This window comes from Chiloscyllium plagiosum, unplaced genomic scaffold (genome assembly GCF_037043375.1).
Source record: "Chiloscyllium plagiosum isolate Xiang-an unplaced genomic scaffold, Cpla_swu_hap1 HiC_scaffold_13, whole genome shotgun sequence".
Classification (NCBI taxonomy): Eukaryota; Metazoa; Chordata; class Chondrichthyes; order Orectolobiformes; family Hemiscylliidae; genus Chiloscyllium; species Chiloscyllium plagiosum.
In genome coordinates, this window is record NW_028270151.1 from 112414170 (window position 1) to 112676742 (window position 262573).

A 262573-nucleotide genomic window follows, 5' to 3' on the forward strand; every position below is an offset into this window, starting at 1 on the left:
GGGGGGGGGAATTGTGCAGGAAACACTGAAAGCTAGCAGATTCTGGGTCAGTCACAAAATCAAGGGTTCTGTTTCAGATTCATCAAGTTTAAGGCATCACCGACACGGGTATGGGGTTTCAGTAGCAATGGAGCTGGGGTGAGGTGGAGACAAGCAACATTTTAGAGATTGGTATTCCTGGTGTTTGTGATTGCGTAGATGTCTGATCAGAAGGTCACCTTGGGGTTACAGATATGACAGCAATATTGTGAAGAGTCTAGTTCTACCTCAGACTGCACCCAGTGAGAGGGAGGGGCGCAGCAGTAAGGGAAAGGAATTTGTAATAGCAACTGACGGCAATGGGCTTTCCCATTACAATGTTTCATTGGAGGAAATTGCAGCTAATCGAGTAATGGGAGTGTGATAAGCAGTTTGATAACAGAGTAACAGTGGAGCAATGGAGAGGGATGATGGGGAGGGAGAGCTGGGCATTGTCAGTGTACATGTGAAACCTAACACAGTGCTTTTGGACGATGTCACCTCCTGGCAGTGCGTAGGTGAGAAACAGGAAGGACCAAGCATAGATCCTTGAGGGACACCAAATACAAGGAATTCAGAAAGGGAAGGGAGAGTGGAGATGGAGCAGGATTTACAAATGATGGTGAAGTCAAATGTTAGTTTTTTTTTGCAGAATGGATGAGAAGGACATAACCAGTAAAGACAGACAGACAGAACAAGGAACAATACCTGTGAATTGGCGAGGGGGAGTGATGAGGAGGAAACAGAGTTGGAATGTCTGTAGTTTAGCGAGACTTGTAAAAGATCAAGGTGAGCTCTGATAAGGCTTGACAAGAGACTGGAGAAAGATGGAAGTTTGGGACAAAAACCAGGAACACCATGTGAGGCAGTTTGTCTCGGTGGGCTAGTGGGAGGGAGGGAAGCAGCAGAGGCAGCTGATCGGATTGTCTCAGTCTTAGTGACAGAGAAACTCCATGTGCTCCTTGCTCTTGTTGTTGGAGGGCAGGATGAAGGAGACAGGATGATGGACAGTGTTTACAAAGAAACAAAACCAGGGTTAGTGATATTTAAAATGAGTGAACAAACCTAATATATTTAACTTTTATCCAGAATATTAAACTGTACAACTGAAATCCTTGTCCGAATCCCAGCTCGGCAGATGGTAGAATCTGAATTCAAGAAAAAATGACTGGAATTAGGAATCTCCTGATCTCCATGGAACCATTGTCAATGGCGAAAAAATCCTGCCAACCTGACAGTCACCCAACAAGCTACTCACTGTATTAATCACTGCAAAGTCTCAACAAAGGAATGAAACTGGATGGACCACTTGGCATCTAACAAGGCATTAGAAAATACAACCACAGAATCAGCCCTCTCGACTCTGCAACATCCTGCTCACTAACATCTGTTTTTTTTTTGGGCCAAAACGTGGCGAGCTGTCTCACAGATTAGTCAAGGAACAGCCTGACATAGTCATACTCACAGACTAATCCCTTGAAGATAATGGCCAGACACCACCATCACCATCCCTCGATAGAGAGTGTGATGATGGAAAAGCACAACAGGTCAGGCAACATCCGAGGAGCAGGAGAATCGATGCTTCGAGCTTAAGCCCTTCATCAGCCTGACCTGCTGTTTTTTTCCAGCACCACACTCTCGACTCTGATCTCCAGTATCTGCAGTCTTCACTTTCTCCTGAAATCTCTGGATATGTCCTGTCACCCCAGCAGGACAGACCAGGCAGAGGTGATGGCACAGTAGTGTACAGACATGGAGGATTTGCCCTGGGAGTACTCAGCATTTACTTTGGGCACCAGAAAGTCTCATGGCTCCTGCTGATTACCACGTACCATTCTCCCATAGCTGATGAATCAGTGCTCCTCCATGTTGAATAACACTTGGAGGAAGCACTGAGGCAATAAAATGGTGACAAGCCTACTCTGGGTACAGAATTTCAATGTCCTCTACCAAGAGGAGCTCAGTAGCAGGATTACTGACTGAGCTGGTCGGGTCCTCAAGGACATAGCTGCTCAACTGGGTTTGCAGCAGGCGGTAACGGAACCAGCAAGAGGGAAAAACATACCAGATCTTATCAGTATAAATCTGCCAGCTGCAAATGCATTTGTCCATGACAGTATCGGTAAGAGCGACCATCCCACAGTCTTTTTGGAGACAAAGCCTCACCTTAAAGTTGAGAAAAACCTCCATTGTGCTGAGTGGTACTATCACCGTGCTAAATGGGACAGATGTAGGAACTCAAACTGGATCTCTCGGAGGGACTGTGGGATAACAGCAGCAGCAGAACTGTACTCCAGCACAATCTGTAATCTCATGGGTTTGTACATCCCGCACACACCCATCACAATGGACAGGAAAGGACAGCATGCTATGAGCAGCACTAGGCAGACCTAAAAATGAAGTGCCAACCTGGTGAAGCTACCAAGCAGGACTATCTGCATAATCAAACAGCATCAGCAGCAAGCAACAGAGCTAGGTGATCCCACAACCAATGGATCAGATCAGAGCTCTGCCACACCCAGTTGTGAATGGTAATGGACAATTAAACAACTCATTGCAGGAAGCACCACAGATATCCCCTCCTTTACAGATGGAGGGGTTTCACACATCCATGCAAAAGATAAGATGACAGCATTTGCAGTAATTTTCAGCCAGATGCAAAGTGAGATGATCCATCTCAGCCTTCTCCAGTGGTTCCTATCGTCACAGATGTGAGTTTTAAGCCAGTTCAATTTAGTTCGAATAATATCGAGAAATGGTTAAGTAGTGTAAAGGCTATGGGTCCTGCTAACATTCTGGAAATAATACTGATAGCTTGTGCTCCAGAACTTGCCACCCACCAAGCCATGTACCGCTCCAGCACTGGTATCGACTGGCAATGTGGAACATTGCCCAGGCATGTTCAACACAAAAACACAGGGCAATCCAACCCAGGCAATTTCCCTCTGTCAGTCCACACTCGATCAGCAGTAAAGTAATGGAAGATGTCATCAACAGGGCTATCAAGCAGCAGCTGCTCAGCAACAGCCAGCTGAGTGACACTCATTTTAGGCTCCACCAGGGCCACTCAGCTCCCGATTGTGTTACCGCCCTGATTCACAACCTGACAACCAGCTGAATCCAGAGGTGAGGTGAGAGTGACAGCCCAGCCCCACTACAACACCATTACTTCTAGCTGATTCCACCCTCATCTCAGTTCATATACTGAAACTCTCATCCATCGTGTGTTATCTCCAGACTTAATTATCCAAAAACACTCCTGGCCAGCCTCCCAAATTCAAACTCCCTGTAGTCTCAAGAAAAAATGAAAGCTCTATCACCCACATGCTCACTTCTCCCCAAACATGTTCATCAGTCAAAAGGCTCCTATTCATAAGCAACAACAATTTAGAATTCTCATTCTTGATTTGATTCCTGGCTGTTATCATCCCTAGCTCCCTGCACCACACATTCTTTGTCGAGGTCTCAACCCATTTTCTTTGAGACTCCCAACGATTTGTTAATTCATTACTTCAACTTTGTGGCTGATTCTACAGTTACTAAAGCAGCATGGTCTGGAATTTGCAGACAAAACCTCACAGGTCTGCTTTCCACCTTTAAGACATCCCTCAAAACCTGCTTTTTGGCAATGCTTTTGGTCACCTGACCTAATATCACCTGACTTAAAACGTCCATCTCTGGCCTTATATCTAAAGTACTCAATAGTATTTTTATGAAATAAGCATGATAATAAAACTACAAACTGTTCTTGATTTGGACATTATCTTCAGATCTTTACTGTTGCTGTAATGAATAATCTGTAATGTCTCTTACCCAACCACACTGTGAGAGCACCTTCACCACACAAACTGCAGCTGTACAAGAAAGTCAAACATCACCCTCTCCACAAACAACAGGGCTTTGGCATTAATCACTGGTATCTGTGGAAGGAGAAACACAGTTGATGTTTCATGGAGTGCAAAATGGATTACAGGGAATGAAAAAGAAAAAAAGTAATCTGATAATAGAGCAGTACATGGTCAGGGGCTGGGCCGCAGTGAAAAACTCATTTTCGTAATAATACAGGTCTAAACAGGCCAAAATACACCCATGGTTCGAGACTGAGGAAGCTAAATATTGACAAAGTGGTGATGAGGGAGCCCAGAGGTCAATCAGAGCTGAATTGGCTGCTATGATCCGAATGACTCCATATAGAGAAAGGCTGCACATGCGCCTGGCTGCACCTTGCCCCCTACAAATATGGCGGTTCCGCACGTGTCCAGTGAATCTTTGTCCCGAATAAAGATGGCGGCGCTCACTCAGGCCTGCAGCTCTGCTGAGGCCATTCCTCATTTACTGCAAACACGGGACTGGGACGTTCAAATTTGTGTTTTCCGATGTGCACAATTTGTTTGTAAAACCTCTCCGCTTGTAGCAACACAGTTTTTCTCCGGTTTCCCAGTTTATTTCTTTCCTTACCGTATCCTTTCTCTCCAGAACTTCCCGAACATTCATTTCAGCGACTCTGCGCCGCGCGCGAGGGTGATCACATGGTTTAGTTTAGCTCCGCCCTTCATTCACTTTGATTGGTTGGAGGACCAACCTCCTGCTAGGTCCTCCAACACCGCCCACCGTCCTTTCATTGGTCCGTTGCTGACATCAATCACCCGAAGGTCGCCTTGTTGACTAGAGCATGCGCAGTGTGTCCTGCTTTAGCTGATATGTTGGGTAATGTGATGGGAGAGTTCACTGAGGGCAAGAATTCCCTTTGTGTGAGCTCTACAGTGGATTTCCTTTATTCATGGAGGGAATTGCCTTCCTACTCATGACTGAATAGCTGTGATTGATGAATCAATGCCATCTGAATCAGTACATAAACACCACTTTTTCACAACATCTGAGATCTTGAGCACATTGTATCACGCTCTTCTTTGGAAACAAAAAAAAAATGAAAAGGAACCTCAAGGAATCGGAGCAGGAGTAGGGCATTCATTCCCTTCAGCTTGTTCCCCCATTCTATCAGATCATGTCTGGGCCAACCCAGACCTCAACACCTCTTTTATGCTTGATCCGCATAGCCTTCAACTGCTCAATATTTCAAAAATCTATCTGCCCTCTTTTAAAATAATTTGAGATAGAATAGCAGATTCCCTACTATGTGGAAACAGGCCCTTCAGCCCAACAAGCCAGAACAACCCTCTGAAGAGTAACCCAACCATTCCCCTCCCACATTTAACTTTCACAATTGTTTAGGTGAGAAAATTCTAGCCATTCACTGAGTAAACAATTCTTCACGTTTTTTAAAATGAATGTTCCCTTAGTAATGTCCCCTGGTTTAAGACTTCACTGGTGCTAGAAGATCTAGTCAACATCTACTCTGTCAAGCTCATCAGAATCTTGTTTCCATAAGATCACCCCTGCTTATCTATTCTTGATAGGTCAACTCTTTCATCCTTGAAGCACCTAAGTGAATCTGTTTTGAATGGTCTCCGATGTTGGTTTATCCTTCATTAAATATGGGAGCTAACATTGTATACAGCACTCCAAGTGAGGACTCAGCAACAGTCAGTGTGGTTAACCAATCCTCAGTCCATGCTAATACATTACCCCAATACCATGAGCTCCTAAATTGTGCAATTTACTTTGATGTAGCACCTTATCATTTACATTTTTAAAAACCAAATACAGAACATCATTGGATTGCCCTTTATCAGCACTGCTGGTTATCTCCTCAATGAACTGTCATAAATTTGTCAAATATAGTTTCTCTTTCACAAAACCCCGTCTACAATGTTTAATGATAAGCTTTTCTCAATGTCCTGCAATTTCTTTCTTTAATATTCGACTCTGTAGGTTCTTTCAGTAGATTTGCTAAGTATGATTCCCCTCTCTGAAATCCATGCAGACTTTGTCCAATCCTGTCACTGTTCAGTAAGAAACTTGACTGTACTCCAATATAGTTAGTAAATGTATCTATTTATTTTTAAAAAATGATTACTTATAAATGCTGGACCCATGCAATAGCAATGAATTAGTGACTCTGAATTTGGGTTATAATGTTTTTTTTTGTTAATTCCTTTGTGTACTGTGTTAGGTAGACAGCACCAAGTGATCACTCTTAATTGTGAGTAACATTGAAAATAATATATTTTAAAAATGACATCCCAAAATGCTGCCTCATTATTATGCAAGGAGGATTTTGCATTCAATAGTTTGCAGATAAAATTGAACAGATTTTTGCTGCAATTTGTCCAGACTGCAGGTTACACCAAAGTGATAACTCTGTTGTCAAATTCTTACTTGACACTGCCCAAGGCGATACTGATGGGACTTCACTTTGCCATTCTTGTTCACTAGCTTTATTTCCAGATTTAATCGTATAATCATTCTGGAGCTTATAATTTTAGACAACTTCTCTTTTAGGTACATATGTAAATATCATACTGCAATGTTGCATGAATGGTACCAAATCTGAAATTAGTCTCTAATCTGATAGTAACATGCTCCGACCCTTCTACATATGTATTGGTATAAGTCTATGTCAGTTATTTTTCTGAAGCCTGTGATTCCTGATGAAGGGCTTATGCCCGAAACATCAACTCTCCTGCTTCTCGGATGCTGCCTGACTTGCTGTGCTTTTCCAGCATGGCACTTTTCGAGTCTGATGTCCAGCTTCTTTGGTCATCACTTTTTCCTTTGATCAACAAAAATTATTCTTGGTTTAATCGTCACGAAGTGCAACACAAACCAATTCATGAAATTCAGATATCTCACATTTACCTTAACTATGTGAAGGCTAAGACATGACTAAATTATTGTCAGTAAATTATTGAAACCGTACTGACAAACTTGTGCAGTATCAGTGCCTCACCTTTAGAGTGTTCCCAGATATCACGCAGCTGCAGTATTTTGTTTTGCACTCAGCTATATGTTGTTCTCACTTGTTTCTTAGTGGAAGATTACAAAATTAACTTGGATGAATGAACTTATAATTTCTTTAACCAATGTTGGGAGAAAAAAAAGTCAGTATTTCAAGTGCTGATAAAGTAAAATAAACTGATAATCAGTAGAAAGGGTTTAAGATGGATATGGAACTAATGCTGACAAATGGGATAATTTTGGATATCTGGTCAGCATGAGCAAGTTGGACTGAAGGGTCTGATTTTGTGTTGTACAACTGTGACTTCATTCTCTTAATTATTCAAGAAGTTGAATACTTCGAGGAGGAAAAGGAGAATTTATGCAGAGAATGCACTTGAAATGATGATTGAGGTGTATCAAACTCACATTGTTTCATGACCTTTTCCTCTGGGTTCTTCAATGAACAAACTTGTTTTATCATCTGAATAACTATGTATCATGTGATTTGTTTCATACAAAATATTTCCTTAGTATCTAGTCAACTATTAAGAAGTGTTCATGTTTAAAATTTAGGCAGCTTGATTATTAAGCAAGAAAAGGTTGCTTTATAAAAGATAACAAGATTTTTATCTGTTCTGGGCACTGAAAATATGGAAGTCAATTCTGAAGGAAAACATCTTCGTCAGTAATGTTCCCACATATGTGGAGTAATTGCTTCTGGCCACTCTTCAGGTTATAGAGGCTCGGAAAGAAATAAGTTGGCCAAAGTTAGCAACATCATTTGGATGGACTATGCTCATTCGGGAAATTTGCAGGATCTGTAGAAGAAACATGTGTTTCAGAGTGTATGCAATAAACCTGAACATTGCTATATTTTTCACAGAGCTTGGGACCCGACTGGAGTAGCAATGAAGCTCGTATTGTTTTTTTAAATTTCTGAGCTTGCCAAATTATTTTGGTAAATGCGGTGACTTTATCAAAGCACATTTCACACTCCCCAGCCAGGAATTTGATCCCAATTCTGTCAGTCCCTCTATTCCTATGGATAAGAGGTATTTTAAATATGAGCACTCCATTTAACTATTTGAATTGAATACTTCAGTGGTTACGTCCTCTTGGATTCTTAATTTCAAATTACTCAATGTGATTTTTTGTCCCCCCTGAATTTGCCAAGCACTGGTCAGTTCTGGAATATTCCAAATATTTACAATAGATGCATTTGCACGATTGAAGGCAACCTGGTAGATTTGAATACCGTGCAGGTAGTCAACAACAATATATAAGTAACTTTATGAATTGCTTACTGTACACCAACAACGCAAGCCAAGTATTATTTAAACCACAGATTGTCTCCCAATGATTCCCAAATCTAAAACGTGCATTCCAGATATGCTCACTATCACCATCTGGGAGCAATCTCCCAAAGTGCTCCCAGAATTTAGAAAGTGCATACACTGCCCTCCAAAGCTCAATCTGCTGTCACAGGCTTCACTCTTATTGTATACAATGACATTTATTGTCCAGTTCTTTAATGTGACAAATGATTTTACAAACAATTTATAAAATACTATAAATCCTGAAGAAATGTGATGTCAGCCCTTTGTAGAAATGAATGGAAAGTGTGATGTTTGCTTGACTTTGGCTCTATGTAACAGGCCGCACTGAATCTTTACCAAGATGTGGGATGTTTCCCACACACTTTGTTTAAAAAAGCAAAGATTATGCTCTGAGGTTTAAATGTTCAATCAGGTTTGACTTCAGCTCCTTTAAAGAGACATGCTCTTGGCCTTCAATTTTGTGACATGTGATCATTCTTTGGTAAAGGTGGCTGTGTGCAACACTGCAGCATGTTGTGCTGAAGTGCCTCATTGGGTGGATGAGCTTTATTATTGGTGTAACTTGGCTAATTTTGAGATGAAATGTTATTTTGAGTTAAATCTTGTTTTTAAACTGAGACGTGCTTGTGTAACTCAAGTGTGGAAACTATGCTCAAGTTTGCAATGAACCTTTCACTTTTGGAGATTATACTCAAGTTCAATATAGAAAGCACAGTGCTGGAGAACCGCAGGTCCAGCAGCATCTCTGAGGGGAATTAAACATTGTAAGCTCCAAGTCCAGTGACCTTTGTCCGTTCAGACGAAGAGTCAGTGAACTTGAAATGTAACATTTTTTTCTCTTCACCGATGCCCTCAGAACTGCTGAGTTTCTCCAGCACTTTGTTTCTGGGGTTCAGATCTCCAGCACCTGCAGTTTATTGTTTTGTTATCGATCCTATGGTTTGACGTGGGGAGCGAGAGGCAGCAACTATGATCAACGAGGATAAAACTCCCCAACCACGGAAAACAAACCGGTTCTTTATACTTTGCAAAACACGACTGTAAATAAGAAATGCAATTAAGATAAGTGCAAGGCGGCATACCACCTGCCTTGTCTCAAACCTGCTACTCATCTTTGAGGACTAATCTGTCAGAATTGTGTTTGCTCCCTTCCTTTAAGATCACAGTCCACAAATGTCCCAGTTCCAATTCCTGGGCCGGTCCCAGTTACCACATTGCAGTGGGGTGGGGAGCTTTGTGTCAGCCTGAAGTTTTTGTTAATAACAACATTGCAGGTGGAAGTTAAATGCTTCATCAAACTTGGAGAAAATCCTTCCGAATGTATTGATTAACTGGACTGAGCCTGTTTACATGCAGCCCTGTTAGTAGTGCTGTAATATTCTCAGTTAATAATCACACAACACCAGGTTGTAGTCCAACAGGTTTAATTGGAAGCACACTAGCTTTCGGAGCACTGCTCCTTCATCAGGTGATTGTGGAGGGCACAATTCTAAGGCACAGAATTTATAGCAAAAATTTAGTGTGATGTAACTGAAATTATCCATTGAAAAATACCTTGATTGTCTGTTGAGTCTTTCATCTGTTCGAATACCATGATAGGTTCACTTCTTTCATGCGTAAATCACAAAACCTTTTTTTTAAAAAGTTGCATTCCTGACAGTGGCCCATCAAATCACTCATTGTATTAATCACTGCACAGTCTCAACAAAGGAATGAAACTGGATGGACCAGATTACATCTACCAATGCACTGAAAAATACAACAACTCAATCAGCCCTCTTGACCCTGCAACTTCTGTCTCACTGTGGGCCCAAACAGCAGCAGAACTGTACTCCAGCACAATCTGAAATCTCATCACCTGGTATATTCCCCACTCAACCATTAACATCAGGCCAGGGGATCAACTGTAGTTCAATGGAGAGTTCCGCAGAGCATGCCAGGAGCAATACCAGGCATACCTAAAAATATGGTGCCAACCTGGTGAAGCTACCCAACCTGCACGCTAAACAGCGCAAGCAACACCAAATAGAACTACGTGATCCAACAACCAATGGATCAGATCTGAGCTCTGCAGTTCTGCCACACCTAGTCAGGAATGGTGATGGGCAATTAAACAACTCACTGCATCACAGATATCCCCACTATTACTGATGGAGGGGCCTCACACATCCATGCAACAGACAAGACAACAGCATTTGCAGCAATCTTCAGCCAGCAGTGCCAAGTGGATGAGCCTTCTACATTGGTCCCTGACATCACAGATGTGAATCAAATTAGTTCAAAACGTATTTCAAATCAGATCAAGAAACGGAGAAGGAGTGTAAAGGCTGTCAGCCATACTAACATTGTGGCAATAATACTGATGGCTGTGCTCCAGAAATTGCTGCCAACCAAGACAAGTCCAGCACTGGCACCTACTGACATTGTGGAACATTTCCCAGGTTTCTTCAACACAAAAATGCAGGACAGAGCCAACTCAGCCAATTTCCCTCCATCAGTCGACACTCGCTCAGCAGTCATCAATAGTGTTGTCACGCAGCTGCTCAGCAATAACCTTCTGTGACACCAAGTTTGGGTTCTGCCAGGGCCACTCAGTTCCTGATCTTGTTCCAGACTTGATACACAAACTGACAAACAGCTGAATTCCAGAGGTGAGGGGAGGGTGATAGCCCAGTCCCACTCCAAGACCACTATTTCGACTTCAGTGATATCATCTGACCTCACCACCGTCTCAGCTCATTTGCTGAAACTCTCATTCATTCATTTTGTTAACTCTAGATTTCATTATCTAAAACCACTCCTGGCCAGCATCCCACAATCACCCTCCCTCTAATCTCCAGAATATTGAAAACTCTACCGCCCAAGTTCTCACTTGTACCAGAACTTGCTGATCCATCAAAAGGCTCCCATTTATAAGCAACAATAATTTACTTTCACACCCTTGACTTAATTCCGGGCTGTAATCATTCCTATCTTCCTGCACCACACACCCTTTCATATCTCAATAACTCATTTTAGTTTAGACTCCCAATGATGTGTTTATTTTTGAGTTCAGCTGTGTGACTGTGTCTATAGATTCCAAGGCAACAAGGTCTGGAATTCCCACCCTCTAAGATCTGTTTTCTTCCTTTAAGGCATTCCTGAAAAATTGCTTATTTGGCAATGGTTTTGGTCACTGGACATAATATTCTCCAGCTGTGGCCTTATGTCAAAAGTTCTCAATATTTTTGTGAAATTAAAAACATGTTGATTTGTACAGATATCTTCTACATTTCACTATCGCTGAGTGAATAATCTGTAATGTCTCTTACCCAAGCACGTTGTGGGAGCACCTTCACCATTCAAACTGCAGCTGAAAAAGGAAGTCAAACATCACCCTCTCCACAGGCAACAGGGCTTTGGCAATGATCACTGGTGTCTGTGGAAGGAGAAATACACATGATGTTTCAGGTAGTGAATTATAGGGAATGAAAATGGTGCAGAATTTGACTGTCAGAAATGGAAGAAAATCGACTCACTATTGGAAAAAAGAATTCTTGACTGTCAAAGATATTGTGGAAAAAATAACCTGATAATGGAGCAGCATACGGTCAGGAGTCGGGCAGCAGTGGACAATCCATTTACGAAAGAGTCTGTGAACGTAGTAGTAAAATACTAAACGTGGCAAACATACACTCATGTGAGACTGAGGAAGCTAGATAATGAACAAGTGGACATCAAGGAGCCCAGAGGTGAATCAGAGCAGTGTTCACTTTTATGATCCCACGGCCAGAGATGTCTAGCACAAAAACAGACTCTTCAGTCCAACCCATCTATGCAAACCAGATAGTCTAACCTAAACTATTCCAATTTGCCAGCAACTGACCGACATCCCTCTGAACCCTTCCTAATCAAATGCCTTTTAAATGTTACAATTTTGGTTGCCGTTTAGGCTCCTTTTGAATTTTCTCCTCTCACCCTAAACCTATATTCTCTAGTTCTGGGCTCCACAACCCCAGGGTAAACACCTTGTCTATATATGCTATCCATGGCCCTCACGATTTTATAAACCTCTTCAACATCACACATCAGCCTATGACACTCCAGGGAAAATGGCCCCAGCCTATTATGCCTCTCCCTGCAACATAAATCCTGCAACCCTGGCAACATCCTTAAACAATCAATTCTCAAACCTTCCATGTTTCAGTGCCTCTTTCTGATAAGAGGGAGACCAGAATTCCACACAATATTCCAAAAGTGGCCTAACCAATGTCCTGTACAGCTCCTTTACTCAATGCTCTGACCAACGAAGGGAAGAATCCCAAACAATGTCTTCACTATCCTATCTACCTGTGACTCTACTTTCAAGGAACCATGAACATGCACTCCAAGGTCTATTTGTTCAGCAAGACTCTCCAAGACCTTACAATTTAGTGTGAGTCCTGCTCTGATTTGCTTTTCTAAAATGCAGCACCTCACATTTATCTAAATTAAACCCTATCTGCCACTCCGCAGCCCATTGGCCCATCTGATCAATATCCCATTGTATTCTGAGACAACCTTTATCACTGTCCACAATACCTCCAATTTTGGTGTCATCTGCAAACTTACGAACTGTACCGGCTCTATTCACTTCTAAATCATTTAAATGGATGAAGAAACAAATCCAGAAAAAACAATCCATTTCTCTGGGTTTGAATGTGCTCTGGGTAAATCCTGCCCGAGAACTCTCTACCAGGGAGGGCTGCACGTACACACCTCTGAACTTTGCCCCCGACAAAGCTGGCGGCCGCGCACGTGTCCAGTGAATCTCTGACCCGAATAAAGATGGCGGCGCTCACATGATGAGGTTATTTTCCAGTTTACTGCAAAAACGGGACTGTAAGTTTCAAATTTGTATTTTCCGATGTTAACCAAATATTTGTAAAATCTCTCAGCCCATACCAACACCATTTCCTTGCTGTTTATTTCTTTCCTTACCAACAGCTCTCCATCCACCCGTCCCGCACATCCGCGCCCACCGTGAGGATGATCACGCGGTATAATCTAGTCCCGTCCCTCATTTACTCTGATTGGTCGGAGGACCAAATGCCCCGCCAGGTCCTCCAGCCCTGCCCCTGCCTTTCCATTGGTCTTCTGCTGACATCAACCATCAGGGGCCCATTGTTACCTGGAGCATGCGCACTGTTTCATGGCTTTTATTGCTGTTTATCAGTTACAAGAGTGAGGCTGCCTGCCCCTCTTCCGCGGTTATGTTAGAGCCCGGGTGTCCTTGGAGAAGGAGCACGCGGTGTCGACCAACACCCTGGAGTTGTTCAGGGAGAGGTGGGCGCCGCAGGGAGTGGAGTGCATCATTTCTCCCTCCAACTCTATTTTGATTTAGTCCCTACCCTCCCCTTCACTGTTTTGATCACACAGCACTGTCCCTTGCTGTGAAGGGCAGTGTTTGTCACTGGCCACCCGGGTGTTTTCCTATCTTCCTGGTGGTGGAAATTAAATAAAGATTCGTGCACTTTGTGTCTTCCACTGTGTCTCACACCTGCACACACACACCATGGGTGCTGGGGATAAAAAAGTACTAAAAAAAAGAAAAAAAAATGAAAAGACTGTCTACCGCACTTAGGTGGTATGTGGGGGTTAAAAAAAAAGAGAAAGAAAAAAAAAGACAAGAGTGAGGCACAAAGTTAAAAATCACACAACCACCTGATGAAGAAGCTGCAAAGCGAGTGCTTCCAAATAAACCTGTTGAGCTTGCTCTGCCATTCATTAAAATCATGGCTGATCATTTTTTGGACGCAGAACCATTTACCAACGTTCTCACCATATCCCTTAATTAATTAGTTATTCCTTTTAAAAAAGTTACCTTAGCTTTTAAAACATTTACTGAAGTTCCATCAACTACTTCCCTGGGCAATGAATTCCATCGAGGTCAAGAAGTTCCTTCTCAATTCAGTCCTAAATTTGCTGCCTCTCATCTTCAGGTGATGCCCTCTGGTCCTGGCTTCACCTGCCAGTGGAAACATTCTCTCCACTTCTATTTTATCCATTCCATTCATTATTTTATATATTTCCCATTCTTCTGATTTCCAATAAATATTTCCCATTCTCTGTTAAGCCAACCCCTTCAACTCCAGAATCAACCTAGTTAACCTCCTCTGCACCCCCTCTAGTGCCGGTGCATCCTTGAGCAAGTAAGGAGACAGCCCTCCAATCCCTCTGCTCCAATCCTAACCTCACCATTTCACCAGCAGATAAAGGGGGCGCAGTGGTATTCTGGCGCACTGACCTCAACACCACTGAAGCCCAACGCCAACTCGAGGACACCTCTTCCTACTGTCCCCTCGACCATGACCACACCCCCCATCCCCAAACCATAATCTCTCACACCATGCAGAACCTCATCACCTCAGGATATCTCCCACTCACAGCTTGTAACCTCACAGTCCGGGAACCCCACACTGCCCGGTTCTACCTCCTTCACAAGATCCACAAGCCTGACCACCCTGGCCGACCCATTGTCTCAGCATGCTGCTGCCCCACTGAACTCATCTCTACCTACCATGACACTGTCCTATCCCGCCAGTCCAGGAACTCCCCACATACGTTCGAGACACCACCCACACCCTCCACCTCCTCCAAGACTTCTATTTCCCCGGCCCCCAACGCCTCATCTTCACCATGGATATCCAATCCCTCTACACCTCCATCCACCATGACCAGGGCTTCCAAGACCTCCATTCTTTCCTCTCTCGACGTCCCCAACAGTACCTTTCCACCGACACTCTCATTCGTTTGGCCGAACTGGTCCTCAACCTTAACAATTTCTCCTTCGAATCTTCCCACTTCCTCCAGACCAAAGGAGTAGCCATGGGAACACGTATGGGCCCCAGCTATACCTGTCTCTTTGTTGGCTACGTAGAACAGTTGATCTTCCGTAATTACACCGGCACCACTCCCCACCTCTTCCTCCGCTACATTGGTGACTGCATTGGCGCCATCTCGTGCTCCCGCGAGTATATTGAGCAATTCATCAACTCACCAACACATTCCACCCTGACCTTAAATTTACCTGGACCATCTCTGACACCACCCTCCCCTTCCTGGACACTGACATTTTTACAAACCCACCGACTCCCACAGCTACCTGGATTACACCTCTACCGACCCTACTTCTTGCAAAAATGCCATCCCGTATTCCAATTCCTCCGCCTCCGCCGTATCTGCTCCCAAGAGGATCAGTTCCACCACAGAACACACCAGGTGGCTTCCTTCTTTAGAGACCGCAATTTCCCTTCCCACGTGGTTAAAGATGCCCTCCTCCAACGCATCTCGTCCACATCCCGCACCTCCGCACTCAAACCCCACTCCTCCCACCGTAACAAGGACAGAACGCCCCTGGTGCTCACCTTCCACCCCACTAATCTTTGCATAAACCAAATCATCCGCCGACATTTCTGCCACCTCCAAACAGACCCCACCACCAGGGATATATTTCCCTCCCCACCCCTTTCTGCCTTCCGCAAAGACCGTTCCTTCCGTGACTACCTGGTCAGGTCCACGCCCACCACAACCCACCCTCCCAACCTGGCACCTTCCCCTGCCACCGCAGGTATTGCAAAACCTGCACCCACACCTCCTCTCTCACCTCTATCCAAGGCCCTAAAGTAGCCTTCCACATCCAAAGTTTTACCTGCACATCCATTAATATCATTTATTGTATCAGTTGCTCCCGATGGGGTCTCCTCTACATTGGGGAGACTGGACACCTCCTAGCAGAGCGCTTTAGGGAACATCTCCGGGACACCCAGACCAATCAACCCCACCGCCCTGTGGCCCAACATTTCAACTCTCCCTCCCACTCTGCCGAGGACATGGAGTCCTGGACCTCCTTCACCGCCGCTCCCTCACCACCAGACTCCTGGAGGAAGAACGCCTCATCTTCTGCCTCGCAACACTTCAACCCCAGGGCATCATTGGGGACTTCAACAGTTCCCTCATCTCGCCTTCCCCCGCCTCATCCCAGTTCCAAACTTCGAGCTCAACATTGTCCCTGTGACTTGTCCTGTCTGCCTATTTTCTTTTCCAACTGTCCACTCCACCCTCCGACCGCCCCCGACCGATCACCTTCAATCCCTCCCCCACTCACCTATTGTACTCTATGCTACTTTCTCCCCACCCCCACCCTCCTCTAGCTTATCTCTCCACGCTTCAGGCTCTCTGCCTTTATTCCGGATGAAGGGTTTTTGCCCGAAACGTCGATTTTACTGCTCCTCGGATGCTGCCTGAACTACTGTGCTCTTCCAGCATCACTAATCCAGAATCTGTACCCCACCACATCACTTTGCCCCACAATCGTGGTATCTGGCTGTGCACAAGGAGGAGTGGCACAGTCTTTAATGGGATGCCCTGGGGCCCTGAAACACATGGTAAAGACTAAAATCACCAGAGCACTGAGAGCCCCACCACATTGTTTGCATGTTCTATTGTTTTTACTCTGTTCCTGCCTTCCCTTGTTTTTTCTTAATAAAGTTGTTATTACACACACCTGAACAAGATGTGAAATAAACTCAGGCATCTCGATCCAAGATTCGGGATACTTTCACCACATGACAAGGCATCGACTCTAACTTCCCTTGTCCCTTAGCCTGCTGAGTCGCGTCTGAATCAACTCCGCAATTGAGTGGAAGGGGCGGAACAGGAGGATCGAGCAGCGGCCGGTCGTCTAACCAGAGTGAGTGAGGAGCGGGGCCAAAGCATTCTCAGGGAGTGAATGCTTCAGGATTGGTCAGAAAGCAAACTATTTTGCAGGATTGATAATTTTCACTACATAGTGGAGCATTAAACCTCTCCCATGAATCAATGTGAGATATTTAAGAAATAGTTGAGATGTAAATCTGATAACGTACATTAGGGAGATTTAAACAATCCTTAGATAAACACATGGGTGATTTTGCAATAGTGTAGGGGACGAGCTGAGAATAATTCACAGATCGGCGTGAATAATTCACAGGTCGGTTTACACAACTCGAGTAAGAAATTTATTTTCAAACTCCCAGAACGATTGGTAATTTACATACCTGGCTAATATGGTTAAATTGGACCGAATAATCTATTTGCATAGTAATCAGCTCAATGACTGTAAATTGACAGAGTAATTGTTAATGACTAATATTTCACCCATGATCCTGTGCAGATATGAATATTCTCTATAAACTCACCGGTAATCTGAGACGCACGCGCAGTTTGGTTTCTATGTAGAGCATGCGCAGTGTCGCATTGATCATGTGTGTGAGAGAGAGAGAGAACGACATGGAGCTGCTTTCTCCGGCAGCGGCTGCGATCGGCTTCAGAGAGCGGCGCTCAGAGCCGGTGTGTGGGAGCCTCGCTGGGAGAAAGGAGCGGAGAGGTTTCACAAGTCCTGGATACAGGTTAAAAATAACTCGATAAACACCCTCCAGGCCCGGGTAAGGAGGCGGCGGTGTCTGATCAGGGAAGCGGCCCAGGGACACGGCCGCCATTTGTTTGAGGGAAGAGGGAGCGCGGGCCTCAGGGCCGCCATCTTGAGAAGGGCAAGGTGCAGGAGGGCGGGGCTCTCGGGGTCTGTAGAACAATCAGAGGAAAGGGAAGACCCATTGTTACTGATTAATCCCACGAGCACAGCGTCACTGGGCGGTCCCACAGGAATATCCTCTCTCAGTCCTGCTGGGATGGTTCACCCAATCAGAACCAGCAGCTCTCCTCCTCTCTCAGCTCCCCTTCTGTCCTTCCTGCAGCATCTGTCCCCTGGGACATTGAGCTGCCTGTCCTGTCCCTCCATCAGCTGTTGTTTCTGTAATACCTGTGATATCCCAGTCCCATCTTAGATTACCTCACTAAAGACAGGAATGCACCCGATGGGTTTTTCTTAACATCAGCAATTGTTTAATACTCATTTACAGGTTTTTAATTACATCGTTTTTGAAGCATTTACTTCACATTCCATCATTTGCAATGGTGGGATTTGAACCTGTGTCCAGAGAGCACTTGCTGAATTTCTGGATACATTGTCACACAATAATGCCACTAGGCCATCACTTCGTCTGCTTAAAGTTTGTGTATCCCAGTGCAACATGAATCAAAACCCTTTCTTCCTGCACAATTGTTTGACCCGGCACTCTGGTGATGTGACTCAGTGCCTCTCTATGTGGTATCCCTGACTGTGTGGGTCTAATTGCTGCCTCTGTCAGCGTCTCTCACTCTTGAAGCTACTCCAGATCATGAGCCAACAGAATTCTCCACTCCAGAAAGATGAGGCAGCACAGGTCAGGAATGTAGACTGGGATTTTTCAGATCTCTGGGGGCTCAGTGCCATTCTATATGTGTAACCCTCAAAGCATTAGTCTAATTTCCCATTCTGCCTATTTCTGTGTCTTCTACAGGTACTCATGGAGTTCCTGACTCAATAGACTTGCCAACTGCTGGCTGGGACGATGGTTGGTCAGCCAGAAAGACAAAGTCAGGGAGGTCGGGAGTCTTCAATAAATCCTGCTGCCAGGTAAGATCATTCCAGTGCACAGAGCAGAAAGTAATAAGGGGGATCCAAACATCAGCTAACAACACATGACATAGAGAAAGTGCTGGAGGGGGAGCACAGTACAGACACACCCCAGGCTCAATCACCACGCCTGCTGCAAGTTTTGTTGTAATGAGACAGCGTCGGGAGTTGTCAGTTATCAGTCTATGCCTGTGCTTTCTTAGGGAGCATCAGAACAACTGAGGGGAAAGCAGGCCTCCCACGAGAGGGTGGTAATGCTGCCTGGGATCTTTCTGTTCCCTATTCCCTCTCCAACACTGTATCTATGGCTTGTATTGAGGACCAGTGTCTTCAATCATTCTAATTTCTATAACAGTTCCTATCTCTGTCATCTCCGCTCTCACCAATTATTTCACGTATTTGAAACCTCCAGTCCAGATGACCATCCGTATCGCTGTAACTTGCTTCAGTCTCTACAACATGCCTTGTCTCGATAGTCTCCTCCTCCAATAACTGGAGACATCGGGTCTGTTTCTGTGCGGCATGACTCTTCGGCCGAGGTTTCCTAAATGGAATGAGTCGAGTTTGCCTGTGTTTGGCTCATATCCCTTCAAACCTTCTCCTCTCCATGTACCTGCCCAAGTGTCTTTTCCATGTTGTAATTGTACTTGTTTTTCCATTTCCTCTGGCAGTCCATTCCCTCTATGCACCATCCTCTGTGGATAATGTTGCCCCTTAGCTCCCTCTTTAAATCCTTGCTCTCTCACCTCACGTTTATGCCTCTAGCTTTGGACTCACCTACCCTTGGCAATTCACCTTACTTGGACACTACATAGTTGCATAAACTTTTATCAGGTCACCCCGTGGCCTCCTCTGCCCAGGATAAATATTAACGACAGTGTTACCAATATCTCCAACTCATGTACTCAATGCTCTGACCAATGAAGACAAGTGTGCCAATTGCCGCTTTCAACCCCCTGTCGCCCTGTGATGCCAGTCCAAGGAACAATGTAATTGCACCCCTTGGTCTCTCTCTTTTCTACAACACTGTCCAGGGCCCAACCATTACCCGTGTTAGTCCTCCCTGGTTTGTCTGAACTAAATCCAACACCTAAATTAAACTCCATCTTTCATTCCTTGGCCCACTGGCCCAGTTGATTAACATGTTCTTCAATAACTATATTCCCTGCCCACTCTTCCACTAATCTTGGTATCGATAAACATACTAACAGGGACTCCTATATTTTCACTCAAATTGTTAATGTAAATGGTGCAAAACAGTGGTCCCAGCACCAATCCTTACAGCACACTGCTGGTCAGAGGCCCCAGTCTGAACAACAACCCTCTCCCACCACCCTCTGTCTCCCACTGTCATCCCATTTTGTATCTAGTTGGCTAGCTCTCCCTGATCCCTTGTGATCTACCTTTACGATCTACCCTTACTAACCAATGTCTCATGCTACACCCTGAACAAGGGTTTGCTGAAGCCAGAAACAACATCTGTTGCTCTGCCTTCGTCTATCTTTTTGGTCACCTCTTGAACAAACTCCAGTCAAGTTTGTGAGACATGTTTTCCCATGCACAAAGCCATGCTGGCTGTCCGTAATCAGGCCTTATCTTTCCAAATGCATGTAAGGCCTACCTCTCAGAATGCCCTCCAACAACTGACCCACCCTGATGTCTTGCTCATCAGTCTGTAGTTCCCTGGCTTTCTCATGCAGCCTTTGTTAATTGATGACACAACATTATAATCATAGTCAGAAAGTCATACCGCACTGTTCGGTTAACGCTAACCGCACTCTAAAACGGATCTCATCCAACCTGCCTGTTCCTGGATCATATCCCTTCAAACCTTTCCTATTCCTGTACTAATCTAAATGTCTTTTAAACATTGTAATTGTCCCCACATTCACCCCTTCCTTGGGGAAGTTCATTTCACACACAACCCACCCTCTGTGTAACAATGTGCCTCTCATGTCTTTTTTTTTTAAGTCGCTCCTCTAAACTTAAAAATGTAGTGCCTTGTCATGAAACTCCCCTGTCCATGGGAAAAGACAACTCCCATTAACTCTATCTATCCCCCTCATGATTTTATAAACTTCTATGAGGTCATCTGTCAACATTCAGGTTTCAGTGAAAAATACCAACCTATTCAGCCTTTCTTTATACTGAAGCCTTTCGTACCCAGCCACATCCCAGTAAATCTCCTCCCAACCCTTTCGAGGTCAATAATATTCTTCCTATAACTGGTCGACCAGAACTTGACACAGTATTCCAGAAGAGGACTCACCAATGGCCTGTACAATCTCAATATGACTTCCCAACTCCTATATCCAAAGGACTGAGCAATGAAAGCAAGTGAGGCAAGCCCCCTTTTTTTTAAACTATCCTGTCTCTCCATGTTGCAAACATCAAAGAACTATGTAGCTGAACCCTGAGTTCCCTCTGTTCTACAATACTACTGAAGGTCTTGCCATTAATTGTATAAGCCCTGCCCGTGTTTGTTGTTTCAAATGCATTACCTCGCATTTATTCAGATTGAACTCCATCTACAGTTTTTCAGCCATTCACACATTTCATCAGGATCCCTTTGTAATCTCAGAAAACCTTCTTCACTGTCCACAATGCCACCCTCCAGTCTAACAGCCTATCACACATCGCTCTCTATGGTACAAATATCTCTGCTGGGGGCCCTACAATTTCTTCACCAGCTTCCCACAATGTCCTGAGGTACATTTGATCAGGTCCTGGGGATTTATCTACCTTTGTGTTTTAAAACCTCCAGCACCTCCTTTTCTATAATGTGGACCTATTTCAAGACATTGAGTCAAAGAGATGTACAGCACAGAAACAGGCCCTTCAGACCAACTCCTGCATGATGTTTCTCATCACATTTGCCACAATTTTACCAATATCCCTCTGAACCTTTGCTATTCATACACCCATCCACATGCCTTTTAAATGTATTTCTATCAGCCTCCACTATTTGCTCTGGCAGCTTATTCCATCCACTCTGCGGGAGCCAGTTGTCCTTTAGACCCCTTTGAAAAGTTTCCCTCGCCTGGGGAAATGACCTTGTCTATTGACCCTGTCGATGACCATCATGATTGTAAACACCTTTTATCGGTTTACTCCTCAGCTTCTCATGTTCAAGTGAAAACAGCCCCAGCCTATTGAGGCTTTTCCCTGAAGCGGAAACCCTCCAACCCTGGCAACATCTTTGGTCATTTCCTCTGAACCCTTTCATGTTCCGCACATCCTTCTGATGGCATTGAGACCAGAATTGCACACAGTATTCCAATAGCAGTCAGGCCAAACACTGTTTAGTTCCCTGAGCGCCCCAGTCTTTATCCACAGTAAGTTCCAAAGTGAAATATTTGTTTTGGATCTTGTAGTTTCAGACATCGTTGGCTTCATTGATCATTAAGGATTGTCTGGGGAGGCTATTTGCAGATAAAGGGAAGTCTGGCAAGTAGGAATATTGTAAAACCGAGATAAAAGGAGCGTTCAGCGCCAACATGTTCCTGTTAGTGTGACAACTGGCTCCCGCAGAGTGGATGGAATAAGCTGCCAGAGCAAATAGTGGAGGCTGATAGAAATACATTTAAGGTTTTGTCCCGTGCTCTTCTTTTGCTCTTCATACACTTGTAGAGTCTCTTTGGATTCTCCTTAACTCTCTCTGCCAAAGCTATCTCGTGTCCCCTTTTTACATTCCTGATTTCCATCCTAAGTGTATTTCTACAGCCCTGATGCTCCTGAAGGGATTCCCTTGAGTCAGCCAGTGATATCTGACATGTGACCCCTTTTTTTCTTGACCACAGCCTCGAAACTCAGCCAGTGTTTCCTAATTCAGTCAGCATTGAGCTGCACACTAACAGGAACACGCTGGCGCTGAACGCTCCTTTTATCTCGGTTTTACAGTATTCCTACTTGCCAGACTTCCCTTTATCTGCAAATAGCCTCCCCAGATCTACTTTAAAAATTCATGTCTGATACTATCTTGCCCCATTGAATAACTTTAACTTGTGGACCAGGCCTGTCCATTTCCATCGCTATTTTCAAACTAATACAATTGTGGTAACTTTCCAAAGTGTTCCCCCACTAACACCTTAGTCCCGTTCCCTACCTTGTTTCCCACGGGGAGGTCAGGTTTAGCCCCATTCTCCAGTTGGGCCACTTACATAATGACTGGGAGTTTTCAGAACACACTTAACAAATTCCTTCCATCCAAATGCTTAACTTAGTAGCAATCCCAGTCCAGGTTTGGAACAGTTAAGATCCCCTATCAATACAACCCTATTATTCTAAGAGACATCTGAAATCTCCTGACATATTTGCTCCTTCATCTCCCATTGCCTATCACTGTAGTACGACCATAGAAAACTAATGACCAATTTTTATTTCTCAGTTCCACTAATATTGCTTAACTGGGCGATCCTACATGAATACTCCCTCTAGGTACTGCTGGGATGTTTCTTCCAATCAAAAGCACCAGCTCTCCTCCTGTTTTGCCTCCTGTTCTATCCTTCATGTAGCATCTGTCTCCGGAACATTGAGCTGCTGGTCCTGTTGCTCCCTCAGCTGTGTTTCTGTAATATCTATGGTATCCCAATCCCATGTTCCCATCCATGCTCTGGGTTCATCTGCCTTATCTGTCTGGCACTTTGCATTGAAATAACTGCAGTTTAATCCACCAGTTTTCCCTAATTGTCTGCTATGTTCTTGCCTGCCTTGCCTACTTATATTGTTCTCTTGAACATTTGTACCAGCCACAACTTTCTTTCTGGCCTTACGACACTTTGGGGTCACACAGCCCTGCCAGACGAGTTTAAATCCTCTCAAGCAGCTCTAGCAACATTCCCCACCAGGATGTGGGTCCCCCTCCTGCTCCCAGTTCAGGTGTATTCCCCACCCTGTCTACCTGTGCTGACACCTTCAGACATCCAGGGACTTGCCCACCAAGGTCCCTGTGTTCCTCAGTACTCCAGGAGGACCTACCATTCATGATGTATATCATTCGCTGATTAGACTTCCCACAGTGCATTACCTCACAGTGATCAGAAGTAAACTCTGTCTGCCATTACTCTGCTCAGTTTATCATCTGATCGATATCAGACTGCAGCCTGAGTCCATCCCCCTCACTGTGGACAACACCCTCACCTTTCATGTTAGCCGCAAACCTACTAATGATACCTTCTGCTTTCACATCCGAGTGATTAATGTCCATAATAAACAGCAATGGTTCCTGCACAGGTCCCTGTGGTACACCCGCTGGACGATGGCTTTCAATCACAAAACCAACCCTCCACCAATTGTGGAGCCAATTTGCCAATGTACCTTGGATCCCATGGGATCTTCCCTTTTGGACCAGCCTTCCGCGTGGGACCTTGTCAAAGACCTTAATGAAGTCCATATAAACTACATCATCTGCACGGCCCTCATCAATATCAGATGACAGTCGTCTCGCAAATCCATACAGACAATCCCGAATGAAATTGCGCGGGTATCCGTTTTTGGCGAATACATTGTAAATGTGTTCTTCTTCCTATTTTTGCAGTTCTGGTGTACTGCTGTGTGTTGTGGCCCTTTTGAACAGTGTCTTGATGCAACTTCTTTTGTGTGTGTTGGGTGGTTGCTTTTGTAGTTCAGGACTTGGTCTGTGTGTGTGGCTTTCCTGTATACCTTTGTGGTGAATTCTCCGATCGGTGTTCTCTGTACCATCACGTCTAGGAATGGGAGTTGGTTGTCCTTTTCTTCTTCTCTCGTGAATCGGATTCCTGTGAGTGTGGTGTTGATGATCCGGTGTGTGTTCTCTATTTCTGTGTTTTTAATGATTACAAAGGTGTCATCCACATTACTGACCCAGAGTTTGAGTTGAATTTGCGGTAAGACTGTTTGTTCTCACCTTTGCATTACCGCTTCTGCTATGAGTCCAGAAATAGGTGAGCCCATGGGTGTGCCGTTGATTTGTTCATATATTTGGTTGTTGAATGTGAAGTGTGTTGTGAGGTACAGGTCCAGTAGTTTGAGTATGCTGTCTTTGTTGATAGGTTCCCCGTCTTGTTCTCTGTTCTGTATGTCCAGCAGGTTGGCTATTGTTTCTCTGGCTAGGGTTTTGTTGATCGAGGTGAACAGTGCCGTTACATCGAATGAGACCATAGTTTATTCCTTGTCGATGTGTGTTATTTCTGATGATGTCCAAGAATTCCTGTGTTGACTGTATAGAGTGTCTGGATCCGCTGATCAGGTGTTTCAGTTTCTGCTGTAGTTCTTTAGCCAGTTTGTGTGATGGTGTCCCTGGTAGTGATACTATGGGTCTGAGTGGGATGTGTGGTTTGTGCACTTTAGGTAGTCCATAGAATCTGGCGGTGTTGTTGCTTTCAGTTTTCATTCTCTGTAGGTCAAACCTGATTATCTGTCCGTTTTTTTTTTTGCAGGTTTCTCAGTGTGTTGTTTATCCTATTAGTGAGCTGCGGGGTGGGGTCAAACTCCACGCAATTTCATCAACAAATGCCTCAGGGAAAGACAACGGAATGAAGACATGCCACAACCCAAAGGACTAGCCACGTTGCCATACATCAAAAACATTTCTGAACTGACAGCCAGACTACTGCGACCACTAGGACTCATAACAGCACACAAACCAACAGCCACTCTCACACAACAACTCATCAGGACGAAGGACTGATACCCAGCATGAGCAAAACCAATGTAGTGTACAAAATCCCATGCAAGGACTGCACAAAACACTACATAGGACAAACAGGAAGACAGCTAACGATCCGCATCCATGAACACCAACTAGCCATGAAATGACACGACCAGCTATCCTTAGTAGGCGCACACGCAGATGACAAGCAACATGAGTTCAACTGGGACAACACTACTATTATAGGACAAGCCAAACAGAGAACAGCCAGGGAATTCCTGGAGGCATGGCACTCATCCACAGGTTCAATCAATAAACACATCGACCTGGACCCAATATACCAGCCACTGCAGCTGACAGCTGGAACTGACAACCGGAAGCGGCAGATGCAAATCACGATAGTTGCCAGAGGAAACATCACAGAAGCGCTTCACAGGAGACTCCCACGCACTGAGGATGTCACCTGGACAGGGGACGAAATGTCTGCAACACAAATTCCCAACTCGGCGAACAGAACCACAACAACGAGCACCCGAGCTACAAATCTTCTCACAAACTTTGAAACCTTTCGACTCTACAAAGCTCCGTCATGAACAAGCCACCATCTCTCTATTTCCTTTGCCTTCTTCAGTGTCTGCATCTCTTGCTGTATCTTCCAGTAACGTTCTTTAGTTACTGCAGGTCTGCCTAGCTCCCCAGATAACCTGTTCCATGCCCTACAGCTTGCTCAATCACTGTAACAGCCTCTGCTATGTCTAATCCTCCTCTTTCCCACTGTCCTCAGGCACAGCGGCGATCCTGTAAGAGAGCAGTGCGGAATAGGATGTTATAAATCTTAGCTGAGGCTTGATGCCCACCATTATCTGGGAGTTACAAGGGGAGAGAACCTGGGCGAGTGCAGCACAGAGCGGGAGAATATACATCAGCAGCGAGGGTCAAGGCTGACTGGGACTTGGATTTGGATAAAAAGCAGAGCAGGAGGCTCGAAATCAGCACCGAGTCACAGAGGGAGTAACCGTGTGAGGGAGCAACTTGGAGCAGGAGCTTGAGGTTGACTCACACCTGGGAGAATATAAATCAGCACTGAGGATCGAGGCCTAGTTGTACCTGGGAGACACAGAGAAGGTGACCCTGTGAGGGAGCAGACTGGAGTGAGAGCTGGACGATTACACGTCCGAGGAGACACATCACTGTGTGTGCACATGTCCCTCCCTTGTTCTGTGTTTGTGTGTGTGTATGCGTGTATGTCCCCTTCCCTCGCTGTGTGTGTGTCCCCTTCCCTCACTGTGTGTGTCTGAGCACATGTCCCACCCTCGCTGTGTCTGCGTGTCTCAACCTCGCTGTGTGTGTGTGTGCCCCTCTTGCACTGTGTGAGGGTATCCTCCCCTCGCTCTGTCCCTCCGTCGCTGTGTGTGTGTGTGTCCCTCCCTCGCTGTGTGTGTCCCTCCCTCGCTGTGAGTGTGTACCTCCCTCGCTGTTTTTGTGTGTCCCTCCCTCGCTGTGTGTGTGTCCCTCCCTCGCTGTGTGTGTGTCCCTCCCTCGCTGTGTGTGTGTCCCTCCCTCGCTGTGTGTGTGTGTCCCTCCCTCGCTGTGTGTGTGTGTCCCTCCCTCGCTGTGTGTGTGTGTCCGTCCCTCGCTGTGTGTGTGTGTCCGTCCCTCGCTGTGTGTGTGTGTCCGTCCCTCGCTGTGTGTGTGTGTCCCTCCCTCGCTGTGTGTGTGTGTCCCTCCCTCGCTGTGTGTGTGTGTCCCTCCCTCGCTGTGTGTGTGTGTCCCTCCCTCGCTGTGTGTGTGTGTCCGTCCCTCGCTGTGTGTGTGTGTCCCTCCCTCGCTGTGTGTGTGTGTCCCTCCCTCGCTGTGTGTGTGTCCCTCCCTCGCTGTGTGTGTCTCTCCCTCGCTGTGTGTGTGTCCCTCCCTCGCTGTGTGTGTGTCCCCCCCTCGCTGTGTGTGTGTCCCCCCCTCGCTGTGTGTGTGTCCGCCCCTCGCTGTGTGTGTGTCCCCCCCTCGCTGTGTGTGTGTCCCCCCCTCGCTGTGTGTGTGTCCCTCCCTCGCTGTGTGTGTGTCCATCGCTCGCTGGTGTGTGTGTCCATCGCTCGCTGGTGTGTGTGTCCCTCGCTCGCTGGTGTGTGTGTCCCTCGCTCGCTGGTGTGTGTGTCCCTCGCTCGCTGGTGTGTGTGTCCCTCGCTCGCTGGTGTGTGTGTCCCTCCCTCGCTGTGTGTGTGCGTGTCCCTCCCTCGCTGTGTGTGTGTGTGTCCCTCCCTCGCTGATGTGTGTGTCCCTCCCTCGCTGATGTGTGTGTGTGTCCCTCCCTCGCTGTGTGTGTGTGTGTCCCTCCCTCGCTGTGTGTGTGTGTGTCCCTCCCTCGCTGTGTGTGTGTGTGTCCCTCCCTCGCTGTGTGTGTGTGTGTCCCTCCCTCGCTGTGTGTGTGTCCCTCCCTCGCTGTGTGTGTGCGTGTCCCTCCCTCGCTGTGTGTGTGCGTGTCCCTCCCTCGCTGATGTGTGTGTCCCTCCCTCGCTGATGTGTGTGTGTCCCTCCCTCGCTGTGTGTGTGTGTGTCCCTCCCTCGCTGTGTGTGTGTGTGTCCCTCCCTCGCTGTGTGTGTGTGTCCCTCGCTCACTGTGTGTGTGTGTGTGTCCCTCCCTCGCTGTGTGTGTGTCCCTCCCTCGCTGTGTGTGTGTCCCTCCCTCGCTGTGTGTGTGTCCCTCCCTCGCTGTGTGTGTGCGTCCCTCCCTCGCTGTGTGTGCGTGTCCCTCCCTCGCTGTGTGTGCGTGTCCCTCCCTCGCTGGTGTGTGTGTCCCTCCCTCGCTGGTGTGTGTGTCCCTTCCTCGCTGTGTGTGTGTGTGTCCCTCCCTCGCTGTGTGTGTGTGTGTCCCTCCCTCGCTGTGTGTGTGTGTGTCCCTCCCTCGCTGTGTGTGTGTGTGTCCCTCCCTCGCTGTGTGTGTGTGTCCCTCGCTCACTGTGTGTGTGTGTGTGTCCCTCCCTCGCTGTGTGTGTGTCCCTCCCTCGCTGTGTGTGTGTCCCTCCCTCGCTGTGTGTGTGTCCCTCCCTCGCTGTGTGTGTGTGTGTCCCTCCCTCGCTGTGTGTGCGTGTCCCTCCCTCGCTGTGTGTGCGTGTCCCTCCCTCGCTGTGTGTGCGTGTCCCTCCCTCGCTGGTGTGCGTGTCCCTCCCTCGCTGGTGTGCGTGTCCCTCCCTCGCTGGTGTGTGTGTCCCTCCCTCGCTGGTGTGTGTGTCCCTCCCTCGCTGGTGTGTGTGTCCCTCCCTCGCTGTGTGTGTGTGTGTCCCTCCCTCGCTGTGTGTGTGCGTGTCCCTCCCTCGCTGTGTGTGTGCGTGTCCCTCCCTCGCTGTGTGTGTGCGTGTCCCTCCCTCGCTGTGTGTGTGCGTGTCCCTCCCTCGCTGTGTGTGTGCGTGTCCCTCCCTCGCTGTGTGTGTGCGTGTCTCTCCCTCGCTGTGTGTGTGCGTGTCTCTCCCTCGCTGTGTGTGTGCGTGTCCCTCCCTCGCTGTGTGTGTGCGTGTCCCTCCCTCACTGTGTGTGTGTGCGTGTCCCTCCCTCACTGTGTGTGTGCGTGTCCCTCCCTCACTGTGTGTGTGTGCGTGTCCCTACCTCGCTGATGTGCGTGTCCCTCCCTCACTGTGTGTGTGTGTGTCCCTCCCTCACTGTGTGTGTGTGTGTCCCTCCCTCACTGTGTGTGTGCGTGTCCCTCCCTCACTGTGTGTGTGCGTGTCCCTCCCTCACTGTGTGTGTGCGTGTCCCTCCCTCACTGTGTGTGTGTGCGTGTCCCTCCCTCACTGTGTGTGTGCGTGTCCCTCCCTCACTGTGTGTGTGCGTGTCCCTCCCTCACTGTGTGTGAGCGTGTCCCTCCCTCGCTGATGTGTGTGTCCCTCCCTCGCTGATGTGTGTGTCCCTCCCTCGCTGTGTGTGTGCGTGTCCCTCCCTCGCTGTGTGTGTGCGTGTCCCTCCCTCGCTGATGTGTGTGTGTCCCTCCCTCGCTGTGTGTGTGTGTGTCCCTCACTCGCTGTGTGTGTGTGTGTCCCTCCCTCGCTGTGTGTGTGTGTGTCCCTCCCTCGCTGTGTGTGTGTGTGTCCCTCCCTCGCTGTGTGTGTGTGTGTCCCTCCCTCGCTGTGTGTGTGTGTGTCCCTCCCTCGCTGTGTGTGTGTGTCCCTCCCTCGCTGTGTGTGTGTCCCTCCCTCGCTGTGTGTGTGTCCCTCCCTCGCTGTGTGTGTGTCCCTCCCTCGCTGTGTGTGTGTGTCCCTCCCTCGCTGTGTGTGCGTGTCCCTCCCTCGCTGTGTGTGTGCGTGTCTCTCCCTCGCTGTGTGTGTGTGTGTCCCTCCCTCGCTGTGTGTGTGTGTGTCCCTCCCTCGCTGTGTGTGTGTGTCCCTCCCTCGCTGTGTGTGTGTCCCTCCCTCGCTGTGTGTGTGCGTGTCCCTCCCTCGCTGTGTGTGCGTGTCCCTCCCTCGCTGTGTGTGCGTGTCCCTCCCTCGCTGTGTGTGCGTGTCCCTCCCTCGCTGTGTGTGTGCGTGTCTCTCCCTCGCTGTGTGTGTGCGTGTCTCTCCCTCGCTGTGTGTGTGCGTGTCCCTCCCTCGCTGTGTGTGTGCGTGTCCCTCCCTCACTGTGTGTGTGTGCGTGTCCCTCCCTCACTGTGTGTGTGCGTGTCCCTCCCTCACTGTGTGTGTGTGCGTGTCCCTACCTCGCTGATGTGCGTGTCCCTCCCTCACTGTGTGTTTGCGCGTCCCTCCCTCACTGTGTGTGTGCGTGTCCCTCCCTCACTGTGTGTGTGCGTGTCCCTCCCTCACTGTGTGTGTGCGTGTCCCTCCCTCACTGTGTGTGTGCGTGTCCCTCCCTCACTGTGTGTGTGTGCGTGTCCCTCCCTCACTGTGTGTGTGCGTGTCCCTCCCTCACTGTGTGTGTGCGTGTCCCTACCTCGCTGATGTGTGTGTCCCTCCCTCGCTGATGTGTGTGTCCCTCCCTCGCTGATGTGTGTGTCCCTCCCTCGCTGATGTGTTTGTGTGTCCCTCCCTCGCTGTGTGTGAGTCTTTCCCTCGCTGTGTGTGTGTCCCTCCCTCGCTGTGTGTGTGTCCCTCCCTCGCTGTGTGTGTGTCCCTCCCTCGCTGTGTGTGTGTCCCTCCCTCGCTGTGTGTGTGTTCCTCCCTCGCTGTGTGTGTGCGTGTCCCTCCCTCGCTGTGTGTGCGTGTCCCTCCCTCGCTGTGTGTGCGTGTCCCTCCCTCGCTGTGTGTGCGTGTCCCTCCCTCGCTGTGTGTGCGTGTCCCTCCCTCGCTGTGTGTGCGTGTCCCTCCCTCGCTGTGTGTGTGCGTGTCCCTCCCTCGCTGTGTGTGCGTGTCCCTCCCTCGCTGTGTGTGCGTGTCCCTCCCTCGCTGTGTGTGCGTGTCCCTCCCTCGCTGTGTGTGCGTGTCCCTCCCTCGCTGTGTGTGCGTGTCCCTCCCTCGCTGTGTGTGTGTGTGTCCCTCCCTCGCTGTGTGTGTGTGTCCCTCCCTCGCTGTGTGTGTGTGTCCCTCGCTCACTGTGTGTGTGTGTGTGTGTCCCTCCCTCGCTGTGTGTGTGTCCCTCCCTCGCTGTGTGTGTGCGTGTCCCTCGCTCACTGTGTGTGTGTGCGTGTCCCTCCCTCACTGTGTGTGTGCGTGTCCCTCCCTCACTGTGTGTGTGCGTGTCCCTCCCTCACTGTGTGTGCGTGTCCCTCCCTCACTGTGTGTGTGCGTGTCCCTCCCTCACTGTGTGTGTGTGCGTGTCCCTCCCTCACTGTGTGTGTGCGTGTCCCTACCTCGATGATGTGTGTGTCCCTCCCTCGCTGATGTGTGTGTCCCTCCCTCGCTGATGTGTGTGTGTGTCCCTCCCTCGCTGTGTGTGAGTCCCTCCCTCGCTGTGTGTGTGTCCCTCCCTCGCTGTGTGTGTGCGTGTCCCTCCCTCGCTGTGTGTGTGTGTGTGTGTCCCTCCCTCGCTGTGTGTGTGTGTGTGTCTCTCCCTCGCTGTGTGTGTGTGTCCCTCGCTCACTGTGTGTGTGTGTGTCCCTCACTCGCTGTGTGTGTGTGTGTCCCTCACTCGCTGTGTGTGTGTGTGTGTGTCCCTCCCTCGCTGTGTGTGTGTGTGTGTCCCTCCCTCGCTGTGTGTGTGTGTCCCTCGCTGACTGTGTGTGTGTGTCCCTCCCTCGCTGTGTGTGTGTGTCCCTCCCTCGCTGTGTGTGTGTCCCTCCCTCGCTGTGTGTGTGTCCCTCCCTCGCTGTGTGTGTGCCCCTCCCTCGCTGTGTGTGTGTCCCTCCCTCGCTGTGTGTGTGTTCCTCCCTCGCTGTGTGTGTGCGTGTCCCTCCCTCGCTGTGTGTGTGCGTGTCCCTCCCTCGCTGTGTGTGTGTGTCCCTCCCTCGCTGTGTGTGCGTGTCCCTCCCTCGCTGTGTGTGCGTGTCCCTCCCTCGCTGTGTGTGTGCGTGTCCCTCCCTCGCTGTGTGTGTGCGTGTCCCTCGCTCGCTGTGTGTGTGCGTGTCCCTCCCTCGCTGTGTGTGCGTGTCCCTCCCTCGCTGTGTGTGCGTGTCCCTCCCTCGCTGTGTGTGCGTGTCCCTCCCTCGCTGTGTGTGCGTGTCCCTCCCTCGCTGTGTGTGCGTGTCCCTCCCTCGCTGTGTGTGTGTCCCTCCCTCGCTGTGTGTGTGTGTGTCCCTCCCTCGCGGTGTGTGTGTGTGTCCCTCCCTCGCTGTGTGTGTGTGTCCCTCGCTCACTGTGTGTGTGTGTGTGTGTCCCTCCCTCGCTGTGTGTGTGTCCCTCCCTCGCTGTGTGTGTGCGTGTCCCTCGCTCACTGTGTGTGTGTGCGTGTCCCTCCCTCACTGTGTGTGTGCGTGTCCCTCCCTCACTGTGTGTGTGCGTGTCCCTCCCTCACTGTGTGTGTGCGTGTCCCTCCCTCACTGTGTGTGCGTGTCCCTCCCTCACTGTGTGTGTGCGTGTCCCTCCCTCACTGTGTGTGTGCGTGTCCCTCCCTCACTGTGTGTGTGCATGTCCCTCCCTCACTGTGTGTGTGCGTGTCCCTCCCTCACTGTGTGAGTGTGTGTCCCTCCCTCGCTGATGTGTGTGTCCCTCCCTCGCTGATTTGTGTGTCCCTCCCTCGCTGATGTGTGTGTCCCTCCCTCGCTGATGTGTGTGCGTGTCCCTCCCTCGCTGATGTGTGTGCGTGTCCCTCCCTCGCTGATGTGTGTGCGTGTCCCTCCCTCGCTGTGTGTGTGCGCGTGTCCCTCCCTCGCTATGTGTGTGCGTGTCTCTCCCTCGCTGTGTGTGTGCGTGTCTCTCCCTCGCTGTGTGTGTGCGTGTCTCTCCCTCGCTGTGTGTGTGCGTGTCCCACCCTCGCTGTGTGTGCGTGTCCCTCACTCGCTGTGTGTGCCTGTCCCTCCCTCGCTGTGTGTGCGTGTCCCTCCCTCGCTGAAGTGTGTGTCCCTCCCTCGCTGATGTGTGTGTCCCTCCCTCGCTGATGTGTGTGTCCCTCCCTCGCTGTGTGTGTGTCCCTCCCTCGCTGTGTGTGTGTGTGTCCCTCCCTCGCTGTGTGTGTGTGTCCCTCGCTCACTGTGTGTGTGTGTGTGTGTCCCTCCCTCGCTGTGTGTGTGTCCCTCCCTCGCTGTGTGTGTGCGTGTCCCTCGCTCACTGTGTGTGTGTGTGCGTGTCCCTCCCTCACTGTGTGTGTGCGTGTCCCTCCCTCACTGTGTGTGTGCGTGTCCCTCCCTCACTGTGTGTGCGTGTCCCTCCCTCACTGTGTGTGTGCGTGTCCCTCCCTCACTGTGTGTGTGCGTGTCCCTCCCTCACTGTGAGTGTGTGCGTGTCCCTCCCTCACTGTGTGTGTGCGTGTCCCTCCCTCACTGTGTGTGTGCGTGTCCCTCCCTCACTGTGTGAGTGTGTGTCCCTCCCTCGCTGATGTGTGTGTCCCTTCCTCGCTGATGTGTGTGTCCCTCCCTCGCTGATGTGTGTGTCCCTCCCTCACTGTGTGTGTGTGTCCCTCCCTCGCTGATGTGTGTGCGTGTCCCTCCCTCGCTGATGTGTGTGCGTGTCCCTCCCTCGCTGTGTGTGTGCGCGTGTTCCTCCCTCGCTATGTGTGTGCGTGTCTCTCCCTCGCTGTGTGTGTGCGTGTCTCTCCCTCGCTGTGTGTATGCGTGTCTCTCCCTCGCTGTGTGTGTGCGTGTCCCACCCTCGCTGTGTGTGCGTGTCCCTCACTCGCTGTGTGTGCGTGTCCCTCCCTCGCTGTGTGTGCGTGTCCCTCCCTCGCTGAAGTGTGTGTCCCTCCCTCGCTGATGTGTGTGTCCCTCCCTCGCTGATGTATGTGTCCCACCCTCGCTGATGTGTGTCCCTCCCTCGCTGATGTGTGTGTGTGTCCCTCCCTCGCTGTGTGTGTGTTCCTCCCTCGCTGATGTGTGTGTCCCTCCCTCGCTGATGTGTGTGTGTGTCCCTCCCTCGCTGTGTATGTGTGTGTGTCCCTCCCTCGCTGTGTGTGTGTGTGTCCCTCCCTCGCTGTGTGTGTGTGTCCCTCGCTCACTGTGTGTGTGTGTGTGTGTCCCTCCCTCGCTGTGTGTGTGTCCCTCCCTCGCTGTGTGTGTGTCCCTCCCTCGCTGTGTGTGTGCGTGTCCCTCCCACGCTGTGTGTGTGCGTGTCCCTCCCTCGCTGTGTGTGCGTGTCCCTCCCTCGCTGTGTGTGTGTGTCCCTCCCTCGCTGTGTGTGTGCGTGTCCCTCCCTCGCTGTGTGTGTGTGTCCCTCCCTCGCTGTGTGTGTGTCCCTCCCTCACTGTGTGTGTGCGTGTCCCTCGCTCACTGTGTGTGTGTGTGCGTGTCCCTCCCTCACTGTGTGTGTGCGTGTCCCTCCCTCACTGTGTGTGTGCGTGTCCCTCCCTCACTGTGTGTGCGTGTCCCTCCCTCACTGTGTGTGTGCGTGTCCCTCCCTCACTGTGTGTGTGCGTGTCCCTCCCTCACTGTGAGTGTGTGCGTGTCCCTCCCTCACTGTGTGTGTGCGTGTCCCTCCCTCACTGTGTGTGTGCGTGTCCCTCCCTCACTGTGTGAGTGTGTGTCCCTCCCTCGCTGATGTGTGTGTCCCTTCCTCGCTGATGTGTGTGTCCCTCCCTCGCTGATGTGTGTGTCCCTCCCTCACTGTGTGTGTGTGTCCCTCCCTCGCTGATGTGTGTGCGTGTCCCTCCCTCGCTGATGTGTGTGCGTGTCCCTCCCTCGCTGTGTGTGTGCGCGTGTTCCTCCCTCGCTATGTGTGTGCGTGTCTCTCCCTCGCTGTGTGTGTGCGTGTCTCTCCCTCGCTGTGTGTATGCGTGTCTCTCCCTCGCTGTGTGTGTGCGTGTCCCACCCTCGCTGTGTGTGCGTGTCCCTCACTCGCTGTGTGTGCGTGTCCCTCCCTCGCTGTGTGTGCGTGTCCCTCCCTCGCTGAAGTGTGTGTCCCTCCCTCGCTGATGTGTGTGTCCCTCCCTCGCTGATGTATGTGTCCCACCCTCGCTGATGTGTGTCCCTCCCTCGCTGATGTGTGTGTGTGTCCCTCCCTCGCTGTGTGTGTGTTCCTCCCTCGCTGATGTGTGTGTCCCTCCCTCGCTGATGTGTGTGTGTGTCCCTCCCTCGCTGTGTATGTGTGTGTGTCCCTCCCTCGCTGTGTGTGTGTGTGTCCCTCCCTCGCTGTGTGTGTGTGTCCCTCGCTCACTGTGTGTGTGTGTGTGTGTCCCTCCCTCGCTGTGTGTGTGTCCCTCCCTCGCTGTGTGTGTGTCCCTCCCTCGCTGTGTGTGTGCGTGTCCCTCCCACGCTGTGTGTGTGCGTGTCCCTCCCTCGCTGTGTGTGCGTGTCCCTCCCTCGCTGTGTGTGTGTGTCCCTCCCTCGCTGTGTGTGTGCGTGTCCCTCCCTCGCTGTGTGTGTGTGTCCCTCCCTCGCTGTGTGTGTGTCCCTCCCTCACTGTGTGTGTGCGTGTCCCTCGCTCACTGTGTGTGTGTGTGCGTGTCCCTCCCTCACTGTGTGTGTGCGTGTCCCTCCCTCACTGTGTGTGTGCGTGTCCCTCCCTCACTGTGTGTGCGTGTCCCTCCCTCACTGTGTGTGTGCGTGTCCCTCCCTCACTGTGTGTGTGCGTGTCCCTCCCTCACTGTGAGTGTGTGCGTGTCCCTCCCTCACTGTGTGTGTGCGTGTCCCTCCCTCACTGTGTGTGTGCGTGTCCCTCCCTCACTGTGTGAGTGTGTGTCCCTCCCTCGCTGATGTGTGTGTCCCTTCCTCGCTGATGTGTGTGTCCCTCCCTCGCTGATGTGTGTGTCCCTCCCTCACTGTGTGTGTGTGTCCCTCCCTCGCTGATGTGTGTGCGTGTCCCTCCCTCGCTGATGTGTGTGCGTGTCCCTCCCTCGCTGTGTGTGTGCGCGTGTTCCTCCCTCGCTATGTGTGTGCGTGTCTCTCCCTCGCTGTGTGTGTGCGTGTCTCTCCCTCGCTGTGTGTATGCGTGTCTCTCCCTCGCTGTGTGTGTGCGTGTCCCACCCTCGCTGTGTGTGCGTGTCCCTCACTCGCTGTGTGTGCGTGTCCCTCCCTCGCTGTGTGTGCGTGTCCCTCCCTCGCTGAAGTGTGTGTCCCTCCCTCGCTGATGTGTGTGTCCCTCCCTCGCTGTGTGTGTGTCCCTCCCTCGCTGTGTGTGTGCGTGTCCCTCCCACGCTGTGTGTGTGCGTGTCCCTCCCTCGCTGTGTGTGCGTGTCCCTCCCTCGCTGTGTGTGTGTGTCCCTCCCTCGCTGTGTGTGTGCGTGTCCCTCCCTCGCTGTGTGTGTGTGTCCCTCCCTCGCTGTGTGTGTGTCCCTCCCTCGCTGTGTGTGTGTGTCCCTCCCTCGCTGTGTGTGTGTGTGTCCCTCCCTCGCTGTGTGTGTGTGTGTCCCTCCCTCGCTGTGTGTGTGTGTGTCCCTCCCTCGCTGTGTGTGTGTGTGTCCCTCCCTCGCTGTGTGTGTGTGTCCCTCCCTCGCTGTGTGTGTGTGTGTCCCTCCATCGCTGTGTGTGTGTGTGTCCCTCCCTCGCTGTGTGTGTGTGTGTGTGTGTCCCTCCCTCGCTGTGTGTGTGTGTGTGTGTCCCTCCCTCGCTGTGTGTGTCCCTCCCTCGCTGTGTGTGTGTGTGCGTGTCCCTCCCTCACTGTGTGTGTGCGTGTCCCTCCCTCACTGTGTGTGTGCGTGTCCCTCCCTCACTGTGTGTGTGCGTGTCCCTCCCTCACTGTGTGTGTGCATGTCCCTCCCTCACTGTGTGTGTGTGCGTGTCCCTCCCTCACTGTGTGTGTGCGTGTCCCTCCCTCACTGTGTGTGTGCGTGTCCCTCCCTCACTGTGTGAGTGTGAGTCCCTCCCTCGCTGATGTGTGTGTCCCTCCCTCGCTGATGTGTGTGTCCCTCCCACGCTGATGTGTGTGTCCCTCCCTCGCTGATGTGTGTGCGTGTCCCTCCCTCGCTGATGTGTGTGCGTGTCCCTCCCTCGCTGATGTGTGTGCGTGTCCCTCCCTCGCTGATGTGTGTGCGTGTCCCTCCCTCGCTGATATGTGCGCGTGTCCCTCCCTCGCTGTGTGTGTGTGCGTGTCCCTCCCTCGCTGTGTGTGTGCGCGTGTCCCTCCCTCGCTGTGTGTGTGCGTGTCTCTCCCTCGCTGTGTGTGTGCGTGTCTCTCCCTCGCTGTGTGTGTGCGTGTCTCTCCCTCGCTCTGTGTGTGCATGTCCCACCCTCGCTGTGTGTGCGTGTCCCACCCTCGCTGTGTGTGCGTGTCCCTCCCTCGCTGTGTGTGCGTGTCCCTCCCTCGCTGTGTGTGTGCGTGTCCCTCCCTCGCTGTGTGTGTGCGTGTCCCTCCCTCGCTGTGTGTGTGCGTGGCCCTCCCTCACTGTGTGTGTGAGTCCCTTCTTCGCTGTGTGTGTGTGTGTGTCCCTCCCTCGCTGTGTGTGTGTGCGTGTCCCTCCCTCGCTGATGTGTGTGCGTGTCCCTCCCTCGCTGATATGTGCGCGTGTCCCTCCCTCGCTGTGTGTGTGCGCGTGTCCCTCCCTCGCTGTGTGTGTGCGTGTCTCTCCCTCGCTGTGTGTGTGCGTGTCCCTCCCTCGCTGTGTGTGTGTGTGTCCCTCCCTCGCTGTGTGTGTGTGTGTGTCCCTCCCTCGCTGTGTGTGTGTGTCCCTCCCTCGCTGTGTGTGTCCCTCCCTCGCTGTGTGTGTGCGTGTCCCTCCCTCGCTGTGTGTGTGCGTGTCCCTCCCTCACTGTGTGTGTGCGTGTCCCTCCCTCACTGTGTGTGTGCGTGTCCCTCCCTCACTGTGTGTGTGTGCGTGTCCCTCCCTCACTGTGTGTGTGCGTGTCCCTCCCTCACTGTGTGTGTGAGTCCCTTCTTCGCTGTGTGTGTGTGTCCCTCCCTCGCTGTGTGTGTGTGCGTGTCCCTCCCTCGCTGATGTGTGTGGGTGTCCCTCCCTCGCTGATATGTGCGCGTGTCCCTCCCTCGCTGTGTGTGTGTGCGTGTCCCTCCCTCGCTGTGTGTGTGTGCGTGTCCCTCCCTCGCTGTGTGTGTGCGTGTCCCTCCCTCGCTGTGTGTGTGCGTGTCCCTCCCTCGCTGTGTGTGTGTGTGTCCCTCCCTCTGTGTGTGTGCGTGTCCCTCCCTCGCTGTGTGTGCGCGTGTCCCCCCTTCTGGGTGTGCGTGGTTGTCCCTCCTGCGCTGAGTGTATGTGTGTCCCTTCCTCCCGCGCTGTGTGTGCGCGTGTCCCTCCCTCGCTGTGTGTGTGCGTGTGTGTGTGTGTGTGTGTGTGTCCCTCCCTCGCTGTGTGTGCGCGTGTCCCTCCCTCGCTGTGTGTGTGCGTGTCCCTCCCTCGCGGTGTGTGTGTGTGTCCCTCCCTCACTGTGTGTGTGTGTGTGTGTGTGTGTCCCTCCCTCACTGTGTGTGTGTCCCTCCCTCACTGTGTGTGTGTGTGTGTGTGTGTGTCCCTCCCTCACTGTGTGTGTGTGTCTCTCCCTCACTGTGTGTGTGTGTGTGTCTCTCCCTCACTGTGTGTGTGTCCCTCCCTCGCTGTGTGTGTGCGTGTCTCTCCCTCCCTCGCTGTGTGTGTGTGTGTCTCTCCCTCGCTCTGTGTGTGCGTGTCTCTCCCTCGCTGTGTGTGCGTGTGTCCCTCCCTCGCTGTGTGTGTGTTTGTCCCTCCCTCGCTGTGTGTGTGTGTGTCCCTCCCTCGCTGTGTGTGCGCGTGTCCCCCCTTCTGGGTGTGCGTGGGTGTCCCTCCTGCGCTGAGTGTATGTGTGTCCCTTCCTCCCGCGCTGTGTGTGCGCGTGTCCCTCCCTCGCTGTGTGTGTGCGTGTGTGTGTGTGTGTGTGTGTGTGTGTCCCTCCCTCGCTGTGTGTGCGCGTGTCCCTCCCTCGCTGTGTGTGTGCGTGTCCCTCCCTCGCGGTGTGTGTGTGTGTCCCTCCCTCACTGTGTGTGTGTGTGTGTGTGTGTGTCCCTCCCTCACTGTGTGTGTGTCCCTCCCTCACTGTGTGTGTGTGTGTGTGTGTGTGTGTCCCTCCCTCACTGTGTGTGTGTGTCTCTCCCTCACTGTGTGTGTGTGTGTGTCTCTCCCTCACTGTGTGTGTGTCCCTCCCTCGCTGTGTGTGTGCGTGTCTCTCCCTCCCTCGCTGTGTGTGTGTGTGTCTCTCCCTCGCTCTGTGTGTGCGTGTCTCTCCCTCGCTGTGTGTGCGTGTGTCCCTCCCTCGCTGTGTGTGTGTTTGTCCCTCCCTCGCTGTGTGTGTGTGTGTCCCTCCCTCGCTGTGTGTGTGCGTGTCCCTCCCTCCCTCGCTGTGTGTGTGCGTGTCCCTCCCTCGCTGTGTGTGTGCGTGTCCCTCCCTCGCTGTGTGTGTGCGTGTCCCTCCCTCGCTGTGTGTGTGCGTGTCCCTCCCCCGCTGTGTGTGTGCGTGTCTCTGCCTCGCTGTGTGTGCGCGTGTCCCTCCCTTGCTGTGTGTGTGTGTGTGTGTGTGTGTGTCTCTCCCTCGCTGTGTGTGTGCGTGTCTCTCCCTCACTGTGTGTGTGCGTGTCTCTCCCTCGCTGTTTGTGTGCGTGTCTCTCCCTCGCTGTGTGTGTGTGTGTCCCTCCCTCGCTGTGTGTGTGTGTGTGTGTGTGTGTGTGTCCCTCCCTCGCTGTGTGTGTGCGTGTCTCTCCCTCGCTGTGTGTGTGCGTGTCTCTCCCTCGCTGTGTGTGTGCGTGTCTCTCCCTCGCTGTGTGTGTGCGTGTCTCTCCCTCGCTGTGTGTGTGCGTGTCTCTCCCTCGCTGTGTGTGTGCGTGTCTCTCCCTCGCTGTGTGTGTGCGTGGCCCTCCTTCGCTGTGTGTGTGCGTGGCCCTCCCTCGCTGTGTGTGTGCGTGGCCCTCCCTCGCTGTGTGTGTGCGTGTCCCTCCCTCGCTGTGTGTGTGCGTGTTCCCTCCCTCGCTGTGTGTGTGCGTGTCCCTCCCTCGCTGTGTGTGTGCGTGTCCCTCCCTCGCTGTGTGTGTGCGTGTCCCTCCCTCGCTGTGTGTGTGCGTGTCCCTCCCTCGCTGTGTGTGTGCGTGTCCCTCCCTCGCTGTGTGTGTGTGTGTCCCTCCCTGTGTGTGTGTCCCTCCCTCGCTGTGTGTGCGTGTCCCTCCCTCGCTGTGTGTGCGCGTGTCCCCCCTTCTGGGTGTGCGTGGGTGTCCCTCATGCGCTGAGTGTATGTGTGTCACTCCCTCCCTCGCTGTGTGTGTGCGTGTCCCTCCCTCGCTGTGTGTGTGTGTGTCCCTCCCTGTGTGTGTGTCCCTCCCTCGCTGTGTGTGCGTGTCCCTCCCTCGCTGTGTGTGCGCGTGTCCCTCCCTCGCTGTGTGTGTGTGTGTGTCCCTCCCTGTGTGTGTGTCCCTCCCTCGCTGTGTGTGCGTGTCCCTCCCTCGCTGTGTGTGCGCGTGTCCCCCCTTCTGGGTGTGCGTGGGTGTCCCTCCTGCGCTGAGTGTATGTGTGTCCCTCCCTCCCTCGCTGTGTGTGTGCGTATCCCTCCCTTGCTGTGTGTGTGTGTGTCCCTCCCTGTGTGTGTGTCCCTCCCTCGCTGTGTGTGCGTGTCCCTCCCTCGCTGTGTGTGCGCGTGTCCCCCCTTCTGGGTGTGCGTGGGTGTCCCTCCTGCGCTGAGTGTATGTGTGTCCCTCCCTCCCTCGCTGTGTGTGTGCGTGTCTCTCCCTCGCTGTGTGTGTGCGTGTCCCTCCCTCGCTGTGTGGGCGCGTGTCCCTCCCTCGCTGTGTGTGCGCGTGTCCCTCCCTCGCGGTGTGTGTGTGTGTGTCCCTCCATCACTGTGTGTGTGTGTGTGTGTGTCCCTCCCTCACTGTGTGTGTGTGTCCCTCCCTCACTGTGTGTGTGTGTCCGTGTGTGTGTCTCTCCCTCACTGTGTGTGTGTGTGTGTCTCTCCCTCACTGTGTGTGTGTGTGTGTGTCTCTCCCTCACTGTGTGTGTGTGTGTGTGTGTGTGTGTGTCCCTCCCTCACTGTGTGTGTGCGTGTCTCTCCCTCCCTCACTGTGTGTGTGCGTGTCTCTCCCTCGCTGTGTGTGTGTGTGTCTCTCCCTCACTGTGTGTGTGCGTGTCTCTCCCTCGCTGTGTGTGTGCGTGTCTCTCCCTCGCTGTGTGTGCGTGTGTCCCTCCCTCGCTGTGTGTGTGCTTGTCCCTCCCTCGCTGTGTGTGTGCGTGTCCCACCCTCGCTGTGTGTGTGCGTGTCCCACTCTCGCTGTATGTGTGCGTGTCCCTCCCTCGCTGTGTGTGTGCGTGTCCCTCCCTCGCTGTGTGTGTGTGTCCCTCCCTCGCTGTGTGTGTGCGTGTCCCTCCCTCGCTGTGTGTGTGTGTCCCTCCCTCGCTGTGTGTGTGTGTCCCTCCCTCGCTGTGTGTGTGTGTCCCTCCCTCACTGTGTGTGTGTGTGTCCCTCCCTCGCTGTGTGTGTGTGTGTCCCTCCCTCGCTGATGTGTGTGTCCCTCCCTCGCTGATGTGTGTGTGTGTCCCTCCCTCGCTGTGTGTGTGTGTGTCCCTCCCTCGCTGTGTGTGTGTGTCCCTCGCTCACTGTGTGTGTGTGTCCCTCGCTCACTGTGTGTGTGTGTCCCTCCCTCGCTGTGTGTGTGTCCCTCCCTCGCTGTGTGTGTGTCCCTCCCTCGCTGTGTGTGTGCGTGTCCCTCCCTCGCTGTGTGTGTGCGTGTCCCTCCCTCGCTGTGTGTGCGTGTCCCTCCCCCGCTGTGTGTGTGCGTGTCCCTCCCTCGCTGTGTGTGTGCGTGTCCCTCCCTCGCTGTGTGTGTGTGTCACTCCCTCGCTGTGTGTGTGTGTCCCTCCCTCGCTGTGTGTGTGTGTGTCCCTCCCTCGCTGTGTGTGTGTGTGTCCCTCCCTCGCTGTGTGTGTGTGTGTGTGTCCCTCCCTCGCTGTGTGTGTGTGTGTGTGTCCCTCCCTCGCTGTGTGTGTGTGTCACTCCCTCCCTGTGTGTGTGTCCCTCCCTCGCTGTGTGTGTGCGTGTCCCTCCCTCACTGTGTGTGTGTGTGTGCGTGTCCCTCCCTCACTGTGTGTGTGCGTGTCCCTCCCTCACTGTGTGTGTGCGTGTCCCTCCCTCACTGTGTGTGTGCATGTCACTCCCTCACTGTGTGTGTGTGCGTGTCCCTCCCTCACTGTGTGTGTGCGTGTCCCTCCCTCACTGTGTGTGTGCGTGTCCCTCCCTCACTGTGTGAGTGTGTGTCCCTCCCTCGCTGATGTGTGTGTCCCTCCCTCGCTGATGTGTGTGTCCCTCCCTCGCTGATGTGTGTGTCCCTCCCTCGCTGATGTGTGTGCGTGTCCCTCCCTCGCTGATGTGTGTGCGTGTCCCTCCCTCGCTAATGTGTGTGCGTGTCCCTCCCTCGCTGATGTGTGTGCGTGTCCCTCCCTCGCTGATGTGTGTGCGTGTCCCTCCCTCGCTGTGTGTGTGCGCGTGTCCCTCCCTCGCTGTGTGTGTGCGCGTGTCCCTCCCTCGCTGTGTGTGTGCGTGTCTCTCCCTCGCTGTGTGTGTGCGTGTCTCTCCCTCGCTGTGTGTGTGCGTGTCTCTCCCTCGCTGTGTGTGTGCGTGTCTCTCCCTCGCTGTGTGTGTGCGTGTCTCTCCCTCGCTGTGTGTGCGTGTGTCCCTCCCTCGCTGTGTGTGTGTTTGTCCCTCCCTCGCTGTGTGTGTGTGTGTCCCTCCCTCGCTGTGTTTGTGTGTGTCCCTCCCTCCCTCGCTGTGTGTGTGTGTGTCCCTCCCTCCCTCGCTGTGTGTGTGCGTGTCCCTCCCTCCCTCGCTGTGTGTGTGCGTCTCCCTCCCTCCCTCGCTGTGTGTGTGCGTGTCCCTCCCTCGCTGTGTGTGTGCGTGTCCCTCCCTCGCTGTGTGTGTGCGTGTCCCTCCCTCGCTGTGTGTGCGCGTGTCCCTCCCTCGCTGTGTGTATGTGTGTGTGTGTGTGTCTGTCCTTCCCTCGCTGTGTGTGTGCGTGTCTCTCCCTCGCTGTGTGTGTGTCTGTCCTTCCCTCGCTGTGTGTGTGCGTGTCTCTCCCTCGCTGTGTGTGTGCGTGTCTCTCCCTCGCTGTGTGTGTGCGTGTCTCTCCCTCGCTGTGTGTGTGCGTGTCTCTCCCTCGCTGTGTGTGTGCGTGTCCCTCCCTCGCTGTGTGTGTGTGTGTGTGTGTGTGTCCCTCCCTCGCTGTATGTGTGCGTGTCTCTCCCTCGCTGTGTGTGTGCGTGTCTCTCCCTCGCTGTGTGTGTGCGTGTCTCTCCCTCGCTGTGTGTGTGCGTGTCTCTCCCTCGCTTTGTGTGTGCGTGTCTCTCCCTCGCTGTGTGTGTGCGTGTCTCTCCCTCGCTGTGTGTGTGCGTGGCCCTCCCTCGCTGTGTGCGTGCGTGGCCCTCCCTCGCTGTGTGTGTGCATGTCCCTCCCTCGCTGTGTGTGTGCGTGTTCCCTCCCTCGCTGTGTGTGTGCGTGTTCCCTCCCTCGCTGTGTGTGTGCGTGTCCCTCCCTCGCTGTGTGTGTGCGTGTCCCTCCCTCGCTGTGTGTGTGCGTGTCCCTCCCTCGCTGTGTGTGTGCGTGTCCCTCCCTCGCTGTGTGTGTGCGTGTCCCTCCCTCGCTGTGTGTGTGCGTGTCCCTCCCTCGCTGTGTGTGTGCGTGTCCCTCACTCGCTGTGTGTGTGCGTGTCCCTCGCTGTGTGTGTGTGTGTCCCTCCCTGTGTGTGTGTCCCTCCCTCGCTGTGTGGGTGTGGGTGTCCCTCCCTCCCTGTGTGTGTGCGTGTCCTTCGCTGTGTGTGTGTGTGTCCCTCCCTGTGTGTGTGTCCCTCCCTCGCTGTGTGTGTGTGCGTGTCCCTCCCTCGCTGTGTGTGTGCGTGTCCCTCCCTCGCTGTGTGTGTGTGCGTGTCCCTCCCTCGCTGTGTGTGTGCGTGTCCCTCCCTCGCTGTGTGTGTGCGTGTCCCTCGCTGTGTGTGTGTGTGTCCCTCCCTGTGTGTGTGTCCCTCCCTCGCTGTGTGTGTGTGCGTGTCCCTCCCTCGCTGTGTGTGTGTGCGTGTCCCTCCCTCGCTGTGTGTGTGTGCGTGTCCCTCCCTCGCTGTGTGTGTGCGTGTCCCTCCCTCGCTGTGTGTGTGCGTGTCCCTCGCTGTGTGTGTGTGTGTCCCTCCCTGTGTGTGTGTCCCTCCCTCGCTGTGTGTGTGTGCGTGTCCCTCCCTCGCTGTGTGTGTGCGTGTCCCTCCCTCGCTGTGTGTGTGCGTGTCCCTCCCTCGCTGTGTGTGCGTGTCCCTCCCTCGCTGTGTGTGTGCGTGTCCCTCCCTCGCTGTGTGTGTGCGTGTCCCTCACTGTATGTGTGTGTCCCTCCCTGTGTGTGTGTCCCTCCCTCGCTGTGTGTGTGTGTGTGTCCCTCCCTCGCTGTGTGTACGTGTGTCCCTCCCTCACTGTGTGTGTGGGTGTCCCTCCCTCACTGTGTGTGTGCGTGTCTCTCCCTCGCTGTGTGTGTGTGTCCCTCCCTCGCTGTGTGTGTGCGTGTCCCTCCATCGCTGTGTGTGTGCGTGTCCCTCCCTCGCTGTGTGTGCGTGTCCCTCCCTCGCTGTGTGTGTGTGTGTCCCTCCCTCGCTGTGTGTGTGCGTGTCCCTCCCTCCCTCGCTGTGTGTGTGAGTGTCTCTCCCTCGCTGTGTGTGTGCGTGTCCCTCCCTCGCTGTGTGGGCGCGTGTCCCTCCCTCGCTGTGTGGGCGCGTGTCCCTCCCTCGCGGTGTGTGTGTGTGTGTCCCTCCCTCACTGTGTGTGTGTGTGTGTGTCCCTCCCTCACTGTGTGTGAGTGTCCGTCCCTCACTGTGTGTGTGTGTGTGTGTCTCTCCCTCACTGTGTGTGTGTGTGTGTCTCTCCCTCACTGTGTGTGTGTGTGTGTGTGTGTGTCCCTCCCTCACTGTGTGTGTGCGTGTCTCTCCCTCCCTCACTGTGTGTGTGCGTGTCTCTCCCTCGCTGTGTGTGTGTGTGTCTCTCCCTCACTGTGTGTGTGCGTGTCTCTCCCTCGCTGTGTGTGTGCGTGTCTCTCCCTCGCTGTGTGTGCGTGTGTCCCTCCCTCGCTGTGTGTGTGCTTGTCCCTCCCTCGCTGTGTGTGTGCGTGTCTCTCCCTCGCTGTGTGTGTGCGTGGCCCTCCCTCGCTGTGTGTGTGCGTGTCCCTCCCTCGCTGTGTGTGTGCGTGTCCCACCCTCGCTGTGTGTGTGCGTGTCCCACTCTCGCTGTGTGTGTGCGTGTCCCTCCCACGCTGTGTGTGTGCGTGTCCCTCCCACGCTGTGTGTGTGCGTGTCCCTCCCTCGCTGTGTGTGTGCGTGTCCCTCCCTCGCTGTGTGTGTGCGTGTCCCTCCCTCGCTGTGTGTGTGTGTCCCTCCCTCACTGTGTGTGTGTGTGTCCCTCCCTCGCTGTGTGTGTGTGTCCCTCCCTACCTCGCTGTGTGTGTGCGTGTCTCTCCCTCGCCGTGTGTGCGCGTGTCCCTACCTCGCTGTGTGTGTGCGTGTCTCTCCCTCGCCGTGTGTGCGCGTGTCCCTCCCTCGCTGTGTGTGTGCGTGTCCCTCCCTCGCTGTGTGTGTGCGTGTCCCTCCCTCGCTGTGTGAGTGTGTGTCCCTCCCTCGCTGATGTGTGTGTCCCTCCCTCGCTGATGTGTGTGCGTGTCCCTCCCTCGCTGATGTGTGTGCGTGTCCCTCCCTCGCTGATGTGTGTGCGTGTCCCTCCCTCGCTGATGTGTGTGCGTGTCCCTCCCTCGCTGATGTGTGTGCGTGTCCCTCCCTCGCTGTGTGAGTGTGCGTCCCTCCCTCGCTGATGTGTGTGTCCCTCCCTCGCTGATGTGTGTGCGTGTCCCTCCCTCGCTGTGTGAGTGTGCGTCCCTCCCTCGCTGATGTGTGTGTCCCTCCCTCGCTGTGTGTGTGCGTGTCTCTCCCTCGCTGTGTGTGTGCGTGTCTCTCCCTCGCTTTGTGTGTGCGTGTCTCTCCCTCGCTGTGTGTGTGCGTGTCTCTCCCTCGCTGTGTGTGTGCGTGGCCCTCCCTCGCTGTGTGCGTGCGTGGCCCTCCCTCGCTGTGTGTGTGCATGTCCCTCCCTCGCTGTGTGTGTGCGTGTTCCCTCCCTCGCTGTGTGTGTGCGTGTTCCCTCCCTCGCTGTGTGTGTGCGTGTCCCTCCCTCGCTGTGTGTGTGCGTGTCCCTCCCTCGCTGTGTGTGTGCGTGTCCCTCCCTCGCTGTGTGTGTGCGTGTCCCTCCCTCGCTGTGTGTGTGCGTGTCCCTCCCTCGCTGTGTGTGTGCGTGTCCCTCCCTCGCTGTGTGTGTGCGTGTCCCTCCCTCGCTGTGTGTGTGCGTGTCCCTCACTCGCTGTGTGTGTGCGTGTCCCTCGCTGTGTGTGTGTGTGTCCCTCCCTGTGTGTGTGTCCCTCCCTCGCTGTGTGGGTGTGGGTGTCCCTCCCTCCCTGTGTGTGTGCGTGTCCTTCGCTGTGTGTGTGTGTGTCCCTCCCTGTGTGTGTGTCCCTCCCTCGCTGTGTGTGTGTGCGTGTCCCTCCCTCGCTGTGTGTGTGCGTGTCCCTCCCTCGCTGTGTGTGTGTGCGTGTCCCTCCCTCGCTGTGTGTGTGCGTGTCCCTCCCTCGCTGTGTGTGTGCGTGTCCCTCGCTGTGTGTGTGTGTGTCCCTCCCTGTGTGTGTGTCCCTCCCTCGCTGTGTGTGTGTGCGTGTCCCTCCCTCGCTGTGTGTGTGTGCGTGTCCCTCCCTCGCTGTGTGTGTGTGCGTGTCCCTCCCTCGCTGTGTGTGTGCGTGTCCCTCCCTCGCTGTGTGTGTGCGTGTCCCTCGCTGTGTGTGTGTGTGTCCCTCCCTGTGTGTGTGTCCCTCCCTCGCTGTGTGTGTGTGCGTGTCCCTCCCTCGCTGTGTGTGTGCGTGTCCCTCCCTCGCTGTGTGTGTGCGTGTCCCTCCCTCGCTGTGTGTGCGTGTCCCTCCCTCGCTGTGTGTGTGCGTGTCCCTCCCTCGCTGTGTGTGTGCGTGTCCCTCACTGTATGTGTGTGTCCCTCCCTGTGTGTGTGTCCCTCCCTCGCTGTGTGTGTGTGTGTGTCCCTCCCTCGCTGTGTGTACGTGTGTCCCTCCCTCACTGTGTGTGTGGGTGTCCCTCCCTCACTGTGTGTGTGCGTGTCTCTCCCTCGCTGTGTGTGTGTGTCCCTCCCTCGCTGTGTGTGTGCGTGTCCCTCCATCGCTGTGTGTGTGCGTGTCCCTCCCTCGCTGTGTGTGCGTGTCCCTCCCTCGCTGTGTGTGTGTGTGTCCCTCCCTCGCTGTGTGTGTGCGTGTCCCTCCCTCCCTCGCTGTGTGTGTGAGTGTCTCTCCCTCGCTGTGTGTGTGCGTGTCCCTCCCTCGCTGTGTGGGCGCGTGTCCCTCCCTCGCTGTGTGGGCGCGTGTCCCTCCCTCGCGGTGTGTGTGTGTGTGTCCCTCCCTCACTGTGTGTGTGTGTGTGTGTCCCTCCCTCACTGTGTGTGAGTGTCCGTCCCTCACTGTGTGTGTGTGTGTGTGTCTCTCCCTCACTGTGTGTGTGTGTGTGTCTCTCCCTCACTGTGTGTGTGTGTGTGTGTGTGTGTCCCTCCCTCACTGTGTGTGTGCGTGTCTCTCCCTCCCTCACTGTGTGTGTGCGTGTCTCTCCCTCGCTGTGTGTGTGTGTGTCTCTCCCTCACTGTGTGTGTGCGTGTCTCTCCCTCGCTGTGTGTGTGCGTGTCTCTCCCTCGCTGTGTGTGCGTGTGTCCCTCCCTCGCTGTGTGTGTGCTTGTCCCTCCCTCGCTGTGTGTGTGCGTGTCTCTCCCTCGCTGTGTGTGTGCGTGGCCCTCCCTCGCTGTGTGTGTGCGTGTCCCTCCCTCGCTGTGTGTGTGCGTGTCCCACCCTCGCTGTGTGTGTGCGTGTCCCACTCTCGCTGTGTGTGTGCGTGTCCCTCCCACGCTGTGTGTGTGCGTGTCCCTCCCACGCTGTGTGTGTGCGTGTCCCTCCCTCGCTGTGTGTGTGCGTGTCCCTCCCTCGCTGTGTGTGTGCGTGTCCCTCCCTCGCTGTGTGTGTGTGTCCCTCCCTCACTGTGTGTGTGTGTGTCCCTCCCTCGCTGTGTGTGTGTGTCCCTCCCTACCTCGCTGTGTGTGTGCGTGTCTCTCCCTCGCCGTGTGTGCGCGTGTCCCTACCTCGCTGTGTGTGTGCGTGTCTCTCCCTCGCCGTGTGTGCGCGTGTCCCTCCCTCGCTGTGTGTGTGCGTGTCCCTCCCTCGCTGTGTGTGTGCGTGTCCCTCCCTCGCTGTGTGAGTGTGTGTCCCTCCCTCGCTGATGTGTGTGTCCCTCCCTCGCTGATGTGTGTGCGTGTCCCTCCCTCGCTGATGTGTGTGCGTGTCCCTCCCTCGCTGATGTGTGTGCGTGTCCCTCCCTCGCTGATGTGTGTGCGTGTCCCTCCCTCGCTGTGTGAGTGTGCGTCCCTCCCTCGCTGATGTGTGTGTCCCTCCCTCGCTGATGTGTGTGCGTGTCCCTCCCTCGCTGATGTGTGTGTGTGTCCCTCCCTCGCTATGTGTGTGCGTGTCCCTCCCTCGCTGTGTGAGTGTGTGTCCCTCCCTCGCTGATGTGTGTGTCCCTCCCTCGCTGATGTGTGTGTCCCTCCCTCGCTGATGTGTGTGCGTGTCCCTCCCTCGCTGATGTGTGTGCGTGTCCCTCCCTCGCTGATGTGTGTGCGTGTCCCTCCCTCACTGATGTGTGTGCGTGTCCCTCCCTCGCTGTGTGTGTGCGCGTGTCCCTCCCTCGCTGTGTGTGTGCATGTCTCTCCCTCGCTGTGTGTGTGCGCGTCTCTCCCTCGCTGTGTGTGTGCGTGTCTCTCCCTCGCTGTGTGTGTGCGTGTCCCACCCTCGCTGTGTGTGCGTGTCCCTCCCTCGCTGTGTGTGCGTGTCACTCCCTCGCTGATGTGTGTGTCCCTCCCTCGCTGATGTGTGTGTCCCTCCCTCGCTGATGTGTGTGTCCCACCCTCGCTGATGTGTGTGTCCCTCCCTCGCTGATGTGTGTGTGTGTCCCTCCCTCGCTGTGTGTGTGTCCCTCCCTCGCTGCGTGCGTGTCCCTCCCTCGCTGTGTGTGTGTGTGTCCCTCCCTCGCTGATGTGTGTGTCCCTCCCTCGCTGATGTGTGTGTGTGTCCCTCCCTCGAAGTGTGTGTGTGTGTCCCTCCCTCGCTGTGTGTGTGTGTGTCCCTCCCTCGCTGTGTGTGTGTGTCCCTCGCTCACTGTGTGTGTGTGTCCCTCGCTCACTGTGTGTGTGTGTCCCTCCCTCGCTGTGTGTGTGTCCCTCCCTCGCTGTGTGTGTGTCCCTCCCTCGCTGTGTGTGTGCGTGTCCCTCCCTCGCTGTGTGTGTGCGTGTCCCTCCATCGCTGTGTGTGCGTGTCCCTCCCCCGCTGTGTGTGTGCGTGTCCCTCCCTCGCTGTGTGTGTGCGTGTCCCTCCCTCGCTGTGTGTGTGTGTCCCTCCCTCGCTGTGTGTGTGTGTGTCCCTCCCTCGCTGTGTGTGTGTGTGTCCCTCCCTCGCTGTGTGTGTGTGTGTCCCTCCCTCGCTGTGTGTGTGTGTGTGTGTCCCTCCCTCGCTGTGTGTGTGTGTGTGTGTGTCCCTCCCTCGCTGTGTGTGTGTGTGTCACTCCCTCCCTGTGTGTGTGTCCCTCCCTCGCTGTGTGTGTGCGTGTCCCTCCCTCACTGTGTGTGTGTGTGTGTGTGCGTGTCCCTCCCTCACTGTGTGTGTGCGTGTCCCTCCCTCACTGTGTGTGTGCGTGTCCCTCCCTCACTGTGTGTGTGCATGTCCCTCCCTCACTGTGTGTGTGTGCGTGTCCCTCCCTCACTGTGTGTGTGCGTGTCCCTCCCTCACTGTGTGTGTGCATGTCCCTCCCTCACTGTGTGAGTGTGTGTCCCTCCCTCGCTGATGTGTGTGTCCCTCCCTCGCTGATGTGTGTGTCCCTCCCTCGCTGATGTGTGTGCGTGTCCCTCCCTCGCTGATGTGTGTGCGTGTCCCTCCCTCGCTGATGTGTGTGCGTGTCCCTCCCTCGCTGTGTGTGTGCGAGTGTCCCTCCCTCGCTGTGTGTGTGCGTGTCTCTCCCTCGCTGTGTGTGTGCGTGTCTCTCCCTCGCTGTGTGTGTGCGTGTCTCTCCCTCGCTGTGTGTGTGCGTGTCTCTCCCTCGCTGTGTGTGTGCGTGTCTCTCCCTCGCTGTGTGTGTGCGTGTCTCTCCCTCGCTGTGTGTGTGCGTGTCTCTCCCTCGCTGTGTGTGCGTGTGTCCCTCCCTCGCTGTTTGTGTGTTTGTCCCTCCCTCGCTGTGTGTGTGTGTGTCCCTCCCTCGCTGTGTGTGTGTGTCCCTCCCTCCCTCGCTGTGTGTGTGTGTGTCCCTCCCTCCCTCGCTGTGTGTGTGCGTGTCCCTCCCTCCCTCGCTGTGTGTGTGCGTGTCCCTCCCTCCCTCGCTGTGTGTGTGCGTGTCCCTCCCTCGCCGTGTGTGTGCGTGTCCCTCCCTCGCTGTGTGTGTGCGTGTCCCTCCCCCGCTGTGTGTGTGCGTGTCTCCCCCTCGCTGTGTGTGCGCGTGTCGCTCCCTCGCTGTGTGTGTGTGAGTGTGTGTGTCTGTCTGTCCTTCCCTCGCTGTGTGTGTGCGTGTCTCTCCCTCGCTGTGTGTGTGCGTGTCTCTCCCTCGCTGTGTGTGTGCGTGTCTCTCCCTCGCTGTGTGTGTGCGTGTCTCTCCCTCGCTGTGTGTGTGCGTGTCTCTCCCTCGCTGTGTGTGTGCGTGTCTCTCCCTCGCTTTGTGTGTGCGTGTCCCTCCCTCGCTGTGTGTGTGCGTGTCCCTCCCTCGCTGTGTGTGTGCGTGTCCCTCCCTCGCTGTGTGTGTGCGTGTCCCTCCCTCGCTGTGTGTGTGCGTGTCCCTCCTTCGCTGTGTGTGTGCGTGTCCCTCCCTCGCTGTGTGTGTGCGTGTCCCTCCCTCGCTGTGTGTGTGCGTGTCCCTCCCTCGCTGTGTGTGTGTGTGTCCCTCCCTGTGTGTGTGTCCCTCCCTCGCTGTGTGTGCGTGTCCCTCCCTCGCTGTGTGTGCGCGTGTCCCCCCTTCTGGGTGTGCGTGGGTGTCCCTCCTGCGCTGAGTGTATGTGTGTCCCTCCCTCCCTCGCTGTGTGTGTGCGTGTCCCTCCCTCGCTGTGTGTGTGTGTGTCCCTCCCTGTGTGTGTGTCCCTCCCTCGCTGTGTGTGTGCGTGTCCCTCCCTCGCTGTGTGTGTGTGTGTGTCCATCCCTGTGTGTGTGTCCCTCCCTCGCTGTGTGTGCGTGTCCCTCCCTCGCTGTGTGTGCGCGTGTCCCCCCTTCTGGGTGTGCGTGGGTGTCCCTCCTGCGCTGAGTGTATGTGTGTCCCTCCCTCCCTCGCTGTGTGTGTGCGTGTCCCTCCCTCGCTGTGTGTGTGTGTGTCCCTCCCTGTGTGTGTGTCCCTCCCTCGCTGTGTGTGCGTGTCGCTCCCTCGCTGTGTGTGCGCGTGTCCCCCCTTCTGGGTGAGCGTGGGTGTCCCTCCTGCGCTGAGTGTATGTGTGTCCCTCCCTCCCTCGCTGTGTTTGTGCGTGTCTCTCCCTCGCTGTGTGTGTGCGTGTCCCTCCCTCGCTGTGTGGGCGCGTGTCCCTCCCTCGCTGTGTGTGCGCGTGTCCCTCCCTCGCGGTGTGTGTGTGTGTGTCCCTCCCTCACTGTGTGTGTGTGTGTGTGTGTGTGTCCCTCCCTCAACCGTGTGTGTGTGTCCGTCCCTCACTGTGTGTGTGTGTGTGTGTGTGTCTCTCCCTCACTGTGTGTGTGTGTGTGTCTCTCCCTCACTGTGTGTGTGTGTCCCTCCCTCACTGTGTGTGTGCGTGTCTCTCCCTCCCTCACTGTGTGTGTGCGTGTCTCTCCCTCGCTGTGTGTGTGTGTGTCTCTCCCTCACTGTGTGTGTGCGTGTCTCTCCCTCGCTGTGTGTGAGCGTGTCTCTCCCTCGCTGTGTGTGCGTGTGTCCCTCCCTCGCTGTGTGTGTGCTTGTCCCTCCCTCGCTGTGTGTGTGCGTGTCTCTCCCTCGCTGTGTGTGTGCGTGGCCCTCCCTCGCTATTTGTGTGCGTGTCCCTCCCTCGCTGTGTGTGTGCGTGTCCCACCCTCGCTGTGTGCGTGCGTGTCCCACTCTCGCTGTGTGTGTGCGTGTCCCTCCCTCGCTGTGTGTGTGCGTGTCCCTCCCTCGCTGTGTGTGTGCAGGTCCCTCCCTCGCTGTGTGTGTGCGTGTCCCTCCCTCGCTGTGTGTGTGTGTCCCTCCCTCACTGTGTGTGTGTGTGTCCCTCCCTCGCTGTGTGTGTGTGTGTCCCTCCCTACCTCGCTGTGTGTGTGCGTGTCTCTCCCTCGCCGTGTGTGCGCATGTCCCTCCCTCGCTGTGTGTGTGCGTGTCCCTCCCTCGCTGTGTGTGTGCGTGTCCCTCCCTCGCTGTCTGTGTGTGTGTGTGTATGTGTGTGTGTCCCTCCCTCGCTGTGTGTGTGCGTGTCCCTCCCTCGCTGTGTGTGTGCGTGTCCCTCCCTCGCTGTGTGTGTGCGTGTCCCTCCCTCGCTGTGTGAGTGTGTGTCCCTCCCTCGCTGATGTGTGTGTCCCTCCCTTCTGATGTGTGTGCGTGTCCCTCCCTCGCTGATGTGTGTGCGTGTCCCTCCCTCGCTGATGTGTGTGCGTGTCCCTCCCTCGCTGATGTGTGTGCGTGTCTCTCCCTCGCTGTGTGTGTGCGTGTCTCTCCCTCGCTGTGTGTGTGCGTGTCTCTCCCTCGCTGTGTGTGTGCGTGTCCCACCCTCGCTGTGTGTGCGTGTCCCTCCCTCGCTGTGTGTGCGTGTCCCTCCCTCGCTGTGTGTGCGTGTCCCTCCCTCGCTGATGTGTGTGTCCCTCCCTCGCTGATGTGTGTGTCCCACCCTCGCTGATGTGTGTGTCCCTCCCTCGCTGATGTGTGTGTGTGTCCCTCCCTCGCTGTGTGTGTGTCCCTCCCTCGCTGTGTGCGTGTCCCTCCCTCGCTGTGTGTGTGTGTGTCCCTCCCTCGCTGATGTGTGTGTCCCTCCCTCGCTGATGTGTGTGTGTGTCCCTCCCTCGCTGTGTGTGTGTGTCCCTCCCTCGCTGTGTGTGTGTGTGTCCCTCCCTCGCTGTGTGTGTGTGTCCCTCGCTCACTGTGTGTGTGTGTGTGTGTCCCTCCCTCGCTGTGTGTGTGTCCCTCCCTCGCTGATGTGTGTGCGTGTCCCTCCCTCGCTGTGTGTGTGCGCCTGTCCCTCCCTCGCTGTGTGTGTGCGTGTCTCTCCCTCGCTGTGTGTGTGCGTGTCTCTCCCTCGCTGTGTGTGTGCGTGTCTCTCCCTCGCTGTGTGTGTGCGTGTCCCACCCTCGCTGTGTGTGCGTGTCCCTCCCTCGCTGTGTGTGCGTGTCCCTCCCTCGCTGATGTGTGTGTCCCTCCCTCGCTGATGTGTGTGTCCCTCCCTCGCTGATGTGTGTGTCCCACCCTCGCTGATGTGTGTGTCCCTCTCTCGCTGATGTGTGTGTGTGTCCCTCCCTCGCTGTGTGTGTGTCCCTCCCTCGCTGTGTGCGTGTCCCTCCCTCGCTGTGTGCGTGTGTGTCCCTCCCTCGCTGTGTGTGTGTCCCTCCCTCGCTGTGTGTGTGTCCCTCCCTCGCTGTGTGTGTGCGTGTCCCTCCCTCGCTGTGTGTGTGCGTGTCCCTCCCTCGCTGTGTGTGCGTGTCCCTCCCCCGCTGTGCGTGTGCGTGTCCCTCCCTCGCTGTGTGTGTGCGTCTCCCTCCCTCGCTGTGTGTGTGTGTCCCTCCCTCGCTGTGTGTGTGTGTCCCTCCCTCGCTGTGTGTGTGTGTGTCCCTCCCTCGCTGTGTGTGTGTGTGTCCCTCCCTCGCTGTGTGTGTGTGTGTCCCTCCCTCGCTGTGTGTGTGTCCCTCCCTCGCTGTGTGTGTGTGTGTCCCTCCCTCGCTGTGTGTGTGTGTGTCCCTCCCTCGCTGTGTGTGTGTGTGTGTGTCCCTCCCTCGCTGTGTGTGTGTGTCCCTCCCTCGCTGTGTGTGTGTGTGTGTGTCCCTCCCTCGCTGTGTGTGTGTGTGTGTGTGTCCCTCCCTCCCTGTGTGTGTGTCCCTCCCTCGCTGTGTGTGTGCGTGTCCCTCCCTCACTGTGTGTGTGTGTGTGTGCGCGTCCCTCCCTCACTGTGTGTGTGCGTGTCCCTCCCTCACTGTGTGTGTGCGTGTCCCTCCATCACTGTGTGTGTGTGCATGTCCCTCCCTCACTGTGTGTGTGTGCGCGTGTCCCTCCCTCACTGTGTGTGTGCGTGTCCCTCCCTCACTGTGTGTGTGCGTGTCCCTCCCTCACTGTGTGAGTGTGTGTCCCTCCCTCGCTGATGTGTGTGTCCCTCCCTCGCTGATGTGTGTGTCCCTCCCTCGCTGATGTGTGTGTCCCTCCCTCGCTGATGTGTGTGTCCGTGTCCCTCCCTCGCTGATGTGTGTGCGTGTCCCTCCCTCGCTGATGTGTGTGCGTGTCCCTCCCTCGCTGATGTGTGTGCGTGTCCCTCCCTCGCTGATGTGTGTGCGTGTCCCTCCCTCGCTGTGTGTGTGCGCGTGTCCCTCCCTCGCTGTGTGTGTGCGTGTCTCTCCCTCGCTGTGTGTGTGCGTGTCTCTCCCTCGCTGTGTGTGTGCGTGTCTCTCCCTCGCTGTGTGTGTGCGTGTCTCTCCCTCGCTGTGTGTGTGCGTGTCCCTCCCTCGCTGTGTGTGTGCGTGTCCCACCCTCGCTGTGTGTGCGTGTCCCTCCCTCGCTGTGTGTGCGTGTCCCTCCCTCGCTGTGTGTGTGCGTGTCACTCCCTCGCTGTGTGTGTGTGTGTGTCCCTCCCTCGCTGTGTGTGTGTGTGTGTCCCTCCCTCGCTGTGTGTGTGTGTGTCCCTCCCTCGCTGTGTGTGTGTGTCCCTCCCTCGCTGTGTGTGTGTGTCCCTCCCTCGCTGTGTGTGTGTGTCCCTCCCTCGCTGTGTGTGTCCCTCCCTCGCTGTGTGTGTGCGTGTCCCTCCCTCACTGTGTGTGTGCGTGTCCCTCCCTCACTGTGTGTGTGCGTGTCCCTCCCTCACTGTGTGTGTGTGCGTGTCCCTCCCTCACTGTGTGTGTGCGTGTCCCTCCCTCACTGTGTGTGTGAGTCCCTTCCTCGCTGTGTGTGTGTGTGTGTCCCTCCCTCGCTGTGTGTGTGTGTGTGTCCCTCCCTCGCTGTGTGTGTGTGTCTCTCCCTCGCTGTGTGTGTGTATGTCCCTCCCTCGCTGTGTGTGTGCGTGTCCCTCCCTCGCTGTGTGTGTGCGTGTCCCTCCCTCGCTGTGTGTGTGCGTGTCCCTCCCTCGCTGTGTGTGTGTGCGCGTGTCCCCCCTTCTGGGTTTGCGTGGGTGTCCCTCCTGCGCTGTGTGTATGTGTGTCCCTCCCTCCCTCGCTGTGTGTGTGCGTGTCTCTCCCTCGCTGTGTGTGCGCGTGTCCCTCCCTCGCTGTGTGTGTTTGTGTCCCTCCCTCACTGTGTGTGTGTGTGTGTGCGTGTCCCTCCCTCACTGTGTGTGTGCGTGTCCCTCCCTCACTGTGTGTGTGCGTGTCCCTCCCTCACTGTGTGTGTGCGTGTCCCTCCCTCACTGTGTGTGTGCATGTTCCTCCCTCACTGTGTGTGTGTGCGTGTCCCTCCCTCACTGTGTGTGTGCGTGTCCCTCCCTCACTGTGTGTGCGCGTGTCCCTCCCTCACTGTGTGAGTGTGTGTCCCTCCCTCGCTGATGTGTGTGTCCCTCCCTCGCTGATGTGTGTGTCCCTCCCTCGCTGATGTGTGTGCGTGTCCCTCCCTCGCTGATGTGTGTGCGTGTCCCTCCCTCGCTGATGTGTGTGCGTGTCCCTCCCTCGCTGTGTGTGTGCGCGTGTCCCTCCCTCGCTGTGTGTGTGCGTGTCTCTCCCTCGCTGTGTGTGTGCGCGTGTCCCTCCCTCGCTGTGTGTGTGCGTGTCTCTCCCTCGCTGTGTGTGTGCGTGTCTCTCCCTCGCTGTGTGTGTGCGTGTCCCACCCTCGCTGTGTGTGCGTGTCCCTCCCTCGCTGTGTGTGCGTGTCCCTCCCTCGCTGTGTGTGTGTGTGTCCCTCCCTCGCTGTGTTTGTGTGTGTCCCTCCCTCGCTGTGTGTGTGTGTGTGTCCCTCCCTCGCTGTGTGTGTGTGTGTCCCTCCCTCGCTGTGTGTGTGTGTCCCTCCCTCGCTGTGTGTGTGTTTCCCTCCCTCGCTGTGTGTGTCCCTCCCTCGCTGTGTGTGTCCCTCCCTCGCTGTGTGTGTGCGTGTCCCTCCCTCACTGTGTGTGTGCGTGTCCCTCCCTCACTGTGTGTGTGCGTGTCCCTCCCTCACTGTGTGTGTGTGCGTGTCCCTCCCTCACTGTGTGTGTGCGTGTCCCTCCCTCACTGTGTGTGTGAGTCCCTCCCTCGCTGTGTGTGTGTGTGTCCCTCACTCGCTGTGTGTGTGTGCGTGTCCCTCCCTCGCTGTGTGTGTGCGTGTCCCTCCCTCGTTGTGTGTGTGCGTGTCCCTCCCTCGCTGTGTGTTTGTGCGCGTGTCCCCCCTTCTGGGTTTGCGTGGGTGTCCCTCCTGCGCTGTGTGTATGTGTGTCCCTCCCTCCCTCGCTGTGTGTGTGCGTGTCTCTCCCTCGCTGTGTGTGCGCCTGTCCCTCCCTCGCTGTGTGTGTGTGTGTGTGTGTCCCTCCCTCGCTGTGTGTGTGCGTGTCTCTCCCTCGCTGTGTGTGTGCGTGTCTCTCCCTCGCTGTGTGTGTGCGTGTCTCTCCCTCGCTGTGTGTGTGCGTGTCTCTCCCTCCCTGTGTGTGTGCGTGTCTCTCCCTCGCTGTGTGTGTGCGTGTCCCTCCCTCGCTGTGTGTGTGCGTGGCCCTCCCTCGCTGTGTGTGTGCGTGGCCCTCCCTCGCTGTGTGTGTGCGTGGCCCTCCCTCGCTGTGTGTGTGCGTGTCCCTCCCTCGCTGTGTGTGTGCGTGTTCCCTCCCTCGCTGTGTGTGTGCGTGTCCCTCCCTCGCTGTGTGTGTGCGTGTCCCTCCCTCGCTGATGTGTGTGCGTGTCCCTCCCTCGCTGATGTGTGTGCATGTCCCTCCCTCGCTGTGTGTGTGCGCGTGTCCCTCCCTCGCTGTGTGTGTGCGTGTCTCTCCCTCGCTGTGTGTGTGCGTGTCTCTCCCTCGCTGTGTGTGTGCGTGTCTCTCCCTCGCTGTGTGTGTGCGTGTCTCTCCCTCGCTGTGTGTGTGCGTGTCTCTCCCTCGCTGTGTGTGTGCGTGTCCCACCCTCGCTGTGTGTGCGTGTCCCTCCCTCGCTGTGTGTGCGTGTCCCTCCCTCGCTGTGTGTGTGTGTCCCTCCCTCGCTGTGTGTGTGTGTGTCCCTCCCTCGCTGTGTGTGTGTGTCCCTCCCTCGCTGTGTGTGTGTGTCCCTCCCTCGCTGTGTGTGTGTGTCCCTCCCTCGCTGTGTGTGTGTGTGTCCCTCCCTCGCTGTGTGTGTGTGTCCCTCCCTCGCTGTGTGTGCGTGTCCCTCCCTCGCTGTGTGTGCGTGTCCCTCCCTCGCTGTGTGTGTGCGTGTCACTCCCTCGCTGTGTGTGTGTGTGTGTCCCTCCCTCGCTGTGTGTGTGTGTGTGTCCCTCCCTCGCTGTGTGTGTGTGTGTCCCTCCCTCGCTGTGTGTGTGTGTCCCTCCCTCGCTGTGTGTGTGTGTCCCTCCCTCGCTGTGTGTGTGTGTCCCTCCCTCGCTGTGTGTGTCCCTCCCTCGCTGTGTGTGTGCGTGTCCCTCCCTCACTGTGTGTGTGCGTGTCCCTCCCTCACTGTGTGTGTGCGTGTCCCTCCCTCACTGTGTGTGTGCGTGTCCCTCCCTCACTGTGTGTGTGAGTCCCTTCCTCGCTGTGTGTGTGTGTGTGTCCCTCCCTCGCTGTGTGTGTGTGTGTCCCTCCCTCGCTGTGTGTGTGTGTGTCTCTCCCTCGCTGTGTGTGTGTATGTCCCTCCCTCGCTGTGTGTGTGCGTGTCCCTCCCTCGCTGTGTGTGTGCGTGTCCCTCCCTCGCTGTGTGTGTGCGTGTCCCTCCCTCGCTGTGTGTGTGCGTGTCCCTCCCTCGCTGTGTGTGTGTGCGCGTGTCCCCCCTTCTGGGTTTGCGTGGGTGTCCCTCCTGCGCTGTGTGTATGTGTGTCCCTCCCTCCCTCGCTGTGTGTGTGCGTGTCTCTCCCTCGCTGTGTGTGCGCGTGTCCCTCCCTCGCTGTGTGTGTTTGTGTCCCTCCCTCACTGTGTGTGTGTGTGTGTGCGTGTCCCTCCCTCACTGTGTGTGTGCGTGTCCCTCCCTCACTGTGTGTGTGCGTGTCCCTCCCTCACTGTGTGTGTGCGTGTCCCTCCCTCACTGTGTGTGTGCATGTCCCTCCCTCACTGTGTGTGTGTGCGTGTCCCTCCCTCACTGTGTGTGTGCGTGTCCCTCCCTCACTGTGTGTGCGCGTGTCCCTCCCTCACTGTGTGAGTGTGTGTCCCTCCCTCGCTGATGTGTGTGTCCCTCCCTCGCTGATGTGTGTGTCCCTCCCTCGCTGATGTGTGTGCGTGTCCCTCCCTCGCTGATGTGTGTGCGTGTCCCTCCCTCGCTGATGTGTGTGCGTGTCCCTCCCTCGCTATGTGTGTGCGCGTGTCCCTCCCTCGCTGTGTGTGTGCGTGTCTCTCCCTCGCTGTGTGTGTGCGTGTCTCTCCCTCGCTGTGTGTGTGCGTGTCTCTCCCTCGCTGTGTGTGTGCGTGTCTCTCCCTCGCTGTGTGTGTGCGTGTCTCTCCCTCGCTGTGTGTGTGCGTGTCTCTCCCTCGCTGTGTGTGTGCGTGTCCCACCCTCGCTGTGTGTGCGTGTCCCTCCCTCGCTGTGTGTGCGTGTCCCTCCCTCGCTGTGTGTGTGCGTGTCCCTCCCTCGCTGTGTGTGTGTGTGTCCCTCCCTCGCTGTGTGTGTGTGTGTGCCTCCCTCGCTGTGTGTGTGTGTGTGTCCCTCCCTCGCTGTGTGTGTGTGTGTCCCTCCCTCGCTGTGTGTGTGTGTCCCTCCCTCGCTGTGTGTGTGTTTCCCTCCCTCGCTGTGTGTGTCCCTCCCTCGCTGTGTGTGTCCCTCCCTCGCTGTGTGTGTGCGTGTCCCTCCCTCACTGTGTGTGTGCGTGTCCCTCCCTCACTGTGTGTGTGCGTGTCCCTCCCTCACTGTGTGTGTGTGCGTGTCCCTTCCTCACTGTGTGTGTGCGTGTCCCTCCCTCACTGTGTGTGTGAGTCCCTCCCTCGCTGTGTGTGTGTGTGTCCCTCCCTCGCTGTGTGTGTGTGCGTGTCCCTCCCTCGCTGTGTGTGTGCGTGTCCCTCCCTCGTTGTGTGTGTGCGTGTCCCTCCCTCGCTGTGTGTTTGTGCGCGTGTCCCCCCTTCTGGGTTTGCGTGGGTGTCCCTCCTGCGCTGTGTGTATGTGTGTCCCTCCCTCCCTCGCTGTGTGTGTGCGTGTCTCTCCCTCGCTGTGTGTGCGCCTGTCCCTCCCTCGCTGTGTGTGTGTGTGTGTGTGTGTGTGTCCCTCCCTCGCTGTGTGTGTGCGTGTCTCTCCCTCGCTGTGTGTGTGCGTGTCTCTCCCTCGCTGTGTGTGTGCGTGTCTCTCCCTCGCTGTGTGTGTGCGTGTCACTCCCTCACTGTGTGTGTGCGTGTCTCTCCCTCGCTGTGTGTGTGCGTGTCCCTCCCTCGCTGTGTGTGTGCGTGGCCCTCCCTCGCTGTGTATGTGCGTGGCCCTCCCTCGCTGTGTGTGTGCGTGGCCCTCCCTCGCTGTGTGTGTGCGTGTCCCTCCCTCGCTGTGTGTGTGCGTGTTCCCTCCCTCGCTGTGTGTGTGCGTGTCCCTCCCTCGCTGTGTGTGTGCGTGTCCCTCCCTCGCTGATGTGTGTGCGTGTCCCTCCCTCGCTGATGTGTGTGCATGTCCCTCCCTCGCTGTGTGTGTGCGCGTGTCCCTCCCTCGCTGTGTGTGTGCGTGTCTCTCCCTCGCTGTGTGTGTGCGTGTCTCTCCCTCGCTGTGTGTGTGCGTGTCTCTCCCTCGCTGTGTGTGTGCGTGTCTCTCCCTCGCTGTGTGTGTGCGTGTCCCACCCTCGCTGTGTGTGCGTGTCCCTCCCTCGCTGTGTGTGCGTGTCCCTCCCTCGCTGTGTGTGCGTGTCCCTCCCTCGCTGTGTGTGTGTGTGTCCCTCCCTCGCTGTGTGTGTGTGTCCCTCCCTCGCTGTGTGTGTGTGTCCCTCCCTCGCTGTGTGTGTGTGTCCCTCCCTCGCTGTGTGTGTGTGTGTCCCTCCCTCGCTGTGTGTGTGTGTCCCTCCCTCGCTGTGTGTGTGTGTCCCTCCCTCGCTGTGTGTGTGTGTGTCCCTCCCTCGCTGTGTGTGTGTGTCCCTCCCTCGCTGTGTGTGTGTGTCCCTCCCTCGCTGTGTGTGTCCCTCCCTCGCTGTGTGTGTGCGTGTCCCTCCCTCACTGTGTGTGTGCGTGTCCCTCCCTCACTGTGTGTGTGCGTGTCCCTCCCTCACTGTGTGTGTGTGCGTGTCCCTCCCTCACTGTGTGTGTGCGTGTCCCTCCCTCACTGTGTGTGTGAGTCCCTTCCTCGCTGTGTGTGTGTGTGTGTCCCTCCCTCGCTGTGTGTGTGTGTGTGTCCCTCCCTCGCTGTGTGTGTGTGTGTCTCTCCCACGCTGTGTGTGTGTGTATGTCCCTCCCTCGCTGTGTGTGTCCCTCCCTCCCTCGCTGTGTGTGTGCGTGTCCCTCCCTCGCTGTGTGTGTGCGTGTCCCTCCCTCGTTGTGTGTGTGCGTGTCCCTCCCTCGCTGTGTGTGTGTGCGCGTGTCCCCCCTTCTGGGTTTGCGTGGGTGTCCCTCCTGCGCTGTGTGTATGTGTGTCCCTCCCTCCCTCGCTGTGTGTGTGCGTGTCTCTCCCTCGCTGTGTGTGCGCCTGTCCCTCCCTCGCTGTGTGTGTGTGTGTGTCCCTCCCTCGCTGTGTGTGTGCGTGTCTCTCCCTCGCTGTGTGTGTGCGTGTCTCTCCCTCGCTGTGTGTGTGCGTGTCTCTCCCTCACTGTGTGTGTGCGTGTCTCTCCCTCGCTGTGTGTGTGCGTGTCTCTCCCTCGCTGTGTGTGTGCGTGGCCCTCCCTCGCTGTGTGTGTGCGTGGCGCTCCCTCGCTGTGTGTATGCGTGGCCCTCCCTCGCTGTGTGTGTGCGTGTCCCTCCCTCGCTGTGTGTGTGCGTGTTCGCTCCCTCGCTGTGTGTGTGCGTGTCCCTCCCTCGCTGTGTGTGTGCGTGTCCCTCCCTCGCTGTGTGTGTGCGTGTCCCTCCCTCGCTGTGTGTGTGCGTGTCCCTCCCTCGCTGTGTGTGTGCGTGTCCCTCCCTCGCTGTGTGTGTGCGTGTCCCTCCCTCGCTGTGTGTGTGCGTGTCCCTCCCTCGCTGTGTGTGCGTGTCCCTCCCTCGCTGTGTGTGTGCGTGTCCCTCCCTCGCTGTGTGTGTGCGTGTCCCTCCCTCGCTGTGTGTGTGCGTGACTCTCCCTCGCTGTGTGTGCGCCTGTCCCTCCCTCGCTGTGTGTGTGTGTGTGTCCCTCCCTCGCTGTGTGTGTGCGTGTCCCTCCCTCGCTGTGTGTGTGCGTGTCCCTCCCTCGCTGTGTGTGTGCGTGTCCCTCCCTCGCTGTGTGTGTGCGTGTCTCTCCCTCGCTGTGTGTGCGCCTGTCCCTCCCTCGCTGTGTGTGTGTGTGTGTCCCTCCCTCGCTGTGTGTGTGCGTGTCTCCCCCTCGCTGTGTGTGTGCGTGTCTCTCCCTCGCTGTGTGTGTGCGTGTCTCTCCCTCGCTGTGTGTGTGCGTGTCTCTCACTCACTGTGTGTGTGCGTGTCTCTCCCTCGCTGTGTGTGTGCGTGTCTCTCCCTCGCTGTGTGTGTGCGTGGCCCTCCCTCGCTGTGTGTGTGCGTGGCGCTCCCTCGCTGTGTGTGTGCGTGGCCCTCCCTCGCTGTGTGTGTGCGTGTCCCTCCCTCGCTGTGTGTGTGCGTGTTCCCTCCCTCGCTGTGTGTGTGCGTGTCCCTCCCTCGCTGTGTGTGTGCGTGTCCCTCCCTCGCTGTGTGTGTGCGTGTCCCTCCCTCGCTGTGTGTGTGCGTGTCCCTCCCTCGCTGTGTGTGTGCGTGTCCCTCCCTCGCTGTGTGTGTGCGTGTCCCTCCCTCGCTGTGTGTGTGCGTGTCCCTCCCTCGCTGTGTGTGCGTGTCCCTCCCTCGCTGTGTGTGTGCGTGTCCCTCCCTCGCTGTGTGTGTGCGTGTCCCTCCCTCGCTGTGTGTGTGTGTGTCCCTCCCTGTGTGTGTGTCCCTCCCTCGCTGTGTGTGCGTGTCCCTCCCTCGCTGTGTGTGCGCGTGTCCCCCCTTCTGGGTGTGCGTGGGTGTCCCTCCTGCGCTTAGTGTATGTGTGTCCCTCCCTCCTCGCTGTGTGTGTGCGTGTCTCTCCCTCGCTGTGTGTGTGCGTGTCCCTCCCTCGCTGTGTGGGCGCGTGTCTCCCTCGCTGTGTGTGCGCGTGTCCCTCCCTCGCGGTGTGTGTGTGTGTGTGTGTGTGTCCCTCCCTCACTGTGTGTGTGTGTGCCCGTCCCTCACTGTGTGTGTGTGTGTGTGTGTGTGTGTGTCCCTCCCTCACTGTGTGTGTGTGTGTCCCTCCCTCACTGTGTGTGTGTGTGTCTCTCCCTCACTGTGTGTGTGTGTGTGTCTCTCCCTCACTGTGTGTGTGTGTGTGTGTGTGTGTCCCTCCCTCACTGTGTGTGTGCGTGTCTCTCCCTCCCTCACTGTGTGTGTGCGTGTCTCTCCCTCGCTGTGTGTGTGTGTCTCTCCCTCACTGTGTGTGTGCGTGTCTCTCCCTCGCTGTGTGTGTGCGTGTCTCTCCCTCGCTGTGTGTGCGTGTGTCCCTCCCTCGCTGTGTGTGTGCTTGTCCCTCCCTCGCTGTGTGTGTGCGTGTCTCTCCCTCGCTGTGTGTGTGCGTGACCCTACCTCGCTGTTTGTGTGCGTGGCCCTCCCTCGCTGTTTGTGTGCGTGTCCCTCCCTCGCTGTGTGTGTGCGTGTCCCACCCTCGCTGTGTGTGTGCGTGTCCCACCCTCGCTGTGTGTGTGCGTGTCCCACTCTCGCTGTGTGTGTGCGTGTCCCTCCCTCGCTGTGTGTGTGCGTGTCCCTCCCTCGCTGTGTGTGTGCGTGTCCCTCCCTCGCTGTGTGTGTGCGTGTCCCTCCCTCGCTGTGTGTGTGTGTCCCTCCCTCACTGTGTGTGTGTGTGTCCCTCCCTCGCTGTGTGTGTGTGTGTCCCTCTCTCGCTGTGTGTGTGTGTGTCCCTCCCTCCCTTGCTGTGTGTGTGCGTGTCTCTCCCTCGCTGTGTGTGCGCGTGTCCCTCCCTCGCTGTGTGTGTGCGTGTCCCTCCCTCGCTGTGTGTGTGCGTGTCCCTCCCTCGCTGTCTGTGTGTGTGTGTGTGTGTGTGTGTGTGTGTGTCCCTCCCTCGCTGTGTGTGTGCGTGTCACTCCCTCGCTGTGTGTGTGCGTGTCTCTCCCTCACTGTGTGTGTGCGTGTCTCTCCCTCGCTGTGTGTGTGCGTGTCTCTCCCTCGCTGTGTGTGTGCGTGTCCCTCCCTCGCTGTGTGTGTGTGTCCCTCCCTCACTGTGTGTGTGTGTGTCCCTCCCTCGCTGTGTGTGTGTGTGTCCCTCTCTCGCTGTGTGTGTGTGTGCGTGTCTCTCCCTCGCTGTGTGTGCGCGTGTCCCTCCCTTGCTGTGTGTGTGCGTGTCTCTCCCTCGCTGTGTGTGCGCGTGTCCCTCCCTCGCTGTGTGTGTGCGTGTCCCTCCCTCGCTGTGTGTGTGCGTGTCCCTCCCTCGCTGTCTGTGTGTGTGTGTGTGTGTGTGTGTGTGTGTCCCTCCCTCGCTGTGTGTGTGCGTGTCACTCCCTCGCTGTGTGTGTGCGTGTCTCTCCCTCACTGTGTGTGTGCGTGTCTCTCCCTCGCTGTGTGTGCGCGTGTCCCTCCCTCGCTGTGTGTGTGCGTGTCCCTCCCTCGCTGTGTGTGTGCGTGTCCCTCCCTCGCTGTGTGTGTGCGTGTCCCTCCCTCGCTGTGTGTGTGCGTGTCCCTCCCTCGCTGAGTGTGTGCGTGTCCCTCCCTCGCTGTGTGTGTGCGTGTCACTCCCTCGCTGTGTGTGTGCGTGTCCCTCCCTCGCTGTGTGTGCGTGTCCCTCCCTCGCTGTGTGTGTGCGTGTCCCTCCCTCGCTGTGTGTGTGCGTGTCCCTCCCTCGCTGTGTGTGTGCGTGTCCCTCCCTCGCTGTGTGTGTGTGTGTCCCTCCCTGTGTGTGTGTCCCTCCCTCGCTGTGTGTGCGTGACCCTCCCTCGCTGTGTGTGCGCGTCTCCCCCCTTCTGGGTGTGCGTGGGTGTCCCTCCTGCGCTGAGTGTATGTGTGTCCCTCCCTCCCTCGCTGTGTGTGTGCGTGTCTCTCCCTCGCTGTGTGTGTGCGTGTCCCTCCCTCGCTGTGTGGGCGCGTGTCCCTCCCTCGCTGTGTGTGCGCGTGTCCCTCCCTCGCGGTGTGTGTGTGTGTCCCTCCCTCACTGTGTGTGTGTGTGTGTGTGTGTGTCCCTCCCTCACTGTGTGTGTGTGTAACCGTCCCTCACTGTGTGTGTGTGTGTGTGTGTGTGTGTCCCTCCCTCACTGTGTGTGTGTGTGTCCCTCCCTCACTGTGTGTGTGTGTGTCTCTCACTCACTGTGTGTGTGGGTGTGTCTCTCCCTCACTGTGTGTGTGTGTGTGTGTGTCGCTCCCTCACTGTGTGTGTGCGTGTCTCTCCCTCCCTCACTGTGTGTGTGCGTGTCTCTCCCTCGCTGTGTGTGTGTGTGTCTCTCCCTCACTGTGTGTGTGCGTGTCTCTCCCTCGCTGTGTGTGTGCGTGTCTCTCCCTCGCTGTGTGTGCGTGTGTCCCTCCCTCGCTGTGTGTGTGCTTGTCCCTCCCTCGCTGTGTGTGTGCGTGTCTCTCCCTCGCTGTGTGTGTGCGTGACCCTCCCTCGCTGTTTGTGTGCGTGGCCCTCCCTCGCTGTTTGTGTGCGTGTCCCTCCCTCGCTGTGTGTGTGCGTGTCCCACCCTCGCTGTGTGTGTGCGTGTCCCACCCTCGCTGTGTGTGTGCGTGTCCCACTCCCGCTGTGTGTGTGCGTGTCTCTCCCTCGCTGTGTGTGTGCGTGACCCTACCTCGCTGTTTGTGTGCGTGGCCCTCCCTCGCTGTTTGTGTGCGTGTCCCTCCCTCGCTGTGTGTGTGCGTGACCCACCCTCGCTGTGTGTGTGCGTGTCCCACCCTCGCTGTGTGTGTGCTTGTCCCACTCTCGCTGTGTGTGTGCGTGTCCCTCCCTCGCTGTGTGTGTGCGTGTCCCTCCCTCGCTGTGTGTGTGCGTGTCCCTCCCTCGCTGTGTGTGTGCGTGTCCCTCCCTCGCTGTGTGTGTGCGTGTCCCTCCCTCGCTGTGTGTGTGTGTGTCCCTCTCTCCCTGTGTGTGTGTGTGTGCGTGTCTCTCCCTCGCTGTGTGTGCGCGTGTCCCTCCCTCGCTGTGTGTGTGCGTGTCCCTCCCTCGCTGTGTGTGTGCGTGTCCCTCCCTCGCTGTGTGTGTGTGTGTGTGTGTCCCTCCCTCGCTGTGTGTGTGCGTGTCACTCCCTCGCTGTGTGTGTGCGTGTCTCTCCCTCACTGTGTGTGTGTGTGTGTCTCTCCCTCACTGTGTGTGTGTGTGTGTGTGTCCCTCCCTCACTGTGTGTGTGCGTGTCTCTCCCTCCCTCACTGTGTGTGTGCGTGTCTCTCCCTCGCTGTGTGTGTGTGTCTCTCCCTCGCTGTGTGTGTGCGTGTCTCTCCCTCGCTGTGTGTGCGTGTGTCCCTCCCTCGCTGTGTGTGTGCTTGTCCCTCCCTCGCTGTGTGTGTGCGTGTCTCTCCCTCGCTGTGTGTGTGCGTGACCCTCCCTCGCTGTTTGTGTGCGTGGCCCTCCCTCGCTGTTTGTTTGCGTGTCCCTCCCTCGCTGTGTGTGTGCGTGTCCCACCCTCGCTGTGTGTGTGCGTGTCCCACCCTCGCTGTGTGTGTGCGTGTCCCACTCTCGCTGTGTGTGTGCGTGTCCCTCCCTCGCTGTGTGTGTGCGTGTCCCTCCCTCGCTGTGTGTGTGCGTGTCCCTCCCACGCTGTGTGTGTGCGTGTCCCTCCCTCGCTGTGTGTGTGTGTCCCTCCCTCACTGTGTGTGTGTGTGTCCCTCCCTCGCTGTGTGTGTGTGTGTCCCTCCCTCGCTGTGTGTGTGTGTGTCCCTCCCTCCCTCGCTGTGTGTGTGCGTGTCTCTCCCTCGCTGTGTGTGCGCGTGTCCCTCCCTCGCTGTGTGTGCGCGTGTCCCTCCCTCGCTGTGTGTGTGCGTGTCCCTCCCTCGCTGTCTGTGTGTGTGTGTGTGTGTGTGTGTGTGTCCCTCCCTCGCTGTGTGTGTGCGTGTCACTCCCTCGCTGTGTGTGCGTGTCACTCCCTCGCTGTGTGTGCGTGTCACTCCCTCGCTGTGTGTGTGCGTGTCCCTCCCTCGCTGTGTGTGTGCGTGTCCCTCCCTCGCTGTGTGTGTGCGTGTCCCTCCCTCACTGTGTGTGTGCGTGTCCCTCCCTCGCTGTGTGTGCGCGTGTCCCTCCCTCGCTGTGTGTGTGTGTGTGTGTGTGTGTGTGTGTCCCTCCCTCGCTGTGTGTGTGCGTGTCTCTCCCTCGCTGTGTGTGTGTGTCTCTCCCTCGCTGTGTGTGTGTGTGTGTGTGTGTGTGTGTGTGTGTGTCCCTCCCTCGCTGTGTGTGTGCGTGTCCCTCCCTCGCTGTGTGTGTGCGTGTCCCTCCCTCGCTGTGTGTGTGCGTGTCCCTCCCTCGCTGTGTGTGTGCGTGTCCCTCCCTCGCTGTGTGTGTGCGTGTCCCTCCCTCGCTGTGTGTGTGCGTGTCCCTCCCTCGCTGTGTGTGTGCGTGTCCCTCCCTGTGTGTGTGTCCCTCCCTCGCTGTGTGTGCGTGTCCCTCCCTCGCTGTGTGTGCGGGTGTACCCCCTTCTGGGTGTGCGTGGGTGTCCCTCCTGCGCTGTGTGTATGTGTGTCCCTCCCTCCCTCGCTGTGTGTGCGCGTGTCCCTCCCTCGCTGTGTGTGCGCGTGTCCCTCCCTCGCTGTGTGTGTGTGTGTCCCTCCCTCACTGTGTGTGTGTGTGTGTGTCCCTCCCTCACTGTGTGTGTGTGTGTCCCTCCCTCACTGTGTGTGTGTGTGTGTGTCCCTCCCTCGCTGTGTGTGTGTGTCCCTCCCTCACTGTGTGTGTGTCCCTCCCTCACTGTGTGTGTATGTCCCTCCATCGCTGTGTGTGTGTCCCTCGCTGTGTGTCCCTCCCTCACTGTGCGTGTCTCTCCCTCACTGTGTGTGTGCGTGTCTCTCCCTCACTGTGCGTGTCTCTCCCTCACTGTGTGTGTGCGTGTCTCTCCCTCACTGTGTGTGTGCGTGTCTCTCCCTCACTGTGTGTGTGCGTGTCCCTCCCTCACTGTCTGTGTGCGTGTCCGTCCCTCACTGTGTGTGTGTGTGTCCCTCCCTCGCTGTGTGTGTCCCTCCCTCACTGTGTGTGTGTGTCCCTCCCTCACTGTGTGTGTGTCCCTCCCTCACTGTGTGTGTGCGTGTCCCTCCCTCACTGTCTGTGTGTGTGTCCCTCCCTCACTGTCTGTGTGCGTGTCTCTCCCTCACTGTCTGTGTGCGTGTCCCTCCCTCACTGTGTTTGTGTGTCCCTCCCTCGCTGTGTGTGTGTCCCTCGCTGTGTGTGTCCCTCCCTCACTGTGTGTGTGTGTCCCTCCCTCACTGTGTGTGTGCGTGTCTCTCCCTCACTGTCTGTGTGCATGTCTCTCCCTCACTGTGTGTGTGTGTGTCCCTCCCTCACTGTCTGTGTGCGTGTCCGTCCCTCACTGTCTGTGTGCGTGTCCCTCCCTCACTGTGTGTGTGCGTCCCTCCCTCGCTGTGTGTGCGTGTGTGTGTGTCCCTCCCTCGCTGTGTGTGTGTGTGTCCCTCCCTCGCTGTATGTGTGTGTCCCTCACTGTGTGTGTGTGTGTCCCTCACTGTGTGTGTGTGTGTCCCTCCCTCACTGTGTGTGTGTCCCTCCCTCACTGTGTGTGTGCGTGTCCCTCCCTCGCTGTGTGTGTGTGTCCCTCCCTCACTGTGTGTGTGTGTCCCTCCATCGCTGTGTGTGTGTGTCCCTCGCTGTGTGTGTCCCTCCTTCACTGTGTGTGTGTGACCCTCCCTCACTGTGTGTGTGCGTGTCTCTCCCTCACTGTGTGTGTGCGTGTCTCCCCCTCACTGTGTGTGTGTGTCCCTCCCTCACTGTGTGTGTGTGTCCCTCCCTCACTGTGTGTGTCCCTCCCTCACTGTCTGTGTGCGTGTCCGTCCCTCACTGTCTGTGTGCGTGTCCCTCCCTCACTGTGTGTGTGTGTCCCTCCCTCGCTGTGTGTGCGTGTGTCCCTCCCTCACTGTGTGTGTGTGTGTCCCTCCCTCACTGTGTGTGTGTGTCTCCCTCCCTCACTGTGTGTATGCGTGTCTCTCCCTCGCTGTGTGTGTCTCTCCCTCGCTGTGTGTGTGCGTGTGTGTGTCCCTCCCTCGCTGTGTGTGTGCGTGTGTGTGTCCGTCCCTCGCTGTGTGTGTGTGTGTGAGTGTGTCCCTCCCTCGCTGTGTGTGCGTGTCCCTCCCTCGCTGTGTGTGTGCGTGTCCCACCCTCGCTGTGTGTGTGCGTGTCCCTCGCTCGCTGTGTGTGTGTGTGTGTGTGTGCGTGTGTGTGTGTCCCTCCCTCGCTGTGTGTGTGCGTGTCCCTCCCTCGCTGTGTGTGTGTGTGTGTGTGTGTGTCCCTCCCTCGCTGTGTGTGTGCGTGTCTCTCCCTCGCTGTGTGTGTGTGTCTCTCCCTCGCTGTGTGTGTGTGTGTGTGTGTGTGTGTGTGTGTGTGTCCCTCCCTCGCTGTGTGTGTGCGTGTCCCTCCCTCGCTGTGTGTGTGCGTGTCCCTCCCTCGCTGTGTGTGTGCGTGTCCCTCCCTCGCTGTGTGTGTGCGTGTCCCTCCCTCGCTGTGTGTGTGCGTGTCCCTCCCTCGCTGTGTGTGTGCGTGTCCCTCCCTCGCTGTGTGTGTGCGTGTCCCTCCCTGTGTGTGTGTCCCTCCCTCGCTGTGTGTGCGTGTCCCTCCCTCGCTGTGTGTGCGGGTGTACCCCCTTCTGGGTGTGCGTGGGTGTCCCTCCTGCGCTGTGTGTATGTGTGTCCCTCCCTCCCTCGCTGTGTGTGCGCGTGTCCCTCCCTCGCTGTGTGTGCGCGTGTCCCTCCCTCGCTGTGTGTGTGTGTGTCCCTCCCTCACTGTGTGTGTGTGTGTGTGTCCCTCCCTCACTGTGTGTGTGTGTGTCCCTCCCTCACTGTGTGTGTGTGTGTGTGTCCCTCCCTCGCTGTGTGTGTGTGTCCCTCCCTCACTGTGTGTGTGTCCCTCCCTCACTGTGTGTGTATGTCCCTCCATCGCTGTGTGTGTGTCCCTCGCTGTGTGTCCCTCCCTCACTGTGCGTGTCTCTCCCTCACTGTGTGTGTGCGTGTCTCTCCCTCACTGTGCGTGTCTCTCCCTCACTGTGTGTGTGCGTGTCTCTCCCTCACTGTGTGTGTGCGTGTCTCTCCCTCACTGTGTGTGTGCGTGTCCCTCCCTCACTGTCTGTGTGCGTGTCCGTCCCTCACTGTGTGTGTGTGTGTCCCTCCCTCGCTGTGTGTGTCCCTCCCTCACTGTGTGTGTGTGTCCCTCCCTCACTGTGTGTGTGTCCCTCCCTCACTGTGTGTGTGCGTGTCCCTCCCTCACTGTCTGTGTGTGTGTCCCTCCCTCACTGTCTGTGTGCGTGTCTCTCCCTCACTGTCTGTGTGCGTGTCCCTCCCTCACTGTGTTTGTGTGTCCCTCCCTCGCTGTGTGTGTGTCCCTCGCTGTGTGTGTCCCTCCCTCACTGTGTGTGTGTGTCCCTCCCTCACTGTGTGTGTGCGTGTCTCTCCCTCACTGTCTGTGTGCATGTCTCTCCCTCACTGTGTGTGTGTGTGTCCCTCCCTCACTGTCTGTGTGCGTGTCCGTCCCTCACTGTCTGTGTGCGTGTCCCTCCCTCACTGTGTGTGTGCGTCCCTCCCTCGCTGTGTGTGCGTGTGTGTGTGTCCCTCCCTCGCTGTGTGTGTGTGTGTCCCTCCCTCGCTGTATGTGTGTGTCCCTCACTGTGTGTGTGTGTGTCCCTCACTGTGTGTGTGTGTGTCCCTCCCTCACTGTGTGTGTGTCCCTCCCTCACTGTGTGTGTGCGTGTCCCTCCCTCGCTGTGTGTGTGTGTCCCTCCCTCACTGTGTGTGTGTGTCCCTCCATCGCTGTGTGTGTGTGTCCCTCGCTGTGTGTGTCCCTCCTTCACTGTGTGTGTGTGACCCTCCCTCACTGTGTGTGTGCGTGTCTCTCCCTCACTGTGTGTGTGCGTGTCTCCCCCTCACTGTGTGTGTGTGTCCCTCCCTCACTGTGTGTGTGTGTCCCTCCCTCACTGTGTGTGTCCCTCCCTCACTGTCTGTGTGCGTGTCCGTCCCTCACTGTCTGTGTGCGTGTCCCTCCCTCACTGTGTGTGTGTGTCCCTCCCTCGCTGTGTGTGCGTGTGTCCCTCCCTCACTGTGTGTGTGTGTGTCCCTCCCTCACTGTGTGTGTGTGTCTCCCTCCCTCACTGTGTGTATGCGTGTCTCTCCCTCGCTGTGTGTGTCTCTCCCTCGCTGTGTGTGTGCGTGTGTGTGTCCCTCCCTCGCTGTGTGTGTGCGTGTGTGTGTCCGTCCCTCGCTGTGTGTGTGTGTGTGAGTGTGTCCCTCCCTCGCTGTGTGTGCGTGTCCCTCCCTCGCTGTGTGTGTGCGTGTCCCACCCTCGCTGTGTGTGTGCGTGTCCCTCGCTCGCTGTGTGTGTGTGTGTGTGTGTGCGTGTGTGTGTGTCCCTCCCTCGCTGTGTGTGTGCGTGTCCCTCCCTCGCTGTGTGTGTGTGTGTGTGTGTGTGTCCCTCCCTCGCTGTGTGTGTGTGTCCCTCCCTCGCTGTGTGTGAGTGACCCTCGCTGTGTGTGTGTGCGTGTCCCTCCCTCACTGTGTGTGCGTGTGTCCCTCCCTCACTGTGTGTGTGTGTGTCCCTCCCTCACTGTGTGTGTGTGTGTGTGTGTCCCTCCCTCACTGTGTGTATGCGTGTCTCTCCCTCGCTGTGTGTGTCTCTCCCTCGCTGTGTGTGTGCGTGTGTGTGTCCCTCCCTCGCTGTGTGTGCGTGTGTGTGTCCCTCCCTCGCTGTGTGTGTGCGTGTGTGTGTCCCTCCCTCGCTGTGTGTGTGTGTGTGTGTGTCCCTCCCTCGCTGTGTGTGTGTGCGTGTCCCTCCCTCGCTGTGTGTGTGCGTGTCCCACCCTCGCTGGGTGTGTGCGTGTCCCACCCTCGCTGGGTGTGTGCGTGTCCCTCGCTCGCTGTGTGTGTGCGTGTCCCTCCTTCGCTGTGTGTGTGTGTGTCCCTCCCTCACTGTGTGTGTGTGTGTGTGTGTGTGTGTGTGTCCCTCCCTCGCTGTGTGTGCGTGTCCCTCCCTCGTTGTGTGTGTGTGTGTCCCTCCCTCACTGTGTGTGTGTGCGTGTCCCTCCCTCGCTGTGTGTGCGTGTCCCTCCCTCGCTGTGTGTGTGTGTCCCTCCCTCGCTGTGTGTGAGTGTCCCTCGCTGTGTGTGTGTGCGTGTCCCTCCCTCGCTGTGTGTGTGTGCGTGTCCCTCCCTCGCTGTGTGTGTGCGTGTCCCTCCCTCGCTGTGTGTGTGTGTGTCCCTCCCTCCCTCGCTGTGTGTGTGCGTGTCTCTCCCTCGCTGTGTGTGCGCGTGTCCCTCCCTCGCTGTGTGTGCGCGTGTCCCTCCCTCGCTGTGTGTGTGCGTGTGTGTCCCTCCCTCGCTGTGTGTGTGTGTCCCTCCCTCACTGTGTGTGTGTCCCTCCCTCACTGTGTGTGTATGTCCCTCCATCGCTGTGTGTGTGTCCCTCGCTGTGTGTCCCTCCCTCACTGTGCGTGTCTCTCCCTCACTGTGTGTGTGCGTGTCTCTCCCTCACTGTGCGTGTCTCTCCCTCACTGTGTGTGTGCGTGTCTCTCCCTCACTGTATGTGTGTGTGTCCCTCCCTCACTGTGTGTGTGTGTGTGTCCCTCCCTCACTGTGTGTGTGTGTGTCCCTCCCTCACTGTGTGTGTGTGTGTGTGTCCCTCCCTCGCTGTGTGTGTGTGTCCCTCCCTCACTGTGTGTGTGTCCCTCCCTCACTGTGTGTGTATGTCCCTCCATCGCTGTGTGTGTGTCCCTCGCTGTGTGTCCCTCCCTCACTGTGCGTGTCTCTCCCTCACTGTGTGTGTGCGTGTCTCTCCCTCACTGTGCGTGTCTCTCCCTCACTGTGTGTGTGCGTGTCTCTCCCTCACCGTGTGTGTGCGTGTCTCTCCCTCACTGTGTGTGTGCGTGTCCCTCCCTCACTGTCTGTGTGCGTGTCCGTCCCTCACTGTGTGTGTGTGTCCCTCCCTCGCTGTGTGTGTCCCTCCCTCACTGTGTGTGTGTGTCCCTCCCTCACTGTGTGTGTGTCCCTCCCTCACTGTGTGTGTGCGTGTCCCTCCCTCACTGTCTGTGTGTGTGTCCCTCCCGCACTGTCTGTGTGCGTGTCCCTCCCTCACTGTCTGTGTGCGTGTCCCTCCCTCACTGTGTTTGTGTGTCCCTCCCTCGCTGTGTGTGTGTCCCTCGCTGTGTGTGTCCCTCCCTCACTGTGTGTGTGTGTCCCTCCCTCACTGTGTGTGTGCGTGTCTCTCCCTCACTGTCTGTGTGCATGTCTCTCCCTCACTGTGTGTGTGTGTGTCCCTCCCTCACTGTCTGTGTGCGTGTCCGTCCCTCACTGTCTGTGTGCGTGTCCCTCCCTCACTGTGTGTGTGCGTCCCTCCCTCGCTGTGTGTGCGTGTGTGTGTGTCCCTCCCTCGCTGTGTGTGTGTGTGTCCCTCCCTCGCTGTGTGTGTGTGTCCCTCACTGTGTGTGTGTGTGTCCCTCACTGTGTGTGTGTGTGTCCCTCCCTCACTGTGTGTGTGTCCCTCCCTCACTGTGTGTGTGCGTGTCCCTCCCTCGCTGTGTGTGTGTGTCCCTCCCTCACTGTGTGTGTGTGTCCCTCCATCGCTGTGTGTGTGTGTCCCTCGCTGTGTGTGTCCCTCCTTCACTGTGTGTGTGTGACCCTCCCTCACTGTGTGTGTGCGTGTCTCTCCCTCACTGTGTGTGTGCGTGTCTCTCCCTCACTGTGTGTGTGTGTCCCTCCCTCACTGTGTGTGTGTGTCCCTCCCTCACTGTGTGTGTCCCTCCCTCACTGTCTGTGTGCGTGTCCGTCCCTCACTGTCTGTGTGCGTGTCCCTTTCTCACTGTGTGTGTGTGTCCCTCCCTCGCTGTGTGTGCGTGTGTCCCTCCCTCACTGTGTGTGTGTGTGTCCCTCCCTCACTGTGTGTGTGTGTCTCCCTCCCTCACTGTGTGTATGCGTGTCTCTCCCTCGCTGTGTGTGTCTCTCCCTCGCTGTGTGTGTGCGTGTGTGTGTCCCTCCCTCGCTGTGTGTGTGCGTGTGTGTGTCCGTCCCTCGCTGTGTGTGTGTGTGTGTGTGTGTGTGAGTGTGTCCCTCCCTCGCTGTGTGTGCGTGTCCCTCCCTCGCTGTGTGTGTGCGTGTCCCACCCTCGCTGTGTGTGTGCGTGTACCTCGCTCGCTGTGTGTGTGTGTGTGTGTGTGCGCGTGTGTGTGTGTCCCTCCCTCGCTGTGTGTGTGCGTGTCCCTCCCTCGCTGTGCGTGTGTGTGTGTGTGTGTGTCCCTCCCTCGCTGTGTGTGTGTGTCCCTCCCTCGCTGTGTGTGAGTGACCCTCGCTGTGTGTGTGTGCGTGTCCCTCCCTCACTGTGTGTGCGTGTGTCCCTCCCTCACTGTGTGTGTGTGTGTCCCTCCCTCACTGTGTGTGTGTGTGTGTGTCCCTCCCTCACTGTGTGTATGCGTGTCTCTCCCTCGCTGTGTGTGTCTCTCCCTCGCTGTGTGTGTGCGTGTGTGTGTCCCTCCCTCGCTGTGTGTGTGCGTGTGTGTGTCCCTCCCTCGCTGTGTGTGTGCGTGTGTGTGTCCCTCCCTCGCTGTGTGTGTGTGTGTGTGTGTCCCTCCCTCGCTGTGTGTGTGTGCGTGTCCCTCCCTCGCTGCGTGTGTGCGTGTCCCACCCTCGCTGGGTGTGTGCGTGTCCCACCCTCGCTGGGTGTGTGCGTGTCCCTCGCTCGCTGTGTGTGTGCGTGTCCCTCCTTCGCTGTGTGTGTGTGTGTCCCTCCCTCACTGTGTGTGTGTGTGTGTGTGTGTGTGTGTGTCCCTCCCTCGCTGTGTGTGCGTGTCCCTCCCTCGTTGTGTGTGTGTGTGTCCCTCCCTCACTGTGTGTGTGTGCGTGTCCCTCCCTCGCTGTGTGTGCGTGTCCCTCCCTCGCTGTGTGTGTGTGTCCCTCCCTCGCTGTGTGTGAGTGTCCCTCGCTGTGTGTGTGTGCGTGTCCCTCCCTCGCTGTGTGTGTGTGCGTGTCCCTCCCTCGCTGTGTGTGTGCGTGTCCCTCCCTCACTGTGTGTGTGTGTGTGTCCCTCCCTCGCTGTGTGTGCGTGTCCCTCCCTCGTTGTGTGTGTGTGTGTCCCTCCCTCGCTGTGTGTGTGCGTATCCCACCCACGCTGGGTGTGTGCGTGTCCCTCGCTCGCTGTGTGTGTGCGTGTCCCTCCCTCGCTGTGTGTGTGTGTGTCCCTCCCTCACTGTGTGTGTGTGTGTGTGTGTGTGTGTGTCCCTCCCTCGCTGTGTGTGCGTGTCCCTCCCTCGTTGTGTGTGTGTGTGTCCCTCCCTCACTGTGTGTGTGTGCGTGTCCCTCCCTCGCTGTGTGTGCGTGTCCCTCCCTCGCTGTGTGTGTGTGTCCCTCCCTCACTGTGTGTGTGTCCCTCCCTCACTGTGTGTGTGCGTGTCCCTCCCTCGCTGTGTGTGTGTGTCCCTCCCTCACTGTGTGTGTGTGTCCCTCCATCGCTGTGTGTGTGTGTCCCTCGCTGTGTGTGTCCCTCCTTCACTGTGTGTGTGTGACCCTCCCTCACTGTGTGTGCGCGTGTCTCTCCCTCACTGTGTGTGTGCGTGTCTCTCCCTCACTGTGTGTGTGTGTCCCTCCCTCACTGTGTCTGTGTGTCCCTCCCTCACTGTGTGTGTCCCTCCCTCACTGTCTGTGTGCGTGTCCATCCCTCACTGTCTGTGTGCGTGTCCCTCCCTCACTGTGTGTGTGTGTCCCTCCCTCGCTGTGTGTGCGTGTGTCCCTCCCTCACTGTGTGTGTGTGTGTGTCCCTCCCTCACTGTGTGTGTGTGTCTCCCTCCCTCACTGTGTGTATGCGTGTCTCTCCGTCGCTGTGTGTGTCTCTCCCTCGCTGTGTGTGTGCGTGTGTGTGTCCCTCCCTCGCTGTGTGTGTGCGTGTGTGTGTCCGTCCCTCGCTGTGTGTGTGCGTGTGTGTGTCCCTCCCTCGCTGTGTGTGTGTGTGTGTGTGAGTGTGTCCCTCCCTCGCTGTGTGTGCGTGTCCCTCCCTCGCTGTGTGTGTGCGTGTCCCACCCTCGCTGTGTGTGTGCGTGTCCCTCGCTCGCTGTGTGTGTGTGTGTGTGTGTGTGCGTGTGTGTGTGTCCCTCCCTCGCTGTGTGTGTGTGTGTGTGTCCCTCCCTCGCTGTGTGTGTGTGTCCCTCCCTCGCTGTGTGTGAGTGACCCTCGCTGTGTGTGTGTGCGTGTCCCTCCCTCACTGTGTGTGCGTGTGTCCCTCCCTCACTGTGTGTGTGTGTGTCCCTCCCTCACTGTGTGTGTGTGTGTGTGTGTCCCTCCCTCACTGTGTGTATGCGTGTCTCTCCCTCGCTGTGTGTGTCTCTCCCTCGCTGTGTGTGTGCGTGTGTGTGTCCCTCCCTCGCTGTGTGTGTGCGTGTGTGTGTCCCTCCCTCGCTCTGTGTGTGTGTGTATGTGTCCCTCCCTCGCTGTGTGTGTGTGCGTGTCCCTCCCTCGCTGTGTGTGTGCGTGTCCCACCCTCGCTGTGTGTGTGCGTGTCCCTCGCTCGCTGTCTGTGTGCGTGTCCCTCCCTCGCTGTGTGTGTGTGTGTCCCTCCCTCACTGTGTGTGTGTGTGTGTGTGTGTGTGTGTGTGTGTCCCTCCCTCGCTGTGTGTGCGTGTCCCTCCCTCGTTGTGTGTGTGTGTCCCTCCCTCACTGTGTGTGTGTGCGTGTCCCTCCCTCGCTGTGTGTGCGTGTCCCTCCCTCGCTGTGTGTGTGTGTCCCTCCCTCGCTGTGTGTGAGTGTCCCTCGCTGTGTGTGTGTGCGTGTCCCTCCCTCGCTGCGTGTGTGTGCGTGTCCCTCCCTCGCTGTGTGTGTGCGTGTCCCTCCCTCGCTGTGTGTGTGTCCCTCCCTCACTGTGTGTGTGTGTCCCTCCCTTGCTGTGTGTGGGCGTGTCCCTCCCTCGCTGTGTGTGTGTGTCCCTCCCTCGCTGTGTGTGTGTGTGTCCCTCCCTCACTGTTTGTGCGTGTCCCTCCCTCGCTGTGTGTGTGTGTCCCTCCCTCGCTGTGTGTGTGCGTGTCCCTCCCTCGCTGTGTGTGTGCGTGTCCCTCCCTCGCTGTGTGTGTGCGTGTCCCTCCCTTGCTGTGTGTGTGCGTGTCCCTCCCTCGCTGTGTGTGTGTGTGTCCCCCCTCGCAGTGTGTGTGTGTGTCCCTCCCTCACTGTGTGTGTGTGTGTGTGTGTGTGTCCCTCCCTCGCTGTATGTGTGCGTGTCCCTCCCTCACTGTGTGTGTGCCCCTCCCTCGCTGTGTGTGTGCGTGTGTGTGTCCCTCCCTCGCTGTGTGTGTGTGTGTGTGTCTCTCCCTCGCTGTGTGTGTGCGTGTCCCACCCTCGCTGTGTGTGTGCGTGTCCCTCGCTCGCTGTGTGTGTGTGTGTGTGTGTGTGTCTCCCTCGCTGTGTGTGTGCGTGTCCCTCCCTCGCTGTGTGTGTGTGTGTGTGTCCCTCCCTCGCAGTGTGTGTGTGCGTCCCTCCCTCACTGTGTGTGTGTGTGTGTGTGTGTGTCCCTCCCTCACTGTGTGTGTGTGTGTCTCTCCCTCACTGTTTGCGTGTCCCTCCCTCGCTGTGTGTGTGCGTGTCTCTCCCTCGCTGTGTTCGTGTGTGTCTCTCCCTCGCTGTGTGTGTGTGGCCCTCCCTCGCTGTGTCTGTGCGTGGCCCTCCCTCGCTGTGTGTGTGCGTGGCCCTCCCTCGCTGTGTGTGTGCGTGTCTCTCCCTCACTGTGTGTGTGCGTGTCCCTCCCTCACTGTGTGTCTGCGTGTCTCTCCCTCGCTGTGTGTGTGCGTGTCCCTCCCTCGCTGTGTGTGTGCGTGGCCCTCCCTCGCTGTGTGTGTGCGTGGCCCTCCCTCGCTGTGTGTGTGTGTGTCTCTCCCTCACTGTGTGTGTGCGTGTCCCTCCCTCACTGTGTGTGTCTGTGTGTGTCCCTCCCTCTCTGTGTGTGTGCGTGTCCCTCCCTCGCTGTGTGTGTGTGTGTCCCTCCCTCACTGTGTGTGTGTGCGTGTCCCTCCCTCGCTGTGTGTGTGTGTCCCTCCCTCGCTGTGTGTGAGTGTCCCTCGCTGTGTGTGTGTGCGTGTCCCTCCCTCACTGTGTGTGCGTGTGTCCCTCCCTCACTGTGTGTGTGTGTCCCTCCCTCACTGTGTGTGTGTGTGTGTGTCCCTCCCTCACTGTGTGTATGCGTGTCTCTCCCTCGCTGTGTGTGTCTCTCCCTCGCTGTGTGTGTGCGTGTGTGTGTCCCTCCCTCGCTGTGTGTGTGCGTGTGTGTGTCCCTCCCTCGCTGTGTGTGTGCGTGTGTGTGTCCCTCCCTCGCTGTGTGTGTGTGTGTGTGTCCCTCCCTCGCTGTGTGTGTGTGCGTGTCCCTCCCTCGCTGTGTGTGTGCGTGTCCCACCCTCGCTGGGTGTGTGCGTGTCCCTCGCTCGCTGTGTGTGTCGCTCCCTCGCTGTGTGTGTGCGTGTCCCTCCCTCGCTGTGTGTGTGTGTGTGTGTGTCCCTCCCTCGCTGTGTGTGCGTGTCCCTCCCTCGTTGTGTGTGTGTGTGTCCCTCCCTCGCTGTGTGTGTGTGTCCCTCCCTCGCTGTGTGTGAGTGTCCCTCGCTGTGTGTGTGTGCGTGTCCCTCCCTCGCTGTGTGTGTGTGCGTGTCCCTCCCTCGCTGTGTGTGTGCGTGTCCCTTCCTCGCTGTGTGTGTGTCCCTCCCTCACTGTGTGTGTGTGTCCCTCCCTCGCTGTGTGTGTGCGTGTCCCTCCCTCGCTGTGTGTGTGTGTCCCTCCCTCGCTGTGTGTGTGTGTCCCTCCCTCACTGTGTGTGCGTGTCCCACCCTCGCTGTTTGTGTGTGTCCCTCCCGTGCTGTGTGTGTGCGTGTCCCTCCCTCGCTGTGTGTGTGCGTGTCCCTCCCTCGCTGTGTTTGTGCGTGTCCCTCCCTTGCTGTGTGTGTGCGTGTCCCTCCCTCGCTGTGTGTGTGTGTGTCCCTCCCTCGCTGTGTGTGTGTGTGTCCCTCCCTCACTGTGTGTGTGTGTGTGTGTGTGTGTCCCTCCCTCGCTGTGTGTGTGCGTGTCCCTCCCTCACTGTGTGTGTGCCCCTCCCTCGCTGTGTGTGTGCGTGTGTGTGTCCCTCCCTCGCTGTGTGTGTGTGTGTGTGTGTCTATCCCTCGCTGTGTGTGTGTGTGTGTGCGTGTCCCTCCCTCGCTGTGTGTGTGCGTGTACCACCCTCGCTGTGTGTGTGCATGTCCCTCGCTCGCTGTGTGTGTGTGTGCGTCTCCCTCGCTGTGTGTGTGCGTGTCCCTCCCTCGCTGTGTGTGTGTGTGTGTGTGTGTCCCTCCCTCGCTGTGTGTGTGTGCGTGTCCCTCCCTCGCAGTGTGTGTGTGTGTCCCTCCCTCACTGTGTGTGTGTGTGTGTCCCTCCCTCACTGTGTGTGTGTGTGTCTCTCCCTCACTGTTTGCGTGTCCCTCCCTCGCTGTGTGTGTGCGTGTCTCTCCCTCGCTGTGTGCGTGCGTGTCTCTCCCTCGCTGTGTGTGTGTGGCCCTCCCTCGCTGTGTCTGTGCGTGGCCCTCCCTCGCTGTGTGTGTGCGTGGCCCTCCCTCGCTGTGTGTGTGCGTGTCCCTCCCTCACTGTGTGTGTGCGTGTCCCTCACTCACTGTGTGTGTGCGTGTCTCTCCCTCGCTGTGTGTGTGCGTGTCCCTCCCTCGCTGTGTGTGTGCGTGGCCCTCCCTCGCTGTGTGTGTGCGTGGCCCTCCCTCGCTGTGTGTGTGCGTGTCCCTCCCTCACTGTGTGTGTGTGTGTGTGTCCCTCCCTCACTGTGTGTGTGTGTCCCTCCCTCGCTGTGTGTGTGCGTGTCCCTCCCTCGCTGTGTGTGTGCGTGTCCCTCCCTCGCTGTGTGTGTGCGTGTCCCTCCCTCGCTGTGTGTGTGCGTGTCCCTCCCTCGCTGTGTGTGCGTGTCCCTCCCTCGTTGTGTGTGTGTGTGTCCCTCCCTCACTGTGTGTGTGTGTGTCCCTCCCTCACTGTGTGTGTGTGCGTGTCTCTCCCTCGCTGTGTGTGTGTGCGTGTCCCTCCCTCGCTGTGTGTGTGTGCGTGTCCCTCCCTCGCTGTGTGTGTGCGTGTCCCTCCCTCGCTGTGTGTGTGTGTCCCTCCCTCACTGTGTGTGTGTGTGTGTCCCTCCCTCGCTGTGTGTGTGTGCGTGTCCCTCCCTCGCTGTGTGTGTGCGTGTCCCTCCCTCGCTGTGTGTGTGTGTGTCCCTCCCTCGCTGTGTGTGTGTGTGTCCCTCCCTCGCTGTGTGTGTGTGTCCCTCCCTCGCTGTGTGTGTGCGTGTCCCTCCCGCGCTGTGTGTGTTCGGGTCCCTCCCTCGCTGTGTGTGTGCGTGTCCCTCCCTCGCTGTGTGTGTGCGTGTCCCTCCCTCGCTGTGTGTGTGCGTGTCCCTCCCTCGCTGTGTGTGTGCGTGTCCCTCCCTCGCTGTGTGTGTGCGTGTCCCTCCCTCGCTGTGTGTGTGTGTGTCCCTCCCTCGCTGTGTGTGTGTGTGTCCCTCCCTCACTGTGTGTGTGTGTGTGTGTGTGTGTCCCTCCCTCGCTGTGTGTGTGCGTGTCCCTCCCTCACTGTGTGTGTGCCCCTCCCTCGCTGTGTGTGTGCGTGTGTGTGTCCCTCCCTCGCTGTGTGTGTGTGTGTGTGTGTCTATCCCTCGCTGTGTGTGTGTGTGTGTGCGTGTCCCTCCCTCGCTGTGTGTGTGCGTGTACCACCCTCGCTGTGTGTGTGCATGTCCCTCGCTCGCTGTGTGTGTGTGTGTGTCTCCCTCGCTGTGTGTGTGCGTGTCCCTCCCTCGCTGTGTGTGTGTGTGTGTGTGTCCCTCCCTCGCTGTGTGTGTGTGTGTGCGTGTCCCTCCCTCGCAGTGTGTGTGTGTGTCCCTCCCTCACTGTGTGTGTGTGTGTGTGTCCCTCCCTCACTGTGTGTGTGTGTGTCTCTCCCTCACTGTTTGCGTGTCCCTCCCTCGCTGTGTGTGTGCGTGTCTCTCCCTCGCTGTGTGTGTGTGGCCCTCCCTCGCTGTGTCTGTGCGTGGCCCTCCCTCGCTGTGTGTGTGCGTGGCCCTCCCTCGCTGTGTGTGTGCGTGTCCCTCCCTCACTGTGTGTGTGCGTGTCCCTCACTCACTGTGTGTGTGCGTGTCTCTCCCTCGCTGTGTGTGTGCGTGTCCCTCCCTCGCTGTGTGTGTGCGTGGCCCTCCCTCGCTGTGTGTGTGCGTGGCCCTCCCTCGCTGTGTGTGTGTGTGTCTCTCCCTCACTGTGTGTGTGCGTGTCCCTCCCTCACTGTGTGTGTGTGTGTGTGTCCCTCCCTCACTGTGTGTGTGTGTGTGTGTCCCTCCCTCGCTGTGTGTGTGCGTGTCCCTCCCTCGCTGTGTGTGTGCGTGTCCCTCCCTCGCTGTGTGTGTGCGTGTCCCTCCCTCGCTGTGTGTGCGTGTCCCTCCCTCGTTGTGTGTGTGTGTCCCTCCCTCACTGTGTGTGTGTGTGTCCCTCCCTCACTGTGTGTGTGTGCGTGTCTCTCCCTCGCTGTGTGTGTGTGCGTGTCCCTCCCTCGCTGTGTGTGTGTGCGTGTCCCTCCCTCGCTGTGTGTGTGCGTGTCCCTCCCTCGCTGTGTGTGTGTGTCCCTCCCTCACTGTGTGTGTGTGTGTGTCCCTCCCTCGCTGTGTGTGTGTGCGTGTCCCTCCCTCGCTGTGTGTGTGCGTGTCCCTCCCTCGCTGTGTGTGTGTGTGTCCCTCCCTCGCTGTGTGTGTGTGTGTCCCTCCCTCGCTGTGTGTGTGTGTCCCTCCCTCGCTGTGTGTGTGCGTGTCCCTCCCGCGCTGTGTGTGTGCGGGTCCCTCCCTCGCTGTGTGTGTGCGTGTCCCTCCCTCGCTGTGTGTGTGCGTGTCCCTCCCTCGCTGTGTGTGTGCGTGTCCCTCCCTCGCTGTGTGTGTGCGTGTCCCTCCCTCGCTGTGTGTGTGCGTGTCCCTCCCTCGCTGTGTGTGTGCGTGTCGCTCCCTCGCTGTGTGTGTGCGTGTCGCTCCCTCGCTGTGTATGCGCGTGTCCCTCCCTCGCTGTGTGTGTGCGTGTCCCTCCCTCGCTGTGTGTGTGCGTGTCCCTCCCTCGCTGTGTGTGTGCGTGTCCCTCCCTCGCTGTGTGTGTCGCTCCCTCGCTGTGTGTGCGTGTCGCTCCCTCGCTGTGCGTGTCGCTCCCTCGCTGTGTGTGTGCGTGTCTCTCCCTCGCTGTGTGTGTGTGTCCCTCCCTCGCTGTGTATGTGTGTGTCCCTCCCTCGTTGTGTGTGTGCGTGTCTCTCCCTCGCTGTGCGTGTCGCTCCCTCGCTGTGTGTGTGTGTGTCCCTCCCTCACTGTGTCTGTGTGTCCCTCCCTCGCTGTGTGTGTGTGTGTCGCACCCTCGCTGTGTGTGTGTGTGTCCCTCCCTCGCTGTATGTGTGTGTGTCCCTCCCTCGCTGTGTGAGTGTGTCCCTCACTGTGTGTGTGTGTGTGTGTCCCTCACTGTGTGTGTGTGTGTCCCTCCCTCACTGTGTGTGTGTCCCTCCCTCACTGTGTGTGTGCGTATCCCTCCCTCGCTGTGTGTGCGTGTCCCTCCCTCGCTGTGTGTGTGTGTCCCTCCCTCGCTGTGTGTGAGTGTCCCTCGCTGTGTGTGTGTGCGTGTCCCTCCATCGCTGCGTGTGTGTGCGTGTCCCTCCCTCGCTGTGTGTGTGCGTGTCCCTCCCTCGCTGTGTGTGTGTCCCTCCCTCACTGTGTGTGTGTGTCCCTCCCTCGCTGTGTGTGTGCGTGTACCTCCCTCGCTGTGTGTGTGTGTCCCTCCCTCGCTGTGTGTGTGTGTGTCCCTCCCTCACTGTGTGTGCGTGTCCCTCCCTCGCTGTGTGCGTGTGTCCCTCCCTCGCTGTGTGTGTGCGTGTCCCTCCCTCGCTGTGTGTGTGCGTGTCCCTCCCTTGCTGTGTGTGTGCGTGTCCCTCCCTCGCTGTGTGTGTGTGTCCCTCCCTCGCAGTGTGTGTGTGTGTCCCTCCCTCACTGTGTGTGTGTGTGTGTGTGCGTGTCCCTCCCTCGCTGTGTGTGTGCGTGTCCCACCCTCGCTGGGTGTGTGCGTGTCCCTCGCTCGCTGTGTGTGTCGCTCCCTCGCTGTGTGTGTGCGTGTCCCTCCCTCGCTGTGTGTGTGTGTGTGTGTGTCCCTCCCTCGCTGTGTGTGCGTGTCCCTCCCTCGTTGTGTGTGTGTGTGTCCCTCCCTCGCTGTGTGTGTGTGTCCCTCCCTCGCTGTGTGTGAGTGTCCCTCGCTGTGTGTGTGTGCGTGTCCCTCCCTCGCTGTGTGTGTGTGCGTGTCCCTCCCTCGCTGTGTGTGTGCGTGTCCCTTCCTCGCTGTGTGTGTGTCCCTCCCTCACTGTGTGTGTGTGTCCCTCCCTCGCTGTGTGTGTGCGTGTCCCTCCCTCGCTGTGTGTGTGTGTCCCTCCCTCGCTGTGTGTGTGTGTCCCTCCCTCACTGTGTGTGCGTGTCCCTCCCTCGCTGTTTGTGTGTGTCCCTCCCGTGCTGTGTGTGTGCGTGTCCCTCCCTCGCTGTGTGTGTGCGTGTCCCTCCCTCGCTGTGTTTGTGCGTGTCCCTCCCTTGCTGTGTGTGTGCGTGTCCCTCCCTCGCTGTGTGTGTGTGTGTCCCTCCCTCGCTGTGTGTGTGTGTGTCCCTCCCTCACTGTGTGTGTGTGTGTGTGTGTGTGTCCCTCCCTCGCTGTGTGTGTGCGTGTCCCTCCCTCACTGTGTGTGTGCCCCTCCCTCGCTGTGTGTGTGCGTGTGTGTGTCCCTCCCTCGCTGTGTGTGTTTGTGTGTGTCTATCCCTCGCTGTGTGTGTGTGTGTGTGCGTGTCCCTCCCTCGCTGTGTGTGTGCGTGTACCACCCTCGCTGTGTGTGTGCATGTCCCTCGCTCGCTGTGTGTGTGTGTGCGTCTCCCTCGCTGTGTGTGTGCGTGTCCCTCCCTCGCTGTGTGTGTGTGTGTGTGTCCCTCCCTCGCTGTGTGTGTGTGCGTGTCCCTCCCTCGCAGTGTGTGTGTGTGTCCCTCCCTCACTGTGTGTGTGTGTGTGTCCCTCCCTCACTGTGTGTGTGTGTGTCTCTCCCTCACTGTTTGCGTGTCCCTCCCTCGCTGTGTGTGTGCGTGTCTCTCCCTCGCTGTGTGCGTGCGTGTCTCTCCCTCGCTGTGTGTGTGTGGCCCTCCCTCGCTGTGTCTGTGCGTGGCCCTCCCTCGCTGTGTGTGTGCGTGGCCCTCCCTCGCTGTGTGTGTGCGTGTCCCTCCCTCACTGTGTGTGTGCGTGTCCCTCACTCACTGTGTGTGTGCGTGTCTCTCCCTCGCTGTGTGTGTGCGTGTCCCTCCCTCGCTGTGTGTGTGCGTGGCCCTCCCTCGCTGTGTGTGTGCGTGGCCCTCCCTCGCTGTGTGTGTGCGTGTCCCTCCCTCACTGTGTGTGTGTGTGTGTGTCCCTCCCTCACTGTGTGTGTGTGTCCCTCCCTCGCTGTGTGTGTGCGTGTCCCTCCCTCGCTGTGTGTGTGCGTGTCCCTCCCTCGCTGTGTGTGTGCGTGTCCCTCCCTCGCTGTGTGTGTGCGTGTCCCTCCCTCGCTGTGTGTGCGTGTCCCTCCCTCGTTGTGTGTGTGTGTCCCTCCCTCACTGTGTGTGTGTGTGTCCCTCCCTCACTGTGTGTGTGTGCGTGTCTCTCCCTCGCTGTGTGTGTGTGCGTGTCCCTCCCTCGCTGTGTGTGTGTGCGTGTCCCTCCCTCGCTGTGTGTGTGCGTGTCCCTCCCTCGCTGTGTGTGTGTGTCCCTCCCTCACTGTGTGTGTGTGTGTGTCCCTCCCTCGCTGTGTGTGTGTGCGTGTCCCTCCCTCGCTGTGTGTGTGCGTGTCCCTCCCTCGCTGTGTGTGTGTGTGTCCCTCCCTCGCTGTGTGTGTGTGTGTCCCTCCCTCGCTGTGTGTGTGTGTCCCTCCCTCGCTGTGTGTGTGCGTGTCCCTCCCGCGCTGTGTGTGTTCGGGTCCCTCCCTCGCTGTGTGTGTGCGTGTCCCTCCCTCGCTGTGTGTGTGCGTGTCCCTCCCTCGCTGTGTGTGTGCGTGTCCCTCCCTCGCTGTGTGTGTGCGTGTCCCTCCCTCGCTGTGTGTGTGCGTGTCCCTCCCTCGCTGTGTGTGTGTGTGTCCCTCCCTCGCTGTGTGTGTGTGTGTCCCTCCCTCACTGTGTGTGTGTGTGTGTGTGTGTGTCCCTCCCTCGCTGTGTGTGTGCGTGTCCCTCCCTCACTGTGTGTGTGCCCCTCCCTCGCTGTGTGTGTGCGTGTGTGTGTCCCTCCCTCGCTGTGTGTGTGTGTGTGTGTGTCTATCCCTCGCTGTGTGTGTGTGTGTGTGCGTGTCCCTCCCTCGCTGTGTGTGTGCGTGTACCACCCTCGCTGTGTGTGTGCATGTCCCTCGCTCGCTGTGTGTGTGTGTGTGTCTCTCTCGCTGTGTGTGTGCGTGTCCCTCCCTCGCTGTGTGTGTGTGTGTGTGTGTCCCTCCCTCGCTGTGTGTGTGTGTGTGCGTGTCCCTCCCTCGCAGTGTGTGTGTGTGTCCCTCCCTCACTGTGTGTGTGTGTGTGTGTCCCTCCCTCACTGTGTGTGTGTGTGTCTCTCCCTCACTGTTTGCGTGTCCCTCCCTCGCTGTGTGTGTGCGTGTCTCTCCCTCGCTGTGTGTGTGTGGCCCTCCCTCGCTGTGTCTGTGCGTGGCCCTCCCTCGCTGTGTGTGTGCGTGGCCCTCCCTCGCTGTGTGTGTGCGTGTCTCTCCCTCGCTGTGTGTGTGCGTGTCCCTCCCTCGCTGTGTGTGTGCGTGGCCCTCCCTCGCTGTGTGTGTGCGTGGCCCTCCCTCGCTGTGTGTGTGTGTGTCTCTCCCTCACTGTGTGTGTGCGTGTCCCTCCCTCACTGTGTGTGTGTGTGTGTGTCCCTCCCTCACTGTGTGTGTGTGTGTGTGTCCCTCCCTCGCTGTGTGTGTGCGTGTCCCTCCCTCGCTGTGTGTGTGCGTGTCCCTCCCTCGCTGTGTGTGTGCGTGTCCCTCCCTCGCTGTGTGTGTGCGTGTCCCTCCCTCGCTGTGTGTGCGTGTCCCTCCCTCGTTGTGTGTGTGTGTCCCTCCCTCACTGTGTGTGTGTGTGTCCCTCCCTCACTGTGTGTGTGTGCGTGTCTCTCCCTCGCTGTGTGTGTGTGCGTGTCCCTCCCTCGCTGTGTGTGTGTGCGTGTCCCTCCCTCGCTGTGTGTGTGCGTGTCCCTCCCTCGCTGTGTGTGTGTGTCCCTCCCTCACTGTGTGTGTGTGTGTGTCCCTCCCTCGCTGTGTGTGTGTGCGTGTCCCTCCCTCGCTGTGTGTGTGCGTGTCCCTCCCTCGCTGTGTGTGTGTGTGTCCCTCCCTCGCTGTGTGTGTGTGTGTCCCTCCCTCGCTGTGTGTGTGTGTCCCTCCCTCGCTGTGTGTGTGCGTGTCCCTCCCGCGCTGTGTGTGTGCGGGTCCCTCCCTCGCTGTGTGTGTGCGTGTCCCTCCCTCGCTGTGTGTGTGCGTGTCCCTCCCTCGCTGTGTGTGTGCGTGTCCCTCCCTCGCTGTGTGTGTGCGTGTCCCTCCCTCGCTGTGTGTGTGCGTGTCCCTCCCTCGCTGTGTGTGTGCGTGTCGCTCCCTCGCTGTGTGTGTGCGTGTCGCTCCCTCGCTGTGTATGCGCGTGTCCCTCCCTCGCTGTGTGTGTGCGTGTCCCTCCCTCGCTGTGTGTGTGCGTGTCCCTCCCTCGCTGTGTGTGTGCGTGTCCCTCCCTCGCTGTGTGTGTCGCTCCCTCGCTGTGTGTGCGTGTCGCTCCCTCGCTGTGCGTGTCGCTCCCTCGCTGTGTGTGTGCGTGTCTCTCCCTCGCTGTGTGTGTGTGTCCCTCCCTCGCTGTGTATGTGTATGTCCCTCCCTCGCTGTGTGTGTGCGTGTCTCTCCCTCGCTGTGCGTGTCGCTCCCTCGCTGTGTGTGTGTGTGTCCCTCCCTCACTGTGTCTGTGTGTCCCTCCCTCGCTGTGTGTGTGTGTGTCCCACCCTCGCTGTGTGTGTGTGTGTCCCTCCCTCGCTGTATGTGTGTGTGTCCCTCCCTCGCTGTGTGAGTGTGTCCCTCACTGTGTGTGTGTGTGTGTGTCCCTCACTGTGTGTGTGTGTGTCCCTCCCTCACTGTGTGTGTGTCCCTCCCTCACTGTGTGTGTGCGTATCCCTCCCTCGCTGTGTGTGCGTGTCCCTCCCTCGCTGTGTGTGTGTGTCCCTCCCTCGCTGTGTGTGAGTGTCCCTCGCTGTGTGTGTGTGCGTGTCCCTCCATCGCTGCGTGTGTGTGCGTGTCCCTCCCTCGCTGTGTGTGTGCGTGTCCCTCCCTCGCTGTGTGTGTGTCCCTCCCTCACTGTGTGTGTGTGTCCCTCCCTCGCTGTGTGTGTGCGTGTACCTCCCTCGCTGTGTGTGTGTGTCCCTCCCTCGCTGTGTGTGTGTGTGTCCCTCCCTCACTGTGTGTGCGTGTCCCTCCCTCGCTGTGTGCGTGTGTCCCTCCCTCGCTGTGTGTGTGCGTGTCCCTCCCTCGCTGTGTGTGTGCGTGTCCCTCCCTCGCTGTGTGTGTGCGTGTCCCTCCCTTGCTGTGTGTGTGCGTGTCCCTCCCTCGCTGTGTGTGTGTGTGTCCCTCCCTCGCAGTGTGTGTGTGTGTCCCTCCCTCACTGTGTGTGTGTGTGTGTGTGTGTGTCCCTCCCTCGCTGTGTGTGTGCGTGTCCCTCCCTCACTGTGTGTGTGCCCCTCCCTCGCTGTGTGTGTGCGTGTGTGTGTCCCTCCCTCGCTGTGTGTGTGTGTGTGTGTGTGTCTCCCTCGCTGTGTGTGTGTGTGTGTGTGCGTGTCCCTCCCTCGCTGTGTGTGTGCGTGTCCCACCCTCGCTTTTTTGTGTGCGTGTCCCTCGCTCGCTGTGTGTGTGTGTGTGTGTGTGTCTCCCTCGCTGTGTGTGTGCGTGTCCCTCCCTCGCTGTGTGTGTGTGTGTGTGTCCCTCCCTCGCTGTGTGTGTGTGTGTGTGCGTGTCCCTCCCTCGCAGTGTGTGTGTGTGTCCCTCCCTCACTGTGTGTGTGTGTGTGTGTCCCTCCCTCACTGTGTGTGTGTGTGTCTCTCCCTCACTGTTTGCGTGTCCCTCCCTCGCTGTGTGTGAGCGTGTCTCTCCCTCGCTGTGTTCGTGCGTGTCTCTCCCTCGCTGTGTGTGTGTGGCCCTCCCTCGCTGTGTCTGTGCGTGGCCCTCCCTCGCTGTGTGTGTGCGTGGCCCTCCCTCGCTGTGTGTGTGCGTGTCTCTCCCTCACTGTGTGTGTGCGTGTCCCTCCCTCACTGTGTGTGTGCGTGTCTCTCCCTCGCTGTGTGTGTGCGTGTCCCTCCCTCGCTGTGTGTGTGCGTGGCCCTCCCTCGCTGTGTGTGTGCGTGGCCCAACCTCGCTGTGCGTGTGTGTGTCTCTCCCTCACTGTGTGTGTGCGTGTCCCTCCCTCACTGTGTGTGTCTGTGTGTGTCCCTCCCTCTCTGTGTGTGTGCGTGTCCCTCCCTCGCTGTGTGTGTGTGTGTCCCTCCCTCACAGTGTGTGTGTGCGTGTCCCTCCCTCGCTGTGTGTGTGTGTCCCTCCCTCGCTGTGTGTGAGTGTCCCTCGCTGTGTGTGTGTGCGTGTCCCTCCCTCACTGTGTGTGCGTGTGTCCCTCCCTCACTGTGTGTGTGTGTCCCTCCCTCACTGTGTGTGTGTGTGTGTGTCCCTCCCTCACTGTGTGTATGCGTGTCTCTCCCTCGCTGTGTGTGTCTCTCCCTCGCTGTGTGTGTGCGTGTGTGTGTCCCTCCCTCGCTGTGTGTGTGCGTGTGTGTGTCCCTCCCTCGCTGTGTGTGTGCGTGTGTGTGTCCCTCCCTCGCTGTGTGTGTGTGTGTGTGTCACTCCCTCGCTGTGTGTGTGTGCGTGTCCCTCCCTCGCTGTGTGTGTGCGTGTCCCACCCTCGCTGGGTGTGTGCGTGTCCCTCGCTCGCTGTGTGTGTCGCTCCCTCGCTGTGTGTGTGCGTGTCCCTCCCTCGCTGTGTGTGTGTGTGTGTGTGTGTGTCCCTCCCTCGCTGTGTGTGCGTGTCCCTCCCTCGTTGTGTGTGTGTGTGTCCCTCCCTCACTGTGTGTGTGTGCGTGTCCCTCCCTCGCTGTGTGTGCGTGTCCCTCCCTCGCTGTGTGTGTGTGTCCCTCCCTCGCTGTGTGTGAGTGTCCCTCGCTGTGTGTGTGTGCGTGTCCCTCCCTCGCTGTGTGTGTGTGCGTGTCCCTCCCTCGCTGTGTGTGTGTCCCTCCCTCACTGTGTGTGTGTGTCCCTCCCTCGCTGTGTGTGTGCGTGTCCCTCCCTCGCTGTGTGTGTGTGTCCCTCCCTCGCTGTGTGTGTGTGTCCCTCGCTCACTGTGTGTGCGTGTCCCTCCCTCGCTGTGTGTGTGTGTCCCTCCCTTGCTGTGTGTGTGCGTGTCCCTCCCTCGCTGTGTGTGTGCGTGTCCCTCCCTCGCTGTGTGTGTGCGTGTCCCTCCCTTGCTGTGTGTGTGCGTGTCCCTCCCTCGCTGTGTGTGTGTGTGTCCCTCCCTCGCTGTGTGTGTGTGTGTCCCTCCCTCACTGTGTGTGTGTGTGTGTGTGTGTGTGTCCCTCCCTCGCTGTGTGTGTGCGTGTCCCTCCCTCACTGTGTGTATGCCCCTCCCTCGCTGTGTGTGTGCGTGTGTGTGTCCCTCCCTCGCTGTGTGTGTGTGTGTGTGTGTCTATCCCTCGCTGTGTGTGTGTGTGTGTGTGCGTGTCCCTCCCTCGCTGTGTGTGTGCGTGTACCACCCTCGCTGTGTGTGTGCATGTCCCTCGCTCGCTGTGTGTGTGTGTGTCTCCCTCGCTGTGTGTGTGCGTGTCCCTCCCTCGCTGTGTGTGTGTGTGTGTGTGTCCCTCCCTCGCTGTGTGTGTGTGTGTGCGTGTCCCTCCCTCGCAGTGTGTGTGTGTGTCCCTCCCTCACTGTGTGTGTGTGTGTGTGTGTGTCCCTCCCTCACTGTGTGTGTGTGTGTCTCTCCCTCACTGTTTGCGTGTCCCTCCCTCGCTGTGTGTGTGCGTGTCTCTCCCTCGCTGTGTGCGTGCGTGTCTCTCCCTCGCTGTGTGTGTGTGGCCCTCCCTCGCTGTGTCTGTGCGTGGCCCTCCCTCGTTGTGTGTGTGCGTGGCCCTCCCTCGCTGTGTGTGTGCGTGTCCCTCCCTCACTGTGTGTGTGCGTGTCTCTCCCTCGCTGTGTGTGTGCGTGTCTCTCCCTCGCTGTGTGTGTGCGTGTCCCTCCCTCGCTGTGTGTGTGCGTGGCCCTCCCTCGCTGTGTGTGTGCGTGGCCCTCCCTCGCTGTGTGTGTGTGTGTCTCTCCGTCACTGTGTGTGTGCGTGTCCCTCCCTCACTGTGTGTGTGTGTGTGTGTCCCTCCCTCACTGTGTGTGTGTGTGTGTGTGTCCCTCCCTCGCTGTGTGTGTCCGTGTCCCTCCCTCGCTGTGTGTGTGCGTGTCCCTCCCTCGCTGTGTGTGTGCGTGTCCCTCCCTCGCTGTGTGTGTGCGTGTCCCTCCCTCGCTGTGTGTGTGCGTGTCCCTCCCTTGCTGTGTGTGTGCGTGTCCCTCCCTCGCTGTGTGTGTGTGAGTCCCTCCCTCGCTGTGTGTGTGTGTGTCCCTCCCTCACTGTGTGTGTGTGTGTGTGTGTGTGTCCCTCCCTCGCTGTGTGTGTGCGTGTCCCTCCCTCGCTGTGTGTGTGCGTGGCCCTCCCTCGCTGTGTGTGTGTGTGTCTCTCCCTCACTGTGTGTGTGCGTGTCCCTCCCTCACTGTGTGTGTGTGTGTGTGTCCCTCCCTCACTGTGTGTGTGTGTGTGTCCCTCCCTCGCTGTGTGTGTGCGTGTCCCTCCCTCGCTGTGTGTGTGCGTGTCCCTCCCTCGCTGTGTGTGTGTGTGTGTGTCCCTCCCTCACTGTGTGTGTGTGTGTGTGTCCCTCCCACGCTGTGTGTGTGCGTGTCCCTCCCTCGCTGTGTGTGTGCGTGTCCCTCCCTCGCTGTGTGTGTGCGTGTCCCTCCCTCGCTGTGTGTGTGCGTGTCCATCCCTCGCTGTGTGTGCGTGTCCCTCCCTCGTTGTGTGTGTGTGTCCCTCCCTCACTGTGTGTGTGTGTGTCCCTCCCTCACTGTGTGTGTGTGCGTGTCCCTCCCTCGCTGTGTGTGTGTGCGTGTCCCTCCCTCGCTGTGTGTGTGTGCGTGTCCCTCCCTCGCTGTGTGTGTGCGTGTCCCTCCCTCGCTGTGTGTGTGTGTCCCTCCCTCACTGTGTGTGTGTGTGTGTCCCTCCCTCGCTGTGTGTGTGTGCGTGTCCCTCCCTCGCTGTGTGTGTGCGTGTCCCTCCCTCGCTGTGTGTGTGTGTGTCCCTCCCTCGCTGTGTGTGTGTGTCCCTCCCTCGCTGTGTGTGTGTGTCCCTCCCTCGCTGTGTGTGTGCGTGTCCCTCCCTCGCTGTGTGTGTGCGGGTCCCTCCCTCGCTGTGTGTGTGCGTGTCCCTCCCTCGCTGTGTGTGTGCGTGTCCCTCCCTCGCTGTGTGTGTGCGTGTCCCTCCCTCGCTGTGTGTGTGCGTGTCCCTCCCTCGCTGTGTGTGTGCGTGTCGCTCCCTCGCTGTGTGTGTGCGTGTCGCTCCCTCGTTGTGTATGCGCGTGTCCCTCCCTCGCTGTGTGTGTGCGTGTCCCTCCCTCGCTGTGTGTGTGCGTGTCCCTCCCTCGCTGTGTGTGTGCGTGTCCCTCCCTCGCTGTGTGTGTCGCTCCCTCGCTGTGTGTGTGCGTGTCGCTCCCTCGCTGTGCGTGTCGCTCCCTCGCTGTGTGTGTGCGTGTCTCTCCCTCGCTGTGTGTGTGTGTCCCTCACTCGCTGTGTATGTGTGTGTCCCTCCCTCGCTGTGTGTGTGCGTGTCTCTCCCTCGCTGTGCGTGTCGCTCCCTCGCTGTGTGTGTGTGTGTCCCTCCCTCACTGTGTCTGTGTGTCCCTCCCTCGCTGTGTGTGGGTGTGTGTCCCACCCTCGCTGTGTGTGTGTGTGTCCCTCCCTCGCTGTATGTGTGTGTGTCCCTCCCTCGCTGTGTGTGTGTGTCCCTCACTGTGTGTGTGTGTGTGTCCCTCACTGTGTGTGTGTGTGTCCCTCCCTCACTGTGTGAGTGTCCCTCCCTCACTGTGTGTGTGCGTATCCCTCCCTCGCTGTGTGTGTGTGTCCCTCCCTCACTGTGTGTGTGTGTCCCTCCATCGCTGTGTGTGTGTGTCCCTCGCTGTGTGTGTCCCTCCTTTACTGTGTGTGTGTGACCCTCCCTCACTGTGTGTGTGCGTGTCTCTCCCTCACTGTGTGTGTGCGTGTCTCTCCCTCACTGTGTGTGTGTCCCTCCCTCACTGTGTGTGTGTGTCCCTCCCTCACTGTGTGTGTCCCTCCCTCACTGTCTGTGTGCGTGTCCGTCCCTCACTGTCTGTGTGCGTGTCCCTCCCTCACTGTGTGTGTGTGTCCCTCCCTCGCTGTGTGTGCGTGTGTCCCTCCCTCACTGTGTGTGTCCCTCCCTCACTGTGTGTGTGTGTGTGTCTCCCTCCCTCACTGTGTGTATGCGTGTCTCTCCCTCGCTGTGTGTGTCTCTCCCTCGCTGTGTGTGTGCGTGTGTGTGTCCCTCCCTCGCTGTGTGTGTGCGTGTGTGTGTCCCTCCCTCGCTGTGTGTGTGCGTGTGTGTGTCCCTCCCTCGCTGTGTGTGTGTGTGTGTGTGTGTGTGTCCCTCCCTCGCTGTGTGTGCTTGTCCCTCCCTCGCTGTGTGTGTGCGTGTCCCACCCTCGCTGTGTGTGTGCGTGTCCCTCGCTCGCTGTGTGTGTGTGTGTGTGTGCGTGTGTGTGTGTCCCTCCCTCGCTGTGTGTGTGCGTGTCCCTCCCTCGCTGTGTGTGTGTGTGTGTGTGTGTCCCTCCCTCGCTGTGTGTGCGTGTCCCTCCCTCGCTGTGTGTGTGCGTGTCCCACCCTCGCTGTGTGTGTGCGTGTCCCTCGCTCGCTGTGTGTGTGTGTGTGTGCGCGTGTGTGTGTGTCCCTCCCTCGCTGTGTGTGTGCGTGTCCCTCGCTCGCTGTGTGTGTGTGTGTGTGCGTGTGTGTGTGTCCCTCCCTCGCTGTGTGTGTGCGTGTCCCTCCCTCGCTGTGTGTGCGTGTCCCTCCCTCGTTGTGTGTGTGTGTCCCTCCCTCACTGTGTGTGCGTATCCCTCCCTCGTTGTGTGTGTGTGTCCCTCCCTCACTGTGTGTGTGTCCCTCCCTCACTGTGTGTGTGTGCCTGTCCCTCCCTCGCTGTGTGTGTGTGACCCTCGCTGTGTGTGTGTGCGTGTCCCTCCCTCACTGTGTGTGCGTGTGTCCCTCCCTCACTGTGTGTGTGTGTGTCCCTCCCTCACTGTGTGTGTGTGTGTGTGTCCCTCCCTCACTGTGTGTATGCGTGTCTCTCCCTCGCTGTGTGTGTCTCTCCCTCGCTGTGTGTGTGCGTGTGTGTGTCCCTCCCTCGCTGTGTGTGTGCGTGTGTGTGTCCCTCCCTCACTGTGTGTGTGCGTGTGTGTGTCCCTCCCTCGCTGTGTGTGTGCGCGTGTCCCTCCCTCGCTGTGTGTGTGCGTGTCCCTCCCTCGCTGTGTGTGTGTCCCTCCCTCACTGTGGGTGTGTGTCCCTCCCTCGCTGTGTGTGTGCGTGTCCCTCCCTCGCTGTGTGTGTGTGTCCCTCCCTCGCTGTGTGTGTGTGTGTCCCTCCCTCACTGTGTGTGCGTGTCCCTCCCTCGCTGTGTGTGTGTGTCCCTCCCTCGCTGTGTGTGTGCGTGTCCCTCCCTCGCTGTGTGTGTGCGTGTCCCTCCCTCGCTGTGTGTGTGCGTGTCCCTCCCTTGCTGTGTGTGTGCGTGTCCCTCCCTCGCTGTGTGTGTGCGTGTCCCTCCCTCGCTGTGTGTGTGTGTCCCTCCCTCACTGTGTGTGTGTGTGTGTGTGTGTGTGTCCCTCCCTCGCTGTGTGTGTGCGTGTCCCTCCCTCACTGTATGAGTGCCCCTCCCTCGCTGTGTGTGTGCGTGTGTGTGTCCCTCCCTCGCTGTGTGTGTGTGTGTGTGTGTGTGTCTCCCCCTCGCTGTGTGTGTGTGTGTGTGTGTGCGTGTCCCTCCCTCGCTGTGTGTGTGCGTGTCCCTCCCTCGCTGTGTGTGTGCGTGTCCCACCCTCGCTGTGTGTGTGCGTGTCCCTCGCTCGCTGTGTGTGTGTGTGTGTGTCTCCCTCGCTGTGTATGTGCGTGTCCCTCCCTCGCTGTGTGTGTGTGTGTGTCCCTCCCTCGCTGTGTGTGTGTGTGTGTGTGCGTGTCCCTACCTCGCAGTGTGTGTGTGTGTCCCTCCCTCACTGTGTGTGTGTGTGTGTGTGTCCGTCCCTCACTGTGTGTGTGTGTGTCTCTCCCTCACTGTTTGCGTGTCCCTCCCTCGCTGTGTGTGTGCGTGTCTCTCCCTCGCTGTGTGCGTGCGTGTCTCTCCCTCGCTGTGTGTGTGTGTGGCCCTCCCTCGCTGTGTCTGTGCGTGGCCCTCCCTCGCTGTGTGTGTGCGTGTCCCTCCCTCGCTGTGTGTGTGCGTGTCTCTCCCTCACTGTGTGTGTGCGTGTCCCTCCCTCACTGTGTGTGTGCGTGTCTCTCCCTCGCTGTGTGTGTGCGTGTCCCTCCCTCGCTGTGTGTGTGCGTGGCCCTCCCTCGCTGTGTGTGTGCGTGGCCCTCCCTCGCTGTGTGTGTGTGTGTCTCTCCCTCACTGTGTGTGTGCGTGTCCCTCCCTCGCTGTGTGTGTGCGTGTCCCTCCCTCGCTGTGTGTGTGCGTGTCGCTCCCTCGCTGTGTGTGTGCGTGTCGCTCCCTCGTTGTGTATGCGCGTGTCCCTCCCTCGCTGTGTGTGTGCGTGTCCCTCCCTCGCTGTGTGTGTGCGTGTCCCTCCCTCGCTGTGTGTGTGCGTGTCCCTCCCTCGCTGTGTGTGTCGCTCCCTCGCTGTGTGTGTGCGTGTCGCTCCCTCGCTGTGCGTGTCGCTCCCTCGCTGTGTGTGTGCGTGTCTCTCCCTCGCTGTGTGTGTGTGTCCCTCCCTCGCTGTGTATGTGTGTGTCCCTCCCTCGCTGTGTGTGTGCGTGTCTCTCCCTCGCTGTGCGTGTCGCTCCCTCGCTGTGTGTGTGTGTGTCCCTCCCTCACTGTGTCTGTGTGTCCCTCCCTCGCTGTGTGTGGGTGTGTGTCCCACCCTCGCTGTGTGTGTGTGTGTCCCTCCCTCGCTGTATGTGTGTGTGTCCCTCCCTCGCTGTGTGTGTGTGTCCCTCACTGTGTATGTGTGTGTGTGTCCCTCACTGTGTGTGTGTGTGTCCCTCCCTCACTGTGTGTGTGTCCCTCCCTCACTGTGTGTGTGCGTATCCCTCCCTCGCTGTGTGTGTGTGTCCCTCCCTCACTGTGTGTGTGTGTCCCTCCATCGCTGTGTGTGTGTGTCCCTCGCTGTGTGTGTCCCTCCTTCACTGTGTGTGTGTGACCCTCCCTCACTGTGTGTGTGCGTGTCTCTCCCTCACTGTGTGTGTGCGTGTCTCTCCCTCACTGTGTGTGTGTCCCTCCCTCACTGTGTGTGTGTGTCCCTCCCTCACTGTGTGTGTCCCTCCCTCACTGTCTGTGTGCGTGTCCGTCCCTCACTGTCTGTGTGCGTGTCCCTCCCTCACTGTGTGTGTGTGTCCCTCCCTCGCTGTGTGTGCGTGTGTCCCTCCCTCACTGTGTGTGTCCCTCCCTCACTGTGTGTGTGTGTGTGTCTCCCTCCCTCACTGTGTGTATGCGTGTCTCTCCCTCGCTGTGTGTGTCTCTCCCTCGCTGTGTGTGTGCGTGTGTGTGTCCCTCCCTCGCTGTGTGTGTGCGTGTGTGTGTCCCTCCCTCGCTGTGTGTGTGCGTGTGTGTGTCCCTCCCTCGCTGTGTGTGTGTGTGTGTGTGTGTGTGTGTCCCTCCCTCGCTGTGTGTGCTTGTCCCTCCCTCGCTGTGTGTGTGCGTGTCCCACCCTCGCTGTGTGTGTGCGTGTCCCTCGCTCGCTGTGTGTGTGTGTGTGTGTGCGTGTGTGTGTGTCCCTCCCTCGCTGTGTGTGTGCGTGTCCCTCCCTCGCTGTGTGTGTGTGTGTGTGTCCCTCCCTCGCTGTGTGTGCGTGTCCCTCCCTCGCTGTGTGTGTGCGTGTCCCACCCTCGCTGTGTGTGTGCGTGTCCCTCGCTCGCTGTGTGTGTGTGTGTGTGCGCGTGTGTGTGTGTCCCTCCCTCGCTGTGTGTGTGCGTGTCCCTCGCTCGCTGTGTGTGTGTGTGTGTGCGTGTGTGTGTGTCCCTCCCTCGCTGTGTGTGTGCGTGTCCCTCCCTCGCTGTGTGTGCGTGTCCCTCCCTCGTTGTGTGTGTGTGTCCCTCCCTCACTGTGTGTGCGTGTCCCTCCCTCGTTGTGTGTGTGTGTCCCTCCCTCACTGTGTGTGTGTCCCTCCCTCACTGTGTGTGTGTGCCTGTCCCTCCCTCGCTGTGTGTGTGTGACCCTCGCTGTGTGTGTGTGCGTGTCCCTCCCTCACTGTGTGTGCGTGTGTCCCTCCCTCACTGTGTGTGTGTGTGTCCCTCCCTCACTGTGTGTGTGTGTGTGTGTCCCTCCCTCACTGTGTGTATGCGTGTCTCTCCCTCGCTGTGTGTGTCTCTCCCTCGCTGTGTGTGTGCGTGTGTGTGTCCCTCCCTCGCTGTGTGTGTGCGTGTGTGTGTCCCTCCCTCACTGTGTGTGTGCGTGTGTGTGTCCCTCCCTCGCTGTGTGTGTGTGCGTGTCCCTCCCTCGCTGTGTGTGTGCGTGTCCCTCCCTCGCTGTGTGTGTGTCCCTCCCTCACTGTGGGTGTGTGTCCCTCCCTCGCTGTGTGTGTGCGTGTCCCTCCCTCGCTGTGTGTGTGTCCCTCCCTCGCTGTGTGTGTGTGTGTCCCTCCCTCACTGTGTGTGCGTGTCCCTCCCTCGCTGTGTGTGTGTGTCCCTCCCTCGCTGTGTGTGTGCGTGTCCCTCCCTCGCTGTGTGTGTGCGTGTCCCTCCCTCGCTGTGTGTGTGCGTGTCCCTCCCTTGCTGTGGGTGTGCGTGTCCCTCCCTCGCTGTGTGTGTGCGTGTCCCTCCCTCGCTGTGTGTGTGTGTGTCCCTCCCTCACTGTGTGTGTGTGTGTGTGTGTGTCCCTCCCTCGCTGTGTGTGTGCGTGTCCCTCCCTCACTGTGTGAGTGCCCCTCCCTCGCTGTGTGTGTGCGTGTGTGTGTCCCTCCCTCGCTGTGTGTGTGTGTGTGTGTGTGTGTCTCCCCCTCGCTGTGTGTGTGTGTGTGTGCGTGTCCCTCCCTCGCTGTGTGTGTGCGTGTCCCTCCCTCGCTGTGTGTGTGCGTGTCCCACCCTCGCTGTGTGTGTGCGTGTCCCTCGCTCGCTCTGTGTGTGTGTGTGTGTGTCTCCCTCGCTGTGTGTGTTCGTGTCCCTCCCTCGCTGTGTGTGTGTGTGTGTGTGTCCCTCCCTCGCTGTGTGTGTGTGTGTGTGTGCGTGTCCCTACCTCGCAGTGTGTGTGTGTGTCCCTCCCTGACTGTGTGTGTGTGTGTGTGTGTCCGTCCCTCACTGTGTGTGTGTGTGTCTCTCCCTCACTGTTTGCGTGTCCCTCCCTCGCTGTGTGTGTGCGTGTCTCTCCCTCGCTGTGTGCGTGCGTGTCTCTCCCTCGCTGTGTGTGTGTGTGGCCCTCCCTCGCTGTGTCTGTGCGTGGCCCTCCCTCGCTGTGTGTGTGCGTGTCCCTCCCTCGCTGTGTGTGTGCGTGTCTCTCCCTCACTGTGTGTGTGCGTGTCCCTCCCTCACTGTGTGTGTGCGTGTCTCTCCCTCGCTGTGTGTGTGCGTGTCCCTCCCTCGCTGTGTGTGTGCGTGGCCCTCCCTCGCTGTGTGTGTGCGTGGCCCTCCCTCGCTGTGTGTGTGTGTGTCTCTCCCTCACTGTGTGTGTGCGTGTCCCTCCCTCACTGTGTGTGTGTGTGTGTGTCCCTCCCTCGCTGTGTGTGTGCGTGTCACTCCCTCGCTGTGTGTGTGTGTGTCCCTCCCTCACTGAGTGTGTGTGCGTGTCCCTCCCTCGCTGTGTGTGTGTGTCCCTCCCTCGCTGTGTGTGAGTGTCCCTCGCTGTGTGTGTGTGCGTGTCCCTCCCTCACTGTGTGTGCGTGTGTCCCTCCCTCACTGTGTGTGTGTGTGTCCCTCCCTCACTGTGTGTGTGTGTGTGTGTCCCTCCCTCGCTGTGTGTGTGCGTGTGTGTGTCCCTCCCTCGCTGTGTGTGTGCGTGTGTGTGTCCCTCCATCGCTGTGTGTGTGCGTGTGTGTGTCCCTCCCACGCTGTGTGTGTGTGTGTGTGTCCCTCCCTCGCTGTGTGTGTGTGCGTGTCCCTCCCTCGCTGTGTGTGTGCGTGTCCCACCCTCGCTGGGTGTGTGCGTGTCCCTCGCTCGCTGTGTGTGTCGCTCCCTCGCTGTGTGTGTGCGTGTCCCTCCCTCGCTGTGTGTGTGTGTGTGTGTGTGTGTGTGTCCCTCCCTCGCTGTGTGTGCGTGTCCCTCCCTCGCTGTGTGTGCGTGTCCCTCCCTAGCTGTGTGTGTGTGCGTGTCCCTCCCTCGCTGTGTGTGTGTGCGTGTCCCTCCCTCGCTGTGTGTGCGTGTCCCTCCCTCGCTGTGTGTGTCCCTCGCTCACTGTGTGTGTGTGTACCTCCCTCGCTGTGTGTGTGCGTGTCCCTCCCTCGCTGTGTGTGTGTGTCCCTCCCTCGCTGTGTGTGTGTGTGTCCCTCCCTCACTGTGTGTGCGTGTCCCTCCCTCGCTGTGTGTGTGTGTCCCTCCCTTGCTGTGTGTGTGCGTGTCCCTCCCTCGCTGTGTGTGTGCGTGTCCCTCCCTCGCTGTGTGTGTGCGTGTCCCTCCCTCGCTGTGTGTGTGCGTGTCCCTCCCTCGCTGTGTGTGTGTGTGTCCCTCCCTCACTGTGTGTGTGTGTGTGTGCGTGTCCCTCCCTCACTGTGTGTGTGCCCCTCCCTCGCTGTGTGTGTGCGTGTGTGTGTCCCTCCCTCGCTGTGTGTGTGTGTGTGTGTGTCTCTCCCTCGCTGTGTGTGTGTGTGTGTGCGTGTCCCTCCCTCACTGTGTGTGTGCGTGTCCCACCCTCGCTGTGGGTGTGCGTGTCCCTCGCTCGCTGTGTGTGTGTGTGTGTGTGTGTGTGTGTCTCCCTCGCTGTGTGTGTGCGTGTCCCTCCCTCGCTGTGTGTGTGTGTGTGTGTCCCTCCCTCGCTGTGTGTGTGTGTGTGTGCGTGTCCCTCCCTCGCAGTGTGTGTGTGTGTGTGTCTCCCCCTCGCTGTGTGTGTGTGTGTGTGCGTGTCCCTCCCTCGCTGTGTGTGTGCGTGTCCCTCCCTCGCTGTGTGTGTGCGTGTCCCACCCTCGCTGTGTGTGTGCGTGTCCCTCGCTCGCTGTGTGTGTGTGTGTGTGTGTGTCTCCCTCGCTGTGTGTGTGCGTGTCCCTCCCTCGCTGTGTGTGTGTGTGTGTGTGTCCCTCCCTCGCTGTGTGTGTGTGTGTGTGTGCGTGTCCCTACCTCGCAGTGTGTGTGTGTGTCCCTCCCTCACTGTGTGTGTGTGTGTGTGTGTCCCTCCCTCACTGTGTGTGTGTGTGTCTCTCCCTCACTGTTTGCGTGTCCCTCCCTCGCTGTGTGTGTGCGTGTCTCTCCCTCGCTGTGTGCGTGCGTGTCTCTCCCTCGCTGTGTGTGTGTGTGGCCCTCCCTCGCTGTGTCTGTGCGTGGCCCTCCCTCGCTGTGTGTGTGCGTGTCCCTCCCTCGCTGTGTGTTTGCGTGTCTCTCCCTCACTGTGTGTGTGCGTGTCCCTCTCTCACTGTGTGTGTGCGTGTCTCTCCCTCGCTGTGTGTGTGCGTGTCCCTCCCTCGCTGTGTGTGTGCGTGGCCCTCCCTCGCTGTGTGTGTGCGTGGCCCTCCCTCGCTGTGTGTGTGTGTGTCTCTCCCTCACTGTGTGTGTGCGTGTCCCTCCCTCACTGTGTGTGTGTGTGTGTGTCCCTCCCTCGCTGTGTGTGTGCGTGTCACTCCCTCGCTGTGTGTGTGTGTGTCCCTCCCTCACTGAGTGTGTGTGCGTGTCCCTCCCTCGCTGTGTGTGTGTGTCCCTCCCTCGCTGTGTGTGAGTGTCCCTCGCTGTGTGTGTGTGCGTGTCCCTCCCTCACTGTGTGTGCGTGTGTCCCTCCCTCACTGTGTGTGTGTGTGTCCCTCCCTCACTGTGTGTGTGTGTGTGTGTCCCTCCCTCGCTGTGTGTGTGCGTGTGTGTGTCCCTCCCTCGCTGTGTGTGTGCGTGTGTGTGTCCCTCCATCGCTGTGTGTGTGCGTGTGTGTGTCCCTCCCTCGCTGTGTGTGTGTGTGTGTGTCCCTCCCTCGCTGTGTATGTGTGCGTGTCCCTCCCTCGCTGTGTGTGTGCGTGTCCCACCCTCGCTGGGTGTGTGCGTGTCCCTCGCTCGCTGTGTGTGTCGCTCCCTCGCTGTGTGTGTGCGTGTCCCTCCCTCGCTGTGTGTATGTGTGTGTGTGTGTGTGTCCCTCCCTCGCTGTGTGTGCGTGTCCCTCCCTCGCTGTGTGTGCGTGTCCCTCCCTCGCTGTGTGTGTGTGCGTGTCCCTCCCTCGCTGTGTGTGTGTGCGTGTCCCTCCCTCGCTGTGTGTGTGCGTGTCCCTCCCTCGCTGTGTGTGTGTCCCTCGCTCACTGTGTGTGTGTGTCCCTCCCTCGCTGTGTGTGTGCGTGTCCCTCCCTCGCTGTGTGTGTGTGTCCCTCCCTCGCTGTGTGTGTGTGTGTCCCTCCCTCACTGTGTGTGCGTGTCCCTCCCTCGCTGTGTGTGTGTGTCCCTCCCTTGCTGTGTGTGTGCGTGTCCCTCCCTCGCTGTGTGTGTGCTTGTCCCTCCCTCGCTGTGTGTGTGCGTGTCCCTCCCTCGCTGTGTGTGTGCGTGTCCCTCCCTCGCTGTGTGTGTGCGTGTCCCTCCCTCGCTGTGTGTGTGTGTGTCCCTCCCTCACTGTGTGTGTGTGTGTGTGCGTGTCCCTCCCTCACTGTGTGTGTGCCCCTCCCTCGCTGTGTGTGTGCGTGTGTGTGTCCCTCCCTCGCTGTGTGTGTGTGTGTGTGTGTCTCTCCCTCGCTGTGTGTGTGTGTGTGTGCGTGTCCCTCCCTCACTGTGTGTGTGCGTGTCCCACCCTCGCTGTGTGTGTGCGTGTCCCTCGCTCGCTGTGTGTGTGTGTGTGTGTGTGTCTCCCTCGCTGTGTGTGTGCGTGTCCCTCCCTCGCTGTGTGTGTGTGTGTGTGTGTGTCCCTCCCTCGCTGTGTGTGTGTGTGTGTGCGTGTCCCTCCCTCGCAGTGTGTGTGTGTGTCCCTCCCTCACTGTGTGTGTGTGTGTGTGTCCCTCCCTCACTGTGTGTGTGTGTGTCTCTCCCTCACTGTTTGCGTGTCCCTCCCTCGCTGTGTGTGTGCTTGTCTCTCCCTCGCTGTGTGCGTGCGTGTCTCTCCCTCGCTGTGTGTGTGTGTGGCCCTCCCTCGCTGTGTCTGTGCGTGGCCCTCCCTCGCTGTGTGTGTGCGTGGCCATCCCTCGCTGTGTGTGTGCGTGTCTCTCCCTCACTGTGTGTGTGCGTGTCCCTCCCTCACTGTGTGTGTGCGTGTCCCTCCCTCGCTGTGTGTGTGCGTGTCCCTCCCTCGCTGTGTGTGTGCGTGGCCCTCCCTCGCTGTGTGTGTGCGTGGCCCTCCCTCGCTGTGTGTGTGTGTGTGTCTCTCCCTCACTGTGTTTGTGCGTGTCCCTCCCTCACTGTGTGTGTGTGTGTGTGTCCCTCCCTCGCTGTGTGTGTGCGTGTCCCTCCCTCGCTGTGTGTGTGCGTGTCCCTCCCTCGCTGTGTGTGTGCGTGTCCCTCCCTCGCTGTGTGTGTGCGTGTCCCTCCCTCGCTGTGTGTGTGCGTGTCCCTCCCTCGCTGTGTGTGCGTGTCCCTCCCTCGTTGTGTGTGTGTGTCCCTCCCTCACTGTGTGTGTGTGTGTGTCCCTCCCTCGCTGTGTGTGTGCGTGTCCCTCCCTCGCTGTGTGTGTGCGTGTTCCTCCCTCGCTGTGTGTGTGTGCGTGTCCCTCCCTCGCTGTGTGTGTGCGTGTCCCTCCCTCGCTGTTTGTGTGTCCCTCCCTCACTGTGTGTGTGTGTGTGTCCCTCCCTCGCTGTGTGTGTGCGTGTCCCTCCCTCGCTGTGTGTGTGTGTGTCCCTCCCTCGCTGTGTGTGTGTGTGTCCCTCCCTCGCTGTGTGTGTGTGTGTGTGTGTGTGTGTGTGTCCCTCCCTCGCTGTGTGTGTGTGTGTCCCTCCCTCACTGTGTGTGTGTGCGTGTCCCTCCCTCGCTGTGTGTGCGTGTCCCTCCCTCGCTGTGTGTGTGTCCCTTCCTCGCTGTGTGTGAGTGTCCCTCGCTGTGTGTGTGTGCGTGTCCCTCCCTCGCTGTGTGTGTGCGTGTCTCTCCCTCGCTGTGTGTGTGCGTGTCCCTCCCTCGCTGTGTGTGTGCGTGGCCCTCCCTCGCTGTGTGTGTGCGTGGCCCTCCCTCGCTGTGTGTGTGTGTGTCTCTCCCTCACTGTGTGTGTGCGTGTCCCTCCATCACTGTGTGTGTGTGTGTGTGTCCCTCCCTCGCTGTGTGTGTGCGTGTCACTCCCTCGCTGTGTGTGTGTGTGTCCCTCCCTCACTGAGTGTGTGTGCGTGTCCCTCCCTCGCTGTGTGTGTGTGTCCCTCCCTCGCTGTGTGTGAGTGTCCCTCGCTGTGTGTGTGTGCGTGTCCCTCCCTCACTGTGTGTGCGTGTGTCCCTCCCTCACTGTGTGTGTGTGTGTCCCTCCCTCACTGTGTGTGTGTGTGTGTGTCCCTCCCTCGCTGTGTGTGTGCGTGTGTGTGTCCCTCCCTCGCTGTGTGTGTGCGTGTGTGTGTCCCTCCATCGCTGTGTGTGTGCGTGTGTGTGTCCCTCCCTCGCTGTGTGTGTGTGTGTGTGTCCCTCCCTCGCTGTGTATGTGTGCGTGTCCCTCCCTCGCTGTGTGTGTGCGTGTCCCACCCTCGCTGGGTGTGTGCGTGTCCCTCGCTCGCTGTGTGTGTCGCTCCCTCGCTGTGTGTGTGCGTGTCCCTCCCTCGCTGTGTGTGTGTGTGTGTGTGTGTGTCCCTCCCTCGCTGTGTGTGCGTGTCCCTCCCTCGCTGTGTGTGCGTGTCCCTCCCTCGCTGTGTGTGTGTGCGTGTCCCTCCCTCGCTGTGTGTGTGCGTGTCCCTCCCTCGCTGTGTGTGTGTCCCTCGCTCACTGTGTGTGTGTGTCCCTCCCTCGCTGTGTGTGTGCGTGTCCCTCCCTCGCTGTGTGTGTGTGTCCCTCCCTCGCTGTGTGTGTGTGTGTCCCTCCCTCACTGTGTGTGCGTGTCCCTCCCTCGCTGTGTGTGTGTGTCCCTCCCTTGCTGTGTGTGTGCGTGTCCCTCCCTCGCTGTGTGTGTGCGTGTCCCTCCCTCGCTGTGTGTGTGCGTGTCCCTCCCTCGCTGTGTGTGTGCGTGTCCCTCCCTCGCTGTGTGTGTGTGTGTCCCTCCCTCACTGTGTGTGTGTGTGTGTGCGTGTCCCTCCCTCACTGTGTGTGTGCCCCTCCCTCGCTGTGTGTGTGCGTGTGTGTGTCCCTCCCTCGCTGTGTGTGTGTGTGTGTGTGTCTCTCCCTCGCTGTGTGTGTGTGTGTGTGCGTGTCCCTCCCTCACTGTGTGTGTGCGTGTCCCACCCTCGCTGTGTGTGTGCGTGTCCCTCGCTCGCTGTGTGTGTGTGTGTGTGTGTGTGTGTGTCTCCCTCGCTGTGTGTGTGCGTGTCCCTCCCTCGCTGTGTGTGTGTGTGTGTGTGTCCCTCCCTCGCTGTGTGTGTGTGTGTGTGCGTGTCCCTCCCTCGCAGTGTGTGTGTGTGTCCCTCCCTCACTGTGTGTGTGTGTGTGTGTCCCTCCCTCACTGTGTGTGTGTGTGTCTCTCCCTCACTGTTTGCGTGTCCCTCCCTCGCTGTGTGTGTGCTTGTCTCTCCCTCGCTGTGTGCGTGCGTGTCTCTCCCTCGCTGTGTGTGTGTGTGGCCCTCCCTCGCTGTGTCTGTGCGGGGCCCTCCCTCGCTGTGTGTGTGCGTGGCCATCCCTCGCTGTGTGTGTGCGTGTCTCTCCCTCACTGTGTGTGTGCGTGTCCCTCCCTCACTGTGTGTGTGCGTGTCCCTCCCTCGCTGTGTGTGTGCGTGTCCCTCCCTCGCTGTGTGTGTGCGTGGCCCTCCCTCGCTGTGTGTGTGCGTGGCCCTCCCTCGCTGTGTGTGTGTGTGTGTGTCTCTCCCTCACTGTGTGTGTGCGTGTCCCTCCCTCACTGTGTGTGTGTGTGTGTCCCTCCCTCGCTGTGTGTGTGCGTGTCCCTCCCTCGCTGTGTGTGTGCGTGTCCCTCCCTCGCTGTGTGTGTGCGTGTCCCTCCCTCGCTGTGTGTGTGCGTGTCCCTCCCTCGCTGTGTGTGTGCGTGTCCCTCCCTCGCTGTGTGTGCGTGTCCCTCCCTCGTTGTGTGTGTGTGTCCCTCCCTCACTGTGTGTGTGTGTGTGTCCCTCCCTCACTGTGTGTGTGCGTGTCTCTCCCTCGCTGTGTGTGTGTGCGTGTCCCTCCCTCGCTGTGTGTGTGTGCGTGTCCCTCCCTCGCTGTGTGTGTGCGTGTCCCTCCCTCGCTGTTTGTGTGTCCCTCCCTCACTGTGTGTGTGTGTGTGTCCCTCCCTCGCTGTGTGTGTGCGTGTCCCTCCCTCGCTGTGTGTGTGTGTGTCCCTCCCTCGCTGTGTGTGTGTGTGTGTCCCTCCCTCGCTGTGTGTGTGTGTGTGTGTGTGTGTGTGTGTCCCTCCCTCGCTGTGTGTGTGTATGTCCCTCCCTCACTGTGTATGTGTGCGTGTCCCTCCCTCGCTGTGTGTGCGTGTCCCTCCCTCGCTGTGTGTGTGTGTCCCTTCCTCGCTGTGTGTGAGTGTCCCTCGCTGTGTGTGTGTGCGTGTCCCTCCCTCGCTGTGTGTGTGTGCGTGTCCCTCCCTCGCTGTGTGTGTGCGTGTCCCTCCCTCGCTGTGTGTGTGTCCCTCCCTCACTGTGTGTGTGTGTCCCTCCCTCGCTGTGTGTGTGCGTGTCCCTCCCTCGCTGTGTGTGTGTGTCCCTCCCTCGCTGTGTGTGTGTGTGTCCCTCCCTCACTGTGTGTGTGTGTCCCTCCCTCGCTGTGTGTGTGTGTCCCTCCCTTGCTGTGTGTGTGCGTGTCCCTCCCTCGCTGTGTGTGTGCGTGTCCCTCCCTCGCTGTGTGTGTGCGTGTCCCTCCCTTGCTGTGTGTGTGCGTGTCCCTGCCTCACTGTGTGTGTGTGTGTGTCCCACCCTCGCTGTGTGTGTGTGTGTCCCTCCCTCACTGTGTGTGTGTGTGTGTGTGTGTCCCTCCCTCGCTGTGTGTGTGCGTGTCCCTCCCTCACTGTGTGTGTGCCCCTCCCTCGCTGTGTGTGTGCGTGTGTGTGTCCCTCCCTCGCTGTGTGTGTGTGTGTGTGTGTCTCTCCCTCGCTGTGTGTGTGTGTGTTTCCGTGTCCCTCCCTCGCTGTGTGTGTGCGTGTCCCACCCTCGCTGTGTGTGTGCGTGTCCCTCGCTCGCTGTGTGTGTGTGTGTGTGTGTCTCCCTCGCTGTGTGTGTGCGTGGCCCTCCCTCGCTGTGTGTGTGCGTGTCTCTCCCTCACTGTGTGTGTGCGTGTCCCTCCCTCACTGTGTGTGTGCGTGTCTCTCCCTCGCTGTGTGTGTGCGTGTCCCTCCCTCGCTGTGTGTGTGCGTGGCCCTCCCTCGCTGTGTGTGTGCGTGGCCCTCCCTCGCTGTGTGAGTGTGTGTCTCTACCTCGCTGTTTATGTGCGTGTCCCTCCCTCACTGTGTGTGTGTGTGTGTGTCCCTCCCTCGCTGTGTGTGTGCGTGTCCCTCCCTCGCTGTGTGTGTGTGTCCCCCTCCCTCGCTGTGTGTGTGTGTGTCCCTCCCTCGCTGTGTGTGTGTGTGTCCCTCCCTCGCTGTGTGTGTGTGTGTGTGTGTGTCCCTCCGTCGCTGTGTGTGCTTGTCCCTCCCTCGTTGTGTGTGTGTGTGTGTCCCTCCCTCACTGTGTGTGTGTGCGTGTCCCTCCCTCGCTGTGTGTGCGTGTCCCTCCCTCGCTGTGTGTGTGTGTCCCTTCCTCGCTGTGTGTGAGTGTCCCTCGCTCTGTGTGTGTGCGTGTCCCTCCCTCGCTGTGTGTGTGTGCGTGTCCCTCCCTCGCTGTGTGTGTGCGTGTCCCTCCCTCGCTGTGTGTGTGTCCCTCGCTGTGTGTGTGTGTGTGTCCCTCCCTCGCTGTGTGTGTGCGTGTCCCTCCCTCGCTGTGTGTGTGTGTCCCTCCCTCGCTGTGTGTGTGTGTGTCCCTCCCTCACTGTGTGTGTGTGACCCTCCCTCGCTGTGTGTGTGTGTCCCTCCCTTGCTGTGTGTGTGCGTGTCCCTCCCTCGCTGTGTGTGTGCGTGTCCCTCCCTCGCTGTGTGTGTGCGTGTCCCTCCCTTGCTGTGTGTGTGCGTGTCCCTGCCTCGCTGTGTGTGTGTGTGTGTCCCACCCTCGCTGTGTGTGTGTGTGTCCCTCCCTCACTGTGTGTGTGTGTGTGTGTGTGTGTCCCTCCCTCGCTGTGTGTGTGCGTGTCCCTCCCTCACTGTGTGTGTGCCCCTCCCTCGCTGTGTGTGTGCGTGTGTGTGTCCCTCCCTCGCTGTGTGTGTGTGTGTGTGTGTGTCTCTCCCTCGCTGTGTGTGTGTGTGTGTCCGTGTCCCTCCCTCGCTGTGTGTGTGCGTGTCTCTCCCTCACTGTGTGTGTGCGTGTCCCTCCCTCACTGTGTGTGTGCGTGTCCCTCCCTCGCTGTGTGTGTGCGTGTCCCTCCCTCGCTGTGTGTGTGCGTGGCCCTCCCTCGCTGTGTGTGTGCGTGGCCCTCCCTCGCTGTGTGTGTATGTGTCTCTCCCTCACTGTGTGTGTGTGTGTCCCTCCCTCACTGTGTGTGTGTGTGTGTGTGTCCCTCCCTCGCTGTGTGTGTGCGTGTCCCTCCCTCGCTGTGTGTGTGCGTGTCCCTCCCTCGCTGTGTGTGTGCGTGTCCCTCCCTCGCTGTGTGTGTGCGTGTCCCTCCCTCGCTGTGTGTGCGTGTCCCTCCCTCGTTGTGTGTGTGTGTCCCTCCCTCACTGTGTGTGTGTGTGTCCCTCCCTCACTGTGTGTGTGCGTGTCTCTCCCTCGCTGTGTGTGTGTGCGTGTCCCTCCCTCGCTGTGTGTGTGTGCGTGTCCCTCCCTCGCTGTGTGTGTGCGTGTCCCTCCCTCGCTGTGTGTGTGTCCCTCCCTCACTGTGTGTGTGTGTGTGTCCCTCCCTCGCTGTGTGTGTGCGTGTCCCTCCCTCGCTGTGTGTGTGTGTGTCCCTCCCTCGCTGTGTGTGTGTGTGTCCCTCCCTCGCTGTGTGTGTGTGTGTCCCTCCCTCGCTGTGTGTGTGTGTGTGTGTGTGTGTGTGTGTCCCTCCCTCGCTGTGTGTGTGTGTGTCCCTCCCTCACTGTGTGTGTGTGCGTGTCCCTCCCTCGCTGTGTGTGCGTGTCCCTCCCTCGCTGTGTGTGTGTGTCCCTTCCTCGCTGTGTGTGAGTGTCCCTCGCTGTGTGTGTGTGCGTGTCCCTCCCTCGCTGTGTGTGTGTGCGTGTCCCTCCCTCGCTGTGTGTGTGCGTGTCCCTCCCTCACTGTGTGTGTGTGCGTGTCCCTCCCTCGCTGTGTGTGCGTGTCCCTCCCTCGCTGTGTGTGTGTGTCCCTTCCTCGCTGTGTGTGAGTGTCCCTCGCTGTGTGTGTGTGCGTGTCCCTCCCTCGCTGTGTGTGTGTGCGTGTCCCTCCCTCGCTGTGTGTGTGTGTCCCTCCCTCACTGTGTGTGTGTGTCCCTCCCTCGCTGTGTGTGTGCGTGTCCCTCCCTCGCTGTGTGTGTGTGTCCCTCCCTCGCTGTGTGTGTGTGTGTCCCTCCCTCACTGTGTGTGTGTGTCCCTCCCTCGCTGTGTGTGTGTGTCCCTCCCTTGCTGTGTGTGTGCGTGTCCCTCCCTCGCTGTGTGTGTGCGTGTCCCTCCCTCGCTGTGTGTCTGCGTGTCCCTCCCTTGCTGTGTGTGTGCGTGTCCCTGCCTCGCTGTGTGTGTGTGTGTGTCCCACCCTCGCTGTTTGTGTGTGTGTCCCTCCCTCACTGTGTGTGTGTGTGTGTGTGTGTCCCTCCCTCGCTGTGTGTGTGCGTGTCCCTCCCTCACTGTGTGTGTGCCCCTCCCTCGCTGTGTGTGTGCGTGTGTGTGTCCCTCCCTCGCTGTGTGTGTGTGTGTGTGTGTCTCTCCCTCGCTGTGTGTGTGTGTGTGTCCGTGTCCCTCCCTCGCTGTGTGTGTGCGTGTCCCACCCTCGCTGTGTGTGTGCGTGTCCCTCGCTCGCTGTGTGTGTGTGTGTGTGTGTCTCCCTCGCTGTGTGTGTGTGTGTCCCTCCCTCGCTGTGTGTGTGTGTGTGTGCGTGTCCCTCCCTCGCAGTGTGTGTGTGTGTCCCTCCCTCACTGTGTGTGTGTGTGTGTGTCCCTCCCTCACTGTGTGTGTGTGTGTCTCTCCCTCACTGTTTGCGTGTCCCTCCCTCGCTGTGTGTGTGTGCGTGTCTCTCCCTCGCTGTGTGCGTGCGTGTCTCTCCCTCGCTGTGTGTGTGTGTGGCTCTCCCTCGCTGTGTCTGTGCGTGGCCCTCCCTCGCTGTGTGTGTGCGTGGCCCTCCCTCGCTGTGTGTGTGCGTGTCTCTCCCTCACTGTGTGTGTGCGTGTCCCTCCCTCACTGTGTGTGTGCGTGTCTCTCCCTCGCTGTGTGTGTGCGTGTCCCTCCCTCGCTGTGTGTGTGCGTGGCCCTCCCTCGCTGTGTGTGTGCGTGGCCCTCCCTCGCTGTGTGAGTGTGTGTCTCTCCCTCGCTGTTTATGTGCGTGTCCCTCCCTCACTGTGTGTGTGTGTGTGTGTGTCCCTCCCTCGCTGTGTGTGTGCGTGTCCCTCCCTCGCTGTGTGTGTGTGTGTCCCTCCCTCGCTGTGTGTGTGTGTGTCCCTCCCTCGCTGTGTGTGTGTGTGTCCCTCCCTCGCTGTGTGTGTGTGTGTGTGTGTGTGTCCCTCCCTCGCTGTGTGTGCTTGTCCCTCCCTCGTTGTGTGTGTGTGTGTCCCTCCCTCACTGTGTGTGTGTGCGTGTCCCTCCCTCGCTGTGTGTGCGTGTCCCTCCCTCGCTGTGTGTGTGTGTCCCTTCCTCGCTGTGTGTGAGTGTCCCTCGCTGTGTGTGTGTGCGTGTCCCTCCCTCGCTGTGTGTGTCTGCGTGTCCCTCCCTCGCTGTGTGTGTGCGTGTCCCTCCCTCGCTGTGTGTGTGTCCCTCCCTCACTGTGTGTGTGTGTCCCTCCCTCGCTGTGTGTGTGCGTGTCCCTCCCTCGCTGTGTGTGTGTGTCCCTCCCTCGCTGTGTGTGTGTGTGTCCCTCCCTCACTGTGTGTGTGTGTCCCTCCCTCGCTGTGTGTGTGTGTCCCTCCCTTGCTGTGTGTGTGCGTGTCCCTCCCTCGCTGTGTGTGTGCGTGTCCCTCCCTCGCTGTGTGTGTGCGTGTCCCTCCCTTGCTGTGTGTGTGCGTGTCCCTGCCTCGCTGTGTGTGTGTGTGTGTCCCACCCTCGCTGTGTGTGTGTGTCCCTCCCTCACTGTGTGTGTGTGTGTGTGTGTCCCTCCCTCGCTGTGTGTGTGCGTGTCCCTCCCTCACTGTGTGTGTGCCCCTCCCTCGCTGTGTGTGTGCGTGTGTGTGTCCCTCCCTCGCTGTGTGTGTGTGTGTGTGTGTGTCTCTCACTCGCTGTGTGTGTGTGTGTGTCCGTGTCCCTCCCTCGCTGTGTGTGTGCGTGTCCCACCCTCGCTGTGTGTGTGCGTGTCCCTCGCTCGCTGTGTGTGTGTGTGTGTGTGTGTCTCCCTCGCTGTGTGTGTGTGTGTCCCTCCCTCGCTGTGTGTGTGTGTGTGTGCGTGTCCCTCCCTCGCAGTGTGTGTGTGTGTCCCTCCCTCACTGTGTGTGTGTGTGTGTGTCCCTCCCTCACTGTGTGTGTGTGTGTCTCTCCCTCACTGTTGGCGTGTCCCTCCCTCGCTGTGTGTGTGCGTGTCTCTCCCTCGCTGTGTGTGTGTGTGTCTCTCCCTCACTGTTTGCGTGTCCCTCCCTCGCTGTGTGTGTGCGTGTCCCTCCCTCACTGTGTGTGTGTGTGTCTCTCCCTCACTGTTTGCGTGTCCCTCCCTCGCTGTGTGCGTGCGTGTCTCTCCCTCGCTGTGTGTGTGTGTGGCTCTCCCTCGCTGTGTCTGTGCGTGGCCCTCCCTCGCTGTGTGTGTGCGTGGCCCTCCCTCGCTGTGTGTGTGCGTGTCTCTCCCTCACTGTGTGTGTGCGTGTCCCTCCCTCACTGTGTGTGTGCGTGTCTCTCCCTCGCTGTGTGTGTGCGTGTCCCTCCCTCGCTGTGTGTGTGCGTGGCCCTCCCTCGCTGTGTGAGTGCGTGGCCCTCCCTCGCTGTGTGTGTGTGTGTCTCTCCCTCGCTGTGTGTGTGCGTGTCCCTCCCTCACTGTGTGTGTGTGTGTGTGTCCCTCCCTCGCTGTGTGTGTGCGTGTCCCTCCCTCGCTGTGTGTGTGCGTGGCCCTCCCTCGCTGTGTGTGTGCGTGTCTCTCCCTCACTGTGTGTGTGCGTGTCCCTCCCTCACTGTGTGTGTGCGTGTCTCTCCCTCGCTGTGTGTGTGTGTGTCCCTCCCTCACTGTGTGTGTGTGCGTGTCCCTCCCTCGCTGTGTGTGCGTGTCCCTCCCTCGCTGTGTGTGTGTGTCCCTTCCTCGCTGTGTGTGAGTGTCCCTCGCTGTGTGTGTGTGCGTGTCCCTCCCTCGCTGTGTGTGTGTGCGTGTCCCTCCCTCGCTGTGTGTGTGCGTGTCCCTCCCTCACTGTGTGTGTGTGCGTGTCCCTCCCTCGCTGTGTGTGCGTGTCCCTCCCTCGCTGTGTGTGTGTGTCCCTTCCTCGCTGTGTGTGAGTGTCCCTCGCTGTGTGTGTGTGCGTGTCCCTCCCTCGCTGTGTGTGTGTGCGTGTCCCTCCCTCGCTGTGTGTGTGTGTCCCTCCCTCACTGTGTGTGTGTGTCCCTCCCTCGCTGTGTGTGTGCGTGTCCCTCCCTCGCTGTGTGTGTGTGTCCCTCCCTCGCTGTGTGTGTGTGTGTCCCTCCCTCACTGTGTGTGTGTGTCCCTCCCTCGCTGTGTGTGTGTGTCCCTCCCTTGCTGTGTGTGTGCGTGTCCCTCCCTCGCTGTGTGTGTGCGTGTCCCTCCCTCGCTGTGTGTCTGCGTGTCCCTCCCTTGCTGTGTGTGTGCGTGTCCCTGCCTCGCTGTGTGTGTGTGTGTGTCCCACCCTCGCTGTTTGTGTGTGTGTCCCTCCCTCACTGTGTGTGTGTGTGTGTGTGTGTCCCTCCCTCGCTGTGTGTGTGCGTGTCCCTCCCTCACTGTGTGTGTGCCCCTCCCTCGCTGTGTGTGTGCGTGTGTGTGTCCCTCCCTCGCTGTGTGTGTGTGTGTGTGTGTCTCTCCCTCGCTGTGTGTGTGTGTGTGTCCGTGTCCCTCCCTCGCTGTGTGTGTGCGTGTCCCACCCTCGCTGTGTGTGTGCGTGTCCCTCGCTCGCTGTGTGTGTGTGTGTGTGTGTCTCCCTCGCTGTGTGTGTGTGTGTCCCTCCCTCGCTGTGTGTGTGTGTGTGTGCGTGTCCCTCCCTCGCAGTGTGTGTGTGTGTCCCTCCCTCACTGTGTGTGTGTGTGTGTGTCCCTCCCTCACTGTGTGTGTGTGTGTCTCTCCCTCACTGTTTGCGTGTCCCTCCCTCGCTGTGTGTGTGTGCGTGTCTCTCCCTCGCTGTGTGCGTGCGTGTCTCTCCCTCGCTGTGTGTGTGTGTGGCTCTCCCTCGCTGTGTCTGTGCGTGGCCCTCCCTCGCTGTGTGTGTGCGTGGCCCTCCCTCGCTGTGTGTGTGCGTGTCTCTCCCTCACTGTGTGTGTGCGTGTCCCTCCCTCACTGTGTGTGTGCGTGTCTCTCCCTCGCTGTGTGTGTGCGTGTCCCTCCCTCGCTGTGTGTGTGCGTGGCCCTCCCTCGCTGTGTGTGTGCGTGGCCCTCCCTCGCTGTGTGAGTGTGTGTCTCTCCCTCGCTGTTTATGTGCGTGTCCCTCCCTCACTGTGTGTGTGTGTGTGTGTGTCCCTCCCTCGCTGTGTGTGTGCGTGTCCCTCCCTCGCTGTGTGTGTGTGTGTCCCTCCCTCGCTGTGTGTGTGTGTGTCCCTCCCTCGCTGTGTGTGTGTGTGTCCCTCCCTCGCTGTGTGTGTGTGTGTGTGTGTGTGTCCCTCCCTCGCTGTGTGTGCTTGTCCCTCCCTCGTTGTGTGTGTGTGTGTCCCTCCCTCACTGTGTGTGTGTGCGTGTCCCTCCCTCGCTGTGTGTGCGTGTCCCTCCCTCGCTGTGTGTGTGTGTCCCTTCCTCGCTGTGTGTGAGTGTCCCTCGCTGTGTGTGTGTGCGTGTCCCTCCCTCGCTGTGTGTGTCTGCGTGTCCCTCCCTCGCTGTGTGTGTGCGTGTCCCTCCCTCGCTGTGTGTGTGTCCCTCCCTCACTGTGTGTGTGTGTCCCTCCCTCGCTGTGTGTGTGCGTGTCCCTCCCTCGCTGTGTGTGTGTGTCCCTCCCTCGCTGTGTGTGTGTGTGTCCCTCCCTCACTGTGTGTGTGTGTCCCTCCCTCGCTGTGTGTGTGTGTCCCTCCCTTGCTGTGTGTGTGCGTGTCCCTCCCTCGCTGTGTGTGTGCGTGTCCCTCCCTCGCTGTGTGTGTGCGTGTCCCTCCCTTGCTGTGTGTGTGCGTGTCCCTGCCTCGCTGTGTGTGTGTGTGTGTCCCACCCTCGCTGTGTGTGTGTGTCCCTCCCTCACTGTGTGTGTGTGTGTGTGTGTCCCTCCCTCGCTGTGTGTGTGCGTGTCCCTCCCTCACTGTGTGTGTGCCCCTCCCTCGCTGTGTGTGTGCGTGTGTGTGTCCCTCCCTCGCTGTGTGTGTGTGTGTGTGTGTGTCTCTCACTCGCTGTGTGTGTGTGTGTGTCCGTGTCCCTCCCTCGCTGTGTGTGTGCGTGTCCCACCCTCGCTGTGTGTGTGCGTGTCCCTCGCTCGCTGTGTGTGTGTGTGTGTGTGTGTCTCCCTCGCTGTGTGTGTGTGTGTCCCTCCCTCGCTGTGTGTGTGTGTGTGTGCGTGTCCCTCCCTCGCAGTGTGTGTGTGTGTCCCTCCCTCACTGTGTGTGTGTGTGTGTGTCCCTCCCTCACTGTGTGTGTGTGTGTCTCTCCCTCACTGTTGGCGTGTCCCTCCCTCGCTGTGTGTGTGCGTGTCTCTCCCTCGCTGTGTGTGTGTGTGTCTCTCCCTCACTGTTTGCGTGTCCCTCCCTCGCTGTGTGTGTGCGTGTCCCTCCCTCACTGTGTGTGTGTGTGTCTCTCCCTCACTGTTTGCGTGTCCCTCCCTCGCTGTGTGCGTGCGTGTCTCTCCCTCGCTGTGTGTGTGTGTGGCTCTCCCTCGCTGTGTCTGTGCGTGGCCCTCCCTCGCTGTGTGTGTGCGTGGCCCTCCCTCGCTGTGTGTGTGCGTGTCTCTCCCTCACTGTGTGTGTGCGTGTCCCTCCCTCACTGTGTGTGTGCGTGTCTCTCCCTCGCTGTGTGTGTGCGTGTCCCTCCCTCGCTGTGTGTGTGCGTGGCCCTCCCTCGCTGTGTGAGTGCGTGGCCCTCCCTCGCTGTGTGTGTGTGTGTCTCTCCCTCGCTGTGTGTGTGCGTGTCCCTCCCTCACTGTGTGTGTGTGTGTGTGTCCCTCCCTCGCTGTGTGTGTGCGTGTCCCTCCCTCGCTGTGTGTGTGCGTGTCCCTCCCTCGCTGTGTGTGTGCGTGTCCCTCCCTCGCTGTGTGTGTGCGTGTCCCTCCCTCGCTGTGTGTGCGTGTCCCTCCCTCGTTGTGTGTGTGTGTCCCTCCCTCACTGTGTGTGTGTGTGTCCCTCCCTCACTGTGTGTGTGTGCGTGTCCCTCCCTCGCTGTGTGTGTGCGTGTCCCTCCCTCGCTGTGTGTGTGTGTCCCTCCCTCACTGTGTGTGTGTGTGTGTCCCTCCCTCGCTGTGTGTGTGCGTGTCCCTCCCTCGCTGTGTGTGTGCGTGTCCCGCCCTCGCTGTTTGTGTGTGTGTCCCTCCCTCGCTGTGTGTGTGTGTGTCCCTCCCTCGCTGTGTGTGTGTGTCCCTCCCTCGCTGTGTGTGTGTGTCTCTCCCTCGCTGTGTGTGTGCGTGTCCCTCCCTCGCTGTGTGTGTGCGTGTCCCTCCCTCGCTGTGTGTGTGCGTGTCCCTCCCTCGCTGTGTGTGTGCGTGTCGCTCCCTCGCTGTGTGTGTGCGTGTCGCTCCCTCGCTGTGTGTGTGCGTGTCGCTCCCTCAGCGTGTGTGTGCGTGTCCCTCCCTCGCTGTGTGTGTGCGTGTCGCTCCCTCGCTGTGTGTGTGCGTGTCGCTCCCTCGCTGTGTATGTGCGTGTCCCTCCCTCGCTGTGTGTGTGCGTGTCACTCCCTCGCTGTGTGTGTGCGTGTCCCTCCCTCGCTGTGTGTGTCGCTCCCTCGCTGTGTGTGTGCGTGTCGCTCCCTCGCTGTGCGTGTCGCTCCCTCGCTGTGTGTGTGCGTGTCTCTCCCTCGCTGTGCGTGTCGCTCCCTCGCTGTGTGTGTGTGTGTGTCCCTCCCTCACTGTGTGTGTGTGTCCCTCCCTCACTGTGTGTGCGTGTCCCTCCCTCGCTGTGTGTGTGTCCCTCCCTCGCTGTGTGTGTGCGTGTCCCTCCCTCGCTGTGTGTGTGCGTGTCCCTCCCTCGCTGTGTGTGTGCGTGTCCCACCCTCGCTGTGTGTGTGCGTGTCCCTCGCTCGCTGTGTGTGTGTGTGTGTGTGTCTCCCTCGCTGTGTGTGTGTGTGTCCCTCCCTCGCTGTGTGTGTGTGTGTGTGCGTGTCCCTCCCTCGCAGTGTGTGTGTGTGTCCCTCCCTCACTGTGTGTGTGTGTGTGTGTGTCCCTCCCTCACTGTGTGTGTGTGTGTCTCTCCCTCACTGTTTGCGTGTCCCTCCCTCGCTGTGTGTGTGCGTGTCTCTCCCTCGCTGTGTGCGTGCGTGTCTCTCCCTCGCTGTGTGTGTGTGTGGCTCTCCCTCGCTGTGTCTGTGCGTGGCCCTCCCTCGCTGTGTGTGTGCGTGGCCCTCCCTCGCTGTGTGTGTGCGTGTCTCTCCCTCACTGTGTGTGTGCGTGTCCCTCCCTCACTGTGTGTGTGCGTGTCTCTCCCTCGCTGTGTGTGTGCGTGTCCCTCCCTCGCTGTGTGTGTGCGTGGCCCTCGCTGGCTGTGTGTGTGCGTGGCCCTCCCTCGCTGTGTGAGTGAAGGTCTCTCCCTCGCTGTTTATGTGCGTGTCCCTCCCTCACTGTGTGTGTGTGTTTGTGTCCCTCCCTCGCTGTGTGTGTGCGTGTCCCTCCCTCGCTGTGTGTGTGTGTGTCCCTCCCTCGCTGTGTGTGTGTGTGTCCCTCCCTCGCTGTGTGTGTGTGTGTCCCTCCCTCGCTGTGTGTGTGTGTGTGTGTCCCTCCCTCGCTGTGTGTGCTTGTCCCTCCCTCGTTGTGTGTGTGTGTGTCCCTCCCTCACTGTGTGTGTGTGCGTGTCCCTCCCTCGCTGTGTGTGCGTGTCCCTCCCTCGCTGTGTGTGTGTGTCCCTTCCTCGCTGTGTGTGAGTGTCCCTCGCTGTGTGTGTGTGCGTGTCCCTCCCTCGCTGTGTGTGTGTGCGTGTCCCTCCCTCGCTGTGTGTGTGCGTGTCCCTCCCTCGCTGTGTGTGTGTCCCTCCCTCACTGTGTGTGTGTGTCCCTCCCTCGCTGTGTGTGTGCGTGTCCCTCCCTCGCTGTGTGTGTGTGTCCCTCCCTCGCTGTGTGTGTGTGTGTCCCTCCCTCACTGTGTGTGTGTGTCCCTCCCTCGCTGTGTGTGTGTGTCCCTCCCTTGCTGTGTGTGTGCGTGTCCCTCCCTCGCTGTGTGTGTGCGTGTCCCTCCCTCGCTGTGTGTGTGCGTGTCCCTCCCTTGCTGTGTGTGTGCGTGTCCCTGCCTCGCTGTGTGTGTGTGTGTGTGTCCCACCCTCGCTGTGTCTGTGTGTGTCCCTCCCTCACTGTGTGTGTGTGTGTGTGTCCCTCCCTCGCTGTGTGTGTGCGTGTCCCTCCCTCACTGTGTGTGTGCCCCTCCCTCGCTGTGTGTGTGCGTGTGTGTGTCCCTCCCTCGCTGTGTGTGTGTGTGTGTGTGTGTCTCTCCCTCGCTGTGTGTGTGTGTGTGTCCGTGTCCCTCCCTCGCTGTGTGTGTGCGTGTCCCACCCTCGCTGTGTGTGTGCGTGTCCCTCGCTCGCTGTGTATGTGTGTGTGTGTGTCTCCCTCGCTGTGTGTGTGTGTCCCTCCCTCGCTGTGTGTGTGTGTGTGTGCGTGTCCCTCCCTCGCAGTGTGTGTGTGTGTCCCTCCCTCACTGTGTGTGTGTGTGTGTGTCCCTCCCTCACTGTGTGTGTGTGTCTCTCCCTCACTGTTTGCGTGTCCCTCCCTCGCTGTGTGTGTCCGTGTCTCTCCCTCGCTGTGTGTGTGTGTGTCTCTCCCTCACTGTTTGCGTGTCCCTCCCTCGCTGTGTGTGTGCGTGTCCCTCCCTCACTGTGTGTGTGTGTGTCTCTCCCTCACTGTTTGCGTGTCCCTCCCTCGCTGTGTGCGTGCGTGTCTCTCCCTCGCTGTGTGTGTGTGTGGCTCTCCCTCGCTGTGTCTGTGCGTGGCCCTCCCTCGCTGTGTGTGTGCGTGGCCCTCCCTCGCTGTGTGTGTGCGTGTCTCTCCCTCACTGTGTGTGTGCGTGTGCCTCCCTCACTGTGTGTGTGCGTGTCTCTCCCTCGCTGTGTGTGTGCGTGTCCCTCCCTCGCTGTGTGTGTGCGTGGCCCTCCCTCGCTGTGTGTGCGTGTCCCTCCCTCGTTGTGTGTGTGTGTCCCTCCCTCACTGTGTGTGTGTGTGTCCCTCCCTCACTGTGTGTGTGTGCGTGTCCCTCCCTCGCTCTGTGTGTGCGTGTCCCTCCCTCGCTGTGTGTGTGTGTCCCTCCCTCACTGTGTGTGTGTGTGTGTCCCTCCCTCGCTGTGTGTGTGCGTGTCCCTCCCTCGCTGTGTGTGTGCGTGTCCCGCCCTCGCTGTTTGTGTGTGTGTCCCTCCCTCGCTGTGTGTGTGTGTGTCCCTCCCTCGCTGTGTGTGTGTGTCCCTCCCTCGCTGTGTGTGTGTGTCTCTCCCTCGCTGTGTGTGTGCGTGTCCCTCCCTCGCTGTGTGTGTGCGTGTCCCTCCCTCGCTGTGTGTGTGCGTGTCCCTCCCTCGCTGTGTGTGTGCGTGTCGCTCCCTCGCTGTGTGTGTGCGTGTCGCTCCCTCAGCGTGTGTGTGCGTGTCCCTCCCTCGCTGTGTGTGTGCGTGTCGCTCCCTCGCTGTGTGTGTGCGTGTCGCTCCCTCGCTGTGTATGTGCGTGTCCCTCCCTCGCTGTGTGTGTGCGTGTCACTCCCTCGCTGAGTGTGTGCGTGTCCCTCCCTCGCTGTGTGTGTCGCTCCCTCGCTGTGTGTGTGCGTGTCGCTCCCTCGCTGTGCGTGTCGCTCCCTCGCTGTGTGTGTGCGTGTCTCTCCCTCGCTGTGTGTGTGTGTGTGTCCCTCCCTCGCTGTGTATGTGTGTGTCCCTCCCTCGCTGTGTGTGTGCGTGTCTCTCCCTCGCTGTGCGTGTCGCTCCCTCGCTGTGTGTGTGTGTGTGTCCCTCCCTCACTGTGTGTGTGTGTCCGTCCCTCACTGTGTGTGCGTGTCCCTCCCTCGCTGTGTGTGTGTCCCTCCCTCGCTGTGTGTGTGCGTGTCCCTCCCTCGCTGTGTGTGTGCGTGTCCCTCCCTCGCTGTGTGTGTGCGTGTCCCACCCTCGCTGTGTGTGTGCGTGTCCCTCGCTCGCTGTGTGTGTGTGTGTGTGTGTCTCCCTCGCTGTGTGTGTGTGTGTCCCTCCCTCGCTGTGTGTGTGTGTGTGTGCGTGTCCCTCCCTCGCAGTGTGTGTGTGTGTCCCTCCCTCACTGTGTGTGTGTGTGTGTGTGTCCCTCCCTCACTGTGTGTGTGTGTGTCTCTCCCTCACTGTTTGCGTGTCCCTCCCTCGCTGTGTGTGTGCGTGTCTCTCCCTCGCTGTGTGCGTGCGTGTCTCTCCCTCGCTGTGTGTGTGTGTGGCTCTCCCTCGCTGTGTCTGTGCGTGGCCCTCCCTCGCTGTGTGTGTGCGTGGCCCTCCCTCGCTGTGTGTGTGCGTGTCTCTCCCTCACTGTGTGTGTGCGTGTCCCTCCCTCACTGTGTGTGTGCGTGTCTCTCCCTCGCTGTGTGTGTGCGTGTCCCTCCCTCGCTGTGTGTGTGCGTGGCCCTCGCTCGCTGTGTGTGTGCGTGGCCCTCCCTCGCTGTGTGAGTGTGTGTCTCTCCCTCGCTGTTTATGTGCGTGTCCCTCCCTCACTGTGTGTGTGTGTTTGTGTCCCTCCCTCGCTGTGTGTGTGCGTGTCCCTCCCTCGCTGTGTGTGTGTGTGTCCCTCCCTCGCTGTGTGTGTGTGTGTCCCTCCCTCGCTGTGTGTGTGTGTGTCCCTCCCTCGCTGTGTGTGTGTGTGTGTGTGTGTCCCTCCCTCGCTGTGTGTGCTTGTCCCTCCCTCGTTGTGTGTGTGTGTGTCCCTCCCTCACTGTGTGTGTGTGCGTGTCCCTCCCTCGCTGTGTGTGCGTGTCCCTCCCTCGCTGTGTGTGTGTGTCCCTTCCTCGCTGTGTGTGAGTGTCCCTCGCTGTGTGTGTGTGCGTGTCCCTCCCTCGCTGTGTGTGTGTGCGTGTCCCTCCCTCGCTGTGTGTGTGCGTGTCCCTCCCTCGCTGTGTGTGTGTCCCTCCCTCACTGTGTGTGTGTCCCTCCCTCGCTGTGTGTGTGCGTGTCCCTCCCTCGCTGTGTGTGTGTGTCCCTCCCTCGCTGTGTGTGTGTGTGTCCCTCCCTCACTGTGTGTGTGTGTCCCTCCCTCGCTGTGTGTGTGTGTCCCTCCCTTGCTGTGTGTGTGCGTGTCCCTCCCTCGCTGTGTGTGTGCGTGTCCCTCCCTCGCTGTGTGTGTGCGTGTCCCTCCCTTGCTGTGTGTGTGCGTGTCCCTGCCTCGCTGTGTGTGTGTGTGTGTCCCACCCTCGCTGTGTCTGTGTGTGTCCCTCCCTCACTGTGTGTGTGTGTGTGTGTGTCCCTCCCTCGCTGTGTGTGTGCGTGTCCCTCCCTCACTGTGTGTGTGCCCCTCCCTCGCTGTGTGTGTGCGTGTGTGTGTCCCTCCCTCGCTGTGTGTGTGTGTGTGTGTGTGTCTCTCCCTCGCTGTGTGTGTGTGTGTGTCCGTGTCCCTCCCTCGCTGTGTGTGTGCGTGTCCCACCCTCGCTGTGTGTGTGCGTGTCCCTCGCTCGCTGTGTATGTGTGTGTGTGTGTCTCCCTCGCTGTGTGTGTGTGTCCCTCCCTCGCTGTGTGTGTGTGTGTGTGCGTGTCCCTCCCTCGCAGTGTGTGTGTGTGTCCCTCCCTCACTGTGTGTGTGTGTGTGTGTCCCTCCCTCACTGTGTGTGTGTGTGTCTCTCCCTCACTGTTTGCGTGTCCCTCCCTCGCTGTGTGTGTCCGTGTCTCTCCCTCGCTGTGTGTGTGTGTGTCTCTCCCTCACTGTTTGCGTGTCCCTCCCTCGCTGTGTGTGTGCGTGTCCCTCCCTCACTGTGTGTGTGTGTGTCTCTCCCTCACTGTTTGCGTGTCCCTCCCTCGCTGTGTGCGTGCGTGTCTCTCCCTCGCTGTGTGTGTGTGTGGCTGTCCCTCGCTGTGTCTGTGCGTGGCCCTCCCTCGCTGTGTGTGTGCGTGGCCCTCCCTCGCTGTGTGTGTGCGTGTCTCTCCCTCACTGTGTGTGTGCGTGTGCCTCCCTCACTGTGTGTGTGCGTGTCTCTCCCTCGCTGTGTGTGTGCGTGTCCCTCCCTCGCTGTGTGTGTGCGTGGCCCTCCCTCGCTGTGTGAGTGCGTGGCCCTCCCTCGCTGTGTGTGTGTGTGTCTCTCCCTCGCTGTGTGTGTGCGTGTCCCTCCCTCACTGTGTGTGTGTGTGTGTGTCCCTCCCTCGCTGTGTGTGTGCGTGTCCCTCCCTCGCTGTGTGTGTGCGTGTCCCTCCCTCGCTGTGTGTGTGCGTGTCCCTCCCTCGCTGTGTGTGTGCGTGTCCCTCCCTCGCTGTGTGTGCGTGTCCCTCCCTCGTTGTGTGTGTGTGTCCCTCCCTCACTGTGTGTGTGTGTGTCCCTCCCTCACTGTGTGTGTGTGCGTGTCCCTCCCTCGCTGTGTGTGTGCGTGTCCCTCCCTCGCTGTGTGTGTGTGTCCCTCCCTCACTGTGTGTGTGTGTGTGTCCCTCCCTCGCTGTGTGTGTGTGCGTGTCCCTCCCTCGCTGTGTGTGTGCGTGTCCCGCCCTCGCTGTTTGTGTGTGTGTCCCTCCCTCGCTGTGTGTGTGTGTGTGTCCCTCCCTCGCTGTGTGTGTGTGTGTCCCTCCCTCGCTGTGTGTGTGTGTCCCTCCCTCGCTGTGTGTGTGTGTGTCTCCCTCGCTGTGTGTGTGCGTGTCCCTCCCTCGCTGTGTGTGTGCGTGTCCCTCCCTCGCTGTGTGTGTGCGTGTCCCTCCCTCGCTGTGTGTGTGCGTGTCGCTCCCTCGCTGTGTGTGTGCGTGTCGCTCCCTCGCTGTGTGTGTGCGTGTCGCTCCCTCGGCGTGTGTGTGCGTGTCCCTCCCTCGCTGTGTGTGTGCGTGTCGCTCCCTCGCTGTGTGTGTGCGTGTCGCTCCCTCGCTGTGTATGTGCGTGTCCCTCCCTCGCTGTGTGTGTGCGTGTCACTCCCTCGCTGTGTGTGTGCGTGTCCCTCCCTCGCTGTGTGTGTCGCTCCCTCGCTGTGTGTGTGCGTGTCGCTCCCTCGCTGTGCGTGTCGCTCCCTCGCTGTGTGTGTGCGTGTCTCTCCCTCGCTGTGTGTGTGTGTGTCCCTCCCTCGCTGTGTATGTGTGTGTCCCTCCCTCGCTGTGTGTGTGCGTGTCTCTCCCTCGCTGTGCGTGTCGCTCCCTCGCTGTGTGTGTGTGTGTGTCCCTCCCTCACTGTGTGTGTGTGTCCCTCCCTTACTGTGTGTGCTTGTCCCTCCCTCGCTGTGTGTGTGTCCCTCCCTCGCTGTGTGTGTGCGTGTCCCTCCCTCGCTGTGTGTGTGCGTGTCCCTCCCTCGCTGTGTGTGTGCGTGTCCCTCCCTCGCTGTGTGTGTGCGTGTCGCTCCCTCGCTGTGTGTGTGCGTGTCGCACCCTCGCTGTGTGTGTGCGTGTCGCTCCCTCGCTGTGTGTGTGCGTGTCCCTCCCTCGCTGTGTGTGTGCGTGTCCCTCCCTCGCTGTGTGTGTGCGTGTCGCTCCCTCGCTGTGTGTGTGCGTGTCGCTCCCTCGCTGTGTGTGTGCGTGTCGCTCCCTCGCTGTGTGTGTGCGTGTCCCTCCCTCGCTGTGTGTGTGCGTGTCCCTCCCTCTCTGTGTGTGTGCGTGTCCCTCCCTCGCTGTGTGTGTCGCTCCCTCGCTGTGTGTGTGCGTGTCGCTCCCTCGCTGTGCGTGTCGCTCCCTCGCTGTGTGTGTGCGTGTCTCTCCCTCGCTGTGAGTGTGTGTGTCCCTCCCTCGCTGTGTGTGTGTGTGTCCCTCCCTCGCTGTGTGTGTGCATGTCTCTCCCTCGCTGTGCGTGTCGCTCCCTCGCTGTGTGTGTGTGTGTCCCTCCCTCGCTGTGTGTGTGTGTCCCTCCCTCGCTGAGTGTGTGTGTGTGTCCCACCCTCGCTGTGTGTGTGCGTGTCCCTCCCTCGCTGTCTGTGTCGCTCCCTCGCTGTGTGTGTGCGTGTCGCTCCCTCGCTGTGCGTGTCGCTCCCTCGCTGTGTGTGTGCGTGTCCCTCCCTCGCTGTGTGTGTGCGTGTCCCTCCCTCGCTGTGTGTGTCCCTCCCTCGCTGTGTGTGTCCCTCCCTCGCTGTGTGTGTCCCTCGCTCGCTGTGTGTGTCGCTCCCTCGCTGTGTGTGTGCGTGTCCCTCCCTCGCTGTGTGTGTGTGCGTGTCCCTCCCTCGCTGTGTGTGTGCGTGTCCCGCCCTCGCTGTTTGTGTGTGTGTCCCTCCCTCGCTGTGTGTGTGTGTGTCCCTCCCTCGCTGTGTGTGTGTGTGTCCCTCCCTCGCTGTGTGTGTGTGTCCCTCCCTCGCTGTGTGTGTGTGTCTCTCCCTCGCTGTGTGTGTGCGTGTCCCTCCCTCGCTGTGTGTGTGCGTGTCCCTCCCTCGCTGTGTGTGTGCGTGTCCCTCCCTCGCTGTGTGTGTGCGTGTCGCTCCCTCGCTGTGTGTGTGCGTGTCGCTCCCTCGCTGTGTGTGTGCGTGTCGCTCCCTCGGCGTGTGTGTGCGTGTCCCTCCCTCGCTGTGTGTGTGCGTGTCGCTCCCTCGCTGTGTGTGTGTGTGTCGCTCCCTCGCTGTGTATGTGCGTGTCCCTCCCTCGCTGTGTGTGCGCGTGTCACTCCCTCGCTGTGTGTGTGCGTGTCCCTCCCTCGCTGTGTGTGTCGCTCCCTCGCTGTGTGTGTGCGTGTCGCTCCCTCGCTGTGCGTGTCGCTCCCTCGCTGTGTGTGTGCGTGTCTCTCCCTCGCTGTGTGTGTGTGTGTCCCTCCCTCGCTGTGTATGTGTGTGTCCCTCCCTCGCTGTGTGTGTGCGTGTCTCTCCCTCGCTGTGCGTGTCGCTCCCTCGCTGTGTGTGTGTGTGTGTCCCTCCCTCACTGTGTGTGTGTGTCCCTCCCTTACTGTGTGTGCGTGTCCCTCCCTCGCTGTGTGTGTGTCCCTCCCTCGCTGTGTGTGTGCGTGTCCCTCCCTCGCTGTGTGTGTGCGTGTCCCTCCCTCGCTGTGTGTGTGCGTGTCCCTCCCTCGCTGTGTGTGTGCGTGTCGCTCCCTCGCTGTGTGTGTGCGTGTCGCACCCTCGCTGTGTGTGTGCGTGTCGCTCCCTCGCTGTGTGTGTGCGTGTCCCTCCCTCGCTGTGTGTGTGCGTGTCCCTCCCTCGCTGTGTGTGTGCGTGTCGCTCCCTCGCTGTGTGTGTGCGTGTCGCTCCCTCGCTGTGTGTGTGCGTGTCCCTCCCTCGCTGTGTGTGTGCGTGTCCCTCCCTCTCTGTGTGTGTGCGTGTCCCTACCTCGCTGTGTGTGTCGCTCCCTCGCTGTGTGTGTGCGTGTCGCTCCCTCGCTGTGCGTGTCGCTCCGTCGCTGTGTGTGTGCGTGTCTCTCCCTCGCTGTGAGTGTGTGTGTCCCTCCCTCGCTGTGTGTGTGTGTGTCCCTCCCTCGCTGTGTGTGTGCATGTCTCTCCCTCGCTGTGCGTGTCGCTCCCTCGCTGTGTGTGTGTGTGTCCCTACCTCGCTATGTGTGTGCATGTCGCTCCCTCGCTGTGTGTGTGCGTGTGCCTCCCTCGCTGTGTGTGTGCGTGTCCCTCCCTCGCTGTCTGTGTCGCTCCCTCGCTGTGTGTGTGCGTGTCGCTTCCTCGCTGTGCGTGTCGCTCCCTCGCTGTGTGTGTGCGTGTCCCTCCCTCGCTGTGTGTGTGCGTGTACCTCCCTCGCTGTGTGTGTCCCTCCCTCGCTGTGTGTGTCCCTCCCTCGCTGTGTGTGTCCCTCGCTCGCTGTGTGTGTCGCTCCCTCGCTGTGTGTGTGCGTGTCGCTCCCTCGCTGTGCGTGTCGCTCCCTCGCTGTGCGTGTCGCTCCCTCGCTGTGCGTGCCGCTCCCTCGCTGTGCGTGTGCGTGTCCCTCCCTCGCTGTGTGTGTGTGTGTCCCTCCCTCGCTGTGTGTGTGTGTGTCCCTCCCTCGCTGTGTGTGTGCGTGTCTCTCCCTCGCTGTGTGTGTGCGTGTCTCTCCCTCGCTGTGTGTGTGCGTGTCTCTCCCTCGCTGTGTGTGTGTGTGTGTGTCCCTCCCTCCCTGTGTGTGTGTGTGTCCCTCCCTCGCTGTGTGTGTGCGTGTCGCTCCCTCGCTGTGTGTGTGTGTGTCTCTCCCTCGCTGTGTGTGTGCGTGTCTCTCCCTCGCTGTGCGTGTGCATGTCACTCCCTCGCTGCGTGTGTGCGTGGCCCTCCCTCGCTGTGTGTGTGCGTGTCCCTCCCTCGCTGTGTGTGTGCGTGTCACTCCCTCGCTGTGTGTGTGTGTGTCCCTCCCTCGCTGTGTGTGTGCGTGTCTCTTCCTCGCTGTGTGTGTGCGTGTCTCTTCCTCGCTGTGTGTGTGCATGTCCCTCCCTCGCTGTGTGTGTGCGTGGCCCTCCCTCGCTGTGTGTGTGTGCGTGTCCCTCCCTCGCTGTGTGTGCGTGTCCCTCCCTTGCTGTGTGTGCGTGTCCCTCCCTCACAGTGTGTGTGTGTGTCCCTCCCTCGCTTTGTGTGTGTGTCCCTCGCTGTGTGTGTCCCTCCCTCACTGTGTGTGTGTGTCCGTCCCTCGCTGTGTGTGTGTGTGTATGTTCCTCCCTCACTGTGTGTGTCCCTCCCTCACTGTGTGTCCCTCCCTCACTGTGTGTGTGTGTGTCCCTCCATCGCTGTGTGTCTGTGTCCCTCGCTGTGTGTGTGTGTCCCTCGCTGTGTGTGTGTGTCCCTCACTGTGTGTGTGTGCGTGTCCCTCCATCGCTGTGTGTATGTCCCTCGCTGTGTGTGTGTCCCTCGCTGTGTGTGTGTGTCCCTCCCTCACTGTGTGTGTGTGTGTGTGTGTGTGTCCCTCGCTGTGTGTGTGTGTCCCTCCCTCACTGTGTGTGTGTGTGTGTGTCCCTCGCTGTGTGTGTGTGTCCCTCCCTCACTGTGTGAGTGTGTCCCTCCCTCGCTGTGTGTGTCCCTCGCTGTGTGTGTGTCCCTCCCTCACTGTGTGTGTGTGTGTGTGTGCGTGTCCCTCCCTCACTGTGTGTGTGCGTGACCCTCCCTCGCTGTGTGTGTGTGTGTCCCTCCCTCACTGTGTGTGTGTCCCTCCCTCACTGTGTATGTGTGTGTGTGTTCCTCCCTCACTGTGTGTGTGTGTCCCTCCCTCACTGTGTGTGTGTGTGTGTGTCTCTCCCTCGCTGTGTGTGTGTCCCTCACTGTGTGTGTGTGTCCCTCCCTCACTGTGTGTGTGTGTGTCCCTCCCTCACTGTGTGTGTGTGTGTGTCCCTCCCTCACTGTGTGTGTGCGTGTCCCTCCCTCACTGTGTGTGTGCGTGTCCCTCCCTCACTGTGTGTGTGCGTGTCCCTCCCTCACTGTGTGTGTGCGTGTCCCTCCCTCACTGTGTGTGTGCGTGTCCCTCCCTCGCTGTGTGTGTGTGTGTCCCTCCCTCGCTGTGTGTGTGTGTGTCCCTCACTCACTGTGTGTGTGTGTCCCTCCCTCACTGTGTGTGTGTGTCCCTCCATCGCTGTGTGTGTGTCCCTCGCTGTGTGTGTCCCTCCCACACTGTGTGTGTCTCTCCCTCACTGTGTGTGTCTCTCCCTCACTGTGTGTGTGCGTGTCTCTCCCTCACTGTGTGTGTGTGTCCCTCCATCGCTGTGTGTGTGTCCCTCGCTGTGTGTGTCCCTCCCACACTGTGTGTGTCTCTCCCTCACTGTGTGTCTCTCCCTCACTGTGTGTGTGTGTGTGTCCCTCCCTCACTGTGCGTGTCTCTCCCTCACTGTGTGTGTGCGTGTCTCTCCCTCACTGTGCGTGTCTCTCCCTCACTGTGTGTGTGCGTGTCTCTCCCTCACTGTGTGTGTGCGTGTCCCTCCCTCACTGTCTGAGTGCGTGTCCGTCCCTCACTGTGTGTGTGTATCCCTCCCTCGCTGTGTGTGTCCCTCCCTCACTGTGTGTGTGTGTCCCTCCCTCACTGTGTGTGTGCGTGTCTCTCCCTCACTGTGTGCGTGTCTCTCCCTCACTGTGTGTGTGTGTGTCCCTCCCTCACTGTCTGTGTGCGTGTCCCTCCCTCACTGTCTGTGTGCGTGTCCCTCCCTCACTGTGTTTGTGTGTCCCTCCCTCGCTGTGTGTGTGTGTCCCTCGCTGTGTGTGTCCCTCCCTCACTGTGTGTGTGTGTCCCTCCCTCACTGTGTGTGTGCGTGTCTCTCCGTCACTGTCTGTGTGCAAGTCTCTCCCTCACTGTGTGTGTGTGTCCCTCCCTCACTGTCTGTGTGCGTGTCCGTCCCTCACTGTCTGTGTGCGTGTCCCTCCCTCACTGTGTGTGTGTGTTCCTCCCTCGCTGTGTGTGCGTGTGTGTGTGTGTGTCCCTCCCTCGCTGTGTGTGTGTGTGTCCCTCCCTCACTGTGTGTGTGTCCCTCCCTCACTGTGTGTGTGCGTGTCCCTCCCTCGCTGTGTGTGTGTGTGTCCCTCCCTCACTGTGTGTGTGTGTCCCTCCATCGCTGTGTGTGTGTGTCCCTCGCTGTGTGTGTCCCTCCCTCACTGTGTGTGTGTGTCCCTCCCTCACTGTGTGTGTGCGTGTCTCTCCCTCACTGTGTGTGTGCGTGTCTCTCCCTCACTGTGTGTGTGCGTGTCTCTCCCTCACTGTGTGTGTGTCCCTCCCTCACTGTGTGTGTGTGTCCCTCCCTCACTGTGTGTGTGTGTGTCCCTCCCTCACTGTCTGTGTGCGTGTCCCTCCCTCGCTGTGTGTGTGCGTGTCCCTCCCTCACTGTGTGTGTGTGTGTCCCTCCCTCGCTGTGTGTCCGTGTGTCCCTCCCTCACTGTGTGTGTGTGTGTCCCTCCCTCACTGTGTGTATGCGTGTCTCTCCCTCGGTGTGTGTGTCTCTCCCTCGCTGTGTGTGTGCGTGTGTGTGTCCCTCCCTCGCTGTGTGTGTGCGTGTGTGTGTCCCTCCCTCGCTGTGTGTGCGTGTGTGTGTCCCTCCCTCGCTGTGTGTGTGTGTGTGTCCCTCCCTCGCTGTGTGTGTGTGTGCGTGTCCCTCCCTCGCTGTGTGTGTGTGTGCGTGTCCCACCCTCGCTGTGTGTGTGCGTGTCCCTCGCTCGCTGTGTGTGTGTGTGTGTGCGTGTGTGTGTGTCCCTCCCTCGCTGTGTGTGTGCGTGTCCCTCCCTCGCTGTGTGTGTGTGTGTGTGTGTGTGTGTGTCCGTCCCTGGCTGTGTGTGTGTGAGTCCCTCCCTCGCTGTGTGTGTGTGTGTCCCTCCCTCGCTGTGTGTGTGTGTGTGTCCCTCCCTCGCTGTGTGTGTGTGTCCCTCCCTCGCTGTGTGTGTATGTGTCCCTCCCTCACTCTGTGTGTGTGTGTGTGTGTCCCTCCCTCGCTGTGTGTGTGTGTGTCCCTCCCTCGCTGTGTGTGTGTGTGTGTGTGTGTCCCTCCCTCACTGTGTGTGTGTGTGTCCCTCCCTCGCTGTGTGTGTCCCTCGCTGTGTGTGTGTGTCTCCCTCCCTCACTGTGCGTGTGTGTGTGTGTGCGTGTCCCTCCCTCACTGTGTGTGTGCGTGACCCTCCCTCGCTGTGTGTGTGTGTGTCCCTCCCTCTGTGTGTGTGTCCCTCCCTCACTGTGTATGTGTGTGTGTGTTCCTCCCTCACTGTGTGTGTGTGTGTGTCCCTCCCTCACTGTGTGTGTGTGTGTGTGTGTCTCTCCCTCGCTGTGTGTGTGTCCCTCACTGTGTGTGTGTGTCCCTCCCTCACTGTGTGTGTGTGTGTCCCTCCCTCACTGTGTGTGTGTGTGTGTGTCCCTCCCTCACTGTGTGTGTGCGTGTCCCTCCCTCACTGTGTGTGTGCGTGTCCCTCCCTCACTGTGTGTGTGCGTGTCACTCCCTCGCTGTGTGTGTGTGTGTCCCTCCCTCGCTGTGTGTGTGTGTGTCCCTCCCTCACTGTGTGTGTGTGTCCCTCCCTCACTGTGTGTGTGTGTCCCTCCATCGCTGTGTGTGTGTCCCTCGCTGTGTGTGTCCCTCCCACACTGTGTGTGTCTCTCCCGAACTGTGTGTGTCTCTCCCTCACTGTGTGTGTGCGTGTCTCTCCCTCACTGTGTGTGTGTGTCCCTCCATCGCTGTGTGTGTGTTCCTCGCTGTGTGTGTCCATCCCACACTGTGTGTGTCTCTCCCTCACTGTGTGTGTCTCTCCCTCACTGTGTGTGTCCCTCCCTCACTGTGCGTGTCTCTCCCTCACTGTGTGTGCGTGTCTCTCCCTCACTGTGTGTGTGCGTGTCTCTCCCTCACTGTGTGTGTGCGTGTCTCTCCCTCACTGTGTGTGTGCGTGTCCCTCCCTCACTGTCTGTTTGCGTGTCCGTCCCTCACTGTGTGTGTGTGTCCCTCCCTCGCTGTGTGTGTCCCTCCCTCACTGTGTGTGTGTGTCCCTCCCTCACTGTGTGTGTGCGTGTCTCTCCCTCACTGTGTGCGTGTCTCTCCCTCACTGTGTGTGTGTGTGTCCCTCCCTCACTGTCTGTGTGCGTGTCCCTCCCTCACTGTCTGTGTGCGTGTCCCTCCCTCACTGTCTGTGTGCGTGTCCCTCGCTGTGTGTGTCCCTCCCTCACTGTGTTTGTGTGTCCCTCCCTCGCTGTGTGTGTGTGTCCCTCGCTGTGTGTGTCCCTCCCTCACTGTGTGTGTGTGTCCCTCCCTCACTGTGTGTGTACGTGTCTCTCCCTCACTGTCTGTGTGCATGTCTCTCCCTCACTGTGTGTGTGTGTCCCTCCCTCACTGTCTGTGTGCGTGTCCGTCCCTCACTGTCTGTGTGCGTGTCCCTCCCTCACTGTGTGTGTGTGTCCCTCCCTCGCTCTGTGTGCGTGTGTGTGTGTGTGTCCCTCCCTCGCTGTGTGTCTGTGTGTCCCTCCCTCGCTGTGTGTGTGTGTCCCTCACTGTGTGTGTGTCCCTCACTGTGTGTGTGTGTCCCTCACTGTGTGTGTGTGTCCCTCCCTCACTGTGTGTGTGTCCCTCCCTCACTGTGTGTGTGCGTGTCCCTCCCTCGCTGTGTGTGTGTGTGTCCCTCCCTCACTGTGTGTGTGTGTCCCTCCATCGCTGTGTGTGTGTGTCCCTCGCTGTGTGTGTCCCTCCCTCACTGTGTGTGTGTGTCCCTCCCTCACTGTGTGTGTGCGTGTCTCTCCCTAACTGTGTGTGTGCGTGTCTCTCCCTCACTGTGTGTGTGTGTCCCTCCCTCACTGTGTGTGTGTGTGTCCCTCCCTCACTGTCTGTGTGCGTGTCGCTCCCTCGCTGTGTGTGTGCGTGTCCCTCCCTCACTGTGTGTGTGTGTGTCCCTCCCTCGCTGTGTGTCCGTGTGTCCCTCCCTCACTGTGTGTGTGTGTGTCCCTCCCTCACTGTGTGTATGCGTGTCTCTCCCTCGCTGTGTGTGTCTCTCCCTCGCTGTGTGTGTGCGTGTCCCTCCCTCGCTGTGTGTGTGTGTGTGTGTGTCCCTCCCTCGCTGTGTGTGTGTGTGCGTGTCCCACCCTCGCTGTGTGTGTGCGTGTCCCTCGCTCGCTGTGTGTGTGCGTGTCCCTCCCTCGCTGTGTGTGTGTGTGCGTGTCCCACCCTCGCTGTGTGTGTGCGTGTCCCTCGCTCGCTGTGTGTGTGTGTGTGTGCGTGTGTGTGTGTCCCTCCCTCGCTGTGTGTGTGCGTGTCCCTCCCTCGCTGTGTGTGTGTGTGTGTGTGAGTCCCTCCCTCGCTGTGTGTGTGTGTGTCCCTCCCTCGCTGTGTGTGTGTGTGTCCCTCCCTCGCTGTGTGTGTGTGTCCCTCCCTCGCTGTGTGTGTGTGTGTCCCTCCCTCACTGTGTGTGTGTGTGTGTGTGTCCCTCCCTCGCTGTGTGTGTGCGTGTCCCTCCCTCACTGTGTGTGTGCCCCTCCCTCGCTGTGTGTGTGCGTGTGTGTGTCCCTCCCTCGCTGTGTGTGTGTGTGTGTGTGTCTCCCTCGGTGTGTGTGTGTGCGTGTCCCTCCCTCGCAGTGTGTGTGCGTGTCCCTCCCTCACTGTGTGTGTGTGTGTGTGTGTGTGTCCCTCCCTCACTGTGTGTGTGTGTGTCTCTCCCTCACTGTGTGCGTGTCCCTCCCTCGCTGTGTGTGTGCGTGTCTCTCCCTCGCTGTGTGTGTGCGTGTCTCTCCCTCGCTGTGTGTGTGCGTGTCTCTCCCTCGCTGTGTGTGTGCGTGTCTCTCCCTCGCTGTGTGTGTGCGTGGCCCTCCCTCGCTGTGTCTTTGCGTGTCCTTCCCTCGCTGTGTGTGTGCGTGTCCCTCCCTCGCTGTGTGTGTGCGTGTCCCTCCCTTGCTGTGTGTGTGCGTGTCCCTCCCTCCCTGTGTGTGTGTGTCCCTCCCTCGCTGTGTGTGTGTGCGTGTCCCTCCCTCGCTGTGCCTGTGTGTCCCTCCCTCGCTGTGTGTGAGTGTCCCTCGCTGTGTGTGTGTGCGTGTCCCTCCCTCGCTGTGTGTGTGCGTGTCCCTCCCTCGCTGTGTGTGTGTGTCGCTCCCTCACTGTGTGTGTGTGTGTCCCTCCCTCGCTGTGTGTGTGTGCGTGTCCCTCCCTCGCTGTGTGTGTGTGTGTCCCTCCCTCGCTGTGTGTGTGTGTGTCCCTCCCTCACTGTGTGTGTGTCCCTCCCTCGCTGTGTGTGTGCGTGTCCCTCCCTCGCTGTGTGTGTGCGTGTCCCTCCCTCGCTGTCTGTGTGCGTGTCGCTCCCTCGCTGTGTGTGTGCGTGTCGCTCCCTCGCTGTGTGTGTGCGTGTCCCTCCCTCACTGTGTGTGTGCGTGTCCCTCCCTCGCTGTGTGTGTGCGTGTCCCTCCCTCGCTGTGTGTGTGCGTGTCCCTCCCGCGCTGTGTGTGTGCGTGTCCCTCCCTCGCTGTGTGTGTGCGTGTCGCTCCCTCGCTGTGCGTGTGTTTCCCTCCCTCGCTGTGTGTGTGTGTGTGTGTCCCTCCCTCCCTGTGTGTGTGTGTGTCCCTCCCTCGCTGTTTGTGTGCGTGTCGCTCCCTCGCTGTGTGTGTGCGTGTCGCTCCCTCGCTGTGTGTGTGTGTGTCCCTCCCTCGCTGTGTGTGTGTGTGTGTGTCCCTCCCTCCCTGTGTGCGTGTGTGTCCCTCCCTCGCTGTGTGTGTGTGTGTGTCCCTCCCTCCCTGTGTGTGTGTGTGTCCCTTCCTCGCTGTGTGTGTGCGTGTCGCTCCCTCGCTGTGTGTGTGCGTGTCGCTCCTTCGCTGTGTGTGTGTGTGTCCCTCCCTCGCTGTGTGTGTGTGTGTGTGTCCCTCCCTCCCTGTGTGTGTGTGTGTCCCTCCCTCGCTTTGTGTGTGTGTGTGTGTCCCTCCCTCTTTGTGTGTGTGTGTGTGTCCCTCCCTCCCTGTGTGTGTGCGTGTCCCTTCCTCGCTGTGTGTGTGCGTGTCGCTCCCTCGCTGTGTGTGTGCGTGTCGCTCCTTCGCTGTGTGTGTGTGTGTCCCTCCCTCGCTGTGTGTGTGTGTGTGTGTCCCTCCCTCCCTGTGTGTGTGTGTGTCCCTCCCTCGCTTTGTGTGTGTGTGTGTGTCCCTCCCTCGCTGTGTGTGTGCGTGTCGCTCCCTCGCTGTGTGTGTGTCCCTCCCTCGCTGTGTGTGTGTGTGTGTGTGTCCCTCCCTCCCTGTGTGCGTGTGTGTCCCTCCCTCGCTGTGTGTGTGTGTGTGTCCCTCCCTCGCTGTGTGTGTGTGTGTGTGTCCCTTCCTCGCTGTGTGTGTGCGTGTCGCTCCCTCGCTGTGTGTGTGTCCCTCCCTCGCTGTTTGTGTGTGTGTCCCTCCCTCGCTGTGTGTGTGCGTGTCGCTCCCTCGCTGTGTGTGTGTGCGTGTCCCTCCCTCCCTGTGTGTGTGTGTGTCCCTCCCTCGCTGTGTGTGTGCGTGTCGCTCCCTCGCTGTGTGTGTGTGTGTGTCCCTCCCTCCCTGTGTGTGTGTGTCCCTCCCTCGCTGTGTGTGTGTGTGTCCCTCCCTCGCTGTGTGTGTGTGTGTCCCTCCCTCGCTGTGTGTGCGTGTCGCTCCCTCGCTGTGTGTGTGCGTGTCGCTCGCTCGCTGTGTGTGTGCGTGTCCCTCCCTCGCTGTGTGAGTGCGTGTCCCTCCCTCGCTGTGTGTGTGTGTGTGTCCCTCCCTCGCTGTGTGTGTGCGTGTGGCTCCCTCGCTGTGTGCGTGCGTGTCCCTCCCTCGCTGTGTGCGTGCGTGTCGCTCCCTCGCTGTGTGTGTGCGTGTCGCTCCCTCGCTGTGTGCGTGTCGCTCCCTCGCTGTGTGTGTGCGCGTCGCTCCCTCGCTGTGTGTGTGCGTGTCCCTCCCTCGCTGTGTGTGTGCGTGTCCCTCCCTCGCTGTGTGTGTGCGTGTCGCTCCCTCGCTGTGTGTGTGCGTGTCGCTCCCTCGCTGTGTGTGCGCGTGTCCCTCCCTCGCTGTGTGTGTGCGTGTCTCTCCCTCTCTGTGCGTGTCGCTCCCTCGCTGTGTGTGTGTGTGTCCCTCCCTCGCTGTGTGTGTGTGTCCCTCCCTCGCTGTGTGTGTGTGTGTGTCCCACCCTCGCTGTGTGTGTGTGTGTGTCCCACCCTCGCTGTGTGTGTGCGTGTCGCTCCCTCGCTGTGTGTGTGCGTGTCGCTCCCTCGCTGTGTGTGTGCGTGTCTCTCCCTCGCTGTGCGTGTCGCTCCCTCGCTGTGTGTGTGTGTGTCCCTCCCTCGCTGTGTGTGTGTGTCCCTCCCTCGCTGTGTGTGTGTGTCCCTCCCTCGCTGTGTGTGTGTGTGTCCCACCCTCGCTGTGTGTGTTGTGTCCCTCCCTCGCTGTGTGTGTGCGTGTCCCTCCCTCGCTGTGTGTGTGCGTGTCCCTCCCTCGCTGTGTGTGTCCCTCCCTCGCTGTGTGTGTCGCTCCCTCACTGTGTGTGTGCGTGTCGCTCCCTCGCTGTGTGTGTGCGTGTCCCTCCCTCGCTGTGTGTGTCCGTCCCTGGCTGTGTGTGTGTGAGTCCCTCCCTCGCTGTGTGTGTGTGTGTCCCTCCCTCGCTGTGTGTGTGTGTGTCCCTCCCTCGCTGTGTGTGTGTGTCCCTCCCTCACTGTGTGTGTGTGTGTGTGTGTCCCTCCCTCACTGTGTGTGTGCGTGTCCCTCCCTCACTGTGTGTGTGCCCCTCCCTCGCTGTGTGTGTGCGTGTGTGTGTCCCTCCCTCGCTGTGTTTGTGTGTGTGTCTCCCTCGGTGTGTGTGTGTGCGTGTCCCTCCCTCGCTGTGTGTGTGCGTGTCCCTCCCTCACTGTGTGTGTGTGTGTGTGTGTGTGTCCCTCCCTCACTGTGTGTGTGTGTGTCTCTACCTCACTGTGTGCGTGTCCCTCCCTCGCTGTGTGTGTGCGTGTCTCTCCCTCGCTGTGTGTGTGCGTGTCTCTCCCTCGCTGTGTGTGTGCGTGTCTCTCCCTCGCTGTGTGTGTGCGTGTCGCTCCCTCGCTGTGTGTGTGCGTGTCTCTCCCTCGCTGTGTGTGTGCGTGTCTCTCCCTCGCTGTGTGTCTGCGTGTCTCTCCCTCGCTGTGTGTGTGCGTGGCCCTCCCTCGCTGTGTCTTTGCGTGTCCCTCCCTCGCTGTGTGTGTGCGTGTCCCTCCCTCGCTGTGTGTGTGCGTGTCCCTCCCTCGCTGTGTGTGTGCGTGTCCCTCCCTCGCTGTGTGTGTGCGTGTCCCTCCCTCCCTGTGTGTGTGTGTCCCTCCCTCGCTGTGTGTGTGTGCGTGTCCCTCCCTCGCTGTGTGTGTGCGTGTCCCTCCCTCGCTGTGTGTGTGCGTGTCCCTCCCTCGCTGTGTGTGTGAGTGTCCCTCCCTCCCTGTGTGTGTGTGTGTCCCTCCCTCGCTGTGTGTGAGTGTCCCTCGCTGTGTGTGTGTGCGTGTCCCTCCCTCGCTGTGTGTGTGCGTGTCCCTCCCTCGCTGTGTGTGTGTGTGTCCCTCCCTCGCTGTGTTTGTGTGTGTCCCTACCTCACTGTGTGTGCGTGTACCTCCCTCGCTGTGTGTGTGTCCCTCCCTCGCTGTGTGTGTGCGTGTCCCTCCCTCGCTGTGCGTGCGTGTCCCTCCCTCGCTGTCTGTGTGCGTGTCCCTCCCTCGCTGTGTGTGTGCGTGTCGCTCCCTCGCTGTGTGTGTGCGTGACGCTCCCTCGCTGTGTGTGTGCGTGTCGCTCCCTCGCTGTGTGTGTGCGTGCCCCTCCCTCGCTGTGTGTGTGCGTGTCGCTCCCACGCTGTGTGTGTGTGTGTCCCTCCCTCGCTGTGTGTGTGTGTGTGTCCCTCCCTCCCTGTGTGTGTGTGTGTCCCTCCCTCGCTGTGTGTGCGTGGCCCTCCCTCGCTGTGTCTTTGCGTGTCCCTCCCTCGCTGTGTGTGTGCGTGTCCCTCCCTCGCTGTGTGTGTGCGTGTCCCTCCCTCGCTGTGTGTGCGTGTCCCTCCCTCGCTGTGTGTGTGCGTGTCCCTCCCTCCCTGTGTGTGTGTGTCCCTCCCTCGCTGAGTGTGTGTGCGTGTCCCTCCCTCGCTGTGTGTGTGTGTCCCTCCCTCGCTGTGTGTGAGTGTCCCTCGCTGTGTGTGTGTGCGTGTCACTCCCTCGCTGTGTGTGTGCGTGTCCCTCCCTCGCTGTGTGTGTGTGTGTCGCTCCCTCACTGTGTGTGTGTGTGTCCCTCCCTCACTGTGTGTGCGTGTCCCTCCCTCACTGTGTGTGTCCCTCCCTCGCTGTGTGTGTGCGTGTCCCTCCCTCGCTGTGTGTGTGCGTGTCCGTCCCTCGCTGTCTGTGTGCGTGTCCCTCCCTCGCTGTGTGTGTGCATGTCGCTCCCTCGCTGTGTGTGTGCGTGTCGCTCCCTCGCTGTGTGTGTGCGTGTCCCTCCCTCGCTGTCTGTGTGCGTGTCCCTCCCTCGCTGTGTTTGTGCGTGTCGCTCCCTCGCTGTGTGTGTGCGTGCCCCTCCCTCGCTGTGTGTGTGCGTGTCGCTCCCTCGCTGTGTGTGTGCGTGTCGCTCCCTCGCTGTGTGTGTGCGTGTCCCTCCCTCACTGTGTGTGTGCGTGTCCCTCCCTCGCTGTGTGTGTGCGTGTCCCTCCCTCGCTGTGTGTGTGCGTGTCCCTCCCGCGCTGTGTGTGTGCGTGTCCCTCCCTCGCTGTGTGTGTGCGTGTCGCTCCCTCGCTGTGCGTGTGTGTGTCCCTCCCTCGCTGTGTGTGTGTGTGTGTCCCTCCCTCCCTGTGTGTGTGTGTGTCCCTCCCTCGCTGTGTGTGTGCGTGTCGCTCCCTCGCTGTGTGTGTGCGTGTCGCTCCCTCGCTGTGTGTGTGTGTGTCCCTCCCTCGCTGTGTGTGTGTGTGTGTCCCTCCCTCCCTGTGTGCGTGTGTGTCCCTCCCTCGCTGTGTGTGTGTGTGTGTCCCTCCCTCCCTGTGTGTGTGTGTGTCCCTCCCTCGCTGTGTGTGTGCGTGTCGCTCCCTCGCTGTGTGTGTGCGTGTCGCTCCTTCGCTGTGTGTGTGTGTGTCCCTCCCTCGCTGTGTGTGTGTGTGTGTGTCCCTCCCTCCCTGTGTGTGTGTGTGTCCCTCCCTCGCTGTGTGTGTGTGTGTGTGTGTCCCTCCCTCGCTGTGTGTGTGCGTGTAGCTCCCTCGCTGTGTGTGTGTCCCTCCCTCGCTGTGTGTGTGTGTGTCCCTCCCTCCCTGTGTGCGTGTGTGTCCCTCCCTCGCTGTGTGTGTGTGTGTGTCCCTCCCTCGCTGTGTGTGTGTGTGTGTGTCCCTCCCTCGCTGTGTGTGTGCGTGTCGCTCCCTCGCTGTGTGTGTGTCCCTCCCTCGCTGTTTGTGTGCGTGTCCCTCCCTCGCTGTTTGTGTGCGTGTCCCTCCCTCGCTGTGTGTGTGCGTGTCGCTCCCTCGCTGTGTGTGTGTGCGTGTCCCTCCCTCCCTGTGTGTGTGTGTCCCTCCCTCGCTGTGTGTGTGCGTGTCGCTCCCTCGCTGTGTGTGTGTGTGTGTCCCTCCCTCCCTGTGTGTGTGTGTCCCTCCCTCGCTGTGTGTGTGTGTCCCTCCCTCGCTGTGTGTGTGTGTGTCCCTCCCTCGCTGTGTGTGCGTGTCCCTCCCTCGCTGTGTGTGCGTGTCGCTCCCTCGCTGTGTGTGTGCGTGTCGCTCGGTCGCTGTGTGTGTGCGTGTCCCTCCCTCGCTGTGTGAGTGCGTGTCCCTCCCTCGCTGTGTGTGTGTGTGTTTCCCTCCCTCGCTGTGTGTGTGCGTGTGGCTCCCTCGCTGTGTGCGTGCGTGTCCCTCCCTCGCTGTGTGCGTGCGTGTCGCTCCCTCGCTGTGTGTGTGCGTGTCGCTCCCTCGCTGTGTGCGTGCGTGTCGCTCCCTCGCTGTGTGTGTGCGTGTCGCTCCCTCGCTGTGTGTGTGCGTGTCCCTCCCTCGCTGTGTGTGTGCGTGTCCCTCCCTCGCTGTGTGTGTGCGTGTCGCTCCCTCGCTGTGTGTGTGCGTGTCGCTCCCTCGCTGTTTGTGTGTGTCCCTCCCTCGCTGTGTGTGTGCGTGTCGCTCCCTCGCTGTGTGTGTGCGTGTCGCTCCCTCGCTGTGTGTGTGCGTGTCTCTCCCTCGCTGTGCGTGTCGCTCTCTCGCTGTGTGTGTGTGTGTGTCCCTCCCTCGCTGTGTGTGTGTGTCCCTCCCTCGCTGTGTGTGTGTGTGTCCCTCCCTCGCTGTGTGTGTGCGTGTCCCTCCCTCGCTGTGTGTGTCCCTCCCTCGCTGTGTGTGTCGCTCCCTCACTGTGTGTGTGCGTGTCGCTCCCTCGCTGTGTGTGTGCGTGTCCCTCCCTCGCTGTGTGTGTGTGTGTGTGTGTCCGTCCCTGGCTGTGTGTGTGTGAGTCCCTCCCTCGCTGTGTGTGTGTGTGTCCCTCCCTCGCTGTGTGTGTGTGTCCCTCCCTCGCTGTGTGTGTGTGTCCCTCCCTCGCTGTGTGTGTGTGTGTCCCTCCCTCACTGTGTGTGTGTGTGTGTGTGTCCCTCCCTCGCTGAGTGTGTGCGTGTCCCTCCCTCACTGTGTGCGTGTGTGTGTGTGTCCCTCCCTCACTGTGTGTGTGTGTATCTCTCCCTCACTGTGTGCGTGTCCCTCCCTCGCTGTGTGTGTGCGTGTCTCTCCCTCGCTGTGTGTGTGTGTGTCTCTCCCTCGCTGTGTGTGCGTGTCTCTCCCTCGCTGTGTGTGTGCGTGTCTCTCCCTCGCTGTGTGTGTGCGTTTCTCTCCCTCGCTGTGTGTGTGCGTGTCTCTCCCTCGCTGTGTGTCTGCGTGTCTCTCCCTCGCTGTGTGTGTGCGTGGCCCTCCCTCGCTGTGTCTTTGCGTGTCTCTCCCTCGCTGTGTGTGTGCGTGTCCCTCCCTCGCTGTGTGTGTGCGTGTCCCTCCCTCGCTGTGTGTGTGCGTGTCCCTCCCTCGCTGTGTGTGTGCGTGTCCCTCCCTCGCTGTGTGTGTGCGTGTCCCTCCCTCCCTGTGTGTGTGTGTCCCGCCCTCGCTGTGTGTGTGTGCGTGTCCCTCCCTCGCTGTGTGTGTGTGTCCTTCCCTCGCTGTGTGTGAGTGTCCCTCGCTGTGTGTGTGTGCGTGTCCTTCCCTCGCTGTGTGTGTGCGTGTCCCTCCCTCGCTGTGTGTGTGTGTCGCTCCCTCACTGTGTGTGTGTGTGTGTCCCTCCCTCGCTGTGTGTGTGTGCGTGTCCCTCCCTCGCTGTGTGTGTGTGTGTCCCTCCCTCGCTGTGTGTGTGTGTGTCCCTCCCTCACTGTGTGTGCGTGTCCCTCCCTCGCTGTGTGTATGTCCCTCCCTCGCTGTGTGTGTGCGTGTCCCTCCCTCGCTGTCTGTGTGCGTGTCCCTCCCTCGCTGTGTGTGAGTGTCCCTCGCTGTGTGTGTGTGCGTGTCCCTCCCTCGCTGTGTGTGTGCGTGTCCCTCCCTCGCTGTGTGTGTGTGTCGCTCCCTCACTGTGTGTGTGTGTGTGTGTCCCTCCCTCGCTGTGTGTGTGTGCGTGTCCCTCCCTCGCTGTGTGTGTGTGTGTCCCTCCCTCGCTGTGTGTGTGTGTGTCCCTCCCTCACTGTGTGTGCGTGTCCCTCCCTCGCTGTGTGTGTGTGTGTGTCCCTCCCTCGCTGTGTGTGTGTGTGTGTGTCCCTCCCTCGCTGTGTGTGTGCGTGTCGCTCCCTCGCCGTGTGTGTGTCCCTCCCTCGCTGTTTGTGTGCGTGTCCCTCCCTCGCTGTGTGTGTGCATGTCGCTCCCTCGCTGTGTGTGTGTGCGTGTCCCTCCCTCCCTGTGTGTGTGTGTGTCCCTCCCTCGCTGTGTGTGTGCGTGTCGCTCCCTCGCTGTGTGTGTGTGTGTGTCCCTCCCTCCCTGTGTGAGTGTGTCCCTCCCTCGCTGTGTGTGTGTGTCCCTCCCTCGCTGTGTGTGTGTGTGTCCCTCCCTCGCTGTGTGTGCGTGTCCCTCCCTCGCTGTGTGTGCGTGTCGCTCCCTCGCTGTGTGTGTGCGTGTCGCTCGGTCGCTGTGTGTGTGCGTGTCCCTCCCTCGCTGTGTGAGTGCGTGTCCCTCCCTCGCTGTGTGTGTGTGTGTTTCCCTCCCTCGCTGTGTGTGTGCGTGTGGCTCCCTCGCTGTGTGCGTGCGTGTCCCTCCCTCGCTGTGTGCGTGCGTGTCGCTCCCTCGCTGTGTGTGTGCGTGTCGCTCCCTCGCTGTGTGCGTGCGTGTCGCTCCCTCGCTGTGTGTGTGCGTGTCGCTCCCTCGCTGTGTGTGTGCGTGTCCCTCCCTCGCTGTGTGTGTGCGTGTCCCTCCCTCGCTGTGTGTGTGCGTGTCGCTCCCTCGCTGTGTGTGTGCGTGTCGCTCCCTCGCTGTGTGTGCGCGTGTCCCTCCCTCGCTGTGTGTGTGCGTGTCTCTCCCTCTCTGTGCGTGTCGCTCCCACGCTGTGTGTGTGTGTGTCCCTCCCTCGCTGTTTGTGTGTGTCCCTCCCTCGCTGTGTGTGTGTGTGTGTCCCACCCTCGCTGTGTGTGTGTGTGTCCCTCCCTCGCTGTGTGTGTGCGTGTCGCTCCCTCGCTGTGTGTGTGCGTGTCGCTCCCTCGCTGTGTGTGTGCGTGTCTCTCCCTCGCTGTGTGTGTGCGTGTCGCTCCCTCGCTGTGTGTGTGCGTGTCGCTCCCTCGCTGTGTGTGTGTGTGTCCCTCCCTCGCTGTGTGTGTGTGTGTGTCCCTCCCTCCCTGTGTGCGTGTGTGTCCCTCCCTCGCTGTGTGTGTGTGTGTGTCCCTCCCTCCCTGTGTGTGTGTGTGTCCCTCCCTCGCTGTGTGTGTGCGTGTCGCTCCCTCGCTGTGTGTGTGCGTGTCGCTCCTTCGCTGTGTGTGTGTGTGTCCCTCCCTCGCTGTGTGTGTGTGTGTGTGTCCCTCCCTCCCTGTGTGTGTGTGTGTCCCTCCCTCGCTGTGTGTGTGTGTGTGTGTGTCCCTCCCTCGCTGTGTGTGTGCGTGTAGCTCCCTCGCTGTGTGTGTGTCCCTCCCTCGCTGTGTGTGTGTGTGTCCCTCCCTCCCTGTGTGCGTGTGTGTCCCTCCCTCGCTGTGTGTGTGTGTGTGTCCCTCCCTCGCTGTGTGTGTGTGTGTGTGTCCCTCCCTCGCTGTGTGTGTGCGTGTCGCTCCCTCGCTGTGTGTGTGTCCCTCCCTCGCTGTTTGTGTGCGTGTCCCTCCCTCGCTGTTTGTGTGCGTGTCCCTCCCTCGCTGTGTGTGTGCGTGTCGCTCCCTCGCTGTGTGTGTGTGCGTGTCCCTCCCTCCCTGTGTGTGTGTGTCCCTCCCTCGCTGTGTGTGTGCGTGTCGCTCCCTCGCTGTGTGTGTGTGTGTGTCCCTCCCTCCCTGTGTGTGTGTGTCCCTCCCTCGCTGTGTGTGTGTGTCCCTCCCTCGCTGTGTGTGTGTGTGTCCCTCCCTCGCTGTGTGTGCGTGTCCCTCCCTCGCTGTGTGTGCGTGTCGCTCCCTCGCTGTGTGTGTGCGTGTCGCTCGGTCGCTGTGTGTGTGCGTGTCCCTCCCTCGCTGTGTGAGTGCGTGTCCCTCCCTCGCTGTGTGTGTGTGTGTTTCCCTCCCTCGCTGTGTGTGTGCGTGTGGCTCCCTCGCTGTGTGCGTGCGTGTCCCTCCCTCGCTGTGTGCGTGCGTGTCGCTCCCTCGCTGTGTGTGTGCGTGTCGCTCCCTCGCTGTGTGCGTGCGTGTCGCTCCCTCGCTGTGTGTGTGCGTGTCGCTCCCTCGCTGTGTGTGTGCGTGTCCCTCCCTCGCTGTGTGTGTGCGTGTCCCTCCCTCGCTGTGTGTGTGCGTGTCGCTCCCTCGCTGTGTGTGTGCGTGTCGCTCCCTCGCTGTGTGTGCGCGTGTCCCTCCCTCGCTGTGTGTGTGCGTGTCTCTCCCTCTCTGTGCGTGTCGCTCCCACGCTGTGTGTGTGTGTGTCCCTCCCTCGCTGTTTGTGTGTGTCCCTCCCTCGCTGTGTGTGTGTGTGTGTCCCACCCTCGCTGTGTGTGTGTGTGTCCCTCCCTCGCTGTGTGTGTGCGTGTCGCTCCCTCGCTGTGTGTGTGCGTGTCGCTCCCTCGCTGTGTGTGTGCGTGTCTCTCCCTCGCTGTGCGTGTCGCTCTCTCGCTGTGTGTGTGTGTGTGTCCCTCCCTCGCTGTGTGTGTGTGTCCCTCCCTCGCTGTGTGTGTGTGTGTCCCTCCCTCGCTGTGTGTGTGCGTGTCCCTCCCTCGCTGTGTGTGTCCCTCCCTCGCTGTGTGTGTCGCTCCCTCACTGTGTGTGTGCGTGTCGCTCCCTCGCTGTGTGTGTGCGTGTCCCTCCCTCGCTGTGTGTGTGTGTGTGTGTGTCCGTCCCTGGCTGTGTGTGTGTGAGTCCCTCCCTCGCTGTGTGTGTGTGTGTCCCTCCCTCGCTGTGTGTGTGTGTCCCTCCCTCGCTGTGTGTGTGTGTCCCTCCCTCGCTGTGTGTGTGTGTGTCCCTCCCTCACTGTGTGTGTGTGTGTGTGTGTCCCTCCCTCGCTGAGTGTGTGCGTGTCCCTCCCTCACTGTGTGCGTGTGTGTGTGTGTCCCTCCCTCACTGTGTGTGTGTGTATCTCTCCCTCACTGTGTGCGTGTCCCTCCCTCGCTGTGTGTGTGCGTGTCTCTCCCTCGCTGTGTGTGTGTGTGTCTCTCCCTCGCTGTGTGTGCGTGTCTCTCCCTCGCTGTGTGTGTGCGTGTCTCTCCCTCGCTGTGTGTGTGCGTTTCTCTCCCTCGCTGTGTGTGTGCGTGTCTCTCCCTCGCTGTGTGTCTGCGTGTCTCTCCCTCGCTGTGTGTGTGCGTGGCCCTCCCTCGCTGTGTCTTTGCGTGTCTCTCCCTCGCTGTGTGTGTGCGTGTCCCTCCCTCGCTGTGTGTGTGCGTGTCCCTCCCTCGCTGTGTGTGTGCGTGTCCCTCCCTCGCTGTGTGTGTGCGTGTCCCTCCCTCGCTGTGTGTGTGCGTGTCCCTCCCTCCCTGTGTGTGTGTGTCCCGCCCTCGCTGTGTGTGTGTGCGTGTCCCTCCCTCGCTGTGTGTGTGTGTCCTTCCCTCGCTGTGTGTGAGTGTCCCTCGCTGTGTGTGTGTGCGTGTCCTTCCCTCGCTGTGTGTGTGCGTGTCCCTCCCTCGCTGTGTGTGTGTGTCGCTCCCTCACTGTGTGTGTGTGTGTGTCCCTCCCTCGCTGTGTGTGTGTGCGTGTCCCTCCCTCGCTGTGTGTGTGTGTGTCCCTCCCTCGCTGTGTGTGTGTGTGTCCCTCCCTCACTGTGTGTGCGTGTCCCTCCCTCGCTGTGTGTATGTCCCTCCCTCGCTGTGTGTGTGCGTGTCCCTCCCTCGCTGTCTGTGTGCGTGTCCCTCCCTCGCTGTGTGTGAGTGTCCCTCGCTGTGTGTGTGTGCGTGTCCCTCCCTCGCTGTGTGTGTGCGTGTCCCTCCCTCGCTGTGTGTGTGTGTCGCTCCCTCACTGTGTGTGTGTGTGTGTGTCCCTCCCTCGCTGTGTGTGTGTGCGTGTCCCTCCCTCGCTGTGTGTGTGTGTGTCCCTCCCTCGCTGTGTGTGTGTGTGTCCCTCCCTCACTGTGTGTGCGTGTCCCTCCCTCGCTGTGTGTGTGTGTGTGTCCCTCCCTCGCTGTGTGTGTGTGTGTGTGTCCCTCCCTCGCTGTGTGTGTGCGTGTCGCTCCCTCGCCGTGTGTGTGTCCCTCCCTCGCTGTTTGTGTGCGTGTCCCTCCCTCGCTGTGTGTGTGCATGTCGCTCCCTCGCTGTGTGTGTGTGCGTGTCCCTCCCTCCCTGTGTGTGTGTGTGTCCCTCCCTCGCTGTGTGTGTGCGTGTCGCTCCCTCGCTGTGTGTGTGTGTGTGTCCCTCCCTCCCTGTGTGAGTGTGTCCCTCCCTCGCTGTGTGTGTGTGTCCCTCCCTCGCTGTGTGTGTGTGTGTCCCTCCCTCGCTGTGTGTGCGTGTCCCTCCCTCGCTGTGTGTGCGTGTCGCTCCCTCGCTGTGTGTGTGCGTGTCGCTCGGTCGCTGTGTGTGTGCGTGTCCCTCCCTCGCTGTGTGAGTGCGTGTCCCTCCCTCGCTGTGTGTGTGTGTGTTTCCCTCCCTCGCTGTGTGTGTGCGTGTGGCTCCCTCGCTGTGTGCGTGCGTGTCCCTCCCTCGCTGTGTGCGTGCGTGTCGCTCCCTCGCTGTGTGTGTGCGTGTCGCTCCCTCGCTGTGTGCGTGCGTGTCGCTCCCTCGCTGTGTGTGTGCGTGTCGCTCCCTCGCTGTGTGTGTGCGTGTCCCTCCCTCGCTGTGTGTGTGCGTGTCCCTCCCTCGCTGTGTGTGTGCGTGTCGCTCCCTCGCTGTGTGTGTGCGTGTCGCTCCCTCGCTGTGTGTGCGCGTGTCCCTCCCTCGCTGTGTGTGTGCGTGTCTCTCCCTCTCTGTGCGTGTCGCTCCCACGCTGTGTGTGTGTGTGTCCCTCCCTCGCTGTTTGTGTGTGTCCCTCCCTCGCTGTGTGTGTGTGTGTCCCACCCTCGCTGTGTGTGTGTGTGTCCCTCCCTCGCTGTGTGTGTGCGTGTCGCTCCCTCGCTGTGTGTGTGCGTGTCGCTCCCTCGCTGTGTGTGTGCGTGTCTCTCCCTCGCTGTGCGTGTCGCTCTCTCGCTGTGTGTGTGTGTGTGTCCCTCCCTCGCTGTGTGTGTGTGTCCCTCCCTCGCTGTGTGTGTGTGTGTCCCTCCCTCGCTGTGTATGTGCGTGTCCCTCCCTCGCTGTGTGTGACCCTCCCTCGCTGTGTGTGTCGCTCCCTCACTGTGTGTGTGCGTGTCGCTCCCTCGCTGTGTGTGTGCGTGTCCCTCCCTCGCTGTGTGTGTGTGTGTGTGTGTGTCCGTCCCTGGCTGTGTGTGTGTAAGTACCTCCCTCGCTGTGTGTGTGTGTGTCCCTCCCTCGCTGTGTGTGTGTGTCCCTCCCTCGCTGTGTGTGTGTGTCCCTCCCTCGCTGTGTGTGTGTGTGTCCCTCCCTCACTGTGTGTGTGTGTGTGTGTGTCCCTCCCTCGCTGTGTGTGTGCGTGTCCCTCCCTCACTGTGTGTGTGTGTGTGTGTCCCTCCCTCACTGTGTGTGTGTGTATCTCTCCCTCACTGTGTGCGTGTCCCTCCCTCGCTGTGTGTGTGCGTGTCTCTCCCTCGCTGTGTGTGTGTGTGTCTCTCCCTCGCTGTGTGTGCGTGTCTCTCCCTCGCTGTGTGTGTGCGTGTCTCTCCCTCGCTGTGTGTGTGCGTGTCTCTCCCTCGCTGTGTGTGTGCGTGTCTCTCCCTCGCTGTGTGTCTGCGTGTCTCTCCCTCGCTGTGTGTGTGCGTGGCCCTCCCTCGCTGTGTCTTTGCGTGTCTCTCCCTCGCTGTGTGTGTGCGTGTCCCTCCCTCGCTGTGTGTGTGCGTGTCCCTCCCTCGCTGTGTGTGTGCGTGTCCCTCCCTCGCTGTGTGTGTGCGTGTCCCTCCCTCGCTGTGTGTGTGCGTGTCCCTCCCTCCCTGTGTGTGTGTGTCCCGCCCTCGCTGTGTGTGTGTGCGTGTCCCTCCCTCGCTGTGTGTGTGTGTCCTTCCCTCGCTGTGTGTGAGTGTCCCTCGCTGTGTGTGTGTGCGTGTCCTTCCCTCGCTGTGTGTGTGCGTGTCCCTCCCTCGCTGTGTGTGTGTGTCGCTCCCTCACTGTGTGTGTGTGTGTGTCCCTCCCTCGCTGTGTGTGTGTGCGTGTCCCTCCCTCGCTGTGTGTGTGTGTGTCCCTCCCTCGCTGTGTGTGTGTGTGTCCCTCCCTCACTGTGTGTGCGTGTCCCTCCCTCGCTGTGTGTATGTCCCTCCCTCGCTGTGTGTGTGCGTGTCCCTCCCTCGCTGTCTGTGTGCGTGTCCCTCCCTCGCTGTGTGTGAGTGTCCCTCGCTGTGTGTGTGTGCGTGTCCCTCCCTCGCTGTGTGTGTGCGTGTCCCTCCCTCGCTGTGTGTGTGTGTCGCTCCCTCACTGTGTGTGTGTGTGTGTGTCCCTCCCTCGCTGTGTGTGTGTGCGTGTCCCTCCCTCGCTGTGTGTGTGTGTGTCCCTCCCTCGCTGTGTGTGTGTGTGTCCCTCCCTCACTGTGTGTGCGTGTCCCTCCCTCGCTGTGTGTGTGTCCCTCCCTCGCTGTGTGTGTGCGTGTCCCTCCCTCGCTGTGTGTGTGCGTGTCCCTCCCTCGCTGTCTGTGTGCGTGTCCCTCCCTCGCTGTGTGTGTGTCCCTCCCTCGCTGTTTGTGTGCGTGTCCCTCCCTCGCTGTGTGTGTGCGTGTCGCTCCCTCGCTGTGTGTGTGTGCGTGTCCCTCCCTCCCTGTGTGTGTGTGTCCCTCCCTCGCTGTGTGTGTGCGTGTCGCTCCCTCGCTGTGTGTGTGTGTGTGTCCCTCCCTCGCTGTGTGTGTGTGTCCCTCCCTCGCTGTGTGTGTGTGTCCCTCCCTCGCTGTGTGTGTGTGTGTCCCTCCCTCGCTGTGTGTGCGTGTCCCTCCCTCGCTGTGTGTGCGTGTCGCTCCCTCGCTGTGTGTGTGCGTGTCGCTCGGTCGCTGTGTGTGTGCGTGTCCCTCCCTCGCTGTGTGAGTGCGTGTCCCTCCCTCGCTGTGTGTGTGTGTGTTTCCCTCCCTCGCTGTGTGTGTGCGTGTGGCTCCCTCGCTGTGTGCGTGCGTGTCCCTCCCTCGCTGTGTGCGTGCGTGTCGCTCCCTCGCTGTGTGTGTGCGTGTCGCTCCCTCGCTGTGTGCGTGCGTGTCGCTCCCTCGCTGTGTGTGTGCGTGTCGCTCCCTCGCTGTGTGTGTGCGTGTCCCTCCCTCGCTGTGTGTGTGCGTGTCCCTCCCTCGCTGTGTGTGCGTGTCGCTCCCTCGCTGTGTGTGTGCGTGTCGCTCCCTCGCTGTGTGTGCGCGTGTCCCTCCCTCGCTGTGTGTGTGCGTGTCTCTCCCTCTCTGTGCGTGTCGCTCCCACGCTGTGTGTGTGTGTGTCCCTCCCTCGCTGTTTGTGTGTGTCCCTCCCTCGCTGTGTGTGTGTGTGTGTCCCACCCTCGCTGTGTGTGTGTGTGTCCCTCCCTCTCTGTGTGTGTGCGTGTCGCTCCCTCGCTGTGTGTGTGCGTGTCGCTCCCTCGCTGTGTGTGTGCGTGTCTCTCCCTCGCTGTGCGTGTCGCTCTCTCGCTGTGTGTGTGTGTGTGTCCCTCCCTCGCTGTGTGTGTGTGTCCCTCCCTCGCTGTGTGTGTGTGTGTCCCTCCCTCGCTGTGTGTGTGCGTGTCCCTCCCTCGCTGTGTGTGTCCCTCCCTCGCTGTGTGTGTCGCTCCCTCACTGTGTGTGTGCGTGTCGCTCCCTCGCTGTGTGTGTGCGTGTCCCTCCCTCGCTGTGTGTGTGTGTGTGTGTGTCCGTCCCTGGCTGTGTGTGTGTGAGTCCCTCCCTCGCTGTGTGTGTGTGTGTCCCTCCCTCGCTGTGTGTGTGTGTCCCTCCCTCGCTGTGTGTGTGTGTCCCTCCCTCGCTGTGTGTGTGTGTGTCCCTCCCTCACTGTGTGTGTGTGTGTGTGTGTCCCTCCCTCGCTGAGTGTGTGCGTGTCCCTCCCTCACTGTGTGTGTGTGTGTGTGTGTCCCTCCCTCACTGTGTGTGTGTGTATCTCTCCCTCACTGTGTGCGTGTCCCTCCCTCGCTGTGTGTGTGCGTGTCTCTCCCTCGCTGTGTGTGTGTGTGTCTCTCCCTCGCTGTGTGTGCGTGTCTCTCCCTCGCTGTGTGTGTGCGTGTCTCTCCCTCGCTGTGTGTGTGCGTTTCTCTCCCTCGCTGTGTGTGTGCGTGTCTCTCCCTCGCTGTGTGTCTGCGTGTCTCTCCCTCGCTGTGTGTGTGCGTGGCCCTCCCTCGCTGTGTCTTTGCGTGTCTCTCCCTCGCTGTGTGTGTGCGTGTCCCTCCCTCGCTGTGTGTGTGCGTGTCCCTCCCTCGCTGTGTGTGTGCGTGTCCCTCCCTCGCTGTGTGTGTGCGTGTCCCTCCCTCGCTGTGTGTGTGCGTGTCCCTCCCTCCCTGTGTGTGTGTGTCCCGCCCTCGCTGTGTGTGTGTGCGTGTCCCTCCCTCGCTGTGTGTGTGTGTCCTTCCCTCGCTGTGTGTGAGTGTCCCTCGCTGTGTGTGTGTGCGTGTCCTTCCCTCGCTGTGTGTGTGCGTGTCCCTCCCTCGCTGTGTGTGTGTGTCGCTCCCTCACTGTGTGTGTGTGTGTGTCCCTCCCTCGCTGTGTGTGTGTGCGTGTCCCTCCCTCGCTGTGTGTGTGTGTGTCCCTCCCTCGCTGTGTGTGTGTGTGTCCCTCCCTCACTGTGTGTGCGTGTCCCTCCCTCGCTGTGTGTATGTCCCTCCCTCGCTGTGTGTGTGCGTGTCCCTCCCTCGCTGTCTGTGTGCGTGTCCCTCCCTCGCTGTGTGTGAGTGTCCCTCGCTGTGTGTGTGTGCGTGTCCCTCCCTCGCTGTGTGTGTGCGTGTCCCTCCCTCGCTGTGTGTGTGTGTCGCTCCCTCACTGTGTGTGTGTGTGTCCCTCCCTCGCTGTGTGTGTGTGCGTGTCCCTCCCTCGCTGTGTGTGTGTGTGTCCCTCACTCGCTGTGTGTGTGTGTGTCCCTCCCTCACTGTGTGTGCGTGTCCCTCCCTCGCTGTGTGTGTGTGTGTGTCCCTCCCTCGCTGTGTGTGTGTGTGTGTGTCCCTCCCTCGCTGTGTGTGTGCGTGTCGCTCCCTCGCCGTGTGTGTGTCCCTCCCTCGCTGTTTGTGTGCGTGTCCCTCCCTCGCTGTGTGTGTGCGTGTCGCTCCCTCGCTGTGTGTGTGTGCGTGTCCCTCCCTCCCTGTGTGTGTGTGTGTCCCTCCCTCGCTGTGTGTGTGCGTGTTGCTCCCTCGCTGTGTGTGTGTGTGTGTCCCTCCCTCCCTGTGTGTGTGTGTCCCTCCCTCGCTGTGTGTGTGTGTCCCTCCCTCGCTGTGTGTGTGTGTGTCCCTCCCTCGCTGTGTGTGCGTGTCCCTCCCTCGCTGTGTGTGCGTGTCGCTCCCTCGCTGTGTGTGTGCGTGTCGCTCGGTCGCTGTGTGTGTGCGTGTCCCTCCCTCGCTGTGTGAGTGCGTGTCCCTCCCTCGCTGTGTGTGTGTGTGTTTCCCTCCCTCGCTGTGTGTGTGCGTGTGGCTCCCTCGCTGTGTGCGTGCGTGTCCCTCCCTCGCTGTGTGCGTGCGTGTCGCTCCCTCGCTGTGTGTGTGCGTGTCGCTCCCTCGCTGTGTGCGTGCGTGTCGCTCCCTCGCTGTGTGTGTGCGTGTCGCTCCCTCGCTGTGTGTGTGCGTGTCCCTCCCTCGCTGTGTGTGTGCGTGTCCCTCCCTCGCTGTGTGTGTGCGTGTCGCTCCCTCGCTGTGTGTGTGCGTGTCGCTCCCTCGCTGTGTGTGCGCGTGTCCCTCCCTCGCTGTGTGTGTGCGTGTCTCTCCCTCTCTGTGCGTGTCGCTCCCACGCTGTGTGTGTGTGTGTCCCTCCCTCGCTGTTTGTGTGTGTCCCTCCCTCGCTGTGTGTGTGTGTGTGTCCCACCCTCGCTGTGTGTGTGTGTGTCCCTCCCTCGCTGTGTGTGTGCGTGTCGCTCCCTCGCTGTGTGTGTGCGTGTCGCTCCCTCGCTGTGTGTGTGCGTGTCTCTCCCTCGCTGTGCGTGTCGCTCTCTCGCTGTGTGTGTGTGTGTGTCCCTCCCTCGCTGTGTGTGTGTGTCCCTCCCTCGCTGTGTGTGTGTGTGTCCCTCCCTCGCTGTGTGTGTGCGTGTCCCTCCCTCGCTGTGTGTGACCCTCCCTCGCTGTGTGTGTCGCTCCCTCACTGTGTGTGTGCGTGTCGCTCCCTCGCTGTGTGTGTGCGTGTCCCTCCCTCGCTGTGTGTGTGTGTGTGTGTGTGTCCGTCCCTGGCTGTGTGTGTGTAAGTCCCTCCCTCGCTGTGTGTGTGTGTGTCCCTCCCTCGCTGTGTGTGTGTGTCCCTCCCTCGCTGTGTGTGTGTGTCCCTCCCTCGCTGTGTGTGTGTGTGTCCCTCCCTCACTGTGTGTGTGTGTGTGTGTGTCCCTCCCTCGCTGTGTGTGTGCGTGTCCCTCCCTCACTGTGTGTGTGTGTGTGTGTCCCTCCCTCACTGTGTGTGTGTGTATCTCTCCCTCACTGTGTGCGTGTCCCTCCCTCGCTGTGTGTGTGCGTGTCTCTCCCTCGCTGTGTGTGTGTGTGTCTCTCCCTCGCTGTGTGTGCGTGTCTCTCCCTCGCTGTGTGTGTGCGTGTCTCTCCCTCGCTGTGTGTGTGCGTGTCTCTCCCTCGCTGTGTGTGTGCGTGTCTCTCCCTCGCTGTGTGTCTGCGTGTCTCTCCCTCGCTGTGTGTGTGCGTGGCCCTCCCTCGCTGTGTCTTTGCGTGTCTCTCCCTCGCTGTGTGTGTGCGTGTCCCTCCCTCGCTGTGTGTGTGCGTGTCCCTCCCTCGCTGTGTGTGTGCGTGTCCCTCCCTCGCTGTGTGTGTGCGTGTCCCTCCCTCGCTGTGTGTGTGCGTGTCCCTCCCTCCCTGTGTGTGTGTGTCCCGCCCTCGCTGTGTGTGTGTGCGTGTCCCTCCCTCGCTGTGTGTGCGTGTCCTTCCCTCGCTGTGTGTGTGCGTGTCCCTCCCTCGCTGTGTGTGTGTGTCGCTCCCTCACTGTGTGTGTGTGTGTGTCCCTCCCTCGCTGTGTGTGTGTGCGTGTCCCTCCCTCGCTGTGTGTGTGTGTGTCCCTCCCTCGCTGTGTGTGTGTGTGCCCCTCCCTCACTGTGTGTGCGTGTCCCTCCCTCGCTGTGTGTATGTCCCTCCCTCGCTGTGTGTGTGCGTGTCCCTCCCTCGCTGTCTGTGTGCGTGTCCCTCCCTCGCTGTGTGTGAGTGTCCCTCGCTGTGTGTGTGTGCGTGTCCCTCCCTCGCTGTGTGTGTGCGTGTCCCTCCCTCGCTGTGTGTGTGTGTCGCTCCCTCACTGTGTGTGTGTGTGTGTGTCCCTCCCTCGCTGTGTGTGTGTGCGTGTCCCTCCCTCGCTGTGTGTGTGTGTGTACCTCCCTCGCTGTGTGTGTGTGTGTCCCTCCCTCACTGTGTGTGCGTGTCCCTCCCTCGCTGTGTGTGTGCCCCTCCCTCGCTGTGTGTGTGCGTGTCCCTCCCTCGCTGTGTGTGTGCGTGTCCCTCCCTCGCTGTCTGTGTGCGTGTCCCTCCCTCGCTGTGTGTGTGCGTGTCGCTCCCTCGCTGTGTGTGTGCGTGTCGCTCCCTCGCTGTGTGTGTGCGTGTCGCTCCCTCGCTGTGTGTGTGCGTGCCCCTCCCTCGCTGTGTGTGTGCGTGTCGCTCCCTCGCTGTGTGTGTGCGTGTCGCTCCCTCGCTGTGTGTGTGCGTGTCCCTCCCTCACTGTGTGTGTGCGTGTCCCTCCCTCGCTGTGTGTGTGCGTGTCCCTCCCTCGCTGTGTGTGTGCGTGTCCCTCCCGCGCTGTGTGTGTGCGTGTCCCTCCCTCGCTGTGTGTGTGCGTGTCGCTCCCTCGCTGTGCGTGTGTGTCCCTCCCTCGCTGTGTGTGTGTGTTTGTCCCTCCCTCCCTTTGTGTGTGTGTGTCCCTCCCTCGCTGTGTGTGTGCGTGTCGCTCCCTCGCTGTGTGTGTGCGTGTCGCTCCCTCGCTGTGTGTGTGTGTGTCCCTCCCTCGCTGTGTGTGTGTGTGTGTGTCCCTCCCTCCCTGTGTGCGTGTGTGTCCCTCCCTCGCTGTGTGTGTGTGTGTGTCCCTCCCTCCCTGTGTGTGTGTGTCCCTTCCTCGCTGTGTGTGTGCGTGTCGCTCCCTCGCTGTGTGTGTGCGTGTCGCTCCTTCGCTGTGTGTGTGTGTGTCCCTCCCTCGCTGTGTGTGTGTGTCCCTCCCTCCCTGTGTGTGTGTGTGTCCCTCCCTCGCTTTGTGTGTGTGTGTGTGTCCCTCCCTCGCTGTGTGTGTGCGTGTCGCTCCCTCGCTGTGTGTGTGTCCCTCCCTCTGTGTGTGTGTGTGTGTGTCCCTCCCTCCCTGTGTGCGTGTGAGTCCCTCCCTCGCTGTGTGTGTGTGTGTCCCTCCCTCGCTGTGTGTGTGTGTGCGTGTCGCTCCCTCGCTGTGTGTGTGTCCCTTCCTCGCTGTTTGTGTGTGTGTCCCTCCCTCGCTGTGTGTGTGCGTGTCGCTCCCTCGCTGTGTGTGTGTGCGTGTCCCTCCCTCCCTGTGTGTGTGTGTGTCCCTCCCTCGCTGTGTGTGCGCGTGTCGCTCCCTCGCTGTGTGTGTGTGTGTGTCCCTCCCTCCCTGTGTGTGTGTGTCCCTCCCTCGCTGTGTGTGTGTGTGTCCCTCCCTCGCTGTGTGTGTGTGTGTCCCTCCCTCGCTGTGTGTGCGTGTCGCTCCCTCGCTGTGTGTGTGCGTGTCGCTCGCTCGCTGTGTGTGTGCGTGTCCCTCCCTCGCTGTGTGAGTGCGTGTCCCTCCCTCGCTGTGTGTGTGTGTGTGTCCCTCCCTCGCTGTGTGTGTGCGTGTGGCTCCCTCGCTGTGTGCGTGCGTGTCCCTCCCTCGCTGTGTGCGTGCGTGTCGCTCCCTCGCTGTGTGTGTGCGTGTCGCTCCTCGCTGTGTGCGTGCGTGTCGCTCCCTCGCTGTGTGTGCGCGCGTCGCTCCCTCGCTGTGTGTGTGCGTGTCCCTCCCTCGCTGTGTGTGTGCGTGTCCCTCCCTCGCTGTGTGTGTGCGTGTCGCTCCCTCGCTGTGTGTGTGCGTGTCGCTCTCTCGCTGTGTGTGCGCGTGTCCCTCCCTCGCTGTGTGTGTGCGTGTCTCTCCCTCTCTGTGCGTGTCGCTCCCTCGCTGTGTGTGTGTGTGTCCCTCCCTCGCTGTGTGTGTGTGTCCCTCCCTCGCTGTGTGTGTGTGTGTGTCCCACCCTCGCTGTGTGTGTGTGTGTCCCACCCTCGCTGTGTGTGTGCGTGTCGCTCCCTCGCTGTGTGTGTGCGTGTCGCTCCCTCGCTGTGTGTGTGCGTGTCTCTCCCTCGCTGTGCGTGTCGCTCCCTCGATGTGTGTGTGTGTGTCCCTCCCTCGCTGTGTGTGTGTGTCCCTCCCTCACTGTGTGTGAGTGTGTCCCACCCTCGCTGTGTGTGTGTGTGTCCCTCCCTCGCTGTGTGTGTGCGTGTCCCTCCCTCGCTGTGTGTGTGCGTGTCCCTCCCTCGCTGTGTGTGTCCCTCCCTCGCTGTGTGTGTCGCTCCCTCACTGTGTGTGTGCGTGTCGCTCCCTCGCTGTGTGTGTGCGTGTCCCTCCCTCGCTGTGTGTGTGCGTGTCCGTCCCTGGCTGTGTGTGTGTGAGTCCCTCCCTCGCTGTGTGTGTGTGTGTCCCTCCCTCGCTGTGTGTGTGTGTGTCCCTCCCTCGCTGTGTGTGTGTGTCCCTCCCTCGCTGTGTGTGTGTGTGTCCCTCCCTCACTGTGTGTGTGCGTGTGTGTGTCCCTCCCTCGCTGTGTGTGTGTGTGTGTGTCTCTCTCGGTGTGTGTGTGTGCGTGTCCTTCCCTCGCTGTGTGTGTGCGTGTCCCTCCCTCACTGTGTGTGTGTGTGTGTGTGTGTCCCTCCCTCACTGTGTGTGTGTGTGTCCCTCCCTCACTGTGTGTGTGTGTGTCTCTCCCTCACTGTGTGCGTGTCCCTCCCTCGCTGTGTGTGTGCGTGTCTCTCCCTCGCTGTGTGTGTGCGTGTCTCTCCCTCGCTGTGTGTGTGCGTGTCTCTCCCTTGCTGTGTGTGTGCGTGTCTCTCCCTCGCTGTGTGTGTGCGTGTCTCTCCCTCGCTGTGTGTGTGTGTGTCTCTCCCTCGCTGTGTGTCTGCGTGTCTCTCCCTCGCTGTGTGTGTGCGTGGCCCTCCCTCGCTGTGTCTTTGCGTGTCCCTCCCTCGCTGTGTGTGTGCGTGTCCCTCCCTCGCTGTGTGTGTGCGTGTCCCTCCCTCGCTGTGTGTGTGCGTGTCCCTCCCTCGCTGTGTGTGTGCGTGTCCCTCCCTCCCTGTGTGTGTGTGTCCCTCCCTCGCTGTGTGTGTGTGCGTGTCCCTCCCTCCCTGTGTGTGTGTGTCCCTCCCTCGCTGTGTGTGTGCGTGTCCCTCCCTCGCTGTGTGTGTGCGTGTCCCTCCCTCGCTGTGTGTGTGCGTGTCCCTCCCTCCCTGTGTGTGTGTGTCCCTCCCTCGCTATGTGTGAGTGTCCCTCGCTGTGTGTGTGTGCGTGTCCCTCCCTCGCTGTGTGTGTGCGTGTCCCTCCCTGTGTGTGTGTGTGTTTCGCTCCCTCACTGTGTGTGTGTGTGTGTCCCTCCCTCGCTGTGTGTGTGTGTGTGTGTCCCTCCCTCGCTGTGTGTGTGTGTGTCCCTCCCTCGCTGTGTGTGTGTGTGTCCCTCCCTCACTGTGTGTGCGTGTACCTCCCTCGCTGTGTGTGTGTCCCTCCCTCGCTGTGTGTGTGCGTGTCCCTCCCTCGCTGTGTGTGTGCGTGTCCCTCCCTCGCTGTCTGTGTGCGTGTCCCTCCCTCGCTGTGTGTGTGCGTGTCGCTCCCTCGCTGTGTGTGTGCATGTCGCTCCCTCGCTGTGTGTGTGCGTGTCGCTCCCTCGCTGTGTGTGTGCGTGCCCCTCCCTCGCTGTGTGTGTGCGTGTCGCTCCCTCGCTGTGTGTGTGCGTGTCGCTCCCTCGCTGTGTGTGTGCGTGTCCCTCCCTCACTGTGTGTGTGCGTGTCCCTCCCTCGCTGTGTGTGTGCGTGTCCCTCCCTCGCTGTGTGTGTGCGTGTCCCTCCCGCGCTGTGTGTGTGCGTGTCCCTCCCTCGCTGTGTGTGTGCGTGTCGCTCCCTCGCTGTGCGTGTGTGTGTCCCTCCCTCGCTGTGTGTGTGTGTGTGTCCCTCCCTCCCTGTGTGTGTGTGTGTCCCTCCCTCGCTGTGTGTGCGTGGCCCTCCCTCGCTGTGTCTTTGCGTGTCCATCCCTCGCTGTGTGTGTGCGTGTCCCTCCCTCGCTGTGTGTGTGCGTGTCACTCCCTCGCTGTGTGTGTGCGTGTCCCTCCCTCGCTGTGTGTGTGCGTGTCCCTCCCTCCCTGTGTGTGTGTGTCCCTCCCTCGCTGTGTGTGTGTGCGTGTCCCTCCCTCGCTGTGTGTGTGTGTCCCTCCCTCGCTGTGTGTGAGTGTCCCTCGCTGTGTGTGTGTGCGTGTCCTTCCCTCGCTGTGTGTGTGCGTGTCCCTCCCTCGCTGTGTGTGTGTGTCGCTCCCTCACTGTGTGTGTGTGTGTGCGTCCCTTCCTCGCTGTGTGTGTGTGTGTCCCTCCCTCACTGTGTGTGCGTGTCCCTCCCTCGCTGTGTGTGTGTCCCTCCCTCGCTGTGTGTGTGCGTGTCCCTCCCTCGCTGTCTGTGTGCGTGTCCCTCCCTCGCTGTCTGTGTGCGTGTCCCTCCCTCGCTGTGTGTGTGCGTGTCGCTCCCTCGCTGTGTGTGTGCGTGCGTGTCGCTCCCTCGCTGTGTGTGTGCGTGTCGCTCCCTCGCTGTGTGTGCGTGCCCCTCCCTCGCTGTGTGTGTGCGTGTCGCTCCCTCGCTGTGTGTGTGCGTGTCGCTCCCTCGCTGTGTGTGTGCGTGTCCCTCCCTCACTGTGTGTGTGCGTGTCCCTCCCTCGCTGTGTGTGTGCGTGTCCCTCCCTCGCTGTGTGTGTGCGTGTCCCTCCCGCGCTGTGTGTGTGCGTGTCCCTCCCTCGCTGTGTGTGTGCGTGTCGCTCCCTCGCTGTGCGTGTGTGTGTCCCTCCCTCGCTGTGTGTGTGTGTGTCACTCCCTCCCTGTGTGTGTGTGTGTCCCTCCCTCGCTGTGTGTGTGCGTGTCGCTCCCTCGCTGTGTGTGTGTGTGTCCCTCCCTCGCTGTGTGTGTGTGTGTGTCCCTCCCTCCCTGTGTGCGTGTGTGTCCCTCCCTCGCTGTGTGTGTGTGTGTGTCCCTCCCTCCCTGTGTGTGTGTGTGTCCCTCCCTCGCTGTGTTTGTGCGTGTCGCTCCCTCGCTGTGTGTGTGCGTGTCGCTCCCTCGCTGTGTGTGTGTGTGTCCCTCCCTCGCTGTGTGTGTGTGTGTGTGTCCTTCCCTCCCTGTGTGTGTGTGTGTCCCTCCCTCGCTGTGTGTGTGTGTGTGTGTCCCTCCCTCGCTGTGTGTGTGCGTGTCGCTCCCTCGCTGTGTGTGTGTCCCTCCCTCGCTGTGTGTGTGTGTGTCCCTCCCTCCCTGTGTGCGTGTGTGTCCCTCCCTCGCTGTGTGTGTGTGTGTGTCCCTCCCTCGCTGTGTGTGTGTGTGTGTGTCCCTCCCTCGCTGTGTGTGTGCGTGTCGCTCCCTCGCTGTGTGTATGTCCCTCCCTCGCTGTTTGTGTGTGTGTCCCTCCCTCGCTGTGTGTGTGCGTGTCGCTCCCTCGCTGTGTGTGTGTGCGTGTCCCTCCCTCCCTGTGTGTGTGTGTGTCCCTCCCTCGCTGTGTGTGTGCGTGTCGCTCCCTCGCTGTGTGTGTGTGTGTGTCCCTCCCTCCCTGTGTGTGTGTGTCCCTCCCTCGCTGTGTGTGTGTGTGTCCCTCCCTCGCTGTGTGTGTGTGTGTCCCTCCCTCGCTGTGTGTGCGTGTCGCTCCCTCGCTGTGTGTGTGCGTGTCGCTCGGTCGCTGTGTGTGTGCGTGTCCCTCCCTCGCTGTGTGAGTGCGTGTCCCTCCCTCGCTGTGTGTGTGTGTGTTTCCCTCCCTCGCTGTGTGTGTGCGTGTGGCTCCCTCGCTGTGTGCGTGCGTGTCCCTCCCTCGCTGTGTGCGTGCGTGTCGCTCCCTCGCTGTGTGTGTGCGTGTCGCTCCCTCGCTGTGTGCGTGCGTGTCGCTCCCTCGCTGTGTGTGTGCGTGTCGCTCCCTCGCTGCGTGTGTGCGTGTCCCTCCCTCGCTGTGTGTGTGCGTGTCCCTCCCTCGCTGTGTGTGTGCGTGTCGCTCCCTCGCTGTGTGTGTGCGTGTCGCTCCCTCGCTGTGTGTGCGCGTGTCCCTCCCTCGCTGTGTGTGTGCGTGTCTCTCCCTCTCTGTGCGTGTCGCTCCCACGCTGTGTGTGTGTGTCCTTCCCTCGCTGTTTGTGTGTGTCCCTCCCTCGCTGTGTGTGTATGTGTGTCCCACCCTCGCTGTGTGTGTGTGTGTCCCTCCCTCGCTGTGTGTGTGCGTGTCGCTCCCTCGCTGTGTGTGTGCGTGTCGCTCCCTCGCTGTGTGTGTCGCTCTCTCGCTGTGTGTGTGTGTGTGTCCCTCCCTCGCTGTGTGTGTGTGTCCCTCCCTCGCTGTGTGTGTGTGTGTCCCACCCTCGCTGTGTGTGTGTGTGTCCCTCCCTCGCTGTGTGTGTGCGAGTCCCTCCCTCGCTGTGTGTGTCCCTCCCTCGCTGTGTGTGTCGCTCCCTCACTGTGTGTGTGCGTGTCGCTCCCTCGCTGTGTGTGTGCGTGTCCCTCCCTCGCTGTGTGTGTGTGTGTGTGTGTCCGTCCCTGGCTGTGTGTGTGTGAGTCCCTCCCTCGCTGTGTGTGTGTGTGTCCCTCCCTCGCTGTGTGTGTGTTCCCTCCCTCGCTGTGTGTGTGTGTCCCTCCCTCGCTGTGTGTGTGTGTGTCCCTCCCTCACTGTGTGTGTGTGTGTGTGTGTCCCTCCCTCGCTGTGTGTGTGCGTGTCCCTCCCTCACTGTGTGTGTGTGTGTGTGTCCCTCCCTCACTGTGTGTGTGTGTGTCTCTCCCTCACTGTGTGCGTGTCCCTCCCTCGCTGTGTGTGTGCGTGTCTCTCCCTCGCTGTGTGTGTGCGTGTCTCTCCCTCGCTGTGTGTGCGTGTCTCTCCCTCGCTGTGTGTGTGCGTGTCACTCCCTCGCTGTGTGTGTGCGTGTCTCTCCCTCGCTGTGTGTGTGCGTGTCTCTCCCTCGCTGTGAGTGTGCGTGTCTCTCCCTCGCTGTGTGTGTGCGTGTCTCTCCCTCGCTGTGTGTGTGCGTGTCTCTCCCTCGCTGTGTGTCTGCGTGTCTCTCCCTCGCTGTGTGTGTGCGTGGCCCTCCCTCGCTGTGTCTTTGCGTGTCTGTCCCTTGCTGTGTGTGTGCGTGTCCCTCCCTCGCTGTGTGTGTGCGTGTCCCTCCCTCGCTGTGTGTGTGCGTGTCCCTCCCTCGCTGTGTGTGTGCGTGTCCCTCCCTCCCTGTGTGTGTGTGTCCCGCCCTCGCTGTGTGTGTGTGCGTGTCCCTCCCTCGCTGTGTGTGTGCGTGTCCCTCCCTCGCTGTATGTGTGCGTGTCCCTGCCTCGCTGTGTGTGTGTGTGTCCCTCCCTCGCTGTGTGTGTGTGCGTGTCCCTCCCTCGCTGTGTGTGTGTGTGTCCCTCCCTCGCTGTGTGTGTGTGTGTCCCTCCCTCACTGTGTGTGCGTGTCCCTCCCTCGCTGTGTGTGTGTCCCTCCCTCGCTGTGTGTGTGCGTGTCCCTCCCTCGCTGTGTGTGTGCGTGTCCCTCCCTCGCTGTCTGTGTGCGTGTCCCTCCCTCGCTGTGTGTGTGCGTGTCGCTCCCTCGCTGTGTGTGTGTGTGTCCCTCCCTCGCTGTGTGTGTGTGTGTCCCTCCCTCACTGTGTGTGCGTGTGTGTCCCTCCCTCGCTGTGTGTGTGTGCGTGTCCCTCCCTCGCTGTGTGTGTGTGTGTCCCTCCCTCGCTGTGTGTGTGTGTGTCCCTCCCTCACTGTGTGTGCGTGTCCCTCCCTCGCTGTGTGTGTGTCCCTCCCTCGCTGTGTGTGTGCGTGTCCCTCCCTCGCTGTGTGTGTGCGTGTCCCTCCCTCGCTGTCTGTGTGCGTGTCCCTCCCTCGCTGTGTGTGTGCGTGTCGCTCCCTCGCTGTGTGTGTGCGTGTCGCTCCCTCGCTGTGTGTGTGCGTGTCGCTCCCTCGCTGTGTGTGTGCGTGCCCCTCCCTCGCAGTGTGTGTGCGTGTCGCTCCCTCGCTGTGTGTGTGCGTGTCGCTCCCTCGCTGTGTATGTGCGTGTCCCTCCCTCACTGTGTGTGTGCGTGTTCCTCCCTCGCTGTGTTTGTGCGTGTCCCTCCCTCGCTGTGTGTGTGCGTGTCCCTCCCGCGCTGTGTGTGTGTGTGTCCCTCCCTCGCTGTGTGTGTGCGTGTCGATCCCTCGCTGTGCGTGTGTGTGTCCCTCCCTCGCTGTGTGTGTATGTGTGTCCCTCCCTCCCTGTGAGTGTGTGTGTCCCTCCCTCGCTGTGTGTGTGCGTGTCGCTCCCTCGCTGTGTGTGTGCGTGTCGCTCCCTCGCTGTGTGTGTGTGTGTCCCTCCCTCGCTGTGTGTGTGTGTGTGTGTCCCTCCCTCCCTGTGTGCGTGTGTGTCCCTCCCTCGCTGTGTGTGTGTGTGTGTCCCTCCCTCCCTGTGTGTGTGTGTGTCCCTCCCTCGTTGTGTGTGTGCGTGTCTCTCCCTCGCTGTGTGTGTGCGTGTCTCTCCCTCGCTGTGTGTGTGCGTGTCTCTCCCTCGCTGTGTGTCTGCGTGTCTCTCCCTCGCTGTGTGTGTGCGTGGCCCTCCCTCGCTGTGTCTTTGCGTGTCTCTCCCTCGCTGTGTGTGTGCGTGTCCCTCCCTCGCTGTGTGTGTGCGTGTCCCTCCCTCGCTGTGTGTGTGCGTGTCCCTCCCTCGCTGTGTGTGTGCGTGTCCCTCCCTCCCTGTGTGTGTGTGTCCCGCCCTCGCTGTGTGTGTGTGCGTGTCCCTCCCTCGCTGTGTGTGTGTGTCCCTCCCTCGCTGTGTGTGAGTGTCCCTCGCTGTGTGTGTGTGCGTGTCCCTCCCTCGCTGTGTGTGTGCGTGTCCCACCCTCGCTGTGTGTGTGTGTCGCTCCCTCACTGTGTGTGTGTGTGTGTCCCTCCCTCGCTGTGTGTGTGTGCGTGTCCCTCCCTCGCTGTGTGTGTGTGTCCCTCCCTCGCTGTGTGTGTGTGTGTCCCTCCCTCACTGTGTGTGCGTGTCCCTCCCTCGCTGTGTGTGTGTCCCTCCCTCGCTGTGTGTGTGCGTGTCCCTCCCTCGCTGTGTGTGTGCGTGTCCCTCCCTCGCTGTCTGTGTGCGTGTCCCTCCCTCGCTGTGTGTGTGCGTGTCGCTCCCTCGCTGTGTGTGTGCGTGTCGCTCCCTCGCTGTGTGTGTGCGTGCCCCTCCCTCGCAGTGTGTGTGCGTGTCGCTCCCTCGCTGTGTGTGTGCGTGTCGCTCCCTCGCTGTGTGTGTGCGTGTCGGTCCCTCGCTGTGTGTGTGCGTGTCCCTCCCTCACTGTGTGTGTGCGTGTTCCTCCCTCGCTGTGTGTGTGCGTGTCCCTCCCTCGCTGTGTGCGGGCGTTTCCCTCCCGCGCTGTGTGTGTGCGTGTCCCTCCCTCGCTGTGTGTGTGCGTGTCGCTCCCTCGCTGTGCGTGTGTGTGTCCCTCCCTCGCTGTGTGTGTGTGTGTGTCCCTCCCTCCCTGTGAGTGTGTGTGTCCCTCCCTCCCTGTGAATGTGTGTGTCCCTCCCTCGCTGTGTGTGTGCGTGTTGCTCCCTCGCTGTGTGTGTGCGTGTCGCTCCCTCGCTGTGTGTGTGTGTGTCCCTCCCTCGCTGTGTGTGTGTGTGTGTGTCCCTCCCTCCCTGTGTGCGTGTGTGTCCCTCCCTCGCTGTGTGTGTGTGTGTGTCCCTCCCTCCCTGTGTTTGTGTGTGTCCCTCCCTCGCTGTGTGTGTGCGTGTCGCTCCCTCGCTGTGTGTGTGCGTGTCGCTCCCTCGCTGTGTGTGTGTGTGTCCCTCCCTCGCTGTGTGTGTGTGTGTGTGTCCCTCGCTCCCTGTGTGTGTGTGTGTCCCTCCCTCGCTGTGTGTGTGTGTGTGTCCCTCCCTCGCTGTGTGTGTGCGTGTCGCTCCCTCGCTGTGTGTGTGTCCCTCCCTCGCTGTGTGTGTGTGTGTGTCCCTCCCTCCCTGTGTGCGTGTGTGTCCCTCCCTCGCTGTGTGTGTGTGTGTCCCTCCCTCGCTGTGTGTGTGCGTGTCCCTCCCTCGCTGTGTGTGTGTGTCGCTCCCTCACTGTGTGTGTGTGTGTGTCCCTCCCTCGCTGTGTGTGTGTGCGTGTCCCTCCCTCGCTGTGTGTGTGTGTGTCCCTCCCTCGCTGTGTGTGTGTGTGTCCCTCCCTCACTGTGTGTGCGTGTCCCTCCCTCGCTGTGTGTATGTCCCTCCCTCGCTGTGTGTGTGCGTGTCCCTCCCTCGCTGTCTGTGTGCGTGTCCCTCCCTCGCTGTGTGTGAGTGTCCCTCGCTGTGTGTGTGTGCGTGTCCCTCCCTCGCTGTGTGTGTGCGTGTCCCTCCCTCGCTGTGTGTGTGTGTCGCTCCCTCACTGTGTGTGTGTGTGTGTGTCCCTCCCTCGCTGTGTGTGTGTGCGTGTCCCTCCCTCGCTGTGTGTGTGTGTGTCCCTCCCTCGCTGTGTGTGTGTGTGTGTCCCTCCCTCACTGTGTGTGCGTGTCCCTCCCTCGCTGTGTGTGTGTCCCTCCCTCGCTGTGTGTGTGCGTGTCCCTCCCTCGCTGTGTGTGTGCGTGTCCCTCCCTCGCTGTCTGTGTGCGTGTCCCTCCCTCGCTGTGTGTGTGCGTGTCGCTCCCTCGCTGTGTGTGTGCGTGTCGCTCCCTCGCTGTGTGTGTGCGTGTCGCTCCCTCGCTGTGTGTGTGCGTGCCCCTCCCTCGCTGTGTGTGTGCGTGTCGCTCCCTCGCTGTGTGTGTGCGTGTCGCTCCCTCGCTGTGTGTGTGCGTGTCCCTCCCTCACTGTGTGTGTGCGTGTCCCTCCCTCGCTGTGTGTGTGCGTGTCCCTCCCTCGCTGTGTGTGTGCGTGTCCCTCCCGCGCTGTGTGTGTGCGTGTCCCTCCCTCGCTGTGTGTGTGCGTGTCGCTCCCTCGCTGTGCGTGTGTGTCCCTCCCTCGCTGTGTGTGTGTGTTTGTCCCTCCCTCCCTTTGTGTGTGTGTGTCCCTCCCTCGCTGTGTGTGTGCGTGTCGCTCCCTCGCTGTGTGTGTGCGTGTCGTTCCCTCGCTGTGTGTGTGTGTGTCCCTCCCTCGCTGTGTGTGTGTGTGTGTGTCCCTCCCTCCCTGTGTGCGTGTGTGTCCCTCCCTCGCTGTGTGTGTGTGTGTGTCCCTCCCTCCCTGTGTGTGTGTGTGTCCCTTCCTCGCTGTGTGTGTGCGTGTCGCTCCCTCGCTGTGTGTGTGCGTGTCGCTCCTTCGCTGTGTGTGTGTGTGTCCCTCCCTCGCTGTGTGTGTGTGTCCCTCCCTCCCTGTGTGTGTGTGTGTCCCTCCCTCGCTTTGTGTGTGTGTGTGTGTCCCTCCCTCGCTGTGTGTGTGCGTGTCGCTCCCTCGCTGTGTGTGTGTCCCTCCCTCTGTGTGTGTGTGTGTGTGTGTCCCTCCCTCCCTGTGTGCGTGTGAGTCCCTCCCTCGCTGTGTGTGTGTGTGTCCCTCCCTCGCTGTGTGTGTGTGTGCGTGTCGCTCCCTCGCTGTGTGTGTGTCCCTTCCTCGCTGTTTGTGTGTGTGTCCCTCCCTCGCTGTGTGTGTGCGTGTCGCTCCCTCGCTGTGTGTGTGTGCGTGTCCCTCCCTCCCTGTGTGTGTGTGTCCCTCCCTCGCTGTGTGTGCGCGTGTCGCTCCCTCGCTGTGTGTGTGTGTGTGTCCCTCCCTCCCTGTGTGTGTGTGTCCCTCCCTCGCTGTGTGTGTGTGTGTCCCTCCCTCGCTGTGTGTGTGTGTGTCCCTCCCTCGCTGTGTGTGCGTGTCGCTCCCTCGCTGTGTGTGTGCGTGTCGCTCGCTCGCTGTGTGTGTGCGTGTCCCTCCCTCGCTGTGTGAGTGCGTGTCCCTCCCTCGCTGTGTGTGTGTGTGTGTCCCTCCCTCGCTGTGTGTGTGCGTGTGGCTCCCTCGCTGTGTGCGTGCGTGTCCCTCCCTCGCTGTGTGCGTGCGTGTCGCTCCCTCGCTGTGTGTGTGCGTGTCGCTCCTCGCTGTGTGCGTGCGTGTCGCTCCCTCGCTGTGTGTGCGCGCGTCGATCCCTCGCTGTGTGTGTGCGTGTCCCTCCCTCGCTGTGTGTGTGCGTGTCCCTCCCTCGCTGTGTGTGTGCGTGTCGCTCCCTCGCTGTGTGTGTGCGTGTCGCTCTCTCGCTGTGTGTGCACGTGTCCCTCCCTCGCTGTGTGTGTGCGTGTCTCTCCCTCTCTGTGCGTGTCGCTCCCTCGCTGTGTGTGTGTGTGTCCCTCCCTCGCTGTGTGTGTGTGTCCCTCCCTCGCTGTGTGTGTGTGTGTCCCTCCCTCGCTGTGTGTGTGTGTGTCCCTCCCTCGCTGTGTGTGCGTGTCCCTCCCTCGCTGTGTGTGTGCGTGTCGATCCCTCGCTGTGCGTGTGTGTGTCCCTCCCTCGCTGTGTGTGTGTGTGTGTCCCTCCCTCCCTGTGAGTGTGTGTGTCCCTCCCTCGCTGTGTGTGTGCGTGTCGCTCCCTCGCTGTGTGTGTGCGTGTCGCTCCCTCGCTGTGTGTGTGTGTGTCCCTCCCTCGCTGTGTGTGTGTGTGTGTGTGTCCCTCCCTCCCTGTGTGCGTGTGTGTCCCTCCCTCGCTGTGTGTGTGTGTGTGTCCCTCCCTCCCTGTGTGTGTGTGTGTCCCTCCCTCGTTGTGTGTGTGCGTGTCTCTCCCTCGCTGTGTGTGTGCGTGTCTCTCCCTCGCTGTGTGTGTGCGTGTCTCTCTCTCGCTGTGTGTCTGCGTGTCTCTCCCTCGCTGTGTGTGTGCGTGGCCCTCCCTCGCTGTGTCTTTGCGTGTCTCTCCCTCGCTGTGTGTGTGCGTGTCCCTCCCTCGCTGTGTGTGTGCGTGTCCCTCCCTCGCTGTGTGTGTGCGTGTCCCTCCCTCGCTGTGTGTGTGCGTGTCCCTCCCTCCCTGCGTGTGTGTGTCCCGCCCTCGCTGTGTGTGTGTGCGTGTCCCTCCCTCGCTGTGTGTGTGTGTCCCTCCCTCGCTGTGTGTGAGTGTCCCTCGCTGTGTGTGTGTGCGTGTCCCTCCCTCGCTGTGTGTGTGCGTGTCCCACCCTCGCTGTGTGTGTGTGTCGCTCCCTCACTGTGTGTGTGTGTGTGTCCCTCCCTCGCTGTGTGTGTGTGCGGGTCCCTCCCTCGCTGTGTGTGTGTGTGTCCCTCCCTCGCTGTGTGTGTGTGTGTCCCTCCCTCACTGTGTGTGCGTGTCCCTCCCTCGCTGTGTGTGTGTCCCTCCCTCGCTGTGTGTGTGCGTGTCCCTCCCTCGCTGTGTGTGTGCGTGTCCCTCCCTCGCTGTCTGTGTGCGTGTCCCTCCCTCGCTGTGTGTGTGCGTGTCGCTCCCTCGCTGTGTGTGTGCGTGTCGCTCCCTCGCTGTGTGTGTGCGTGCCCCTCCCTCGCAGTGTGTGTGCGTGTCGCTCCCTCGCTGTGTGTGTGCGTGTCGCTCCCTCGCTGTGTGTGTGCGTGTCGCTCCCTCGCTGTGTGTGTGCGTGTCCCTCCCTCACTGTGTGTGTGCGTGTTCCTCCCTCGCTGTGTGTGTGCGTGTCCCTCCCTCGCTGTGTGTGTGCGTGTCCCTCCCGCGCTGTGTGTGCGTGTCCCTCCCTCGCTGTGTGTGTGCGTGTCGCTCCCTCGCTGTGCGTGTGTGTGTCCCTCCCTCGCTGTGTGTGTGTGTGTGTCCCTCCCTCCCTGTGAGTGTGTGTGTCCCTCCCTCCCTGTGAGTGTGTGTGTCCCTCCCTCGCTGTGTGTGTGCGTGTTGCTCCCTCGCTGTGTGTGTGCGTGTCGCTCCCTCGCTGTGTGTGTGTGTGTCCCTCCCTCGCTGTGTGTGTGTGTGTGTGTCCCTCCCTCCCTGTGTGCGTGTGTGTCCCTCCCTCGCTGTGTGTGTGTGTGTGTCCCTCCCTCCCTGTGTTTGTGTGTGTCCCTCCCTCGCTGTGTGTGTGCGTGTCGCTCCCTCGCTGTGTGAGTGCGTGTCGCTCCCTCGCTGTGTGTGTGTGTGTCCCTCCCTCGCTGTGTGTGTGTGTGTGTGTCCCTCCCTCCCTGTGTGTGTGTGTGTCCCTCCCTCGCTGTGTGTGTGTGTGTGTCCCTCCCTCGCTGTGTGTGTGCGTGTCGCTCCCTCGCTGTGTGTGTGTCCCTCCCTCGCTGTGTGTGTGTGTGTGTCCCTCCCTCCCTGTGTGCGTGTGTGTCCCTCCCTCGCTGTGTGTGTGTGTGTGTCCCTCCCTCGCTGTGTGTGTGCGTGTCCCTCCCTCGCTGTGTGTGTGTGTCGCTCCCTCACTGTGTGTGTGTGTGTGTCCCTCCCTCGCTGTGTGTGTGTGCGTGTCCCTCCCTCGCTGTGTGTGTGTGTGTCCCTCCCTCGCTGTGTGTGTGTGTGTCCCTCCCTCACTGTGTGTGCGTGTCCCTCCCTCGCTGTGTGTATGTCTCTCCCTCGCTGTGTGTGTGTGTCCCTCCCTCGCTGTGTGTGTGTGTGTCCCTCCCTCGCTGTGTGTGTGTGTGTCCCTCCCTCGCTGTGTGTGCGTGTCCCTCCCTCGCTGTGTGTGTGCGTGTCGATCCCTCGCTGTGCGTGTGTGTGTCCCTCCCTCGCTGTGTGTGTGTGTGTGTCCCTCCCTCCCTGTGAGTGTGTGTGTCCCTCCCTCGCTGTGTGTGTGCGTGTCGCTCCCTCGCTGTGTGTGTGCGTGTCGCTCCCTCGCTGTGTGTGTGTGTGTCCCTCCCTCGCTGTGTGTGTGTGTGTGTGTCCCTCCCTCCCTGTGTGCGTGTGTGTCCCTCCCTCGCTGTGTGTGTGTGTGTGTGTCCCTCCCTCCCTGTGTGTGTGTGTGTCCCTCCCTCGTTGTGTGTGTGCGTGTCTCTCCCTCGCTGTGTGTGTGCGTGTCTCTCCCTCGCTGTGTGTGTGCGTGTCTCTCCCTCGCTGTGTGTCTGCGTGTCTCTCCCTCGCTGTGTGTGTGCGTGGCCCTCCCTCGCTGTGTCTTTGCGTGTCTCTCCCTCGCTGTGTGTGTGCGTGTCCCTCCCTCGCTGTGTGTGTGCGTGTCCCTCCCTCGCTGTGTGTGTGCGTGTCCCTCCCTCGCTGTGTGTGTGCGTGTCCCTCCCTCCCTGTGTGTGTGTGTCCCGCCCTCGCTGTGTGTGTGTGCGTGTCCCTCCCTCGCTGTGTGTGTGTGTCCCTCCCTCGCTGTGTGTGAGTGTCCCTCGCTGTGTGTGTGTGCGTGTCCCTCCCTCGCTGTGTGTGTGCGTGTCCCACCCTCGCTGTGTGTGTGTGTCGCTCCCTCACTGTGTGTGTGTGTGTGTCCCTCCCTCGCTGTGTGTGTGTGCGGGTCCCTCCCTCGCTGTGTGTGTGTGTGTCCCTCCCTCGCTGTGTGTGTGTGTGTCCCTCCCTCACTGTGTGTGCGTGTCCCTCCCTCGCTGTGTGTGTGTCCCTCCCTCGCTGTGTGTGTGCGTGTCCCTCCCTCGCTGTGTGTGTGCGTGTCCCTCCCTCGCTGTCTGTGTGCGTGTCCCTCCCTCGCTGTGTGTGTGCGTGTCGCTCCCTCGCTGTGTGTGTGCGTGTCGCTCCCTCGCTGTGTGTGTGCGTGCCCCTCCCTCGCAGTGTGTGTGCGTGTCGCTCCCTCGCTGTGTGTGTGCGTGTCGCTCCCTCGCTGTGTGTGTGCGTGTCGCTCCCTCGCTGTGTGTGTGCGTGTCCCTCCCTCACTGTGTGTGTGCGTGTTCCTCCCTCGCTGTGTGTGTGCGTGTCCCTCCCTCGCTGTGTGTGTGCGTGTCCCTCCCGCGCTGTGTGTGCGTGTCCCTCCCTCGCTGTGTGTGTGCGTGTCGCTCCCTCGCTGTGCGTGTGTGTGTCCCTCCCTCGCTGTGTGTGTGTGTGTGTCCCTCCCTCCCTGTGAGTGTGTGTGTCCCTCCCTCCCTGTGAGTGTGTGTGTCCCTCCCTCGCTGTGTGTGTGCGTGTTGCTCCCTCGCTGTGTGTGTGCGTGTCGCTCCCTCGCTGTGTGTGTGTGTGTCCCTCCCTCGCTGTGTGTGTGTGTGTGTGTCCCTCCCTCCCTGTGTGCGTGTGTGTCCCTCCCTCGCTGTGTGTGTGTGTGTGTCCCTCCCTCCCTGTGTTTGTGTGTGTCCCTCCCTCGCTGTGTGTGTGCGTGTCGCTCCCTCGCTGTGTGTGTGCGTGTCGCTCCCTCGCTGTGTGTGTGTGTGTCCCTCCCTCGCTGTGTGTGTGTGTGTGTGTCCCTCCCTCCCTGTGTGTGTGTGTGTCCCTCCCTCGCTGTGTGTGTGTGTGTGTCCCTCCCTCGCTGTGTGTGTGCATGTCGCTCCCTCGCTGTGTGTGTGTCCCTCCCTCGCTGTGTGTGTGTGTGTGTCCCTCCCTCCCTGTGTGCGTGTGTGTCCCTCCCTCGCTGTGTGTGTGTGTGTGTCCCTCCCTCGCTGTGTGTGTGCGTGTCCCTCCCTCGCTGTGTGTGTGTGTCGCTCCCTCACTGTGTGTGTGTGTGTGTCCCTCCCTCGCTGTGTGTGTGTGCGTGTCCCTCCCTCGCTGTGTGTGTGTGTGTCCCTCCCTCGCTGTGTGTGTGTGTGTCCCTCCCTCACTGTGTGTGCGTGTCCCTCCCTCGCTGTGTGTATGTCCCTCCCTCGCTGTGTGTGTGCGTGTCCCTCCCTCGCTGTCTGTGTGCGTGTCCCTCCCTCGCTGTGTGTGAGTGTCCCTCGCTGTGTGTGTGTGCGTGTCCCTCCCTCGCTGTGTGTGTGCGTGTCCCTCCCTCGCTGTGTGTGTGTGTCGCTCCCTCACTGTGTGTGTGTGTGTGTGTGTCCCTCCCTCGCTGTGTGTGTGTGCGTGTCCCTCCCTCGCTGTGTGTGTGTGTGTCCCTCCCTCGCTGTGTGTGTGTGTGTCCCTCCCTCACTGTGTGTGCGTGTCCCTCCCTCGCTGTGTGTGTGTCCCTCCCTCGCTGTGTGTGTGTGTGTGTGTCCCTCCCTCGCTGTGTGTGTGCGTGTCCCTCCCTCGCTGTCTGTGTGCGTGTCCCTCCCTCGCTGTGTGTGTGCGTGTCGCTCCCTCGCTGTGTGTGTGCGTGTCGCTCCCTCGCTGTGTGTGTGCGTGTCGCTCCCTCGCTGTGTGTGTGCGTGCCCCTCCCTCGCTGTGTGTGTGCGTGTCGCTCCCTCGCTGTGTGTGTGCGTGTCGCTCCCTCGCTGTGTGTGTGCGTGTCCCTCCCTCACTGTGTGTGTGCGTGTCCCTCCCTCGCTGTGTGTGTGCGTGTCCCTCCCTCGCTGTGTGTGTGCGTGTCCCTCCCGCGCTGTGTGTGTGCGTGTCCCTCCCTCGCTGTGTGTGTGCGTGTCGCTCCCTCGCTGTGCGTGTGTGTCCCTCCCTCGCTGTGTGTGTGTGTTTGTCCCTCCCTCCCTTTGTGTGTGTGTGTCCCTCCCTCGCTGTGTGTGTGCGTGTCGCTCCCTCGCTGTGTGTGTGCGTGTCGCTCCCTCGCTGTGTGTGTGTGTGTCCCTCCCTCGCTGTGTGTGTGTGTGTGTGTCCCTCCCTCCCTGTGTGCGTGTGTGTCCCTCCCTCGCTGTGTGTGTGTGTGTGTCCCTCCCTCCCTGTGTGTGTGTGTCCCTTCCTCGCTGTGTGTGTGCGTGTCGCTCCCTCGCTGTGTGTGTGCGTGTCGCTCCTTCGCTGTGTGTGTGTGTGTCCCTCCCTCGCTGTGTGTGTGTGTCCCTCCCTCCCTGTGTGTGTGTGTGTCCCTCCCTCGCTTTGTGTGTGTGTGTGTGTCCCTCCCTCGCTGTGTGTGTGCGTGTCGCTCCCTCGCTGTGTGTGTGTCCCTCCCTCTGTGTGTGTGTGTGTGTGTGTCCCTCCCTCCCTGTGTGCGTGTGAGTCCCTCCCTCGCTGTGTGTGTGTGTGTCCCTCCCTCGCTGTGTGTGTGTGTGCGTGTCGCTCCCTCGCTGTGTGTGTGTCCCTTCCTCGCTGTTTGTGTGTGTGTCCCTCCCTCGCTGTGTGTGTGCGTGTCGCTCCCTCGCTGTGTGTGTGTGCGTGTCCCTCCCTCCCTGTGTGTGTGTGTGTCCCTCCCTCGCTGTGTGTGCGCGTGTCGCTCCCTCGCTGTGTGTGTGTGTGTGTCCCTCCCTCCCTGTGTGTGTGTGTCCCTCCCTCGCTGTGTGTGCGTGTGTCCCTCCCTCGCTGTGTGTGTGTGTGTCCCTCCCTCGCTGTGTGTGCGTGTCGCTCCCTCGCTGTGTGTGTGCGTGTCGCTCGCTCGCTGTGTGTGTGCCTGTCCCTCCCTCGCTGTGTGAGTGCGTGTCCCTCCCTCGCTGTGTGTGTGTGTGTGTCCCTCCCTCGCTGTGTGTGTGCGTGTGGCTCCCTCGCTGTGTGCGTGCGTGTCCCTCCCTCGCTGTGTGCGTGCGTGTCGCTCCCTCGCTGTGTGTGTGCGTGTCGCTCCTCGCTGTGTGCGTGCGTGTCGCTCCCTCGCTGTGTGTGCGCGCGTCGCTCCCTCGCTGTGTGTGTGCGTGTCCCTCCCTCGCTGTGTGTGTGCGTGTCCCTCCCTCGCTGTGTGTGTGCGTGTCGCTCCCTCGCTGTGTGTGTGCGTGTCGCTCTCTCGCTGTGTGTGCGGGTGTCCCTCCCTCGCTGTGTGTGTGCGTGTCTCTCCCTCTCTGTGCGTGTCGCTCCCTCGCTGTGTGTGTGTGTGTCCCTCCCTCGCTGTGTGTGTGTGTCCCTCCCTCGCTGTGTGTGTGTGTGTGTCCCACCCTCGCTGTGTGTGTGTGTGTCCCACCCTCGCTGTGTGTGTGCGTGTCGCTCCCTCGCTGTGTGTGTGCGTGTCGCTCCCTCGCTGTGTGTGTGCGTGTCTCTCCCTCGCTGTGCGTGTCGCTCCCTCGCTGTGTGTGTGTGTGTCCCTCCCTCGCTGTGTGTGTGTGTCCCTCCCTCGCTGTGTGTGAGTGTGTCCCACCCTCGCTGTGTGTGTGTGTGTCCCTCCCTCGCTGTGTGTGTGCGTGTCCCTCCCTCGCTGTGTGTGTGCGTGTCCCTCCCTCGCTGTGTGTGTCCCTCCCTCGCTGTGTGTGTCGCTCCCTCACTGTGTGTGTGCGTGTCGCTCCCTCGCTGTGTGTGTGCGTGTCCCTCCCTCGCTGTGTGTGTGCGTGTCCGTCCCTGGCTGTGTGTGTGTGAGTCCCTCCCTCGCTGTGTGTGTGTGTGTCCCTCCCTCGCTGTGTGTGTGTGTGTCCCTCCCTCGCTGTGTGTGTGTGTCCCTCCCTCGCTGTGTGTGTGTGTGTCCCTCCCTCACTGTGTGTGTGTGTGTGTGTGTCCCTCCCTCACTGTGTGTGTGCGTGTCCCTCCCTCACTGTGTGTGTGCCCCTCCCTCGCTGTGTGTGTGCGTGTGTGTGTCCCTCCCTCGCTGTGTGTGTGTGTGTGTGTGTCTCCCTCGGTGTGTGTGTGTGCGTGTCCTTCCCTCGCTGTGTGTGTGCGTGTCCCTCCCTCACTGTGTGTGTGTGTGTGTGTGTGTCCCTCCCTCACTGTGTGTGTGTGTGTGTCCCTCCCTCACTGTGTGTGTGTGTGTCTCTCCCTCACTGTGTGCGTGTCCCTCCCTCGCTGTGTGTGTGCGTGTCTCTCCCTCGCTGTGTGTGTGCGTGTCTCTCCCTCGCTGTGTGTGTGCGTGTCTCTCCCTCGCTGTGTGTGTGCGTGTCTCTCCCTCGCTGTGTGTGTGCGTGTCTCTCCCTCGCTGTGTGTGTGCGTGTCTCTCCCTCGCTGTGTGTCTGCGTGTCTCTCCCTCGCTGTGTGTGTGCGTGGCCCTCCCTCGCTGTGTCTTTGCGTGTCCCTCCCTCGCTGTGTGTGTGCGTGTCCCTCCCTCGCTGTGTGTGTGCGTGTCCCTCCCTCGCTGTGTGTGTGCGTGTCCCTCCCTCGCTGTGTGTGTGCGTGTCCCTCCCTCGCTGTGTGTGTGCGTGTCCCTCCCTCCCTGTGTGTGTGTGTCCCTCCCTCGCTGTGTGTGTGTGCGTGTCCCTCCCTCCCTGTGTGTGTGTGTCCCTCCCTCGCTGTGTGTGTGCGTGTCCCTCCCTCGCTGTGTGTGTGCGTGTCCCTCCCTCGCTGTGTGTGTGCGTGTCCCTCCCTCCCTGTGTGTGTGTGTCCCTCCCTCGCTGTGTGTGAGTGTCCCTCGCTGTGTGTGTGTGCGTGTCCCTCCCTCGCTGTGTGTGTGCGTGTCCCTCCCTGTGTGTGTGTGTGTTTCGCTCCCTCACTGTGTGTGTGTGTGTGTCCCTCCCTCGCTGTGTGTGTGTGTGTGTGTCCCTCCCTCGCTGTGTGTGTGTGTGTCCCTCCCTCGCTGTGTGTGTGTGTGTCCCTCCCTCACTGTGTGTGCGTGTACCTCCCTCGCTGTGTGTGTGTCCCTCCCTCGCTGTGTGTGTGCGTGTCCCTCCCTCGCTGTGTGTGTGCGTGTCCCTCCCTCGCTGTCTGTGTGCGTGTCCCTCCCTCGCTGTGTGTGTGCGTGTCGCTCCCTCGCTGTGTGTGTGCATGTCGCTCCCTCGCTGTGTGTGTGCGTGTCGCTCCCTCGCTGTGTGTGTGCGTGCCCCTCCCTCGCTGTGTGTGTGCGTGTCGCTCCCTCGCTGTGTGTGTGCGTGTCGCTCCCTCGCTGTGTGTGTGCGTGTCCCTCCCTCACTGTGTGTGTGCGTGTCCCTCCCTCGCTGTGTGTGTGCGTGTCCCTCCCTCGCTGTGTGTGGGCGTGTCCCTCCCGCGCTGTGTGTGTGCGTGTCCCTCCCTCGCTGTGTGTGTGCGTGTCGCTCCCTCGCTGTGCGTGTGTGTGTCCCTCCCTCGCTGTGTGTGTGTGTGTGTCCCTCCCTCCCTGTGTGTGTGTGTGTCCCTCCCTCGCTGTGTGTGCGTGGCCCTCCCTCGCTGTGTCTTTGCGTGTCCATCCCTCGCTGTGTGTGTGCGTGTCCCTCCCTCGCTGTGTGTGTGCGTGTCCCTCCCTCGCTGTGTGTGTGCGTGTCCCTCCCTCGCTGTGTGTGTGCGTGTCCCTCCCTCCCTGTGTGTGTGTGTCCCTCCCTCGCTGTGTGTGTGTGCGTGTCCCTCCCTCGCTGTGTGTGTGTGTCCCTCCCTCGCTGTGTGTGAGTGTCCCTCGCTGTGTGTGTGTGCGTGTCCTTCCCTCGCTGTGTGTGTGCGTGTCCCTCCCTCGCTGTGTGTGTGTGTCGCTCCCTCACTGTGTGTGTGTGTGTGCGTCCCTTCCTCGCTGTGTGTGTGTGTGTCCCTCCCTCACTGTGTGTGCGTGTCCCTCCCTCGCTGTGTGTGTGTCCCTCCCTCGCTGTGTGTGTGCGTGTCCCTCCCTCGCTGTCTGTGTGCGTGTCCCTCCCTCGCTGTCTGTGTGCGTGTCTCTCCCTCGCTGTGTGTGTGCGTGTCGCTCCCTCGCTGTGTGTGTGCGTGCGTGTCGCTCCCTCGCTGTGTGTGTGCGTGTCGCTCCCTCGCTGTGTGTGCGTGCCCCTCCCTCGCTGTGTGTGTGCGTGTCGCTCCCTCGCTGTGTGTGTGCGTGTCGCTCCCTCGCTGTGTGTGTGCGTGTCCCTCCCTCACTGTGTGTGTGCGTGTCCCTCCCTCGCTGTGTGTGTGCGTGTCCCTCCCTCGCTGTGTGTGTGCGTGTCCCTCCCGCGCTGTGTGTGTGCGTGTCCCTCCCTCGCTGTGTGTGTGCGTGTCGCTCCCTCGCTGTGCGTGTGTGTGTCCCTCCCTCGCTGTGTGTGTGTGTGTCACTCCCTCCCTGTGTGTGTGTGTGTCCCTCCCTCGCTGTGTGTGTGCGTGTCGCTCCCTCGCTGTGTGTGTGTGTGTCCCTCCCTCGCTGTGTGTGTGTGTGTGTCCCTCCCTCCCTGTGTGCGTGTGTGTCCCTCCCTCGCTGTGTGTGTGTGTGCGTGTCCCTCCCTCCCTGTGTGTGTGTGTGTCCCTCCCTCGCTGTGTGTGTGCGTGTCGCTCCCTCGCTGTGTGTGTGCGTGTCGCTCCCTCGCTGTGTGTGTGTGTGTCCCTCCCTCGCTGTGTGTGTGTGTGTGTGTCCTTCCCTCCCTGTGTGTGTGTGTGTCCCTCCCTCGCTGTGTGTGTGTGTGTGTGTCCCTCCCTCGCTGTGTGTGTGCGTGTCGCTCCCTCGCTGTGTGTGTGTCCCTCCCTCGCTGTGTGTGTGTGTGTCCCTCCCTCCCTGTGTGCGTGTGTGTCCCTCCCTCGCTGTGTGTGTGTGTGTGTCCCTCCCTCGCTGTGTGTGTGTGTGTGTGTCCCTCCCTCGCTGTGTGTGTGCGTGTCGCTCCCTCGCTGTGTGTGTGTCCCTCCCTCGCTGTTTGTGTGTGTGTCCCTCCCTCGCTGTGTGTGTGCGTGTCGCTGCCTCGCTGTGTGTGTGTGCGTGTCCCTCCCTCCCTGTGTGTGTGTGTGTCCCTCCCTCGCTGTGTGTGTGCGTGTCGCTCCCTCGCTGTGTGTGTGTGTGTGTCCCTCCCTCCCTGTGTGTGTGTGTCCCTCCCTCGCTGTGTGTGTGTGTGTCCCTCCCTCGCTGTGTGTGTGTGTGTCCCTCCCTCGCTGTGTGTGCGTGTCGCTCCCTCGCTGTGTGTGTGCGTGTCGCTCGGTCGCTGTGTGTGTGCGTGTCCCTCCCTCGCTGTGTGAGTGCGTGTCCCTCCCTCGCTGTGTGTGTGTGTGTTTCCCTCCCTCGCTGTGTGTGTGCGTGTGGCTCCCTCGCTGTGTGCGTGCGTGTCCCTCCCTCGCTGTGTGCGTGCGTGTCGCTCCCTCGCTGTGTGTGTGCGTGTCGCTCCCTCGCTGTGTGCGTGCGTGTCGCTCCCTCGCTGTGTGTGTGCGTGTCGCTCCCTCGCTGCGTGTGTGCGTGTCCCTCCCTCGCTGTGTGTGTGCGTGTCCCTCCCTCGCTGTGTGTGTGCGTGTCGCTCCCTCGCTGTGTGTGTGCGTGTCGCTCCCTCGCTGTGTGTGCGCGTGTCCCTCCCTCGCTGTGTGTGTGCGTGTCTCTCCCTCTCTGTGCGTGTCGCTCCCACGCTGTGTGTGTGTGTCCCTCCCTCGCTGTTTGTGTGTGTCCCTCCCTCGCTGTGTGTGTATGTGTGTCCCACCCTCGCTGTGTGTGTGTGTGTCCCTCCCTCGCTGTGTGTGTGCGTGTCGCTCCCTCGCTGTGAGTGTGCGTGTCGCTCCCTCGCTGTGTGTGTCGCTCTCTCGCTGTGTGTGTGTGTGTGTCCCTCCCTCGCTGTGTGTGTGTGTCCCTCCCTCGCTGAGTATGTGTGTGTGTGTCCCACCCTCGCTGTGTGTGTGTGTGTCCCTCCCTCGCTGTGTGTGTGCGAGTCCCTCCCTCGCTGTGTGTGTCCCTCCCTCGCTGTGTGTGTCGCTCCCTCACTGTGTGTGTGCGTGTCGCTCCCTCGCTGTGTGTGTGCGTGTCCCTCCCTCGCTGTGTGTGTGTGTGTGTGTGTGTCCGTCCCTGGCTGTGTGTGTGTGAGTCCCTCCCTCGCTGTGTGTGTGTGTGTCCCTCCCTCGCTGTGTGTGTGTTCCCTCCCTCGCTGTGTGTGTGTGTCCCTCCCTCGCTGTGTGTGTGTGTGTCCCTCCCTCACTGTGTGTGTGTGTGTGTGTGTGTCCCTCCCTCGCTGTGTGTGTGCGTGTCCCTCCCTCACTGTGTGTGTGTGTGTCTCTCCCTCACTGTGTGCGTGTCCCTCCCTCGCTGTGTGTGTGCGTGTCTCTCCCTCGCTGTGTGTGTGCGTGTCTCTCCCTCGCTGTGTGTGCGTGTCTCTCCCTCGCTGTGTGTGTGCGTGTCACTCCCTCGCTGTGTGTGTGCGTGTCTCTCCCTCGCTGTGTGTGTGCGTGTCTCTCCCTCGCTGTGTGTGTGCGTGTCTCTCCCTCGCTGTGTGTGTGCGTGTCTCTCCCTCGCTGTGTGTGTGCGTGTCTCTCCCTCGCTGTGTGTCTGCGTGTCTCTCCCTCGCTGTGTGTGTGCGTGGCCCTCCCTCGCTGTGTCTTTGCGTGTCTGTCCCTTGCGTGTGTGTGCGTGTCCCTCCCTCGCTGTGTGTGTGCGTGTCCCTCCCTCGCTGTGTGTGTGCGTGTCCCTCCCTCGCTGTGTGTGTGCGTGTCCCTCCCTCCCTGTGTGTGTGTGTCCCGCCCTCGCTGTGTGTGTGTGCGTGTCCCTCCCTCGCTGTGTGTGTGCGTGTCCCTCCCTCGCTGTATGTGTGCGTGTCCCTCCCTCGCTGTGTGTGTGTGTGTCCCTCCCTCGCTGTGTGTGTGTGCGTGTCCCTCCCTCGCTGTGTGTGTGTGTGTCCCTCCCTCGCTGTGTGTGTGTGTGTGTCCCTCCCTCACTGTGTGTGCGTGTCCCTCCCTCGCTGTGTGTGTGTCCCTCCCTCGCTGTGTGTGTGCGTGTCCCTCCCTCGCTGTGTGTGTGCGTGTCCCTCCCTCGCTGTCTGTGTGCGTGTCCCTCCCTCGCTGTGTGTGTGCGTGTCGCTCCCTCGCTGTGTGTGTGTGTGTCCCTCCCTCGCTGTGTGTGTGTGTGTCCCTCCCTCACTGTGTGTGCGTGTGTGTCCCTCCCTCGCTGTGTGTGTGTGCGTGTCCCTCCCTCGCTGTGTGTGTGTGTGTCCCTCCCTCGCTGTGTGTGTGTGTGTCCCTCCCTCACTGTGTGTGCGTGTCCCTCCCTCGCTGTGTGTGTGTCCCTCCCTCGCTGTGTGTGTGCGTGTCCCTCCCTCGCTGTGTGTGTGCGTGTCCCTCCCTCGCTGTCTGTGTGCGTGTCCCTCCCTCGCTGTGTGTGTGCGTGTCGCTCCCTCGCTGTGTGTGTGCGTGTCGCTCCCTCGCTGTGTGTGTGCGTGTCGCTCCCTCGCTGTGTGTGTGCGTGCCCCTCCCTCGCAGTGTGTGTGCGTGTCGCTCCCTCGCTGTGTGTGTGCGTGTCGCTCCCTCGCTGTGTATGTGCGTGTCCCTCCCTCACTGTGTGTGTGCGTGTTCCTCCCTCGCTGTGTTTGTGCGTGTCCCTCCCTCACTGTGTGTGTGCGTGTCCCTCCCGCGCTGTGTGTGTGCGTGTCCCTCCCTCGCTGTGTGTGTGCGTGTCGATCCCTCGCTGTGCGTGTGTGTGTCCCTCCCTCGCTGTGTGTGTGTGTGTGTCCCTCCCTCCCTGTGAGTGTGTGTGTCCCTCCCTCGCTGTGTGTGTGCGTGTCGCTCCCTCGCTGTGTGTGTGCGTGTCGCTCCCTCGCTGTGTGTGTGTGTGTCCCTCCCTCGCTGTGTGTGTGTGTGTGTGTCCCTCCCTCCCTGTGTGCGTGTGTGTCCCTCCCTCGCTGTGTGTGTGTGTGTGTCCCTCCCTCCCTGTGTGTGTGTGTGTCCCTCCCTCGTTGTGTGTGTGCGTGTCTCTCCCTCGCTGTGTGTGAGCGTGTCTCTCCCTCGCTGTGTGTGTGCGTGTCTCTCCCTCGCTGTGTGTCTGCGTGTCTCTCCCTCGCTGTGTGTGTGCGTGGCCCTCCCTCGCTGTGTCTTTGCGTGTCTCTCCCTCGCTGTGTGTGTGCGTGTCCCTCCCTCGCTGTGTGTGTGCGTGTCCCTCCCTCGCTGTGTGTGTGCGTGTCCCTCCCTCGCTGTGTGTGTGCGTGTCCCTACCTCCCTGTGTGTGTGTGTCCCGCCCTCGCTGTGTGTGTGTGCGTGTCCCTCCCTCGCTGTGTGTGTGTGTCCCTCCCTCGCTGTGTGTGAGTGTCCCTCGCTGTGTGTGTGTGCGTGTCCCTCCCTCGCTGTGTGTGTGCGTGTCCCACCCTCGCTGTGTGTGTGTGTCGCTCCCTCACTGTGTGTGTGTGTGTGTCCCTCCCTCGCTGTGTGTGTGTGCGTGTCCCTCCCTCGCTGTGTGTGTGTGTGTGTCCCTCCCTCGCTGTGTGTGTGTGTGTGTCCCTCCCTCACTGTGTGTGCGTGTCCCTCCCTCGCTGTGTGTGTGTCCCTCCCTCGCTGTGTGTGTGTGCGTGTCCCTCCCTCGCTGTGTGTATGCGTGTCCCTCCCTCGCTGTCTGTGTGCGTGTCCCTCCCTCGCTGTGTGTGTGCGTGTCGCTCCCTCGCTGTGTGTGTGCGTGTCGCTCCCTCGCTGTGTGTGTGCGTGCCCCTCCCTCGCAGTGTGTGGCCGTGTTGCTCCCTCGCTGTGTGTATGCGTGTCGCTCCCTCGCTGTGTGTGTGCGTGTCGCTCCCTCGCTGTGTGTGTGCGTGTCCCTCCCTCACTGTGTGTGTGCGTGTTCCTCCCTCGCTGTGTGTGTGCGTGTCCCTCCCTCGCTGTGTGTGTGCGTGTCCCTCCCGCGCTGTGTGTGTGCGTGTCCCTCCCTCGCTGTGTGTGTGCGTGTCGCTCCCTCGCTGTGCGTGTGTGTGTCCCTCCCTCGCTGTGTGTGTGTGTGTGTCCCTCCCTCCCTGTGAGTGTGTGTGTCCCTCCCTCCCTGTGAGTGTGTGTGTCCCTCCCTCGCTGTGTGTGTGCGTGTTGCTCCCTCGCTGTGTGTGTGCGTGTCGCTCCCTCGCTGTGTGTGTGTGTGTCCCTCCCTCGCTGTGTGTGTGTGTGTGTGTCCCTCCCTCCCTGTGTGCGTGTGTGTCCCTCCCTCGCTGTGTGTGTGTGTGTGTCCCTCCCTCCCTGTGTTTGTGTGTGTCCCTCACTCGCTGTGTGTGTGCGTGTCGCTCCCTCGCTGTGTGTGTGCGTGTCGCTCCCTCGCTGTGTGTGTGTGTGTCCCTCCCTCGCTGTGTGTGTGTGTGTGTGTCCCTCCCTCCCTGTGTGTGTGTGTGTCCCTCCCTCGCTGTGTGTGTGTGTGTGTCCCTCCCTCGCTGTGTGTGTGCGTGTCGCTCCCTCGCTGTGTGTGTGTCCCTCCCTCGGTGTTTGTGTGTGTGTCCCTCCCTCGCTGTGTGTGTGCGTGTCGCTCCCTCGCTGTGTGTGTGTGCGTGTCGCTCCCTCCCTGTGTGTGTGTGTGTCCCTCCCTCCCTGTGTGTGTGTGTGTCCCTCCCTCGCTGTGTGTGTGTGTGTCCCTCCCTCGCTGTGTGTGTGTGTGTCCCTCCCTCGCTGTGTGTGCGTGTCGCTCCCTCGCTGTGTGTGTGCGTGTCGCTCGCTCGCTGTGTGTGTGCGTGTCCCTCCCTCGCTGTGTGAGTGCGTGTCCCTCCCTTGCTGTGTGTGTGTGTGTGTCCCTCCCTCGCTGTGTGTGTGCGTGTGGCTCCCTCGCTGTGTGCGTGCGTGTCCCTCGCTCGCTGTGTGCATACGTGTCGCTCCCTCGCTGTGTGTGTGCGTGTCGCTCCCTCGCTGTGTGCGTGCGTGTCGCTCCCTCGCTGTGTGTGTGCGTGTCCCTCCCTCGCTGTGTGTGTGCGTGTCCCTCCCTCGCTGTGTGTGTGCGTGTCCCTCCCTCGCTGTGTGTGTGCGTGTCGCTCCCTCGCTGTGTGTGTGCGTGTCGCTCCCTCGCTGTGTGTGCGCGTGACCCTCCCTCGCTGTGTGTGTGCGTGTCTCTCCCTCTCTGTGCGTGTCGCTCCCTCGCTGTGTGTGTGTGTGTCCCTCCCTCGCTGTGTGTGTGCGTGTCGCTCCCTCGCTGTGTGTGTGCATGTCGCTCCCTCGCTGTGTGTGTGCGTGTCTCTCCCTCGCTGTGTGTGTCGCTCCCTCGCTGTGTGTGTGTGTGTCCCTCCCTCGCTGTTTGTGTGTGTGTCCCTCCCTCGCTGTGTGTGTGTGTGTCCCACCCTCGCTGTGTGTGTGTGTGTCACTCCCTCGCTGTGTGTGTGCGTGTCCCTCCCTCGCTGTGTGTGTGCGTGTCCCTCCCTCGCTGTGTGTGTCCCTCCCTCGCTGTGTGTGTCGCTCCCTCACTGTGTGTGTGCGTGTCGCTCCCTCGCTGTGTGTGTGCGTGTCTCTCCCTCGCTGTGTGTGTGCGTGTCTCTCCCTCACTGTGTGTGTGTGTGTGTGTGCCCCTCCCTCGCAGTGTGTGCGTGTCACTCCCTCGCTGTGTGTGTGTGTCCCTCCCTCTCTGTGTGTGTGTGTGTGTGCCTCCCTCGCTGTGTGTGTGTGTCGCTCCCTCGCTGTGTGTGTGCGTGTCCCTCCCTCACTGTGTGTGTGCGTGTCCCTCCCTCGCTGTGTGTGTGCGTGTCCCTCCCTCGCTGTGTGTGTGCGTGTCCCTCCCTCGCTGTGTGTGTGCGTGTCGCTCCCTCGCTGTGCGTGTCGCTCCCTCGCTGTGTGTGTGCGTGTCTCTCCCTCGCTGTGTGTGTGCGTGTCTCTCCCTCGCTGTGTGTGCGTGTCTCTCCCTCGCTGTGTGTGTGTGTGTCCCTCCCTCGCTGTGTGTGTGTGTGTCCCTCCCTCCCTGTGTGTGTGTGTGTCCCTCCCTCGCTGTGTGTGTGCGTGTCGCTCCCTCGCTGTGTGTGTGCGTGTCGCTCCCTCGCTGTGTGTGTGTGTCTCTCCCTCGCTGTGTGTTTGTGTGTGTCCCTCCCTCCCTGTGTGCGTGTGTGTCCCTCCCTCGCTGTGTGTGTGTGTGTGTCCCTCCCTCGCTGTGTGTGTGTGTGTGTGTCCCTCCCTCGCTGTGTATGTGCGTGTCGCTCCCTCGCTGTGTGTGTGTCCCTCCCTCGCTGTGTGTGTGTGTGTGTGTCCCTCCCTCCCTGTGTGCGTGTGTGTCCCACCCTCGCTGTGTGTGTGTGTGTGTCCCTCCCTCGCTGTGTGTGTGTGTGTGTGTCCCTCCCTCGCTGTGTGTGTGCGTGTCGCTCCCTCGCTGTGTGTGTGTCCCTCCCTCGCTGTTTGTGTGTGTGTCCCTCCCTCGCTGTGTGTGTGCGTGTCGCTCCCTCGCTGTGTGTGTGTGCGTGTCCCTCCCTCCCTGTGTGTGTGTGTGTCCCTCCCTCCCTGTGTGTGTGCGTGTCGCTCCCTAGCTGTGTGTGTGTGTGTGTCCCTCCCTCGCTGTGTGTGTGTGTGTGTGTCCCTCCCTCCCTGTGTGCGTGTGTGTCCCACCCTCGCTGTGTGTGTGTGTGTGTCCCTCCCTCGCTGTGTGTGTGTGTGTGTGTCCCTCCCTCGCTGTGTGTGTGCGTGTCGCTCCCTCGCTGTGTGTGTGTCCCTCCCTCGCTGTTTGTGTGTGTGTCCCTCCCTCGCTGTGTGTGTGCGTGTCGCTCCCTCGCTGTGTGTGTGTGCGTGTCCCTCCCTCCCTGTGTGTGTGTGTGTCCCTCCCTCGCGGTGTGTGTGCGTGTCGCTCCATGGCTGTGTGTGTGTGTGTGTCCCTCCCTCCCTGTGTGTGTGTGTGTCCCTCCCTCGCTGTGTGTGTGTTAGTCCCTCCCTCGCTGTGTGTGTGTGTGTCCCTCCCTCGCTGTGTGTGCGTGTCGCTCCCTCGCTGTGTGAGTGCGTGTCCCTCCCTCGCTGTGTGTGTGTGTGTGTCCCTCCCTCGCTGTGTGTGTGCATGTGGCTCCCTCGCTGTGTGCGTGCGTGTCCCTCCCTCGCTGTGTGCGTGCGTGTCGCTCCCTCTCTGTGTGTGTGCGTGTCGCTCCCTCGCTGTGTGCGTGCGTGTCGCTCCCTCGCTGTGTGTGTGCGTGTCGCTCCCTCGCTGTGTGTGTGCGTATCCCTCCCTCGCTGTGTGTGTGCGTGTCCCTCCCTCGCTGTGTGTGTGCGTGTCCCTACCTCGCTGTGTGTGTGCGTGTCGCTCCCTCGCTGTGTGTGTGCGTGTCGCTCCCTCGCTGTGTGTGCGCGTGTCCGTCCCTCGCTGTGTGTGTGCGTGTCTCTCCCTGTCTGTGCGTGTCGCTCCCTCGCTGTGTGTGTGTGTGTCCCTCCCTCGCTGTGTGTGTGAGTGTGTCCCACCCTCGCTGTGTGTGTGTGTGTCCCACCCTCGCTGTGTGTGTGCGTGTCGCTCCCTCGCTGTGTGTGTGCGTGTCGCTCCCTCGCTGTGTGTGTGTGTGTCCCTCCCTCGCTGTGTGTGTGCGTGTCTCTCCCTCGCTGTGCGTGTCGATCCCTCGCTGTGTGTGTGTGTGTCCCTCCCTCGCTGTGTGTGTGTGTCCCTCCCTCGCTGTGTGTGTGTGTGTCCCACCCTCGCTGTGTGTGTGTGTGTCCCACCCTCGCTGTGTGTGTCCCTCCCTCGCTGTGTGTGTGCGTGTCCCTCCCTCGCTGTGTGTGTGCGTGTCCCTCCCTCGCTGTGTGTGTCCCTCCCTCGCTGTGTGTGTCGCTCCCTCGCTGTGCGTGTCCCTCCCTCGCTGTGTGTGTGTGTGCGTGTCCCTCCCTCGCTGTGTGTGTACGTGTCTCTCCCTCGCTGTGTGTGCGTGTCTCTCCCTCGCTGTGTGTGTGTGTGTGTGTGCCCCTCCCTCGCAGTGTGTGCGTGTCACTCCCTCGCTGTGTGTGTGTGTGTGTGTGTCCTTCCCTCCCTGTGTGTGTGTGTGTCCCTCCCTCGCTGTGTGTGTGTGTGTGTGTCCCTCCCTCGCTGTGTGTGTGCGTGTCGCTCCCTCGCTGTGTGTGTGTCCCTCCCTCGCTGTGTGTGTGTGTGTCCCTCCCTCCCTGTGTGCGTGTGTGTCCCTCCCTCGCTGTGTGTGTGTGTGTGTCCCTCCCTCGCTGTGTGTGTGTGTGTGTGTCCCTCCCTCGCTGTGTGTGTGCGTGTCGCTCCCTCGCTGTGTGTGTGTCCCTCCCTCGCTGTTTGTGTGTGTGTCCCTCCCTCGCTGTGTGTGTGCGTGTCGCTGCCTCGCTGTGTGTGTGTGCGTGTCCCTCCCTCCCTGTGTGTGTGTGTGTCCCTCCCTCGCTGTGTGTGTGCGTGTCGCTCCCTCGCTGTGTGTGTGTGTGTGTCCCTCCCTCCCTGTGTGTGTGTGTCCCTCCCTCGCTGTGTGTGTGTGTGTCCCTCCCTCGCTGTGTGTGTGTGTGTCCCTCCCTCGCTGTGTGTGCGTGTCGCTCCCTCGCTGTGTGTGTGCGTGTCGCTCGGTCGCTGTGTGTGTGCGTGTCCCTCCCTCGCTGTGTGAGTGCGTGTCCCTCCCTCGCTGTGTGTGTGTGTGTTTCCCTCCCTCGCTGTGTGTGTGCGTGTGGCTCCCTCGCTGTGTGCGTGCGTGTCCCTCCCTCGCTGTGTGCGTGCGTGTCGCTCCCTCGCTGTGTGTGTGCGTGTCGCTCCCTCGCTGTGTGCGTGCGTGTCGCTCCCTCGCTGTGTGTGTGCGTGTCGCTCCCTCGCTGCGTGTGTGCGTGTCCCTCCCTCGCTGTGTGTGTGCGTGTCCCTCCCTCGCTGTGTGTGTGCGTGTCGCTCCCTCGCTGTGTGTGTGCGTGTCGCTCCCTCGCTGTGTGTGCGCGTGTCCCTCCCTCGCTGTGTGTGTGCGTGTCTCTCCCTCTCTGTGCGTGTCGCTCCCACGCTGTGTGTGTGTGTCCCTCCCTCGCTGTTTGTGTGTGTCCCTCCCTCGCTGTGTGTGTATGTGTGTCCCACCCTCGCTGTGTGTGTGTGTGTCCCTCCCTCGCTGTGTGTGTGCGTGTCGCTCCCTCGCTGTGAGTGTGCGTGTCGCTCCCTCGCTGTGTGTGTCGCTCTCTCGCTGTGTGTGTGTGTGTGTCCCTCCCTCGCTGTGTGTGTGTGTCCCTCCCTCGCTGAGTATGTGTGTGTGTGTCCCACCCTCGCTGTGTGTGTGTGTGTCCCTCCCTCGCTGTGTGTGTGCGAGTCCCTCCCTCGCTGTGTGTGTCCCTCCCTCGCTGTGTGTGTCGCTCCCTCACTGTGTGTGTGCGTGTCGCTCCCTCGCTGTGTGTGTGCGTGTCCCTCCCTCGCTGTGTGTGTGTGTGTGTGTGTGTCCGTCCCTGGCTGTGTGTGTGTGAGTCCCTCCCTCGCTGTGTGTGTGTGTGTCCCTCCCTCGCTGTGTGTGTGTTCCCTCCCTCGCTGTGTGTGTGTGTCCCTCCCTCGCTGTGTGTGTGTGTGTCCCTCCCTCACTGTGTGTGTGTGTGTGTGTGTGTCCCTCCCTCGCTGTGTGTGTGCGTGTCCCTCCCTCACTGTGTGTGTGTGTGTCTCTCCCTCACTGTGTGCGTGTCCCTCCCTCGCTGTGTGTGTGCGTGTCTCTCCCTCGCTGTGTGTGTGCGTGTCTCTCCCTCGCTGTGTGTGCGTGTCTCTCCCTCGCTGTGTGTGTGCGTGTCACTCCCTCGCTGTGTGTGTGCGTGTCTCTCCCTCGCTGTGTGTGTGCGTGTCTCTCCCTCGCTGTGTGTGTGCGTGTCTCTCCCTCGCTGTGTGTGTGCGTGTCTCTCCCTCGCTGTGTGTGTGCGTGTCTCTCCCTCGCTGTGTGTGTGCGTGTCTCTCCCTCGCTGTGTGTGTGCGTGTCTCTCCCTCGCTGTGTGTCTGCGTGTCTCTCCCTCGCTGTGTGTGTGCGTGGCCCTCCCTCGCTGTGTCTTTGCGTGTCTGTCCCTTGCGTGTGTGTGCGTGTCCCTCCCTCGCTGTGTGTGTGCGTGTCCCTCCCTCGCTGTGTGTGTGCGTGTCCCTCCCTCGCTGTGTGTGTGCGTGTCCCTCCCTCCCTGTGTGTGTGTGTCCCTCCCTCGCTGTGTGTGTGTGCGTGTCCCTCCCTCGCTGTGTGTGTGCGTGTGTCCCTCCCTCCCTGTGTGTGTGTGTCCCTCCCTCGCTGTGTGTGTGTGTGTCCCTCCCTCGCTGTGTGTGTGTGTGTCCCTCCCTCGCTGTGTGTGCGTGTCGCTCCCTCGCTGTGTGTGTGCGTGTCGCTCGGTCGCTGTGTGTGTGCGTGTCCCTCCCTCGCTGTGTGAGTGCGTGTCCCTCCCTCGCTGTGTGTGTGTGTGTTTCCCTCCCTCGCTGTGTGTGTGCGTGTGGCTCCCTCGCTGTGTGCGTGCGTGTCCCTCCCTCGCTGTGTGCGTGCGTGTCGCTCCCTCGCTGTGTGTGTGCGTGTCGCCCCCTCGCTGTGTGCGTGCGTGTCGCTCCCTCGCTGTGTGTGTGCGTGTCGCTCCCTCGCTGCGTGTGTGCGTGTCCCTCCCTCGCTGTGTGTGTGCGTGTCCCTCCCTCGCTGTGTGTGTGCGTGTCGCTCCCTCGCTGTGTGTGTGCGTGTCGCTCCCTCGCTGTGTGTGCGCGTGTCCCTCCCTCGCTGTGTGTGTGCGTGTCTCTCCCTCTCTGTGCGTGTCGCTCCCACGCTGTGTGTGTGTGTCCCTCCCTCGCTGTCTGTGTGTGTCCCTCCCTCGCTGTGTGTGTATGTGTGTCCCACCCTCGCTGTGTGTGTGTGTGTCCCTCCCTCGCTGTGTGTGTGCGTGTCGCTCCCTCGCTGTGAGTGTGCGTGTCGCTCCCTCGCTGTGTGTGTCGCTCTCTCGCTGTGTGTGTGTGTGTGTCCCTCCCTCGCTGTGTGTGTGTGTCCCTCCCTCGCTGAGTATGTGTGTGTGTGTCCCACCCTCGCTGTGTGTGTGTGTGTCCCTCCCTCGCTGTGTGTGTGCGAGTCCCTCCCTCGCTGTGTGTGTCCCTCCCTCGCTGTGTGTGTCGCTCCCTCACTGTGTGTGTGCGTGTCGCTCCCTCGCTGTGTGTGTGCGTGTCCCTCCCTCGCTGTGTGTGTGTGTGTGTGTGTGTGTCCGTCCCTGGCTGTGTGTGTGTGAGTCCCTCCCTCGCTGTGTGTGTGTGTGTCCCTCCCTCGCTGTGTGTGTGTTCCCTCCCTCGCTGTGTGTGTGTGTCCCTCCCTCGCTGTGTGTGTGTGTGTCCCTCCCTCACTGTGTGTGTGTGTGTGTGTGTGTCCCTCCCTCGCTGTGTGTGTGCGTGTCCCTCCCTCACTGTGTGTGTGTGTGTCTCTCCCTCACTGTGTGCGTGTCCCTCCCTCGCTGTGTGTGTGCGTGTCTCTCCCTCGCTGTGTGTGTGCGTGTCTCTCCCTCGCTGTGTGTGCGTGTCTCTCCCTCGCTGTGTGTGTGCGTGTCACTCCCTCGCTGTGTGTGTGCGTGTCTCTCCCTCGCTGTGTGTGTGCGTGTCTCTCCCTCGCTGTGTGTGTGCGTGTCTCTCCCTCGCTGTGTGTGTGCGTGTCTCTCCCTCGCTGTGTGTGTGCGTGTCTCTCCCTCGCTGTGTGTGTGCGTGTCTCTCCCTCGCTGTGTGTGTGCGTGTCTCTCCCTCGCTGTGTGTCTGCGTGTCTCTCCCTCGCTGTGTGTGTGCGTGGCCCTCCCTCGCTGTGTCTTTGCGTGTCTGTCCCTTGCGTGTGTGTGCGTGTCCCTCCCTCGCTGTGTGTGTGCGTGTCCCTCCCTCGCTGTGTGTGTGCGTGTCCCTCCCTCGCTGTGTGTGTGCGTGTCCCTCCCTCCCTGTGTGTGTGTGTCCCTCCCTCGCTGTGTGTGTGTGCGTGTCCCTCCCTCGCTGTGTGTGTGCGTGTCCCTCCCTCGCTGTGTGTGTGTCCCTCCCTCGCTGTTTGTGTGTGTGTCCCTCCCTCGCTGTGTGTGTGCGTGTCGCTGCCTCGCTGTGTGTGTGTGCGTGTCCCTCCCTCCCTGTGTGTGTGTGTGTCCCTCCCTCGCTGTGTGTGTGCGTGTCGCTCCCTCGCTGTGTGTGTGTGTGTGTCCCTCCCTCCCTGTGTGTGTGTGTCCCTCCCTCGCTGTGTGTGTGTGTGTCCCTCCCTCGCTGTGTGTGTGTGTGTCCCTCCCTCGCTGTGTGTGCGTGTCGCTCCCTCGCTGTGTGTGTGCGTGTCGCTCGGTCGCTGTGTGTGTGCGTGTCCCTCCCTCGCTGTGTGAGTGCGTGTCCCTCCCTCGCTGTGTGTGTGTGTGTTTCCCTCCCTCGCTGTGTGTGTGCGTGTGGCTCCCTCGCTGTGTGCGTGCGTGTCCCTCCCTCGCTGTGTGCGTGCGTGTCGCTCCCTCGCTGTGTGTGTGCGTGTCGCTCCCTCGCTGTGTGCGTGCGTGTCGCTCCCTCGCTGTGTGTGTGCGTGTCGCTCCCTCGCTGCGTGTGTGCGTGTCCCTCCCTCGCTGTGTGTGTGCGTGTCCCTCCCTCGCTGTGTGTGTGCGTGTCGCTCCCTCGCTGTGTGTGTGCGTGTCGCTCCCTCGCTGTGTGTGCGCGTGTCCCTCCCTCGCTGTGTGTGTGCGCGTCCCTCCCTCGCTGTGTGTGTGCGTGTCGCTCCCACGCTGTGTGTGTGTGTCCCTCCCTCGCTGTTTGTGTGTGTCCCTCCCTCGCTGTGTGTGTATGTGTGTCCCACCCTCGCTGTGTGTGTGTGTGTCCCTCCCTCGCTGTGTGTGTGCGTGTCGCTCCCTCGCTGTGAGTGTGCGTGTCGCTCCCTCGCTGTGTGTGTCGCTCTCTCGCTGTGTGTGTGTGTGTGTCCCTCCCTCGCTGTGTGTGTGTGTCCCTCCCTCGCTGAGTATGTGTGTGTGTGTCCCACCCTCGCTGTGTGTGTGTGTGTCCCTCCCTCGCTGTGTGTGTGCGAGTCCCTCCCTCGCTGTGTGTGTCCCTCCCTCGCTGTGTGTGTCGCTCCCTCACTGTGTGTGTGCGTGTCGCTCCCTCGCTGTGTGTGTGCGTGTCCCTCCCTCGCTGTGTGTGTGTGTGTGTGTGTGTCCGTCCCTGGCTGTGTGTGTGTGAGTCCCTCCCTCGCTGTGTGTGTGTGTGTCCCTCCCTCGCTGTGTGTGTGTTCCCTCCCTCGCTGTGTGTGTGTGTCCCTCCCTCGCTGTGTGTGTGTGTGTCCCTCCCTCACTGTGTGTGTGTGTGTGTGTGTGTCCCTCCCTCGCTGTGTGTGTGCGTGTCCCTCCCTCACTGTGTGTGTGTGTGTCTCTCCCTCACTGTGTGCGTGTCCCTCCCTCGCTGTGTGTGTGCGTGTCTCTCCCTCGCTGTGTGTGTGCGTGTCTCTCCCTCGCTGTGTGTGCGTGTCTCTCCCTCGCTGTGTGTGTGCGTGTCACTCCCTCGCTGTGTGTGTGCGTGTCTCTCCCTCGCTGTGTGTGTGCGTGTCTCTCCCTCGCTGTGTGTGTGCGTGTCTCTCCCTCGCTGTGTGTGTGCGTGTCTCTCCCTCGCTGTGTGTGTGCGTGTCTCTCCCTCGCTGTGTGTGTGCGTGTCTCTCCCTCGCTGTGTGTGTGCGTGTCTCTCCCTCGCTGTGTGTCTGCGTGTCTCTCCCTCGCTGTGTGTGTGCGTGGCCCTCCCTCGCTGTGTCTTTGCGTGTCTGTCCCTTGCGTGTGTGTGCGTGTCCCTCCCTCGCTGTGTGTGTGCGTGTCCCTCCCTCGCTGTGTGTGTGCGTGTCCCTCCCTCGCTGTGTGTGTGCGTGTCCCTCCCTCCCTGTGTGTGTGTGTCCCGCCCTCGCTGTGTGTGTGTGCGTGTCCCTCCCTCGCTGTGTGTGTGCGTGTCCCTCCCTCGCTGTATGTGTGCGTGTCCCTCCCTCGCTGTGTGTGTGTGTGTCCCTCCCTCGCTGTGTGTGTGTGCGTGTCCCTCCCTCGCTGTGTGTGTGTGTGTCCCTCCCTCGCTGTGTGTGTGTGTGTGTCCCTCCCTCACTGTGTGTGCGTGTCCCTCCCTCGCTGTGTGTGTGTCCCTCCCTCGCTGTGTGTGTGCGTGTCCCTCCCTCGCTGTGTGTGTGCGTGTCCCTCCCTCGCTGTCTGTGTGCGTGTCCCTCCCTCGCTGTGTGTGTGCGTGTCGCTCCCTCACTGTGTGTGTGTGTGTCCCTCCCTCGCTGTGTGTGTGTGTGTCCCTCCCTCACTGTGTGTGCGTGTGTGTCCCTCCCTCGCTGTGTGTGTGTGCGTGTCCCTCCCTCGCTGTGTGTGTGTGTGTCCCTCCCTCGCTGTGTGTGTGTGTGTCCCTCCCTCACTGTGTGTGCGTGTCCCTCCCTCGCTGTGTGTGTGTCCCTCCCTCGCTGTGTGTGTGCGTGTCCCTCCCTCGCTGTGTGTGTGCGTGTCCCTCCCTCGCTGTCTGTGTGCGTGTCCCTCCCTCGCTGTGTGTGTGCGTGTCGCTCCCTCGCTGTGTGTGTGCGTGTCGCTCCCTCGCTGTGTGTGTGCGTGTCGCTCCCTCGCTGTGTGTGTGCGTGCCCCTCCCTCGCAGTGTGTGTGCGTGTCGCTCCCTCGCTGTGTGTGTGCGTGTCGCTCCCTCGCTGTGTATGTGCGTGTCCCTCCCTCACTGTGTGTGTGCGTGTTCCTCCCTCGCTGTGTTTGTGCGTGTCCCTCCCCCGCTGTGTGTGTGCGTCTCCCTCCCGCGCTGTGTGTGTGCGTGTCCCTCCCTCGCTGTGTGTGTGCGTGTCGATCCCTCGCTGTGCGTGTGTGTGTCCCTCCCTCGCTGTGTGTGTGTGTGTGTCCCTCCCTCCCTGTGAGTGTGTGTGTCCCTCCCTCGCTGTGTGTGTGCGTGTCGCTCCCTCGCTGTGTGTGTGCGTGTCGCTCCCTCGCTGTGTGTGTGTGTGTCCCTCCCTCGCTGTGTGTGTGTGTGTGTGTGTCCCTCCCTCCCTGTGTGCGTGTGTGTCCCTCCCTCGCTGTGTGTGTGTGTGTGTCCCTCCCTCCCTGTGTGTGTGTGTGTCCCTCCCTCGTTGTGTGTGTGCGTGTCTCTCCCTCGCTGTGTGTGTGCGTGTCTCTCCCTCGCTGTGTGTGTGCGTGTCTCTCCCTCGCTGTGTGTCTGCGTGTCTCTCCCTCGCTGTGTGTGTGCGTGGCCCTCCCTCGCTGTGTCTTTGCGTGTCTCTCCCTCGCTGTGTGTGTGCGTGTCCCTCCCTCGCTGTGTGTGTGCGTGTCCCTCCCTCGCTGTGTGTGTGCGTGTCCCTCCCTCGCTGTGTGTGTGCGTGTCCCTCCCTCCCTGTGTGTGTGTCCCGCCCTCGCTGTGTGTGTGTGCGTGTCCCTCCCTCGCTGTGTGTGTGTGTCCCTCCCTCGCTGTGTGTGAGTGTCCCTCGCTGTGTGTGTGTGCGTGTCCCTCCCTCGCTGTGTGTGTGCGTGTCCCACCCTCGCTGTGTGTGTGTGTCGCTCCCTCACTGTGTGTGTGTGTGTGTCCCTCCCTCGCTGTGTGTGTGTGCGTGTCCCTCCCTCGCTGTGTGTGTGTGTGTGTCCCTCCCTCGCTGTGTGTGTGTGTGTGTCCCTCCCTCACTGTGTGTGCGTGTCCCTCCCTCGCTGTGTGTGTGTCCCTCCCTCGCTGTGTGTGTGTGCGTGTCCCTCCCTCGCTGTGTGTGTGCGTGTCCCTCCCTCGCTGTCTGTGTGCGTGTCCCTCCCTCGCTGTGTGTGTGCGTGTCGCTCCCTCGCTGTGTGTGTGCGTGTCGCTCCCTCGCTGTGTGTGTGCGTGCCCCTCCCTCGCAGTGTGTGTGCGTGTTGCTCCCTCGCTGTGTGTATGCGTGTCGCTCCCTCGCTGTGTGTGTGCGTGTCGCTCCCTCGCTGTGTGTGTGCGTGTCCCTCCCTCACTGTGTGTGTGCGTGTTCCTCCCTCGCTGTGTGTGTGCGTGTCCCTCCCTCGCTGTGTGTGTGCGTGTCCCTCCCGCGCTGTGTGTGTGCGTGTCCCTCCCTCGCTGTGTGTGTGCGTGTCGCTCCCTCGCTGTGCGTGTGTGTGTCCCTCCCTCGCTGTGTGTGTGTGTGTGTCCCTCCCTCCCTGTGAGTGTGTGTGTCCCTCCCTCCCTGTGAGTGTGTGTGTCCCTCCCTCGCTGTGTGTGTGCGTGTTGCTCCCTCGCTGTGTGTGTGCGTGTCGCTCCCTCGCTGTGTGTGTGTGTGTCCCTCCCTCGCTGTGTGTGTGTGTGTGTGTCCCTCCCTCCCTGTGTGCGTGTGTGTCCCTCCCTCGCTGTGTGTGTGTGTGTGTCCCTCCCTCCCTGTGTTTGTGTGTGTCCCTCACTCGCTGTGTGTGTGCGTGTCGCTCCCTCGCTGTGTGTGTGCGTGTCGCTCCCTCGCTGTGTGTGTGTGTGTCCCTCCCTCGCTGTGTGTGTGTGTGTGTGTCCCTCCCTCCCTGTGTGTGTGTGTGTCCCTCCCTCGCTGTGTGTGTGTGTGTGTCCCTCCCTCGCTGTGTGTGTGCGTGTCGCTCCCTCGCTGTGTGTGTGTCCCTCCCTCGGTGTTTGTGTGTGTGTCCCTCCCTCGCTGTGTGTGTGCGTGTCGCTCCCTCGCTGTGTGTGTGTGCGTGTCGCTCCCTCCCTGTGTGTGTGTGTGTCCCTCCCTCCCTGTGTGTGTGTGTGTCCCTCCCTCGCTGTGTGTGTGTGTGTCCCTCCCTCGCTGTGTGTGTGTGTGTCCCTCCCTCGCTATGTGTGCGTGTCGCTCCCTCGCTGTGTGTGTGCGTGTCGCTCGCTCGCTGTGTGTGTGCGTGTCCCTCCCTCGCTGTGTGAGTGCGTGTCCCTCCCTTGCTGTGTGTGTGTGTGTGTCCCTCCCTCGCTGTGTGTGTGCGTGTGGCTCCCTCGCTGTGTGCGTGCGTGTCCCTCGCTCGCTGTGTGCATACGTGTCGCTCCCTCGCTGTGTGTGTGCGTGTCGCTCCCTCGCTGTGTGCGTGCGTGTCGCTCCCTCGCTGTGTGTGTGCGTGTCCCTCCCTCGCTGTGTGTGTGCGTGTCCCTCCCTCGCTGTGTGTGTGCGTGTCCCTCCCTCGCTGTGTGTGTGCGTGTCGCTCCCTCGCTGTGTGTGTGCGTGTCGCTCCCTCGCTGTGTGTGCGCGTGACCCTCCCTCGCTGTGTGTGTGCGTGTCTCTCCCTCTCTGTGCGTGTCGCTCCCTCGCTGTGTGTGTGTGTGTCCCCCCCTCGCTGTGTGTGTGCGTGTCGCTCCCTCGCTGTGTGTGTGCATGTCGCTCCCTCGCTGTGTGTGTGCGTGTCTCTCCCTCGCTGTGTGTGTCGCTCCCTCGCTGTGTGTGTGTGTGTCCCTCCCTCGCTGTTTGTGTGTGTGTCCCTCCCTCGCTGTGTGTGTGTGTGTCCCACCCTCGCTGTGTGTGTGTGTGTCACTCCCTCGCTGTGTGTGTGCGTGTCCCTCCCTCGCTGTGTGTGTGCGTGTCCCTCCCTCGCTGTGTGTGTCCCTCCCTCGCTGTGTGTGTCGCTCCCTCACTGTGTGTGTGCGTGTCGCTCCCTCGCTGTGTGTGTGCGTGTCTCTCCCTCGCTGTGTGTGTGCGTGTCTCTCCCTCACTGTGTGTGTGTGTGTGTGTGCCCCTCCCTCGCAGTGTGTGCGTGTCACTCCCTCGCTGTGTGTGTGTGTCCCTCCCTCTCTGTGTGTGTGTGTGTGTGCCTCCCTCGCTGTGTGTGTGTGTCGCTCCCTCGCTGTGTGTGTGCGTGTCCCTCCCTCACTGTGTGTGTGCGTGTCCCTCCCTCGCTGTGTGTGTGCGTGTCCCTCCCTCGCTGTGTGTGTGCGTGACCCTCCCTCGCTGTGTGTGTGCGTGTCGCTCCCTCGCTGTGCGTGTCGCTCCCTCGCTGTGTGTGTGCGTGTCTCTCCCTCGCAGTGTGTGTGCGTGTCTCTCCCTCGCTGTGTGTGCGTGTCTCTCCCTCGCTGTGTGTGTGTGTGTCCCTCCCTCGCTGTGTGTGTGTGTGTCCCTCCCTCCCTGTGTGTGTGTGTGTCCCTCCCTCGCTGTGTGTGTGCGTGTCGCTCCCTCGCTGTGTGTGTGCGTGTCGCTCCCTCGCTGTGTGTGTGTGTCTCTCCCTCGCTGTGTGTTTGTGTGTGTCCCTCCCTCCCTGTGTGCGTGTGTGTCCCTCCCTCGCTGTGTGTGTGTGTGTGTCCCTCCCTCGCTGTGTGTGTGTGTGTGTGTCCCTCCCTCGCTGTGTATGTGCGTGTCGCTCCCTCGCTGTGTGTGTGTCCCTCCCTCGCTGTGTGTGTGTGTGTGTCCCCCTCCCTCCCTGTGTGCGTGTGTGTCCCACCCTCGCTGTGTGTGTGTGTGTGTCCCTCCCTCGCTGTGTGTGTGTGTGTGTGTCCCTCCCTCGCTGTGTGTGTGCGTGTCGCTCCCTCGCTGTGTGTGTGTCCCTCCCTCGCTGTTTGTGTGTGTGTCCCTCCCTCGCTGTGTGTGTGCGTGTCGCTCCCTCGCTGTGTGTGTGTGCGTGTCCCTCCCTCCCTGTGTGTGTGTGTGTCCCTCCCTCCCTGTGTGTGTGCGTGTCGCTCCCTAGCTGTGTGTGTGTGTGTGTCCCTCCCTCGCTGTGTGTGTGTGTGTGTGTCCCTCCCTCCCTGTGTGCGTGTGTGTCCCACCCTCGCTGTGTGTGTGTGTGTGTCCCTCCCTCGCTGTGTGTGTGTGTGTGTGTCCCTCCCTCGCTGTGTGTGTGCGTGTCGCTCCCTCGCTGTGTGTGTGTCCCTCCCTCGCTGTTTGTGTGTGTGTCCCTCCCTCGCTGTGTGTGTGCGTGTCGCTCCCTCGCTGTGTGTGTGTGCGTGTCCCTCCCTCCCTGTGTGTGTGTGTGTCCCTCCCTCGCGGTGTGTGTGCGTGTCGCTCCATGGCTGTGTGTGTGTGTGTGTCCCTCCCTCCCTGTGTGTGTGTGTGTCCCTCCCTCGCTGTGTGTGTGTTAGTCCCTCCCTCGCTGTGTGTGTGTGTGTCCCTCCCTCGCTGTGTGTGCGTGTCGCTCCCTCGCTGTGTGAGTGCGTGTCCCTCCCTCGCTGTGTGTGTGTGTGTGTCCCTCCCTCGCTGTGTGTGTGCATGTGGCTCCCTCGCTGTGTGCGTGCGTGTCCCTCCCTCGCTGTGTGCGTGCGTGTCGCTCCCTCTCTGTGTGTGTGCGTGTCGCTCCCTCGCTGTGTGCGTGCGTGTCGCTCCCTCGCTGTGTGTGTGCGTGTCGCTCCCTCGCTGTGTGTGTGCGTGTCCCTCCCTCGCTGTGTGTGTGCGTGTCCCTCCCTCGCTGTGTGTGTGCGTGTCCCTCCCTCGCTGTGTGTGTGCGTGTCGCTCCCTCGCTGTGTGTGTGCGTGTCGCTCCCTCGCTGTGTGTGCGCGTGTCCGTCCCTCGCTGTGTGTGTGCGTGTCTCTCCCTGTCTGTGCGTGTCGCTCCCTCGCTGTGTGTGTGTGTGTCCCTCCCTCGCTGTGTGTGTGTGTCCCTCCCTCGCTGTGTGTGTGAGTGTGTCCCACCCTCGCTGTGTGTGTGTGTGTCCCACCCTCGCTGTGTGTGTGCGTGTCGCTCCCTCGCTGTGTGTGTGCGTGTCGCTCCCTCGCTGTGTGTGTGTGTGTCCCTCCCTCGCTGTGTGTGTGCGTGTCTCTCCCTCGCTGTGCGTGTCGATCCCTCGCTGTGTGTGTGTGTGTCCCTCCCTCGCTGTGTGTGTGTGTCCCTCCCTCGCTGTGTGTGTGTGTGTCCCACCCTCGCTGTGTGTGTGTGTGTCCCACCCTCGCTGTGTGTGTCCCTCCCTCGCTGTGTGTGTGCGTGTCCCTCCCTCGCTGTGTGTGTGCGTGTCCCTCCCTCGCTGTGTGTGTCCCTCCCTCGCTGTGTGTGTCGCTCCCTCGCTGTGCGTGTCCCTCCCTCGCTGTGTGTGTGTGTGCGTGTCCCTCCCTCGCTGTGTGTGTACGTGTCTCTCCCTCGCTGTGTGTGCGTGTCTCTCCCTCGCTGTGTGTGTGTGTGTGTGTGCCCCTCCCTCGCAGTGTGTGCGTGTCACTCCCTCGCTGTGTGTGTGTGTGTGTGTGTCCCTCCCTCGCTGTGTGTGCGTGTCGCTCCCTCGCTGTGTGTGTGTGTGTCCCTCCCTCGCTGTGTGTGTGTGTGTGTGTCCCTCCCTCCCTGTGTGTGTGCGTGCCGCTCCCTCGCTGTGTGTGTGTGTGTCCCTCCCTCGCTGTGTGTGTGTGTGTGTGTCCCTCCCTCCCTGTGTGCGTGTGTGTCCCTCCCTCGCTGTGTGTGTGTGTGTGTCCCTCCCTCGCTGTGTGTGTGTGTGTGTGTCTCTCCCTCGCTGTGTGTGTGCGTGTCGCTCCCTCGCTGTGTGTGTGTCCCGCCCTCGCTGTGTGTGTGTGTGTGTGTCCCTCCCTCCCTGTGTGCGTGTGTGTCCCTCCCTCGCTGTGTGTGTGTGTGTGTCCCTCCCTCGCTGTGTGTGTGTGTCCCTCCCTCGCTGTGTGTGTGCGTGTCCCTCCCTCGCTGTGCGTGTGCGTGTCCCTCCCTCGCTGTGTGTGTGCGTGTCGCTCCCTCGCTGTGTGTGTGCGTGTCCCTCCCTAGCTGTGTGTGTGCGTGTCTCTCCCTCGCTGTGCGTGTCGCTCCCTCGCTGTGTGTGTGTGTGTCCCTCCCTCGCTGTGTGTGTGTCCCTCCCTCGCTGTGTGTGTGTGTGTCCCACCCTCGCTGTGTGTGTGTGTGTCCCTCCCTCGCTGTGTGTGTGCGTGTCCCTCCCTCGCTGTGTGTGTGCGTGTCCCTCCCTCGCTGTGTGTGTGTGTGTCCCTCCCTCACTGTGTGTGTGTCCCTCCCTCGCTGTGTGTGTGTCCCTCCCTCGCTGTGTGTGTGTGTGTCCCACCCTCGCTGTGTGTGTGTGTGTCCCTCCCTCGCTGTGTGTGTGCGTGTCCCTCCCTCGCTGTGTGTGTGCGTGTCCCTCCCTCGCTGTGTGTGTCCCTCCCTCGCTGTGTGTGTCCCTCCCTCGCTGTGTGTGTCGCTCCCTCGCTGTGTGTGTGCGTGTCGCTCCCTCGCTGTGCGTGTCGCTCCCTCGCTGTGTGTGTGCGTGTCCCTCCCTCGCTGTGTGTGTGCGTGTCTCTCCCTCGCTGTGTGTGTGCGTGTCTCTCCCTCGCTGTGTGTGCGTGTCTCTCCCTCGCTGTGTGTGTGTGTGGGTGCCCCTCCCTCGCAGTGTTTGCGTGTCACTCCCTCGCTGTGTGTGTGTGTGTGTGTGTGTGTCCCTCCCTCCCTGTGTGTGTGTGTGTCCCTCCCTCGCTGTGTGTGTGCGTGTCGCTCCCTCGCTGTGTGTGTGCGTGTCGCTCCCTCGCTGTGTGTGTGTGTGTCCCTCCCTCGCTGTGTGTGTGTGTGTGTGTCCCTCCCTCCCTGTGTGCGTGTGTGTCCCTCCCTCGCTGTGTGTGTGTGTCCCCCTCCCTCGCTGTGTGTGTACGTGTCGCTCCCTCGCTGTGTGTGTGTGTCCCTCCCTCCCTGTGTGTGTGTGTGTCCCTCCCTCGCTGTGTGTGTGTGTGTCCCTCCCTCGCTGTGTGTGTGTGTGTCCCTCCCTCGCTGTGTGTGTGCGTGTCGCTCCCTCGCTGTGTGTGTGCGTGTCGCTCGCTCGCTGTGTGTGTGCGTGTCCCTCCCTCGTTGTGTGAGTGCGTGTCCCTCCCTCGCTGTGTGTGTGTGTGTCCCTCCCTCGCTGTGTGTGTGCGTGTGGCTCCCTCGCTGTGTGCGTGCGTGTCCCTCCCTCGCTGTGTGCGTGTGTGTCCCTCCCTCGCTGTGTGCGTACGTGTCGCTCCCTCGCTGTGTGCGTGCGTGTCGCTCCCTCGCTGTGTGTGTGCGTGTCTCACCCTCGCTGTGTGTGTGCGTGTCCCTCCCTCGCTGTGTGTGTCCCTCCCTCGCTGTGTGTGTCGCTCCCTCGCTGTGTGTGTGCGTGTCGCTCCCTCGCTGTGCGTGTTGCTCCCTCGCTGTGTGTGTGCGTGTATCTCCCTCGCTGTGTGTGTGCGTGTCTCTCCCTCGCTGTGTGTGCGTGTCTCTCCCTCGCTGTGTGTGTGTGTGTGTGCCCCTCCCTCGCAGTGTGTGCGTGTCACTCCCTCGCTGTGTGTGTGTGTGCGTGTGTGTGTCCCTCCCTCCCTGTGTGTGTGTGTGTCCCTCCCTCGCTGTGTGTGCGTGTCGCTCCCTCGCTGTGTGTGTGCGTGTCGCTCCCTCGCTGTGTGTGTGTGTGTCCCTCCCTCCCTGTGTATGTGCGTGTCGCTCCCTCGCTGTGTGTGTGTGTGTCCCTCCCTCGCTGTGTGTGTGTGTGTGTGTGTGTGTCCCTCCCTCCCTGTGTTAGTGTGTGTCCCTCCCTCGCTGTGTGTGTGTGTGTCCCTCCCTCGCTGTGTGTGTGTGTGTGTGTCCCTCCCTCGCTGTGTGTGTGCGTGTCGCTCCCTCGCTGTGTGTGTGTCCCTCCCTCGCTGTGTGTGTGTGTGTGTGTCCCTCCCTCCCTGTGTGCGTGTGTGTCCCTCCCTCGCTGTGTGTGTGTGTGTGTCCCTCCCTCGCTGTGTGTGTGTATGTCCCTCCCTCGCTGTGTGTGTGCGTGTCCCTCCCTCGCTGTGTGTGTGCGTGTCCCTCCCTCGCTGTGTGTGTGCGTGTCCCTCCCTCGCTGTGTGTGTGCGTGTCTCTCCCTCGCTGTGCGTGTCGCTCCCTCGCTGTGTGTGTGTGTGTCCCTCCCTCGCTGTGTGTGTGTCCCTCCCTCGCTGTGTGTGTGTGTGTCCCACCCTCGCTGTGTGTGTGTGTGTCCCTCCCTCGCTGTGTGTGTGCGTGTCCCTCCCTCGCTGTGTGTGTGCGTGTCCCTCCCTCGCTGTGTGTGTCCCTCCCTCGCTGTGTGTGTCCCTCCCTCGCTGTGTGTGTCCCTCCCTCGCTGTGTGTGTGCGTGTCGCTCCCCCGCTGTGCGTGTCGCTCCCTCGCTGTGATTGTGCGTGTCCCTCCCTCGCTGTGTGTGTGCGTGTCTCTCCCTCGCTGTGTGTGCGTGTCTCTCCCTCGCTGTGTGTGTGTGTGTGCCCCTCCCTCGCAGTGTTTGCGTGTCACTCCCTCGCTGTGTGTGTGTGTGTGTGTCCCTCCCTCCCTGTGTGTGTGTGTGTCCCTCCCTCGCTGTGTGTGTGCGTGTCGCTCCCTCGCTGTGTGTGTGCGTGTCTCTCCCTCGCTGTGCGTGTCGCTCCCTAGCTGTGTGTGTGCGTGTCTCTCCCTCGCTGTGCGTGTTGCTCCCTCGCTGTGTGTGTGTGTGTCCCTCCCTCGCTGTGTGTGTGTCCCTCCCTCGCTGTGTGTGTGTGTGTCCCACCCTCGCTGTGTGTGTGTGTGTCCCTCCCTCGCTGTGTGTGTGCGTGTCCCTCCCTCGCTGTGTGTGTGCGTGTCCCTCCCTCGCCGTGTGTGTGTGTGTCCCTCCCTCACTGTGTGTGTGTCCCTCCCTCGCTGTGTGTGTGTCCCTCCCTCGCTGTGTGTGTGTGTGTCCCACCCTCGCTGTGTGTGTGTGTGTCCCTCCCTCGCTGTGTGTGTGTGTGTCCCTCCCTCGCTGTGTGTGTGCGTGTCCCTCCCTCGCTGTGTGTGTGCGTGTCCCTCCCTCGCTGTGTGTGTCCCTCCCTCGCTGTGTGTGTCCCTCCCTCGCTGTGTGTGTCGCTCCCTCGCTGTGTGTGTGCGTGTCGCTCCCTCGCTGTGCGTGTCGCTCCCTCGCTATGTGTGTGCGTGTCCCTCCCTCGCTGTGTGTGTGCGTGTCTCTCCCTCGCTGTGTGTGTGCGTGTCTCTCCCTCGCTGTGTGTGCGTGTCTCTCCCTCGCTGTGTGTGTGTGTGGGTGCCCCTCCCTCGCAGTGTTTGCGTGTCACTCCCTCGCTGTGTGTGTGTGTGTGTGTGTGTGTCCCTCCCTCCCTGTGTGTGTGTGTGTCCCTCCCTCGCTGTGTGTGTGCGTGTCGCTCGCTCGCTGTGTGTGTGCGTGTCGCTCCCTCGCTGTGTGTGTGTGTGTCCCTCCCTCGCTGTGTGTGTGTGTGTGTGTCCCTCCCTCCCTGTGTGCGTGTGTGTCCCTCCCTCGCTGTGTGTGTGTGTGTCCCTCCCTCGCTGTGTGTGTACGTGTCGCTCCCTCGCTGTGTGTGTGTGTCCCTCCCTCCCTGTGTGTGTGTGTGTCCCTCCCTCGCTGTGTGTGTGTGTGTCCCTCCCTCGCTGTGTGTGTGTGTGTCCCTCCCTCGCTGTGTGTGTGCGTGTCGCTCCCTCGCTGTGTGTGTGCGTGTCGCTCGCTCGCTGTGTGTGTGCGTGTCCCTCCCTCGTTGTGTGAGTGCGTGTCCCTCCCTCGCTGTGTGTGTGTGTGTCCCTCCCTCGCTGTGTGTGTGCGTGTGGCTCCCTCGCTGTGTGCGTGCGTGTCCCTCCCTCGCTGTGTGCGTGTGTGTCCCTCCCTCGCTGTGTGCGTACGTGTCGCTCCCTCGCTGTGTGCGTGCGTGTCGCTCCCTCGCTGTGTGTGTGCGTGTCTCACCCTCGCTGTGTGTGTGCGTGTCCCTCCCTCGCTGTGTGTGTCCCTCCCTCGCTGTGTGTGTCGCTCCCTCGCTGTGTGTGTGCGTGTCGCTCCCTCGCTGTGCGTGTCGCTCCCTCGCTGTGTGTGTGCGTGTCCCTCCCTCGCTGTGTGTGTGCGTGTCTCTCCCTCGCTGTGTGTGCGTGTCTCTCCCTCGCTGTGTGTGTGTGTGTGTGCCCCTCCCTCGCAGTGTGTGCGTGTCACTCCCTCGCTGTGTGTGTGTGTGCGTGTGTGTGTCCCTCCCTCCCTGTGTGTGTGTGTGTCCCTCCCTCGCTGTGTGTGCGTGTCGCTCCCTCGCTGTGTGTGTGCGTGTCGCTCCCTCGCTGTGTGTGTGTGTGTCCCTCCCTCCCTGTGTATGTGCGTGTCGCTCCCTCGCTGTGTGTGTGTGTGTCCCTCCCTCGCTGTGTGTGTGTGTGTGTGTGTCCCTCCCTCCCTGTGTTAGTGTGTGTCCCTCCCTCGCTGTGTGTGTGTGTGTCCCTCCCTCGCTGTGTGTGTGTGTGTGTGTCCCTCCCTCGCTGTGTGTGTGCGTGTCGCTCCCTCGCTGTGTGTGTGTCCCTCCCTCGCTGTGTGTGTGTGTGTGTGTCCCTCCCTCCCTGTGTGCGTGTGTGTCCCTCCCTCGCTGTGTGTGTGTGTGTGTCCCTCCCTCGCTGTGTGTGTGTATGTCCCTCCCTCGCTGTGTGTGTGCGTGTCCCTCCCTCGCTGTGTGTGTGCGTGTCCCTCCCTCGCTGTGTGTGTGCGTGTCCCTCCCTCGCTGTGTGTGTGCGTGTCCCTCCCTCGCTGTGTGTGTGCGTGTCTCTCCCTCGCTGTGCGTGTCGCTCCCTCGCTGTGTGTGTGTGTGTCCCTCCCTCGCTGTGTGTGTGTCCCTCCCTCGCTGTGTGTGTGTGTGTCCCACACTCGCTGTGTGTGTGTGTGTCCCTCCCTCGCTGTGTGTGTGCGTGTCCCTCCCTCGCTGTGTGTGTGCGTGTCCCTCCCTCGCTGTGTGTGTCCCTCCCTCGCTGTGTGTGTCCCTCCCTCGCTGTGTGTGTCCCTCCCTCGCTGTGTGTGTGCGTGTCGCTCCCTCGCTGTGCGTGTCGCTCCCTCGCTGTGATTGTGCGTGTCCCTCCCTCGCTGTGTGTGTGCGTGTCTCTCCCTCGCTGTGTGTGCGTGTCTCTCCCTCGCTGTGTGTGTGTGTGTGCCCCTCCCTCGCAGTGTTTGCGTGTCACTCCCTCGCTGTGTGTGTGTGTGTGTGTGTGTGTGTCCCTCCCTCCCTGTGTGTGTGTGTGTCCCTCCCTCGCTGTGTGTGTGCGTGTCGCTCCCTCGCTGTGTGTGTGCGTGTCTCTCCCTCGCTGTGCGTGTCGCTCCCTAGCTGTGTGTGTGCGTGTCTCTCCCTCGCTGTGCGTGTTGCTCCCTCGCTGTGTGTGTGTGTGTCCCTCCCTCGCTGTGTGTGTGTCCCTCCCTCGCTGTGTGTGTGTCCCACCCTCGCTGTGTGTGTGTGTGTCCCTCCCTCGCTGTGTGTGTGCGTGTCCCTCCCTCGCTGTGTGTGTGCGTGTCCCTCCCTCGCTGTGTGTGTGTGTGTCCCTCCCTCACTGTGTGTGTGTCCCTCCCTCGCTGTGTGTGTGTCCCTCCCTCGCTGTGTGTGTGTGTGTCCCACCCTCGCTGTGTGTGTGTGTGTCCCTCCCTCGCTGTGTGTGTGCGTGTCCCTCCCTCGCTGTGTGTGTGCGTGTCCCTCCCTCGCTGTGTGTGTCCCTCCCTCACTGTGTGTGTGTCCCTCCCTCGCTGTGTGTGTGTCCCTCCCTCGCTGTGTGTGTGTGTGTCCCACCCTCGCTGTGTGTGTGTGTGTCCCTCCCTCGCTGTGTGTGTGCGTGTCCCTCCCTCGCTGTGTGTGTGCGTGTCCCTCCCTCGCTGTGTGTGTCCCTCCCTCGCTGTGTGTGTCCCTCCCTCGCTGTGTGTGTCCCTCCCTCGCTGTGTGTGTCGCTCCCTCGCTGTGTGTGTGCGTGTCGCTCCCTCGCTGTGCGTGTCGCTCCCTCGCTGTGTGTGCGTGTCTCTCCCTCGCTGTGTGTGTGCGTGTCTCTCCCTCGCTGTGTGTGCGTGTCTCTCCCTCGCTGTGTGTGTGTGTGGGTGCCCCTCCCTCGCAGTGTTTGCGTGTCACTCCCTCGCTGTGTGTGTGTGTGTGTGTGTGTGTGTCCCTCCCTCCCTGTGTGTGTGTGTGTCCCTCCCTCGCTGTGTGTGTGCGTGTCGCTCCCTCGCTGTGTGTGTGCGTGTCGCTCCCTCGCTGTGTGTGTGTGTGTCCCTCCCTCGCTGTGTGTGTGTATGTGTCCCTCCCTCCCTGTGTGCGTGTGTGTCCCTCCCTCGCTGTGTGTGTGTGTGTCCCTCCCTCGCTGTGTGTGTGTGTGTGTGTCCCTCCCTCCCTGTGTGTGTGTGTGTCCCTCCCTCACTGTGTGTGTGTGTGTCTCTCCCTCACTGTGTGTGTGCGTGTCCCTCCCTCGCTGTGTGTGTGCGTGTCCCTCCCTCGCTGTGTGTGTGCGTGTCTCTCCCTCGCTGTGTGTGTGCATGTCCCTCCCTCGCTGTGTGTGTGCGTGGCCCTCCCTCGCTGTGTGTGTGCGTGGCCCTCCCTCGCTGTGTGTGTGCATGGCCCTCCCTCGCTGTGTGTGCGCGTGTCCCTCCCTCGCTGTGTGTGCGCGTGTCCCTGCCTCGCTGTGTGTGTGTGTGTCCCTCCCTCACTGTGTGTGTGTGTCCCTCCCTCACTGTGTGTGTGTGTCCCTCCCTCACTGTGTGTGTGTGTCCCTCCCTCACTGTGTGTGTGTGTGTCTCTCCCTCGCTCTGTGTGTGCGTGTCCATCCCTCGCTGTGTGTGTGCGTGTCTCTCCCTCGCGGTGTGTGTGCATGTCCCTCCCTCGCTGTGTGTGTGCGTGGCCCTCCCTCGCTGTGTGTGTGCGTGGCCCTCCCTCCCTGTGTGTGTGCGTGTCTCTCCCTCGCTGTGTGTGTGTGTGTGTGCCCCTCCCTCGCAGTGTGTGCGTGTCACTCCCTCGCTTTATTGTGTGTGCGTGTGTGTGTCCCTCCCTCCCTGTGTGTGTGTGTGTCCCTCCCTCGCTGTGTGTGCGTGTCGCTCCCTCGCTGTGTGTGTGCGTGTCGCTCCCTCGCTGTGTGTGTGTGTGTCCCTCCCTCCCTGTGTATGTGCGTGTCGCTCCCTCGCTGTGTGTGTGTGTGTCCCTCCCTCGCTGTGTGTGTGTGTGTGTGTGTCCCTCCCTCCCTGTGTTAGTGTGTGTCCCTCCCTCGCTGTGTGTGTGTGTGTCCCTCCCTCGCTGTGTGTGTGTGTGTGTGTCCCTCCCTCGCTGTGTGTGTGCGTGACGCTCCCTCGCTGTGTGTGTGTCCCTCCCTCGCTGTGTGTGTGTGTGTGTGTCCCTCCCTCCCTGTGTGCGTGTGTGTCCCTCCCTCGCTGTGTGTGTGTGTGTGTCCCTCCCTCGCTGTGTGTGTGTATGTCCCTCCCTCGCTGTGTGTGTGCGTGTCCCTCCCTCGCTGTGTGTGTGCGTGTCCCTCCCTCGCTGTGTGTGTGCGTGTCCCTCCCTCGCTGTGTGTGTGCGTGTCCCTCCCTCGCTGTGTGTGTGCGTGTCTCTCCCTCGCTGTGCGTGTCGCTCCCTCGCTGTGTGTGTGTGTGTCCCTCCCTCGCTGTGTGTGTGTCCCTCCCTCGCTGTGTGTGTGTGTGTCCCACCCTCGCTGTGTGTGTGTGTGTCCCTCCCTCGCTGTGTGTGTGCGTGTCCCTCCCTCGCTGTGTGTGTGCGTGTCCCTCCCTCGCTGTGTGTGTCCCTCCCTCGCTGTGTGTGTCCCTCCCTCGCTGTGTGTGTCCCTCCCTCGCTGTGTGTGTGCGTGTCGCTCCCTCGCTGTGCGTGTCGCTCCCTCGCTGTGATTGTGCGTGTCCCTCCCTCGCTGTGTGTGTGCGTGTCTCTCCCTCGCTGTGTGTGCGTGTCTCTCCCTCGCTGTGTGTGTGTGTGTGCCCCTCCCTCGCAGTGTTTGCGTGTCACTCCCTCGCTGTGTGTGTGTGTGTGTGTGTGTGTGTGTGTCCCTCCCTCCCTGTGTGTGTGTGTGTCCCTCCCTCGCTGTGTGTGTGCGTGTCGCTCCCTCGCTGTGTGTGTGCGTGTCTCTCCCTCGCTGTGCGTGTCGCTCCCTAGCTGTGTGTGTGCGTGTCTCTCCCTCGCTGTGCGTGTTGCTCCCTCGCTGTGTGTGTGTGTGTCCCTCCCTCGCTGTGTGTGTGTCCCTCCCTCGCTGTGTGTGTGTGTGTCCCACCCTCGCTGTGTGTGTGTGTGTCCCTCCCTCGCTGTGTGTGTGCGTGTCCCTCCCTCGCTGTGTGTGTGCGTGTCCCTCCCTCGCTGTGTGTGTGTGTGTCCCTCCCTCACTGTGTGTGTGTCCCTCCCTCGCTGTGTGTGTGTCCCTCCCTCGCTGTGTGTGTGTGTGTCCCACCCTCGCTGTGTGTGTGTGTGTCCCTCCCTCGCTGTGTGTGTGCGTGTCCCTCCCTCGCTGTGTGTGTGCGTGTCCCTCCCTCGCTGTGTGTGTGTGTGTCCCTCCCTCACTGTGTGTGTGTCCCTCCCTCGCTGTGTGTGTGTCCCTCCCTCGCTGTGTGTGTGTGTGTCCCACCCTCGCTGTGTGTGTGTGTGTCCCTCCCTCGCTGTGTGTGTGCGTGTCCCTCCCTCGCTGTGTGTGTGCGTGTCCCTCCCTCGCTGTGTGTGTCCCTCCCTCGCTGTGTGTGTCCCTCCCTCGCTGTGTGTGTCCCTCCCTCGCTGTGTGTGTCGCTCCCTCGCTGTGTGTGTGCGTGTCGCTCCCTCGCTGTGCGTGTCGCTCCCTCGCTGTGTGTGCGTGTCTCTCCCTCGCTGTGTGTGTGCGTGTCTCTCCCTCGCTGTGTGTGCGTGTCTCTCCCTCGCTGTGTGTGTGTGTGGGTGCCCCTCCCTCGCAGTGTTTGCGTGTCACTCCCTCGCTGTGTGTGTGTGTCCCTCCCTCCCTGTGTGTGTGTGTGTCCCTCCCTCGCTGTGTGTGTGCGTGTCGCTCCCTCGCTGTGTGTGTGCGTGTCGCTCCCTCGCTGTGTGTGTGTGTGTCCCTCCCTCGCTGTGTGTGTGTGTATGTGTCCCTCCCTCCCTGTGTGCGTGTGTGTCCCTCCCTCGCTGTGTGTGTGTGTGTCCCTCCCTCGCTGTGTGTGTGTGTGTGTGTCCCTCCCTCCCTGTGTGTGTGTGTGTCCCTCCCTCACTGTGTGTGTGTGTGTCTCTCCCTCACTGTGTGTGTGCGTGTCCCTCCCTCGCTGTGTGTGTGCGTGTCCCTCCCTCGCTGTGTGTGTGCGTGTCTCTCCCTCGCTGTGAGTGTGCATGTCCCTCCCTCGCTGTGTGTGTGCGTGGCCCTCCCTCGCTGTGTGTGTGCGTGGCCCTCCCTCGCTGTGTGTGTGCATGGCCCTCCCTCGCTGTGTGTGCGCGTGTCCCTCCCTCGCTGTGTGTGCGCGTGTCCCTGCCTCGCTGTGTGTGTGTGTGTCCCTCCCTCACTGTGTGTGTGTGTCCCTCCCTCACTGTGTGTGTGTGTCCCTCCCTCACTGTGTGTGTGTGTCCCTCCCTCACTGTGTGTGTGTGTGTCTCTCCCTCGCTCTGTGTGTGCGTGTCCATCCCTCGCTGTGTGTGTGCGTGTCTCTCCCTCGCGGTGTGTGTGCATGTCCCTCCCTCGCTGTGTGTGTGCGTGGCCCTCCCTCGCTGTGTGTGTGCGTGGCCCTCCCTCCCTGTGTGTGTGCGTGTCTCTCCCTCGCTGTGTGTGTGTGTGTCCCTCCCTCACTGTGTGTGTGTGTGTCCCTCCCTCGCTGTGTGTGTGTGTCCCTCCCTCCCTGTATGTGTGTGTGTCCCTCCCTCGATGTGTGTGTGCGTGTCGCTCCCTCGCTGTGTGTGTGCGTGTCGCTCCCTCGCTGTGTGTGTCCCTCCCTCGCTGTGTGTGTGTGTGTGTGTCCCTCCCTCCCTGTGTGTGTGTGTCCCTCCCTCGCAATGTGCGTGCGTGTCGCTCCCTCGCTGTGTGTGTCACTCCCTCGCTGTGTGTGTCCCTCCCTCGCTGTGTGTGTGCGTGTCGCTCCCTCGCTGTGCGTGTCGCTCACTCGCTGTGATTGTGCGTGTCCCTCCCTCGCTGTGTGTGTGCGTGTCTCTCCCTCGCTGTGTGTGTGCGTGTCTCTCCCTCGCTGTGTGTGCGTGTCTCTCCCTCGCTGTGTGTGTGTGTGTGCCCCTCCCTCGCAGTGTTTGCGTGTCACTCCCTCGCTGTGTGTGTGTGTGTGTGTGTGTGTGTCCCTCCCTCCCTGTGTGTGTGTGTGTCCCTCCCTCGCTGTGTGTGTGCGTGTCGCTCCCTCGCTGTGTGTGTGCGTGTCGCTCCCTCGCTGTGTGTGTGTGTGTCCCTCCCTCGCTGTGTGTCTGTGTGTGTGTCCCTCCCTCCCTGTGTGCGTGTGTGTCCCTCCCTCGCTGTGTGTGTGTGTGTCCCTCCCTCGCTGTGTGTGTGTGTGTGTGTCCCTCCCTCGCTGTGTGTGTGTCCCTCCCTCGCTGTTTGTGTGTGTGTGTGTCCCTCCCTCCCTGTGTGTGTGTGTGTCCCTCCCTCGCTGTGTGTGTACGTGTCGCTCCCTCGCTGTGTGTGTGTGTCCCTCCCTCCCTGTGCGTGTGTGTGTCCCTCCCTCACTGTGTGTGTGTGTGTCCCTCCCTCGCTGTGTGTGTGTGTGTCCCTCCCTCGCTGTGTGTGTGCGTGTCGCTCCCTCGCTGTGTGTGTGCGTGTCGCTCGCTCGCTGTGTGTGTGCGTGTCCCTCCCTCGTTGTGTGAGTGCGAGTCCCTCCCTCGCTGTGTGTGTGTGTGTCCCTCCCTCGCTGTGTGTGTGCGTGTGGCTCCCTCGCTGTGTGCGTGCGTGTGGCTCCCTCGCTGTGTGCGTGCGTGTCGCTCCCTCGCTGTGTGCGTTCGTGTCGCTCCCTCGCTGTGTGTGTGCGTGTCGCTCCCTCGCTGTGTGTGTGCGTGTCCCTCCCTCGCTGTGTGTGTGCGTGTCCCTCCCTCGCTGTGTGTGTGCGTGTCGCTCCCTCGCTGTGTGTGCGCGTGTCGCTCCCTCGCTGTGTGTGCGCGTGTCCCTACCTCGCTGTGTGTGTGTGTGTGTCCCTCCCTCGCTGTGTGTGTGTGTCCCTCCCTCGCGGTGTGTGTGTGTCCCTCCCTCACTGTGTGTGTGTGTCCCTCCCTCACTGTGTGTGTGTGTGTCTCTCCCTCACTGTGTGTGTGCGTGTCCCTCCCTCGCTGTGTGTGTGCGTGTCCCTCCCTCGCTGTGTGTGTGCGTGTCTCTCCCTCGCTGTGTGTGTGCATGTCCCTCCCTTGGTGTGTGTGTGCGTGGCCCTCCCTCGCTGTGTGTGTGCGTGGCCCTCCCTCGCTGTGTGTGTGCATGGCCCTCCCTCGCTGTGTGTGTGCGTGTCTCTCCCTCGCTGTGTGTGTGTGTGTCCCTCCCTCACTGTGTGTGCGCGTGTCCCTCCCTCGCTGTGTGTGTGTGTGTGTGTGTGTGTGTGTGTCCCTCCCTCGCTGTGTGTGCGCGTGTCCCTCCCTCGCTGTGTGTGCGCGTGTCCCTGCCTCGCTGTGTGTGTGTGTGTGTGTCCCTCCCTCACTGTGTGTGTGTGTCCCTCCCTCACTGTGTGTGTGTGTCCCTCCCTCACTGTGTGTGTGTGTGTCTCTCCCTCGCTCTGTGTGTGCGTGTCCATCCCTCGCTGTGTGTGTGCGTGTCTCTCCCTCGCTGTGTGTGTGCGTGTCTCTCCCTCGCGGTGTGTGTGCATGTCCCTCCCTCGCTGTGTGTGTGCGTGTCTCTCCCTCGCTGTGTGTGTGTGTGTCCCTCCCTCACTGTGTGTATGTGTGTCCCTCCCTCGCTGTGTGTGTGTGTCCCTCCCTCCCTGTATGTGTGTGTGTCCCTCCCTCGCTGTGTGTGTGCGTGTCGCTCCCTCGCTGTGTGTGTGCGTGTCGCTATCTCGCTGTGTGTGTCCCTCCCTCGCTGTGTGTGTGTGTGTGTGTCCCTCCCTCCCTGTGTGTGTGTGTCCCTCCCTCGCTATGTGCGTGCGTGTCGCTCCCTCGCTGTGTGTGTGCGTGTCGCTCCCTCACTGTGTGTGTGTGTGTCCCTCCCTCACTGTCTGTGTGCGTGTGTCCCTCCCTCACTGTGTGTGTGTGTCCCTCCCTCGCTGTGTGTGCGTGTGTGTGTGTGTGTCCCTCCCTCGCTGTGTGTGTGTGTGTCCCTCACGCTGTGTGTGTGTGTCCCTCACTGTGTGTGTGTGTGTCCCTCACCGTGTGTGTGTCCCTCCCTCACTGTGTGTGTGTGTCCCTCCCTCACTGCGTGTGTGCGTGTCGCTCCCTCGCTGTGTGTGCGCGTGTCCCTCCCTCGCTGTGTGTGTGCGTGTCGCTCCCTCGCTGTGTGTGTGCGTGTCGCTCCCTCGCTGTGTGTGTGCGTGTCGCTCCCTCGCTGTGTGTGTGCGTGTCGCTCCCTCGCTGTGTGTGTGCGTGTCCCTCCCTCACTGTGTGTGTGCGTGTCCCTCCCTCACTGTGTGTGTGCGTGTCCCTCCCTCACTGTGTGTGTGTGTCCCTCCCTCGCTGTGTGTGCGTGTGTCCCTCCCTCGCTGTGTGTGCGTGTGTCCCTCCCTCGCTGTGTGTGCGTGTGTCCCTCCCTCACTGTGTGTGTGTGTCCCTCCCTCGCTGTGTGTGTGTGTGTCCCTCCCTCGCTGTGTGTGTGTGTCCCTCCATCGGTGTGTGTGTCCCTCCCTCACTGTCTGTGTGTGTGTCCCTCCCTCGCTGTGTGTGCGCGTGTCCCTCCCTCACTGTGTGTGTGTGTCCCTCCCTCACTGTGAGTGTGCGTGTCTCTCCCTCACTGTGTGTGTGCGTGTCCCTCCCACACTGTGTGAGAGCGTGTCTCTCCCTCGCTGTGTGTGTGTGTCCCTCCCTCGCTGTGTGTGTGTGTGTCCCTCCCTCGCTGTGTGTGTGTGTGTCCCTCCCTCGCTGTGTGTGTGTGTGTGTCCCTCGCTCGCTGTGTGTGTCCCTCCCTCGCTGTGTGTGTGTGTGTCCCTCCCTCACTGTGTGTGTGTGTGTGTGTGTCCCTCCCTCACTGTGTGTGTGTGTGTCCCTCCCTCGCTGTGTGTGTCCCTCGCTGTGTGTGTGTCCCTCCCTCGCTGTGTGTGCGTGTCCCTCGCTGTGTGTGTGTGTGTGTGTGTGTGTGTGTGTCCCTCACTGTGTGTGTGTGTGTGTGTGTGTGTGTGTCCCTCGCTGTGTGTGTGTGTCCCTCCCTCACTGTGTGTGTGTGTGCGTGTCCCTCCCTCACTGTGTGTGTGCGTGTCCCTCCCCCGCTGTGTGTGCGCGTGCCCCTCCCTCGCTGTGTGTGTGTGTGTCCCTCACTGTGTGTGTGTGTCCCTCCCTCACTGTGTGTGTGCGTGTCTCTCCCTCACTGTGTGTGTGCGTGTCCCTCCCTCACTGTGTGTGTGTGTCCCTCCCTCGCTGTGCGTGCGTGTGACCCTCCCTCGCTGTGTGTGCTTGTGTCCCTCCCTCGCTGTGTGTGCGTGTGTCCCTCCCTCACTGTGTGTGTGTGTCCCTCCCTCGCTGTGTGTGTGTGTGTCCCTCCCTCGCTGTGTGTGTATGTCCCTCCATCGGTGTGTGTGTCCCTCCCTCACTGTGTGTGTGTGTGTCCCTCCCTCACTGTCTGTGTGTGTGTCCCTCCCTCGCTGTGTGTGCGCGTGTCTCTCCCTCACTGTGTGTGCGCGTGTCCCTCCCTCACTGTGTGTGTGCGTGTCTCTCCCTCGCTGTGTGTGTGTGTCCCTCCCTCGCTGTGTGTGTGTGTGTGTCCCTCCCTCGCTGTGTGTGTGTGTCTCCCTCCCTCGCTGTGTGTGTGTGTCCCTCCCTCGCTGTGTGTGTGTGTCCCTCCCTCGCTGTGTGTGTGTGTGTCCCTCCCTCGCTGTGTGTGTGTGTGTGTCCCTCGCTCGCTGTGTGTGTCCCTCCCTCGCTGTGTGTGTGTGTGTCCCTCCCTCACTGTGTGTGTGTGTGTGTGTGTGTCCCTCCCTCGCTGTGTGAGTGCGTGTCCCTCCCTCGCTGTGTGTGTGTGTCTCTCCCTCACTGTGTGTGTGTGTGTCCCTCCCTCGCTGTGTGTGTCCCTCGCTGTGTGTGTGTCCCTCCCTCGCTGTGTGTGCGTGTCCCTCGCTGTGTGTGTGTGTGTGTCCCTCCCTCACTGTGTGTGTGTGTGTGTGTGTGTGTGTGTCCCTCGCTGTGTGTGTGTGTCCCTCCCTCACTGTGTGTGTGCGTGTCCCTCCCTCACTGAGTGTGTGCGTGTCCCTCCCTCGCTGTGTGTGCGCGTGCCCCTCCCTCGCTGTGTGTGTGTGTGTCCCTCACTGTGTGTGTGTGTCCCTCCCTCACTGTGTGTGTGTCCCTCCCTCACTGTGTGTGTGTGTGTCCCTCCCTCACTGTGTGTGTGCGTGTGCCTCCCTCGCTGTGTGTGTGTGTCCCTCCCTCGCTGTGTGTGTGCGTGTCGCTCCCTCGCTGTGTGTGTGCGTGTCGCTCCCTCGCTGTGTGTGTCCCTCGCTGTGTGTGTGTCCCTCCCTCGCTGTGTGTGCGTGTCCCTCGCTGTGTGTGTGTGTGTGTCCCTCCCTCACTGTGTGTGTGTGTGTGTGTGTGTGTGTGTGTCCCTCGCTGTGTGTGTGTGTCCCTCCCTCACTGTGTGTGTGCGTGTCCCTCCCTCACTGAGTGTGTGCGTGTCCCTCCCTCGCTGTGTGTGCACGTGCCCCTCCCTCGCTGTGTGTGTGTGTGTCCCTCACTGTGTGTGTGTGTCCCTCCCTCACTGTGTGTGTGTCCCTCCCTCACTGTGTGTGTGTGTGTTTTCCTCCCTCACTGTGTGTGTGCGTGTGCCTCCCTCGCTGTGTGTGTGTGTCCCTCCCTCACTGTGTGTGTGTCCCTCCCTCGCTGTGTGTGTGTGTCCCTCCCTCACTGTGTGTGTGTCCCTCCCTCACTGTGTGTGTGCGTGTCTCCCCCTCACTGTGTGTGTGCGTGTCTCTCCCTCACTGTGTGTGTGCGTGTCTCTCCCTCACTGTGTGTGTGTGTTCCTTCCTCACTGTGTGTGTGTGTCCCTCCCTCACTGTGTGTGTGCGTGTCCGCTTTTCACTGTCTGTATGCGTGTCCCTCCCTCACTGTGTGTGTGTGTCCCTCCCTCGCTGTGTATGCGTGTGTCCCTCCCTCACTGTGTGTGTGTGTGTCCCTCCCTCGCTGTGTGTGTGCGTGTCCCTCCCTCGCTGTGTGTGTGTGTGTTCCTCCCTCGCTGTGTGTGTGCGTGTCTCTCCCTCGCTGTGTGTGTGCGTGTCTCTCCCTCGCTGTGTGTGCGTGTCTCTCCCTCGCTGTGTGTGTGTGTGGGTGCCCCTCCCTCGCAGTGTTTGCGTGTCACTCCCTCGCTGTGTGTGTGTGTGTGTGTGTGTGTGTGTCCCTCCCTCCCTGTGTGTGTGTGTGTCCCTCCCTCGCTGTGTGTGTGCGTGTCGCTCCCTCGCTGTGTGTGTGCGTGTCGCTCCCTCGCTGTGTGTGTGTGTGTCCCTCCCTCGCTGTGTGTGTGTGTGTGTCCCTCCCTCCCTGTGTGCGTGTGTGTCCCTCCCTCGCTGTGTGTGTGTGTGTCCCTCCCTCGCTGTGTGTGTGTGTGTGTGTCCCTCCCTCCCTGTGTGTGTGTGTGTCCCTCCCTCGCTGTGTGTGTACGTGTCGCTCCCTCGCTGTGTGTGTGTGTGTGTCCCTCCCTCCCTGTGTGTGTGTGTGTCCCTCCCTCGCTGTGTGTGTGTGTGTGTCCCTCCCTCGCTGTGTGTGTGTGTGTCCCTCCCTCGCTGTGTGTGTGCGTGTCGCTCCCTCGCTGTGTGTGTGCGTGTTGCTCGCTCGCTGTGTGTGTGCGTGTCCCTCCCTCGTTGTGTGAGTGCGTGTCCCTCCCTCGCTGTGTGTGTGTTTGTCCCTCCCTCGCTGTGTGTGTGCGTGTGGCTCCCTCGCTATGTGCGTGCGTGTCCCTCCCTCGCTGTGTGCGTGCGTGTCGCTCCCTCGCTGTGTGCGTACGTGTCGCTCCCTCGCTGTGTGCGTGCGTGTCGCTCCCTCGCTGTGTGTGTGCGTGTCGCTCCCTCGCTGTGTGTGTGCGTGTCCCTCCCTCGCTGTGTGTGTGTGTGTCTCACACTCGCTGTGTGTGTGCGTGTCCCTCCCTCGCTGTGTGTGTCCCTCCCTCGCTGTGTGTGTCGCTCCCTCGCTGTGTGTGTGCGTGTCGCTCCCTCGCTGTGCGTGTCGCTCCCTCGCTGTGTGTGTGCGTGTCCCTCCCTCGCTGTGTGTGTGCGTGTCTCTCCCTCGCTGTGTTTGCGTGTCTCTCCCTCGCTGTGTGTGTGTGTGTGTGCCCCTCCCTCGCAGTGTGTGCGTGTCACTCCCTCGCTGTGTGTGTGTGTGCGTGTGTGTGTCCCTCCCTCCCTGTGTGTGTGTGTGTCCCTCCCTCGCTGTGTGTGCGTGTCGCTCCCTCGCTGTGTGTGTGCGTGTCGCTCCCTCGCTGTGTGTGTGTGTGTCCCTCCCTCGCTGTGTATGTGCGTGTCGCTCCCTCGCTGTGTGTGTGTGTGTCCCTCCCTCGCTGTGTGTGTGTGTGTGTCCCTCCCTCCCTGTGTTAGTGTGTGTCCCTCCCTCGCTGTGTGTGTGTGTGTGTCCCTCCCTCGCTGTGAGTGTGTGTGTGTCCCTCCCTCGCTGTGTGTGTGCGTGTCGCTCCCTCGCTGTGTGTGTGTCCCTCCCTCGCTGTGTGTGTGTGTGTGTGTCCCTCCCTCCCTGTGTGCGTGTCTCTCCCTCGCTGTGTGTGTGTGTGTCCCTCCCTCACTGTGTGTGTGTGTGTGTCCCTCCCTCGCTGTGTGTATGTGTCCCTCCCTCCCTGTATGTGTGTGTGTCCCTCCCTCGCTGTGTGTGTGCGTGTCGCTCCCTCGCTGTGTGTGTGCGTGTCGCTCCCTCGCTGTGTGTGTCCCTCCCTCGCTGTGTGTGTGTGTGTGTGTCCCTCCCTCCCTGTGTGTGTGTGTCGCTCCCTCGCTGTGTGTGTGCGTGTCGCTCCCTCACTGTGTGTGTGTGTGTCCCTCCCTCACTGTCTGTGTGCGTGTGTCCCTCCCTCACTGTGTGTGTGTCCCTCCCTCGCTGTATGTGTGTGTCCCTCCCTCACTGTGTTTGTGTGTCTCTCCTTCACTGTGTGTGTGCGTGTCTCTCCCTCACTGTGTGTGTGCGTGTCTCTCCCTCACTGTGTGTGTGCGTGTCTCTCCCTCACTGTGTGTGTGTGTGTGTGTCCCTCCCTCACTGTCTGTGTGTGTGTCCCTCCCTCGCTGTGTGTGCGTGTGTGTGTGTGTGTCCCTCCCTCGCTGTGTGTGTGTGTGTCCCTCACGCTGTGTGTGTGTGTCCCTCACTGTGTGTGTGTGTGTCCCTCCCTCGCTGTGTGTGTGCGTGTCCCTCCCTCGCTGTGTGTGTGCGTGTCCCTCCCTCGCTGTGTGTGTGCGTGTCCCTCCCTCGCTGTGTGTGTGCGTGTCACTCCCTCGCTTTGTGTGTGCGTGTCGCTCCCTCGCTGTGTGTGCGCGTGTCCCTCCCTCGCTGTGTGTTTGCGTGTCGCTCCCTCGCTGTGTGTGCGTGTGTCGCTCCCTCGCTGTGTGTGTGCGTGTCGCTCCCTCGCTGTGTGTGTGCGTGTCCCTCCCTCACTGTGTGTGTGCGTGTCCCTCCCTCACTGTGTGTGTGTGTCCCTCCATCGCTGTGTGTGTGTGTCCCTCGCTGTGTGTGTCCCTCCCTCACTGTGTGTGTGTCCCTCCCTCACTGCATGTGTGCGTGTCCCTCCCTCACTGTGTGTGTGCGTGTCTCTCCCTCACTGTGTGTGTGCGTGTCCCTCCCTCACTGTGTGTGTGTGTCCCTCCCTCGCTGTGTGTGCGTGTGTCCCTCCCTCGCTGTGTGCGCGTGTGTCCCTCCCTCGCTGTGTGTGCGTGTGTCCCTCCCTCACTGTGTGTGTGTGTCCCTCCCTCGCTGTGTGTGTGCGTGTCCCTCCCTCGCTGTGTGTGTGTGTTCCTCCATCGGTGTGTGTGTCCCTCCCTCACTGTCTGTGTGTGTGTCCCTCCCTCGCTGTGTGTGAGCGTGTCCCTCCCTCACTGTGTGTGTGTGTCCCTCCCTCACTGTGAGTGTGCGTATCTCTCCCTCACTGTGTGTGTGCGTGTCCCTCCCTCACTGTGTGAGAGCGTGTCTCTCCCTCGCTGTGTGTGTGTGTCCCTCCCTCGCTGTGTGTGTGTGTGTCCCTCCCTCGCTGTGTGTGTGTGTGTCCCTCCCTCGCTGTGTGTGTGTGTGTGTCCCTCGCTCGCTGTGTGTGTCCCTCCCTCGCTGTGTGTGTGTGTGTCCCTCCCTCACTGTGTGTGTGTGTGTGTGTGTGTGTCCCTCCCTCACTGTGTGTGTGTGTGTCCCTCCCTCGCTGTGTGTGTCCCTCGCTGTGTGTGTGTCCCTCCCTCGCTGTGTGTGCGTGTCCCTCGCTGTGTGTGTGTGTGTGTCCCTCCATCACTGTGTGTGTGTGTGTGTGTGTGTGTGTGCGTCCCTCGCTGTGTGTGTGTGTCCCTCCCTCACTGTGTGTGTGTGTGCGTGTCCCTCCCTCACTGTGTGTGTGCGTGTCCCTCCCTCGCTGTGTGTGCGCGTGCCCCTCCCTCGCTGTGTGTGTGTGTCCCTCACTGTGTGTGTGCGTGTCCCTCCCTCACTGTGTGTGTGCGTGTCTCTCCCTCACTGTGTGTGTGCGTGTCCCTCCCTCACTGTGTGTGTGTGTCCCTCCCTCGCTGTGTGTGCGTGTGACCCTCCCTCGCTGTGTGTGCGTGTGTCCCTCCCTCGCTGTGTGTGCGTGTGTCCCTCCCTCACTGTGTGTGTGTGTCCCTCCCTCGCTGTGTGTGTGTGTGTCCCTCCCTCGCTGTGTGTGTATGTCCCTCCATCGGTGTGTGTGTCCCTCCCTCACTGTGTGTGTTTGTGTCCCTCCCTCACTGTCTGTGTGTGTGTCCCTCCCTCGCTGTGTGTGCGCGTGTCCCTCCCTCACTGTGTGTGTGTCCCTCCCTCACTGTGAGTGTGCGTGTCTCTCCCTCACTGTGTGTGTGCGTGTCCCTCCATCACTGTGTGTGTGCGTGTCTCTCCCTCGCTGTGTGTGTGTGTCCCTCCCTCGCTGTGTGTGTGTGTGTCCCTCCCTCGCTGTGTGTGTGTGTGTCCCTCCCTCGCTGTGTGTGTGTGTCCCTCCCTCGCTGTGTGTGTGTGTCCCTCCCTCGCTGTGTGTGTGTGTGTGTCCCTCCCTCGCTGTGTGTGTGTGTGTGTGTGTCCCTCGCTCGCTGTGTGTGTCCCTCCCTCGCTGTGTGTGTGTGTGTCCCTCCCTCACTGTGTGTGTGTGTGTCCCTCCCTCGCTGTGTGAGTGCGTGTCCCTCCCTCGCTGTGTGTGTGTGTCCCTCCCTCACTGTGTGTGTGTGTGTCCCTCCCTCGCGGTGTGTGTCCCTCGCTGTGGGTGTGTCCCTCCCTCGCTGTGTGTGCGTGTCCCTCGCTGTGTGTGTGTGTGTGTCCCTCCCTCGCTGTGTGTGCGCGTGCACCTCCCTCGCTGTGTGTGTGTGTGTCCCTCACTGTGTGTGTGTGTGTCCCTCCCTCACTGTGTGTGTGTCCCTCCCTCACTGTGTGTGTGTGTGTCCCTCCCTCGCGGTGTGTGTCCCTCGCTGTGGGTGTGTCCCTCCCTCGCTGTGTGTGCGTGTCCCTCGCTGTGTGTGTGTGTGTGTCCCTCCCTCGCTGTGTGTGCGCGTGCACCTCCCTCGCTGTGTGTGTGTGTGTCCCTCACTGTGTGTGTGCGTGTCACTCCCTCACTGTGTGTGTGCGTGTCTCTCCCTCACTGTGTGTGTGCGTGTCTCTCCCTCGCTGTGTGTGTGTGTCCCTCCCTCGCTGTGTGTGTGTGCGTGTCTCTCCGTCGCTGTGTGTGTGTGTCCCTCCCTCACTGTGTGTGTGTGTCCCTCCATCGCTGTGTGTCTGTCCCTCGCTGTATGTGTCCCTCCCTCACTGTGTGTGTGTGTCCCTCCCTCACTGTGTGTGTGCGAGTCTCCCCCTCACTGTGTGTGTGCGTGTCTCTCCCTCACTGTGTGTGTGCGTGTCTCTCCCTCACTGTGTGTGTGTGTCCCTCCCTCACTGTGTGTGTGTGTCCCTCCCTCACTGTGTGTGTGCGTGTCCGCTTCTCACTGTCTGTGTGCGTGTCCCTCCCTCACTGTGTGTGTGTGTCCCTCCCTCGCTGTGTGTGCGTGTGTCCCTCCCTCACTGTGTGTGTGTGTGTCCCTCCCTCGCTGTGTGTGTGTGTGTTCCTCCCTCGCTGTGTGTGTGTGTGTCTCTCCCTCACTGTCTGTGTGCGTGTCCCTCCCTCACTGTGCGCGTGTGTCCGTCCTTCGCTGTGTGCGCGTGTGTCCCTCCCTCGCTGTTTGTGCGTGTGTCCCTCCCTCACTGTGTGTGTGGGTGTCCCTCCCTCGCTGTGTGTGTGTGTGTTCCTCCCTCGCTGTGTGTGTGTGTGTCCATCCCTCGCTGTGTGTGTGTGTGTCTCTCCCTCACTGTCTGTGTGCGTGTCCCTCCCTCACTGTGTGTGTGTGTGTCCCTCCCTCGCTGTGTGTGTGTGTGGGTTCCTCCCTCGCTGTGTGTGTGTGTGTCCCTCCATCACTGTGTGTGTGTGTTTCCCTCCCTCACTGTGTGTGTGCGTGTCTCTCCCTCACTGTGTGTGTGCGTGTCTCTCCCTCGCTGTGTGTGTGTGTCCCTCCCTCGCTGTGTGTGTGTGCGTGTCTCTCCCTCGCTGTGTGTGTGCGTGTCCCTCCCTCGCTGTGTGTGTGCGTGTCTCTCCCTCGCTGTGTGTGTGCGTGTCTCTCCCTCGCTGTGTGTGTGCGTGTCTCTCCCTCGCTGTGTGTGCGTGTCTCTCTCTCGCTGTGTGTGTGTGCGTGTCTCTCACTCGCTGCGTTTGTGTGTGTGTGTCCCTCCCTCGCTGTGTGTGTGTGTCCCTCCCTCACTGTGTGTGTGTGTGTCCCTCCCTCGCTGTGTGTGTCCCTCTCTGTTTGTGTGTCCCTCCCTCGCTGTGTGTGCGTGTCCCTCGCTGTGTGTGCGTGTCCCTCCCTCACTGTGTGTGTGTGTGTGTGTGTGTGTCTCTCGCTGTGTGTGTGTGTCCCTCCCTCACTGTGTGTGTGTGTGCGTGTCCCTCCCTCACTGTGTGTGTGCGTGTCCCTTCCTCGCTGTGTTTGCGCGTGCCCCTCCCTCGCTGTGTGTGTGTGTGTCCCTCACTGTGTGTGTGCGTGTCCCTCCCTCACTGTGTGTGTGCGTGTCTCTCCCCCACTGTGTGTGTGCGTGTCCCTCCCTCACTGTGTGTGTGTGTCCCTCCCTCGCTGTGTGTGCGTGTGTCCCTCCCTCGCTGTGTGTGTCCCTCCCTCACTGTGTGTGTGTGTCCCTCCCTCGCTGTGTGTGTGTGTGTTCCTCCCTCGCTGTGTGTGTGTGTGTCCCTCACTCACTGTGTGTGTGTGTTTCCCTCCCTCACTGTGTGTGTGCGTGTCTCTCCCTCACTGTGTGTGTGCGTGTCTCTCCCTCGCTGTGTGTGTGTGTCCCTCCCTCGCTGTGTGTGTGTGCGTGTGCCTCCCTCGCTGTGTGTGTGTGTCCCTCCCTCACTGTGTGTGTGTGTCCCTCCATCGCTTTGTGTGTGTCCCTCGCTGTGTGTGTCCCTCCCTCACTGTGTGTGTGTGTCCCTCCCTCACTGTGTGTGTGCGAGTCTCCCCCTCACTGTGTGTGTGCGTGTCTCTCCCTCACTGTGTGTGTGCGTGTCTCTCCCTCACTGTGTGTGTGTGTCCCTCCCTCACTGTGTGTGTGTGTCCCTCCCTCACTGTGTGTGCGTGTCCGCTTCTCACTGTCTGTGTGCGTGTCCCTCCCTCACTGTGTGTGTGTGTCCCTTCATCGCTGTGTGAGCGTGTGTCCCTCCCTCACTGTGTGTGTGTGTGTCCCTCCCTCGCTGTGTGTGTGTGTGTTCCTCCCTCGCTGTGTGTGTGTGTGTCTCTCCCTCACTGTCTGTGTGCGTGTCCCTCCCTCACTGTGCGCGTGTGTCCGTCCTTCGCTGTGTGCGCGTGTGTCCCTCCCTCGCTGTTTGTGCGTGTGTCCCTCCCTCACTGTGTGTGTGGGTGTCCCTCCCTCAGTGTTTGTGTGTGTGTTCCTCCCTCGCTGTGTGTGTGTGTGTTCCTCCCTCGCTGTGTGTGTGTGTGTCCCTCCCTCGCTGTGTGTGTGTGTCTCTCCCTCACTGTCTGTGTGCGTGTCCCTCCCTCACTGTGTGTGTGTGTGTCCCTCCCTCGCTGTGTGTGTGTGTGTGTTCCTCCCTCGCTGTGTGTGTGTGTGTCCCTCCCTCACTGTGTGTGTGTGTTTCCCTCCCTCACTGTGTGTGTGCGTGTCTCTCCCTCACTGTGTGTGTGCGTGTCTCTCCCTCGCTGTGTGTGTGTCCCTCCCTCGCTGTGTGTGTGTGCGTGTCTCTCCCTCGCTGTGTGTGTGCGTGTCCCTCCCTCACTGTGTGTGTGCGTGTCTCTCCCTCGCTGTGTGTGTGCGTGTCTCTCCCTCGCTGTGTGTGTGCGTGTCTCTCCCTCGCTGTGTGTGTGCGTGTCTCTCTCTCGCTGTGTGTGTGTGCGTGTCTCTCACTCGCTGCGTTTGTGTGTGTGTGTCCCTCCCTCGCTGTGTGTGTGTGTCCCTCTCTCCCTGTGTGTGTGTGTGTGTGTCCCTCCCTCGCTGTTTGTGAGTGTGTCCCTCACTCGCTGTGTGTGCATGTGTGTGTGTGTCCCTCCCTCGCTGTGTGTGTGTGTCCCTCTCTCCCTGTGTGTGTGTGTGTCCCTCCCTCGCTGTGTGTGCGTGTCCCTCCCTCGCTGTGTGTGTGTGTGTCCCTCCCTCGCTGTGTGTGTGTGTGTGTCCCTCCCTCGCTGTGTGTGAGTGTGTCCCTCACTCGCTGTGTGTGCATGTGTGTGTGTCCCTCCCTCGCTGTGTGTGTGTGTGTGTGTCCCTCCCTCGCTGTGTGTGTGTGTGTGTGTGTGTGTCCCTCCCTCGCTGTGTGTGTGTGTGTGTGTCCCTCACTCGCTGTGTGTGTGTCCCTCCCTCGCTGTGTGTGTGTGTGTGTCCCTCCCTCGCTGTGTGTGTGTGTCCCTCCCTCGCTGTGTGTGCGTGTGTCCCTCCCTCGCTGTGTGTGCGTGTGTCCCTCCCTCACTGTGTGTGTGTGGGTCCCTCCCTCGCTGTGAGTGTGTGTGTTCCTCCCTCGGTGTGTGTGTGTGTGTCCCTCCCTCGCTGTGTGTGTGTGTGTCTCTCCCTCACTGTCTGTGTGCGTGTCCCTCCCTCACTGTGCGCGTGTGTCCGTCCTTCGCTGTGTGCGCGTGTGTCCCTCCCTCGCTGTGTGTGCGTGTGTCCCTCCCTCACTGTGTGTGTGGGTGTCCCTCCCTCACTGTGTGTGTGCGTGTCTCTCCCTCGCTGTGTGTGTGTCCCTCCCTCACTGTGTGTCTGTGTCCCTCCCTCGCTGTGTGTGTGTGTGTCCCTCCCTCACTGTGTGTGTGTGTTTCCCTCCCTCACTGTGTGTGTGCGTGTCTCTCCCTCACTGTGTGTGTGCGTGTCTCTCCCTCTCTGTGTGTGTGTGTGTCCCTCCCTCGCTGTGTGTGTGTGCGTGTCTCTCCCTCGCTGTGTGTGTGTGTCCCTCCCTCACTGTGTGTGTGTGTCCCTCCCTCACTGTGTGTGTGCGTGTCTCTCCCTCGCTGTGTGTGTGCGTGTCTCTCCCTCGCTGTGTGTGTGCGTGCCTCTCCCTCGCTGTGTGTGTGTGTGTGTCCCTCCCTCGCTGTGTGTGTGTGTGTGTGTATGTGTGTCCCTCGCTGTGTGTGTGTGTGTCCCTCCCTCCCTGTGTGTGTGCGTGTGTCCCTCCCTCCCTGTGTGTGTGTGTCCCTCCCTCACTGTGTGTGTGCGTCTCCCTCCCTCACTGTGTGTGTGCGTGTCCCTCCCTCCCTGTGTGTCTGTGTGTCCCTCCCTCCCTGTGTGTGTGTGTGTGTCCCTCCCTCGCTGTGTGTGTGCGTGTCCCTCGCTCGCTGTGTGTGTGTGTCCCTCCCTCGCTGTGTGTGTGTGTCCCTCCCTCCCTGTGTGTGTGTGCGTGTCTCTCCCTCGCTGTGTGTGTGTGTGTGTCCCTCCCTCGCTGTGTGTGTGTGTGTGTCGCTCCCTCCCTGTGTGTGTGTGTCCCTCCCTCGCTGTGTGTGTGTGTCCCTCCCTCGCTGTGTGTGTGTGTCCCTCCCTCCCTGTGTGTGTGTGTGTGTCCCTCCCTCGCTGTGTGTGTGTGTGTCCCTCCCTCGCTGTGTGTGTGTGTGTCCCTCCCTCGCTGTGTGTGTGTGTGTGTGTTCCTCCCTCGCTGTGTGTGTGTGTCTGTGTCCCTCCCTCGCTGTGTGTGTGTGTGTGTGTCCCTCCCTCGCTGTGTGTGTGTGTCCCTCCCTCGCTGTGTGCGTGTCCCTCCCTCCCTTTGTGTGTGCGTGTCCCTCCCTCGCTGTGTGTGCGTGTCTCTCCATCGCTGTGTGTGCGTGTCCCTCCCTCGCTGTGTGTGTGTCCCTCCCTCGCTGTGTGAGTGTGTGTGTGTGCGTGTCCCTCCCTCGCTGTGTGTGTGTGTGTGTCTCCCTCGCTGTGTGTGTGTCCCTCCCTCGCTGTGTGTGTGTGTGTGTCCCTCCCTCGCTGTGTGTGTGTCACTCCCTCGCTCTGTGTGTGTGTCCTTCTCTCGCTGTGTGTGTGTGTCCCTCCCTCGCTGTGTGTGTGTGTGTGTGTCCCTCCCTCGCTGTGTGTGTGTGTCCCTCCCTCCCTGTGTGTGTGTGTCCCTCCCTCGCTGTGTGTGTGTGCGTGTCCCTCCCTTGCTGTGTGTGTGTGTCCCTCCCTCGCTGTGTGTGCGTGTCCCTCCCTCGCTCTGTGTGTGCGTATCCCTCCCTCGCTGTGTGTGCGTGTCCCTCCCTCGCTGTGTGTGTGCGTGTCCCACCCTCACTGTGTGTGTGCGTGTCTCTCCCTCCCTTTGTGTGTGTGTCCCTCCCTCCCTGTGTGTCTGTGTGTCCCTCCCTCGCTGTGTGTGTGCGTGTCCCACCCTCACTGTGTGTGTGCGTGTCTCTCCCTCCCTGTGTGTGTGTGTGTCCCTCCCTCCCTGTGTGTGTGTGTCCCTCCCTCGCTGTGTGTGTGTCCCTCCCTCGCTGTGTGTGTGTGTCTCTCCCTCCCTGTGTGCGTGTGTGTGTCCCTCCCTCGCTGTGTGTGTGTGTCCCTCCCTCGCTGTGTGTGTGTGTGTCCCTCCCTCGCTGTGTGTGTGTGTCCCTCCCTCGCTGTGTGTGTGTGTGTGTGTCCCTCCCTCGCTGTGTGTGTGTGTCTGTGTCCCTCCCTCGCTGTGTGTGTGTGTGTGTGTCCCTCCCTCGCTGTGTGTGTGTGTCCCTCCCTCGCTGTGTGCGTGTCCCTCCCTCCCTGTGTGTGTGCGTGTCCCTCCCTCGCTGTGTGTGCGTGTCTCTCCATCGCTGTGTGTGCGTGTCCCTCCCTCGCTGTGTGTGTGTCCCTACCTCGCTGTGTGTGTGTGTGTGTGCGTGTCCCTCCCTCGCTGTGTGTGTGTGTGTCCCTCCCTCGCTGTGTGTGTGTGTGTCCCAGCCTCGCTGTGCGTGTGTGTGTCTCTCCCTCGCTGTGTGTGTGTGTGTGTGTCTCTCCCTCGCTGTGTGTGTGTCCCTCCCTCGCTGTGTGTGTGTGTGTTCCTCCCTCGCTGTGTGTGTGTCCCTCCCTTCGCTGTGTGTGTGTGTCCTTCCCTCGCTGTGTGTGTGTGTCCCTCCCTCGCTGTGTGTGTGTGTCCCTCTCTCGCTGTGTGTGTGTGTCCCTCCCTCCCTGTGTGTGTGTGTCCCTCCCTCGCTGTGTGTGTGTGCGTGTCCCTCCCTCGCTGTGTGTGTGTGTCCCTCTCTCGCTGTGTGTGCGTGTCCCTCCCTCGCTCTGTGTGTGCGTGTCCCTCCCTCGCTGTGCGTGTGCGTGTCCCTCCCTCGCTGTGTGTGTGCGTGTCCCACCCTCACTGTGTGTGTGCGTGTCTCTCCTTCGCTGTGTGTGCGTGTGTCCCTCCCTCGCTGTGTGTGCGTGTGTCCCTCCCTCGCTGTGTGTGTCCCTCCCTCACTGTGTGTGTGTGTCCCTCCCTCGCTGTGTGTGTGTGTGTCCCTCCCTCGCTGTGTGTGTGTGTCCCTCCATCGGTGAGTGTGTCCCTCCCTCACTGTGTGTGTGTGTGTCCCTCCCTCACTGTGTGTGTGTGTGTCCCTCCCTCGCTGTGTGTGCGCGTGTCCCTCCCTCACTGTGTGTGTGTGTCCCTCCCTCACTGTGAGTGTGCGTGTCTCTCCCTCACTGTGTGTGTGCGTGTCCCTCCCTCACTGTGTGTGTGCGTGTCTCTCCCTCGCTGTGTGTGTGTGTCCCTCCCTCGCTGTGTGTGTGTGTGTCCCTCCCTCGCTGTGTGTGTGTGTGTCCCTCCCTCGCTGTGTGTGTGGGTGTCCCTCCCTCGCTGTGTGTGTGTGTCCCTCCCTCGCTGTGTGTGTGTGTCCCTCCCTCGCTGTGTGTGTGTGTGTGTCCCTCCCTCGCTGGGTGTGTGTGTGTGTCCCTCGCTCGCTGTGTGTGTCCCTCCCTCGCTGTGTGTGTGTGTGTCCCTCCCTCACTGTGTGTGTGTGTGTCCCTCCCTCGCTGTGTATGTCCCTCGCTGTGTGTGTGTCCCTCCCTCGCTGTGTGTGCGTGTCCCTCGCTGTGTGTGTGTGTGTCCCTCCCTCACTGTGTGTGTGTGTGTGTGTCCCTCGCTGTGTGTGTGTGTCCCTCCCTCACTGTGTGTGTGTGTGCGTGTCCCTCCCTCACTGTGTGTGTGCGTGTCCCTCCCTCGCTGTGTGTGCGCGTGCCCCTCCCTCGCTGTGTGTGTGTGTGTCCCTCACTGTGTGTGTGTGTGTCCCTCCCTCACTGTGTGTGTGTCCCTCCCTCACTGTGTGTGTGTGTGTCCCTCCCTCACTGTGTGTGTGCGTGTGCCTCCCTCGCTGTGTGTGTGTGTCCCTCCCTCACTGTGTGTGTGTCCCTCCCTCGCTGTGTGTGTGTGTCCCTCCCTCACTGTGTGTGTGTGTGTCCCTCCCTCACTGTGTGTGTGCGTGTGCCTCCCTCGCTGTGTGTGTGTGTCCCTCCCTCACTGTGTGTGTGTCCCTCCATCGCTGTGTGTGTGTGTCCCTCGCTCTGTGTGTCCCTCCCTCACTGTGTGTGTGTCCCTCCCTCACTGTGTGTGTGCGTGTCTCCCCCTCACTGTGTGTGTGCGTGTCTCTCCCTCACTGTGTGTGTGCGTGTCTCTCCCTCACTGTGTGTGTGTGTCCCTCCCTCACTGTGTGTGTGTGTCCCTCCCTCACTGTGTGTGTGCGTGTCCGCTTTTCACTGTGTGCGTGTCCCTCCCTCACTGTGTGTGTGTGTCCCTCCCTCGCTGTGTGTGCGTGTGTCCCTCCCTCACTGTGTGTGTGTGTGTCCCTCCCTCGCTGTGTGTGTGTGTGTTCCTCCTTCGCTGTGTGTGTGTCCCTCCCTCGCTGTGTGTGTGTGTGTCTCTCCGTCACTGTCTGTGTGCGTGTCCCTCCCTCACTGTGCGCGTGTGTCCGTCCTTCGCTGTGTGCGCGTGTCTCCCTCCCTCGCTGTGTGTGCGTGTGTCCCTCCCTCACTGTGTGTGTGTGTGTCCCTCCCTCACTGTGTGTGTGTGTGCGTGTCCCTCCCTCACTGTGTGTGTGCGTGTCCCTCCCTCGCTGTGTGTGCGCGTGCCCCTCCCTCGCTGTGTGTGTGTGTGTCCCTCACTGTGTGTGTGTGTGTCCCTCCCTCACTGTGTGTGTGTCCCTCCCTCACTGTGTGTGTGTGTGTGTCCCTCCCTCACTGTGTGTGTGCGTGTGCCTCCCTCGCTGTGTGTGTGTGTCCCTCCCTCACTGTGTGTGTGTCCCTCCCTCGCTGTGTGTGTGTGTCCCTCCCTCACTGTGTGTGTGTGTGTCCCTCCCTCACTGTGTGTGTGCGTGTGCCTCCCTCGCTGTGTGTGTGTGTCCCTCCCTCACTGTGTGTGTGTCCCTCCATCACTGTGTGTGTGTGTCCCTCGCTCTGTGTGTCCCTCCCTCACTGTGTGTGTGTCCCTCCCTCACTGTGTGTGTGCGTGTCTCCCCCTCACTGTGTGTGTGCGTGTCTCTCCCTCACTGTGTGTGTGCGTGTCTCTCCCTCACTGTGTGTGTGTGTCCCTCCCTCACTGTGTGTGTGTGTCCCTCCCTCACTGTGTGTGTGCGTGTCCGCTTTTCACTGTCTGTGTGCGTGTCCCTCCCTCACTGTGTGTGTGTGTCCCTCCCTCGCTGTGTGTGCGTGTGTCCCTCCCTCACTGTGTGTGTGTGTGTCCCTCCCTCGCTGTGTGTGTGTGTGTTCCTCCCTCGCTGTGTGTGTGTGTGTCCCTCCCTCGCTGTGTGTGTGTGTGTCTCTCCGTCACTGTCTGTGCGCGTGTGTCCGTCCTTCGCTGTGTGCGCGTGTCTCCCTCCCTCGCTGTGTGTGCGTGTGTCCCTCCCTCACTGTGTGTGTGGGTGTCCCTCCCTCACTGTGTGTGTGTGTGTTCCTCCCTCGCTGTGTGTGTGTGTGTCCCTCCCTCGCTGTGTGTGTGTGTGTCTCTCCCTCACTGTCTGTGTGCGTGTCCCTCCCTCGCTGTGTGTGTGCGTGTCCCTCCCTCGCTGTGTGTGTGTGTGTTCCTCCCTCGCTGTGTGTGTGTGTGTCCCTCCCTCACTGTGTGTGTGTGTTTCCCTCCCTCACTGTGTGTGTGCGTGTCTCTCCCTCACTGTGTGTGTGCGTGTCTCTCCCTCGCTGTGTGTGTGTGTCCCTCCCTCGCTGTGTGTGTGTGCGTGTCTCTCCCTCGCTGTGTGTGTGTGTCCCTCCCTCACTGTGTTTGTGTGTCCCTCCATCGCTGTGTGTGTGTCCATCGCTGTGTGTGTCCCTCCCTCACTGTGTGTGTGTGTGTCCCTCCCTCACTGTGTGTGTGCGAGTCTCCCCCTCACTGTGTGTGTGCGTGTCTCTCCCTCACTGTGTGTGTGCGTGTCTCTCCCTCACTGTGTGTGTGTGTCCCTCCCTCACTGTGTGTGTGTTTCCCTCCCTCACTGTGTGTGTGCGTGTCCGCTTCTCACTGTCTGTGTGCGTGTCCCTCCCTCACTGTGTGTGTGTGTCCCTCCCTCGCTGTGTGAGCGTGTGTCCCTCCCTCACTGTGTGTGTGTGTGTCCCTCCCTCGCTGTGTGTGTGTGTGTTCCTCCCTCGCTGTGTGTGTGTGTGTCTCTCCCTCACTGTCTGTGTGCGTGTCCCTCCCTCACTGTGCGCGTGTGTCCGTCCTTCGCTGTGTGCGCGTGTGTCCCTCCCTCGCTGTTTGTGCGTGTGTCCCTCCCTCACTGTGTGTGTGGGTGTCCCTCCCTCAGTGTTTGTGTGTGTGTTCCTCCCTCGCTGTGTGTGTGTGTGTTCCTCCCTAGATGTGTGTGTGTGTCTCTCCCTCACTGTCTGTGTGCGTGTCCCTCCCTCACTGTGTGTGTGTGTGTCCCTCCCTCGCTCTGTGTGTGTGTGTGTTCCTCCCTCGCTGTGTGTGTGTGTGTCCCTCCCTCACTGTGTGTGTGTGTTTCCCTCCCTCACTGTGTGTGTGCGTGTCTCTCCCTCACTGTGTGTGTGCGTGTCTCTCCCTCGCTGTGTGTGTGTCCCTCCCTCGCTGTGTGTGTGTGCGTGTCTCTCCCTCGCTGTGTGTGTGCGTGTCCCTCCCTCACTGTGTGTGTGCGTGTCTCTCCCTCGCTGTGTGTGTGCGTGTCTCTCCCTCGCTGTGTGTGTGCGTGTCTCTCCCTCGCTGTGTGTGTGCGTGTCTCTCTCTCGCTGTGTGTGTGTGCGTGTCTCTCACTCGCTGCGTTTGTGTGTGTGTGTCCCTCCCTCGCTGTGTGTGTGTGTCCCTCTCTCCCTGTGTGTGTGTGTGTGTGTCCCTCCCTCGCTGTGTGTGTGTGTCCCTCCCTCGCTGTGTGTGTGTGTGTGTCCCTCACTCGCTGTGTGTGTGTGTGTGTCCCTCCCTCGCTGTGTATGAGTGTGTCCCTCACTCGCTGTGTGTGCATGTGTGTGTGTGTCCCTCCCTCGCTGTGTGTGTGTGTCCCTCTCTCCCTGTGTGTGTGTGTGTGTGTGTCCCTCCCTCGCTGTGTGTGCGTGTCCCTCCCTCGCTGTGTGTGTGTGTGTGTCCCTCCCTCGCTGTGTGTGTGTGTGTGTCCCTCCCTCGCTGTGTGTGAGTGTGTCCCTCACTCGCTGTGTGTGCATGTGTGTGTGTGTCCCTCCCTCGCTGTGTGTGTGTGTGTGTGTCCCTCCCTCGCTGTGTGTGTGTGTGTGTGTGTGTGTGTGTGTGTGTGTGTCCCTCCCTCGCTGTGTGTGTGTGTGTGTCCCTCACTCGCTGTGTGTGTGTCCCTCCCTCGCTGTGTGTGTGTGTGTGTCCCTCCCTCGCTGTGTGTGTGTGTGTGTCCCTCCCTCGCTGTGTGTGTGTGTCCCTCCCTCGCTGTGTGTGCGTGTGTTCCTCCCTCACTGTGTGTGTGTGGGTCCCTCCCTCGCTGTGTGTGTGTGTGTTCCTCCCTCGGTGTGTGTGTGTGTGTCCCTCCCTCGCTGTGTGTGTGTGTGTCTCTCCCTCACTGTCTGTGTGCGTGTCCCTCTCTCACTGTGCGCGTGTGTCCGTCCTTCGCTGTGTGCGCGTGTGTCCCTCCCTCGCTGTGTGTGCGTGTGTCCCTCCCTCACTGTGTGTGTGGGTGTCCCTCCCTCACTGTGTGTGTGCGTGTCTCTCCCTCGCTGTGTGTGTGTCCCTCCCTCACTGTGTGTCTGTGTCCCTCCCTCGCTGTGTGTGTGTGTGTCACTCCCTCACTGTGTGTGTGTGTTTCCCTCCCTCACTGTGTGTGTGCGTGTCTCTCCCTCACTGTGTGTGTGCGTGTCTCTCCCTCGCTGTGTGTGTGTGTGTCCCTCCCTCGCTGTGTGTGTGTGCGTGTCTCTCCCTCGCTGTGTGTGTGTGTCCCTCCCTCACTGTGTGTGTGTGTCCCTCCCTCACTGTGTGTGTGCGTGTCTCTCCCTCGCTGTGTGTGTGCGTGTCTCTCCCTCGCTGTGTGTGTGCGTGCCTCTCCCTCGCTGTGTGTGTGTGTGTGTCCCTCCCTCGCTGTGTGTGTGTGTGTGTGTGTGTGTGTGTGTGTCCCTCGCTGTGTGTGTGTGTGTCCCTCCCTCCCTGTGTGTGTGCGTGTGTCCCTCACTCCCTGTGTGTGTGTGTCCCTCCCTCACTGTGTGTGTGCGTCTCCCTCCCTCACTGTGTGTGTGCGTGTCCCTCCCTCTCTGTGTGTCTGTGTGTCCCTCCCTCCCTGTGTGTGTGTGTGTGTCCCTCCCTCGCTGTGTGTGTGCGTGTCCCTCGCTCGCTGTGTGTGTGCGTGTCCCTCCCTCGCTGTGTGTGTGCGTGTCTCTCCCTCGCTGTGTGTGTGCGTGTCTCTCCCTCGCTGTGTGTGTGTGTGTGTCCCTCCCTCACTGTGTGTGTGCGTGTCTCTCCCTCGCTGTGTGTGTGCGTGTCTCCCCCTCGCTGTTTGTGTGTGCGTGTCTCTCCCTCGCTGTGTGTGTGTGTGTCCCTCCCTCGCTGTGTGTATGTGTGTCCCTCCCTCGCTGTGTATGTTTGAGTGTGTCCCTCCCTCCCTGTGTGTGTGTGTGTCCCTCCCTCCCTGTGTGTGTGTGTGTGTGTCCCTCCCTCGCTGTGTGTGTGTGTCCCTCCCTCCCTGTGTGTGTGTGCGTGTCTCTCCCTCGCTGTGTGTGTGTGTGTGTCCCTCCCTCGCTGTGTGTGTGTGTGTGTCGCTCCCTCCCTGTGTGTGTGTGTCCCTCCCTCGCTGTGTGTGTGTGTCCCTCCCTCGCTGTGTGTGTGTGTCCCTCCCTCCCTGTGTGTGTGTGTGTGTCCCTCCCTCGCTGTGTGTGTGTGTGTCCCTCCCTCGCTGTGTGTGTGTGTGTCCCTCCCTCGCTGTGTGTGTGTGTGTGTGTTCCTCCCTCGCTGTGTGTGTGTGTCTGTGTCCCTCCCTCGCTGTGTGTGTGTGTGTGTGTCCCTCCCTCGCTGTGTGTGTGTGTCCCTCCCTCGCTGTGTGCGTGTCCCTCCCTCCCTTTGTGTGTGCGTGTCCCTCCCTCGCTGTGTGTGCGTGTCTCTCCATCGCTGTGTGTGCGTGTCCCTCCGTCGCTGTGTGTGTGTCCCTCCCTCGCTGTGTGAGTGTGTGTGTGTGCGTGTCCCTCCCTCGCTGTGTGTGTGTGTGTCTCCCTCGCTGTGTGTGTGTCCCTCCCTCGCTGTGTGTGTGTGTGTGTCCCTCCCTCGCTGTGTGTGTGTCACTCCCTCGCTCTGTGTGTGTGTCCTTCCCTCGCTGTGTGTGTATGTCCCTCCCTCGCTGTGTGTGTGTGTGTGTGTCCCTCCCTCGCTGTGTGTGTGTGTCCCTCCCTCCCTGTGTGTGTGTGTCCCTCCCTCGCTGTGTGTGTGTGCGTGTCCCTCCCTTGCTGTGTGTGTGTGTCCCTCCCTCGCTGTGTGTGCGTGTCCCTCCCTCGCTCTGTGTGTGCGTATCCCTCCCTCGCTGTGTGTGCGTGTCCCTCCCTCGCTGTGTGTGTGCGTGTCCCACCCTCACTGTGTGTGTGCGTGTCTCTCCCTCCCTTTGTGTGTGTGTCCCTCCCTCCCTGTGTGTCTGTGTGTCCCTCCCTCGCTGTGTGTGTGCGTGTCCCACCCTCACTGTGTGTGTGCGTGTCTCTCCCTCCCTGTGTGTGTGTGTGTCCCTCCCTCCCTGTGTGTGTGTGTCCCTCCCTCGCTGTGTGTGTGTCCCTCCCTCGCTGTGTGTGTGTGTGTCTCTCCCTCCCTGTGTGCGTGTGTGTGTCCCTCCCTGTGTGTGTGTGTCCCTCCCTCGCTGTGTGTGTGTCCCTCCCTCCCTGTGTGTGTGTGTCCCTCCCTCGCTGTGTGTGTGTGTGTGTGTCCCTCCCTCGCTGTGTGTGTGTGTCTGTGTCCCTCCCTCGCTGTGTGTGTGTGTGTGTGTCCCTCCCTCGCTGTGTGTGTGTGTCCCTCCCTCGCTGTGTGCGTGTCCCTCCCTCCCTGTGTGTGTGCGTGTCCCTCCCTCGCTGTGTGTGCGTGTCTCTCCATCGCTGTGTGTGCGTGTCCCTCCCTCGCTGTGTGTGTGTCCCTACCTCGCTGTGTGTGTGTGTGTGTGTGCGTGTCCCTCCCTCGCTGTGTGTGTGTGTGTCCCTCCCTCGCTGTGTGTGTGTGTGTCCCAGCCTCGCTGTGCGTGTGTGTGTCTCTCCCTCGCTGTGTGTGTGTGTGTGTGTCTCTCCCTCGCTGTGTGTGTGTCCCTCCCTCGCTGTGTGTGTGTGTGTTCCTCCCTCGCTGTGTGTGTGTCCCTCCCTTCGCTGTGTGTGTGTGTCCTTCCCTCGCTGTGTGTGTGTGTCCCTCCCTCGCTGTGTGTGTGTGTCCCTCCCTCGCTGTGTGTGTGTGTCCCTCCCTCCCTGTGTGTGTGTGTCCCTCCCTCGCTGTGTGTGTGTGCGTGTCCCTCCCTCGCTGTGTGTGTGTGTCCCTCCCTCGCTGTGTGTGCGTGTCCCTCCCTCGCTCTGTGTGTGCGTGTCCCTCCCTCGCTGTGCGTGTGCGTGTCCCTCCCTCGCTGTGTGTGTGCGTGTCCCACCCTCACTGTGTGTGTGCGTGTCTCTCCCTCCCTGTGTGTGTGTGTGTCCCTCCCTCCCTGTGTGTCTGTGTGTCCCTCCCTCCCTGTGTGTGTGTGTGTGTCCCTCCCTCGCTGTGTGTGTGCGTGTCCCTCCCTCGCTGTGTGTGTGCGTGTCCCTCCCTCGCTGTGTGTGTGTCCCTCCCTCGCTGTGTGTGTGTCCCTCCCTCGCTGTGTGTGTGTGTCCCTCCCTCGCTGCGTGTGTGTGTCCCTCCCTCGCTGTGTGTGTGTGTCCCTCCCTCGCTGTGTGTGTGTGCGTGTCCCTCCCTCGCTGTGTGTGTGTGTCCCTCCCTCGCTGTGTGTGCGTGTCCCTCCCTCGCTCTGTGTGTGCGTGTCCCTCCCTGGCTGTGTGTGTGCGTGTCCCTCCCTGGCTGTGTGTGTGCGTGTCCCTCCCTCGCTGTGTGTGTGCGTGTCCCTCCCTCGCTGTGTGTGCGTGTCCCTCCCTCGCTGTGTGTGTGCGTGTCTCTCCCTCGCTGTGTGTCTGCGTGTCTCTCCCTCGCTGTGTGTGTGTGTGTGTGTGTGTGTGTGTGTCCCTCGCTGTGTGTGTGTGTGTCCCTCCCTCCCTGTGTGTGTGCGTGTGTCCCTCACTCCCTGTGTGTGTGTGTCCCTCCCTCACTGTGTGTGTGCGTCTCCCTCCCTCACTGTGTGTGTGCGTGTCCCTCCCTCCCTGTGTGTCTGTGTGTCCCTCCCTCCCTGTGTGTGTGTGTGTGTCCCTCCCTCGCTGTGTGTGTGCGTGTCCCTCGCTCGCTGTGTGTGTGCGTGTCCCTCCCTCGCTGTGTGTGTGCGTGTCTCTCCCTCGCTGTGTGTGTGCGTGTCTCTCCCTCGCTGTGTGTGTGTGTGTGTCCCTCCCTCACTGTGTGTGTGCGTGTCTCTCCCTCGCTGTGTGTGTGCGTGTCTCCCCCTCGCTGTTTGTGTGTGCGTGTCTCTCCCTCGCTGTGTGTGTGTGTGTCCCTCCCTCGCTGTGTGTATGTGTGTCCCTCCCTCGCTGTGTGTGTTTGAGTGTGTCCCTCCCTCCCTGTGTGTGTGTGTGTCCCTCCCTCCCTGTGTGTGTGTGTGTGTGTCCCTCCCTCGCTGTGTGTGTGTGTCCCTCCCTCCCTGTGTGTGTGTGCGTGTCTCTCCCTCGCTGTGTGTGTGTGTGTGTCCCTCCCTCGCTGTGTGTGTGTGTGTGTGTCGCTCCCTCCCTGTGTGTGTGTGTCCCTCCCTCGCTGTGTGTGTGTGTCCCTCCCTCGCTGTGTGTGTGTGTCCCTCCCTCCCTGTGTGTGTGTGTGTGTCCCTCCCTCGCTGTGTGTGTGTGTGTCCCTCCCTCGCTGTGTGTGTGTGTGTCCCTCCCTCGCTGTGTGTGTGTGTGTGTGTTCCTCCCTCGCTGTGTGTGTGTGTCTGTGTCCCTCCCTCGCTGTGTGTGTGTGTGTGTGTCCCTCCCTCGCTGTGTGTGTGTGTCCCTCCCTCGCTGTGTGCGTGTCCCTCCCTCCCTTTGTGTGTGCGTGTCCCTCCCTCGCTGTGTGTGCGTGTCTCTCCATCGCTGTGTGTGCGTGTCCCTCCCTCGCTGTGTGTGTGTCCCTCCCTCGCTGTGTGAGTGTGTGTGTGTGCGTGTCCCTCCCTCGCTGTGTGTGTGTGTGTGTCTCCCTCGCTGTGTGTGTGTCCCTCCCTCGCTGTGTGTGTGTATGTGTCCCTCCCTCGCTGTGTGTGTGTCACTCCCTCGCTCTGTGTGTGTGTCCTTCCCTCGCTGTGTGTGTGTGTCCCTCCCTCGCTGTGTGTGTGTGTGTGTGTCCCTCCCTCGCTGTGTGTGTGTGTCCCTCCCTCCCTGTGTGTGTGTGTCCCTCCCTCGCTGTGTGTGTGTGCGTGTCCCTCCCTTGCTGTGTGTGTGTGTGTCCCTCCCTCGCTGTGTGTGCGTGTCCCTCCCTCGCTCTGTGTGTGCGTATCCCTCCCTCGCTGTGTGTGCGTGTCCCTCCCTCGCTGTGTGTGTGCGTGTCCCACCCTCACTGTGTGTGTGCGTGTCTCTCCCTCCCTTTGTGTGTGTGTCCCTCCCTCCCTGTGTGTCTGTGTGTCCCTCCCTCGCTGTGTGTGTGCGTGTCCCACCCTCACTGTGTGTGTGCGTGTCTCTCCCTCCCTGTGTGTGTGTGTGTCCCTCCCTCCCTGTGTGTGTGTGTCCCTCCCTCGCTGTGTGTGTGTCCCTCCCTCGCTGTGTGTGTGTGTGTCTCTCCCTCCCTGTGTGCGTGTGTGTGTCCCTCCCTGTGTGTGTGTGTCCCTCCCTCGCTGTGTGTGTGTGTGTCCCTCCCTCCCTGTGTGTGTGTCCCTCCCTCGCTGTGTGTGTGTGTGTGTGTCCCTCCCTCGCTGTGTGTGTGTGTCTGTGTCCCTCCCTCGCTGTGTGTGTGTGTGTGTGTCCCCCCCTCGCTGTGTGTGTGTGTCCCTCCCTCGCTGTGTGCGTGTCCCTCCCTCCCTGTGTGTGTGCGTGTCCCTCCCTCGCTGTGTGTGCGTGTCTCTCCATCGCTGTGTGTGCGTGTCCCTCCCTCGCTGTGTGTGTGTCCCTACCTCGCTGTGTGTGTGTGTGTGTGTGCGTGTCCCTCCCTCGCTGTGTGTGTGTGTGTCCCTCCCTCGCTGTGTGTGTGTGTGTCCCAGCCTCGCTGTGCGTGTGTGTGTCTCTCCCTCGCTGTGTGTGTGTGTGTGTGTCTCTCCCTCGCTGTGTGTGTGTCCCTCCCTCGCTGTGTGTGTGTGTGTTCCTCCCTCGCTGTGTGTGTGTCCCTCCCTTCGCTGTGTGTGTGTGTCCTTCCCTCGCTGTGTGTGTGTGTCCCTCCCTCGCTGTGTGTGTGTGTCCCTCCCTCGCTGTGTGTGTGTGTCCCTCCCTCCCTGTGTGTGTGTGTCCCTCCCTCGCTGTGTGTGTGTGCGTGTCCCTCCCTCGCTGTGTGTGTGTGTCCCTCCCTCGCTGTGTGTGCGTGTCCCTCCCTCGCTGTGTGTGCGTGTCTCTCCATCGCTGTGTGTGTGTGTCCCTCCCTCGCTGTGTGTGTGTGTGTGCGTGTCCCTCCCTCGCTGTGTGTGTGCGTGTCCCTCCCTCGCTGTGTGTGTGCGTGTACCTCCCTCGCTGTGTGTGTGTCCGTGTGTCCCTTCCCTCGCTGTGTGTGTGTGTGTGTCCCTCCCTCGCGGTGTGTGAGTGTGTCCCTCCCTCGCGGTGTGTGTGTGTGTCCCTCCCTCGCTGTGTGTGTGTGTGTCCCTCCCTCGCTGTGTGTGTGTGTGTCCCTCCCTCGCTGTGTGTGTGTGTGTCCCTCCCTCGCTGTGTGTGTGTGTGTCCCTCCCTCGCTGTGTGTGTGTATCCCTCCCTCACTGTGTGTGTGCGTGTCCCTCCCTCGCTGTGTGTGTGTGTGTCCCTCCCTCACTGTGTGTGTGTGTCCCTCCCTCACTGTGTGTGTGTGTCCCTCCCTCGCTGTGTGTGTGTGTCCCTCCCTCGCTGCGTGTGTGCGTGTCCCTCCCTCGCTGTGTGTGTGTGTCCCTCCCTCGCTGTGTGTGTGTGTGTGTGTGTGCGTGTGCCTCCCTCGCTGTGTGTGTGCGTGTCCCTCCCTCGCTGTGTGTGTGCGTGTCCCTCCCTCGCTGTGTGTGTGCGTTTACCTCCCTCGCTGTGTGTGTGTCCGTGTGTCCCTTCCCTCGCTGTGTGTGTGAGTGTGTCCCTCCCTCGCGGTGTGTGTGTGTGTCCCTCCCTCGCGGTGTGTGTGTGTGTCCCTCCCTCGCTGTGTGTGTGTGTGTGTCCCTCCCTCGCTGTGTGTGTGTGTGTCCCTCCCTCGCTGTGTGTGTGTGTGTCCCTCCCTCACTGTGTGTGTGCGTGTCCCTCCCTCGCTGTGTGTGTGTGTGTCCCACCCTCGCTGTGTGTGCGTGTCCCTCGCTCGCTGTGTGTGTGTGTGTGTGTGTGTCCCTCCCTCGCTGTGTGTGTGCGTGTCCCTCCCTCGCTGTGTGTGTGTGTGTGTGTGTGTCCCTCCCTCGCGGCGTGTGTGCGTGTCCCTCCCTCGCTGTGTGTGTGTGCGTGTCCCTCCCTCGCTGTGTGTGTGCGTGTCCCTCCATCGCTGCGTGTGTGCGTGTCCCTCCCTCGCTGCGTGTGTGCGTGTCCCTCCCTCGCTGTGTGTGCGTGTCTCTCCATCGCTGTGTGTGTGTGTCCCTCCCTCGCTGTGTGTGTGTGTGTGCGTGTCCCTCCCTCGCTGTGTGTGTGCGTGTCCCTCCCTCGCTGTGTGTGTGCGTGTCCCTCCCTCGCTGTGTGTGTGCGTGTACCTCCCTCGCTGTGTGTGTGTCTGTGTGTCCCTTCCCTCGCTGTGTGTGTGTGTGTGTGTCCCTCCCTCGCGGTGTGTGAGTGTGTCCCTCCCTCGCGGTTTGTGTGTGTGTCCCTCCCTCGCGGTGTGTGTGTGTGTCCCTCCCTCGCTGTATGTGTGTGTGTCCCTCCCTCGCTGTGTGTGTGTGTGTCCCTCCCTCGCTGTGTGTGTGTGTGTCCCTCCCTCGCTGTGTGTGTGTGTCCCTCCCTCGCTGTGTGTGTGTGTCCCTCCCTCACTGTGTGTGTGCGTGTCCCTCCCTCGCTGTGTGTGTGTGTGTCCCTCCCTCACTGTGTGTGTGTGTCCCTCCCTCGCTGCGTGTGTGCGTGTCCCTCCCTCGCTGTGTGTGTGTGTCCCTCCCTCGCTGTGTGTGTGTGTTTGTGCGTGTCCCTCCCTCGCTGTGTGTGTGCGTGTCCCTCCCTCGCTGTGTGTGTGCGTGTCCCTCCCTCGCTGTGTGTGTGCGTGTATCTCCCTCGCTGTGTGTGTGTCCGTGTGTCCCTTCCCTCGCGGTGTGTGTGTGTGTGCCCCTCCCTCGCGGTGTGTGAGTGTGTCCCTCCCTCGCGGTGTGTGTGTGTGTCCCTCCCTCGCGGTGTGTGTGTGTGTCCCTCCCTCGCGGTGTGTGTGTGTGTCCCTCCCTCGCTGTGTGTGTGTGTCCCTCCCTCACTGTGTGTGTGCGTGTCCCTCCCTCGCTGTGTGTGTGTGTCCCTCCATCGCTGTGTGTGTGTGTCCCTCCCTCACTGTGTGTGTGTGTCCCTCCCTCACTGTGTGTGTGCGTGTCCCTACATCACTGTCTGTGTGCGTGTCTCTCGCTCACTGTGTGTGTGTGTGTCTCTCCCTCACTGTGTGTGTGTGTCCCTCCCTCACTGTGTGTGTGTGTGTCCCTCCCTCACTGTGTGTGTGCGTGTCCCTCCCTCGCTGTGTGTGTGTGTGTCCCTCCCTCACTGTGTGTGTGCGTGTCTCTCCCTCGCTGTGTGTGTGTGTCCCTCCCTCGCTGTGTGTGTGTGTCCCTCCCTCGCTGTGTGTGTGTGTCCGTCCCTCGCTGTGTGTGTGTGTGTTCCTTCCTCGCTGTGTGTGTGTCCCTCCCTCTCTGTGTGTGTGTGTCCCTCCCTCGCTGTGTGTGTGTGTCCCTCCCTCACTGTGTGTGTGTGTCCCTCCCTCACTGTGTGTGTGCGTGTCCCTACATCACTGTCTGTGTGCGTGTCTCTCCCTCACTGTGTGTGTGCGTGTCTCTCCCTCACTGTGTGTGTGTGTCCCTCCCTCACTGTGTGTGTGTGTCCCTCCCTCGCTGTGTGTGTGTGTCCGTCCCTCGCTGTGTGTGTGTGTGTGTCCCTCCCTCGCTGTGTGTGTGTGTGTTCCTTCCTCGCTGTGTGTGTGTCCCTCCCTCGCTGTGTGTGTGTGTCCCTCCCTCGCTGTGTGTGTGTGTCCATCCCTCGCTGTGTGTGTGTGTGTCCCTCCCTCGCTGTGTGTGTGTGTGTGTGTACCTCCCTCGCTGTGTGTGTGCGTGTCCCTCCCTCACTGTGTGTGCGTGTCTCTCCCTCGCTGTGTGTGTGCGTGTGTGTGTCCCTCCCTCGCTGTGTGTGTGGGTGTGTGTGTCCCTCCCTCGCTGTGTGTGTGTGTGTCCCTCCCACGCTGTGTGTGTGTGTGCGTGTCCCTCCCTCGCTGTGTGTGTGTGTGCGTGTCCCACCCTCGCTGTGTGTGCGTGTCCCTCGCTCGCTGTGTGTGTGTGTGTGTGTGTGTGTCCCTCCCTCGCTGTGTGTGTGTGTGTGTGTCCCTCCCTCGCTGTGTGTGTGTCCCTCCCTCGCGGTGTGTGTGTGTGTCCCTCCCTCGCGGTGGGTGTGTGTGTCCCTCCCTCACTGTGTGTGTGTGTGTCCCTCCCTCGCTGTGTGTGTGTGTGTGTCCCTCCCTCGCTGTGTGTGTGTGTGTCCCTCCCTCGCTGTGTGTGTGTGTGTCCCTCCCTCGCTGTGTGTGTGTGAGTCCCTCCCTCGCTGTGTGTGTGCGTGTCCCTCCCTCACTGTGTGTGTGCGTGTCCCTCCCCTCGCTGTGTGTGTGTGTCCCTCCCTCACTGTGTGTGTGTGTGTCCCTCCCTCACTGTGTGTGTGTGTGTCCCTCCCTCGGTGTGTGTGTGTGTCCCTCCCTCACTGTGTGTGTGTGTGTCCCTCCCTCGGTGTGTGTGTGTGTTTCCCTCCCTCACTGTGTGTGTGTGTGTCCCTCCCTCGCTGTGTGTGTGTGTGTCCCTCCCTCACTGTGTGTGTGTGTGTCCCTCCCTCACTGTGTGTGTGTGTGTCCCTCCCTCACTGTGTGTGTGCGTGTCTCTCCCTCGCTGTGTGTGTGTGTCCCTCCCTCGCTGTGTGTGTGTGTCCCTCCCTCGCTGTGTGTGTGTGTCCGTCCCTCGCTGTGTGTGTGTGTGTCCCTCCCTCGCTGTGTGTGTGTGTGTTCCTTCCTCGCTGTGTGTGTGTCCCTCCCTCGCTGTGTGTGTGTGTCCCTCCCTCGCTGTGTGTGTGTGTCCATCCCTCGCTGTGTGTGTGTGTGTCCCTCCCTCGCTGTGTGTGTGTGTGTGTGTACCTCCCTCGCTGTGTGTGTGCGTGTCCCTCCCTCACTGTGTGTGCGTGTCTCTCCCTCGCTGTGTGTGTGCGTGTGTGTGTCCCTCCCTCGCTGTGTGTGTGCGTGTGTGTGTCCCTCCCTCGCTGTGTGTGTGTGTGTCCCTCCCTCGCTGTGTGTGTGTGTGCGTGTCCCTCCCTCGCTGTGTGTGTGTGTGCGTGTCCCACCCTCGCTGTGTGTGCGTGTCCCTCGCTCGCTGTGTGTGTGTGTGTGTGTGTGTGTGTCCCTCCCTCGCTGTGTGTGTGCGTGTCCCTCCCTCGCTGTGTGTGTGTGTGTGTGTGTGTCCCTCCCTCGCGGCGTGTGTGTGTGTCCCTCCCTCGCTGTGTGTGTGCGTGTCCCTCCCTCGCTGTGTGTGTGTGTCCCTCCCTCGCTGTGTGTGTGTGTCTCTCCATCGCTGTGTGTGTGTGTCCCTCCCTCGCTGTGTGTGTGTGTGTGTGTGTCCCTCCCTCGCTGTGTGTGTGTGTGTGTGTCCCTCCCTCGCTGTGTGTGTATCCCTCCCTCGCGGTGTGTGTGTGTGTCCCTCCCTCGCGGTGGGTGTGTGTGTCCCTCCCTCACTGTGTGTGTGTGTGTCCCTCCCTCGCTGTGTGTGTGTGTGTGTCCCTCCCTCGCTGTGTGTGTGTGTGTCCCTCCCTCGCTGTGTGTGTGTGTGTCCCTCCCTCGCTGTGTGTGTGTGTGTCCCTCCCTCGCTGTGTGTGTGCGTGTCCCTCCCTCACTGTGTGTGTGCGTGTCCCTCCCTCGCTGTGTGTGTGTGTCCCTCCCTCACTGTGTGTGTGTGTGTCCCTCCCTCACTGTGTGTGTGTGTGTCCCTCCCTCGGTGTGTGTGTGTGTCCCTCCCTCACTGTGTGTGTGTGTGTGTCCCTCCCTCACTGTGTGTGTGTGTGTCCCTCCCTCGCTGTGTGTGTGTGTGTCCCTCCCTCACTGTGTGTGTGCGGGTCCCTCCCTCGCAGTGTGTGTGCGTGTCCTTCCCTCGCTGTGTGTGTGCGTGTGTGTCCCTCCCTCGCTGTGTGTGTGTGTGTGTCCCTCCCTCCCTGTGTGTGTGTGTGTGTCCCTCCCTCCCTGTGTGTGTGTGTGTGTCCCTCCCTCGCTGTGTGTGTGTGTCCCTCCCTCCCTGTGTGTGTGTGCGTGTCTCTCCCTCGCTGTGTGTGTGTGTGTCCCTCCCTCCCTGTGTGTGTGTGTCCCTCCCTCGCTGTGTGTGTGTGTCGCTCCCTCCCTGTGTGTGTGTGTGTGTCCCTCCCTCCCTGTGTGTGTGTGTGTGTCCCTCCCTCGCTGTGTGTGTGTGTCCCTCCCTCTGTGTGTGTGTGTGTGTGTGTCCCTCCCTCGCTGTGTGTGTGTGTCCCTCCCTCCCTGTGTGTGTGTGTGTCCCTCCCTCGCTGTGTGTGTGTGTGTCCCTCCCTCGCTCTGTGTGTGTGTGTGTCCCTCCCTCGCTTTGTGTGTGTGTGTGTCCCTCCCTCGCTGTGTGTGTGTGTCTGTGTCCCTCCCTCGCTGTGTGTGTGTGTGTGTCCCTCCCTCGCTGTGTGTGTGTCCCTCCCTCCCTGTGTGTGTGCGTGTCCATCCCTCCCTGTGTGTGTGCGTGTCCCTCCCTCGCTGTGTGTGCGTGTCTCTCCATCGCTGTGTGTGCGTGTCCCTCCCTCGCTGTGTGTGTGTGTCCCTCCCTCGCTGTGTGTGTGTCCCTCCCTCGCTGTGTGTGTGTGTTTGTGCGTGTCCCTCCCTCGCTGTGTGTGTGTGTCCCTCCCTTGCTGTGTGTGTGTGTGTCCCTCCCTCGCTGTGTGTGTGTGTGTCTCTCCCTCGCTCTGTGTGTGTGTCCCACCCTCGCGGCGTGTGTGTGTGTCCCTCCCTCGCTGTGTGTGTGCGTGTCCTTCCCTCGCTGTGTGTGTGCGTGTCCCTCCCTCGCTGTGTGTGTGTCCCTCCCTCGCTGTGTGTGTGTCCCTCCCTCGCTGTGTGTGTGTGTCCCTCCCTCGCTGCGTGTGTGTGTCCCTCCCTCGCTGTGTGTGTGTGTCCCTCCCTCGCTGTGTGTGTGTGCGTGTCCCTCCCTCGCTGTGTGTGTGTGTCCCTCCCTCGCTGTGTGTGCGTGTCCCTCCCTCGCTCTGTGTGTGCGTGTCCCTCCCTGGCTGTGTGTGTGCGTGTCCCTCCCTGGCTGTGTGTGTGCGTGTCCCTCTCTCGCTGTGTGTGTGCGTGTCCCTCCCTCGCTGTGTGTGCGTGTCCCTCCCTCGCTGTGTGTGTGCGTGTCCCTCCCTCGCTGTGTGTGTGCGTGTCCCTCCCTCGCTGTGTGTGTGCGTGTCCCTCCCTCGCTGTGTGTGTGTGCGTGTCCCTCCCTCACGGCGTGTGTGCGTGTCCCTCCATCGCTGCGTGTGTGCGTGTCCCTCCCTCGCTGCGTGTGTGCGTGTCCCTCCCTCGCTGTGTGTGCGTGTCTCTCCATCGCTGTGTGTGTGTGTCCCTCCCTCGCTGTGTGAGTGTGTGTGCGTGTCCCTCCCTCGCTGTGTGTGTGCGTGTCCCTCCCTCGCTGTGTGTGTGCGTGTCCCTCCCTCGCTGTGTGTGTGCGTGTACCTCCCTCGCTGTGTGTGTGTCCGTGTGTCCCTTCCCTCGCTGTGTGTGTGTGTGTGTCCCTCCCTCGCGGTGTGTGAGTGTGTCCCTCCCTCGCGGTGTGTGTGTGTGTCCCTCCCTCGCTGTGTGTGTGTGTGTCCCTCCCTCGCTGTGTGTGTGTGTGTCCCTCCCTCGCTGTGTGTGTGTATCCCTCCCTCACTGTTTGTGTGCGTGTCCCTCCCTCGCTGTGTGTGTGTGTGTCCCTCCCTCACTGTGTGTGTGTGTCCCTCCCTCACTGTGTGTGTGTGTCCCTCCCTCGCTGTGTGTGTGTGTCCCTCCCTCGCTGCGTGTGTGCGTGTCCCTCCCTCGCTGTGTGTGTGTGTCCCTCCCTCGCTGTGTGTGTGTGTGTGTGCGTGTCCCTCCCTCGCTGTGTGTGTGCGTGTCCCTCCCTCGCTGTGTGTGTGCGTGTCCCTCCCTCGCTGTGTGTGTGCGTGTACCTCCCTCGCTGTGTGTGTGTCCGTGTGTCCCTTCCCTCGCTGTGTGTGTGAGTGTGTCCCTCCCTCGCGGTGTGTGTGTATGTCCCTCCCTCGCGGTGTGTGTGTGTGTCCCTCCCTCGCTGTGTGTGTGTGTGTGTCCCTCCCTCGCTGTGTGTGTGTGTGTCCCTCCCTCGCTGTGTGTGTGTGTGTCCCTCCCTCACTGTGTGTGTGCGTGTCCCTCCCTCGCTGTGTGTGTGTGTGTCCCTCCCTCACTGTGTGTGTGTGTCCCTCCATCGCTGTGTGTGTGTGTCCCTCCCTCACTGTGTGTGTGCGTGTCCCTACATCACTGTGTGTGTGCGTGTCTCTCCCTCACTGTGTGTGTGCGTGTCTCTCCCTCACTGTGTGTGTGTGTCCCTCCCTCACTGTGTGTGTGTGTGTCCCTCCCTCACTGTGTGTGTGTGTGTCCCTCCCTCACTGTGTGTGTGCGTGTCTCTCCCTCGCTGTGTGTGTGTGTCCCTCCCTCGCTGTGTGTGTGTGTCCCTCCCTCGCTGTGTGTGTGTGTCCGTCCCTCGCTGTGTGTGTGTGTGTCCCTCCCTCGCTGTGTGTGTGTGTGTTCCTTCCTCGCTGTGTGTGTGTCCCTCCCTCGCTGTGTGTGTGTGTCCCTCCCTCGCTGTGTGTGTGTGTCCCTCCCTCGCTGTGTGTGTGTGTGTCCCTCCCTCGCTGTGTGTGTGTGTGTCCCTCCCTCGCTGTGTGTGTGTGTGTGTGTGTACCTCCCTCGCTGTGTGTGTGCGTGTCCCTCCCTCACTGTGTGTGTGCGTGTCCCTCCCTCACTGTGTGTGTGCGTGTCTCTCCCTCGCTGTGTGTGTGCGTGTGTGTGTCCCTCCCTCGCTGTGTGTGTGCGTGTGTGTGTCCCTCCCTCGCTGTGTGTGTGTGTGTCCCTCCCTCGCTGTGTGTGTGTGTGCGTGTCCCTCCCTCGCTGTGTGTGTGTGTGCGTGTCCCACCCTCGCTGTGTGTGCGTGTCCCTCGCTCGCTGTGTGTGTGTGTGTGTGTGTGTGTCCCTCCCTCGCTGTGTGTGTGCGTGTCCCTCCCTCGCTGTGTGTGTGTGTGTGTGTGTGTCCCTCCCTCGCGGCGTGTGTGCGTGTCCTTCCCTCGCTGTGTGTGTGTGCGTGTCCCTCCCTCGCTGTGTGTGTGCGTGTCCCTCCATCGCTGCGTGTGTGCGTGTCCCTCCCTCGCTGCGTGTGTGCGTGTCCCTCCCTCGCTGTGTGTGCGTGTCTCTCCATCGCTGTGTGTGTGTGTCCCTCCCTCGCTGTGTGTGTGTGTGTGTGCGTGTCCCTCCCTCGCTGTGTGTGTGCGTGTCCCTCCCTCGCTGTGTGTGTGCGTGTCCCTCCCTCGCTCTGTGTGTGCGTGTACCTCCCTCGCTGTGTGTGTGTCTGTGTGTCCCTTCCCTCGCTGTGTGTGTGTGTGTGTCCCTCCCTCGCGGTGTGTGAGTGTGTCCCTCCCTCGCGGTGTGTGTGTGTGTGTCCCTCCCTCGCGGTGTGTGTGTGTGTCCCTCCCTCGCTGTGTGTGTGTGTGTCCCTCCCTCGCTGTGTGTGTGTGTGTCCCTCCCTCGCTGTGTGTGTGTGTCCCTCCCTCGCTGTGTGTGTGTGTCCCTCCCTCGCTGTGTGTGTGTGTCCCTCCCTCACTGTGTGTGTGCGTGTCCCTCCCTCGCTGTGTGTGTGTGTGTCCCTCCCTCACTGTGTGTGTGTGTCCCTCCCTCGCTGCGTGTGTGCGTGTCCCTCCCTCGCTGTGTGTGTGTGTCCCTCCCTCGCTGTGTGTGTGTGTTTGTGCGTGTCCCTCCCTCGCTGTGTGTGTGCGTGTCCCTCCCTCGCTGTGTGTGTGCGTGTCCCTCCCTCGCTGTGTGTGTGCGTGTACCTCCCTCGCTGTGTGTGTGTCCGTGTCTCCCTTCCCTCGCGGTGTGTGTGTGTGTGTCCCTCCCTCGCGGTGTGTGAGTGTGTCCCTCCCTCGCGGTGTGTGTGTGTGTCCCTCCCTCGCGGTGTGTGTGTGTGTCCCTCCCTCGCGGTGTGTGTGTGTGTCCCTCCCTCGCTGTGTGTGTGTGTCCCTCCCTCACTGTGTGTGTGCGTGTCCCTCCCTCGCTGTGTGTGTGCGTCCCTCCATCGCTGTGTGTGTGTGTCCCTCCCTCACTGTGTGTGTGTGTCCCTCCCTCACTGTGTGTGTGCGTGTCCCTACATCACTGTCTGTGTGCGTGTCTCTCCCTCACTGTGTGTGTGCGTGTCTCTCCCTCACTGTGTGTGTGTGTCCCTCCCTCACTGTGTGTGTGTGTGTCCCTCCCTCACTGTGTGTGTGTGTGTCCCTCCCTCACTGTGTGTGTGTGTGTCCCTCCCTCACTGTGTGTGTGCGTGTCTCTCCCTCGCTGTGTGTGTGTGTCCCTCCCTCGCTGTGTGTGTGTGTCCCTCCCTCGCTGTGTGTGTGTGTCCGTCCCTCGCTGTGTGTGTGTGTGTCCCTCCCTCGCTGTGTGTGTGTGTGTTCCTTCCTCGCTGTGTGTGTGTCCCTCCCTCGCTGTGTGTGTGTGTCCCTCCCTCGCTGTGTGTGTGTGTCCCTCCCTCACTGTGTGTGTGTGTCCCTCCCTCACTGTGTGTGTGCGTGTCCCTACATCACTGTCTGTGTGCGTGTCTCTCCCTCACTGTGTGTGTGCGTGTCTCTCCCTCACTGTGTGTGTGTGTCCCTCCCTCACTGTGTGTGTGTGTCCCTCCCTCGCTGTGTGTGTGTGTCCGTCCCTCGCTGTGTGTGTGTGTGTCCCTCCCTCGCTGTGTGTGTGTGTGTTCCTTCCTCGCTGTGTGTGTGTCCCTCCCTCGCTGTGTGTGTGTGTCCCTCCCTCGCTGTGTGTGTGTGTCCATCCCTCGCTGTGTGTGTGTGTGTCCCTCCCTCGCTGTGTGTGTGTGTGTGTGTGTACCTCCCTCGCTGTGTGTGTGCGTGTCCCTCCCTCACTGTGTGTGCGTGTCTCTCCCTCGCTGTGTGTGTGCGTGTGTGTGTCCCTCCCTCGCTGTGTGTGTGCGTGTGTGTGTCCCTCCCTCGCTGTGTGTGTGTGTGTCCCTCCCTCGCTGTGTGTGTGTGTGCGTGTCCCTCCCTCGCTGTGTGTGTGTGCGTGTCCCACCCTCGCTGTGTGTGCGTGTCCCTCGCTCGCTGTGTGTGTGTGTGTGTGTCCCTCCCTCGCTGTGTGTGTGCGTGTCCCTCCCTCGCTGTGTGTGTGTGTGTGTGTGTGTGTGTCCCTCCCTCGCGGCGTGTGTGTGTGTCCCTCCCTCGCTGTGTGTGTGCGTGTCCCTCCCTCGCTGTGTGTGTGTGTCCCTCCCTCGCTGTGTGTGTGTGTCTCTCCATCGCTGTGTGTGTGTGTCCCTCCCTCGCTGTGTGTGTGTGTGTGTGTGTCCCTCCCTCGCTGTGTGTGTGTGTGTCCCTCCCTCGCTGTGTGTGTGTCCCTCCCTCGCGGTGTGTGTGTGTGTCCCTCCCTCGCGGTGGGTGTGTGTGTCCCTCCCTCACTGTGTGTGTGTGTGTCCCTCCCTCGCTGTGTGTGTGTGTGTGTCCCTCCCTCGCTGTGTGTGTGTGTGTCCCTCCCTCGCTGTGTGTGTGTGTGTCCCTCCCTCGCTGTGTGTGTGTGTGTCCCTCCTTCGCTGTGTGTGTGCGTGTCCCTCCCTCACTGTGTGTGTGCGTGTCCCTCCCTTGCTGTGTGTGTGTGTCCCTCCCTCACTGTGTGTGTGTGTGTCCCTCCCTCACTGTGTGTGTGTGTGTCCCTCCCTCGGTGTGTGTGTGTGTCCCTCCCTCACTGTGTGTGTGTGTGTCCCTCCCTCGGTGTGTGTGTGTGTTTCCCTCCCTCACTGTGTGTGTGTGTGTCCCTCCCTCGCTGTGTGTGTGTGTGTCCCTCCCTCACTGTGTGTGTGTGTGTCCCTCCCTCACTGTTTGTGTGTGTGTCCCTACCTCACTGTGTGTGTGCGTGTCTCTCCCTCGCTGTGTGTGTGTGTCCCTCCCTCGCTGTGTGTGTGTGTCCCTCCCTCGCTGTGTGTGTGTGTCCGTCCCTCGCTGTGTGTGTGTCCCTCCCTCGCTGTGTGTGTGTGTGTTCCTTCCTCGCTGTGTGTGTGTCCCTCCCTCGCTGTGTGTGTGTGTCCCTCCCTCGCTGTGTGTGTGTGTCCATCCCTCGCTGTGTGTGTGTGTGTCCCTCCCTCGCTGTGTGTGTGTGTGTGTGTGTACCTCCCTCGCTGTGTGTGTGCGTGTCCCTCCCTCACTGTGTGTGCGTGTCTCTCCCTCGCTGTGTGTGTGCGTGTGTGCGTGTCCCTCCCTCGCTGTGTGTGTGCGTGTGTGTGTCCCTCCCTCGCTGTGTGTGTGTGTGTCCCTCCCTCGCTGTGTGTGTGTGTGCGTGTCCCTCCCTCGCTGTGTGTGTGTGCGTGTCCCACCCTCGCTGTGTGTGCGTGTCCCTCGCTCGCTGTGTGTGTGTGTGTGTGTGTGTGTCCCTCCCTCGCTGTGTGTGTGCGTGTCCCTCCCTCGCTGTGTGTGTGTGTGTGTGTGTGTGTGTGTCCCTCCCTCGCGGCGTGTGTGTGTGTCCCTCCCTCGCTGTGTGTGTGCGTGTCCCTCCCTCGCTGTGTGTGTGTGTCCCTCCCTCGCTGTGTGTGTGTGTCTCTCCATCGCTGTGTGTGTGTGTCCCGCCCTCGCTGTGTGTGTGTGTGTGTGTGTCCCTCCCTCGCTGTGTGTGTGTGTGTGTGTCCCTCCCTCGCTGTGTGTGTATCCCTCCCTCGCGGTGTGTGTGTGTGTGTCCCTCCCTCGCGGTGGGTGTGTGTGTCCCTCCCTCACTGTGTGTGTGTGTGTCCCTCCCTCGCTGTGTGTGTGTGTGTGTCCCTCCCTCGCTGTGTGTGTGTGTGTCCCTCCCTCGCTGTGTGTGTGTGTGTCCCTCCCTCGCTGTGTGTGTGTGTGTCCCTCCCTCGCTGTGTGTGTGCGTGTCCCTCCCTCACTGTGTGTGTGCGTGTCCCTCCCTCGCTGTGTGTGTTTGTCCCTCCCTCACTGTGTGTGTGTGTGTCCCTCCCTCACTGTGTGTGTGTGTGTCCCTCCCTCGGTGTGTGTGTGTGTCCCTCCCTCACTGTGTGTGTGTGTGTCCCTCCCTCGGTGTGTGTGTGTGTTTCCCTCCCTCACTGTGTGTGTGTGTGTCCCTCCCTCGCTGTGTGTGTGTGTGTCCCTCCCTCACTGTGTGTGTGCGTGTCTCTCCCTCGCTGTGTGTGTGCGTGTCTTTCCCTCGCTGTGTGTGTGTGTGTCCCTCTCTCGCAGTGTGTGTGTGTGTGTCCCTTCCTCGCTGTGTGTGTGTGTGCGTGTCCGTCCCTCGTTGTGTGTGTGTGTGTCCCTCCCTCGCTGTGTGTGTGTGTGTTCCTCCCTCGCTGTGTGTGTGTGTGTGTCCCTCCCTCGCTGTGTGTGTGTGGGTGTCCCTCCCTCCCTGTGTGTGTGTGTCCCTCCCTCGCTGTGTGTGCGTGTGTCCCTCCCTCGCAGTGTGTGTGCGTGTCCCTCCCTCGCAGTGTGTGTGCGTGTCCCTCCCTCGCAGTGTGTGTGCGTGTCCTTCCCTCGCTGTGTGTGTGTGTGTGTGTGTCCCTCCCTGTGTGTGCATGTCCCTCCCTCCCTGTGCGTGTGCGTGTCCCTCCCTCGCTGTGTGTGTGTCCCTCCCTCACTGTGTGTGTGTGTGTCCCTCCCTCGCTGTGTGTGTGTGTGTCCCTCCCTCACTGTGTGTGTGTGTGTCCCTCCCTCGCTGTGTGTGGATGAGTGTCTCCCTCACTGTGTGTGTGCGTGTCTCTCCCTCGCTGTGTGTGTGTCCCTCCCTCACTGTGTGTGTGTGTCCCTCCCTCCCTGTGTGTCTGTGTGTCCCTCCCTCCCTGTGTGTGTGTGTCCCTCCCTCGCTGTGTGTGTGCGTGTCCCTCGCTCGCTGTGTGTGTGCGTGTCCCTCCCTCGCTGTGTGTGTGCGTGTCTCTCCCTCGCGGTGTGTGTGTGTGTCCCTCCCTCACTGTGTGTGTGCGTGTCTCTCCCTCGCTGTTTGTGTGTGCGCGTCTCTCCCTCGCTGTGTGTGTGTGTGTGTGTCCCTCCCTCGCTGTGTGTGTGTGTGTGTGTCCCTACCTCGCTGTGTGTGTGTGTGTCCCTCGCTGTGTGTGTGCGTGTCTCTCCCTCGCTGTGTGTGTGTGTGTGTCCCTCCCTCCCTGTGTGTGTGTGTGTGTGTGTCCCTCCCTCCCTGTGTGTGTGTGTCCCTCCCTCCCTGTGTGTGTGTGTCCCTCCCTCCCTGTGTGTGTTTGTCCCTCCCTCACTGTGTGTGTGCGTGTCCCTCCCTCGCTGTGTGTGTGCGTGTCCCTCCCTCCCTGTGTGTCTGTGTGTCCCTCCCTCCCTGTGTGTGTGTGTCCCTCCCTCGCTGTGTGTGTGCGTGTCCCTCGCTCGCTGTGTGTGTGCGTGTCCCTCCCTCCCTGTGTGTGTGTGTGTGTCCCTCCCTCGCTGTGTGTGTGTGTCCCTCCCTCCCTGTGTGTGTGTGCGTGTCTCTCCCTCGCTGTGTGTGTGTGTGTGTCCCTCCCTCCCTGTGTGTGTGTGTCCCTCCCTCGCTGTGTGTGTGTGTCCCTCCCTCCCTGTGTGTGTGTGTGTGTCCCTCCCTCCCTATGTGTGTGTGTGTGTCCCTCCCTCGCTGTGTGTGTGTGTCCCTCCCTCTGTGTGTGTGTGTGTGTGTCCCTCCCTCGCTGTGTGTGTCCCTCCCTCCCTGTGTGTGTGTGTGTCCCTCCCTCGCTGTGTGTGTGTGTGTCCCTCCCTCGCTGTGTGTGTGTGTCCCTCCCTCTGTGTGTGTGTGTGTGTGTGTCCCTCCCTCGCTGTGTGTGTCCCTCCCTCCCTGTGTGTGTGTGTCCCTCCCTCGCTGTGTGTGTGTGTGTCACTCCCTCGCTGTGTGTGTGTGTGTCCCTCCCTCGCTGTGTGTGTGTGTGTCCCTCCTTCGCTCTGTGTGTGTGTGTGTCCCTCCCTCGCTTTGTGTGTGTGTGTGTCCCTCCCTCGCTGTGTGTGTGTCCCTCCCTCCCTGTGTGTGTGTGTGTGTGTGTCCCTCCCTCGCTGTGTGTGTGTCCCTCCCTCCCTGTGTGTGTGCGTGTCCATCCCTCCCTGTGTGTGTGCGTGTCCCTCCCTCGCTGTGTGTGCGTGTCTCTCCATCGCTGTGTGTGCGTGTCCCTCCCTCGCTGTGTGTGTGTGTCCCTCCCTCGCTGTGTGTGTGTCCCTCCCTCGCTGTGTGTGTGTGTTTGTGCGTGTCCCTCCCTCGCTGTGTGTGTGTGTCCTCCCTTGCTGTGTGTGTGTGTGTCCCTCCCTCGCTGTGTGTGTGTGTGTCTCTCCCTCGCTCTGTGTGTGTGTCCCACCCTCGCGGCGTGTGTGTGTGTCCCACCCTCGCGGCGTGTGTGTGTGTCCCTCCCTCGCTGTGTGTGTGCGTGTCCCTCCCTCGCTGTGTGTGTGCGTGTCCCTCCCTCGCTGTGTGTGTGTCCCTCCCTCGCTGTGTGTGTGTGTCCCTCCCTCGCTGTGTGTGTGTGTCCCTCCCTCGCTGTGTGTGTGTGTCCCTCCCTCGCTGTGTGTGTGTGTCCCTCCCACCCTGTGTGTGTGTGTCCCTCCCTCGCTGTGTGTGTGTGCGTGTCCCTCCCTCGCTGTGTGTGTGTGTCCCTCCCTCGCTGTGTGTGCGTGTCCCTCCCTGGCTGTGTGTGTGCGTGTCCCTCCCTGGCTGTGTGTGTGCGTGTCCCTCCCTCGCTGTGTGTGTGCGTGTCCCTCCCTCGCTGTGTGTGCGTGTCCCTCCCTCGCTGTGTGGGTGCGTGTCCCTCCCTCGCTGTGTGTGTGCGTGTCCCTCCCTCGCTGTGTGTGTGCGTGTCCCTCCCTCGCTGTGTGTGTGCGTGTCCCTCCCTCGCTGTGTGTGTGTGCGTGTCCCTCCCTCACGGCGTGTGTGCGTGTCCCTCCATCGCTGTGTGTGTGCGTGTCCCTCCCTCGCTGCGTGTGTGCGTGTCCCTCCCTCGCTGTGTGTGCGTGTCTCTCCATCGCTGTGTGTGTGTGTCCCTCCCTCGCTGTGTGTGTGTGTGTGCGTGTCCCTCCCTCGCTGTGTGTGTGCGTGTCCCTCCCTCGCTGTGTGTGTGCGTGTACCTCCCTCGCTGTGTGTGTGTCCGTGTGTCCCTTCCCTCGCTGTGTGTGTGTGTGTCCCTCCCTCGCGGTGTGTGAGTGTGTCCCTCTCTCGCGGTGTGTGTGTGTGTCCCTCCCTCGCGGTGTGTGTGTGTGTCCCTCCCTCGCTGTGTGTGTGTGTGTCCCTCCCTCGCTGTGTGTGTGTGTGTCCCTCCCTCGCTGTGTGTGTGTGTGTCCCTCCCTCGCTGTGTGTGTGTGTCCCTCCCTCACTGTGTGTGTGCGTGTCCCTCCCTCGCTGTGTGTGTGTGTGTCCCTCCCTCACTGTGTGTGTGTGTCCCTCCCTCGCTGTGTGTGTGTGTCCCTCCCTCACTGTGTGTGTGTGTCCCTCCCTCGCTGCGTGTGTGCGTGTCCCTCCATCGCTGCGTGTGTGCGTGTCCCTCCCTCGCTGCGTGTGTGCGTGTCCCTCCCTCGCTGTGTGTGCGTGTCTCTCCATCGCTGTGTGTGTGTGTCCCTCCCTCGCTGTGTGTGTGTGTGTGCGTGTCCCTCCCTCGCTGTGTGTGTGCGTGTCCCTCCCTCGCTGTGTGTGTGCGTGTCCCTCCCTCGCTGTGTGTGTGCGTGTACCTCCCTCGCTGTGTGTGTGTCCGTGTGTCCCTTCCCTCGCTGTGTGTGTGTGTGTGTCCCTCCCTCGCGGTGTGTGAGTGTGTCCCTCCCTCGCGGTGTGTGTGTGTGTCCCTCCCTCGCGGTGTGTGTGTGTGTCCCTCCCTCGCTGTGTGTGTGTGTGTGTCCCTCCCTCGCTGTGTGTGTGTGTGTCCCTCCCTCGCTGTGTGTGTGTGTGTCCCTCCCTCGCTGTGTGTGTGTGTCCCTCCCTCACTGTGTGTGTGCGTGTCCCTCCCTCGCTGTGTGTGTGTGTGTCCCTCCCTCACTGTGTGTGTGTGTCCCTCCATCGCTGTGTGTGTGTGTCCCTCCCTCACTGTGTGTGTGTGTCCCTCCCTCACTGTGTGTGTGTGTCCCTCCCTCACTGTGTGTGTGCGTGTCCCTACATCACTGTGTGTGTGCGTGTCTCTCCCTCACTGTGTGTGTGCGTGTCTCTCCCTCACTGTGTGTGTGTGTCCCTCCCTCACTGTGTGTGTGTGTGTCCCTCCCTCACTGTGTGTGTGTGTGTCCCTCCCTCACTGTGTGTGTGCGTGTCTCTCCCTCGCTGTGTGTGTGTGTCCCTCCCTCGCTGTGTGTGTGTGTCCCTCCCTCGCTGTGTGTGTGTGTCCGTCCCTCGCTGTGTGTGTGTGTGTTCCTCCCTCGCTGTGTGTGTATGTTCCTTCCTCGCTGTGTGTGTGTCCCTCCCTCGCTGTGTGTGTGTGTCCCTCCCTCGCTGTGTGTGTGTGTCCCTCCCTCGCTGTGTGTGTGTGTGTCCCTCCCTCGCTGTGTGTGTGTGTGTGTGTACCTCCGTCGCTGTGTGTGTGCGTGTCCCTCCCTCACTGTGTGTGTGCGTGTCTCTCCCTCGCTGTGTGTGTGCGTGTGTGTGTCCCTCCCTCGCTGTGTGTGTGCGTGTGTGTGTCCCTCCCTCGCTGTGTGTGTGTGTGTCCCTCCCTCGCTGTGTGTGTGTGTGCGTGTCCCTCCCTCGCTGTGTGTGTGTGTGCATGTCCCACCCTCGCTGTGTGTGCGTGTCCCTCGCTCGCTGTGTGTGTGTGTGTGTGTGTGTGTCCCTCCCTCGCTGTGTGTGTGCGTGTCCCTCCCTCGCTGTGGGTGTGTGTGTGTGTGTGTCCCTCCCTCGCGGCGTGTGTGCGTGTCCCTCCCTCGCTGTGTGTGTGTGCGTGTCCCTCCCTCACGGCGTGTGTGCGTGTCCCTCCATCGCTGCGTGTGTGCGTGTCCCTCCCTCGCTGCGTGTGTGCGTGTCCCTCCCTCGCTGTGTGTGCGTGTCTCTCCATCGCTGTGTGTGTGTGTCACTCCCTCGCTGGGTGTGTGTGTGTGCGTGTCCCTCCCTCGCTGTGTGTGTGCGTGTCCCTCCCTCGCTGTGTGTGTGCGTGTCCCTCCCTCGCTGTGTGTGTGCGTGTACCTCCCTCGCTGTGTGTGTGTCCGTGTGTCCCTTCCCTCGCTGTGTGTGTGTGTGTGTCCCTCCCTCGCGGTGTGTGAGTGTGTCCCTCCCTCGCGGTGTGTGTGTGTGTCCCTCCCTCGCGGTGTGTGTGTGTGTCCCTCCCTCGCTGTGTGTGTGTGTGTGTCCCTCCATCGCTGTGTGTGTGTGTGTGTGTCCCTCCCTCGCTGTGTGTGTGTGTGTCCCTCCCTCGCTGTGTGTGTGTGTCCCTCCCTCGCTGTGTGTGTGTGTCCCTCCCTCACTGTGTGTGTGCGTGTCCCTCCCTCGCTGTGTGTGTGTGTGTCCCTCCCTCACTGTGTGTGTGTGTCCCTCCCTCGCTGTGTGTGTGTGTGTCCCTCCCTCACTGTGTGTGTGTGTCCCTCCCTCGCTGCGTGTGTGCGTGTCCCTCCCTCGCTGTGTGTGTGTGTCCCTCCCTCGCTGTGTGTGTGTGTTTGTGCGTGTCCCTCCCTCGCTGTATGTGTGCGTGTCCTTCCCTCGCTGTGTGTGTGCGTGTCCCTCCCTTGCTGTGTGTGTGCGTGTACATCCCTCGTTGTGTGTGTGTCCGTGTGTCCCTTCCCTCGCTGTGTGTGTGTGTGTGTCCCTCCCTCGTGGTGTGTGAGTGTGTCCCTCCCTCGCGGTGTGTGTGTGTGTCCCTCCCTCGCGGTGTGTGTGTGTGTCCCTCCCTCGCTGTGTGTGTGTGTCCCTCCCTCGCTGTGTGTGTGTGTGTCCCTCCCTCGCTGTGTGTGTGTGTGTCCCTCCCTCGCTGTGTGTGTGTGTCCCTCCCTCACTGTGTGTGTGTGTGTCCCTCCCTGTGTGTGTGTGTGTGTCCCTCCCTCACTGTGTGTGTGTGTCCCTCCATCGCTGTGTGTGTGTGTCCCTCCCTCACTGTGTGTGTGTGTACCTCCCTCACTGTGTGTGTGCGTGTCCCTACATCACTGTCTGTGTGCGTGTCTCTCCCTCACTGTGTGTGTGCGTGTCTCTCCCTCACTGTGTGTGTGTGTCCCTCCCTCACTGTGTGTGTGTGTGTCCCTCCCTCACTGTGTGTGTGTGTGTCCCTCCCTCACTGTGTGTGTGCTTGTCTCTCCCTCGCTGTGTGTGCGTGTCCCTCCCTCGCTGTGTGTGCGTGTCTCTCCATCGCTGTGTGTGCGTGTCCCTCCCTCGCTGTGTGTGTGTGTCCCTCCCTCGCTGTGTGTGTGTCCCTCCCTCGCTGTGTGTGTGTGTTTGTGCGTGTCCCTCCCTCGCTGTGTGTGTGTGTCCTCCCTTGCTGTGTGTGTGTGTGTCCCTCCCTCGCTGTGTGTGTGTGTGTCTCTCCCTCGCTCTGTGTGTGTGTCCCACCCTCGCGGCGTGTGTGTGTGTCCCACCCTCGCGGCGTGTGTGTGTGTCCCTCCCTCGCTGTGTGTGTGCGTGTCCCTCCCTCGCTGTGTGTGTGCGTGTCCCTCCCTCGCTGTGTGTGTGTCCCTCCCTCGCTGTGTGTGTGTGTCCCTCCCTCGCTGTGTGTGTGTGTCCCTCCCTCGCTGTGTGTGTGTGTCCCTCCCTCGCTGTGTGTGTGTGTCCCTCCCACCCTGTGTGTGTGTGTCCCTCCCTCGCTGTGTGTGTGTGCGTGTCCCTCCCTCGCTGTGTGTGTGTGTCCCTCCCTCGCTGTGTGTGCGTGTCCCTCCCTGGCTGTGTGTGTGCGTGTCCCTCCCTGGCTGTGTGTGTGCGTGTCCCTCCCTCGCTGTGTGTGTGCGTGTCCCTCCCTCGCTGTGTGTGCGTGTCCCTCCCTCGCTGTGTGGGTGCGTGTCCCTCCCTCGCTGTGTGTGTGCGTGTCCCTCCCTCGCTGTGTGTGTGCGTGTCCCTCCCTCGCTGTGTGTGTGCGTGTCCCTCCCTCGCTGTGTGTGTGTGCGTGTCCCTCCCTCACGGCGTGTGTGCGTGTCCCTCCATCGCTGTGTGTGTGCGTGTCCCTCCCTCGCTGCGTGTGTGCGTGTCCCTCCCTCGCTGTGTGTGCGTGTCTCTCCATCGCTGTGTGTGTGTGTCCCTCCCTCGCTGTGTGTGTGTGTGTGCGTGTCCCTCCCTCGCTGTGTGTGTGCGTGTCCCTCCCTCGCTGTGTGTGTGCGTGTACCTCCCTCGCTGTGTGTGTGTCCGTGTGTCCCTTCCCTCGCTGTGTGTGTGTGTGTCCCTCCCTCGCGGTGTGTGAGTGTGTCCCTCTCTCGCGGTGTGTGTGTGTGTCCCTCCCTCGCGGTGTGTGTGTGTGTCCCTCCCTCGCTGTGTGTGTGTGTGTCCCTCCCTCGCTGTGTGTGTGTGTGTCCCTCCCTCGCTGTGTGTGTGTGTGTCCCTCCCTCGCTGTGTGTGTGTGTCCCTCCCTCACTGTGTGTGTGCGTGTCCCTCCCTCGCTGTGTGTGTGTGTGTCCCTCCCTCACTGTGTGTGTGTGTCCCTCCCTCGCTGTGTGTGTGTGTCCCTCCCTCACTGTGTGTGTGTGTCCCTCCCTCGCTGCGTGTGTGCGTGTCCCTCCATCGCTGCGTGTGTGCGTGTCCCTCCCTCGCTGCGTGTGTGCGTGTCCCTCCCTCGCTGTGTGTGCGTGTCTCTCCATCGCTGTGTGTGTGTGTCCCTCCCTCGCTGTGTGTGTGTGTGTGCGTGTCCCTCCCTCGCTGTGTGTGTGCGTGTCCCTCCCTCGCTGTGTGTGTGCGTGTCCCTCCCTCGCTGTGTGTGTGCGTGTACCTCCCTCGCTGTGTGCGTGTCCGTGTGTCCCTTCCCTCGCTGTGTGTGTGTGTGTGTCCCTCCCTCGCGGTGTGTGAGTGTGTCCCTCCCTCGCGGTGTGTGTGTGTGTCCCTCCCTCGCGGTGTGTGTGTGTGTCCCTCCCTCGCTGTGTGTGTGTGTGTCCCTCCCTCGCTGTGTGTGTGTGTGTCCCTCCCTCGCTGTGTGTGTGTGTGTCCCTCCCTCGCTGTGTGTGTGTGTCCCTCCCTCACTGTGTGTGTGCGTGTCCCTCCCTCGCTGTGTGTGTGTGTGTCCCTCCCTCACTGTGTGTGTGTGTCCCTCCATCGCTGTGTGTGTGTGTCCCTCCCTCACTGTGTGTGTGTGTCCCTCCCTCACTGTGTGTGTGTGTCCCTCCCTCACTGTGTGTGTGCGTGTCCCTACATCACTGTGTGTGTGCGTGTCTCTCCCTCACTGTGTGTGTGCGTGTCTCTCCCTCACTGTGTGTGTGTGTCCCTCCCTCACTGTGTGTGTGTGTGTCCCTCCCTCACTGTGTGTGTGTGTGTCCCTCCCTCACTGTGTGTGTGCGTGTCTCTCCCTCGCTGTGTGTGTGTGTCCCTCCCTCGCTGTGTGTGTGTGTCCCTCCCTCGCTGTGTGTGTGTGTCCGTCCCTCGCTGTGTGTGTGTGTGTTCCTCCCTCGCTGTGTGTGTATGTTCCTTCCTCGCTGTGTGTGTGTCCCTCCCTCGCTGTGTGTGTGTGTCCCTCCCTCGCTGTGTGTGTGTGTCCCTCCCTCGCTGTGTGTGTGTGTGTCCCTCCCTCGCTGTGTGTGTGTGTGTGTGTACCTCCGTCGCTGTGTGTGTGCGTGTCCCTCCCTCACTGTGTGTGTGCGTGTCTCTCCCTCGCTGTGTGTGTGCGTGTGTGTGTCCCTCCCTCGCTGTGTGTGTGCGTGTGTGTGTCCCTCCCTCGCTGTGTGTGTGTGTGTCCCTCCCTCGCTGTGTGTGTGTGTGCGTGTCCCTCCCTCGCTGTGTGTGTGTGTGCATGTCCCACCCTCGCTGTGTGTGCGTGTCCCTCGCTCGCTGTGTGTGTGTGTGTGTGTGTGTGTCCCTCCCTCGCTGTGTGTGTGCGTGTCCCTCCCTCGCTGTGTGTGTGTGTGTGTGTGTGTCCCTCCCTCGCGGCGTGTGTGCGTGTCCCTCCCTCGCTGTGTGTGTGTGCGTGTCCCTCCCTCACGGCGTGTGTGCGTGTCCCTCCATCGCTGCGTGTGTGCGTGTCCCTCCCTCGCTGCGTGTGTGCGTGTCCCTCCCTCGCTGTGTGTGCGTGTCTCTCCATCGCTGTGTGTGTGTGTCACTCCCTCGCTGTGTGTGTGTGTGTGCGTGTCCCTCCCTCGCTGTGTGTGTGCGTGTCCCTCCCTCGCTGTGTGTGTGCGTGTCCCTCCCTCGCTGTGTGTGTGCGTGTACCTCCCTCGCTGTGTGTGTGTCCGTGTGTCCCTTCCCTCGCTGTGTGTGTGTGTGTGTCCCTCCCTCGCGGTGTGTGAGTGTGTCCCTCCCTCGCGGTGTGTGTGTGTGTCCCTCCCTCGCGGTGTGTGTGTGTGTCCCTCCCTCGCTGTGTGTGTGTGTGTGTCCCTCCATCGCTGTGTGTGTGTGTGTGTGTCCCTCCCTCGCTGTGTGTGTGTGTGTCCCTCCCTCGCTGTGTGTGTGTGTCCCTCCCTCGCTGTGTGTGTGTGTCCCTCCCTCACTGTGTGTGTGCGTGTCCCTCCCTCGCTGTGTGTGTGTGTGTCCCTCCCTCACTGTGTGTGTGTGTCCCTCCCTCGCTGTGTGTGTGTGTGTCCCTCCCTCACTGTGTGTGTGTGTCCCTCCCTCGCTGCGTGTGTGCGTGTCCCTCCCTCGCTGTGTGTGTGTGTCCCTCCCTCGCTGTGTGTGTGTGTTTGTGCGTGTCCCTCCCTCGCTGTATGTGTGCGTGTCCTTCCCTCGCTGTGTGTGTGCGTGTCCCTCCCTTGCTGTGTGTGTGCGTGTACATCCCTCGTTGTGTGTGTGTCCGTGTGTCCCTTCCCTCGCTGTGTGTGTGTGTGTGTCCCTCCCTCGTGGTGTGTGAGTGTGTCCCTCCCTCGCGGTGTGTGTGTGTGTCCCTCCCTCGCGGTGTGTGTGTGTGTCCCTCCCTCGCTGTGTGTGTGTGTCCCTCCCTCGCTGTGTGTGTGTGTGTCCCTCCCTCGCTGTGTGTGTGTGTGTCCCTCCCTCGCTGTGTGTGTGTGTCCCTCCCTCACTGTGTGTGTGTGTGTCCCTCCCTGTGTGTGTGTGTGTGTCCCTCCCTCACTGTGTGTGTGTGTCCCTCCATCGCTGTGTGTGTGTGTCCCTCCCTCACTGTGTGTGTGTGTACCTCCCTCACTGTGTGTGTGCGTGTCCCTACATCACTGTCTGTGTGCGTGTCTCTCCCTCACTGTGTGTGTGCGTGTCTCTCCCTCACTGTGTGTGTGTGTCCCTCCCTCACTGTGTGTGTGTGTGTCCCTCCCTCACTGTGTGTGTGTGTGTCCCTCCCTCACTGTGTGTGTGCTTGTCTCTCCCTCGCTGTGTGTGTGTGTCCCTCCCTCGCTGTGTGTGTGTGTCCCTCCCTCGCTGTGTGTGTGTGTCCGTCCCTCGCTGTGTGTGTGTGTGTCCCTCCCTCGCTGTGTGTGTGTGTGTTCCTTCCTCGCTGTGTGTGTGTCCCTCCCTCGCTGTGTGTGTGTGTCCATCCCTCGCTGTGTGTGTGTGTGTCCCTCCCTCGCTGTGTGTGTGTGTGTGTGTGTACCTCCCTCGCTGTGTGTGTGCGTGTGTGTGTCCCTCCCTCGCTGTGTGTGTGCGTGTGTGTGTCCCTCCCTCGCTGTGTGTGTGTGTGTCCCTCCCTCGCTGTGTGTGTGTGTGCGTGTCCCTCCCTCGCTGTGTGTGTGTGTGCGTGTCCCACCCTCGCTGTGTGTGCGTGTCCCTCGCTCGCTGTGTGTGTGTGTCCCTCCCTCGCTGTGTGTGTGCGTGTCCCTCCCTCGCTGTGTGTGTGTGTGTGTGTGTGTGTGTGTCCCTCCCTCGCGGCGTGTGTGTGTGTCCCTCCCTCGCTGTGTGTGTGCGTGTCCCTCCCTCGCTGTGTGTGTGTGTCCCTCCCTCGCTGTGTGTGTGTGTCTCTCCATCGCTGTGTGTGTGTGTCCCTCCCTCGCTGTGTGTGTGTGTGTGTGTGTCCCTCCCTCGCTGTGTGTGTGTGTGTGTGTCCCTCCCTCGCTGTGTGTGTGTCCCTCCCTCGCGGTGTGTGTGTGTGTCCCTCCCTCGCGGTGTGTGTGTGTGTCCCTCCCTCGCGGTGGGTGTGTGTGTCCCTCCCTCACTGTGTGTGTGTGTGTCCCTCCCTCGCTGTGTGTGTGTGTGTGTCCCTCCCTCGCTGTGTGTGTGTGTGTCCCTCCCTCGCTGTGTGTGTGTGTGTCCCTCCCTCGCTGTGTGTGTGTGTGTCCCTCCCTCGCTGTGTGTGTGTGTGTCCCTCCCTCACTGTGTGTGTGCGTGTCTCTCCCTCGCTGTGTGTGTGTGTCCCTCCCTCACTGTGTGTGTGTGTGTCCCTCCCTCGGTGTGTGTGTGTGTTTCCCTCCCTCACTGTGTGTGTGTGTGTCCCTCCCTCGCTGTGTGTGTGCGTGTCTCTCCCTCGCTGTGTGTGTGCGTGTCTTTCCCTCGCTGTGTGTGTGTGTGTCCCTCTCTCGCAGTGTGTGTGTGTGTGTTCCTTCCTCGCTGTGTGTGTGTGTGCGTGTCCCTCCCTCGTTGTGTGTGTGTGTGTCCCTCCCTCGCTGTGTGTGTGTGTGTTCCTCCCTCGCTGTGTGTGTGTGTGTGTCCCTCCCTCGCTGTGTGTGTGTGGGTGTCCCTCCCTCCCTGTGTGTGTGTGTCCCTCCCTCGCTGTGTGTGCGTGTGTCCCTCCCTCGCAGTGTGTGTGCGTGTCCCTCCCTCGCAGTGTGTGTGCGTGTCACTCCCTCGCAGTGTGTGTGCGTGTCCCTCCCTCGCAGTGTGTGTGCGCGTCCTTCCCTCGCTGTGTGTGTGTGTGTGTGTGTCCCTCCCTGTGTGTGTGCATGTCCCTCCCTCCCTGTGTGTGTGCGTGTCCCTCCCTCGCTGTGTGTGTGTGTGTCTCTCCCTCCCTGTGTGTGTGTGTCCCTCCCTCGCTGTGTGTGTGTGTGTCCCTCCCTCGGTGTGTGTGTGTGTCCCTCCCTCGCGGTGTGTGTGTGTGTCCCTCCCTCGCGGTGGGTGTGTGTGTCCCTCCCTCACTGTGTGTGTGTGTGTCCCTCCCTCGCTGTGTGTGTGTGTGTGTCCCTCCCTCGCTGTGTGTGTGTGTGTCCCTCCCTCGCTGTGTGTGTGTGTGTCCCTCCCTCGCTGTGTGTGTATGTGTCCCTCCCTCGCTGTGTGTGTGCGTGTCCCTCCCTCACTGTGTGTGTGCGTGTCTCTCCCTCGCTGTGTGTGTGTGTCCCTCCCTCGCTGTGTGTGTGTGTGTCCCTCCCTCGGTGTGTGTGTGTGTTTCCCTCCCTCACTGTGTGTGTGTGTGTCCCTCCCTCGCTGTGTGTGTGCGTGTCTCTCCCTCGCTGTGTGTGTGCGTGTCTTTCCCTCGCTGTGTGTGTGTGTGTCCCTCTCTCGCAGTGTGTGTGTGTGTGTCCCTTCCTCGCTGTGTGTGTGTGTGCGTGTCCCTCCCTCGTTGTGTGTGTGTGTGTCCCTCCCTCGCTGTGTGTGTGTGTGTTCCTCCCTCGCTGTGTGTGTGTGTGTGTCCCTCCCTCGCTGTGTGTGTGTGGGTGTCCCTCCCTCCCTGTGTGTGTGTGTCCCTTCCTCGCTGTGTGTGTGTGTGCGTGTCCCTCCCTCGTTGTGTGTGTGTGTGTCCCTCCCTCGCAGTGTGTGTGCGTGTCCCTCCCTCGCAGTGTGTGTGCGTGTCCCTCCCTCGCAGTGTGTGTGCGTGTCCTTCCCTCGCTGTGTGTGTGTGTGTGTGTGTCCCTCCCTGTGTGTGTGCATGTCCCTCCCTCCCTGTGTGTGTGCGTGTCCCTCCCTCGCTGTGTGTGTGTGTGTCTCTCCCTCCCTGTGTGTGTGTGTCCCTCCCTCGCTGTGTGTGTGCGTGTCCCTCGCTCGCTGTGTGTGCGTGTCCCTCCCTCGCTGTGTGTGTGCGTGTCTCTCCCTCGCTGTGTGTGTGCGTGTCTCTCCCTCGCTGTGTGTGTGTGTCTGTGTCCCTCCCTCACTGTGTGTGTGCGTGTCCCTCCCTCGCTGCGTGTGTGCGTGTCCCTCCCTCGCTGTGTGTGCGTGTCTCTCCATCGCTGAATGTGTGTGTCCCTCCCTCGCTGTGTGTGTGCGTGTCCCTCCCTCGCTGTGTGTGTGCGTGTCCCTCCCTCGCTGTGTGTGTGCGTGTCCCTCCCTCGCTGTGTGTGTGTCCGTGTGTCCCTTCCCTCGCTGTGTGTGTGTGTGTGTCCCTCCCTCGCGGTGTGTGTGTGTGTCCCTCCCTCGCGATGTGTGTGTGTGTCCCTCCCTCGCTGTGTGTGTGTGTGTCCCTCCCTCGCTGTGTGTGTGTGTGTGTCCCTCCCTCACTGTGTGTGTGCGTGTCCCTCCCTCGCTGTGTGTGTGTGTGTCCCTCCCTCACTGTGTGTGTGTGTCCCTCCATCGCTGTGTGTGTGTGTCCCTCCCTCACTGTGTGTGTGTGTCCCTCCCTCACTGTGTGTGTGCGTGTCACTACCTCAATGTGTGTGTGCGTGTCTCTCCCTCACTGTGTGTGTGCGTGTCTCTCCCTCACTGTGTGTGTGTGTCCCTCCCTCACTGTGTGTGTGTGTGTGTCCCTCCCTCACTGTGTGTGTGTGTGTGTGTGTGTCCCTCCCTCACTGTGTGAGTGCGTGTCTCTCCCTCGCTGTGTGTGTGTGTCCCTCCCTCGCTGTGTGTGTGTGTCCCTCCCTCGCTGTGTGTGTGTGTCCGTCCCTCGCTGTGTGTGTGTGTCCCTCCCTCGCTGTGTGTGTGTGTGTTCCTTCCTCGCTGTGTGTGTGTCCCTCCCTCGCTGTGTGTGTGTGTCCCTCCCTCGCTGTGTGTGTGTGTCCCTCCCTCGCTGTGTGTGTGTGTGTCCCTCCCTCGCTGTGTGTGTGTGTGTGTGTACCTCCCTCGCTGTGTGTGTGCGTGTCCCTCCCTCACTGTGTGTGTGCTTGTCTCTCCCTCGCTGTGTGTGTGCGTGTGTGTGTCCCTCCCTCGCTGTGTGTGTGCGTGTGTGTGTCCCTCCCTCCCTGTGTGTGTGTGTGTCCCTCCCTCGCTGTGTGTGTGTGTGCGTGTCCCTCGCTCGCTGTGTGTGTGTGTGCGTGTCCCACCCTCGCTGTGTGTGCGTGTCCCTCGCTCGCTGTGTGTGTGTGTGTATGTGTGTCCCTCCCTCGCTGTGTGTGTGCGTGTCCCTCCCTCGCTGTGTGTGTGTGTGTGTGTCCCTCCCTCGCGGCGTGTGTGTGTGTCCCTCCCTCGCTGTGTGTGTGTGCGTGTCCCTCCCTCGCTGTGTGTGTGTGTCCCTCCCTCGCTGTGTGTGTGTGTCTCTCCATCGCTGTGTGTGTGTGTCCCTCCCTCGCTGTGTGTGTGTGTGTGTGTGTGTGTGTGTGTCCCTCCCTCGCTGTGTGTGTGTGTGTGTGTCCCTCCCTCGCTGTGTGTGTGTCCCTCCCTCGCGGTGTGTGTGTGTGTCCCTCCCTCGCGGTGTGTGTGTGTGTCCCTCCCTCACTGTGTGTGTGTGTGTCCCTCCCTCGCTGTGTGTGTGTGTGTCCCTCCCTCGCTGCGTGTGTGTGTGTGCCTCCCTCGCTGTGTGTGCGCGTGTCCCTCCCTCGCTGCGTGTGTGTGTCCCTCCCTCGCTGCGTGTGTGTGTGTCCCTCCCTCACTGTGTGTGTGTCCCTCCCTCGCTGTGTGTGTGTGTCCCTCCCTCGCTGTGTGTGTGTGTCCCTCCCTCGCAGTGTGTGCGTGTGTCCCTCCCTCGCAGTGTGTGCGCGTGTCCCTCCCTCGCTGTGTGTGCGTGTCCCTCCCTCGCTGTGTGTGCGTGTCCCTCCCTCGCAGTGTGTGCGCGTGTCCCTCCCTCGCTGTGTGTGCGTGTCCCTCCCTCGCAGTGTGTGTGTGTGTCCCTCCCTCGCAGTGTGTGTGCGTGTCCCTCCCTCGCAGTGTGTGTGCGTGTCCCTCCCTGTGTGTGTGCGTGTCCCTCCCTCACTGTGTGTGTGCGCGTCCCTCCCTCACTGTGTGTGTGCGTGTCTCTCCTTCGCTGTGTGTGTGTGTCCCTCCCTCACTGTGTGTGTGTGTGTCCCTCCCTCGGTGTGTGTGTGTGTGTCCCTCCCTCACTGTGTGTGTGTGTGTCCCTCCCTCGCTGTGTGTGTGTGTGTGTCTCCCTCACTGTGTGTGTGCGTGTCTCTCCCTCGCTGTGTGTGTGCGTGTCTCTCCCTCGCTGTGTGTGTGTGTTTCCCTCTCTCGAAGTGTGTGTGTGTGTGTCCCTTCCTCGCTGTGTGTGTGTGTGCGTGTCCCTCCCTCGCAGTGTGTGCGCGTGTCCCTCCCTCGCTGTGTGTGCGTGTCCCTCCCTCGCAGTGTGTGTGTGTGTCCCTCCCTCGCAGTGTGTGTGCGTGTCCCTCCCTCGCAGTGTGTGTGCGTGTCCCTCCCTGTGTGTGTGCGTGTCCCTCCCTCACTGTGTGTGTGCGCGTCCCTCCCTCACTGTGTGTGTGCGTGTCTCTCCTTCGCTGTGTGTGTGTGTCCCTCCCTCACTGTGTGTGTGTGTGTCCCTCCCTCGGTGTGTGTGTGTGTGTCCCTCCCTCACTGTGTGTGTGTGTGTCCCTCCCTCGCTGTGTGTGTGTGTGTGTCTCCCTCACTGTGTGTGTGCGTGTCTCTCCCTCGCTGTGTGTGTGCGTGTCTCTCCCTCGCTGTGTGTGTGTGTTTCCCTCTCTCGAAGTGTGTGTGTGTGTGTCCCTTCCTCGCTGTGTGTGTGTGTGCGCGTCCCTCCCTCACTGTGTGTGTGCGTGTCTCTCCTTCGCTGTGTGTGTGTGTCCCTCCCTCACTGTGTGTGTGTGTGTCCCTCCCTCGCTGTGTGTGTGTTCCTCCCTCGCGGTGTGTGTGTGTGTCCCTCCCTCGCGGTGTGTGTGTGTGTCCCTCCCTCACTGTGTGTGTGTGTGTCCCTCCCTCGCTGTGTGTGTGTGTGTCCCTCCCTCGCTGCGTGTGTGTGTGTGCCTCCCTCGCTGTGTGTGCGCGTGTCCCTCCCTCGCTGCGTGTGTGTGTCCCTCCCTCGCTGCGTGTGTGTGTGTCCCTCCCTCACTGTGTGTGTGTCCCTCCCTCGCTGTGTGTGTGTGTCCCTCCCTCGCTGTGTGTGTGTGTCCCTCCCTCGCAGTGTGTGCGTGTGTCCCTCCCTCGCAGTGTGTGCGCGTGTCCCTCCCTCGCTGTGTGTGCGTGTCCCTCCCTCGCTGTGTGTGCGTGTCCCTCCCTCGCAGTGTGTGCGCGTGTCCCTCCCTCGCTGTGTGTGCGTGTCCCTCCCTCGCAGTGTGTGTGTGTGTCCCTCCCTCGCAGTGTGTGTGCGTGTCCCTCCCTCGCAGTGTGTGTGCGTGTCCCTCCCTGTGTGTGTGCGTGTCCCTCCCTCACTGTGTGTGTGCGCGTCCCTCCCTCACTGTGTGTGTGCGTGTCTCTCCTTCGCTGTGTGTGTGTGTCCCTCCCTCACTGTGTGTGTGTGTGTCCCTCCCTCGGTGTGTGTGTGTGTGTCCCTCCCTCACTGTGTGTGTGTGTGTCCCTCCCTCACTGTGTGTGTGCGTGTCTCTCCCTCGCTGTGTGTGTGCGTGTCTCTCCCTCGCTGTGTGTGTGTGTTTCCCTCTCTCGAAGTGTGTGTGTGTGTGTCCCTTCCTCGCTGTGTGTGTGTGTGCGTGTCCCTCCCTCGCTGTGTGTGTGTGTGTCCCTCCCTCGCTGTGTGTGTGTGTGTTCCTCCCTCGCTGTGTGTGTGTGTGTCCCTCCCTCGCTGTGTGTGTGTGGGTGTCCCTCCCTCCCTGTGTGTGTGTGTCCCTCCCTCGCTGTGTGTGCGTGTTTCCCTCCCTCGCAGTGTGTGTGCGTGTCCCTCCCTCGCAGTGTGCGTGCGTGTCCCTCCCTCGCAGTGTGTGTGCGTGTCCTTCCCTCGCTGTGTGTGTGTGTGTGTGTCCCTCCCTGTGTGTGTGCATGTCCCTCCCTCCCTGTGTGTGTGCGTGTCCCTCCCTCGCTGTGTGTGTGTGTCCCTCCCTCACTGTGTGTGTGTGTCCCTCCCTCGCTGTGTGTGTGTGTGTGTGTCCCTTCCTCACTGTGTGTGTGTGTGTCCCTCCCTCGCTGTGTGTGTGTGTGTGTCTCCCTCACTGTGTGTGTGCGTGTCTCTATCTCGCTGTGTGTGTGCGTGTCTCTCCCTCGCTGTGTGTGTGTGTGTCCCTCTCTCGCAGTGTGTGTGTGTGTGTCCCTTCCTCGCTGTGTGTGTGTGTGTGCGTGTCCCTCCCTCGCTGTGTGTGTGTGTGTCCCTCCCTCGCTGTGTGTGTGTGTGTTCCTCCCTCGCTGTGTGTGTGTGTGTGTCCCTCCCTCGCTGTGTGTGTGTGGGTGTCCCTCCCTCCCTGTGTGTGTGTGTCCCTCCCTCCCTGTGTGTGCGTGTCTCTCCCTCGCTGTGTGTGTGTGTCCCTCCCTCGCTGTGTGTGTGTGTGTCCCTCCCTCGCTGTGTGTGTGTGTGTTCCTCCCTCGCTGTGTGTGTGTGTGTGTCCCTCCCTCGCTGTGTGTGTGTGGGTGTCCCTCCCTCCCTGTGTGTGTGGGTGTCCCTCCCTCACTGTGTGTGTGCGTGTCTCTCCCTCGCTGTGTGTGTGTGTCCCTCCCTCGCTGTGTGTGTGTGTGTCCCTCCATCACTGTGTGTGTGTGTGTCCCTCCCTCGCTGTGTGTGTGTGTGTCCCTCCCTCACTGTGTGTGTGTGTTTCCCTCCCTCACTGTGTGTGTGTGTGTGTCCCTCCCTCACTGTGTGTGTGTGTATTCCTCCCTCGCTGTGTGTGTGTGTCTCTCTCCCTCACTGTGTGTGTGCGTGTCTCTCCCTCACTGTGTGTGCGCGTGTCTCTCCCTCGCTGTGTGTGTGCGTGTCTCTCCCTCGCTGTGTGTGTGCGTGTCTCTCCCTCGCTGTGTGTGTGTGTGTCCCTCCCTCGCTGTGTGTGTGTGCGTGTCTCTCCCTCGCTGTGTGTGTGTGTCCCTCCCTCCCTGTGTGTGTGTGTCCCTCCCTCCCTGTGTGTGTGTGTGTGTCCCTCCCTCGCTGTGTGTGTGTGTATCCCTCCCTCACTGTGTGTGTGCGTGTCTCTCCCTCGCTGTGTGTGTGTGAGTGCGTGTCTCTCCCTCGCTGTGTGTGTGTGTGTGTCCCTTCCTCACTGTGTGTGTGTGTGTCCCTCCCTCACTGTGTGTGTGCGTGTCCCTCCCTCGCTGTGTGTGTGCGTGGCCCTCCCTCGCTGTGTGTGTGCGTGTCTCTCCCTCGCTGTGTGTGTGTGTGTGTCCCTCCCTCGCTGTGTGTGTGTGTGTGTGTGTGTGTCCCTCGCTGTGTGTGTGCGTGTCTCTCCCTCGCTGTGTGTGTGTGTGTGTGTCCCTCCCTCCCTGTGTGTGTGTGTGTGTGTGTCCCTCCCTCGCTGTGTGTGAGTGTGTGTGTGTCCCTCCCTCGCTGTGTGTGTGTGTCCCTCCCTCGCTGTGTGTGTGTGTCCCTCCCTCGCTGTGTGTGTGTGTCCCTCCCTCACTGTGTGTGTGCGTGTCTCTCCCTCGCTGTGTGTGTGTATGTGTCCCTCCCTCGCTGTGTGTGTGTGTGTGTGTCCCTCGCTGTGTGTGTGTGCGTGTCTCTCCCTCGCTTTGTGTGTGTGTTTGTGTGTCCCTCCCTCCCTGTGTGTGTGTGTCCCTCCCTCCCTAGTGTGTGTGTGTCCCTCCCTCACTGTGTGTGTGCGTGTCCCTCCCTCACTGTGTGTGTGCGTGTCTCTCCCTCGCTGTGTGTGTGCGTGTCTCTCCCTCACTGTGTGTGTGTGCGTGTCTCTCCCTCACTGTGTGTGTGTGTGTGTCCCTCCCTCGCTGTGTGTGTGTGTGTGTCCCTCCCTCGCTGTGTGTGTGTGTCCCTCCCTCGCTGTGCGTGTGCGTGTCTCTCCCTCGCTGTGTGTGTGCGTGTCTCTCCCTCGCTGTGTGTGTGTGTGTGTCCCTCCCTCGCTGTGTGTGTGTGTCCCTCGCTGTGTGTGTGTGCGTGTCTCTCCCTCGCTGTGTGTGTGTGTGTGTGTCCCTCCCTCCCTGTGTGTGTGTGTCCCTCCCTCACTGTGTGTGCGCGTGTCCCTCCCTCCCTGTGTATGTGTGTGTCGCTCCCTCCCTGTGTGTGTGTGTGTGTCCCTCCCTCGTTGTGTGTGTGGGTGTCCCTCCCTCCCTGTGTGTGTGTGCCCCTCCCTCGCTGTGTGTGTGTGTGTGTCCCTCCCTCACTGTGTGTGTGCGTGTCTCTCCCTCGCTGTGTGTGTGTGTCCCTCCCTCGCTGTGTGTGTGTGTGTTCCTCCCTCGCTGTGTGTGTGTGTGTCTCTCCCTCACTGTGTGTGTGCGTGTCTCTCCCTCACTGTGTGTGCGCGTGTCCCTCCCTCGCTGTGTGTGTGTCCCTCCCTCCCTCGCTGTGTGTGTGTGTGTCCCTCCCTCCCTGTGTGTGTGTGTCCCTCCCTCGCTGTGTGTGTGTGCGTGTCTCTCCCTCGCTGTGTGTGTGTGTGTGTCTCTCCCTCACTGTGTGTGTGTGTGTCCCTCCCTCACTGTGTGTGTGTGTGTGTGTCCCTCCCTCACTGTGTGTGTGCGTGTCTCTCCCTCGCTGTGTGTGTGTGTCCCTCCCTCGCTGTGTGTGTGTGTCCGTCCCTCGCTGTGTGTGTGTGTGTCCCTACCTCGCTGTGTGTGTGTGTATTCCTCCCTCGCTGTGTGTGTGTCCCTCCCTCGCTGTGTGTGTGTGTCCCTCCCTCGCTGTGTGTGTGTGTCCCTCCCTCGCTGTGTGTGTGTGTGTCCCTCCCTCGCTGTGTGTGTGTGTGTGTGTCCCTCCCTCGCTGTGTGTGTGTGTGTGTGTGCCTCCCTCGCTGTGTGTGTGCGTGTCCTTCCCTCACTGTGTGTGTGCGTGTCTCTCCCTCGCTGTCTGTGTGCGTGTGTGTGTCCCTCCCTCGCTGTGTGTGTGTGTGTGTGTGTCCCTCCCTCGCGGCGTGTGTGTGTGTCCCTCCCTCGCTGTGTGTGTGCGTGTCCCTCCCTCGCTGTGTGTGTGTGTCCCTCCCTCGCTGTGTGTGTGTGTCTCTCCATCGCTGTGTGTGTGTGTCCCTCCCTCGCTGTGTGTGTGTGTGTGTGTCCCTCCATCGCTGTGTGTGTGTGCGTGTCCCTCCCTCGCTGTGTGTGTGTCCCTCCCTCGCGGTGTGTGTGTGTGTCCCTCCCTCACTGTGTGTGTGTGTGTCCCTCCCTCGCTGTGTGTGTGTGTGTCCCTCCCTCGCTGTGCGTGTGTGTGTCCCTCCCTCGCTGTGTGTGTGTGTCCCTCCCTCGCTGTGTGTGTGTGTGTCCCTCCCTCGCTGTGTGTGTGTGTGTCCCCCCCTCGCTGTGTGTGTGTGTGTCCCTCCCTCGCTGTGTGTGCGCGTGTCCCTGCCTCGCTGTGTGTGTGTGTCCCTCCCTCGCTGTGTGTGTGTGTGTCCCTCCCTCACTGTGTGTGTGTGTGTGTCCCTCCCTCGCTGTGTGTGTGTGCCCCTCCCTCGCTGTGTGTGTGTGCCCCTCCCTCGAATGTGTGTGCGTGTGTCCCTCCCTCGCAGTGTGTGCGCGTGTCCCTCCCTCGCTGTGTGTCCGTGTCCCTCCCTCGCTGTGTGTGCGTGTCCCTCCCTCGCTGTGTGTGCGTGTCCCTCCCTCGCAGTGTGTGTGCGTGTCCCTCCCTCGCAGTGTGTGTGCGTGTCCTTCCCTCGCTGTGTGTGTGTGTGTGTGTCCCTCCCTGTGTGTGTGCGTGTCCCTCCCTCACTGTGTGTGTGCGTGTCCCTCGCTCGCTGTGTGTGTCTGTGTGTGTGTGTCCCTCCCTCGCTGTGTGTGTGCGTGTCCCTCCCTCGCTGTGTGTGTGTGTGTGTGTGTGTCCCTCCCTCGCGGCGTGTGTGTGTGTCCCTCCCTCGCTGTGTGTGTGCGTGTCCCTCCCTCGCTGTGTGTGTGTGTCCCTCCCTCGCTGTGTGTGTGTGTCTCTCCATCGCTGTGTGTGTGTGTCCCTCCCTCGCTGTGTGTGTGTGTGTGTGTCCCTCCATCGCTGTGTGTGTGTGTGTGTGTCCCTCCCTCGCTGTGTGTGTGTCCCTCCCTCGCGGTGTGTGTGTGTGCCCCTCCCTCACTGTGTGTGTGTGTGTCCCTCCCTCGCTGTGTGTGTGTGTGTGTCCCCCTCGCTGTGTGTGTGTGTGTCCCTCCCTCGCTGTGTGTGTGCGTGTCTCTCCCTCGCTGTGTGTGTGTGTGTCTCTCTCTCACTGTGTGTGTGTGTGTCCCTCCCTCACTGTGTGTGTGTGTGTGTGTCCCTCCCTCACTGTGTGTGTGCGTGTCTCTCCCTCGCTGTGTGTGTGTGTCCCTCCCTCGCTGTGTGTGTGTGTCCGTCCCTCGCTGTGTGTGTGTGTGTCCCACCCTCGCTGTGTGTGTGTGTATTCCTCCCTCGCTGTGTGTGTGTCCCTCCCTCGCTGTGTGTGTGTGTCCCTCCCTCGCTGTGTGTGTGTGTCCCTCCCTCGCTGTGTGTGTGTGTGTCCCTCCCTCGCTGTGTGTGTGTGTGTGTGTGTCCCTCCCTCGCTGTGTGTGTGTGTGTGTGTGCCTCCCTCGCTGTGTGTGTGCGTGTCCTTCCCTCACTGTGTGTGTGCGTGTCTCTCCCTCGCTGTCTGTGTGCGTGTGTGTGTCCCTCCCTCGCTGTGTGTGTGTGTGTGTGTGTCCCTCCCTCGCGGCGTGTGTGTGTGTCCCTCCCTCGCTGTGTGTGTGCGTGTCCCTCCCTCGCTGTGTGTGTGTGTCCCTCCCTCGCTGTGTGTGTGTGTCTCTCCATCGCTGTGTGTGTGTGTCCCTCCCTCGCTGTGTGTGTGTGTGTGTGTCCCTCCATCGCTGTGTGTGTGTGTGTGTGTCCCTCCCTCGCTGTGTGTGTGTCCCTCCCTCGCGGTGTGTGTGTGTGTCCCTCCCTCACTGTGTGTGTGTGTGTCCCTCCCTCGCTGTGTGTGTGTGTGTCCCCCCCTCGCTGTGTGTGTGTGTGTCCCTCCCTCGCTGTGTGTGTGCGTGTCTCTCCCTCGCTGTGTGTGTGTGTGTCTCTCTCTCACTGTGTGTGTGTGTGTCCCTCCCTCACTGTGTGTGTGTGTGTGTGTCCCTCCCTCACTGTGTGTGTGCGTGTCTCTCCCTCGCTGTGTGTGTGTGTCCCTCCCTCGCTGTGTGTGTGTGTCCGTCCCTCGCTGTGTGTGTGTGTGTCCCACCCTCGCTGTGTGTGTGTGTATTCCTCCCTCGCTGTGTGTGTGTCCCTCCCTCGCTGTGTGTGTGTGTCCCTCCCTCGCTGTGTGTGTGTGTCCCTCCCTCGCTGTGTGTGTGTGTGTCCCTCCCTCGCTGTGTGTGTGTGTGTGTGTCCCTCCCTCGCTGTGTGTGTGTGTGTGTGTGTGCCTCCCTCGCTGTGTGTGTGCGTGTCCTTCCCTCACTGTGTGTGTGCGTGTCTCTCCCTCGCTGTCTGTGTGCGTGTGTGTGTCCCTCCCTCGCTGTGTGTGTGTGTGTGTGTGTCCCTCCCTCGCGGCGTGTGTGTGTGTCCCTCCCTCGCTGTGTGTGTGCGTGTCCCTCCCTCGCTGTGTGTGTGTGTCCCTCCCTCGCTGTGTGTGTGTGTCTCTCCATCGCTGTGTGTGTGTGTCCCTCCCTGGCTGTGTGTGTGTGTGTGTGTCCCTCCATCGCTGTGTGTGTGTGTGTGTGTCCCTCCCTCGCTGTGTGTGTGTCCCTCCCTCGCGGTGTGTGTGTGTGTCCCTCCCTCACTGTGTGTGTGTGTGTCCCTCCCTCGCTGTGTGTGTGTGTGTCCCTCCCTCGCTGTGCGTGTGTGTGTCCCTCCCTCGCTGTGTGTGTGTGTCCCTCCCTCGCTGTGTGTGTGTGTGTCCCTCCCTCGCTGTGTGTGTGTGTGTCCCCCCCTCGCTGTGTGTGTGTGTGTCCCTCCCTCGCTGTGTGTGCGCGTGTCCCTCCCTCGCTGTGTGTGTGTGTCCCTCCCTCGCTGTGTGTGTGTGTGTCCC

General features: G+C 60.4%; 1 long non-coding RNA gene across 1 annotated transcript in view; it reads right to left on the reverse strand.

Annotated features, from left to right (window-relative positions):
• Nucleotides 1-4527, reverse strand: part of LOC148148425 (uncharacterized) — a 24658-nt gene extending 20131 nt beyond the window's left edge. Inside the window, exons 1-2 of the long non-coding RNA XR_015759070.1 lie at nucleotides 4477-4527; nucleotides 3832-3938 (exon numbers count right to left, since the gene is read on the reverse strand). This is a non-coding gene — a long non-coding RNA (uncharacterized LOC148148425). The remainder of the gene's footprint in view (nucleotides 1-3831; nucleotides 3939-4476) is intronic.
• Nucleotides 4528-262573: the final 258046 nt, after the last annotated feature.